This window comes from Mercenaria mercenaria, chromosome 9, assembly GCF_021730395.1.
Source record: "Mercenaria mercenaria strain notata chromosome 9, MADL_Memer_1, whole genome shotgun sequence".
NCBI lineage: Eukaryota > Metazoa > Mollusca > Bivalvia > Venerida > Veneridae > Mercenaria > Mercenaria mercenaria.
Genome location: NC_069369.1, coordinates 71,313,898 through 71,570,704, shown reverse-complemented (window position 1 = coordinate 71,570,704; position 256,807 = coordinate 71,313,898). Strand labels below are relative to the sequence as shown.

At 34.8% G+C, this 256,807-nt stretch overlaps 6 protein-coding genes across 30 annotated transcripts; 3 read left to right on the top strand and 3 right to left on the bottom strand.

Annotated features, from left to right (window-relative positions):
- The first annotated feature begins 13,652 nt into the window (after window positions 1–13,652).
- LOC123547425 (protein mono-ADP-ribosyltransferase PARP15-like) lies at window positions 13,653–20,313 on the top strand. Of its 2 annotated transcripts, none has more exons than XM_045334524.2 (5): window positions 13,653–13,772; window positions 14,461–14,952; window positions 17,139–17,245; window positions 17,530–18,321; window positions 19,272–20,313. In XM_045334524.2, the coding sequence occupies exons 2-5, from the start codon at window positions 14,483–14,485 to the stop codon at window positions 20,006–20,008; spliced, it is 2,106 nt and encodes a 701-aa protein (XP_045190459.2). In that variant the 5' UTR covers window positions 13,653–13,772; window positions 14,461–14,482; the 3' UTR covers window positions 20,009–20,313. The 2 variants fall into 2 exon arrangements, with proteins under 2 accessions (XP_045190459.2, XP_045190458.2); XM_045334523.2 differs by having other exon boundaries at window positions 13,726–13,874.
- Window positions 20,314–37,919: 17,606 nt separating this feature from the next.
- On the bottom strand, window positions 37,920–86,281 carry LOC123547424 (protein neuralized-like). Of its 2 annotated transcripts, none has more exons than XM_045334522.2 (4): window positions 86,109–86,281; window positions 49,915–50,949; window positions 40,588–40,707; window positions 37,920–39,343 (listed from the first exon to the last, which is right to left on the bottom strand). In XM_045334522.2, exons 1-4 carry the CDS (start codon window positions 86,143–86,145, stop codon window positions 38,880–38,882), a joined length of 1,656 nt encoding a protein of 551 aa, XP_045190457.2. In that variant the 5' UTR covers window positions 86,146–86,281; the 3' UTR covers window positions 37,920–38,879. The 2 variants fall into 2 exon arrangements, with proteins under 2 accessions (XP_045190457.2, XP_045190456.2); XM_045334521.2 differs by lacking the exon at window positions 86,109–86,281 and adding an exon at window positions 75,075–75,367.
- A 172-nt stretch (window positions 86,282–86,453) lies between these two features.
- On the top strand, window positions 86,454–133,037 carry LOC123547421 (retinol dehydrogenase 12-like). 21 transcript variants are annotated; one of them, XR_006685651.2, is made up of 9 exons: window positions 86,456–86,476; window positions 101,161–101,321; window positions 103,472–103,711; window positions 105,003–105,092; window positions 106,219–106,407; window positions 114,853–114,965; window positions 115,769–115,875; window positions 128,329–128,347; window positions 132,056–132,175. XR_006685651.2 is itself a non-coding variant. In XM_045334516.2 (8 exons), the coding sequence occupies exons 2-8, from the start codon at window positions 101,168–101,170 to the stop codon at window positions 132,100–132,102; spliced, it is 849 nt and encodes a 282-aa protein (XP_045190451.2). In that variant the 5' UTR covers window positions 86,456–86,476; window positions 101,161–101,167; the 3' UTR covers window positions 132,103–132,247. The 21 variants fall into 21 exon arrangements, 17 of the variants coding, with proteins under 17 accessions (XP_053407646.1, XP_045190451.2, XP_045190450.2 ...); XR_006685646.2 differs by lacking the exon at window positions 115,769–115,875 and adding an exon at window positions 124,951–125,095 and having other exon boundaries at window positions 132,056–132,170; XR_006685649.2 differs by lacking the exon at window positions 128,329–128,347 and having other exon boundaries at window positions 132,056–132,193.
- Window positions 115,369–174,384, bottom strand: LOC123547420 (protein SERAC1-like). 3 transcript variants are annotated; one of them, XM_045334507.2, is made up of 17 exons: window positions 174,226–174,384; window positions 167,176–167,403; window positions 166,733–166,760; window positions 165,710–165,843; window positions 164,425–164,475; window positions 163,867–163,995; window positions 150,295–150,413; window positions 148,244–148,366; window positions 146,601–146,714; window positions 145,701–145,863; window positions 144,866–145,031; window positions 142,077–142,233; window positions 140,377–140,477; window positions 139,417–139,514; window positions 138,950–139,132; window positions 137,151–137,294; window positions 115,369–115,649 (listed from the first exon to the last, which is right to left on the bottom strand). In XM_045334507.2, exons 2-17 carry the CDS (start codon window positions 167,357–167,359, stop codon window positions 115,477–115,479), a joined length of 2,067 nt encoding a protein of 688 aa, XP_045190442.2. In that variant the 5' UTR covers window positions 167,360–167,403; window positions 174,226–174,384; the 3' UTR covers window positions 115,369–115,476. The 3 variants fall into 3 exon arrangements, with proteins under 3 accessions (XP_045190442.2, XP_053407645.1, XP_045190441.2); XM_053551670.1 differs by lacking the exon at window positions 115,369–115,649 and adding an exon at window positions 129,210–129,341; XM_045334506.2 differs by lacking the exon at window positions 115,369–115,649 and adding an exon at window positions 133,185–134,421.
- A 10,174-nt stretch (window positions 174,385–184,558) lies between these two features.
- LOC123548108 (carboxypeptidase inhibitor SmCI-like) lies at window positions 184,559–188,005 on the top strand. The gene is made up of 3 exons (XM_045335342.2): window positions 184,559–185,260; window positions 185,482–185,613; window positions 186,705–188,005. Exons 2-3 carry the CDS (start codon window positions 185,487–185,489, stop codon window positions 187,454–187,456), a joined length of 879 nt encoding a protein of 292 aa, XP_045191277.2. The 5' UTR covers window positions 184,559–185,260; window positions 185,482–185,486; the 3' UTR covers window positions 187,457–188,005.
- Window positions 188,006–237,254: 49,249 nt separating this feature from the next.
- LOC128559577 (ras-related protein Rab-24-like) lies at window positions 237,255–252,902 on the bottom strand. The gene is made up of 7 exons (XM_053551669.1): window positions 252,450–252,902; window positions 252,228–252,296; window positions 245,363–245,509; window positions 241,432–241,531; window positions 239,666–239,716; window positions 239,202–239,270; window positions 237,255–238,291 (listed from the first exon to the last, which is right to left on the bottom strand). Exons 1-7 carry the CDS (start codon window positions 252,555–252,557, stop codon window positions 238,200–238,202), a joined length of 636 nt encoding a protein of 211 aa, XP_053407644.1. The 5' UTR covers window positions 252,558–252,902; the 3' UTR covers window positions 237,255–238,199.
- Window positions 252,903–256,807: the final 3,905 nt, after the last annotated feature.

The window sequence follows — 256,807 nt, the reverse complement described above, 5'->3', positions numbered from 1 at the left end:
TATTATTATTCTTATATGGAAAGTTTTGTGTTTTTAGGACATATCTTAATGAAGATACTGATCTGAAACTTCATTTACGCCATCAGATTGACTTGGACAATCAGTGAAGATACATATTGACTGAATTTATGACAAATTACCTCCCTTTATTTTTTATGTAAATGAATATACCTAGCAGCTTCTAATGAGATTGGTTTGAAATGTTATTTATGTCTTCCATGGTAGGAATGGTCATGTTAGATAATTCTGATTGAACGTTTATCGATATGAATACTTTTCTAATATATTGTTGTAAAGGCTTGTACTCTGTATCTTCTACACGCATATACCAATGCATGATTACCTCCCCTGATTTTATTAAAAATGGATTTATCTCAGTAAGTATTTATAGGACTCATTTGAAATTTCGTTATTGTCATTAGTTGGACTGAGACAATCAGGGTAGATAACTATGAACTGATTTTATGTCAAATTACCTCCTTTTGTTTCAAATTAAAATGGGTGTATCTCAGTAACCAATGAAGAGACTGATTTTAAATGTCATTTATGCCATCAGATGGACTCGGACAATCAGGGTAGATAACCTCTGACTGAATTTATGACAAATTACCTCCCTTAATTTTATGTAAATGAATATTACTCAGCAGCATCTAATGAGATTGGTTTTAAATGTTATTTAAGTCTTCCAGGGTAAGGAATAGTCATGCTAGTACAAAAATGCAGCATTTGAGTCTAGGACCCTCAAACTTGGTATTGAGATTGGCCCTGACTAGTATGTGACCCGAAGGTCAAAAGGGACTGTTACAAGAAAATATTTATCCTGATGATATTTAATGTGCATGCCTATATGATCTATGTCAAAACTTGATCTTATCATTAAGAGCAATGGTACTCATGGCCCTCTTGTTCCATTTGGAAGGAATTCTTAACTTTCCTTACATCCTTTAGGACGCTAGATCCAATCGTATGAAAAGATTGCTATCCACATAGTACTGTCTTGGTCAAAATGATTGCTTTGATAAAATTTTGGCTGTGTATGTAGCCCAACATCACTTTCATTTCATTTCAGTGGACGGACCATCAGGGGAGGTAACTAAAGTCATAGATTGGGACTATGTCATATGTAACCAAGAACAAGATGGCTTTGTTCAGTCCTAGAAAAAAAATCTTGTTTACACACTAGAGGCCACATCATCTCAGTGGTCTGCATAATCTTTGTCAGAATATTTGTTTTGTTGAAATCTAGAGTGTGTTGGGAGTAACAAAGCTAAGTGCACCTCCCCCAACCCCGGAAAAAAATGTACATCAGACACAATTTTTAAGGCTGAAAACAGTTTCAAGTCCATCTCTGTAAAAGACGTCTTCCGCCAAACTTTTTAGTTTGATTACCGGTCTATATATAAAATGATGATGTGTAGATGAAACTTTTGTTTTTGGGGTCAGTAGGTCAAGGTCGCACTGCCTTTGCTGGAAAACGCGTTGACATACAGCCAACAACCCTCACGTAATGATTGCCTTGGGTTAGCGCATGTCCACTGATATGATTTCAGGATTATAACATCAAAGTTCAAGGTCACAGTGACCTGGAGTCTGAAACAGTTTCCGATCAAAAACTGGAGCACGTTGTCTAGCTGCGGCTATCAAACTCCATAAAATGAGTTTCCGTGGTCAGAAGATACCCATATTGAACTTTTTAGCAATAAAAGAACGCTTTGAGCTACGATCTTAAAATTGAACTAGACGATTACCGGTAGTAAGCAGATATAGATTATCCCTATTGTTTTAGGGGTCATAAGTCGCAGTGAAATAAAGACTGAAAACCTTACTATTAAAAACATGCCACTGTTGTTTCTTGCGTAGAAAATGGACGTTGTTTTGACTTGCGACAGATAGACTTCGTATGATGACGTTTGTGGCCAGTAGATGACTCCTGTTGATCAATGATTGATGTCACAATGCATTTAAGACTGAATCAGTATCTAGAACCTAATTGGGCCAACGGCAATGGTAAAAATGCTTTGAAGAAGGAAACTAGTTATTTATGCGTCTTTTACTCTTTACGTATCCATCAAGCCGAAGCAGTCCAAGATCATATACATACAGTTCGTATTCAGCAGACGTCTTTAGTTTGAAAGTCTTTAAGGCTTCCGTCACCCCGCTGACCTGTGGCGTTATTGTCAACGCAGCCAATGATACCAAGGCCGCTAGAGGGCATGGTCACTTATCCATATTATGTATATTGTGGAAACTTTTAAAAACTTCTGGGGAGAAACTCTTGTCCGATTTTCAAATCATTTCACGCAGGTATTTCTTGGGTGGCCCATTACCAAGATTGTTCAAGTTGTTTTGATTCGTAAAAGCATGGCCGCCATGGTTACTTTTTACATAGGAAACTATACAGTACAGAACATAATAATTAAATAATTTGTGTATATCATATGAAATAGATTAACCCTAAGACTGCCAGAGGGCCACTTTTGTGGCCCGGCTAATGCACTAAAATTGCCAGAGGGCCACTTTTGTGGCCCGGAACCTGCTTAGTTTAGAATCGATATGGAACGTTTAATTTAGTATCTTATTGCTAAAAAGAAGGTTTAATGAAATGTAAATACATGTAGTTGTTATTTTGTACACTTACTGACGTCATTTGCGCCGTGACGTCGTCTACGTGATGTTTCGCGCCGTAAATTTTCAATTACGTTGGTAATTTAATTTGTTTGTACAGTTTTATCTGATACTGTATTTCTATAAAAATTGCGTGGAAAGAAAATTTTAGGTACACTGGGCCCTCGTTTGTACTGTCTTGCATGAAATACATAATGGTTAACGTATGTAATTTGTAGGATATATATTGTACGAAACGAATTTATCGTTCGTTCTGAATGGGCTTTGTGCTAGACAGTTTACTTAGCTTCATTATTGAATCTAGACAATGAAGTTTGTATAAATATGGTATATTTTCTACCCTGCAATTGTATAGCACACGTGTGAACGTTTCAGTTTGCTCAGTCTAAAAGCATTTTTTCTTGTATGTTCGTTGTCTCGTTACTTTTCTCCGTCCAGGAAAGACAATTCACTTATTTCTATCTTCGATTACTGTTTAACTCCCCTTTCGGAAATTATCAACAGACGCACAGTCAGTGAAAGAGAAAGATTTTTGCAGGGAGATTGAAATAGTTAAAATATAAGATAAAGTAGAGGATAGTAAAATTTGGTTGATAACACACTTCGTTACAACTAATTGCATGTATGTTGGCATACTACCTGCTTGAAAGATTCAAGCTTGAGCAGAACAATACGACGAGAGTATTTGGAAAAAGGAAAATTTATAATAATTGGAATGTATGTTAGTCCAGTAAAATGGTGTAAAAATACTTCAGAAAATGGGAAAAGCACAAAACTTGGTACATAACCACCTTAGGGCAAAACACTAAAAATGAGCATGAGACCCACTCCAAAAAGTCCAATATGGCCGAAAAATCCAAGATGGCCGCCATGCATGTATATATTTTCAGAAATACCTAATATTATCTATAAAACTTATATCGACACTTAAAGTCATCAGTATAATTAGCTAAAATCACCTCTTTGAATAAATTCAAACATATTATATTAACAAAAATACTGCTCTTCCAACAAAAATGTAAAAAAGTTGTCTCCCTTGGATAAAATTTGCTATTTAGCAGAATAAAAGTCAGAATGCATTTATGTGTGTAAAAATTAAGTATATAGTGGTAAGTGGCATATCAAGAATGCTTAAAAAGGCAACAGTCCTTTGCAGAAATTTACAACAATTGTATATTATTATAAATACATTCGAACTTCGTTAACTGGAACCCGTCAGGACCGACAAAATGTATTCGAGTTATTGGTATTTTATTAATAAGTGATCGAAGAATATATTATAAAGGAATTTGGTTGGGACCTGACGATAGGTTCAAGTGAAGGATGGTGTTCGAATTATAAGAGTCGGAGCGAAGTTTGTCTGTAGTGTGTGTTAGTGAATAAATGACATGTGTTTCACTTTGTCTTTAGTTTTAGCGACTCAGAATTTGCTAGTGTTGCTGTATTCATTTCAATTTATTTACACTAAGAGAACTAATGACACTTAGTAAAACTATATAATTCGTTAACTATGTTAGTGCGATAGACCATGTGAACATCCCTGGCCTGTCAGACTATCATGATTTCTTTGGGAAAAGGTCATTGCCGTTTGATCAGCGTAATCAGAATTTACATTTGCATGTTCCTGTAATATTCTTTTTTGTCAAATTGTAGCACATTGTGCCATAACAATAGTCTATAGTCTTACAGTTTAATGTCATAAGCATATAATATACAGTCACTAATACCCTGATCACTCTCAGACGAAGACCATGAAGATCACACTGCGTCCTGAAAATTTTGACGCGGTGGGGACGGGGGTCAAACTCGTTCTAAAGTTCATACTGCACCCTTACAACATCTTTGCCAGGTTCTCACGGCGTCTAACACGTTCACACTAATTTTCTTACCACGTACATCTTCACGTCCAATCCGTTCGTACTACATTCTTAGTGCGACCAGTCAAATTGTACCTCTCGCTTACCATGCTTTAACCATGCGCTTATCACCTTCTCACTGCTTTCGTCAGCTACTTATAAATACTATGCCACGTGCCTCTTTTCCATTCCTTCTGCAAGTTATATTGTGTCCGCATCTACACTCAACAACAATTAAATACAATATAGGACACCCCACCCCCCACTCCCCGAAGAAATCAGAGCAGTCTTATAGAGAGGCCGTGGTGGAAAAAGCAAAGATAGTGTGAAGGGTATACGAAGGTTCAGAAGTCAACTACAAGCTGCTGCCAGTGCTGCTGAGTCCTTGATTATGTGGTAATTCCTGATGATGTACGATCATACCCATTGCTGGTTGAAAAGGAAGTGATTGAGAAGTGGATCCAGTATTCATACTCAATTCCCAGAATCTGAAACAGACACGGTGAGAACCTGCTGCAAACGTGACATAGACATGTTAAGCACCGAAAGAACGTATTGATAACCTGATGCGGTATTCTACAACGTGGCACGGACGTAGCACACAAGTGTGGTGAGGTCGTAGTTAGAACTCCATTGACGTAGCAAGAACGCAATGACAACCCAGTGACATTGCAATGAGCACGCCATGCAGTCTTTTCCGTCCGCACCACGCTTGTACTATGTCCTGCAAGGTTTTAGTTGCATCATTACTACGTCCTTATTAAGTTCTTCCTGCTTCCTGATTCGTCCACGTCTCGCTACTTTTGTTTTGAACGTGTTCAAAGATCACACTCGTGGAGACCATAATTATCATGTTCTTATCGGCGTATACTGTATTCCTTCTACATTGTACAAGTTCTTACTGCGTCCTGCCACTTTTTAGGACGTAGTGGAAACGTGGATGAGTGTGATGGGGGATTTAAATTAGAAGCAGAATCTATCATTTCTACAAAAACTGCTCTAATATCTATGTCTGGACATTTTACTGAAATTAAAATATATTAGATAAGGACATATTTAAATGTGAGTACTTGAGGATTTATCTAATGAGCACATGTATTCGAAACATAATTGTAATACCAATTTATTAGTTTTAAGACAAAAGGTATTATCTATTTACCATTTGTAAGGCTATGCCACTACCAGTTAAGCAGTCCAATGTAAGAATAACACTGTTTTGTCAAACAAAACTAACAGGTACAGCTCGCGCTTACCGATGAATCAAGCTTTTAAATGCATTTTCTACACCTTCCTACAAACAAACTGTTCATATAATATTTCTGTGGTATAGATGGAGGCTTTCGATACTCTTCTTTACAACAAAACATTTTATATAAGTAGCTGATCAACCATCTGTTCATACAAAGATAAGCGCTATAGTGTGCATTCCTGCATCGTCTGCTACACCTCTTAAACATACTAAAAAGGGTTGCCCGTTAGGTCGGGCACATATGGGGGTCAGGTGTTCTATCACTTTCCTAAGATTCCAAGTCAAGATAAATAAGGCTGACCAGAGGTATCTTTGATAAGTTGGAACCTTTCAGGTAGTTTTTGCCTCAAGTACCTGAGTCTCATACAAATAGCTCTTCAGGTGCATGTGCAACCTAGATAAAGGCTGTCAAGGAAGATGTAATTTGTCAAAACTGCTGAAATGCTCTGCACTGCCTTATGCAAGTAGTCGACAATCTCGTGCTTGAGTATACTGAAACGAGTATCTGACATGTACCTTATTTCAGATTTCAGCTCACTGTGCTGAGTAATATATTTCACAGAATAGTTACTAAGTGTTGTCCGTGAAAGCAATTTTAATATTTTCAGCCTTACTCTTCTCTGTTACACAGTTAGCATTACATAATCAATGATTATGTGATTAATTTATTATGCAGTATTTAGACAAGGAAGTTGTTTCATTTGATCCTACTAGCCCGTCGCTATAATGTATTCTTGCATTTCGAAGTCCCAAACCAAAAGGGGTAGTTGTCGTACTTGGTGGCATAGGAACTACAAATTTATGTAGAAACTAAATCAATTGACCTTCACATTCTCCATATTACCTACCATCTTTAAACAATGTTTCATAAAGAAGTCTTTATGATTTGCACTTTTGAAGTTATTGAAGAATCCGCCATTTGCGAATGATGGACGGACATACAGACGGACAAAATGATGTACAAAAGGAGAAAATAATATAACAAGCATGTTTTCAATTTTTCCTCCTATCTATGTACAACTTCTCAAGAAACAATCTCTCCTAGTTTTGAAGAAATGCAGGATGACACTTTTTGTCATATTTGTGCACTATTTGTTGCCATAGCAACAACATTTGTTGCCATAGGAACAAATTTAAATGACACTGGCATTCTCCACATTGCCATCTATCCATGTACCACGTATCATGAAAAAATCTGCTGTAGTTTTAAAGCTATTGCAGTATCACACTTTTCATGGCTGACGTTTTGACATGCATATGGGGGCAACCCATATGCCCCCTCTGGCTAAACACTGGTGGGGGAATAACAACAATGTTTCAGTATGCTGCTGTGGAGGGAATGCAAGTAAAATAATATAAATTACATATAGTAAAACAAAACATTCTTTAAAATATGAAAAAAAAACACAATGATAATATTAAACTGAGCTTTAAAGGCTAGATTCTAGCCGTTACCATGGAAACAGAAAGAAATTAACATCATTTGAATTGTTATTTTTGCATTTGATGCAAATTTAGGATCTATTTTATCATATACATTTATATTTGGTGCATTTTGGGGATGAATGTAAATATAATGACCTTTCATTAGAATCTTGTAAGGTAAATATTGAGTTTTCCAAAATGGCCGCCGTATCGGCCATCTTGACAGATATCAAATGGGTCCCATGAAAAAAAATGCTTTTTATGCTTTAATAAAAAGCTGTGCCAATTTTGGTGCTTTTCCCATTTTCTGAAGTATTTTGGCATTTTCTGTTACGAATCGATCGGACTATGTGGGAAGACGTTACACACGTGAACTTTTATAACACCATAAGTTAACTTTTCCAAAATGGAGAACATAAGGATGGAAGTGTTTCCACCGGAACAGATGAGAATAACCGAAAACATTTGCCAGATCGTTATGTCTAGCCTGTAGTTTATTTCATGTTCATTTTCGTAATGAATTTGATGAGAAAAATTGTGACAGAGACGAAGAAGTAACACATTGATATTATGTTGAATCATTCTGTTATGGATTGTAACCAGTACCCCGATTATCTGCGCATAGGGTTTGTGACAATATTGGGAAGAAGAGTGGGAGAGGGGTTGGGTGGGGTGGGGGGGGGGGGCAGTACACAGCAAAATAGGTAACAACATAACGAAACATCGGTTAATTACAACTTCTCATTCCCCGAATTCGCTCATCTTTAACACTTGATTAGCGAATTTGGTAACATCGAAAAACTCGTGAAATAAGGAATGACCATTTTAGCAAATAAATAATGAGTTCTAACGTACAGTTTCTGTTTGAATTCCGTCGACCATTACATTAAAATCAAATTAAAATCATGATTATAAGAGTATAAATGAGGGGAAAATAAACTTTGTAATGTAGGCAAACACAATGTTTTAACGACTTTTAAAACCACATAATAACAAATTATTTCCAATACACACACGCACACACATTTACTCGTTGTGTATCAAAAATATTCAAAATTTTGATAAAACTGGTTGTGAGTTTATGCAATGATTAAAAACCGACACTTATTTAGAGCAGATGGTTAAAAAATGCAAATTGTCTAATGAGTTTTTGAACGTTTGTGATAATATACTGTCTATACTAATATGCGGCACATTTCATTCGTACACATGCCCAGGCTTCGGCACACAGGCGCTATTCAAATGTTCATTGGTGGACAGAACTAATAATAAATCAGAACTAAAATGATTCATTTCCGTTGTACATGGGACTAATCAATAAGCCAGCCAGAGTACTTCGTGGTTTGGAAATATGTTTACCCGCACCATAATCCAAAACGTTTTGAAATATCTACATTTTGTAACCGTTTAATAAGACACCTTATTAAAAAGTTTTTATAATGTATATTGTGACAGTTTTATTTCACACCCATTCGATTAGCCCGTGAACTTTTCAAAATATTTCTAACGGGAACATTACGTTAAATAGCATGATGCCAAATGCAATCAAAAGCGTACAGCTACAAAACAAAGAATCAAAATTTACGAAAAATAGTGCGTTTTTGCATTGCATTCAAGGAGAATAACAAAACAAAACAAAAAAGTAAAAATGTTGAGTACATTTCACGCCGACAACTTAGGTAATAACCAGAAACCCATGGTCATAACCAAATATAATAAATACATAGGAGGTGCTGGCCTCAATGATATGCTTTCAACTTTTTATTCTGATCAACGAAAAACATTGAAAATGAGGGAAAGGGTATTTTTATCTGCTTCACAGATTTACTATTAACGCTTAAATTTCATATAAACAGAATACTGACCGTCCATAAAGTAGGCTAAAATTCATCGAAGGAGTTGTCAATTCGCTTTCTTATGAACATCTTTGAACCAGACGACACTTTGTTCCTCGGGGTGAGGAAATGCTTGAAGAGAGGGAAACAGGAAGAAGGCACCGTTTGCTCGAGGTGAAGGGTCGGACGACGGCGCCGAGCATGATTCTCGTGCACAGTTTGCAGAAAAGAAGTTCATCCTTTGTGTGCTCACCGCCAAAGATGCGTCGAGGCTTACTTATTCCTTACCATAGGAACACACTGTCACCGACTGGATATTTACTTGCACGCGAATCAACAACATCATTAATTTATTAACTTACCTAGTCCCAACCTTATTTAGAAAAAATAATAATTAAGGAAGGCAACTTCCATAAATGCTTTATAAGAGCAAGTAAAGTACGCGGAAACACGGTTATATTTTCACAACCAGAATCCCGAGCTCAATCATTATAAGCGTATTTTAGCACAACAGTACAGAATATTACGGTGGTATGTTTAGGACATGCATTTTTAAAAAAATTGAGTCATCTCCAGCGCACGACATCTTATCTCGAGCACACGAGATCTTATCTCGAGCGCACGACATCTTATCTCGAGCGCTCGACATCTTATCTTGTGCGCACGAGGGTATTTTTATCTGCTTCACAGATTTACTATTAACGCTTAAATTTCATATAAACAGAATACTGACCGTCCATAAAGTAGGCTTAAATTCATCGAAGGAGTTGTCAATTCGCTTTCTTATGAACATCTTTGAACCAGACGACACTTTGTTCCTCGGGGTGAAGAAATGCTTGAAGAGAGGGAAACAGGAAGAAGGCACCGTTTGCTCGAGGTGAAGGGTCGGACGACGGCGCCGAGCATGATTCTCGTGCACAGTTTGCAGAAAAGAAGTTCATCCTATGTGTGCTCACCGCCACAGATGCGTCGAGGCTTACTTATTCCTTACCATAGGAACACACTGTCACCGACTGGATATTTACTTGCACGCGAATCAACAACATCATTAATTTATTAACTTACCTAGTCCCAACCTTATTTAGAAAAAATAATAATTAAGGAAGGCAACTTCCATAAATGCTTTATATGAGCAAGTAAAGTACGCGGAAACACGGTTATATTTTCACAACTAGAATCCCGAGCTCAATCATTATAAGCGTATTTTAGCACAACAGTACAGAATATTACGGTGGTATGTTTAGGACATGCATTTTTAAAAAAATTGAGTCATCTCCAGCGCACGACATCTTATCTCGAGCGCACGAGATCTTATCTCGAGCGCTCGACATCTTATCTCGAGCGCTCGACATCTTATCTCGTGCGCACGACATCTTATCTCAAGCGCTCGACATCTTATCTCGTGCGCACGACATCTTATCTCTATAAATTAGGGTCCTTTGCGTGTATGTAGTTCATCAATAAAAACATTCGGACAAGTAGATAATTAGGGTCCCGCTTATTCAGATGTTATTTAAACTTCCAACAAGTACAAGTGGAAGAGCAGTGCGCATAATTGGTCATTTTATCTTCAAAATTAAACATAATTAATGATGCTTACTGCATGTTTGAATAGCAACAAATCGACTAGTATCAATTCACACATTGTCAGAAAAGTTATGAAATTGCATGCATGGGGAAACGGGAAAATTCTGATATATGGGCGAAGCCTACGCACTAAATCTTTATTTTGTCAAGGACTTAAATTTATTCCTTTGCGTCATCAACGAATTTTTGCTGCCTTTTTTGTTATCAGTTTGTGTTTTTAAATTACTAACCCGTGAAATAAAGAAATAATATGAATGTATGCAACCCTTTTTCGTAAAGCTAACACTTTTAGTTTTTTTTTTTTTTTTTTTTTTTTTTCAAACTCAAACTCAGTTGAGACAGAAAAATGTTTTGTGAACATGGGGCCTGGCCTAGAATTTAATCATTATAAACCAACCAAGTGAATGAGATTTGAAGGCATGGCAGAAAAACTATGTACATATATATAAACTGCGCAATAAGAGAGACTATAAGCTACTTGTTGCGAACTGAATTGCTCTGAACAAAAAGAGAGACTATAAGCTACTTGTTGCGAACTGAATTGCTCTGAACAAAAAGAGAGACTATAAGCTACTTGTTGCGAACTGAATTGCTCTGAACAAAAAGAGAGACTATGAGCTACTTGTTGCGAACTGAATTGCTCTGAACAAAAAGAGAGACTATGAGCTACTTGTTGCGAACTGAATTGCTCTGAACAAAAAGAGAGACTATGAGCTACTTGTTGCGAACTGAATTGCTCTGAACAAAAAGAGAGACTATAAGTTACTTGCTGCGAACTGAATTGCTCTGAACAAAAAGAGAGACTATAAGTTACTTGCTGCGAACTGAATTGCTCTGAACAAAAAGAGAGACTATAAGTTACTTGCTGCGAACTGAATTGCTCTGAACAAAAAGAGAGACTATAAGTTACTTGCTGCGAACTGAATTGCTCTGAACAAAAAGAGAGACTATAAGTTACTTGTTGCGAACTGAATTGCTCTGAACAAAAAGAGAGACTATAAGTTACTTGCTGCGAACTGAATTGCTCTGAACAAAAAGAGAGACTATAAGTTACTTGCTGCGAACTGAATTGCTCTGAACAAAAAGAGAGACTATAAGCTACTTGTTGCGAACTGAATTGCTCTGAACAAAAAGAGAGACTATAAGCTACTTGCTGCGAACTGAATTGCTCTGAACAAAAAGAGAGACTATGAGCTACTTGTTGCGAACTGAATTGCTCTGAACAAAAAGAGAGACTATGAGCTACTTGTTGCGAACTGAATTGCTCTGAACAAAAAGAGAGACTATGAGCTACTTGTTGCGAACTGAATTGCTCTGAACAAAAAGAGAGACTATGAGCTACTTGTTGCGAACTGAATTGCTCTGAACAAAAAGAGAGACTATGAGCTACTTGTTGCGAACTGAATTGCTCTGAACAAAAAGAGAGACTATGAGCTACTTGTTGCGAACTGAATTGCTCTGAACAAAAAGAGAGACTATGAGCTACTTGTTGCGAACTGAATTGCTCTGAACAAAAAGAGAGACTATGAGCTACTTGTTGCGAACTGAATTGCTCTGAACAAAAAGAGAGACTATGAGCTACTTGTTGCGAACTGAATTGCTCTGAACAAAAAGAGAGACTATGAGATACTTGTTGCGAACTGAATTGCTCTGAACAAAAAGAGAGACTATGAGATACTTGTTGCGAACTGAATTGCTCTGAACAAAAAGAGAGACTATGAGATACTTGTTGCGAACTGAATTGCTCTGAACAAAAAGAGAGACTATGAGATACTTGTTGCGAACTGAATTGCTCTGAACAAAAAGAGAGACTATAAGTTACTTGCTGCGAACTGAATTGCTCTGAACAAAAAGAGAGACTATAAGTTACTTGTTGCGAACTGAATTGCTCTGAACAAAAAGAGAGACTATAAGTTACTTGTTGCGAACTGAATTGCTCTGAACAAAAAGAGAGACTATAAGTTACTTGCTGCGAACTGAATTGCTCTGAACAAAAAGAGAGACTATAAGTTACTTGCTGCGAATTGAATTGCTCTGAACAAAAAGAGAGACAATAAGATACTTGTTGCGAATTGAATTGCTCTGAGCAAAAATGAAAGAGGCTATATGAGCTGCTTGTTGCGAATTGAATTTCAACGGGCAATAAGTAAGACTATGAGCTACTTGTTGCGAATTAAATTGCTATGAGCAAAAATAAGAGAGACTATATGCTACTTGTTGCGAATTTAATTGCTCTGATTAAGAAATAAGGAGACTATAAGCTACTTGTTGCGAATCTAATTGCCATGAGCAAAGCTACTTGCTGCGAATTGAATTGCTCTGAGCAATAAGAGAGACTGTAAGCTACTTGTTACGAACTGAATTGCTCTGAGCAATAATAATAGAGGCTGTACACTACTTGTTGTGAATTGTATTGCTCTGAGCAAAAGTAAGAGAGGCTATAAGCTACTTGTTGCGAATTTAATTGCTCTGTGCAATAAGAGAGACGATAAGTTACCTGTTGCGAACTGAATTGCTCTGAGCAAAGATGATTGCTGCGCATTGAATTATTCTGATCAATAAGAGAGACTATGAGCTATTTGTTGCGAATTGAATTGCTCTGAGCAATAAGAGAGACTATAAGCTACTTGTTGCGAATTGAATTTCACTGGGCAATAAGTAAGACTATGAGATACTTGTTGGGAACTGAATTGCTATGAGCATAAATAAGAGAGACTATAGTAAAGAACAACTTTGCCACAACTTAAATTCATCTTTGGTGGAATATTTTACCATGAAATAGCTAGATAGCTATCGCAATATTTTACATTTGACTATTGAGATAAACTTTTCTGAAAAGTTTGAAAAATTAAGATAATTTCTGAAAGTATCGAGGTTGCTATCTAACTAATAAATGACAGCTGTGGGCACTTACACAAAAGGTTTCGAGATAATATGTAAATTATCGCTACAATATCATAGTTCCAGGAACCCTTCGACTCTTGATAACTGAGATAATATTTTCAGAAAATTTTGCCACTTAGCAAGATGATTGTATGAAGTATACATATCGTGTTATCTATCTCGTGGCAGAAATATGCCACCATAGTATTTGCCATATGATTCAAATAAGGAAACATGCGATACATTTTGTGGTATTGCATTTATCATAACATGAAAGTCGGATCGGATATAATATTAATTATACGGAACCAGGTAACTTATTGTGCGGCTTTAAATATTTTCATCCTTATTTCATTTAGAAAACAGAGACACACTGGATAATATAGGCGTAGAACTCATAAGATTTGTTTTAAAGTGAGTACATGTTTCATTTGATTATTCAGCTGGGGATTTAAAACTAGTAAAACTTTTTGACACTTGAAAACTGGCAAAATGTCCATTTTCAAATGGAACTTATGCCGTTTTAGTTTGTCCACAGGTCGACTGGATTTATATTCATGGCTGTACAAAGACTGGACCAAGCATGCACTGTTCACACGGTGACTGCGAAAGCGCAGAAATAGTTTTAATATACTACTACTGTCCTACGAATATTGGAATCTCTTTTTTGGGAAAAAATAAAAGTGGTGTCATACTAGGGTTTACTAAACAATAATACAAATTGTGTGCTTTCGAGTCGCAATTATGCCGGTATCTGCCATAGTTTTTTTTTTTTTTTCTTGTTTACACACTTAACATATTGAGTCCAACGGAAAACCAGGACTTTCTGTTTTTAAATGGGACGCCTTTTTTCATCGTCTTGTCTCAAAACGTTAAAATCTATATAAAAATGCTGTTCTTTAATTGGTAACAAAACAATCAGCCTTTACTTGTGCAGTCCCAACGAAAAGGGTCTGAAAATACCCCGTCGACGCTGAAAAAAAGTTCTTTTAAATTCCAGCCGGTGATACAGACTTAGGATTATGGCCGAGAGTCAAATAAAGAGTCCGCCATCAACAAAACCTAAGAGCTATTCTTACGGCGCTACCGCGACCGGAAACGACAGAATAGTTTATCCTTACCCGACAGGAAGCTCTTCTTACCCGTCACGTCGCAGCAGCCCGAGATCATCCACATACAAAACGAACCCCGCAGACGACTTTGATTTTAAGACAACGCTGAGTGGCAGATTTGTTTTGAAAGTCTATAAGGCTTCCGTCACTCAGCTGAACGTTGACGTTATTGTCAATGCAGCTAATGATACCATGGTTCACGGAGGCGGCGTTGCCAAGGCTATTTCAAAAGCTGCAGGTTATGCTCTTGACAGAGAAAGTAAATCATATGTGGACAGATACGGTCCATTGAGAGTTGCTGAGAATATTGTAACAACTGCTGGAGAATTGCCATATAGGGCGGTGATACACGCCGTTGGCCCTATGTGGTCTGATTACAGGTGTGTATATTTTTGTTTTTAAACTTCCGTAAGGCTTTAAAGGTGGTCAATCGCCTTTAAGCAACATACGACATTTTTTACTTTTCGTATATTCTGTTTTATTTTCATTTTTTTATTTAAGGATTACACAGTGTTAGATCCGTATTACAAATGTATAATTAATTGATCTCTATAAAATTTGTAATTACACTCCTTTGATATTTAAATATTTGAAAAGATTATTTCTTTTTATTCAATATTATTGTTCCTTCTCTTGAGAAGGAACACTTTAATTCGGTAAGTCACATTTGACTGAGCTACTGATATCGAAAGCTGTTGTCATTACGAGCTGGCCAATCATACTCAGTGACCTTAGAAATAACCTCTGTTGTTAAACTATTCTTTCCTAATTGAGGCGACTCTCTGACTGAACGTGTTCCGTGGATTACATATTACTAAACCCGAGGATGATTGATTGATTCTTTTATTTCCTCCATTCTTGAAGAACATAACATATGTACATTCAGTCGACCAGATAGACTTATATCAGCAAATTTACATGTAAACAACTAAATAAAATCTATTATCGTTACCTTCAAATGCATGGTTAATATGTGAAAACAAGCCCCATTGCGACCCTCTATTTATGCGCAAACAAATTCACGCATCGAATCGTAATGGATTGACCGGGTCAATGTCTTATTGCCGTATTTACTCAACTGAAAGTGGTATCAGATTTATTTTTTTGTTGGATTGACGTCACGTTAACGTGCAGCGACGTCAATGGTCTTGTTGCGACCAAGAAAGAGCGCTACTATATTTCATCTACTGTTTGATTAAGGACATATTAGAATCGAAATAATTTATAGCAAAACCGTGTTTTAACACTATTTATACACTCAAGCGGTAACACGTCGTACAAATTATTTCACTCGAGCTGGCCCTAGTGAAATTATTACGCCCCACGTATAATCGCCTATCGTGCGTAGATAGTGTGTTTTTTTTCAAGTTTCGCCCAAATCCGATACCAAAAAACAAAAAAAAAAAAAAAAAAAAACAAAAAAAAAAAAAACTAAAAAAAAACAGCTGAAACAACTGTCCAAATAAACATTATCGCATGGCTAGAAATACGCTAATTTCAATACTACAATTAGTCTCATAAAGGGAGGTAATCAGAACTAGTGGATTATATTATAATACTAACTACTATGATAATGATTATTCAAACCTTTGAAAAATCTTGCAGAAATCGATCATCATAATTTGGAATTAGAATCTACTAAGAAATTAATATATTCTATATTCATAACAAAAAAATGTGGCAGCCACATTGTAAACAAAGGCGTTAGAGCCTTATAACATTACCCTGTTAAATTTCTAAAATGGACTGGTCCATCTTTCAATTTGGACAGTACCACTTATTATTCAAAGGGGTTTTCACTGAAAATTACTGACTGAATAGCGAGTAGTACAGACCATGATCAGCCTGCACGGCTGATTTTGATCTGCACTAGTCGCAAAAGCTAAAGCGGGTTCTAACCTCATCATAGCAAAAACACCGAAATATCAATCCAGATGTTAATAATTTTATCCACGTACGATGTGACTAATATCTCAGGGACATTACATCATTATTTTACATAAAATTGTGGTTGCATATAGAGCGATACAAGAAACCCTAAACACTATTAGACATGCTTGAAGTCAATACAAAAGACGGAAAAATAATTCAGTCAAACTTAACGAAGTTTCAAGATGTGGTATAATTTATAATGGGATGATCTAAGGTTAGGAAAATATATATCACTTGAAAAAATATATGAGCCACGCCACGGTAAAAACCAACATAGTGGCTTTGCGACCAGCATGGATCCAGACCAGCCTGCGCATCCGCGCAGTCTGGTCAGGATCCATGCTGTTCGCTTAACAGTTTCTCTAATAACAATAGGCTTTGAAAGCGAACAGCATCGATCCTTACCAGACTGCGCGGATGCGCAGGCTGGTCTGGATCCATGCTGGTCGCAAAGCCACTATCTTGGTTTTCTCATGGCACGGTTCATATATAAATTGACACCTGCATACTTGAGTTCATCAGATATACTAATATTTTTGCAGAAGTTGTATGATACATTCCGGTATAAGTTTGAAAACACTGTTTCCTTTAGTTTTTAGAGTAGCCAGATGCATATGCAGTTGTTTTGTTTCAGAGACAAGGTATTATGCTTGGATGATCTTTATGACTGTATCTACAATATCCTTATAACATGCAAGAAAAAGCGTTTTCAAACTGTCGCCATGACTGCTATAAGTGCAGGTACAACGTTTAATTACTCAGTTTTAATATTGAAACACTGTAACCACCAAATCTTACCGTTGCTTTAGATATGCCATGTATTCAGGCTTTCATCAACTTCACAGCTTAAACACCATCTTGCACTATTTCTGGTCCAGAGTTACGACTCCTGTTCGTTTGGAAACGTTGCACAATCTTTCTAAATACCCGACTGACACATCTATATGATATGATTCAATTATCTTAAAATTCTTTAATCAAGTTGGCTTTGTCAACAGCTGCATACTATTATTAAAATATTTCAGGTATTTTTGGTGTTCCGAAACAGCTGTGTGCAGACATGTATGTATATGCCGCTGCAAACTTCAGCAGCACACTACTGCCATCGGAGTGTCCGAGGGAGCTCCACATCGTCGATGTTGATACGTCAATTCTTCGACTTGTCAACGAATCTGTCCTAAGGTGGGAGAAAGACCCAGAATCCCTGAACGCGAGACGCTCCATGCCAAATTTCCTCAAAGACAACCCCCACCTTTCAAGGTCATATGACAGCGATGAAGACCACGAAGACCACGAAGACAAAAGGTCACACACGAATCAAAGTCAGAACTTTAAAAGAGGAAGAAATAATACGTCATCTGAATTAGTCACTAGTGTGGTAAAGACTAAAGATGAAAGATTATCCTGGGGAGGTGTTGCGAAGCAGTTTATGGTTGACAATCAAATTAAAGTGAAAGTTTACCAAGGAGACATAAGCAAGGTCAGAAACATGGATACCATCGTTTGCGGAATGAGTAACACTTTGGAACCACAGGGATTGATCGCCGATGCATTGAAGAATATGGGTGGAACTGTATACACAAGAAGTTTTAACAAAATGATTGAAAAACATAAAAAGGGCCACGTCAAATACTCGGATGTGTTAAAATGTGATGGCGGGAACCTTGGTGCAAAGTATGTTCTTCATGCCGTGATAAATAGGGTAGTGGATGCAAACAAAAAAGAAACAGATGCATACCAGGATTGTATATCTAGTGTCCTGTCGGAAGTTCAAAGGAATGGATGGAAAACAATAGCAATACCAATGATCGGAACAGGTAAGCTTAGAAACAGTCAATTTATCTGAGTCAGTTCAACGAAACGAAATCTGCTCTGAAACCATTAGGTGGAAGTTGATGAAACCTGACCTGCATTTTCTTGGGATGGTTCCCAAGAATATACTATCACGCAGAGCACTGGTTGTCATGGCAACGGAAATAGAGAAAAAACTTTGAAAATCTTCTTGGAAACCACTTGTCAGATTTCAAAATTATTTTACAGAAATGTTTCCAACATGACCCTCTACAATGTTTTTTGTCCAGTTATTTCGATTTGATTCGTCGAAAAGCATTGCTGCTAGAGTGCATGGCCACCTTTCCCTGTGTACATATAGTGGGAATTTTGAATATCTTCTTGTCAGAAACTGCTTGTCCGATTTCATAATAATTTTAAAGAAAATTAATGTTCCTTTTTTTGACCCTCTACCAAGACTGTTAACTTTTTTCCAGTTCGTTAAAGATGGCCATCAGTGGGGGCGTGGTCACTTTTCCCTATATGTTTTTTAGTGGGAAAGGTTGAGAAACATCTGGTCCGATTTTCAAATCATCCCACTCAAATATTTCTTGGATGGCCAAATACAAAGATTGTTCCGTAAAATAAAACCCATCGCCGTCTGAAGGTGTAGTTATTTACGTTTTGGAAGAAAAGTCTGAAAACCCTTCTTGTCTAAAATTTTAATGCACTGACCTTAGATACTTGGCATTTCAGCCAGACTTGTTATAGAATATTTCGAGGTTTTGTTTTGGTTAATGAAATAAACGCAGGTTAACATTTTAACATATGAAGTCACCAGATACCATTCCAAGGTCAATATTGAGACTTTCAACACTCCTTTTAAATGTCACCCTACCAAGTTCCATTCGTTGACATAATGAAATAAAGCCCTTTAACATTTGTATCAAGAAATCTACTAGTACAGTTGCTTGCAATTCTATCCTATGCACTTCAGGCACTATTCAAACAAATGAGAGAAAGTTGAAGCTGTGTGGAAAGGCTCTTCTAAAAGCTCTTGATGAATTCGTAAATATTCATTGCGACCAACATGAAGTTAAAGAAATCCATCTCGTTAACAACAAGCATGTAGTTGATCGTGCTCTAGTAGAAGTTTTTGACGAAGCAGCTGATCTACAAGTTACTGCTGACAGTAGAAAACCAGAACATAAAAGTGATGTAGATACCAGTGAAACGAATGGGCATGCAATCAGTGAAACGAACGGGCGCGCAACCGGTAGAAGCAATGGGCATGCAATCAGTAGAAGCGATGGGCATGCAACAAGTAGAAGCGATGGGCGTGCAATCAGTAGAAGCGATGGGAATGCAACCAGTAGAAACAATGGGCATGCAGCCAGTAGAAGTAGAAGCGATGGGAATGCAACCAGTAGAAGCTATGGGCGTGCAGATGCAACACAAGGTGCTGGTTATCATAATGGCTATTCTTCTCGTAGCAAGTGGTCATACTCAAATGGCAAGACCACTGCGCGAAACAAACGGGAGAATAATAGGAGTTATTATGAAAGAAGTAGAAATGGACGAAGCCAAGAGAGAGATAAAATGGGTGACAGATACGAAAATGCGTCTGGAAGTGACGATGATGAATCACATGAAGACGAGTTGGATAAGGGACAGGTGCGACGGCGTTCCGATCGCAAAACACAAGATGGAAATTTGACGATAATTGATGATTGAACTTTACAAAACTACTCCAGCTGGAGAGCAGACTCTACATGGTGTTTACATTTAAATGTGTTTGTTCCAAAAGTGAAATATTTTGCATAGAATATAAGCACGGTAATGATATAATTTATCTATCGGGGACCACTGATTTTGGTGAATGGCTTATTTAACTGTAAAAATTGTAAAATGGAAGGAAATTAATTCGCATAAATGTGTGTTTGAAGTCACGGAAATTAGTTTTACATTAACATAACATAATAGAGTTTGCATATTCTGTTGTAAAGAATCTCCTTATAAAAATAAATGTTTTTCTACTTTTTTGTGGTTGGTTCATATGAGTCAAAGTTTAAAGTGAGGTATGGCAGCACTTCCTTCACCATCAAAGCTGGAAAGTCGCCATATGACCTAAAATTGTTGAAATTTATGTAAATTGTTAGCCGTGCGACGTTAAACCCAACAACAAAAAAACTAACGCTTTACATTTTGGTAATGAAGATTTGACAACAAAGGAAAATTCTCTGATATTCAACGAAAAAAGCATACCTACTGGGCATGCAACAAGTAGAAGCGATGGGACCTTTTGTATTATCGCACCTTTGCAAAGTTACCGAATATTTCTTAATGTACAGTAGTATTATATATGTCTTGATGTAATGATAGTTTGCTGTTGTATTGTATCTGTATGTTATTGTCTTGATGTATATTTACCATAATGTCTTGTGTGATGATTACACTAAAATATGATTAAACTAAAACTAAACTAGAAAAAAGCATACAGAAAAGTTCAAATAATACATTAAATATTAACAACAAATCAAATAAAAATGAACAAACTCGGATCAATATCCACCATAGTTCTAATATATGACATACTAATGACCCATGCCATTAGCCATTACATCGCATTTTTCGTCATGATTTTTTTTTGTAAAGACTTGAATAGCTGTCATTTGTAGTTAATTATTGCTCAAGGTAATATATATGTTATTTTTTAGTTCGTTTTTCCCCCGGGATATTTTTATCGACTTCAAAACAATAAGCATGATATACTGGACACAGGCAATCACTCTATGAAGCTTGACGACTGTATGCCAAAGCTTTCTTAAGTTATTGCATTAAAAAAAACTGATTTCAGACTCGAGGTCACTGTAGCCTTGACCTTTTATTATTCACACAAAACGCAATAGGGGTCATCTTCTGATCACAGGCAAGCATCCTATAGAGCGTATTTAGCGTTTTCAGTCTCAGTGTCACTCTGGCCTTGACCTTTGATGACAATGGGAGTCTGTAGATCACGGGTAATCATCCTATGAAGTGTGATAGCCAAGGCATTCTTTAGTTATTGGCCTTAACCATTTTCAGTATTACCGCTTTCAGACCTTGATCTTTGACCTACTGGATCACAAGCAATCATTATTTGAATTTGACCAGTTGTTTTGCTTTTGTTTTGACGCCGTTTTTCAACAGTATTTCAGTTATGTAACGGCGGGCAGTTAAACTAACCGGTGTTTCTGGATTCTGTATCAGTATAAACCTGTTCTCCGCAAGTAATTGCCAACTTCCCCACCTGAATCAGAGGTGGAGGATGACTGATTTCAGACACAATGTCTTTTATCAAATCGTCACGGAGAACATTTGCCCCGCCCGGAGATCGAACTGCGCTCTCCCTATTGAGCTAAGCGAGTGGGCTTTTTTACTATTGTGAGACGAATCATTCTCTAGTTATCTGATCAGAAACCAAGACCAACATTGAGCAAACTAGAAGATGCTTTTGTAGAAAAGCGCATGTCTCCCCCAGTGCATAGTTGTATAGGCAATAAGTCAATAGGGGACAGGAGCGAAAGTCAAATAGGCACTGATGGTTGGCTGCAATATGGATCATCTACTTGGCATTGTCCAATCATCCCACTAAGTTTCAACATTCTGGGCCTAGTGGTTCTCAAGTTATGAATTGGAAACTGTTTTCCATGTTCAGGTACCTGTGACCTTGACCTTTAATCAAGTGACACCGAAATTAGTACGGGTCATCTACTCTGCATGTCCAATCACCCTATTAAGTTTCAACATTCTGGGTCAAGTGGTTCTCAAGTTATTGATTGGAAAGATTGTTCTATATTCAGCCCCCCTGTGACCTTGACATTTGATGGAGTAACCCCAAAACAATCGGGGTCATCTGCTCTGTAAGTCCTATCACCCTATGAAGTTTAAAGGTTCTAGGTCAAATGGTTCTCAAGTTACTGACAGGAAATTTTTATGGATTTCCATTTTCTGTCAGCTGCGACCTAGACCTTTAACAGAGTGATCCCAAAATCAATAGGGGTCATCTACTCTGCATGTCCAATCATCCTATGAAGTTTCAAAATTCTGGGTCAAGTGGTTCTCAAGTTACTGACTGGAAATGATTTTCCATGTTCAGGCTCCTGTGACCTTGACCTTTAACAGAGTGACACCAAAATCAATAGGGGTCATCTACTCTGCATGACAAATCATCCTATGAAGCTTCAACATTCTTGGTCAAGTGGTTCTTAAGTTATGAACTGGAAACTGTTTTCCATGTTCAGGTCCCTGGGACCTCGACCTTTGATCAAGTGACCCCAGAATCAGTACAGGTCATCTACTCTGCATGTCCAATCATCCTATTAAGTTTCAACATTTTGGGTGAAGTGGTTCTCAAGTTATTGATTGGAAAGAGTTTTCAGTGTTCAGGTACCTGTAACTTTGACCTTTGATGGAGTTATTGACCAGATATGAATTTCCATTTTCTGTCTGCTGCGACCTTGAACTTTTAAAAGATTGACCCCAAAATCAATGGGGGTCATCTACTCTGCATGTCCAATCAGCCTATGAAGTTTCAACATTCTCGGTCAAGTGGTTCACAAGTTACTGGCCAGAAATGTGTTTCCATGTTCAGGCTCCTGTGACCTTGACCTTTAACAGAGTGACACTAAATTCAACAGGGGTCATCTACTCTGCATGAACAATTATCCTATGAAGTTTCAACATTCTGGGTCAAGTGGTTCTCAAGTTACTGACCGGAAATGGTTTTCCATGTTCAGGTCCCTGTAACCTTGACCTTCAATAGTGACCCCAAAAGCTGTCACTGGATTGTTAAATGACTCCAATGTGGATGAAGATATTGGACAAGTGTCAAAAGTATTAAGAAATAAGAGAGATAAAGATGAAGTTATCAAAACATTAAATAAGTATAATTCTAAGCAAAAAGGGGACATAATTCATGAAATATTGGTGCAAGAGTGATGCATCTTGTGTCTTTGAATGTTGATGATGATGTGTAAAAGTGCACCAAAACTTTTACCTGAAATTCTAAGTCAAAAGGGGGGATAATTCATGAAATACTGGTGCTAGAGTTATGGTTCTTGTGTTATATGATGTGAATGATGATGCCGAACAACTATTTCAAGTTCGAATCAAATCCTCTCTGTAATAACAGAGATATAGTGAAAATGCATCAAAATTAACTTTTAATTCTAAGTAAAAGGGGGCATTATTTATGAAAAATTGGTGCCAGAGTTACGGACCTTATGTCATATGATGTGGGTGACAAAGTAGAACAACTATTTTAAGTTTGAATCAAATCCATTTAGTAATAACTGAGATAGAGTGAAACTGCACCAAAACTTTAACCTGAAATTCTAAGTCAAAAGGGGGCATAATTCATGGAAATTGGTTTCAGAGTTATGGACTTTGTGTCATATGATGTGGGTGATGATGTAAAACAACTATTTTAAATTTGAATCAAATCCATATAGTAACAAGAGGGCCAAGATGGCCATAGGTCGCTCACCTGAGAAACACACCAGAACAGTGTAAACATGTTTGACCTAGAGATTTCATGGAAACAAATATCCTGGCCAATTTTTATTCAGATTGGACCAAAAATGTGGTCTCTTGAGTTTAAACAAGTATTTTCATTGATATGATCTAGTGACCTAGTTTTTGACCTCAGATGACCCATATTCAAATATGACCTAGATTTCATCAAGGCAATCATTCTGACCAAATTTCATGAAGATCAATTGAACAAGAGCTGTCCGTAAGACAGCCAAGCTCGACTATTTGAAATATTGTCCCAGAAGCAGGAAAATATTACCTAAAAAGGTTAAATACCAAAAGAGTTTTAAGTTCAAAAGGGGGAATAATTTTACCAAAATGCATATCAGTTATGGGACTTGCTGCTCTTAACTAGTTTTATAACCTCGAAGGCACATGTGAAGTTCAATTCAATATCTGCATTAGTTTTGGAGATAGAAACTTGCATGTAAAACTTTAACCAGAATTTTCTAAGTCCAAAAGGGGGCATAATTTGCCCAAAATACATGCCAGAGTTATGGGACTTGATCCAGTGAGGTTAGTAATTGATCTAGAAAAAGAAAAAATAAGTTTCAAATCTATATGCCTTTTAGAAATAGCTGTATGTACTTGCACGCAAAACTTTAACCAGAATTTTCCAAGTCCAAAAGGGGGCATAATTTGGCCAAAATGAAGGTCAGAGTTATGGGACTTGCTGCTATCAACTAGTTTTATAAACCCGAAGACACATGTGAAGTTTCAAATCAATATCTGCATTAGTTTTGGAGATAGTCACTTGCATGTAAAACTTTAACCAGAATTTTCTAAGTCTAAAAGGGGGCATAATTTGCTCAAAATACATGTCAGAGTTATGGGTCTTTACCCAGTGAGGTTGGTAATTGATCTAGAAAAAGAAAAAATAAGTTTCAAATCTATATGCCTTTTAGAAATAGCTGTATGTACTTGCATGCAAAACTTTAACCAGAATTTTCCAAGTCCAAAAGGGGGCATAATTTGGCCAAAATGAAGGTCAGAGTTATGGGACTTGCTGCTATCAACTAGTTTTATAACCCCGAAGACACATGTGAAGTTTCAAATCAATATCTGCATTAGTTTTGGAGATAGTAACTTGCATGTAAAACTTTAACCAAAATTTTCTAAGTCCAAAAGGGGGCATAATTTGCTCAAAATACATGTCAGAGTTATGGGACTTGACCCAGAGAGGTTGGTAATTGACCTAGAAAAAGAAAAAATAAGTTTCAAAGCTATATGCCTTTAATTGATGGCTGTATGTACTTGCATGCAAAAACTTAACCAAGGTGTGACGCCGACGCCAGGGTGAGTAGAATAGCTAGACTATTCTTTGAATAGTCGAGCTAAAAATACAGCTTATATCGCATACACAAGGTTTTTCTTTGATTTGACCTAGTGACCTACTTTATGATCCCAGATGACCCATATTCGAACTCGACCTAGATTTCATCAAGGCAATCATTCTGACCAAATTTTATGAAGATCAACTGATAAATACAGCTTCCATTGCACACACAATGCTTTTCTTTGATTTGACTAGTTTTTGACCCCAGATGACTAGGGTTGGATACCGGTTCCCGGTATCGGTACAATACCGAATAATCACTTCGAAAAGTACCGGTATATACCGTTTCGTAAAAGAACCGGTACCGATTTCGGTATTTCCATAAAAGTAAAAACAAAATTCTTACAAAATCTGCTGCAAAATAAAGCAGAAATTTAAGCAAATAGCGTAATAACGTGATCGACATTGTTTACTGTGATACCGCTCAGAGTAACCTCCCTTGACATGGAGAGCCAACCGTGCGAATAGTTTCGTATGCTAAATATTACCTGAAATACTTCTTTCCCCGTCGTTTTAAACAACGTAAACCAATACTTAATTTCAAAATATATGACACTATTTTTCTTTGTAGTTTTCTTTTAAAACCAATGAAAAAAAAATGATGTAAATAAAAAATTACGAGACTAAGCTGTAACCTACGTAAACAAATAATCGGTTTTCGCGAACCATTAGAAATAATGTTATTGTTGGAATGTTGGTTGTTTCACGTGTTTTGAAGGTTGTTGTTCAATTAAAAATGTGTTGCAAAGTGTTTCACTTCAAAAACATTACTAGTCAACCTAGTAGAAGATTATCATGAGTGAGAATGAGTCTGACTTGTTAGAGGGGTACTTTGAAAGCTAATAAGTGTTCAGTTTATCAGTTCTAGACAGTACTGAGCTTTAAAAGCATTACTACAGTGAGTGTATTCATAAATTTAATTGCATAGTGAGCGAGGTATCTGCTCTAGATTTTTATTTTGGAAAACTAGTCTGTAAGATATGTTTATTTTTTACTCTTTCATAATCTAATACATACAACATTCCATTAACAAACTTAAAATGTTTATTCAACACAGCAAATTTTCATGTATATCTACTTACATAGGTGTATATAATACTAAGCAAATCATTGCTTATGTAATGTACTACAAAGCATGGTATCGGTATCGTTAAAAATACCGTATCGTTTCGTTGGTATCGGTATCGGTATCGGACCGCTTCGTCCTTAACGATATCCAACCCTACAGATGACCCATATTCAAATTCGACCTAGATTCCATCAATGCAATCATTCCGACCAAATTTCATAAAGACCAATTGAAAAATACAGCCTCTAGTGCATACACAAGGTTTTTCTTTGATTTGACCTAGTGACCTATTTTTTGATCTCAGATGACCCATATTCAAACTTGACCTAGATTTCATCAAGGAAGTCATTCTGACCACATTTCATGAAGATCGATTGAAAAATACAGCCTCTATCACATACACAAGGTTTTTCTTTGATTTGACCTAGTGACCTAGTTTTTGACCCCCGATGACCCATACTTGAACTTGGCCTAGATTTCATCAAGGCAATCATTCTTACCAAATTTCATGAAGATCAACTGAAAAATACAGCCACTATCGCATACACAAGCTAAATGTTGACAGGCGACAGACAGACGGACATCAAGCGATCACAATAACTCACCTGAGCAATGCTCAGGTGAGCTAATAACTGAGATAGAGCGAAAGTGCACCCTTGGTCCTTTTGATGTGGGTGATGATGAGGAATAACTATTTTAAGTCTGAAACAAATCCATCAAGTAATTACAGAGATAAAGAGAAAGTGCATCAAAACTTTTAACCAAAGTGCAGACGCATAAGGACGCCCACGCCGGGTAGGGTAGGACAGCTCTCCATGCTTCGTATATTCAAGCTAACAATAACAACAAACTTCTTTCATTTTTGTCAAACTTTATACAATGTGAGTGATATATTATTTTCTCAATTTCTAATCAATTAACAGTAATAGTTTATGATGTGATACATCACTAAAAATAACGAACAATTTATTACACAGTCCTTCTATGGTCATAACACGAGTCTAGTCAGTGGTACAATGACAAAGTAACAATGTACAACACAATTTCAGACTCCTCAACAGCATCTGTTACACTCATTTTATGAGTGAAAATACATGCAATTCAATTGAACTTTAAAGCTATCTGTTTACAGTTTGGGTGAAAATCTTGAAAAATCTTTATAACATAAAATGTACATCTCAGAAATAATGATAAAAATTGGTGTACTAAAATACTTCTAAGACCATTTACTGTTTGTTCCTTCTATTCTGTAACAAGTTTTTAATGAATAACTGCTTTATTTGCAAACTCCAGATATAATCTTCAAAGCAATATAACTTAAGGTTTCACAGGTTGGTAGAGTGATCTTTTCTGAAAATCTTAAAAATATTTTAAAGATCAAAAATGTGTTTTCCCATTGCAAAAACTGGGCAAAATCACAATTTTGAAAAAATATTGAACTCAGAGACACTGAAAGTTTAAACAATCCATTCACAAAAGAAAACTGATTTTTTAAAGATATCTGGTGCCAAAAATGGCTATAATTTACTATGGATTTTTTTCCATGATGAATTCAATTTAATCAAGATATTTTAAAAAGAAATGATTGACATATAGTATGAATGGTTTTAGAGATATCTGGGGGAAAAACTTGTAACAGCAATGATGAACCAAACAGTAGAATAATTTTGTTTGTCATTTTTAAAAATGACTGACAGTCTTTACTGTTTTCCAGTTACAGGGATTCTTTGCAAACATACATATGAGCCACGACATGAGAAAACCAACATAGTGGCTTTGCGACAAGCATGGATCCAGACCAGCCTGCGTGTCCGCACAGTCTGGTCAGGATCCATCATGTTCGCTAACAGTTTCTCTAATTGCAATAGGCTCTGAAAGCGAACAGCATGGATCCTGACCAGGCTGTGCGGATGCGCAGGCTGGTCTGGATCCATGCTGGTCGCAAAGCCATTATGTTGGTTTTCTCATGGTGCAGCTCATATATCTATAGGTCAGTTTCATCATATACAAGTCTTAATATATTCTGTGAGGATTTCACTTTTACCCCAAAAATCTGTTGTTCAGTCACTTATTATCTGTCAAGGAAATGAAATATTTCTTAATAACATTGTATTCATTTACATGGGCTATAAAAGGACTGTGTTTTTTACAAATGTAATAAACAAAAAAATCTTCTGTTATCCTGAAATAACGTTAAATTTTGCAATTTAAAATATATAATTCCATTTACCATTATAAGCAACAAGTCACACTTGGAAAAACACTATTTAACCAACTGCCCTTACAAATGCTTCCAGCAGGAATCTATACAAAAATATCCCTCAAAAATGTTTCAAAAGCAAACAACGTTTTCCATTTGTCTCTCTTTCAATCAGAAATGAATACATTTGTTGTATTGCAATGAAAAAAATTCTTTAAAATATAAGTAATAAAAATTCAAATCGGTCTAAAACATACATCATTTTGTCTATCAATAATGAATTTGTCTACTAAATAAATTTTGTGAACTTTTCTAATTCAATTTTACCATTGATACATATTTGTCATTACTTTTATGGTAAATTTTTTTTTTTATCTCATTTTTATCATCTGAAAGTTCACATATTTCCAAATATTTCCCCTTAGATGTATAATTATGACATGATATTTTCCAGTGTATGATATAATATTATATTGTATGGATTCAAGTGGTCCAATGACATAAATACCCAAGACAGCAAATTACTAGAATGTGGTCATTATATGATATAAAACTGCAGCCCAAATCACACAACCATGATCTTTGTTTTCACTGATTACCTAATAACCTAGACTTCATTTTTTTAAAGCTTACCCCCACCATGACAATGTGGCTATTACATGGAAATAGGAAAGAAAATATTTTCCTGTAAAAAGAAACGAGGACAATTTTCTTTCTAGGAAATCAAACATGTTTCAAATTTCAAAGTCTACAGATATTTTTGGTTGTTGAAATAACTGTGAGTTTTAAAAAAATAGCAACACAAAATGGAAAACACAGATATTTGTATTTAGAGACAAGGCAAAGAACAAAACAAAACAAGAATAAATGCACAAATTAAACCTAACAAAATATGTTTTTAAATGCAAGATAAAAACATTTGAACAACAACATATGATTTTATGTGTTATTAAACTGTCCATCCTTAATGGTTTTTTTTCTAAGTGAGCACTAAAACTATTTCTCAAGGAATGATGGCTGGACACTCACAAACATCCTTCTACCATAACCAAAATTACCCTTTTTTTAAAAAAAAAATAATTATAACTATAAATCCAAGTTGTGAAGAATGAATTATCAATAAGCATAGACTATACCAGCACTTTGCTGGCAGTTTTTATGAAAATAGTAGAGTGGGGACAAGCAGATATGGATGTGCACCATATCTTGTGTATTTCAGGATAAACTAACAGCAACAAGTACAGTCAGAAACAAAAAAAGGTTTTTTTCCTTGCATCTATAAACTCCACATTATCCAAACAAAATAATCATTCAGAGGCCGAAATTTAATGAAACTGCTAACTTACTGTACAAATGCTTAATCAATGAATTGCTTGGACATAATTAAAACAAGAAGAAATTGATACTTGATTTTGGTACTGACATCACAATGTAAGTACAAAATTTGGTGTATCCAGAACCCTTAATTAACTTTGTTGAGTATATTATGGTTCCATCTGAGCAAAGTAGATACAGTAGAAACTAGGTATCTCAAACTCCAAGGGATTGAGTGTTTCACTTCGAGATAACTGAAATTCGAATTAAAACGATATTTTGTGCACATGTTTTCGGGAAGGACTTGAATATTTCTTTGAGACGGCTGGAATTTTGAGATAAGCGAGTTTGAGGTATCGAGTTTCAGCTGTATCTGAGCCGCACCATGAGAAAACCAACATAGTGCGTTTGTGACCAGCATGGATCCAGACCTGCCTGCCAATCCGCGCAGTCTGGTCAGGATCCATGCTGTTCGCTAACAGTTTCTCTAATTGCAATAGGCTTTGAAAGCAAACAGCATGGATCCTGGCCGGACTGCGCTGTTGCGCAGGCTGGTCTAGATCCATGCTGGTCGCAAATGCACTATGTTGGTTTTCTCATGGTGCGGCTCATATGTCTTTGAGATGGCCGGAATTTTGAGACAAGCGTGTCTGAGATATCCAGTTTTAGCTGTATTTAACAGAATCAGGATGGGCAATTTATCGCATTACTGATATAGATAAACTGATATGTATCACACAAATATGAAGGCATCTAAACACTGATCAATATTCATGTATTGGCCAGGAAGAATTAATAGAACATTTTGAAATTTTAGATAAATTACACCAACATACTGACAATAGGCAAGTCAAGTAATGCAAGTGTGATTGATGGTAAGAAAACATGGCCAATCTACCAAAGAGTTATTTTATGGTTTAATTAGGATATAGATGAAAATCTGATCTTGTAAACAAACTTTGGTCAAAAGCAACTTCAGAAAAAATGTCAGATATTAAAATTTAACAAAGCCTTACATAACCAGCTGGTTCCAGACAAAATACAACTTGCATATTTCATCTATTAAACTGATGTATGACATAACAAACAGAGGATAATATTCTGGGCTTAAAACTCAATAACTGCTGTATATCACTATTATTATTATTATTTATAAGCACTAATGCCTATATTAAGGCAAATGTAATTTTTCATATTCCAAATTTTAGATCAGTTTGGTTGTTTTTTTTAGCACAATTTACAATTTTGAAACTGACCAATGGTATGGTATCATTCTGAGACAAACCGCAGTTTTATAACCTTGGGTATAAGTTTTCATCATAATATCACTGCAACCCTGTACTTATATAATATGAGTATCATACATTCAATAATTTTAATATATGTTAAAAACTGTGTATAAATGAAACATGAAATGCAGAGTAACAGGCAGTTAAGAATCAATTTTATCGACTCTCATATCTAGGAGATATTTTTTTTAACAAGAGCACCGCCTTGCGGGTGCTGACGCTCATCTGAGTTTTTTTGTGTAATAGAAATATTGTCCTACCCATGATTTTCTGAGTCTAAAAAGGGCCATCATTCTTGCAAAAAGCAGGATAGAGTTATGTTTCTTGATGTTCAGTGTCCACTTATGATGGTGAAAAACTGTTGCAAGTTTTAAAGCAATAGCTTTGATAGTTTATGAGAAAAGTTGACTTAAACAGAATACTCAACCAAGAAAATGATTTTCTAAGTCCAAAAGGGGCAATAATTATTGCAAAAAGCAGGATGGAGTTATGTTGCTTGCTGTACAGCGTCAGCTTATGATGGTCAACAGATGCTGCAAGTTTCAAAGCAATAGCTTTGATAGTTTAAGAGAAAAAGTTGACCTAAACATAAAACTTAACCAAGAAATCTGATATTTTCTAAGTCCAAAAGGGGCCATAAATCTTGCAAAAAGCAGGAGGGAGTTATGTTTCTTGCTGTACAGGGTCAACTTATGATGGTGAACAAGTGTTGCAAGTTTTAAAGCAATAGCTTTGATAGTTTAGGATAAAAGCTGACCTAAACATAAAACTTAACCAAGAAAACTGATTTTCTAAGTCCAAAAGGGGCAATAAATCTTGCAACAAGAGTGCCAGAATGTCACAATATATGCCCGTCACAGCAAATTTCTTTACTCTAGCACCTGTATTTGCAAATGGAATTTTAATTTTGTGGTTGTTTAGTAATCATTGTAAGTCATTTGTTTTTCTAAGTCCACAAAAAAACTCCTTACCAGGTAGAGATACCTTAAAATACACCTAAAATTTGAAAGTAACATCCATGTTGTACCACAGAAAAGTGGTCTTGTTTTTTCCCTACGGTCAATTATAAAAAAAGTTACAATATAAGTTATTTATAGTAACAACTAAGGGAAGATAATCTTAAAAAAAAAAAAAAAAAATCCAAAAAAAAAAAAATTGTAAGTCCACACAAAAATCTTTACCAGGTAGAGATTGGTCAAAATACACCTCATAATTGGATGTAGCATGCATGCTGTACTACAGAAAATGGTCTCGATTTTTCCCTACGACTAGTAATGAAAAAGTTACAATATAAGCTATTTATAGTAACAACAAAGGGAAGTAATTCTAAAGAAGGGAACTGCGCATGACACTTTGTCTCATGATGGTGTATAATTGTGCCAAGTTACATCAAAATCCCTCCATGCATGAAGAAGAAATGCTTCGGACAAAGTCATTCTTGTATCTGACCTTTGGCCTCTAAGTGTGACCTTGACCTTTGACCTAGGGACCTGGTTCTTGCGCATGACACTCCGCCTCGTAGTGGTGAACATTTGTGCAAAGTTATATCAAAATCCCTCTATGCATGAAGAAGAAATGCTCCGGACAAGGTTTTTATTCTTGTATCCTTTGACCTCTAAGTGTGACCTTGACCTTAGACCTAGGGACCTGGTTCTTGCGCATGACACTCCGTCTCATGATGATGAACAATTGTGCCAACTTTCATCAAAATCCCTCTATGCATGAAGAAGATATGCTCCGGACAAAGTCATTCTTGAATTTGACCTTTGACCTCTAAGTGTGACCTTGACCTTAGACCTAGGGACCTGGTTTTTGCGCATGACACTCCGTATCATGATGGTGAACAATTGTGCCAAGTTTCATCAAAATCCCTTCATGCATGTAGAATATATGCTCCGGACAAAGTCTGTGGACGCCGCCCGCCCGCCTGCCATCCCGCCTGCCCGCCAGGGGCGTTCCCATAATACGTCCCGTTTTTCAAACGGGCGTATAAAAAGCAAGATGGAGTTATGTTTCTTGATGTACAGGGTCTGCTTATGATGCTGAACAAGTATTCCAAGTTTCAAAACAATAGCTTTGATAGTTTAGGAGAAAAGTTGACCTAAACATAAAACTTAACCAAGAAATCTGATATTTTCTAAGTACAAAAGGGGCCATAAATCTTGCAAAAAGCAAGATGGAGTTATGTTTCTTGCTATACAGGGTCAGCTTATGATGCTGAACAAGTATTCCAAGTTTCAAAGCAATAGCTTTGATAGTTTAAGAGAAAAGCTGACCTAAACATAAAACTTAACCAGGCAACGCCGACGCCAACACCGACGCCGACAACCGCTCAAGTGATGACAATAACTCATCATTTTTTTTTTCAAAAAATCAGATGAGCTAAAAACTGATACTCAAAACGAAAGTTGAAACAAGAGCAGTTCATAAACCACTGCAAACAGATCTGAACAACTGTCACAGAAATGTTCTTATATTTGGTTTCTGTCCTCAAATTTCATTAACTTCTGGTACAATAGTATACCCACTTATGGTTAAATTTTCAGGCAAATGAAGAAGGATAAATTTTCATGAAGAAAAAAAACATATTAAACATAAATGTAACAAATATACAGTAATTTAAAAGCACTTTGATATGATTACAATCTGTCTATAAAGAGCTGACCCTGTCTTAACCTGTTACATAAATAAAATACATACTTAAAAACTAGTCACAACTAATTTTTAAAAATGTACAGGAAACTTATTAGAACAAAGATGAAACTTGATAGGTGCACCACAAACGGAAAATATCTGCATATACTGAGTTGAGTGTATTGATTTTGTGTTTTACCATACCCAGTAAACAGGATGTGGACATATCTTCCTGGTATGAAGATTGCTGATATTAAGTATGTGATGTAAAATCATTAATATTCCCAAGGGTCTAATTTTCATGGATTCGTGGCTATCTAAATCCACAAAAGCTTATTTGAATCACATACAAGTCAGCTTCCTGGAAAACCTAGTGTTGGTGTCATATGTGAATGCATGGTAGTAGACCTGTGTCATATGAGAGGACATTGTGTCGACCTGCATTACATGAGAAGGCATGGTGGCAACCTGTGTCATATGAAAAGGCGTGGTGGAGACCTGTGTCATATATGACCACATAGGGCTCAAACTCATGATCTACAGGTTGAGCGGCTGACACCTATAGCACTAGACCTCTACACCCCTCAGGAAATGTAGTAGTGGGAAACAAAACTGTTTTAGACTGGATTCTTAACAGGTACTGACATATATATATATATATATATCAAAAGATGTGTTGTCAAGAAAAGTCACTGTTAACCAAGTTTGGAATGCATGGTAGTACCGGTATGTGCAACTGTCAGACACTTGGTCTGATACTCTGGTACCTTGCAAAATGTTATCAAAACTGCTCTTAACATTTCTGACTTGTCAAGACGGCCTGGCAATTTTTGAAAAGCCTAGTCATCTTTACCTTTCCGTAGCATGTGACTTTCAGTTAAACAAGCCAAGATTTACATCCACTAGTAAATAATGTATAATCAACAAATGTAGATCAATAAAGGAGAAACTTGTGTCAAAGTAGTATTGTATTGCTGCTCCATGACATGACCCATCAAAGGCAGTAAAAGAGTTCTAGTTCTTTAGCATAGGCTTCTAGACATTTCAACTGAGCGACCTTGACCGTCAGGGATGAAACAGTGTGATAATGTACGGTGGCATAGAACCACCATAACTGAACATGTTTTTCACTTATAATAATTGATTTTAATTGAAACTACAATTTTCTGCCATAAAAAAATGAAATGCATTAGTTTGTTTTTAAATTACAAGCTTCAGAATAGTGCCACTGACTCATGAAAAACAAAGAAGTTAACAAGAATTAGTCATACAGGTATAATTTATTTTCAAAAGCAATAAAATTGTTCTTACATTTGAAATACATGTATAGGTTTTACACTAATTATCTCCCTTATCTTAATTCGACAACAAGGCTAGGAAAAATGACTTTTAAAATTACCTCCAGTGAATGTTTAATTATCAAGTGTTTTGTGAGTATAAATAAATTTAAACTAATGATCATTTTGTAAATGTTTCAAACACATCCATAACATGAACAAATTATGATCAGTCACCTTTTTAGTTAACAAACAAACAAAAACTGCAAATAAACAACCAGACCTTTTTGAAATTTGCAGCTCAAACCCAAAATTAAACAAACATATACAAAAATAAATCTTTACACATTAATTTAATTCATGAATGATCAATTTACAGCATTTGATGTCTTTACCTAATGGAACAAAACAAATGTCAATACATGCTCAAAAACAAGAGGGCCATGATGGCCCTATATCGCTCACCTGTTATCATTGCACTTGAGGACAAGAAGGTCCTCAGAAAAAATATCTAAGTCCAAAGGACAGGAACAACAAAATAAGAAATTTAACCAAACAGAAAAACAAAATTCTTACAAGGTACAGATATGTCAAAATACACCTAAAAATTGGAGGTACCATCCATGTTGTACCACAGAAAAGTGGTCTCGGGTTTTCCCTACGGCCAATAATAAAAAAGTTACTAAAAATAAGCTATTTATAGTAACGTAAAAGGGAAGTAATCAAAAAGAAAATTATTGTAAGTGAACAAAAGAAGGATCTGCTAAATAAATCTGTTGACATAAATGAAATTTCAGATCAGTATCTTCATTAGTTACGGAAATATACCCATTTTAATTTGAAATAAAGGGAGGTAATTTGACATAAAATCAGTCCATAGTTATCTACCCTGATTGGCTCAGTCCAACTAATGATAATAATGAAATTTCAAATAAGTCCTATAAGTACTTACTGATATAAATCCATTTTGACTACAATCAGGGGAGGTAATCAGATATAAAATAACTCCGGAAACTACGACTGGATCTGATATGTCATGATTTATTGTTGTTGAAGATATTTTGGAAGTCTGTATCAAATAAAACCATAAATGAAGTCTCTATATGGCTGCAAAAGCCAAAATAGCCAATTTTGGACCTTTAAGGGGCCATAACTCTGGAACCCATGATGGAATCTGGCCAGTTAGGAACCAAGATCTTGTGGTGATACAAGTTGTGTGCAAGTTTGGTTAAAATCAAATCATAAATGAAGTTGCTATTGTGCAGACAAGGTCAAAATAGCTAATTTTGGTCCTTTAAGGGGCCATAACTCTGGAACCCAATAGGGGATCTGGCCTGTTCAACAAAGGAACTGAGATCTTATGGCAACACAAGTTTTGTGCAAGTTTGATTAAATTTAAATCATAAATGAAGCTGCTATTGTGCAGAAAAGGTCAAAATAGCTAATTCTGGCCCTTTCAGGGGCCATAACTCTGGAACCCATAATGAAATCTAGCCAATTCAAGAAAGGAACCAAGATCTTATAGCGATACAAGTTGTGTGCAAGTTTGGTTAAAATAAAATCATAAATAAAGCTGCTATTGCGCAGACAAGGTCAAAATAGCTGATTTTGGCCCTTTCAGGGGCCATAACTCTGGAACCCATAACGGGATCTGGCCAGTTCAAGAAAGGAACCGAGATCTTATGGTGATACAAGTTGTGTGCAAGTTTGGTTAAAATAAAATCATAAATGAAACCACTATCATGCAGACAAGAAATTGTTGACGGACGGACGCACGGACGGACGACGGATGACGGACGAAGGGTGATCACAAAAGCTCACCTTGTCACTATGTGACAGGTGAGCTAATAATATGAAAGAGAAGCAAATATGTGAAATCATTTCACCACTGCAATTTATCGCAACTTTTTTTTGTTTTTGTTGGATTTTACATTGCATTAACCTGTGAAATGTTGACATTACAGAAGACCTGTGAAATGCTGACATTACAGAAGACCTGTGAAATGCTGACATTAAAGGAAGCCTGTGCAATGCTGATCTGAAAATGTCGACATTACAGAAAACCTGTGAAACGTTTACATTTCAGAAAACCTGTGAAATGTGGACATTACAGAAAACCTGTGAAATGTTGGCATTACTAAAAACAGATATTATGTTAACATTTAGAAAGTGCAATTTTACAAACATGATGTATAAAAGGTTCAAGGAATGGAAAAATAAGTAAAATTCAAGGCATGATATTGCTCTATATGAAACTGTAGAGCAATTGTTTTTAGCAGACACTGACATTCATAAATAAAGTTCATTTCAAAATTAAATCCAGCGGAACTATTGTATAATGACTGAATTTGATGTGTTGCTTACCTCCCTTGCAAGATTTCTTGAGACAGCTTCCATATATTCCCGTATTAATGTCCCCCAGGGGCATGTATTTTGTTAGGCGCTATAATTTTTTTTACATTTTGTTTGTAAATATAGACTATAAAGTCAACTTCTAATGAAAGAATAGTAACAATTATAGAACTATCATAACGCGGATATTCTCTTTTGACCTAAGTAAACTAAACCTACTTTTCTGATTAAATAGGGGGGCATTTATTTGGGAATATAGGGTAAACATCATGAACAATATCAATGAAAATGATGTAAATAAAGTAATGTGCTATTAGCAACTATCCAGATCCTGTTTTCAAATTAAGAATTTTCAGATTGAGGTACCGGTACTTGAAATTTCCTTCCACAGGGAAAGACAGACATTTTACTAAATGAGCCGCGCCATGAGACAATCAACATAGTGGGTTTGCGACCAGCATGGATCCAGACCAGCCTGCGCATCCGCGCAGTCTGGTCAGGATCCATGCTGTTCGCTAATGGTTTCTCTAATTGCAGTAGGCTTTAAAAGCGAACAGCATGGATCCTGACCAGACTGCGCGGATGCGCAGGCTGGTCTGGATCCATGCTGGTCGCACACCCACTATGTTGGTTTTCTCATGGCACGGCTCAAATCAGTATTAGATCAGTATAAAAACTAAATATCAGAATTTTTGTTTGACTTGTCCAAATAAAAACAACTGCACAAACACAATTTTAGAGAATGTTAGTGAAAGGAGACCCATGTCCTACAGTGTCAGTACGTACGATTTTCACAAGCCCAAGTCTATTAAAAGACCACTTTTTCAGTTCCTGTTTTTGTTCTGATGGAACATACAGTTGAAACTCAGTATCTCAAAGTCCAAAGGATCAAGCTTTTTACTTCAAGATAACCGAAATTTGACAAAAATTATATTTCAGGTATGTGTTTTTGGTATGAAACTTGAATTTTGAAATAAACGAGTTTGACATGTCCAGTTTCAACTGTTTTATGTTGTATTAAGTTAATTTGTCCTTCTTTATGTGTGTCCCTTACTGCAAGTTGTACTTCATATTCTAGGGTTGTATTCCAATGGTTGTAATTCGTATGTCATGACAAATCAGAAAGTCTTCACTTCTTTACATGTAAATGTCTGACACGTTAAAAGGTGAAAACATTGCAATTTTATCACATTTTAGTTGTACATGTTAAAAAAAATAATAAAAGGAACTCAAGTGTTTGACATTTTTAGTGCATCAAAGCTACTTAGCTAAATGTTTCCAAAACTTTTCAGAACAATGCGTATGTATCTTGAATTATCACCCTCTCTGTATCAAGCACTGAATGTGAGCTGGATGAACATAAAAAAAAAGAAAAAAAAAAAGAAAATGTTTCATCAGTGCACAATAGTCTATCTACATTTTCTGTGTGTTTTTGGTCTTGAATCTAGACAGACATTGCATACATCTTCCATAAACTTGGCTCATTTCACACCCCTGGACATGTTTTTACACTCATTTCCAGGGTTCAGGAAAATCTTGCTGAGCCTCCGTGTATAAGCACTATGACTTGTATATTTTTATCACATCCTTAATCTCCTGTCGACAGATTGGGCATAACGCTGAACGTTCTTGTCTTACTGCCTGTGCACATTCAAAACACATACACATATGTCCGCATGTATACAAGACTGCGTTAACTGGTCTTTCGTAACACACATTACATTCTGACTCATTGTTTTCATTGTCCAGTATTGGGTCGTTTATTGAGCTGGGTGTGGCTGGGGTAGATAGCTGTGTTGGGTAGGATTTTGGAGTGCCAGGGGATGGGGGAATTAATGGCGCAGGCTGGCTGATGCTGCGTGACAATGCCGGTGAATGACTTTGACCGCCAAGGTGCAAGGTCATAGGGATCATCGACTGTCGCTGTGGTGGTGGTGGAGGCAGACTGACTGTCAGAGCTGAAGATGTTGACCTTGACCTTGGGAAAGGTTGCGGTGGTCGTGGAGGTTTGGGAATACAAGTACCTGAATTGAAAAGAAAATCATTTTGTGGTTAAAATGAAAATTTACCCCTAGGAAAATTTACACCTGAAATATACGATAGTTATAGGTAAACTACCTCTGGTGAATTACTCTACAATTAACAGTTACGAAATAATTGTAACTATAACTTCATTACATAAGAAATAAATGCAAGACAATTAAGATCAGTTAATGCAATTAATAAAAGGTGCAGTAATAGACAATCCAATTTTACTACTTTGAGAGGCAAGGTAAACATATTTTTGATCTCTTTAAGATGTGTTTAGGGAAGACATTATACTCAAGAGATGAAGAAAAAGAGTTAATGCTAAAACTTGGAGGAGACAAGAGCACTGTCTGCAAGTGCTAACACAAAACTGTAAGTGTTTGGCATTATGCAAGCAAAGAGTTACTGTTCTTGGCCTTCTTATTCACCTATTGAAGATGGCACAAATAGTGTGTCAGAGCTATTGTATTCAAGGAAATTGGACATTCAGGACTTAAACAAAAACAAAGAAATTATAATTTTTAAAGTACAAAAAGGGCCATAGTTCTTACAAAATGAAAGCCTGAATCACAGTTCTTCACCTACTGACTCATTTAATGATGATTAACAAGTGCTATAATTCTTAATAGTTTTTAGGGAAAATGGACTTAAACAACAATCTTAACCAAAACCATTGCTAAAATACCGGTACCTTAACATTTTTTTTTTAAGAATCAAATCAGCTAGTTGAATATTGACCAAATTTTCTATTAGTCAAATAAAATACAATGTATCTATGGGAAAAAAAAACAGGCTGGAATGTTACAAAACAGTTTGGAGACCAGTCTTGGAATGCAACCTTACCATTGGTTAATTTCAAATGTGTGCTTTGAAACAATCAATCAGATGCTGGCAGTTCTAGACTGGTCACCAAAACCAAGTTTTATAACCTAGGACCAAGAACTGACACTTTAGTAAGAACATAAGAGACTCAGTGAAATCTCACTAAATCTATTAATCTTCAAATGAGATCTCATTTATTATCAGGATTCTGCCTTTTTAACCCTTACCCTGCTAAATTTCTATAATGAACTTGTCAGTCTTTCAATTAAGTGTTAAAAGGGGTGCATACCAAATAGATACCAACTAAATGGCGAAAAGTGCATCCATGACCAGTCTTTATACTGGTCGCAAAGGCAGAATCAATCGTGTCCAGCATGATATGGGTTAAATTTTTTCTTCGTACAAATAAAATTCTTACCAAGCATTTTGACTTTCTGAACATTACCATAGACATCAAAAAAGGCCCACAAAGGTAGTGTTCGGTCCACGTGCATCAGCGTTGATGTTTTGTAGTTGTTTCTCGAATATTGCACCTCCCCTGTAAAAAAGAAAAAGAAAGAATATAATGATTTATGTTTGGTCTGCAGTAATATTATATAGATATATATAATACTGAACCTTCTGAAAACTAACTTTCTTAACTTTGAGTAATCTGTCGCTGGTGTAAAAAGTCTCAACATACTTGGACTCAGGGCTGTTATATTTTCTGATCATTTGGGATACATGCAGTTCATTATTTGTATAAGAGAACTTCACTCGATCTTGTGCTAGGGGGCGTGAATGGTGTTCCACATGTCATTACCTGCCATTAACAGATGCAATTATACCAAGTCTGCTTTTGATTAGCTTGACTGTATTCCATACCGATCCTCTTACAGAAATTTTTATTTTGTTCAGTGCTGGCATAACAAGTTCTTGCTGACACAATGTCTCAGTAACCAGAGTTTTTAGACTATTTCTTAAAGCGTTATAATCTATAAAAAGAACAAATAAGTTCCTTGGGAACAATGAGGAGAATTATGGGAATGTGTTTACACTTTGGCAACAATACCTTGGAAAATAAATTCACCTAAATTGTTACACTTTGGCATGAAATTTGTAGCATTTTTATCAACAACTCTGAATGTACTGGAATCTATTAATTCTTTCCACAGAACATCTAATGTTTATATCAATAAATAATACAGAAAAAGCTATAAAAGACACACAAAAAAAGGATGTATTTGTTATATATATTGGAGGTTCCTACGATCTATGGAACAGAAGAAAATTTGGAATGCAACTGAAAAACTGTATGATAGCAGACTGACAAGAAATTTTAGCCCTACAGATCAACAATGAGCACCAATACTGTGTACATCAATCCCTCCCCCCTTGCCAATAGATCAGTATTTCAACCTCTTCCCAGAAGTGCAGGTCAGACATAGAAAAACCTTATAAACAAAATACAATACCAATGCAAATCTACTGGGACAGGCTTTTCTTTCGTTTTTTTTTTTTTGTTGGGTTTAACATACATTGCACTGACACAATTATAGGTCATCTGGCGACTTTGCAGCTTTGAAGGTGGAAGAAGACCCCAGCTGCCCATCTGTGCATTATTTCATCACCCGTGGGCACCTGGGTAGAACCATCGACCTTCCTTAAAGCCAGCTTCCTCACATGAAAAATTCAAAACCCCCGAGTGAGGCTCGAACCTACATCAGTGAGGGGCAAGTGATTCGAAGTCAGCGACAGTAACAACTCGGCCGCAGAGGCCCCTTACAGGCATTTCTAAACAATTTCTTACGTATAAGATCAGAGAATACAGCTAAGAATTATCCAATCAGATGCTAGGGTTATGATAATGATCCCAAGATTCAGTTTTATAACTTGAAGCTTGTAACAGTCAGTTAAATTTAGTTCATATGAGTACATATAGTTATGATTAAAGCTGCAATTAAAAAAATGATTTTAAGAAGTAATAGTAACAGATGATTTGTTTGTCTGTTTTGGGTTTAACACCATTTTTCAACAGTATTTCAGTCATGTAACGGTGGGCAGTTAACCTAACCAGTGTTCCTGGATTCTGTACCAGTACAAACCTGTTCTCCACAAGTAACTGCCAAATTCCCCACATGAATCAGAGGTGGAGGATGAAAGTAACAGATCAATACCTAAGTCATATTAAACTAATACCTTTGCAACCTCACAAATTTATGTGGACTTAAAGGTAGGGCTAATATTTTAAACAGGGGTACTTTTTTTCCATCTTTTGGATGGTATAAAAAGGTTATAAGAAATAAGACTAAATGTATGAAAAAGCTATCGGAAGACCTAGATTTAATCTTGATTCATTTTACATCATAATAATTGCTTTGGTATGGGTTTTTTTGGCCTAGTACATAAAACAGGGCGTTGCTCCATTTTTTTACCTGCAATTCCTATAGTTAAAACAAATCAGTACGTCAAATACATCACATTGTCTGGAATTCTGCCACTAAAAAAATTCATAACACTTTTCCTACTATAATCCTTCTGTCAAAGAACATAGACTTTCTTCAAATGATTTCTGGCAAGTAACATAAACACTCGAAGATATGTGATTAAACAAGAAATATTTGTAGCATATTTTTGTCTGCCTATAGATCCCAGTAGGTATTGTTGCTATGCCGTCAATCAGGAAGCTCTGTTGTGTCCTGTTTTACAGACTTTCCATCAATTTTCTTACAACTGCACACCTATCAGCTTCCAGAACTAAACGTATCATTTCTTTACATAACAAATTTTTACACATAAAGTGACCTGAGCCAAATTCTGCGAAAAAAAGGTTCAGATGCATTTATAAGTTTGAGGATGTATGTTGCACTGGGCAAGGGTGAATATAAACGGTTTAACTGTTCCAGGTCAATGTAACCTTGACCTTTGACCTACTGACTTCAAAATCAATATGGGTCATCTGCTGGTCTTGATTAACCTCTCTATGAACTTTCATGATCCTTGGCCCAAGCATACTTGAGTTATCATCCGGAAACAGTTTAACTGTTCCTGGCCAATGTGACCTTGAACTTTGACCTAATGACCTCAAAATCAATAAGGGTCATCTGCTGGTCATGACACTGTGACCTTGATCTTTGACCTACTGACCTCAAAATCAAAAGGGGTCATTTGCTGGTGATAATCAACCTCCCTACCAACTTTCATGATCCTAGGCCCAAGCGTTCTTGAGTTATCATCCAGAAACCATTTTACTGTTCCGGGTCACTGTGACCTTGACCTTTGACATACTGACCTCAAAATCAACAGGGGTCATCTGCTGGTGATGACCAACCTCCCTATCAACTTTCATGATCCTAGGCTTAAGCGTTCTTGAGTTATCATCTGGAAACTGATTAGTCTACATACCGACCGACCGACCGACAGACATCTGTATAGGTATGAACTAAATTGAGTCAAGGCAATCTGGTTCGTCAAACGGACATACAGATAGTTCAGTTGCTATATGCCTGGGGGAATAAAAATGGTACTAATCATTTAGGAAAATGTGACAGTTGAGAAGTTTGATATAGAATGTTTATTACTTAATATGAATGAATCAATTATTTATCAAAAAATATTAACATTTTATTCACTGGCAGAAAATTGTAAGAAGGATGGATAGTGTTCATGCATCCCAATTATAAATAATCAAAATGTTTATAGATATCTGCCTTAAACAGTCATGTTTTTCTAAATGATTTATATTTCCTACTTTTGTTTTCATGACAAGAAATCAGAAAAAAGTCATTACATGATAAATTCTGTCCAGATTTACCCCACCCACACTGCATAAGCCATGTTGGAGAGTTTACCTCATTAATCTAGAAACAAATTCATTTGATTGAATGGAAAACGTCCTCAGAGATCACTGAACTAGAAGTTACAGAACAATGGAACCTTTCTATGTGAAAACAATACTATCTTTTGCATTTATTGCACTAATCCATTTTCATGACAGATGAGAGGTTACTCTAGAATGTTTTTGTTTTCTTCCCAGGATAGACCAGATAAGGCAAGCCTAAAATGCAGTCTGTTTCCTCAGCTATTACCGAGAATTTAAATTTACTGTTTCTGTGAATGTGTGTACAGGGTGAGCCGCATGACTTTTTAGTTTCGTACACATGGAGAAAATCGCTTGATTCTGGTAACATTTTTGCTTACAATTTACTTGACTGATTTTAATAAAATAAAAAGCATCGAAGACAAGAAAACAAGATCTTGCCTCGAAACAAAGTGTCTGCCACACATTCTCAAACAGTTCGCCCAAAATATTTTTTTCCATGGACCAAGTGTGTAGGTAACGTTCACACTGGGATTAAATGGGTGAGGTGTTTGAAGAAGGAACTGAGAATGTGTACCAGGCACTTTGAGCAGAGGAAAGCACTAAAAGTCTTGTTTTCTTGTCTTCCATGCTTTTTGTCTAATTAAAATCCATCAAGTAAAAAAAAAATTATAAGCAAAAATGTTACCTGAATTGAACTATTTTTCCCATAAAGTCACATGGGAAATTCATAACTAGAAGTATGACTGTCAGTGAACAGTTTATCTGGACACAACATATTGATTGAGATTTCTATGTGAGAACATCTGCCTTGCCCAAGGAAAGAAGATGAAATGATCCTCCCTAAAAGGTATACAGGCCATAGAGAAACATTTATATTGTATAAAAATCATAACATTTGATCTCTTTGACTGGCAAGACAAAACAAAGGTCATAAAGAAACTGGTTAAAGTCTATCACAATGTATTTTACACTTGGATCTCAGCCAGAACTTAAAGGTCAAAAAGAAGCTGGTTAAAGTCTGTATTCATATTATAGACAATATTTGATCCTTCCAACCAAGTGTAAACATTGTTCTATTTTGTAGCACCAGGTTGACATGTCACATTAAACCAGGTAAATAACATACTTAATAATGGCGACAGCTTGTTCAATATACTGTTATTTTGTTCCAGAGTCAGCTTGGTCTATATTACGAAATAACTGATCACAAATTTACATTATATATTGCCGTATCTTTCCCCGGATTTTGACCAAATTTGTCTCAAAGGTGTTAACAGTAACAAGAGGGTCATCTTAGCCAAAATTCACTCACCTGATTACATTGACAAGAAAAGTTTCATGAACATCCTGTAAAACATCTGAGCCGCGTCATTAGAAAACCAACATAGTGGGTTTGCGACCAGCATGGATCCAGACCAGCCTGCGCATCCGCGCAGTCTGGTCAGGATCCATGCTGTTCGCTTTCCTACTGTAATTAGAGAAATCGTTAGCGAACAGTATGGATCCTGACCAGACTGCGCGGATGCAAAGCCACTATGTTGATTTTCTCATGGCGCGGCTCATTATTCTTATTTTTGGAGTGCTTATGTTTATTTATGATTTGACTCTGTGATCTAGTTTTCAAACCAAGGTGACCCAGTTCCAAAACTGCCACAGACTTTGTAACCACAGACATTGTGACCAGATGTCATTTTTTAACATGTAGAAAATGTGACCTCTAGAGTGTTCACAAGGCATTTCGAGGATAGGATCTAGGGATTCAGCTTTTCACCCTAAGATGATCCAGTTTATAACTTGTCCTAAATTATATAAAGACAAAGTTTCATTTAGATCAGGCAGAAAATATGGCCTCTAAACTAATAACAGAATTTTTCCTTGATCTGGCACAGTGACCTTCTTTTGAGCCCAGATGATCCAAATTCAAAATTTTGTCTAGAATTTATAAAGACAAACATTTTCTCTAGGTTTCATCAAATCAGGTAGAAAAGATGGTCAGTCTCTAGAGTGCTAATAAGATTTTCTATCTTTTACCTGGTGACCTAGTTTATGAGCCCAAAATACCCAGTTTCTATCATGACCTAGATATCATAAAGACTAATACTTTGACCAACTTTCAAACATATCAGATAGAAAGTATGACCTCCAGAGTATAAACAAGGTTTTTCTCCATGAGTTTCACAAGCCCTACAATGTTAAAAATGTTTTCTATGACGTCACCAAGTGATCTAAATTTTAAACCAAAATGACCTAGTTTCAATCCTGACCCAGACATTCTGACAAAGTGTTATGAAGATCAGGCTAAAAGTGTGGTCTCTACAAAGACCTAGTTTTCGATACCAGCTGGCCAAGTATCCCATTTTTGTTGGATTTTATCAACACAAACATTGTGACTAAGTTTCATTAAGACTGGTCAAAAATTTTGACCTTTAGTGTTATAACAGTAAAATTGCTGATGACACAAAACGACAAATGATGTTGAACAATGCCAGATGCAGAGTGATCATAATTTCAGGTGAACTAAAAATTCAAAAGACATTCAAACTGGAATGTCAGTGAGCTATAACATTTACAACTGTTATACTATTAACCCTTACCCTGCTAAATTTCTATAATGAACTTGTCCATCTTTCAATTTGGACAGTACCATTGACAGTTAAAAGGGATGCTGAACAAAAAGATACTGACTGAATAGCAAACAGTGCAGATCATGATCAGACTGCATGGATGTGCAGGCTGATCATGATCTGCACTGGTCGCAAAGGCAAAATCATTTGCCGCCAGCAGGCTAAGGTTTAAATGGTATTCAAATGTATATGTAAATGTATACCAAAATTTCAGGATTTTGCAGACCTAAGGTACCTAAATCACTGTATCAATGAGTAGGCGTAGCTGGGAAAATATCTGTTCTATTCTTGTTAAGTTTTTCAGGCAAAGAAACAGACAGAAAAAATTGTTAGACAGACAGGTGGGTAATGAGGCATTTTATGTTCATTAGGTAAAAATCTGAAATATTTCTGTGTCTGTTTGTAGGAATTCGGTTACTCTTGGGACACCAGCTCATAGATTTTAAATTTTAATGCATCTGATATTGGCTGAAAAGACATTTTACTGTGGCCTGGCAGAATAGTTAGAACAGTATTCTTTATTGCTTCTGACGCAAAGGCCGAGAGGTAGACTGGTATGTGATTGAAACCCAATTAAGGACTTGTTTAGTATCAAATTAGAAGGTGTTGAACTCGTCTATATCATAATTTGTGGATAAGCATGTGACCTTGACACAGAGCATTAACGAACCAGGTCAAATAGATAATGTTGCAATGAAACTCCATACAAGATACGGAGTAACATTCATTTTCAAATGTGATAGGTACTAATACAATTGCAAGAAGAAACTAGAGCTATCAATAAAGATGATTAGTACCCATCAGACACCTCCTTGATAAAGAGGTAGTAAAATATTATAATCATGGCCTCTGACTTCCAAATGTGACACTGATCTTGAACCACTTGACTCGAGCAGAAACAATTGATATATTAATTTCATAACAAGAGCTCCACCAAGCGGGGCAATATACGCCCAAAGGGTTATATCAGAGGAAGGGGGCAAAATTTAAAAAACTTGACTGTTGAAACCCAAAGGACGGGAAGAAATTAAAAAAAAAAAAATCTCCAAGTCCACAAAAAAAATTCTTAACATGTACAGATATGTAAAAATACACCTAAAAATTGGAGGTACCATCCATGTTGTACCACAGAAAAGTGGTCTCGGTTTTTTCCTACGGCCAATAATAAAAAAGTTACAAAATAAGCTATTTAAAAGGGAAGTAATTCAAAAAAAATTATTGTAAGTGAACAAAAAAGGGATCTGCCAAATAAAAACAAGAGAACCGCAATGCAGAGCAATATAAACACGAAACAAAGTCATATGACCTTTGAGCACTAAGTGTGACCTTGACCTTGATGCGCTCTGCATGTCGTCTCGATGTGGTGAACATTTGTGCCAAGTTTCTTTAAAATCCTTCAAGCAGTTCAAGAGTTACAGAGCGGAAATGAAACAAAGCCATATGACCTTTGACCCATACGTGTGACCTTGACCTTCACGCCAGCCACCCGAAACATGCGCTCTGCATGTCGTCTGAATGTGGTGAACATTTGTGCCAAGTTTCTTTAAAATCTTTCAAGCAGTTCAAGAGTTACAGAGCAGACACGAAACAAAGCCATATGACCTTTGACCCCTAAGTGTGACCTTGACCTTGAAGCCAGCCATCCGAAACATGCGCTCTGCACGTCGTCTTGATGTGGTAAACATTTGTGCCAAGTTTGTTCAAAATCCTTCAAGGGGTTCTAGAGTTACAGAGCAGACACGAAATTGCTAACGGACAGACGGACAGATGGACACCGGGGGTATAACATAATACGTCCCTTCGGGCGTATAAAAATCCTTTCAGCAGTTAAGAACATATGGAGCAAACATAAAATGAGGCTATTTGATCTTTATCTCAGTGTGACCATAACCTTCGACCTAGTGACTAGAGTCTAGCACCAGACCAGAAGGAAAACAAAAAACACTACGTATACTGAACAAGTGGTAATTTATCTTCCATCATGCACTATTCCCATTGTCTCAATATTTCACGTTGCACAGACAACTTGGATGAACACCCCTGATGTAGTTCTGGCTTCTGAGGCAAAAATACTAGCTTAAATACAAAAACATAACCAACAGGGAAGCTGATGAGGACCACTGGCTCTACCTATCAACACTAGTGAAGTGTTTCAATCCATCCCCTCTGATGTCTGCCGAGACAAATCCAATAGCTTAAATACAAAAATTTAATTATTTGGGATGCTTAGTGAAGGAGGACCAACGGGTGAGCACAAAAGCTCTCCCTATATTCTCCAAAACAGTCGAGCTAAAAATCCATAGCCTAGTAACAAAACATTATCTTACAGTAATCTAATAATAATGCCTCAAAAGCAATGAAGATATTTTAGATAGCAATGATTACCTTTGGGAAGTTCAATGTTCAGATAGGTTAAGAACCTCTACTTCATTTACAAGAAATATGTGGAGTACTTGAAGAACTTGCGTTAAAAGTTTGCTGTGTATTTAAATTTAGCAATAATAATGTACCATTATCTCATTTGTAACATGAAAGTAAATTTTTGTAATTTAAAAAATACTTACATTACCATTAACCGTTTACTGAGAATTTTTAGTAGTATAATCTGTTCAAATATTCTTTACTGAAGTATGTCAGGAACTTAGGGACTTAATAATTGCCCCCTTAATGCAAAAAGGTACCAAGTGCCTTCTTTATTCATATGCTCATGGTACCTTTTTGCATTAAGGGGACGTTATATTCTAAACTTTTGTATTTGTGATCTTCTTGGATCACAATGTCATGTAGATCACGAAAAACAATGAAATTAAACCTGCATGAATATATCTACGAACATGCATATTTTTAGAATTACAGTAAATAGATGTGGTAAGTAAACGTTTGAAATCTGTAATTTCCTATAATTAGTCTGACTTCTGTCATTATTTTTGAACAGTTTTTTTCTCGATTTCATTTTTTACATTCACTAGCTCAGCAAATTCATCTTATCTCTGATTATCTATGTTTTGAGGAGGAATGGGGCATAATTTTATAAAACTTCAAAAGGCTCAGCAGTTCTGTGCACAAAATAATGGGTCTGAATACAGACTAATAGACAACATAAATAATACATTTCAGATATCTTATGAAAAGAAGAACTTACATAATCACCGGAAGTTTTCCTTAGAATAATTTTTAATTTCTACAAGCATAAAGAACAAGAAAAAGAAATCTATTTGTTGTTAATTTTATAAACTGAACATTAATAATGTTCAAAACTGTCCTTATGTTATATCAACGGTCTTATATACTCGTTACCTACTTTCAGTTTAATACCTACCATCATTAGTTAAATGGAAGCTGAGTTCGTCTTCAATCTCAGGGCTCCGACAAACATCTTTATTTACAACCCAGTACTCTAGCCGATCCAGAAGCAAATCTGCATCGTCTGGGAGATCTTCCATTTTTAGCGTTGTTGGATCACATGAAGTAAAACCAAAAGCTAATCCCCCGATAAATGAGCGATCAACTCCTTGCACCTGTATCACAATTTGTTCGCCGCAACGTAACGGACGAGACGTAAACACATAAGCATTACAATATTCTTCTTTTGTTCGTGTAGCAACAGTCTGGTCAGAGGATATGCGTATATTTCGACCACACAGATTATGAAAAGGAAGGGGCGTAAATTGAACATTCCCGTGAAATCGACTCAAAGGAAGGCTTGACGGAACATCCCGGCTGTTCCGTGTATTGTTTCTGTTATCTGATGATATTGTTAGCGAAGACATGTGTGTAGCCATATTGTTTTGATGCATCGCCACAGTTGAACCCATAGATTGTTGATTTGATACCATGTTATTTAGCGGCTGAGGAAATGGGTTTGAGAACTCTACACATGATGTGTTTCCATAAATATCCATTAAAGCCCAAATTGGACCACTAGTGTTTACTCCACTGAAAAATAATCCTTTCTCCTCACCATTCACTCCATAAAACACATCACCAGATCTTGATACATAGAAAAACAACTCATTTCCAGCAACTGCGTATCTTTCACCTAAAGCTTTTGCCCAATTTCCAGGCTTATTTGTCATATCAGGGCAGGCATATCTCGGTAAATCCTCTCCCCGCTGAGTTCCGGGGTCTGTGCTCGTAAAACCGAACCTTAAAACTCCACTCCAACTCCCGGAAGTGTCAATGAACTTTACATACACACGCTCGCCCAATTTGATTGGACGACTGCTAAAGCAGATGCCTTTACAGAAACTGTCACCACGTTTAGCTCGCCTCCGATCATTTGTTAGCTCTATGTTGTCACCATGGACCGGGTGAAACAATATGGGTAAATCAGCTCCAGCATGATCACCGCCTCCTGAAAAAGAAACAAACAATAAAATATTTTTTGTACAATAATGTAATCAGCCTTCTTTAACCTTTACCCTGTTAAATTTCTAAAATGGACTGGTCTATCATTCAATTTAGGCAGTATCATTTTTTTTTTGAAGGGGAATTCACTGAAAATTTACTGACTGAATAGCGAACAGTGCAGACCAAGATGAGCCACTGTTCTGCACTGGTCGCAAAGGCAGAGACACTTGCCATCAAAAGGCGAAAGTAAATATCCATCTTGTTTGATGAAATTAAAGAGTAAGGTATACAATAGCGGTGACTTTGTACAGATACCTTTATGTAACACTAAAAGCTAATCAAGGGACTTAACTCTTGAACCTAGAAATAGCGCTCCGAAATCCAGACGAAATTTTTATAACTCTTAAAGTTAAAGCAGCCTCCAAATCGTTCGACAACAAAAAAATATTTTTTTTTTAGATATCTTGAAATATATGCTATATTTCTTAAGAAGGCTTTAAAACTTAATTACTGACAAACTTTATGTTACGGAAACACATGAGAATTTGCTGTTTTTACTACTTTTTACGATGAAAATCGAAAAGCGTTTGTCACGCTTTTACTCCAGGTAAACTGTCTCAATTATAAATATCTATATTTTGAAGCCATTATTCACTACTTCAGCTACAGCGCTATTGGTTACGACAACGGAAAAATGTCTTTATTGCCACAGCGGTCCTGGGTTCGATTCCTGGCACGGTCATATTTTTTTCTTGATTTGGGACTTTTAAGATATTTTAGAAACATAAATTCATATTCTAATGTTCATAATATGACCAAACTTCAATTTGAAAGAAAGATTATTTTTTAGCCAAATCTGGAGGCATGCTGCTGTAACATTAAACTTATGAATTAAAAAAATAAACAAAAAATATAATCCTACTGAGAAACTGTCAAACACACTATGGCTAAATTTCACAAAAAGGTGTACTGAAAATTAACACAAACTTATGTGACGTTGTACCTGCACAGGAGTGTATATCCTTCACAATGATTTATAAACTTTATTTACTTAAAACATGACAAGATTTTGTGAGATATGAAAAAGAAAGATTGAGCGCTCAATTACCATGCAATGTTTGATGAATCATTAAATGGTAAAATATATATGTTATCATCTGATATAAAACGAAAAATACAAGTTGTGTACTCATAAAAGGTAATAAACAATACATTATGTCTCAGTAAAAGTGAAATAAAAATATTACTGGCAGAAATAACAACAGTTTTTATTGAATGATACAAGCTATTGTACTTAATCTCAGTAAGTTCAAGCTAAATTTGAGCTGAGCATTTGTTTTAAGTTCCAATTTGGACAGTACCATTAACTGTTAAAAGGGGTGCTTACCAAAAAGGTACTGACTGAATGGCGAACAGTGCAGATCATGATCAGACTGCATGGGTGTGCAGGCTGATCATGATCTACAATGGTTGCAAAGGCAGAATCAGTCGTGTCCAGCATGATAAGGGTTTAACTAACAGTCTTCGCCAATATGGGTTACCGATTGCAACTATAATCGATATGATTTCTTACATACAAACAAACACTTAATTACAAAAACAAGTAAACATTCTTCTAATTGTTTAGAGATTCACAGCTCTATAGTGACAATTCAATGCATTACACAGCCAATTATAATCACTGTTGGTTTTCAATTCTGATTGTCCCAGTAATTCTCTGATTACTCTGCAGGGAAAAGGGAATTTGTCCTTTAAAAGGGCTTGGGGATGAGGGTTAGGGGAGGGGTTGGGGTTTAACATTCCTGGCGGATGGCATAAAACAATAATACGAGATTGTTTCAAACATTACAGAGCCATTACTGAGAACTTTCTGTGGACTGTGAGATAATCTGCATAACAATCAAACGCTACAGTCATTTACATAAGGGTAAAACATACTAAAGGGAAGGTGTGGCCCAATTTATCACAAAATCATAGGGAAAATCATACATGTGTACAGTAATTTTACAAGAAATATTCATATATCTGGGCATTTTGTTTTAATTCATATAATTCAAACTGTTCACTTTCAGTATAAGAAATGTATAAAAAGAATAATTTCAATCCTTCCTGTTTTAATTGCCCTCAGTTAAGGTTGATCAACAATGAGCCCCGCCCCTCTTGAAAAAATTCCCAGAACACATAAACACAGGGTATCCAACAACAGAAGACTGCTAACTTCAAAATGTTGTCAAGAGAATGATACAAGTTATCATATATTTACCAAAAAATACATAATCATTCATGATATATTTACCTTTTCACTTAAAATATAACTTTTAGTACTGTTTAACCAGGAAGTTGCAGATAGTAACACATAATACGGTTGAAAAGAGGTTTAATCAATACTTCTGCTGCTTAGCAATGCTTATCCAGGCATCAATAATACATAGCATTTTCTGTGCTGTGTTGTTTTTCAATACCTGCAAAACTCTGCGACTGACTAAAGAATTATTGTTTTGGTGTTGAATCTGAATAAGAGACCACAACGTCTTACATTTTTTTGGTATCTATGAAATTAATGCAGCCTGAACAAGAAACTATATATATACTTTTGAAAAAAGAGCATGCCCCCAATACAGCTTCTTTTGAATGGAAGTGTTAACTAATATGTAATATCTGGGTAAATGTTTGGTCATATTTTTTAAAACCTTCTTTTGAATGGAAGTGTTAACTAATATGTAATATCTGGGTAAATGTTTGGTCATATTTTTTAAAACCTTCTTTTGAATGGAAGTGTTAACTAATATGTAATATCTGGGTAAATGTTTGGTCATATTTTTTAAAACCTATATGTCATAGTCAAGACAGTGAAAAAACCTCTGAGTCAGTTGTTGACCTCTGAGTGTGATTTTGACCTTTAAGCTTGGGGTCAGGGTGTTGCCCATGATACAAAATCACATTATAGGATACATTTGTGCCAAGTAATATTAAAATTGCTTCAAGAGTTATGGGCAAGACAGGAAAAAAACACTACTGAACTTTGACCTCTGAGTGTGACCTTGACCTTTGGGCTAGGGGTCTGTGTGTTATGCAAGACACATTGTCTTACTATGGGCTTAATTTTTGCCATGTAATATTAAAATCCATTAAAGGATGACAGTGTTATGGACCGTACAAAAAAACAACATTACTGACCTTTGACCTGTAAGTGTGACCTTGACCTTTGAGCTAGTGTTCTGAGTTTGCACAGGACATACTGCCAGTTTATAGGGGACGATTGTGCCAAGTAATATTAAAATCCCTTGATGGATGATTGTTACAGACCGGACAGGAAAAATGTCCTGTTGACCTTGACCTCCAAGTGTGACCTTGACCTTTGAGTTAAGTGTCTGGGTCTTGCGCATGACACATCATCTCATTATGGGGAACATTTGTGCGAAGTAATATTAAAATCCCTTGATAGACGACAAAGTTACAGATGGGACACAACTTTGGGATGAACAGAAGTATGAAGGAACAAATGGACGCTGCAATTACTATAATATTTAGTCTCCATCTTGTGGTATGTCTTTTGAAAAGTGGAATATAAATGGAGACTAAATATTATAATTATTGCAACTTTTGACCAAAAAAAAAAAAAGAAGAACAAAATAAACCATTAATCATTCCTTGTCATTTTCTGAATTAAAATCACAAAAATTTGGTGTTGATGAAAGGTTTGAAGAGCTGAAAACAAACCTTACTGATGAAAATAACATTACCTTGAACATCTCAGTGCATCTTATTTACTAATGTCTTTTATACAGGCTTTATTTTGTACAAGGTGCCAATGTTTTCAATAGTGTATATTTGGCAGACAGTCAGACTTTTGGATATTATATCCTTTCTTCCTCTTTTACAGCCTCAATCTAACTAATGAGAGACATGGAAGGAAAAAAACAAACATTATTATTCATTAAATAAAATGTCTCAGACATTTTACTAATTAGTTCTGGAGTAATTGTAAATTACGGTGTTGGCAATGTGAACAAGGTAATAGTAATTCCAATCAACAAGTCTTGGTTTCCACTTTGTGTTATGCTCATTTTTTATTAGCCCCGGCAGACTGGTTAAAAATATAAAAATATTATGTTTTAAGTCTGCACCTGTTAGGGATTAGTAACATAGCAATTAAGCTGCACCCAGGTCTTTAAAATGTGTAACACAATTTCATTTACATTCGTTAGGTTTAACACCACACTGACACAATTATAGATCATATGGCGACTTTCCAGCTTTAACCCTTAGCCTACTAAATTTCTTAAATGGACTGGTCCATCATTCAATCTGGGCAATACCTTTTATCAATTGAAGGGGTGTTCACTGAAAATTTACTGACTGAATAGCGAACAGTGCAGACCATGGTCAGACTGCACGGATGTGCAGGCTGAACTTGGTCAGCACTGGTCGCAAAGGCAGAATAACTTGCCGCCAGCAGGCTAAAGGTTAATGGTGGAGGAAGACCCCAGCTGCCCCTCCATGCATGATTCCATCATGGGTGAGCACCAGGGTGGAACCAGCAACCTTTCATAAGCCAGCTGGATAGCTTCCTAAGATGAATAATTCAACGCCCTGAGTGAGGCTCGAATCCAAATAAGTGTGCAGCAAGTGATTTTAAGTCAGCAACCTTCACCACTCAGCCATGGAGGCCCTTTCAACAGTATTTTCTACAAGATTATGTCTGTCTGATTGATATGACTTCATTTTTTTATTTGTTTTTTTTTACGTTTAATGTCACACTGATACAGTTTAGGTCATAAGGTGACTTTCAGATTTTCATGGTCAGGCCTCAAGTGTCATTCAGCATTTTACTTCAAGCAGGAACGGGCACCTAGGTAGAACCACTGAACTTCCATATACCTAGCAGTGATCTGGATGTCTCAGACCAAAGTGGTTGAAATCCATCCATGAATGACAAAAGTCGCAGATATGAAATCCAAATGGACATTCAATGAAGGGAGACAATTCAAAAAGTAAGAAGGGTAGATTTACATGGGTGAAAGTATGGAATATTGAAAATCCTGAAAAATTTGCTGGGGGCTTGGGGGCCGCTAGGGCCCCCGGTGGGTCCAGGGCAAAGCCCTGGTAGGGGGGCCAAGCTTCTGAGAATTAGTGATTTTGAACGCTTAGAACAGCCCTATTCTACCCTTATATGTGTGCCAAAAATTTACTTATTATATTGCACAAAATGCATGATTTTCAGTTAACAGTAACTTTTCTAAGTCAAGGACTTGTTTCAACAATATACCCTCAACATATTTTTGTAAGATTCAGACTGAAACTACCTGAAAATTCTAGCAACATTTTTGTTTTTTCATGCCACCATATTTTAATGTTTTGGCACAACATTCACAAAATGCAGACCCTGCAATATCCGGTTTTCGTAGCCAAAGACCCCATCGATCACCATCAGTGTCACATTCAGATAGCCAAGCCCATCTCCATTTGTTACCATGTTTGCTTTCTAAGTCCTAAGTATTGTACGCTGGCGGTAAAAACATTATTTTTCACGCACTAACCCGTGCAGCCCTAAATACGGCGTGTTAATCCCCGAAAGAAATCTTGATCTTCCTCCTGTTCCTCGTGGAAAGATTGATACTTTGGAGATAAAAAGCGTGCAAACCGTAGAAATCAAGACATGCGTGTGAAAGTCCGTACAAACTTTGACGCGGCAACTTTTAGGCGCACGTGAAAGTCATGAAAAACATGAGTGAATAGTTATATAAACGGTCGTCTAAAATGATGTTTTAAAACAAACAGTTGAAGTAAATTTCGGTACGTAACGGGATCGAGTAATCATCACTGAAATATTTTTTATAAAAGTGACTTTTCCGTGGTTGACGCTTGTTTTATAATTGGAACTCTTTACAAGGTGCGTATAATAAAATCCAGACATCACGAAAGTTGCCAAAAATGGCTATCTGATCTAGATTGCCTTGGATTCGAAAATCCCGAAAAATAATTATCAACCCACCCCTGTTCAAAGCGGAAAAAATAACAATTATCGGTAAATATTCTGTTGATAAAATAAGTACTGGCCTTGTTTTCGTCATCAGTTAAAACCCCCTTAAAGAGCTAAAAGAAGTGTGTCGGTATCATGGCATCTGAAGTGGAGATCAAAGTTGCCCGAGATTGTCATGGCATTACGTCATGTTTTCGCGCCATGTGACACATCACTGTCTGATCGTACCGCCTCGGTTCTTTAAAACAGTAAAAAAAGTGTCTTCTTTAATTTTTTTAAAAGCGAATGTGCAATATCCCGTATAAACTGACAGGTAAATGTGTCAAACGATAAGTGACCTATTTGCCCTAAATTTTTTTACATTATTGTTTGAGAAGAATATCTCATATAGTGTCGTGTCAAAAATACATCTACAAATATTCATTTACTTATCAAACTTATTTAAAACCACAGCGACATCATACTGCTTTATTTTAAAACCATATTTCTATTTACGTTCACGAGGTCACGTAACCTATTCTGCCGCATTACACAGAAATCTGTTTGCCAAAAATTGTTTTACTCATGTATTGAAATAGCTGCTGCTTTTTTATTATTTAAGATTTTTTAATTCTGTTTTTTGTACTTTCTTGTCAAAAGTCTGAATTTTATGACCATAGAATGTAGTATTTATTTACTTTTAGAAATAAATAAATATTTAAGATCGCGCTGTTTGAAATTTTACAAATAAATGTATGAAAATTCGATCGTTTTTATAGACTTTTGCCTACATTTCTGTCGATATCTTATTAAAATCGTTATAGAATTCAAACTGTATTACTTCTCAAGCAGTGTTGAAAATTTGAAGCGATTATATTAAAAAATGAATGCACTACGCGCGTTTTTGTGTACGTGTCGATAAACAAAAGTAACGGCGATCTAGCCTAAATTAGATATTATTATTACGACAGGTCGCATGTGTTCGTGGAATGGAAAATTACTGGTATGACGTTTTGATATCTTTACGATTCGCGGGTAAATTCCAGTCAATCCAGGTTATTTTTAGGGATGTAATTTCTGCATTTGGTAAAGTTACGAGGTAAAATCCACGCGTCCGATAGGATGAGCATACAGAGAGGTCCACTCGTCCCTATCCCGACTTTAACCCACCAATGCTCGTATAAGACATAACTCGCAATATCACAGCATTGACAGCTAAAGTGATCAGACATGGAATTTTTGCTCTGCTGAAAATTATTAATAACTCAACAAATATTTGTCGGAATATTTTCAAACTTATACTGGGTTGGACTACACAAAAGGTGCTTTCTGGAAATAAAAAAATTGTGAACTTTCATTGAAAGGATTCTGAGAAAATACAGTTTAAAAGTGATTTTTGTGCCATATTTTAAGACAGAACAAGAAAATATTTTCATTAAATAAACAAAGGTATTAAATGCCAGACAAAGTGGAATGTACTTGTTGATATAAGGTGTTAAAGGACCATTTGTGCAATTATCGCCAATCAGCTTAACAATGGATCTTGAAAGCTCTACAGATGGCAGTCAATTTTCAGGCTTTACAGCTTCAGACATTCAGTTGGATTATGAAGATAAAAACATCAGGTCTATTTATGACATCAACATTACATGTTGTGGAGAATGTATAACAATAACATTCTATAACAAAAGTGACTTTGATTATATTATGGCTAGATTATCAGATATTTACACCTTCTCACAAAATCAACCCAAAACAGGAAGAATAACTACAACACAGCTTGGGAATGAAAAGCTTTGTAATAACTGCATACAACTCCAGCAAAATAGTTGTACAAGGCAATGAGGCATTACTTTGGAGAAACACAGTATTCAGAGCCCTTGCTGACTCAATCACATCAAATGAAAAAGATGACATGATTGTGTCATCTCAAGTTAAACCTTCAACTCCCACACCAAAAAAACATATCTCTAAATCAAAGTCAACAGGATTCATTAGCAGTTTCACCAGTGCTATCTTTGGTCCATCAAACAGTGGAATGTTAAAACTTGGTAAAGAACTTAAAAAAGCTCAAAAGTTTGAAAGAAAATCAGGGGCCAAAGTTAATTATGAGGAGTTTAACAGGCAGCTAGCCATCATTGAAGAAACTGGCACAAAACCCAAACAGAAATTACATAAGATGGGACCAAGAAATCAGCCATTGAACTACCGACCAGTATCTCAGAAAAATAAACAAACAAAATCAAAAATAATCTCACAAAGCAATGTCACCCAAGAACTAGAGGAAACCTTACCAAAACAGATTGGACACTCCGAAGACAACTTATCAAGGCACATTCATCAGGATTTAAACTTATCTGAAATAGATCAATATGTGGGAACTTCCTCTGAAACAAACACTGATTTCCAACCAGATGAAGAATCTTCACTGCAACAGTCCATGTCAATATCAACAAGTCAAATTATAGACATTGTAAAGTGTGACGCAGCTTCACAATGTGATATTCAAGAAAACTTCAAGACAAAACTCACAGAATGTCTGCAAATAAACAGCAAACTTAAGTCTGAAAATGAAAGCCTTAAATTATCAAACAGAGAATCAATCAAGAAGAGTACAGACAAATCTAAAGCTGCTGACAGTGAGTTAAATGCTAAAGTTCTTATACTTGAAGAAGAAATGAAGAAAATTAAGCAAACAAATCAATCGTTAAAGCAAGAAAATAAAGCACTCAGAGATAAGCTATCATCAAAACAAACTCAAGATGAACATTATGAATTGCTTCAAAATGACGTGTCAACAATCAAAGAGCAAATGTTGGGCCTCTCATCTACACTTGATCTGGTAAAGACAAAAGCAGAGACTGCAGCATCAAATTTAGACATACAGTTGTTGCAGACAGAAGTAAGGAACCTTAGAAAGGAGTTGACTGATAATGCAGACAGACAAAATAAATCAGCTCAAAAGCATGTACAGGACAGTGAATCAATTCCCACAGATGTAGAAATAATGACACCCAGCAATGTACCAACCTGCTCACATGACAGCAGTAATCAAACAGAACAAAGCAACGCAAACTCCAAACCATATACAAAAAAAGTACTCGTTTTGGGTGATTCAGTCACAAAAGGACTTGTAAGTGGAAAAATGAGCTCTAATCAAACAAAGGTTAACATTAAATCTCATAGTGGTGCAACTGTCAAAGACATCAGCAAAGCCATCTTACATCAGAACACACAACCACCAGTAACCAAAGAAGCAGATGCCATTATCATTCATGCTGGAATCAACAACATATCCAATGCTGATCAACCTGCCAACATCTGTGACGAATTTCAAGTGCTTACCAACTCACTGAAAGGAATCAATCCCAAAGCAAAGATTATGGTGTCATCTATATTGCCCAAAAAAAGAGATCTTCTGTCAACAAATAACATCAACACAACAAATGATCTATTGAAAAACCTTTGCAAAGAAAAGGGATACAAGTTCATTGACAATGCCAACATTGTAATGGAAGAAGGCAAAGTAATTCAGAGCCTTTACTATGATGAAGTTCATCTAAATAAGCAAGGGTCAATTACATTTGGAAAACAACTAAATTCAGCTATTCGTGAAGTGCTTGGTTTACAAAATAGTGCTACAAACCAGCCAGCTGTAAATTTTCAGAAGGCTTATCACCCACAAAGAATGAACCAGCATCAACATCAGCAATACCCATGGAGATCAATAGGCTACCACAGGAGGAAGACCATTCAGAATGTTTGGCCCAGAAATCCCTGGATAATACCACATTGGTAACAAATAACATGTCAGACAAAAATAAAAATAAGGATGTGTACATATGTAGTGAAAAAAGTGCAGAAAACTTTGAACAAAATAACTTCCTACACAAACAAGGATTTAAATTTTTTCATCTGAACATCCACTACTTATATCCAAAATTTGATGAATTAAAAATTCTACTTCATAATCATACATATTTCGATATCATTGGACTATGTGAAACATTTTTGAACGACAGCTTCTGTGACAGTGAATTTCAAATAAGTGGATACCAGATGTTTCGTAAAGACAGAAAAACAAATGGTGGTGGGATTATTGTCTTTGTGAATCAAAACTTTAAATGTGTACGTAGGTTTGATTTAGAATCTGATAAAACTGAGGCGATCTGGCTTGAAGTACAGAAAAACAAACAAAAGCCATTCGTATTTGGTTACATCTATAGACCTCCATCTTCAAATGTGGAATGGAACTGTGAATTAGAATACACTATTGAGAAAATATTTAATGAAAACAAAGAAATTATTTTGACTGGAGATTTTAACTATAACTATGATCCTATTACTAAAGCTACTAACAACAATTCTTGGGATAATATTACTAACAGTTTCAATTTAAAACAACTTGTTGACATGCCCACTAGAGTAACCTGCACAACTAAAACAATAATAGATCATCTATATACAAATTTTTCTCAAAATATCTCTGAAATTAATGTTCCAGCCATATCAATTAGTGACCATTTTCCAGTGTGTTTCACAAGAAAGGTCTCCAGTACAGTTCCTAAAGGCCCTTTACATCATATGATTCAGTATCGTAACATGAAGCATTTTGATGAATCAGTTTTTCTAGAATCACTAGAACAACAGCCATGGTCAATTTTAGACATATATGAGGACCCAAATGATGCTTTAGATACCTTTAATTCATTGTTCAATGATGTATTAAACAGACATGCTCCATTCAAACAAAAACGTGTAAAACATGTACATTTACCAGACTGGTACAATCCAGAGATTTTGCAAGCTACCAAAGAAAGAGACAAGGCAAAAAGCTCAATGACAGGGCACAATATAAATTTTGGCGAAACAAAGTTAAAAGCCTCATATACAATTCTAAAAAAAGATACTATTCTGAAACTATAAATGACAATAAAAAACATGCCAAAGAATTGTGGAAAAATCTTAAACAATTATCAGGTAAAGTCACCAATCACCAAACCAACTACATTCAGGATGAGGAGGGGACTCAGATCTCAGATCCAATTAAAACAGCAGAAGTATTTAACAATTATTTCATTGACATTTTCAAATCAGCCCTCAAAATTGTTCCTCCTTATCAGAAAGTGATAAAATAAAATTACAGGAGTTTATTGCAATCCATACTAAACTAGATTCTCCATTTTCAATACCAAAAGTCACAAGCACATTCATAGAAAAAGAGCTGCAAAAACTTGATCTGAGTAAATCAACTGGACTTGATGGCATAGGCCCAAAATTTCTTAAAATAAGTGCTCAGATCATATCTAAACCTCTAGAAAAGATATTTAATCTAAGTATATCAAAGGGTATATTTCCAGCAATATTTAAGAGGGCAAAGGTTACACCTATGTATAAAAAAGGGTCTAAATGTGACAAAACAAACTATAGACCAATATCAATCTTACCAATTCTATCAAAAGTGTTAGAAAGACATGTCAGTAACACTTTCAAATCATTTCTGGAAAATAATTCTCTTCTTCACCCAAATCAGTCAGGGTTTCGAACAAGCTACTCGTGCGAAACTGCTCTAACTACTATTATTGACAACTGGATAAAGCAATAAATGAAGAAAATCTTGTTGGAACTATTTTTTTAGATCTTACTAAAGCATTTGATCTTATCAATCACAAGTTACTCATTGAAAAACTGAAATTATATAATGTTGATGAAAATGCAATTACTTGGTTCTGGTCATATCTCACAAATCGCTCACAGCAAGTTCATGTGTCTGGAAAATATTCCAGTGCTCAAGATATACTGTCTGGTGTGCCACAAGGCTCAGTTTTAGGACCTCTTCTTTTCATTGTTTACATAAATGATATGCCTTTACACTTATCAAATTCAACATCAGATATATTTGCAGATGATACCACTTTATCATCTTACGGAAATACTATCATCTCAGTTAGTAACAATCTTCAATCTGATCTTGATTCTGTACAAAACTGGTGTGAACGAAATTCAATGATTACAAATGCTGAAAAAACTAAAGCAATGTTCATTTCACCTTCAAACCACACATATAATACTATCAAAGACTCAAATATTTCTCTCAAAGATAAAACTATACAAACTTCAACCACAGAAAAACTCCTGGGAGTTCATATTGATCATACCCTTAACTGGAAAATGCATGTTCAAATGACACTGAATAAATGCAACTCCTTATTATATTTGCTTATGAGAATTAAACAATTTTTAAATCTCCATACTAGAAAAATGTTCTTCAATGCATACATTCTTCCTCATCTAGATTACTGTTGCACTATTTGGGGAAACTGTAACACTGAGCTTTTGAATGACATGTACAAATTCCAAAAACGTGCAGCTCGTGTTATTTTAGATAAAGACATTGACACACCAACAGACGATTTATTTATTCAACTTAACTGGATGAAATTTCAAGATAGAGTTAATTATAAAAAAGCCATATTAGTATACAAATCTCTTAACAACCTTCTCCCTAGTTACATGAAGCAACTATTTACGTATACTGAAAATAGGTCATTGAGATCATATGATCAAAGACTACTTTTAGTTCCAAAACCTCGACTTGAATTCTATAGAAAATCACTGGCATACTCTGGTGCAAAATTATGGAACTCACTTCCTTATCATATAAGAACATCAACAAACCTGAACACATTCAAAAGCAATTATTTAAAATGGTGGTTCTCTAGTGGGCAACAACATCTATCAACCGCATGAGAACTATGATATTTTTTGGTATCAGAGTACTTATTTAAAACTATAAATAATTAACAAATAATTGTATATTGTTTATTTCATTACTTTTGCTTTCAGTGTAACTTTACATAAAACCATGTTGTTTATTCTATTACCTTCCTTATGTAAATTTCATGTAATCCTCTTATATATGCTATTTTGCATTATAATCCCTTCATGACTTTGTTTACTTTAATTTGTTAATTTGTGTTTACTGTATATATGTACATTTGAGGCTCACAGGGAAGACTGGGTACACCCAACTGTGTTGCCTCGTTAAATAAAGACTTTATTATTATTATTATTATTATACGAGGCGGCTACATGTGCATGCAAGAAATCGAGAAATGCATGCTGCAGACAAAAGTCCGTGCAAATTCTGACGCGCGGGAACTTTTCGGCGCATGTAAAATTTATGAAAAACGTAACAGTTGTTTTCATTGAAGTACAGCGCCTATGCGGGTCAATCAAAATTGTCGTTACATATTGACGATATGCGAGATGCGCTGCAAACGGCAAATATGATAAACAGAGTCGATTGTGTTTGTCGCCGATCGACTGATTTTTCAAGCTTTGTTGATTGATGACACAATACCAACACCCCCCCCCCCCCCCGAATTTCGACCCGGATTTAGACGATTTGGAAAAACGATCCCGGCCGAGATGGAAAATCCGGAACTTCCGGAGTATTCCGGAAAACTTTCACCCATGGATTTAAGATGAAACATCATGTTTAACAAATTGAATATAAACACCTGAAAGATATATCTACCTTTTAATTCAGAAAACATATACAGACTTTAATATGAAACTGGCCCCTGCCACTTTACTGACCGATGGATGGCATATCACATCTCTCGTTTCTTCAAGACTAATTAACTCCCTTGAAGAGACTGTAACAGTTATAAACTGACCATTATTAAATTACTGTCAGTAATATATATGTACATTTGATATGGGAGAAAAATACAAATGCTGGGAACAATGGAATGTGAAAAATTCCATCTTCCAGTAATCCAGCCTCCATTAACATAATGACATAAATGCTATCTGACAATAATAAGAATAGTGGGAACATCAATGTAGTATGGTGACCTTGATAAAGAATAACAAAAACTAGAAGAATGAGATAATGTTAACCTAGTTGTACTGCAACAACTTCAACAGTGGAAGAGTGTGGGTTCATTGCCAGGTTATGTCATACTGAAGACCTGAGAATAAAGCTCTTGCTATATGCTAAGCAATAACAAGAGCACCGCAATGCAGAGCAATATATGCCCGAAGGTATGACCTTTGACACCTAAGTGTGACATTGAACTTGAAGCGAGCCATCTGAAACATGTGCTCTGCACGTGAACTTGATGTGGTGAACATTTGTGCTAAGTTTCTTTAAAATCCTTCAAGCAGTTCAAGAGTTACAGAGCGGACACGAAACAAAGTCATATGACCTTTAACCCCTAAGTGTGATCTTGACCTTGAAGTGAGCCATCCAGAACATGTGCTCTGCACATCGTCTCGGTGTGTGGAATTCTATCATAGTAAAACAGAAATGGCCCTATGACCCCAAAGGACCAGAAAATATTACAACACTGAAAATTTAATCAAAACCAATTGCATTTTCCATGGAAGAGAAAGAGAAAAGTTCACAAAATGGAAATGTTCATGAAACAAGAGCTGTCACTATTAGTGACAAATGCCCCTGCAGCATGCCCAGAATGTTATAGTTGTCTGCGCAAAATATGCCAGAATAGTTTTGGTATGAATCATTTTGTGACCTTGACCTGAAAGACCCAGGTCATAAGCATGACACACCTTCTCAATATGGTTAACATTTGTGTCAAATTATTTTCAAATCCCTTGATAAATGGCAGAGTTATGGACCGGACAAGAAACAGACCATGTTAACCTTTAACTTCTAAGTGCAACCTTGACCTTGGAGTTAGGGGTCTGGGTCTTGCGCATGACATGTCATCTATTTGGGAACATTTATGCCAAGTAATTTTAAAATCCCTACATCGATGGCAGAGTTATGGATCAGACAAGAAACATACCATGTTAACCTTTAACCACTAAGTGTGACCTTGACCTTTGTGCTAGGGGTCTGGATCTTGCGCATGACATGTCGTCTCATTATGGGAAACATTTATGCCAAGTCATTTCAAAATCCCTGATGAATGGCAGAGTTATGAATTAGACACGAAACAGACCCTGTTAACCTTTGACCTTGGAGCTAGGGGTCTGGGTCTTGTGCATGAACACGTCGTATCATGGTAAACATTTATGCCAAGTTACTTCAAAATCTCTTTATGGATGGTAGAGTTACAAGAATATACTTGGACGCACGTCGACAGGGACGCACACACATGGACGGACAGTGTGATTTTAATATGCCCACCTTCGGGAGCGTAAAAATCAGCAAGCATAAATTTTCACCTACACCAGGACTCGTCATTATAGTCAAGAAAAGACAAACAAACTTAGCTTTGGCACTTCAGTTTTCAGTAATTCACTAATATTTCCGCTTGCGAAACCTCTGGAATCGGCAATTTGTGGACTATTAGACCAGTGAATATATATCCTCTAGTTTAACGTTTCTGCTTAATGTGGTGGAATAATTTTCTTTTACCCTCCTTTCCATTCCAAGCTTCCAACTAGGTAAATACCATTATAATATATTGACAAACCCCAATAAGATGGCACTTCATCTAGTTGGTGATAAATCAGTTATTATACTATAAATACAAACAAACTCTGTGTTCCGGAATTATCATGGGAAATAGGTCAACAAGCCTCACTAATGAATGCCTTGCTGGAAAAGACATTAGAATATGATAAAAAGCAGCATAAACCAATATATTTTTTTATCACCATTTCTCAAGATACATACAAACAGTGTCTCTTTGTTTGGATTTTACCAGAACGCAGATCAAACCCACAGGGAAGATGAAAGCCGAGAGAAAACAGTGTAGTGATTAAATCATAACACAGCTTCTATATGATACAGATCATGTACACCTGGTGATGATGGATAGGAAAAACTACCCGATTTTCTTGTCTCATGGAAAACCTGCTTGTTTTGCATAAACAACATTTTGCCAGGTAACAGTGTATTATATAATGAGCATTACTTCATAGCACGAAGAGCACATTTTATTCACTGAGAGAATAAAAGAAAGAGCTCTCTATTCTTTATGCTTGTTACGCTTTATTACAACACCTGTCATATCTTGCAATATTTATAACCTCCCTTTACTTCATAATGGGCCCATACTTGCCACCCAGTTGAAAATATGCCAGCTTTGAGGGCAAAAGTACTAATTGATTAATTTTGTACATTAACAACATTTTAGGCTGCACACATGCAATAAAGAGGATAAGTTTGGTATAAAAGAGCTATAGCTTCAAGCAGAAATGTTATAGTAAATATATAAGAAATATTTCTTTCATAAAATGGCAGTCATCTTTCCTTGACAATGCCAATTAAGAGATGTAACCCAGTTCTTCAAGTTTCAAGTATGAAGCATACAGTTATTTATGGGTGTCTTATGATTGACCATATACCTCATAAATGTGATGAACATACATACTCTTAATTACTACCCCAGAGAGGTTCCAGCCAATCAATTTTTAAACCTATTATACCGGTAATTGCATGGCATGCTGAACTGAAAATTCAAGCAACATCTAAACAAAATACTTACTAATAATTAAGACAATACATAATGACTGCATGCAAATTAATAAAGATGTACTCCATATGATTAGATATTTACAAATTCCACTCAGGAAAAGAATTATTTCTCGTAATGCTGCATCAATAATGGAAGGGACTTTTCACAGTGGATTTTGATTGGTTCTGGAAGACCTGTATGAAACATTGCTCATTGGTGGGCTGACACCATTAAAACATAATGCAAACAAATTAGAAACATCAGTGAAATGTACCAAAGGTTCAACCGGGAAACCATATAAGCCTCCGGTATGCAAGAATGCCTTTCAATATGCAACAGACTGACCATAGATGAACAGACTGTATGGTTTGAGTAAGAAGTAGATGATACTAAACTTAGTAAATCATATTTTTTTTGATAAATTAATCTTCCTTGTAGTAGGTTTATTTATGCGGGGAGGTGAGTTTTCCATATTGACACATTACCATATTGCCAACGATCTCTGATAACCCTAATGAGTACTCCAACAATGACTGGCTAAAATAATTCAACAACCTGATTTTATTGGCAAAGGGGGACTTGGTTGTCAGAAAAAGTCTATCAGCTGTCATTTTCCCAATTAATATATCTATATAGCAACATTTGAATAATGGTAATAGTGAATCTCTGCAAAAAGTATCAGGAGATTTATTGTTGCCCTACTGAAGCCTTGGTTCAAAACATGAATCAAAGACTAAGTGAACCAAAACAATTCCAAGTTTTAAGTTCAGCCGAGATCAAAGGATTAGAATTATTTATAATTGCTGTTTTCAGACTTTTTTCAAATGCTTCAGTCAAAATGTTCAATGAATCTACTCAGTTACCCTGGAACCACAACACTAACAGAGAAAAAAACAAAGACAGAAACAGATGCCAGAAGTCTGACCTCTACAGTCAAGTGCACAATGAGTGTGATTGGTTCTGAGTCAGCTGGACAATAAGTCATCTTTGATAGCACAACTCACTATACTACGTACCACAGTATTTACACAGTAACAGTATCATAACTAATCATTTCCTACATAAATAATAATATAAGTTACCCATTAATTTTGTTTACACTGTACCAAAGGCTCAATTGTGTAGAAAGCTGAAGATTATCTGAATGACTCTCGAGTTTGTGTCCTGGAAAAAATACTACCATCTTTGACTAGAGATAAGATGTGTTCTTGGCTAAGTAGAATTTGAACCCACAACTTTGGGCTGCATGGCCAGAAGCCAATATCATAGTAACTACTGCACCAATGCATTTACATTTTCGAAGTTAAGTTGTTCATCATGTCACCATCATTTTTTCAACAGTTACTGTTTAAGAGATCAAGAAGTACCAAGGTTATGGTCAGTATCTCAGATCCAAGTTTGTTGATAAAGCCCACAGCTGGCCAAAATCCTTTTCAAAGTTACCCAATAAGCTTCAAGGTTTCTTTGCAGATAAAGTAAAATATAGAAGTATAACCCTGTTATTATGTCACATTTGGCAGTTTTACTGTAGACTGGGTGTTATAATTTTTTGTGATGATTTAGCAACAGTTCAACTTTACTAGAACTATTTGAGCCGCGCCATGAGAAAACCAACATAGTACGTTTGCGACCAGCATGGATCCAGACCAGCCTGCGCATCCGCGCAGTCTGGTCAGGATCCATGCTGTTCGCTTTCAAAACCTATTGCAATTAGAGAAACCGTTAGCGAACAGCATGGATCCTGACCAGACTGCGCGGATGTGCAGGCTGGTCTGGATCCATGCTGGTCCCAAATGCACTATGTTGGTTTTCTCATGGCGCAGCTCATTTATTTATTTATTTGGGTTTTACGGCGCACCAACACAGTATAGGTTATATGGCGCCATACTAGAACTAACCTAATAGGGGAGGTTAAAGCCAGTTTGTTGTACCGAGGTATAAAGTAAGATATTGTTAAATTGCCCCTACCCAAAACATTTTATTGCCAATATAAAAGCAAATTATTTTTTGGGTTCACTTGTTTGTTTGTTTTTCAACAGTATTTCAGTTATGTAACAGCGGGCAGTTAACCTAACCAGTGTTCATGGATTCTGTACCAGTACAAATCTGTTCTCCAGCAGTAACTGCCAACTTCCCCACATGGATGAATAATTTCAGACACAATGCCTTCTATTAAATCGTCATAGAGAATATACACGTATTGAACTCACGGCCTAATGATCTGTAGATCTGTGCTCTCCCTACTGAGCTAAGCAGGCTGGCTACAAATCCAACTGAGGACACAGGTTACAGAGCTGTTTATAGCTGAAAACAAGGTTGTTATTATTTATATGCAGGAGGGACAGACTGATTCTAAATCAAAAACATTTGTCAACTGGAAATAAAGAATTCATATATAAAAAAAAGTTCCCTTCCTACCCAGACTTTACCAGCAGAAGTTGAAGGAGGGGAAACAAAGATATTATTTAGTTTGGCCTTGCTCTTCCAGGTAAATTTACTAAGGACAAAATACCATGTGCCTCTGTGCAAAGGTCTTTGTTCTTTAGAGGTTTTACTGTACCATGCAGCAGTATCTCCAGAGAAGTGCACATTATGGCTATTATTACATACTCGTTCTACTCCCAGTAAAGTTACACTGGTACCGGAAACGTCAATATTTTTCTATACACTGACGCCTGAATTTCATATCGGGTGCGTGACGTAATTCAGTGTGTGTTGTTGCACTATTTTTTTCTATTTAGTTCAGTATTGTCAATCCTATTCAGGCTATTGAACATATGTGATATTTACATAATATTTACACGTGTAGATGAGTATGTAATAATAAGGTTATTATCTTTGCATCGGGAAATATGCACTTGTTCTTCAGCGGAAGAATATTGCGCTCCTAAAGTCGCGCAATATTTCCGCTGAAGACCTTGTGCATATTTCTCGATACAAAGCTAATAACCTATAATTATCAATCAAAATAAAAGGTTGCGAAACATACAGAATCAACAGTAGTCATGTAGCAACATCTTCAATTTTTGTATCTCCACACTAATAATTTAATTACAACCTGTTTTTTCGCCTACCTTAATAAGTGGCACAATGTCTGTGGAACAATCTAATAATATTAATGAAGAAGCTGTAATGTAAACACAAAATAGTTCTTATGAGGCACTCCGCTGTTCCAGAGAGTCTGAGAATTGGTGCTGTAAGGCTGCCAGAATAATAAATCAAACCCGTCTTCTTACAAATATTTTGCATACAACTTTTACGTTGTAATTATATGTATACACCGCAAAAAACATAGAAAAAGTCACTACATTTTTTTATAAAGATGTTTTTAGATAAAATGCCATACTGTTAAATCATCAGTTTTCGTGAAAGACCAACTGTCTACGGAATTCATGGATGTGTCAATCCGCAAAAATAAATCCTGACAAAGCTATTCTATTTGTTACACATTTTGTATCTAAAATGTGTTCCCTTTGGCAAAACAACAGAATATAATGCCCACAAAATTAATTTCTTTCTGTTTTTTGTTGGGTTTAACATCGAACCGACACAAGTATAGGTCATTTGGTGTCACTTTCCAGCTTTTGATGGTGGATAAAGACCAGAGGTGCTGTCCGTGCACTATTTCATCACTAGCAGGAAGGCACCTTGGTAGAACCACCAACATTTCGTAAGCCAGCTGGATGGTTTCCTCACAATGAATTCCACACCCTGAGTGAGGCTCGAACCCACACGGGTGAGGGGCAAATGATTGTAAGTCAGCGACCTTAACCACTAGGCCACGGAGGCCCAACAAGATAATTAAATATTTTATTGTATTTCTAGCCTGGGAAGCCGTTGATAATATTTGTACTTTGTCAGAAGAAATAATACATAATATCTATGCATTAAAGATCCGACTTAATTTGCGCTAATTAGTGTTAATTGGCATTCATCGAGTTTCTGATATTATCCACGCCTGGGGAAATCTGAAGGAGTTTCCATGTCATAACTGATTATCGATTTTCTATAATTAGCCTAATTAACATGTGACCATATAATGCGCTTGTTTGAAATGAAAACGAGGCAATGCTGCGGAAACTTTGTCAATTTTCGTAGATCATTAGATCTGCATTTATATAACATCTTGAAGGCTATGACGCAAACTTAAGTTTACTGACATATTTAAAAGTTATTACAACTTGCTGGAAAAGCTATGGTGGGTACAAACTGGTATTTGTCTATGACCCGGAAATGTTCGGAAACCTTCGGAAGTACACGATTCCAATCTGTTTTTTTTTTTCGTTAGAATTCCGTTTCTATTTTTAGCCATGCATTATTGCTTTCAAAAGTTATTGTTCTTTATCAAACACCCGCATATTTCGGGTGTAATATAGGTGGCGCTGCGGTCGGAAAACAGGTTTCCCCAGGCTGTCAATTTGCAGGTAGAAAAAAGTTAGAAATTGTCAGACTGGATTCCCAGGCTACAGTATTTCATTTGATTTGCCATTCTACATAACTGCAAAGAGCTGGCTGCGTCAAAGAACACATTAACAGGAAATTCAAATTTTACTGTATCAGGTAGTGCTTTTTTGCACAGCATGAATTCATCATCACATTTCATAACAAGCAAAGTCAATGAATTGCTATCAACCTAACATGACAAAAAAGAAATTAGTATAATGTAAACACATTAATAACAACACAATAACTGGTGTCTCCCTGTCAACCAATCAAGGGGGCAATGACTGTATCATAAACAGGTATTTAACTAGATTAGGGACATAACTCTGGTTGATAATCATTATAAGCATTTGCTTGGAAACAACTTTGTGTGAATGATAATCATAAGACCAGTTATCATAGTATCTGCCCATAACACTAAAGCATCACCAGACATCATTATATTTGTCCATAACCTTAGAACATCATTCCAGAATCAGTTATCATATGTGCCCATGACCTTAAAAACATCATTCCAGAACCAGTTATCATATGTGCCCATGACCTTAAAAACATCATTCCAGAACCAGTTATCATATGTGCCCATGACCTTAAAAACATCATTCCAGAACCAGTTATCATATGTGCCCATGACCTTAAAAACATCATTCCAGAACCAGTTATCATATGTGCCCATGACCTTAAAAAACATCATTCCAGAACCAGTTAACATAATGTGCCTTTAACCTTAAACCATCATTCCAGAACCAGTTATCATAATGTGCCTTTAACCTTAAAACATCATTCCAGAACCAGTTATCATATGTGTCCATAACTTTAAAACATTATTCCAGAACCAGTTATCATATGTGCCCATAACCTAAAATCACCATTCCAGAACCAGTTATCGAATCTGTCCATTACCTTAAAATATAATTCCAGAGCAAGTTATCTTATGTGTTCATAACCTTAAAACATCATTCCAGAACCACCAGTTATCATATGTATCCATAACCTTAATACACCATTCCAGTACCAGTTATCATCACATCTGTCCACCACTTTAAAAACATCATTCCAGAACCAGTTATCATATGTGCCCATAACCTAAAAGCACCATTCCAGAACCAGTTATCATATGTGCCCATAACCTTAAAGCACCATTCCAGAACCAGTTATCGTATCTGTCCATTACCTTAAAACAATTCCAGAACAAGTTATCATATGTGTCCATAACTTTAAATCATCATTCCATAACCAATTATCATATGTGTCTATAACCTTACTGCACCATTACAGTACCAGTTATCATTATATCTGTCAACTACCTTAAAACATCATTCCAGAACCAGTTATCATATGTGCCCATAACCCTAAAGCTCATTCCAGAACCAGTTATCATATGTGTCCATAACCTTAAAGCTCATTCTAGTACCAGTTATCGTATGTGCCCATAACCTTAAAGCTCATTCCAGAACCAGTTATCATATGTGCCCATAACCTTAAAGCTCATTCCAGAACCAGTTATCATATGTGCCCATAACCTTAAAGCTCATTCCAGAACCAGTTATCATATGTGCCCATAACCTTAAAAATATCATTCCAGAACCAGTTATCATATGTGCCCATAACCTTAAAGCTCATTCCAGAACCAGTTATCATATGTGCCCATAACCTTAAAGCTCATTCCAGAACCAGTTATCATTATATATCTGTCCATAACCTAAAACATCATTCTAGTACCAGTTATCAGTAATATCTGCAATAGTTCTACCTTCAACATTCTAGTTTAGCCTAGCAGTAATGGCAACTTAAGACTGATGTTTATGTTTCAACTTATTTAAAGTCACAATTGGCGATTCATACAGCTTGAGGACTGTCAGTAATTTTAGTGGAAGGATAGTATAAGATACAGAAGATGCTTGTATCCCAAAAACTTTGCATGCTTCGTGTAAGCACCATGGCCCATACTCATGAGTTTTAATAATCCCAATGTAAGCAACTTTTACTTGAAGGAGCAAGGCCAAAAACTCACAATCCATAGTTTCATAGTCACTGAACCTCTGCTTTTATGTTTACTTCTTTTATATAAGCACACTCATTCATTCTCTTTTTTTGCCAGAGACATTATCTTTACCACAGCTGACAAGATTCATTCTGTACAGTTATCACAAAAGCCAAAGAACTTGCTGATAAATGCAATGTCATCAACTTACATGAGATTCCAAGAGTTGTACTTGAGTACACCTGAACTCACAGCATGTACTGGTCATAATCAGACCATGTAATCAGCTCTGTGGTATGGACAGATAACCAAGTTTGATAGAAATCTACCAATTAAACCTTCCAGATCAGTTCTTGTCTATCTAATGACCAACTGGTGAGCTAGTTTACAGACTCTGTATATCATATTTACAAGCAAAAACTGGAAAATTCAAGGTCATGTTGTAGCCAAAAGTTCAAAAGTGTGGGACCTTTTTCATTAGAATCTTCCCCTTCTTGATAACATGGCTAATCTGTTATTTATTCAGATGTTTTAAGAAATGCCAGTCTTAATTGGCCTATGGTGTAGAAATTTGAATGAAAAATAAGGTATGGGCTGCTCAAGTGGTGTTAATGGGTTCAAAAATTACTCTTTTGTAACAATAGCTCATTCTAAAAGCATAATTATCATGCTGGTCGCCCCAACAGTTTTGCATAAAAATGAAGCCCTTCCCTAAAAAGATGCAAGTTTTCTTGACAACAGAGCTATAATAACTTTGAATAATGAGCTAGTTTATAATAAGCCTGAAATCATGCTATCCATTATGAAAAAGCACAAATACTGTATACCCCAATTAAATGTCCCTTCCTTCCTTCCATATCTCAATATATTGACCCATCCCACCAGCTTTTTAGTGGGTCCAAATAAACATCCTTTTTGCAAAAAGCAGTACTCAATTGTGGTTAAATCCGGGGTAGTATATGCCTTTGATAATCATTGCAGATTTGTCAATGAAAATAGTTCATGAGAACGCATGATGCACATAAAATGAAAGATTTAGCATGACTTTAAAGGCCCATACAATTAAACCTTGCATACCTATAGCTGCATTATCTTACTTCAAATTTTAAACCAACTTTTTAGTACTGCAAAAAAGTCTTGTAATCAGTAATTCTTTACATTTTTTCATAGAATATCAACACATAAATTACTGAGTGCACCTATCATAACCAGTGCAGATTGTAAAAATGCAAATTTCTGCTTTTGTCCTTTTAAAAGTAAGATAATGCACATGATATTACTGTACTGCAATGCACACTTACTGTTAGATGACCAATTATTCCAGACTGAGTTCTGCCAAAACCGTCCATGTTGAGCCAGAAGACTCTGCCAGTCCTGACCATTAGCATACCCAAATGCTTGCGGAGGGCACGAATTTCTCCTTTTAGAATAAGTCATTCTGTCAAATATTAAACTTTCCATGCTGTAAATCCCCATTCCAAACAGGAAAGAAAACAAACTTTTTTCCTTATCTTACACACATTTTTTTATATATATATTTTCATACATACACACACAAATTTCCAACTGAGCTACATTTTCTCTGCAAAAACGTGATTTTGGAGTTACCTGGAAACCAATATATGAAGTAGAAGTCTACAAGAAAAGCAAGGCGTATCTTAACTTATCATCATATACACATAGAACCTGCAGAATTACTGTATATACCCACATACACAACATTAGCAGAACTGATAAGCAAGCCAGAAAAGTATATACCCATCAAATCAAACTTTCAGCTATCCTGTTATCTTTTACTCTATATATCTAAAAAGATTTTAACCCTTACCCTGCTAAATTTCTAAAATGAACTTATCCATCTTTCAATTTGGACAGTACAAAGATACTGACTGAATGGCGAACAGTGCAGGTCATGATCAGACTGCACGGATGTGCAGACCGACTGATCATGATCTACACTGGTCGCAAAGGCAGAATTAATTGTGTCCAGCATGAAAAGTTTTTATTTTAGACTCCTGAGAACTTTCAACCACTTCAAAGAATAAAATCTAATGCAACAGTAAGCTCTTTGACACCAACTGGCATTGTAAAAGTCAAGTTAACATTACCTGCCGCAAAAGTTCCGTAAGTACCCATGTATAATGCGCATCTGAGTATAGTGCGCACCTCTTGACTTCAGTCTTAAATCTTCAGACAAAAAAAAAAAAAATCTTTCTTGATCGGTCAAAAAGGAAAACAATACAGACCTATAAGTAGAAACGTCCTGTAATCAAAGTTACATCCAAGTGTAAGCGTCAACTGTCAAGAATTAACCAAGCATTACACGCCATGCTACAAAGTAGCCAGTAAGCTAACTGTGATGGATCTTTAAAGGTCCATAATGCTTAAAAACAGATGAAACAGCTGGCAGCCACATTTTAAACAAAGGCATTATGAGCCTTTAAAGAATTTTCATTCAATTTTATCTGTATTGTGAAAAATCACAAGAGCTGCTTAATTAAATTGTTTAAAAAAAATTGTCTTTTGTTCCTTACAGTCTTCTAAGGATCAAAATTTTAATAGTCAGTTAGTGTGAAGGCCAACTGTACCACCTTGCAGCTTGATCTCAGTCAAGAATAATAATTGATCCTTTCCTTAGTATTATAATAATTATGATTTTTTTTTCTTCAAAATACTATTTAATTTGCATAATATTGCTTTAAAAAACAAACAAACATAATGACAATCTAAAATGTTTAGAAAGAGTAGTCTCCCTTTACAAAAATGGCAGACAATCATAAACAAACATGTTTTGTCTAAACCTGTGTATAATATGCAACACCTGAAACAGGGGGTGGTCATGGGGGCCAACGATGGGCACACACCCGGAAGTAACCTATGACTTATCTCAAATGCATATAAAAGCTGCTGTGTGGACTCATGCTAGTTCTGTTTAAGACAAGAGGGCCGAGTCAAGCCCCTATTTCCTCCACAATCCATCTGGACAGTTTATGTAGGGAGCTCCAACGTGCTTTGACCTTGACCTAATTGAACAAATCTGAGAGAGGATTCCAACTTATAACCAAGTTTGGTGAACATTGACAACGTTTTTGAGAGAAGGGCTGATACCTTTGTTTTGTTCATTTCCGACTTTAACTGCAGCAAAAGTAGCCACTTATTAAGATGGCTTGCCAGTCATAAGTAAAAATATTGCCTTATCTGTGGACTGAAGGTCAATGGTCTTGACTTTTGACCCGCATGTCATTCAGTAAGTGTTTTATTATTTGAAATAAAAAGTAAATCTCAAATAATTATTTTTTCAAGTTTTGACTTTAAATAGCCCCAAAAATATGATGCTGAATTAAGACAAGTCATATAGCACAAACTATGGACCAAGTGGTTATAGAAGGTCATGTAATAACAGGCCTTTTAACCCTTAGCCTGCTAAATTTCTAAAATGGACTGGTCCATCATTCAATTTGGGCAATACCATTTATTATTCAAAGGGGTGTTCACTGAAAATTTACTGACTGAATAGCGAACAGTGCAGACCATGATCAGACTGCACGGATGTGCAGGCTGATCTTGGTCTGCACTGTTCGCAAAGGCAGCATCACATGCCGCCAGCAGGCTAAAGGTTAATATAACATTCGTCAATGTAAAAGAGTTAAGGTTTTGGTTAATCTACTAAAACCCTACCTGGAACAGAAGAAAAGTGCAGTATAGGAGCTCTACAATAAGTGCATTATAACAGCTGTATGTTATCAAAGGTACTCCTCAAATTAAAATGGTTTTCTCCTAACCAAAAATTCTCTTAACAAGATGATTTTTTGGAATATAATCACCTTCTGCAAAATATAGAATACTTTTTTTGTAAATGATAATCTTTTACACAAAGACTTAGATTTACACTCTCAGTAACTCAACCATGATTGTTTTACCACAACAATGAAATTGAAACCATTCAAACCAACACAGAGACTTTCTGACTAAGACTGGCCTGATGACATAGCTAAAGAGTAAAGATAAAACACACTTTGGGTTTAGACTAGACAGGCAAGTGGCTTTGGAACCTATAAAAACATCTTGCCCAACTTTTTCTCTACAAACATGTGCAATATTAAAGATATAATCACTTATATAAGTCTTCTTAACACTGACACATTATCACAACTTCCTAGACTAGATGCAGCCATATTTTGAAAAATACTGTACTGCCACTGACCGAAGACAGAAAATAATTATTGTTGTTTGGAAATCAGCCATGCATGCAATGACTAGTCAAACCGGCACAAACTCATCATCAGGTCTCGGTAAAATCCCTTTATGATGTATAATTTTTGACAGCTCTTACTACTGATAACTCAAACAAATTTTGCTGGTCCCTTCAAGTTCAAGTGAGTGAAGTTTGACTGTAGTAACAATGCAAGCATATGAGGTAACACTGAGGTTGGGTGGTTGAGAGGATGGAACGGGGTGGGGGCAGGTGGAAATGGTCGCATAACGTTCAGTTATGGAAATTGTATCTCGAATGGAACAAACATAACTTTTGATTTTGCAAACGAAAATACATATAACACTCTCTCCAGATATACTGTACCCATCTAAAATTTTGTTTCTAGTTTCAACAGGTATTTAAACAAATATAATCAAACTCAAACAAAATTTATATTCCAATTATATCAACTAAAGTCTGGGAAAATCTCTACCTCGGTTTCCTTCTGGATTGCTTGTATTTTTTGCTATTACAATACCTTATATCAGTAAATCTGAAGATTTGTAGCTAATAATTGAGCTCCTGTAGCTTTATTGCAAATACAGGTGCACCATCAATACAATTCTTGGGAAACTTTAAGTTGGAAATGAAAGTAACATAAAGAAAATACATTGTAATGTTTGAAGCATCTATGCACTGTAGGCTGGAGTAAAGGTAATGTTAACAGAATAGCTTGCTAGTCGGCACAGTTACTGATGCATAGTGTGCATATTCAGAAGATCGGGTATGGTGCCAGGGGCCCTATACTACCTGTAATGTAACCATTACATCTTGATACAGCAATTCATGTGCAAGCTGCAACAGTTTTTGGGGTATATGACCTACAGTTGCACCCATTAAACCAGATGTGCACCCAAAAGGTTGCCCCTGAGGTATACCAGTCTTCAAAGCTTTATACATAAAATGCATTTTGAACAAGAGCTGTCTCCATTATACGATGACATATGCCCCCGATGGCACTTTGAATGAGTAGTTATGGCCGATGTTAGAGTTTAGGACCTTTGACCTACGGAGCTGGGTCTTGCACGCGACATGCGTCTTACTGTGCCACACATTCATGCGTAGTTATTTTAAAATCCATGCATGAATGACAGATATGGACCGGACACGCCCATCAATGCACTATCATGAAAAATGACCTTTAACGTCTAAGTGTGACCTTGACCTTTGAGCTACGGACCTGGGTCTTGCGCGCGACATGTCATCTTACTGTGGTACACATTCATGCCAAGTTATTTGAAAATCCATCCATGGTTGCCAAAGATATGGACCGGACACGCCCATCAATGCACTATCCTTTAAAGTCTAAATGTGACCTTGACCTTTGAGCTACGGACCTGGGTCTTGCATGCGACACGTCGTCTTACTGTGGTACACATTCATGCCAAGTTATTTGAAAATCTATGCATCGATGACAAAGATACGGACCGGACACGCCCATCAATGCACTATCCTTTAATGTCTAAGTGTGACCTTGACCTTTGAGCTACGGACCTGGGTCTTGCACGCGACACATCGTCTTACTGTTGTACACATTCATGCCAAGTTATTTGAAAATCCATCCATCGATGACAAAGATATGGACCGGACACGAAAATTGCGGACAGACTGACAGACCGACAGACGGTTCAAAAACTATATGCCTCCCTTTGGGGGCATAAAAAACATAAAATGCATTTTGTTATCAAAAACAAATTAAGATTTTATAAACTATCTTTCATTGCTGTTCTGGTAGCTTTACAAAGTCTTTTCATACTTGGACTCAGTGTTGTTATATTTTCTGGTCCTAGGGAACATGGGAGCCCATTTAACCATTACAGAGTTAGGCTTAAGCCAATGCTAGAGCTAGCCTGGCTTTGCACATTTCATTACCTCTGATGGACAATTTCAATTAAACCTAGTTTTCTACTATTTTACCTTGGTTACATTGTACATGTATGCTTTCAAAGGATCTTCTTCTTATAATTGTATAACTGAGACTGTATCAATCTACAAGCTGATATTAATAAAATAGCATCCCTGTACTCGTAGGACTCTTGCTGAATACAACATTTTCTTTGGATGGAACTTGACTGCATGTTAATCGAAATGGAAAATAAATGTATAATAACGTTTGTCAAGCTTAACAGGTGAAAGTTCAATACAGCAAAACAGAAACAGAAGGTGAGAGACAGTAACAATTTAATGCATCACAACCATTATAGCTCTAGAACCTGAAAGAAGCTCAATTTTACAAAATAACAAACTCTAATTCTTACATTTATCAATTTGGAAACCTTCTTGTATACTCTTAATGGAAATCATAGCCATGAAGGTATGAGAGGAGAGAAACCAATGCTCTTCTTAGTACCGGTAAGTACTAAAGGCCAAGCAAAGGGGCTACAGGTATCATTTTTCAAGGCTTTGGTACATATTGAATGCTCTCAGGGATCAAACACATAACCTCATGCACTTGATGCAGATGTTCTACCGCCTGGCTATCCCAAGATGCTTCAGTCACTTGTCTTTTTCAGTCCAAATTGGTGACAGTGGCAAATTTTCAAAGGAACCTGTAGTTGGGTTAATTAAATCATTTTTCACAGCCTGTTTTTCTTGAAAACAAATTACTTTTACAGCTTGTTTGTGTGAAATCAAATACCAAAATCTCTGGCTTCTTTCCTTAGTTTTCCACCATTTTGTAAAAGAATTCTGATAGATATTTAACCACAGCAACAAACATGATAAGAACTTCAAATATTAGAAAGATGTACCATGAGATAACCAATATATTTTTTTTTTATTGATTTACACTTAAATTACCTGTTCATAGATGGTTTCTAGTCAAAACAGAAACATTCTTCACAAATAACCATCTAAAGATTAACAACCTTGAATTAATGTCTGCGATCAGTCAAAACATCAAATTACACATTTGTTCTCCTAACAGATTGAGAGGGATCTTACTCAAAACCCACAGACAAGCAGTTTCTTGTTTATTTTCTGTTTTATTTTGGGTTTGTCACATCATCAGAAATGGACTAGGGTCATGAGGTTTCTTTATCTCTACTTGAAGGGTAAAAAATTCTGCCACCTCCAATCCCCTATCCCCCTCACCCCCATTCTCTGACGGGGAAGGGCCAACAAACTGGCACACATGTCCGACGTAAAAGCAGCCTTATACTTTGACAACATCATGCATTTTTGCTAAGAATCATTGTTACAAACTAAGATTTCAATCTGAGAAGCATTTTGAAATGATCAGTTTACAAAATCAATATTCAATGTACATGTACATACTACATGTAATCCATTGGTGTCTCAATATCAAACACATATCAAGTACTTTTAAATCAAATTCTGCATTAATGAAGACATCTGAATTTTCAGTAAGTACATGTAGCTATGATTATTTGAAAAGTGAACACGCACAAGCATGACTAAAATTTTAAATGATATCTGTAATGCCAAAAAGAAATTTACAGTACTGAGTGATTTTTTTCCCCTACAGATTTTAGACAATCAAATTTTGTTTAAATGTTTAAAATGAAATATTTCCCACATGATTATGAACTCACATTAGAAGCCTACTTATAGAAGTTCTTTTATCGAGAAGAATAATTTTATGATAATATGATAATGTATGTGGATGGGGGAAGGGAGGGGAAGGGAAAGGAGAGGGGGAAGTTGGAAGGGGCCGCTGACATCTGAGGTGTATGTTAGTCTTACACAGCACTGGGATTTTGTTTAAATCTGTCTAAATCCTGCAAAGTCTTTTTTCAATAGAGTTTCACAGGCATATTCTGGCAGTCAAAAGCTTACAATCAAGATCAGACCTAAATAGTCCCAGACCTGTTACATATGCATTGTGTTGTCAAAACAAGAACAGTTACTTATAAATATAAACAAACTTATCTATTGCAAACACCTAAATAAGTTAGAAAACTTTTCAAAAGTATAAAGATCTTTTTTTTTATAAATAAACAAGAGCTGTCTCCATAGGATGACATATGCCCCCGATGGCACTTTGAATGAGTAGTTATGGCCGATGTTAGAGTTTAGGACCTTTGACCTACGGAGCTGGGTCTTGCGCGCGACACGTCGTCTTACTGTGGTACACATTCATGCCAAGTTATTTGAAAATCCATCCATCGATGACAAAGATATGGACCGGACACGAAAATTGCGGACAGACTGACAGACCGACAGACTGACAGACGGTTCAAAAACTATATGCCTCCCTTCGGGGGCATAACAAAATGACATGCCCAGATTAGACATACTCATGTGTATCTGTGACGCAATTCATAAAACCCTCTCCTTTTCATCAGTTAGAGATTCGAAGGCAGACTTCTGATAGGTAATTGGTATATATCCGTGGGAACTACTTGCGCCTAACTTGTCACAGGTATGTTTTTATATGTTTAAAAGAGGCTTTAATGCTATACAGTCAACAATTCACTAAAGATGGATGATATTTACAAGTATGGATAATTTGTTTTAAACATCTGATTTGGTTCGAATAGGCGTTATTTCATATCAGGGAGGTGCAGTTTAATTTTTAAAGTTGATACAAGTACACAAATTTACTAGAGTATTGTAAAAGTCCAATAATCAAATTGGGATGCTCCCTGTGCGGTCTTATGTAATACATAATTTTCAATATTAAAATCAGATTTGCAAAATAGTTCGATGAACATTATCAATATGTTCCAACAGGACCATTGAAGGTGAATGTACCCCCCACACGCACTGACACAGTACATTGCAATTTGACACAAGCAACATTGCGTAATTATGTGGACTGTATGTATATAGATTCTATTTATATAATATAGTAACAAAAAACAAAGTCCAATAACTCTGGAGAATATTTCTCTGAAAGAACCTTACATGCACCATGCATAAGCAAGGTTGGTACTGATCACCTGTGTGAAGTTTCATTAAATTGTGTGCACTGGTTTGGGAGATTAGGCGCACACAAGATTGCATAAGCAGACTCTATGTATATAGTACAGTAACAAAAAACAAAGTCCTGTAACTCTGCAATTTTTTTTCTCTCTGAAAACACCTAACATGCACCATGCACAACTACTGTTGTTACTGATCACTTGTGTGAAGTTTCATTAAATTGTGTCAAGGGGATGAGGAGAGTTGGTGCTCACAAGATTGTGTCTACGGACAGATAGACAGATAGACAACCTGAAACCAGTAACTTTGTTGTTCAGGGGGTACAATGAAATGCTTCATTACAAGAAGTTGTGATCCAGTTATCTTAGACCGTGTCTGACGAAATAGGTGTAACATGCTATGATAAATAGTTTCTAGACAGTCCACTGAAACTGAACTGCATTAATGTTTGTCTGCTGTCCTGCTTCATTGGGTCTTTAATGGTGTTTCTGCTGTTGCTCTGCATTCTGCAATTGCATCCAATACATGCGTAAGTGGCTTGTTCATAAAATCTTTAAGAATATGCTTTAGGAACATAGAACACAAAGAAGAACAAGAGCTGTCCGTAAGACAGCATGCTCGACTTTTCTCAGTGCTTGACTCTGAATTAGAGCTTTGCCAGTAAACACTTTATAAAACTTTAACCAAAAAATTCTATGTTTAAAAGGGGCATAACTCTGTCAAAATTCAAATCAGAGTTATGGGGATTGTTTCTCCTGGTGTAGACTTTAGTAGTAAGTAACTATTTTAAGTTTCAGGTCAAAAGCATTGATAGTAACAGAGATATTTGACTTTATCAAAAACTTTAACCAACGGTGTCACCGACACAGACGCTTGAAAAGTCAAGCTAAAACAATAGCAGACAGGGTTTGAATGAGTCTGTTCTTAAGATGTAAAGTCATATTATGCAACACCCCTCATGGCCCCTCGCAATGGCTTGAGCGGATCTCTGTTATGATAATACTGAAGGGACTCCATAATCCCAAAGGACCAGATTTTTATATAATTATCAACACCATCATTCTTGTGTTTTACATATCGTAACTTTAGTTACCATTGCGTGTATTTAATAATAAACAATGAAATGATCATGCCAATATAAATTCGCATTATGTCATTATATACACAAGTCTAATTAAAAATAGAGGCATTCAAAAAACTGGAATTCGAACAAGAGCTGTCTGCTGACAGCACGCTCGACTATTCGAAGAATTGATGGAAGTATGGGGTCAAAATATTACCAGAGATTTTCAGACAAAAGGAGAAAAATAGATAAGACAAACAATGTACCTGTATAAATTTGCGGATTTGGATAAGTCTTGCACTATATGGCAATGTGTGACCATGATGGTAAGCAAGTGTTCAAAGTTTCAAAGCCATATATCAAACAGTTAAGACAAAATATGGAATGGTATGCCAAACTTAACTAATTTCTATGTCAAAAAAGGGCCATAACTGAGCAAAAGTCCTTGTCCTAGTTATGTAGTCTTGTCTACATATGTAGACTACGATGGTAAACAAGTGGTCAAAGTTTCAAAGCCATATGACAAACAGGTTAGGCAAAATATGGACTGGTATGAAAAATTTAACCGATTTCCAAGTGCAAAAAGGGCCATAATTCAGCCAAATTAGTTGACAGAGTTATGTACTCTTGCTACAGATGGAGATCATGATGATAAACAAGTGTTCAAAGTTTCAAAGCCACATGTCAAATAGTTTTGACAAAACGTGGACTTGTACGAAAATTGTAAAAATTTCTAAGTCCAAAAAGGGCCAAAATTTAGCCAAAAATAGTTGACATTGTTATGTACTCTTGCCTACAGATAGAGATTATTATAATAAAAAATGTTCAAAGTTTCAAAGCCATATGTCAAACAGTTTATACAAAATATGAACTGGTACAAAAAACTTATCCAAGATTTGTAAGTTAAAAAGGGCCATAATTCAGCCAAATCCTTGATAGAGCTATGTACTCTTGCATAAAACTGGATAAGGTGATGGTTCACAAGTGTTGAAAGTTTCAAAGCTTTATCTCAAAAGGTTTTGTCAAAAAGTGGATTGGTACGAAAAACTTAACCAAGGTATGATGCCGACGCTGTGGTGAGCAGGATAGCTCTACTTATTCTTCGAATAGGCAAGCTAAAAATCAAAACATCAGCAACAGTGAAAACTAATAGATCTAGTTTTGCAGACATAGAGCATTTCAATACGCTTGCAGATCTATGGTCAATATGATGTCACATTACTAGCAGTATTTTCATTTAAAATCAACTTACAAAATTTTGCTTTGCTGAAATAAGACGACTATATTTATCTATAAATGGAATATTTTGAAACAATCTGAGTACTACATGTAATGTAATTCAAATAATGTTCAAGCATTTTGATATAAATTTACTATTCACAACCCTAATAACTTTACATGATTTATGTTTAGGTAAAAACATATTTTGGATTGTACCATATTACAAACAATATTTAGGATTGTAGCATATTACTGTACACAAGTCCATTTAATTCAAGGTTTATAAAGCTTCCTGAATACAATTAATTAAATAAATTAATATAAAGTTAACTGCTCATACAGATCGCGATTCAACGATCCCAGAGTTTAGGACTCGGAGTGTGGATATCTGAGTAACTGGATACTTGCTACAGCCAGATAATGTGTCTTTTTCAAAATGCTAATTGCTATGTAGTATCCACGCTGATTAAATTGTTGGCATATTTAAAAAGAATAATTGCTGAAAGGCACATTAGCAAAAAGAAAATAACATGATTTCTAGAAAAATTACTTGTTTTAAAAAAGGACATTCTGACTTTTCCAATTGATAAACAAGATCAAATGCTTGCCTCCTTGAACTACACTTTTACCTGCTCCAGGCAATTGAGTGCAGCTGTTATGGTATTAATATGTTGCCTATATTTTCCCATCTGTTCACAAACTGATATTGGTTAGGAAAAGAAATTGCACATAGAAAAGCTCCTGTAAAAATGTGCACATTATTGAGATATGACCTTTGCACGTCAATGCACATGAGCAGCTCTCACTCTTGATAACAGCATAGACCTGTATGTTAAATTGTCCTAAATTTGTTATTGTTTCATCATTTGATCATAATTTCATAAAATTTCAGAAAAAGTCATATACTACCTCGACCTCCATGGTGTCCTGAGCCTTGGTTTCCCATTTCTTTGACTTAACTGAAGCTACAAGGAATTCATTTTCACCGTTGAGCTGAACAGCAAATAGCAGTTTTGTGGTATTTCATGTTAAATTGATTTTCGACAGGTATTTTTATTTTGCAACGTTTCCTGTCAATGTAATAGCTGCTTACATCATTGAACACTTTTAAAAAAAAAGAGATCTAAATGTCTCAATTTATAGTTATATTAAGATTTTATATACATATTGCTTGAAAAGAAAAAGGTTTTGTAGGTACCCTAGATAAGATTTTGATTTTTAAACGTAACCTTTTTTTTTCATAGAGATGTAAGCGATCAAAAAAAAAGGTCAGAAAAGTAGGGTTTTCACTAAAATATATTTTTCTATGTTTATAGTTGCTTTAAATGCTCGGTAGTATCATGCAACCTTTTTTTATTTATACAGCTTCATTTAATTTATCGCAAACTAACATTTTTTGGAAGGAACGACCGGTATATTACACTTACAAACTGACCGCAAATCAGATATGTACAATTTCGGACAAATTTTATTATTCATATGGGGGCGCTGGTATATACCCCCGAAAATATGTGTGTGACAGCTTTATTGAAAGTTTTGTACCTGGACTTACTCTTTCTAGCCCTCAATTGTCATTACAGTTATTATTATACCAGATTTACAATTTTGCAGTACTATAAAATCTTTGTGTTTCTTATAAACCAAATAACAGATCCCAGAAATTTAAAGTCACAAATTAGCTATATATATAGCTAAATATGTCTATATTTAGCTAGAAATAGCTATAAAACCCAGGCACGGATCCAGGTCTGCCCCCCTCCCCTACCAAGTTGGCTAAATAATTTGACGGTCGGTTTGTTTTATATTTGTGACAAGCAATCTTACCGTCAAAACTTCGTAGGACCAAAATAAATGAAGATAAATCACAGTACATCGTCATGTAATGTTACTGATGTTATCGCTTGTGTTATCAGGTACAGTACACACATAGGTTTAAATCACCAGAAAATTCTACGTACCTTTTGTCTTCTGGGGACACTCCATAGCCCTTTAGCTAAAATAAGCCCCCTTGAAATACGTCATAAAAACTGTTCTCCGCCTCCGGTCTAATCTAAACCTAATATACTTGAGAAACATCATATCGTTTAGATATCCAGTATTTATCCAGTTTTGATTTGAATGAAGTTACAGTGTCACTGTTGACTAATTCCTCTGGTAAGTTATTCCATACTGTTACAGTGCGATGTCCAAAGGAGTTTAACCATAATGATTTTTGGGCTTTTGGTTTGTAGAGTTTCAAATTATGACCTCTTGTACCGCTATTTCCAGCAAAACTGAAGAAAGTGTTCATGTTTACATCATCTATCTTGTGTATTATTTTAAATACCTGGATCATATCAAATCTATTTCTACGATAGTCTAAAGAAGGAAGATTTAATTCCTTTAACCTCTCACAATAAGAAAGATGTCTAATTTCAGGAACTAGTGCTGTTGCCCGTCTTTGTAGATTTTCAACCAGCTGTTTACATTTTTTCGTAACTGGATAATACACTAGGTTACCATAATCAATATGGGAGCGAACTAATGCCTTATACAATGTCAAAAACAATGATTTATCCATGTACGTAAAGTTCCTTTTCATAAGACCAAGTATTTTATTCCCTTTATTCACTAAACTGCTTATATGTTGCTCGAAGTTCAGTTTACTAGTAAACAATACTCCCAAATCCTTCTCCGAGTTATCTCTTACAGTCAGTTTATGCTCTACTCCAGTTGCATTAGGCATAGTATAGTCATTTCGGATTTTTTCATTTCCATATGAAACACCTTTACATTTTTGTATATTGAACTTTAACAACCAGTCCTTACTCCAGTCGCATAAAATTGCAATATCGTCTTGCAGGTCTAGCTGATCTTGCCTTGACGTGATGTTACGATATAATTTACAGTCATCTGCAAACATCTTGCATACAGAACCAACTACATCTGGCAGATCATTCATAAAAATAATAAACAAAAGTGGCCCTAATATGGATCCCTGAGGAATACCAGATACTACTGAGTTCTAATTTGATTTATGGCCTAAAGCAAATAAGGGTACATTTTAGTGAAGCAAAAAATAAAGTTAGTAAGAAAGAACAATCTTTGCACAAATATAGATTAACAGTTGACTTTTGTGATAAGGCAGCCTGAAACCATTTATGTTTCAAATTTCAGGCAAATCGGATGATCGGTTGAAAATTAATTAACATTTGAAGTTACAGAATTTCTCAAAAAATAGCTATTTTCGTGTGACATAATCTTTTTTTGTTTTAATATTTTATTTAGAAAATATTCTGTATCAACTGTTTTACACATTTACCATGTTTATACAATGTGCTGACCATAAACCTATGAATGTAAACTACTGAAATATTCAGATTTAGTTTCCAAAAAATTTTTGAACATATTTTGAAAAGTACCCAAATGAAGCCAAACATCTTAATTTATACCTTTCTCATATATTTGTGTTAAAAGAAAATATGTTAACATATTAGAAAGTAAAATGTTCTTTTGGATAGCTAATACAATATACTTTAATACAAACATTTCAGTTTTTGCATATATTTGCATGTCATCGCACATTAAGTATTCTTTTATGCTTTTTAGCTCACCTGTCACAAAGTGACAAGGTGAGCTTTTGTGATCGCGCGGTGTCCGTCGTCCGTCGTCCGTCCGTGCGTCAGTGCGTCCGTGCGTCCGTGCGTCCGTAAACTTTTGCTTGTGACCACTCTAGAGGTCACATTTTTCATGGGATCTTTATGAAAGTTGGTCAGAATGTTCATCTTGATGATATCTAGGTCAAGTTCGAAACTGGGTCACGTGCCTTCAAAAACTAGGTCAGTAGGTCTAAAAATAGAAAAACCTTGTGACCTCTCTAGAGGCCATATATTTCACAAGATCTTCATGAAAATTGGTCAGAACGTTCACCTTGATGATATCTAGGTCAAGTTCGAAACTGGGTCACGTGCCGTCAAAAACTAGGTCAGTAGGTCTAAAAATAGAAAAACCTTGTGACCTCTCTAGAGGCCATATATTTCACAAGATCTTCATGAAAATTGGTCAGAACGTTCACCTTGATGATATCTAGGTCAAGTTCGAAACTGGGTCACGTGCCTTTAAAAACTAGGTCAGTAGGTCTAAAAATAGAAAAACCTTGTGACCTCTCTAGAGGCCATATATTTCACAAGATCTTCATGAAAATTGGTCAGAACGTTCACCTTGATGATATCTAGGTCAAGTTCAAAACTGGGTCACGTGCCTTTAAAAACTAGGTCAGTAGGTCTAAAAATAGAAAAACCTTGTGACCTCTCTAGAGGCCATATATTTCACAAGATCTTCATGAAAATTGGTCAGAATGTTCACCTTGATGATATCTAGGTCATGTTCAAAACTGGGTCACGTGCCTTCAAAAACTAGGTCAGTAGGTCTAAAAATAGAAAAACCTTGTGACCTCTCTAGAGGCCATATATTTCACAAGATCTTCATGAAAATTGGTCAGAACGTTCACCTTGATGATATCTAGATCAAGTTCGAAACTGGGTCACGTGCCATCAAAAACTAGGTCAGTAGGTCAAATAATAGAAAAACCTTGTGACCTCTCTAAAGGCCATATTTTTCATGGGATCTGTATGAAAGTTGGTCTGAATGTTCATCTTGATGATATCTAGATCAAGTTCGAAACTGGGTCACATGCGGTCAAAAAATAGGTCAGTAAGTCTAAAAATAGAAAAACCTTGTGACCTCTCTAGAGGCCATATATTTCATGAGATCTTCATGAAAATTGGTCAGAATGTTCACCTTGATGATATCTAGGTCAAGTTTGAAAGTGGGTCACATGCCTTCAAAAACTAGGTCAGTAGGTCAAATAACAGAAAAACCTTGTGACCTCTCTAGAGGCCATATTTTTCATGGGATCTGTATTAAAGTTGGTCTGAGTGTTCATCTTGATGATATCTAGGTCAAGTTCGAAACTGGGTCACGTGCCGCCAAAAACTAGGTCAGTCGGTCAAATAATAGAAAAACCTTGTGACCTCTCTAAAGGCCATATTTTTCATGGGATCTGTATGAAAGTTGGTCTGAATGTTCATCTTGATGATATCTAGGTCAAGTTTGAAACAGGGTCATGTGCGATCAAAAACTAGGTCAGTAGGTCTAAAAATAGAAAAACCTTGTGACCTCTCTAGAGGCCATACTTTTGAATGGATCTCCATAAAAATTGGTCAGAATGTTCACCTTGATGATATCTAGGTCAAGTTTGAAACTGGGGCACATGCCATAAAAAACTAGGTCAGTAGGTCAAATAATAAAAAAACCTTGTGACCTCTCTAGAGGCCATACTTTTCATGGGATCTGTATGAAAATTGGTCTGAATGTTCATCTTGATGATATCTAGGTCTAATTTGAAACTGGGTCAACTGCGGTCAAAAACTAGGTCAGTAGGTCTAAAATTATTAAAATCTTTTGACCTCTCTAGAGGCCATATTTTTCAATGGATCTTCATGAAAATTGATCTGAATGTTCACCTTGATCATATCTAGGTCAATTTCGAAACTGGGTCACGTGCGGTCAAAAGCTAGGCCAGTAGGTATAAAAATAGAAAAACCTTGTGACCTCTCTAGAGGCCATATTTTTCATGAGATTTTCATGAAAATTAGTGAGAATGTTCACCTTGATGATATCTAGGTAAAGTTCAAAACAGGGTCACGTACCTTCGAAAACTAGATCAATAGGTCAAATAATAGAAAAACCTTGTGACCTCTCTAGAGACCATATTTTTCAATGGATCTTCATGAAAATTGGTCAGAATTTTTATCTTGATAATATCTAGGTAAAGTTCAAAACTGGGTCTCATGAGCTCAAAAACTAGGTCACTATGTCAAATAATAGAAAAAACGACGTCATACTCAAAACTGGGTCATGTGGGAAGAGGTGAGCGATTCAGGACCATCATGGTCCTCTTGTTTTTGTCCCAACCCTAACGGTTTAACAGTCAACTTGTTCCTTTGCTTGCAGAATGTTGTTTTAGTGAGTTTTGCATACCTATATTGTCTCATTATATTCCTTAAGACTTATTGTTTGCACTAATATTTCAGATATTGCTGTATTTCTACTCAACCCACCATTAGGGCATCCTTAATTTTGTCCCAACCCTAACGCTTTTTTGTCCCAACCCTAACATGCTTTTTTTAACTTGTTTACTGTAACAGGATTAATGGTAAAATGTTTTAGAGACATTATTTACAACAACATATTCAAGCTTTTTCATATAAAATTTCACTTCAATGTTCTTGTACAAGTCCTTCTACTTTTTCGCATTATATAAGCTGAAAATTTCAGGAAACGAAAAGTCAAGTACATGGAATGACAAAAATAAGGAAAGTGTTTCTGAAATTAAACTAAATCTAGTTAATCCTAACTGTAACTTGTTAAAACAGTGCATTTCAATTCATTAATTTAACATATAGCTTTTAGTAAGTCACTTTAAGCCTTCTGGTCAGTACCGTTAGGGTTGGGACACTTTTTTGGCTTTAATGACAGTTGCTGAATTAATTATGTGTTTTCAAATGCAGGAAAGGAGTACATGACTGTATCAAAAATTAAAATTGAAATTAACAACAAAGTTAACATAAAAAAAGAAATCATTAAGCAAAGAAAGTAAAAGTAAAAGCAAATCAAAGGCTGTGGCATACGTAAAATTTAAAGACAATGAAATTGAAATGAGCCGAAAATACGAACATTAAACTCTGCTTATTATGAACTCCTTGGGGACCTTTCATAATTATGTGCTCCTTACATCCCGAGTTACTTTAGTTATATCCATATAAAATGATTTACTTATAAATGTATGATATATGTAAACTGAAGAAAAGGAATACAACAAACAAGAATTATCAAGTCAGATATGATAAAAGTGGTGACCATCAATTTCACATTTATTTTCTACTGTTGTAGTTTTATATTTCCCCTCCATATCTATTTTTTATTTATGAGCAAGTAACTGAACACAGTGACAGTCTTAATGGTATTAATTCAAGAATGTTGATTTTATCTAACATATCTTAGCTGGAAGAACCATATTATAAACTCAAAGACCATTTTACCTCTACAATCAATCTGTTTTCTGGTTACAATCATGGTAAGTCAGTTACATCCTTGAAAAGCGAGTTTATCTACATACATCATATAAATGCTCACTTTTATTAAGAATCAAATTTAAATCACACAAATACTGCAGAAAATTACATGTATTTTCGATGTATTTTATTTGCCATAAAGATAATAACGCAGGCTTAGATATTCATTTATGCAAGTCTGGCAGGGAAAAATATGATGCAGATGACAAAAGAAAAATCCAAAAACAACATATCTTTTAAAATACTGATACTAAAGAATATGTAGATCTTTATGAGTACATGTACAGTATTGTCCAGTCTTCCTTTCCGACAGGAATACTAATATATTGTTCACTTTACCTAAAGATTTGTTTCAACCGTTTATATGTACATTAAATAAAAAGAATTTAGGACCAGGCCAAACAAATATGTTAGTTATATCCAAAGCTGTTATAACCAGTATTTACTGTAAAATCTAAGAGTGCTTAGTATTAGAACATTGTTTACATTGTGGAATTGACAATACCTTTGAGATCAGTGAATTATACCAGTCATTGCTACAGTTTACAAGTTTTTAGTTCTCATATTTGTTGAACATACATCACTATGTCCCAACCCTAACGCTACAAAGACAATTATCTTCATAAAAAACTGTTAAAAACAAGTGAATGAAGTATTGCCATGCAATACAAAGTCCCCTACTGGAAGGCACCTAATTTTTTCTACTGCAGTATAACATAATGAACTGATATCTGTCAATGATGTATAAACAATATTGTACTACATATACAATATGTTATAACATTATAACAACACACTTGGATTAAAATGTGCATATATAAAAACCCACAGTTGTTTTCATATTGAATTTTTTTGGCTGATTATAAAAATGTTATCATGTAAGTTATTTATAGTAACAACAAAGGGAAATTAATCTTTAAAAAAAAAAAAAAAAAAAAAAAAAAAAAAAAAAAAAAAAAAAATTAATAATATAAGTCCACAAGAAACTCTTTACCAGGTAGAGATAGGTCAAAATACACCTAAAAATTGGATGTAACATGCATGCTGTACCACAGAAAAGTGGTCTCGATTTTTCTCTACTGCCAGTAATAAAAAAGTTACAATAAAATCTATTTATAGTAAAACAAAGGGATGTAATTCTAAAAACAAGGGTGCCTCATGGTGGTGAACATTTGGTCCAAGCTACATCAAAATCCCTCCATGCATGAAGAAGAAATGTTCCATACAAAGTCATTCTTGAATTTGACCTTTGACTTCTAAATATGACCTTGACCTTAGACCTAGGGACCTGGTTCTTGCGCATGACATGTTGTCTCATCCAGGGGAATATTTGTGCCAACTGATATCTAAATCCTGCTTTGCATGACAAAGTTATAGACCGGACAGGAAAAAAATCCTCTTGACCTTTGATCTCAAAGTGTGACCTTGACCTTTAAGCTAGGGTACTGGGTGTTGCGCATGACATGTTGTCTCATCATCGGAAACATTTGTGCCAAGTAATATTAAAATCCCTTCATGGATGGCAGAGTTATGGACAGGACAGGAAAAAAACTCTGTTGACCTTTGACCCCCAATTGTGACCTTGACCTTTGAGCTAGGGGTCCGGGATTTGCGCATGACACGTCGTCTCATCATGGGGAACACTTGTGCTAAGTAATATTAAAATCCCTTAATGAATGTCAGAGTTATGGACCGGACACGAAACAGACCCTGTTCATGCTATGTTAACATTTGACTGCTAAGTGTGACCTTGACCTTTGAGCTAGGGGTCTGAAAGTTGTGCATGACATATCGTCTTATTATGAGGTACATTTGTGCCAAGTAATATTAAAATCCCTTCATAGATGGGAGAGTTATGGACCGGACAGGAAAAAAACCTTGTTGACCTTTGACCTCCAATTGTGACCTTGACCTTTAAGCTAGGGGTCCAGGTTTTGCGCATGACACGTCGTCTCCTCATGGGGAACATTTGTGCCAAGTAATATTAAAATCTCTTCATGGATGGGAGAGTTATGGACCGGACAGGAAAAAAGCCCTGTTGACCTTTGACCTCCAATTGTGACCTTGACCTTTGAGCTAGGGGTCCGGGATTTGCGCACGACACATCATCTCATCATGGGGAACATTTGTGCCAAGTAATACTAAAATCCCTTCAAGGATGGGAGAGTTGTGGACCGGACAGGAAAAAAGCCCTGTTGACCTTTGACCTCCTATTGTGGCCTTGACCTTTGAGCTAGGGGTCTGGGTTTTGCGCATGACACGTCGTCTCATCATGGGGAACATTTGTGCCAAGTAATATTAAAATCCCTTCATGGATGACAGAGTTATGGACCGGACACGAAATTGCGGACGGACGGAATGACGGAAAGACGGAATGACGGAATGACGGAAAAGAGCATTCCTATAATCCCCAAAACTGGTTTTCAACCAGTAGGGGACTAATAAATTATGGGGGTACTATTAACTATATTAAAGTATGTTTTAAATGTTGCTTTGTTATGTTAGTAACTAGTTATGTTGATATTTTTAGCTCACCTGAGCAATGCTCAGGTGAGTTTTTCTGATCGCTCGATGTCCGGCGTCTGTCGTCCGTCGTCTGTCGTCTGTCGTCTGTCGTCTGTCGTCTGTCAACATTTAGCTTGTGTATGCGATAGAGGCTGTATTTTTCAATTAATCTTCATGAATATTGGTCAGAATGATAACCTTGATGAAATCTAGGCCGAGTTCGAAAATGGGTCATCTCGGGTCAAAAACTAGGTCACTAGGTCAAATCAAAGAAAAACCTTGTGTATGCGATAGAGGCTGTATTTTTCAATTAATCTTCATGAATATTGGTAAGAATGATAACCTTGATGAAATCTAGGCCGAGTTCGAAAATGGGTCATCTCGGATCAAAAACTAGGTCACTAGGTCAAATCAAAGAAAAACCTTGTGTATGCGATAGAGGCTGTATTTTTCAATTGATCTTCATGAATATTGGTCAGAATGATTGCCTTGATGAAATCTAGGCCGAGTTCGAAAATGGGTCATCTCGGGTCAAAAACTAGGTCACTAGGTCAAATCAAAGAAAAACCTTGTGTATGCGATAGAGGCTGTATTTTTCAATTATTCTTCATGAATATTGGTCAGAATGATAATCTTGATGAAATCTAGGCCGAGTTCGAAAATGGGTCATCTTGGGTTAAAAACTAGGTCACTAGGTCAAATCAAAGAAAAATCTTGTGTATGCGATAGAAACTGTATTTTTCAATTGATCTTCATGAATACTGGTCAGAATGATTGCCTTGATGAAATCTAGGCCGAGTTCGAAAATGGGTCATCTTGGGTCAAAAACTAGGTCACTAGGTCAAATCAAGGAAAAACCTTGTGTATGCGATAGAGGCGGTATTTTTCAATTGATCTTCATGAATTTTGGTCAGAATGATAACCTTGTTGAAATCTAGGCCGAGTTCGAAAATGGGTCATCTCGGGTCAAAAACTAGGTCACTAGGTCAAATTAAGGAAAAACCTTGTTTATGCGATAGAGGCTGTATTTTTCAACTGATCTTCATGAAATTTAGCCAGAATAATTACCTTGATAAAATCTAGGCCGAGTTCGAAAATGGGTCATCTGGGGTCAAAAACTAGGTCACTAGGTCAAATTGAAGAAAAACATTGTGTATGCAATAGAGGATGTAGTTTTCAATTGATCTTCATGAAATTTGGTCAGAGTGATTGCCTTGATGAAATCTAGGTCGAGTTTGAATATGGGTTATCTGAGATCAAAAACTAGGTCACTAGGTCAAATTAAAGAAAAATCTTGTGTATGCGATAGAGACTGTTTTTTTCAATTGATTTTTATGAAATTTGGTCAGGATGATTGCCTTAATGAAATCTAGGTCGAATTTGAATATGGGTCATCTGAGGTCAAAAACTAGGTCACTTGGTCAAATCAAAGACAAAAATTGTGTATGTGATAGAGGCTGTATTTTTCAATTGATCTTCATGAATTTTGGTCAGAGTGATTGCCTTGATAAAATCTAGGTCGAGTTTGAACATGGGTCATCTAGGGTCAAAAACTAGGTCATATCTAAGAAAATGCTTGTTTTATCGCAAGAGACCAATTTTTTGGTCCAATCTTAATGAAAATTGGTCAGAATATTTGTTTCCATGAAATCACTAGGTCAAACATGTTTTACACTGTTATGGTGTGTTTCTTAGGTGAGCGACCTAGGGCCATCTTGGCCCTCTTGTTGTTCATTCTTGTGACAATTTTTAAAGCTAATGAAAACGTTTCATTTTAAAACTTCATTGTAGTGTAAGATTCTTGACAAGAAAGATCATACTTAGCAATTTACTTTAAATAAGATTTTTAAGGAACATTTAACAGTATGTTGTGAAACAATATTACTGTACAAGGAATGTTTTAAATAAATCTAACCACTTAAAAGCAGCATTTTTATGTTACTGAAAAATGTCCCAACCCTAACATTTTTTGAAGATTCCTTCATTTTGTGACTTTTTCTTAGAAAGGTAAAGGGGAGAATATATTTTTATTGTTGTATTGATTAATTGTTCCCCCAAGGTTATGTTAGAGACACTAAAATGTGAACAACAGTGTTTTAAGCCTTTTGTTATTAGTAAACTTTAAACATTTGATATTTTCTTGATAAATACATGTAGCAGTAATAAATTAAAATCAGGTCCAGACTGTAATGTTCTTTTATGTTTGTTGACCTATTGTTTCCCTGTATTATATGAATACTTTCAGTTCTGAAGAAATATAATTATTAATAACACTTGTCATTTCATAAATTCACATGCATATAACATGTCCCAACCCTAACAGTCAAATTAAAACTACTGGCTAATATCAGAAACTAATATCTTATGGGTGGTTAATATTAGAATAATGAAACTCGACACATACATAGATGTTGCATTGTTTTATGTGTTAAGCTGTTAGTTTTTATTTTACATGTTCATAATTACTCAAAATAAAATTTCTATTTGTCATTATTGACTTTCTTCTATTCATTTTCTGAATTATTCTGAAAAAAAAATACTGAAAAGCAAATATGGCCCATGTAAAACACAGAAATCCATTTGTTCAAATCATGTGCACCCTAGAATAAGTTTATCTGCTGTCAATCATCATTTACTTTGTGACTTTTTCAATGTAACTTTAGTAATTTTTCTTTAATTTTTGTATTAATTTGACAACATCCTTGTAGTGTTTTTCAAAAACGGTCAATTACTTTTCTAAAACCTAACATTTTTTATAAACTTTGATGGTTATGCTGTCAAATGAAACTAAAAAAAGTTAATTCAAAGACAATACTTTTTTTGACAAAATGTCACACTTTATTTGCTCTAGGCCTTATGTCCATTTAATACTACTCGTTGTCTTCGACCATTTAAAAAACTTTTAAGCCAGTTCAAAATGTTACCAGTTATACCATAAGCTTCCACCTTTTTAAGTAAACAACGATGGGGAACACTGTCAAAAGCCTTTCGAAAGTCTAAGTATATTGTGTCAGCCTGAATATCATTATCTGCAGCCTCCGTCCAATCTTCAAGTACAACTAACAGTTGTAAAATAGTATTACGATTTTTCCTAAAGCCAAACTGACAATCAGGTATCAAATTGTGTTCTGTCAGATGATTTAGTATTACTTCTCTTATAAGCTTTTCAAGAATTTTACAAACAATTGAAGTTAAAGATACGGGTCTATAATTTCCTGGTGAAGATTTATCTCCCTTTTTAAAAATGCAAGTAACATTTGCAACCTTCCAGTCTTCAGGTAACACCCCTGTAGATACAGATTTTTGAAAAATTTTACTTAAAGGTTTATACAACTGTTCTGCACATTGTCTTAAAAACATAGGGTGACAATCATCTGGGCCACAAGCCTTTGATACATTCAAATTTTTCAAATGTTTGAGCACACTTTCAGGTGAAATTACAATATCAGAAATAAAACTATCTCAATCAATTTTCTCCTCAAAATCTGGTAAATCAGCTTGTCCTTCCTCCGTAAAAACTGATGCAAAAAAGTTATTTAGCGTATTTGCTTTCCCAATATTTTCTGTTACAATGTTACCATTTTCATCTAATAAATCTGCAATCCCATCCTTGCTTTTGGTTTCAGACCTTACAAAGCTCCAAAAGGACTTAGGAGAAGTTTTAGAATTTTCAGCAACTCTTTTTTGATATTTCTTTTTAGCAAAACGTATAGCACTTGTCGCAAGATTACGGTGTTTGCAGAATTCCTGATAGTCCCGGTAACTATGGCTAAACGTGAAACGTTTCCATGCATGATACATCTTTTTTACTTTCCTAACACAACATGAGTCCATCCACTTTGGCTTCTTAAATTTTGACTTATTGTCACTAGTTTTTGGTATATAAGTTTCTATACAGTGTCTTATATGATTCAACATGAAATTCCATGCTTCTTGAACATCAAAATCATTAATAGCTTCCCATGAGACTTTTTCCAAGTAATTTCTTATATCATCATAATTTCCTTTGTAAAATTTAGGTCTGGGAACTTTTTCACAATTTTCTTCAACAGGGCTGAGGAATTCAAAAACAATACCCACATGATCAGAGGCACCTAAATTACCAATTATTTTCATTTTATCAATATTTGTCATACTGAATTCGTAATTTAATTTGGAAAATATTTGAGAATTTTTGCATAAATCAATGAGGAATTGAATCCCCTTTTGATACGTGTACATTGTAAGTTTCATCTGAATTTATCTCATATTCGCAACAAAATTAGCAGCGATGACAATTTCATCGGAAATTTCCTCCACTCTTTTGGTCTTTTGAGCGTTTGACGTGAGTGGAGATATTACCCATAAGAAAAATAATTCAATATTTCCTAGGATCACGTCAAATTTTGTTGGACTAGGAGTGATCTACATGCCCTTTTCTCGTTATTCCGAGCCCCTTAACTGGTATTTCAGTTCTTGTCAGTAGCAGATTTAAGTTTCAAAAGAGTTTGATACTCCAACATCTAAACTTAAAAAGATCCCCATGAAGAAAAATTCTAAGGATTGTTGTCAGTGAATAATCCAAGTTTTCATATGATGACCCTCACCCTCTGAAACAGCCAGATGCTTTCTCGTTGAACTGAGACTTGTGATCATTTGTACTAGCTCTCAAAAACTAAGGCTTTTTTTGAAAAAGTTCTTTTTAAAATTAAGAACAGATATATAATTGTGTTTGCAGAAAAAAAGTTTTACAATAAGTGGTTTCTGTTTCCAATAAGTTTATATATCAGCCCAGTGATTTTAGATAAGCAAATTTTGTGCCAAAATTTTCTGTTATGTATATTTCTATTTTAATGCGAGTTAAATACTATTTTCTTTTTATTCTTGTTTAACTGTCATATGATTTGCCACAACATGTATAAAATTTAGAAACAGGAAATAGCTGCAATTGCAAATTTTCCAAAGGCTCAGATCAATAAGGCTCGGAATTACGAGAAAGGGGCATACTCATCAAAGTTGCACCAAACTATTTTGGCAAAGTAATAATATTTTCTCAAAATTCAGACCAAAAAATGCAATAGAGGCCACCATTTCGTACCTTTATTTCAGAATTTGCCAGGGGAGACCCTCTGACCCCACTAAAATGATGGGAGTACCCCAGGGCCGGCAAAATCTCAGAAAATTTCCGTACCTCAAAATGAAGACAAAAAAATGCACCAGACGCAACCATTTCATACCAGTATTTCAAACTTTCCAAGGAGAGACCCCCTGACTCCCTAAAATAATGGAAGTACTCCTCCCATACTTCAAAATTTAGACCAAAAAAATGCACCAGAGGCCACCATTTCATACCTGTATTTGAAAATTTTCCAGGGAGAGACCCCCTCTAAAATGATGGGGAGTACCCCTCCCATACCTCAAAATTTAGACAAAAATGCACCAGAGGTCACCATTTCATACCTATACTTCAATATTTTCCAGGTGGAGACCCCCATAAAATGACGGGAGTACCCCCTCCTGTACCTTAAAATTAAGACAAAAATAATGCACCAGAGGCAACTTTTTCATACCTATATTAGGGTGAGACCCCATGACCACCCTAAAATCATGGGAGTACCCCTCCCGTAGCTCAAAATGTGGACAAAAAAATGCACCAGAGGCAACCATTTCACTCCCTGAACCCCCTCCCTCTATCATGTTCATGACAAAAGACGAACACAAAAAACTGAGATCTATGCAGTCTCAATTTCAATACATTTTTGGAATTTCTGCCACAAATCATTACTTACTTAGTCATAAGTAACGGTAATTCTCACAAGTGACACATTCTTCAATGATTTATTGCAAAACATTTGCTTAATTTATTGAAAATATGACTGCAAAAATCTTGGTTTTGTGTAATTGTCTTTCATCTTGTAAACAATTCAGATGCGATAATGGCCATTTTGCATTTGATTTTGACATTCTTTGCACTATTTTTATTGGTTTTATAGCTGATCGAGATATATATAATAATAGGATGTTGAAGAACAGCATGATAAGCCGGATGGCAACTGTAAAATATTAGTTCATAAAATTATAAGCCATCCCTATAAGCCAAAGGAGTAAGGCTATGCATTTCAGTGAACAGTGGCTTACAAGATATAATTACTTATTGAAAGTCTATCCATCTCTGAGAGAGAATGTAATTGTAAATTTTCATACTTGACTTTCTCTGAAATATTTAAACCTAGCCATCTTGAAAATTTCATAATCAAGAACATATTGTAGCATTAAATTAGGGTCTATTTTTATATGGTAATCATTTTAATAAGGCCTTGTTCTTTGATATAAATTGATGCAGTTCTTTAATTCCATTACAGGGCAAGCATGGAGATGTTTTGGCAGATTGTTGTTGCAGTATTCATAGTGTTACTGTCTGCGTTGGCGATCCTGAAAGTATACCTGGACAGCATCAAAGGAAAATGTACCAGTTCTACTGATCTGTCTGGAAAGGTTGCTATAGTAACAGGGGCCAACACAGGTGAGACAAACTCTGCAACATTTAGATTTAGATATGTGTTCACTTGCCTAATAACTGTTCCCTAAATTTCGAAATAGGGTTTGTTGCAAATGGACAGAAGGCCAGAAGTCTTGGAATTATTGCCTGTTCAAAAACTCCTTTCTTCACATACATTGTACTTAAAATTTAACTTTACAACTCTGGAGAAAGTTTGCCTCGTTGATGAGAGAATATTGATATACAAAGATTGAAGGACAAACATACTTTTAGAGGGTCAAGCGGTCAAGAACCAGTGAAATCTACCACTCCCACGAGTTGTGGATATAGAAATGCCACCCATCCAAGGTTGAGATTTTGTCCAATATTAAAGAAGTTCTACTAGGTTTTTGGACTTATTTCAAACTGAATATGGGATTTCCTCATTATTGTAACTCATTTTGTGTGGTAGTTTATTGACATTTTATTTATTACTCTGATAAAGTTCTGCATTATTCTGCTAGAAACTTACCAAACAGACATATATAACAGGAACATATGAATTCTGTAAGGATCTTGCATGCATGCCTATGTCAGACAGGGTTTTACCGGAAGGACAGCATGGACGTGGAATGAAAAACCGAGCATTAGCGAGTTTTTAATCCATGCTGTCCTGAGGGTTGGGAAAACAGCTGTCATTATATATCACATAATAAATAAAACATTCACATTCTAAATAGACTGGATGGGTATTTCCTGGGATTATGTATGTAGTTTATTACATCATACTAGTGCTAGTTCTATATGGCGTAACTTATGTGCATAAAATACTGTTGAAAAATGGCGTAAAACCAAAAACAAACAAACAAACACTTAAGCGTGTTATTTTTGACAAGGTTTTTCTCTAGTGAACATGATCAGACATATGTAAACTCTGCTCGACAGGTATATAGGCAAGAAATTAGTGGGTACATCACGTACATAAAAGCTAGGTTGATTCTTTAAAAACACCATATATAATGTTAGGCCGTCCAACTGATCTAAACACGATTAGTAACATTAGACTTGTACATGTATATTTTTGATCGCATAGAACCAGAAGTTACATTAACGATTTTGACGCACGTATTTTATGTCAGACCTAAAACACGGTATTAATCGATAGCCCTACCTGTTCTTGATCAATCTATATCGGTGATCCGCTTGGAATACTGTTATTTAGAAAGATATGCGAGAAATACATCGCTATATCGGTCTTTCGCTCCGCGACATTTGTTTATTTCCGGTTGCTCCGGTGTCACGGTACGTTTTATGTAACGTCGTTTTCGATTGGATAGTAGCTAACTCCACGTACGTCACGTACCGTTGTCGTATGCGGAGCTGTGCTAAAACTATAAAAGGCCCGTTTTTCGGCGCCTCAATTGTCAATCTTTCCTCCACCCTGAAGACAGTAACCCCTATGTTGAATGCATAAAAATCGGCTCCACAAATATTAATTTATCCTGACATAAGCATACTGTATAAGAGTCATAGAACAGTAACTTCTGGAGATATGTGGAATTTATGAATACTCTGTAAACTACTGAATATTTTATACTTGGAACTGCTAGAACTTTATATCTGAATAAAAGATGTGTGACTGAACACTGATTTTGCCTCTTTGCTAGAGATATAGGTACAATGTCATCACTCTTTGTCCGAACCCAACTCAACAACTGTTCCCGGTACTAGGCAGGAGTGCCGGCCGAACAATATGATAGAACTAGTAGAGGCACAAATAATGTAATCAAACTATAAAGGTAAGTTTAGTGAAAAGGAGAGAATTAGCCCAGTACCGGTGTTGGACTACAAATGTGTGATAAGATTGTTTTATTAACGCCACTGTTTGAAATTTTTCAAACAGTAGAGGTTTTGTTGTCACCGTTGGATCCACATCCATGTCATAAAGAGTTTGCATGTAAGCATGTTTATCAAAATACTCTAGACCTAATAATTTCAAATTTCACACATTTTGGCTATCATGAGATGACCTCACATGACAAATACATACCTCTAGCATACATTTTATCAAAATGTAAATGTCCCATCTTAACATAGAAATTCAGGTTAGTTTTGCATGTGAGCAGTTTTCTCAGAACATTTACATGTATATATGCAGCAGTTTTGGTAGTTAACAAGTTATCTTGGCTCTTTAGGAATTGGTTACTTCACTGCATTAGACTTTGCCAGGAGAAATGCTAGAGTCATTTTAGCATGCCGTGACCTTGTGAAAGGTCAGGAAGCAGTAGAGAAGATCCGAGGACAAACAGGAAATACAGACAATGTTGTTATAAAACTTGATCTTAGTTTGATGAAGTCAGTGAGAGAGTTTGCGGAACAGATAAACAAGCAAGAAGCCAGACTAGATATACTTGTGAACAATGCAGGCATGGCAGGTACCAGTATATGTCAGAATATACATGTTTGTTCCATTTTCGAAACAAGCTTTCAAAACATTAAAGGGTAAGGAAAGTCTGACAATAAATTTATTCTATATGAAAGTCTGACAATAAGTTTATTCTATATGAAAGCCATTACTCCGATTTTGAAAATTCTTCCACTTCTTTAAATGATTTAAGAAATCCCAGCTGATGAAATTAATGTTTGAACAATGTTGCCTTTCACTTTAATTATCATCTCAATGCAGAAAGTGCTTAACAGTTTTGAAAAAAAGAAGCAATTACCCACATTTTGCTCTTAGGTTATTATGTGTCAGTCATACAACTACAGTAAAGTAGTAACAAGGAAAATACCAAAATGATTGACTTTATTGGGTTTTAAGTAATACAAAGAAAGAAATTACAAGGAAAACAGCTAGGGAAAACATAAATAGCTGAAGCAAGCTCTGGTTCCTCTAGCTAGTGAGGTTTGAGTGAGTAGTATTTCATCGAGACAAAATATGTTAAGTTTATACTAATCTATTTGAACTTTATTGTGATGAAAGCTTGAAACTTCTTTGAATCACTATAGAGTTTGCTGCCTGGAAAAGCCAGTACTGGTTTCATCAGGGCTCGACACTAACACTGGTCCGCTGGTCCGAGGCCAGTGAAAAGCAACAAGGACCAGTGAAATATTTGGAGGACCAGTAACTGTTTCATTTAAAAATTTAGTGGAAACTGCTCTTCGGACAAGTGGCCCAAAATAGTTAGTGTCTAGCCCTGTTCATATGGAAGGTGTGGTCGTGACCCCAGTTGGGCTTGAACCCATGACTACCATGTTGGGCAGCCAACACTAAAACACAGATCTAGACCATAAATGTTTACTCACCTCAACTACATCCATTTGGTATACCTAAACCATCATTAGAGATTTAACATTCTGCTTGTTGTATGTGATATACTGTGGGACTGACAGACTAAAAAAGATACAGTGATATTGTATATTTCTCTCATTGACTTTAAAGGGTTTGGCCAAAGTGACTATTATATAGGGAAATTATATTCATGAAATTCTCACTTTAAAAACGAAATAAATGAGAATTTTATTTTTTTCGGGAAAAAAAACTATAGGGCAAATTAGGTAAATGTGTCAGTTTTTATATATACTCATTGTTGGTCATTCTAGTTTTTCTAAATTTTGCAAAGGGAGATTATAATGAGGTCATTTTTAGAACAGAAAACTTGAAGCAGCAGTAGGGTGTCATAAGTTCATAATTACACAACATTGTTTCTTTTTATTTTCATACAGGTTTGCCTTTAACAAAAACAGACGAAGGATTTGAAGTGATGTATGCAACAAACCATTTTGGACATTTCCTTCTAACAAACCTTCTTCTTGGTAATGTACTTGACCTTTACCCTGCTAAATGTTGTCTAAAATGGACTGGTCTATCATTCAGTTTGGGCATTACCATTTATTATTCGAAGGGGTGTTCACTGAAAATTTACTAATATACTAAATGAATAGCTAACAGTGCAGACCATGATGAGTCTGCACGGATGTTGGATCTCGGTCTGCAGTGGTTGAAAAGGCAGAATCACTTGCTGCCAGCAGGCTAAAAGGTTAACATTTCCTGAATCTAAAAGACATGACAATTTGTCTAGTAAAAACAAACATTTTGTGATACGATTGGTCATGTCAGAAGCTGTGAAATGTAACTTACACATCAGGATAATTACCCTGTGAGTACATAATTGTTTAGTGCTATGTAAGCGGTTAATTTTGCGGCTTTGAAATTTTGTATGTTGTAGTATGATTTTGCAGAATTAAAGTCGGGCATATGTTTGTGCCAAATTCCATATTACTGTAAATTACAATAAAAAAAGCATGATTTTAAAGAAATATCAGGGTGGAAGAGGTTTGTAAATGGTCCTTATTATTGAAGAAAAAAACTGATATTAGATATTCATGATTAATAATTGAACAGAACTTCATCATCTGCAAATACTGTAAGAAAAAAAAACATAATTTGGTAAAGTGCATAGTTAAAGAAATATATAAATAAACATGAGGGATTTAATAGTTATACATTGTAACTACATTTCCAGGGTTTGTAGGTTGCTAGATGCGTATCAAGAAATATGCAGTTCTGCAGCAGAAATATTGCTAGACTTTACAAGCACAGTACCAGTATAACTTTGTTAAAGAACAAAATCATAATAATTGAGCCGTGCCATGAGAAAACCAACATAGTGGGTTTGCGACCAGCATGGATTCAGACCAGCCTGCGCATCCACGCAGTCTGGTCAGGATCCATGGTGTTCACTTTCAAAGCCTAATGGAATTAGAGAAACTAATAGCGAACAGCATGGATCCTGACCAGATTGCGCGGATGGTTGGTTTTCTCATGGCACGGCTCAATTATTAAAATACAGTTTAAATAGAGTTCAAAAATGGGTACATAATTATTTTTGGTATATTCTAAAGAAAATAATTCTTACTTTTTGACTATTTACATTAATAGGTCTATTGAAGAAGTCGCAGCCAAGTAGAATAGTTAACGTATCATCGATGGCCCACAGATGGTCGAAGGGGATTGACTTTGATAATCTAAAGGCGGAGAAAAGCTATTCCATAACAGATACTTACTTCAGCTCCAAACTTGCCAATATTCTTTTTACACGTGAGCTAGCCAGAAAATTAGAAGGAACAGGTATGTAATAATGGATAATTCTCAAACTGGTTGAGGTCTTTCCATTTCTAATATCACAAGGTTTAGTTTTGAAATATTTACTTTTTTTACTAACCAGATATTAAAAGTGTAGTGTCTAGGTTATACTCTATTGTGAATTGATTCTCAAAAATAGCCCTTTAAGATAAAGTTTTTGATTACAGTCAAACCTTTCAGTGAAGACCACCCTTGGGAAATGAAAAATGTGGTCTTTTTTGACAGAATCTGATGGTCTCTGAAAACAGCCAAATTTATTTGTATAATAATTATTATTTGTACTTAGATATAAAGAGAAAGTAGTGACCTTTATATGCAGGTTAAGTAATAGTGGTATTTATTTGGAGGTGGTCTTTAGTGCAGGTTTGACTGTATATCAAGCTTCTGTGCTGGCTCAAATTGTTTTCAAGTCACTTTCAGTGAAAAAGTAACAATCAGAATTTTATATAAGAAAACAGCCTAATTCTATGTGCCACATGAAGAATGTTTTAGCCCCTTCTCATGAAAATGTAGCAAATGGCTCAAATGGTAAATGGCAGACTGACCCATCGTTAGATTGCATTATAAATTGTACATGCAAGTGGAAATAGTTGAAAAAAACTTTGTATAAGAGCAAGTGTGCATTTTGGTTTAGCTGGTGCTAGGGGACGTGAGAGGTGTTGCACATTTCATTACCTGACATGAACAAACTCAATCAAACTGAGTCTGCTATTACTCTTCTTGGTTGCATTCTATGCTTCCAAAGGATCTTTTTACAGATTTAATTATAACAAGAACAAAAGATTGTTAGGATATAATTAAAAAGCACAATCTGTTCTTTGGACGTTATAACTTGGACTAAATAATGTACATTAATTTTAAGTTTAAGATTATAACAACCGGGAACAGAATAAAAAAACACTCACAGCAGTTAAGATACAACATTTATTTATTGCTTGTGTAAAACAATTCTGATATGATTAAATTGTTATTGACTTGTAGTCTATATGTAAACTGTCAATCCAGGGGGTAATTATTGCATTTATTCCCCATGTTGCATGAAAGCTCTGTGTAAAAAGATTTATAAAATGACATCATGTGGAGAAGTTGTGTGTTATTGAGAAAAAAAGTAATCATAAAAAATACTGGAATGGGGTAAATTTGTGTTAAAACAGCCCTCCTGCTTAGCTTAGTAGGGAGAGCTGCTGATAGCAGATCTGCAGAGAGCAGGATTGTGAGTTCTATCCCCAGGCAAGGTGTATCTTCTCCATGACGATTCAGTCGTCCTTAACCTCTGATTCATGTGGGGAAGTTGGCAGTTATTTGCGGAAAACAGGTTTGTACTGGTACAGAAATCAAGAACACTGGTTAGGTTAACTGCCTGCTGTTACATAACTAAAATACTGTTGAAAAATGTTGTTAAGCCCGAAACAAACAAACTTATTTGTTTTACATTTAATTTAAGAAATTTTTCACAGCTTACTATAGCTCAGCTTGATGATTGCTTTGTTGACTTTTGACCAGTACATCAAAGTAATGGCTTGGGGAGGCGACTGGTCTTCGCCCTCTGGGATTCAAACCTGATTCTTACTGTTAGTTGTCAGTCACTCTACCCTAAGTCAGTGTTACCACTGTGTGATAATTCTTATTTATAAAACCTCAAGTAAACACTCTGTATAAAATTTCCAACACTATCAAGATGTAATAATTCTTTAAAATATCACCTGGCCAGGTAATATTTGTTTCCAGAACCCCTCACAGACAAGTTTTCCAATGAATTGATCCTGTGACTGAGAAGATACTTTTTAGCTCACCTGTCACGTAGTGACAAGGGGAGATGTTTTGATCACCCTTTGTCCGTCATCCATCCATCCGTCATCTGTACACATTTTCTTGTGAACAAGAAAGAGACCACATTTTGCAACCGATTTTAATCAAACTTGCACACAACTTGTATTGGCATAATATCTCGGTTCCTTTCCAAAACTGGCCAGATCCCATCATGGGTTCCAGAGTTCCCCACTCAAATCTAAGGAAAAACTTCATGAAATTTGGTTTGGTCACCCACTCAATTCAAAGGGAGAGCTTGTTAACACTCTAGAGGCCATATTTATGACCCTATCTTCATAAAACTTAGTAAGAATGTTTATTTTGATGACTCCTAGGCCAAGTTTGAAACTGGATCATGTGGGGTCAAAAACTAGGTCACCACTCAGATCAAAGGAAAAGCTTCATGAAATTTAGTCAGAATGTTTATCTTGATGATTCCAAGGCAAAGTTTAACAGGTGAGCGATATAGGGTCATCAGTATCCTCTTGTATTTATACAGTAGCAATTAACAGGAAGAATGCTGCATAGTTTAGTATATGTAATACTCATTAATTTGCTTAAATCCCTAAATTCTTCAGGAATATGCAGTTATGTAGTTCATCCTGGAATTGTGAAAACAGAAGTATTTAGGAATTTTTCAGCATGGAAGAAATGTATTAAGGAATGCCTTAAGCTATTCTTGAAGGTGACATTATTTGTGGACAAATTATTTGGAGTTTTGGGAGAAAGACTATCCATCAACCATGATTATTCTATTTATAGCGCATTTTGAATAAGCAAGTGGAAATAGTCATGCTTTTGTCACATTTTCATATCCTGTGTTAAACTATGGGAAAACACCTCTCACTCAAGCATGAATGCTTGGTCAAGGAATCCATGTGGATTCATGTTAGATATAATTCCATATTTGATCAATTTATTTCCATATGAATGTGGAAAATACTGACATACTCTATTCTCTGTTTATTACATCCCTTTTGATAGCACAGGCTATGAATAGAATAATAAATCCTGCCCTCTGGCAATCACTCTGTCAATTTGTATCCCTGTTGCTTCCCTGCTTATATGTGTATCTCAAGTTATTGCATTTGGCTTTATTAACCTAGTTTTGTTAGCTCACCTGTCACAAAGTGACAAGGTGAGCTTTTGTGATCGCGCAGCGTCCGTCGTCCGTGCGTGCGTCCGTGTGTAAACTTTTGCTTGTGACCACATGGGGTCTTTATGAAAATTGGTCAGAATGTTCACCTTGATGATATCTAGGTCAGGTTCGAAACTGGGTCACGTGCAGTCAAAAACTAGGTCAGTAGATCTAAAAATAGAAAAACCTTCTGACCTCTCTAGAGGCCATACATTTCACAAGATCTTCATGAAAATTGGTCAGAATGTTCACCTTGATGATATCTAGGTCAAGTTCGAACCTGGGTCACGTGCCATCAAAACCTAGGTCAGTAGGTCAAATAATAGAAAAACCTTGTGACCACTCTAGAGGTCACATTTTTCATGGGGTCTTTATGAAAATTGGTCAGAATGTTCACCTTGATGATATCTAGGTCAGTTTCGAAACTGGGTCACGTGCAGTCAAAAACTAGGTCAGTAGGTCTAAAAATAGAAAAACCTTGTGACCTCTCTAGAGGCCATATATTTCACAAGATCTTCATGAAAATTGGTCAGAATGTTCACCTTGATGATATCTTGGTCAAGTTGGACACTGGGTTACGTGCCTTCAAAAACTAGGTCAGTAGGTCAAATAATAGAAAAACCTTGTGACCACTTTAGAGGTCACATTTTTCATGGGGTCTTCATGAAAATTTGTCAGAATGTTCACATTGATGATATCTAGGTCAAGTTCGAAATTGGGTCACGTGCCATCAAAAACTAGGCCAGTAGGTCAAATAATAGAAAAACCTTGTGACCTCTCTAAAGGCCATATTTTTCATGGGATCTGTATGAAAGTTGGTCTGAATGTTCATCTTGATGATATCTAGGTCAAGTTTAAAACTGGGTCACATGTGGTCAAAAACTAGGTCAGTAGGTCTAAAAATAGAAAAACCTTGTGACCTCTTTAGAGGCCATACTTTTGAATGGATCTTCATAAAAATTGGTCAGAATGTTCATCATGATGATATCTAGGTCAGGTTTGAAACTGGGTCACGTGCCTTCAAAAAGGAGGTCAGTAGGTCAAATAATGAAAAAACCTTGTGACCTCTCTAGAGGCCATATTTTTCATGGGATGTGTATGAAAGTTGGTCTGACTGTTAATCTTTATGATATATAGGTCAAATTTGAAACTGGGTCAACTGCGTCAAAAACTAGGTCAGTAGGTCTAAAATTAGAAAAATCTTTTGACCTCTCTGGAGTCCATATTTTTCAACAGATCTTCATGAAAATTGGTCTGAATGTTCACCTTGATGGTACCTAGGTCAGTTTCGAAGCTGGGTCACATGGGGTCAAAAACTAGGCCAGTAGGTGTAAAAATAGAAAAACCTTGTGACCTCTCTAGAGGCCAAATTTTTCATGAGATCTTCATGAAAATTAGTGAGAATGTTCACCTTGATGATATCTAGGTCAAGTTCAAAACAGGGTCATGTACCTTTGAAAACTAAGTCAATAAGTCAAATAATAGAAAAACCTTGTGACCTCTCTAGAGGCCATATTTTTCAATGGATCTTCGTGAAAATTGGTCAGAATTTTTATCTTGATGATATCTAGATCAAATTCAAAACTGGGTCACATGAGCTCAAAAACTAGGTCACTACGTCAAATAGTAGAAAAAACGACGTCATACTCAAAACTGGGTCATGTGGGAACAGGTGAGAGATTCAGGACCATCATGGTCCTCTTGTTTAAGGAAAGTCATACACTGTGATTTTAAAAAGATACTTTCTTGTTGTGACTTAATTGGTGTATTAATTACCTTAGACCTCAACTACAAAGTGAGGTTAGGACACACAAGGTAAAACGGGAGCTTTTTTGAACATTTCTTTGCTACTGGTGAAATGGGACACTGAATTGTGTTGTACCGACCCATATCAAGGAGCTCTTTCATTTTTAGCTCATCTGATTTTTTGAAAAAAAATGATGAGTTATTGTCATCACTTGAGCGGTTGTCGGCGTCGGCGTCGGCGTCTGCGTCGGCGTTGCCTGGTTAAGTTTTATGTTTAGGTCAGCTTTTTAGCTCACCTGAGCACAAAGTGCTCAGGGTGAGGTATTGTGATCGCTCACCGTCCGGCGTCCGTCCGTCCGTCCGTCCGTCCGTCGTCCGTCCACACTTTCCTTTAAACAACATCTCCTCCTAAACCAACAGGCCAATTTTGATGAAACTTCACAGGGATGTTCCTTGGATGGTCTTCTTTAAAAATTGTTCAAAGAATTGAATTCCATACAGAATTCTGGTTGCCATGGCAACCAAAAGGAAAAACTTTAAAAATCTTCTTCTCAAAAACCAGAAGCCCTAGAGCTTAGATATTTGGTGTGAAGCATTGCGTAGTGGACCTCTACCAGTTTTATTCAAATCATGACCCTGGGGTCAAAATTGACCCCGCCCCAGGGTCACTTGATTTTACATAGGAAAATCTTAAAAAATCTTCTTCTCATAAACAAGAAGTCCTAGAGCTTAGATATTTGACATGTAGCATTGCATAGTGGACCTCTACTAAAGTTGTTCAAATCATGACCCCGGGGTCAAAATTGACCCCACCCCAGGGTCACTTGATTTTACATATGAAAATCTTCAAAAAATTTCTAAAAATAAACTAGAAGGCCTAGAGCTTAGATATTTGACATGTAGCATTGCCTATTGGACCTCTACAAAATTTGTTTAAATCATGTCCCCCAGGGTCAAATTTGACCCCGCCCCAGGGGTCACTTGATTTTACATAGGAAAATCTTAAAAAATCTTCTTCTCAAAAAGCAAAAGCCCTAGAGCTTAGATATATGGTGTGAAGTATTGCCTAATGGACTTCTACCAAGTTTGTTCAAATCATGACCCCGGGGTCAAAATTGACCCCGCCCCAGGGTTTACTTGATTCTACATAGGAAAATCTTAAAAAATCTTCGTCTCAAAAAGCATAAGCCCTGGAGCTTTGATATTTGACAAGTGGCATTGCCTAGTGGACATCTACTACAGTTATTTCAAATCATGACCCAGGGGTCAAAATTGACCCCGCCCCAGGATCACTTGATTTTACATAGGAAAATCTTCAAAAAAAAAAAATCTAAAAATAAACCAGAAGGCCTAGAGCTTAGATATTTGACGTGTAGCATTGCCTAGTGGACCTCTACTAAATTTGTTCAAATCATGACCCCGGGGTCAAAATTGACCCCGCCCTAGGGTCACTTGATTTTACATATGAAAATTTCTAAAAATAAACCAGAAGGCCTAGAGCTTAGATATTTGACATGACATTGTAGCATGGCCTAGTAGACTTCTACAAAAAAATTTCAAATCATGACCCCTGGGGTTAAATTGGCTCCACCCTATGGGGTTACTTGATTGTACATAGAAAAATCTTTAAAATTTTCTAAAAAAACAACAGAAGGCCTAGAGCTTAGATATTTGACATGTAGCATTGCCTAGTGGACCTCTACAAAAATTGTTCAAATCTTGACTCCCCCTCCCCCAACGCAGGGTCAAATTTACCCAGCCCCAGGGTTACTTGATTGTACATAGGGAAATCTTCATAAATTTGCTAAAAATAAACCAGAAGGCCTAGATCTTGTTCAAGTAAGCAACTCTACTCAGGTGAGCGATATAGGGCCATCATGGCCCTCTTGTCTCCTAAACTATCAAAGCTATTGCTTTGAAACTTGGAATACTTGTTCACCATCATAAGCTGACCCTGTACAGCAAGAAACATAACTCCATCTTGCTTTTTGCAAGATTTATGGCCCCTTTTGTACTTAGAAAATATCAGATTTCTTGGTTAAGTTTTATGTTTAGGTCAACTTTTCTCCTAAACTATCAAAGCTATTGCTTTGAAACTTAAAATACTTGTTCACCATCATAAGCAGACCCTGTACATCAAGAAACATAACTCCATCTTGCTTTTTGCAAGATTTATTGCCCCTTTTGGACTTAGAAAATCAGTTTTCTTGGTTAAGTTTTATGTTTAGGTCAGCTTTTATCCTAAACTATCAAAGCTATTGCTTTAAAACTTGCAACACTTGTTCACCATCATAAGTTGACCCTGTACAGCAAGAAACATAACTCCATCCTGCTTTTTGCAAGATTTATGGCCCCTTTTGGACTTAGAAAATATCAGATTTCTTGGTTAAGTTTTATGTTTAGGTCAACTTTTTCTCTTAAACTATCAAAGCTATTGCTTTGAAACTTGCAACACTTGTTGACCATCATAAGCTGACCCTGTACAGCAAGCAACATAACTCCATCCTGCTTTTTGCAATAATTATTGCCCCTTTTGGACTTAGAAAATCATTTTCTTGGTTGAGTATTATGTTTAAGTCAACTTTTCTCATAAACTATCAAAGCTATTGCTTTAAAACTTGCAACAGTTTTTCACCATCATAAGTGGACACTGAACATCAAGAAACATAACTCTATCCTGCTTTTTGCAAGAATGATGGCCCTTTTTAGACTTAGAAAATCATGGGTAGGACAATATTTCTATTACACAAAAAAAATCAGATGAGCGTCAGCACCCGCAAGGCGGTGCTCTTGTTGAAACATGAATGAGCGTTATTATTTCTTATGACGTGTGAACCAAGAGTCATCAGTTAGTCATCAGCTAGTCATCAATGACACTGTCCCGGCCGCTTTTAAAACTTTTATACCACTGATAATAGATTGTTTTCTTCAGGCCATTGCTCCTTAAACCTTATGCAGCATAGTTATTGTTCCTTTCTTGAGTTTTTATTCAGAACATAAGATCATAAGTGTATATCTTCGTTTAACACTGATTTTTAGGCGACGACCAAAACATTATGTCTGCCACACATTTTACTGATTTCACATCTGATTTGACATTATTGGCGTAATGCTTACATTTCAGGTAAATATTAGGTAGATTAATTTCAGGTAGATTAAGCCTTGAATAATAAGTAATTGGCAAGTGATGTTTTAGTGAATGAAAATCAGGAAAAGGAACAATAGTGGGCTTGATGACATCACACAGCATTGCCACTGCGACTTAAATCAACTAATTGCATTCTTATCTTCATTATATAATAGTTTCATAAATCACAGTCTAAGAAATGAGAGCACTTTTTCAGATATTTATTGAACAGCCCCCCCCCCACCCGTATTTGTATAGTTCAAGTAAAATAAGCAATATTAATTGCTAAATTTAATCCCTAAAATTCTTCAGGAATATGCAGTTATGTTGTTCATCCTGAAATTTGAAAAGTATATTCTATGCAGTTCTCTTAGTTATAAATCTTACCCTTACCATGCAGGACACGATTGGTTCTGCCTTTGCGACCAGTGTAGATCATGATCAGCCTGCACGTCCGTGCAGTCTGATCATGATTTGCACTGTTGGCTATTCAGCCAATATCTTTTTGGTAAGCATCCCTTTTAACAGTTAATGGTACTGTCCAAATTGAAAAATAGACATGTTCATTATAGAAATTTAGCAGGGTAAGAGCTAAAGTAATATAATTCAGGGGTACAGATGACATTGTGTGCTGTTCATCCCGGCCTTGTTCAGACACAACTTTTGAGACATTTACCACTACATTTAAAAGTTCTTGAAGTCATCATTACCTACTTTTGGAAGGTAAGACATTAACTAAGTGCTGGGTTAGCTGTGAACTATTTCTTTGGTATACCATATAATGCCTCTGCTTCAGAACTTGTGCACATTGCTTGATACAAAGTTAACCTATAATCAGAATTATATAACACCCTGGTTAAATGTCTCTTTGATAGCTCATCAGCTACCATACTTCACTTACTGTTGAACACCATATAGCTGTTGAGGCAGCACAAAATCAAATATATAGCTGTAGAGGCAGCACGAAATCAAATATAGCTGTAGAGGCAGCACAAAATCAAATATAGCTGTAGAGGCAGCATGAAATCAAATATAGCTGTAGAGGCAGCACAAAATCAAATATAGCTGTAGAGGCAGCACGAAATCAAATATAGCTGTAGAGGCAGCACAAAATCAAATATTATTGAACACCTTGGTAAAATGTTTTTTAAACGCAAATTCGTAGAAACTACGGACAGTCCGTAGATGTAAACAGGTCTGTAGCATCCATTTCCACTACCGTCCATGAACAGACTCAATCCGAGCCTGCAACATTTTTGTTTTTGTCATGTTGAGCGACCTGTGGAGATTCCACCTTTTCTATCTTACAAGCACAAACATGATTTCTGGGGATATATATGACAACAGCTTGTGCTTTTTTCTTTGTGTCTTTTGCCGTTCTAGCTGTCCCAGGTAAAATCGATATTCCTAAAATGTGAGACATTTTTTCTATGAATTTTCAAAAACCACTAGTCATGCAAACTGATTTGCTTACAACATTACTGTATTTGATTATATTTATATATATAAAAAATAATATAATTCAGGGGTGCAAACGTTTGCTGTACATCCCGGGACTGTTCGGACAGAACTTTTGAGGCATTTACCACTATATTTAAAACCTTTAGAAGTTGTCATTACATCTTTTTGGAAGGTGAGACATTAACCGAGTGTTAGGTTACCTGTTAACCAGTGTGTAGGACCAGATAATGAAGACTGGACTCAAACTGTACTAAACCAGTCTCAATAATTATTTAAAAAATTAAAAAAGCCTTAACCAGTCTCAAAAATTATAAGATAAAAAATCCTAAAAATTTAGATCCTTTAAATGAAATATTTCTATTGTTCAGTATCAAAATTATGTCAAAAACAATCTGTTTTCAGACTGGACTCCCAAACTTGATAATGTCTCCTTCATATAGTGGGGAAGACATATTGATTTAGTGCTGTTTATTTATCTGTCAGTCTGTCACAAAGTTTGTCCATGCTATTTTTCCAACACCACTGGGTGGATTTACACTACCAGTAAACTTCACAAGAATGATCATTACCAAGCCTAATCATGCTGCAAATATGGCCAAATAAGTAGCAGGTGGTCTATGAATGTGCACATCAACTTCTGCACACCAAAATGTTCGTCAGAATATGTAGTTTTCAGAACTGCCTGATGCCAGTTTCTAGTCACTGGGCAAAGTCCTCAAATTCAAGATGGCCGCCAACATGGCCGCTGATACATGAAAATGATACCCAATGCATAAAATTGCAAAATTAAAGCATTTAACTCTTGTAAATTAATTTGAAGTTATTATAAAAATGTGAAAGTTATAAATCTGCAAAATTATATGCATTTATCGATACGAAATACAACTTTTTGACACATTTTATACCAATTTTATATGGACTAAAATGTGATAATACTATTTTCTTGAACATACGGTCAATATACTGTGTTTGTATTCCTCTATTTACAGTTGTTCCTTATCCCGTGTTGAGTAAGTGATAATAAATTGTAATAACATTATTATTTTGTTAAAGGATACATTGAGCCCGCCCGCTTAGCTCAGTAGGTAAGAGCGTTGGTCTACGGATCGCGGGGTCGTGAGTTCGATCCTCGGGCGGGGCGTATGTTCTCCGTGACTATTTGATAAACGACACTGTGTCTGAAATCATTAGTCCTCCACCTCTGATTCATGTGGGGAAGTTGGCAGTTACTTGCGGAGAACAGGTTTGTACTGGTACAGAATCCAGGAACACTGGTTAGGTTAACTGCCCGCCGTTACATGACTGAAATACTGTTGAAAAATGCGTTAAACCCAAAACAAACAAACAAACAAACAAAGGATACATTCAAATTATTGATAATATATATATTTAAATGGAGGGGGGTAATTCAATATATGATATATCTGATAACAGGTAAAATAAAAAAATGAATTGATAATCATCTTCAGTTATGTATACATCCTACTATAGTTTCATTATCAAAACAATGTATGAACTACGAAATATATATTTAAACCAAACGTACCAAGTTTATTTAAAAATGGCCGCCAAGATGGCTGCCGCAATGTTTTTGTTATGACTTATATTTTATACCGGCAGCAAGTCCCCTGTGTACATCAAAATATAAATATAAAACTAAGACTCCTAGTTATTTGAAATATTGTTTACTCTTGAAAAGTAACCCTCCGGTCAGTCGGAGAATCACTGATCCTTCAGTTCAGGGCAGTCTCTTCTCAGGTGATCTCCCTGACAATTAAAGCATCTCCCTGGAGATCTAGGCAAAGTACGATTCTACAGCCAGTGATTTCCCCCACAATTAAAGCAGCTTCCCCATTCCGACTAGGACTACCTGATCTATACCCGGACAGTTTTCCCGATACTTATTTCTTCCGGGACTATACGGAGAAGGAGACAATGATTGATCAACTTTGGCGGTAAGCTCAGACGGTAGCGTTTTCTTGGTATTTAAGTTGGCTTTTGCTAGCGGTCTCCTGGACTTTAATCATACTATTTAGTTACTCTGAGAGGGTATGTTGCGTTGGGGTTGGAGCGACTTTAGAACTAAAAGTCGGACTTGAACTATCTGAGTCTGTACTGGAGGCAAGCCTCTATGAACGTCTGGGAATTGACTCCCTAGTAACCCTAATATTTGGACATTCCTTATGCGGAGACAGATTGCCCTGTAACGCATTATGGCACTGTTGAATTTCCTTAGCTCGTTCTAAGCACGAGCGTATTTTAGTTTGAGATGGATCACATGTTCAGCTGCACTTACGTCCGGCATTCCATAACAAAAACAGGTTACAGCCTGTGATTCTGTCAGTGCCTGGTCAACGAATGGAAATGCCTTAGTGGCCAATTCTAACACCCTATCTGACCAGTCGTCAAGGCTCTCATCGGGGCATTGTGTAGCAGACTGAAGCTGGACTAGATATCTTTTAGTGGGGGTGGGGTTAAAGCCTCAAAAATCCGTTCCAATTCTATAATTAGTTCTGCATAGGAGATGTTAGCCCTACGTGTGATTGGGTTTGAGAAGAACTCCCCTGCCTTCCCAGAAAGGTTCAATTCTATATGAAATTTGCTCTGTTCTTCTCCCACTCATTATAACGTGCGTATGTTTCAAACTTACGACGGAAGTTTCGCCAACTTGAAGTGCCATCATATGGTGGCAGTTTTGGCAGCTTAAAGTCTCTTCTTGGAATTTTGTTTTACTCTTGCAGAAGGTTGTGCGAGAGCAATCCCATTTTGGTTCATAAACTGCACACCCGAGCTATTATAGTCATGCAAACCAGAATTACTGGGGAGCACGTAAGGCGCCTGCTGTTGAGTCCCAAATAGCCGATTGGGGGCCCAGGTTTCATCGTTCAAGATGGAACCATTAGTTGGTAAATTGACTGGAGCCACAGCACTGACTTGATGTTCATAAGGCGTTGTATCTCTTGAATCCGAATATAACAGACCAGAACCTCCCCAAGGGTACATGATCTGAGCCGCAATCGACTCATTTACCCTGGGTAAGATCTGTGTCCTTGTGGCAGGCACTTGGAACGGTGCCCTAGCATGCACATTTGCATAAACTGGGTGCGGATCATGGGAGTAACCACGGCATGTATGCTGTCGAGGCCACTAAAGATATATTGGCGGGCATTTGCGCAAAGGACGCAGTCGTATGGTAAGATGGCAGTGCAGCACCTGTAGTATCTGGGATTGAGGGTAGACCGGACCCAGCTATACTGGTTGGAATGGATTGAACTCCAACGAAACCCATTCCGGGTGCCAGGGGTTGACACAAATGACCACCTCTGGGTTGTGCTACGCGAGAGGGAGCTTATATATTTGTACTAAGTGTGCCACTCATACAGTAGGGTGTTTGTGCAACAACATGGTCACTAGCTCCATGTGGAAAGGTTCGAACCACCGTTTGTTCCTCCGGTGAGATGTGGTACAGGAGCCATAGCCGGTATATATGTACTAATTCTAGGGGCCTGAGCCCGTGTCAACCATAGGGTAGGGTTGTCGAACCAGAGCGTTTTGATCAGGTAGATGGATATTATTCCAAATGTCACTTGTGGGTTTTGGTTCAGAAACTGTTGCGGGTACATTTGTGTCAATAGGAGAGGGTGGTCGCCTGTGCTACCCACATGGTAGGGTGGTCTAGCAATAGCATTCTGGCCCCTGTCAGGTGGACGGGACTGGTCCCAAGGGCCACCTGCTACTCCCTATAATTGGGCGGTTGTGCCAAAGTGGACTGTTTTATGTCGGGACACAGCCTATTCCATATTTCAGCCTGAGATTGTTGTACCGTACCCAGAACTGGTACAGCTGTACCATGATGATGGTCAAGTTCCCCACTCCCACTCATAGGATATAGCGGCATATACTTGGATGATGGTACAATTGTACCCTGTTGCGGGGCACGTTCCCCGGAACCACCCAAAAGATAATTTGGCACAAAAGCTGATGAGAGCGTATTCGTACCAGGCGGAGGTACTTGCCCCCGGTACCACTACTAAGACACGGATGCGGGCGTATTTGTACCATGTGGAGGTACTTGTCCTCCGGTGCCTCTACTAATAATACTTGGCCCGGAAACCGATGTGGGCGCATTTGTACCAACGGAGGTACTTGTCCCCCAGTACATCTTAATGCCATAGTCAGAATTGGTTTATATGTAGCAGGAGTCTGGCACACTTTGCCAGCATAGAGGTTCGATGCTGCTTGACCCGTCAGTTCAGACATACGGGAGGCGGGGGCTTGGCCCCTCATAATATTCGCCTGATGCGATACCAAAGATGAACTCTTTTCATTTGTATTTGGATAAGGGGAATGATCCCTCGTGCCACCCGTAAGGTTCAAAGATGTATACATTGCTGGACCAGACATACGGGAGGCAGGGGCTTGGCCCCTCTGAACATTCGCATGATGCGATACCAATGATGAACTCATTTCATTTGTATTTGGGTAAGGGGTATGATCCCTCGTGCCACCCGTAAGGTTCGAAGATGTATGCATTGCTGGATCAGACATACGGGAGCCGAGGCTTGGCCCCTCTGAATATTCGCGTGATGCGATCCCAAAGATGGACTCATTTCTATAGATATAAGTAAGAATTTTATTTCTACAGAAACAACTTACGTCTTACAAGTAAACTTGTAAAGTTGTGCGTATTTGACGTATACATTGATACCCCATTAAAAAGTGCCTAGATAGCTTCATGCATATGTTCTCAAAGACCTTCTTCAATTTAAGGCTTTTCTACATTTTGTTCTGCTATAATTACCTCATACTACAAAGTATGAGAAAACATATGCTTTCTTAAATAAAAAATAAATAGAATTAAGATGTTGCTATTTCAAAACCATGACTTACATGTAGATTACTAAAATCATATTGTGTCAGTTTGTATCAATCAATATGTGTTCAATGTATGTTGTTTTGTTGTTGTTGTTTTTTTAGAATTTAATAACATTCTAAAGGTTATTTATTGAAATCTTAAAAAGATGTCATTGCAGAGCAGTATTCCATATTTTACTGATACAAGCTTACAACTGAACATAAAATGTCGAAGACATTATTATGTATGTTGTATATTAATCATTTTTACATTCTCTTTTTACAAGAAAATGACTAGCCGACAGTAAATAAGTTTAAATCAGTATTTTATGTATTACTAAAGAAATATACTATTAAATGCTGTTTTAATCTTCGAATTTACATTTCAGCCTGTTTTAATTACTTTTAACGAACATATGTTTACTTCAAGATTGAGCCGTGTCATAATGTGAAAATGATATATTTTCATCATTTACTAATTACCCACACCAATTATGTAACTTAGTCTTAAAAATGTCAGTATATATGTCACATTTTATTCATGTAATAGTTCTTTTTCACGTATTTGTTTCGTCAAGAAAAAAATGCACATTAAAAAACCTGCACCTTTACTTGATATGAATTTTAAAGTATTACACATATTATATGTAAGTGTACATAGATTTACCCCACCCACTAAGCTGTTTACTTAGCCCTTGATTGTTGGATTAAAAGATAATAATTTAATTAAAAGTTGTCATTACAAATATTTATGATATAGTTTATGAAATTCTGAACATAATAAAGCATAAAACTTGTAAAATATAACCAAGCAATTAGAAGTGGTAGAATTATTAAAAGAATGTATGTAAAACAACGATTTTTTCTGATCATTGTGCATGCAAAATCCATCATATTTTGTAAGAATATATTTCAATTTACTTAAAGATGAAATAAACTATGTTTTAATCTATTCTGCAACAGAAACCAGTATAAGACTAGGACGATGCCTTTAAATTTGAAATATATTGTCCAGTCAATATGTATAGTCTAATTTTTAATTTTCGGCAGCCATATTGGCGGCCATCTTGAATTTGAGCACTTTGTCCATCACTTGCATTCTGGCATCAACTGGTTTTGGAAACTTAAGACTCTTGCAAACATTTTGATATATAGTTTGCGATGTGCACATTCGTAGACCACCTACCCCCCATGGAGGTGAACTCGTTTGCAACAGTATAAGTGTTCATGTCAACAGTATTTTTCAGTTTGGTGATTTTTAAAAGAATTATTGTCCTTGATTCGTCAAATTTTAAGATAGTTTCGCCACTTCTCTTACAATATTTGGTGGATTTCCACCAAACTTTACAGAAGTGATCAGTGTCAAGCCTAAGTCTGCATATTACTGGCTTGTTCAGGTTCAGTGATTTTTAGCTCGACTTTTCGAATAAAAATGTAGAGCTATTGCACTCGCCCCGGCGTCGGTGTCGCCGTTGGTTAAAGTTTTTGATAAAGTCAAATGTCTCTGTTACTATCAAAGCTATTGACTTGAAACTTAAAATAGGTATTTACTATCAAAGTCTACACCAGGAGAAACAATCCCCATAACTCTGATTGAATTTTGACAGAATTATGCCCCTTTTTAACTTAGAATTTTTGGTTAAAGTTTTTGATAAAGTCAAATATCTCTGTTACTGTCAAAGCTATTGACTTGAAACTTAAAATACTTATTTACCATCAAAATCTACACCAGGAGAAACAATCCCCACAACTCTGATTGAATTTTGACATAATTATGCCCCTTTTTTACTTAGAATTTTTTGTTAAAATTTTTCATAAAGTGAGATATCTCTGTTACTATCAAAGCTTTTGACTTGAAACTTAAAATACTTATTTATCATCAAAGTCTACACCAGGAAAAACAATCCCCATAACTCTGATTTGAATTTTGACAGAATTATGCTCCTTTTTAACTTAGAGTTTTTGTTAAATTTTTTGATAAAGTCAAATATCTCTGTTACTATTAAAGCTTTTGACTTGAAACTCAAAATAGTTATTTACTATCAAAGTCTACACCAGGAGACACAATTCCCATAACTCTGATTTGATTTTTGATAGAATTATGCCCCTTTTAACTTACAATATATTTTTTTTAATTTTGATAAAGTCAAATATCTCTGTTACTATTAAAGCTTTTGACTTGAAACTCAAAATAATTATAATCTATCAAAGTCTACACCAGGAGACACAGTTCCCATATCTCTGATTTGAATTTTGACAGAATTATGTCCCTTTTTAACTTGGATTTTTTTTTTACTGGCAAAGCTCTAATTCAGAGTCAAGCACTGAGAAAAGTCAACGTGTTGTCTTACGGACAGCTCTTGTTAGTTGAGTTATTGCCCTTGATTTGTGGTATTTTAGCTTGTCAATGCAACTGCTCCTAAATCTCTATGAGGAATTACACAATACTTCAATAGAGTGAATCTTGATTATCTCAAGGTCATGTAGGGTCAAAAACTAGGTCACCAGGTCAAATCAAAGGAAAAGCTACTTGACATTCTGGAGGCCACATTTATGACCATTTCTAAAGGAAACTTAGTCAGAATGTTAATCTTGATGATCTATAGGTCAAGTTCAAATCTGGGTCAGTTGGGCTCAAGAACTAGGTCACTTGGACAAATCAAAGGAAAAGCTTGTTAACACTCTAGAGGCCACATTTATGATGTGTCTTCATGAAACTTAGTCAGAATGTTAATCTTGATGATCTTTAGGTCAGATTCGAATCTGGGTCATGTGGGGTCAAAAACTAGGTTACCAGGTCAGATCAAAGGAAAAGCTAGTTAACACTCTAAAGGTCTTAATTTTGGCCCAATCTTAATGAAACTTGGTCAGAATGTTACCCTCAATAAAGTCTTGGATGAGTTTGATATTGGGTCATCTGAGGTCAAAAACTAGGTCACCAGGTCAAATCAAAGGAAAAGCTTGTTAACACTGTAGAGACCACATTTATGACTGTATCTTCATGAAACTTGGTCAGAATGTTAATCTTGATGACCTCAAGGTCCACTTTGAATCTGGGTCATGTGTGGTCAAAAATTAGGTCATGGGGTCAAATCAAAGGAAAAGCTAGTTAACACTGTAGAGGCCACATTTATGACCATATCTTAATGAAACTTAGTCAGAATGTTAATCTTGATGATTCCTAGGTCAGGTGAGCGATACAGGGACTTCATGGCCCTCTTGTTTGTCAAATTGTATGATATTTTGGAAGCTTTATCTTTGGGCTGATTTTCACCAAACCTGACAGGAATTATCAGTGCCAGGCCTAGTTATGCATATCATTGGCATGCTATGGTTCAGTGATTTTCAATAGAGTTGTGGCCCTTGATTTGTTGTTTATTACATGTGTATAGTGTTTATATCTGAGTTACTTCTCCTACACCACTGGTTGGACTTCCACCTGTCAAGGAGTTATCACTGCTTAATCTGTGTATATGGTTGGAATGTTATATAATTTTCCCTATGTTGTGGCCCTTCATTTGTGGCATTTTATAATTTCTGCATGGTAAGTGATGGGAGACATACATTGTGTAATTGATATTGGTTTACATGACAGTTTTTGTACCAGTCTGCTTTGGAGTATGCAGTGATCTGATAATACTTTTCACTAGTCACCTATTTTCCCTTCCATTTATCAGAGTATAATTCATAATACAGCTAGGTAACTTTACTATCTCATCTAACCCAGCTCCTACTCTTACCTTTTTTTCTGATATCATAAAGGAATCTTGGTGCATTATCCACTAATTTTGCATCTTAAATTTTTTATTCTAATTTATTTCTAACAAAAAAGGCCTTCAAGTGGTTTGTCGTCTATTTTATAATGATTCAGAGTTCAGATAGGCAAGAATTGAACCATGAGAGTGTTAGCCCAAGTGGTTTAATATCTAAGCATCTGAATGACGAACCATGGTAAATTAGACGACAAGTCACAAGAAGGCCTTGATTGTTTTCAGTCTTACATTGTTGTTGAAATATTTTGGTGAAAATAATGCTGGGCTTCATTTATTTGAGTAGTAATGAACCAGACGTCACGCTGTAATTTGATATCACAATGCTCTTTTACCGCTCCGCGCATCAACCATTGTTTATCGTAGAATATACAGAGCTTGAACTTCTTTTTTGTTTAACTAGCAATCAGATCGAGCCATGTTACAACTCTTAATAATATCTGAATTTCGTGTATCTCGATATAGGGAATTATTGGCTTAGTAAGACCCAGAATCTGAGGGTAGAGAATTGAAATTATAGACCAGCTTTAAAACTCAAAACTAAACATTGGTCATTTTCAAACAGTTAGATGATAGAGGTTTAAATTGGCAGGTTCACATTTTGAAGTATATTTCTTATACAGGAAACCTTTGAGCAATATTCAGAATTATTTGATAGGTCTGACATGTTACAGTGTACATCCAGGGACTGTAAATTCAGAAGTGTGGAGACATCTTCCCTTGCTCCCTAGCCTTTTCATGGCTATACCTAGGTATCTACTTTTTAAGGTGAGACTGATATTGTTTTGTAGCATGCATCAAAATTGTATGTTGTATTTATATATTTTATTAGCTTCCTCATTATTATTTAAACTTTTTGGGCATTAGATGTTTGCACTCTGAAATCAGGTTTGATGCTCAGTTCAACACTAGGACTCGAAGTTTTTTTTCATAAGGTGGCTTCCACATTTTTGTTATGAACATATTAAAGTCTACTAAATTCTTTCAGTTTTTGCTACTGTTTTCTCCAATATTTGTCAAAGATTTAATTATTGATAATATACTGGTAGCAAAAAAACTGTTGAATCCATTATTTTTTATTGCCTCCCTTTATGGCTCTTACTGTTCTAAGCTTTTGTGTAGTATTGAAAGTAGTGCTTTTCTAACCATGTATTGTGCTTAACATCAATTTGAACAGCTCCTTTATCTGCTACAACAACCCTTAATTTATGTAACTTCTATGTATACTGCTGGTAGACGTGAGCCACTCCACTCTGGTTCAGTGAAATACTAGATTATTATGATAATTGTTACGTTGTCTTATTTTCTGGATGAAAACCCCATGTTTGCACAAGGCCTGTGAATATTAGATTCTTGTACAATGTCTTTGTTTTAGCATGGATCAACTCACATTTGTACCAAAAGTCATTTAAATAGACCTTTGTCAGTTCTTCTCTCTCAACAACATAGTTAATTTTGTTTTGTTTGGGTAAGTCACAGTGTAGTAAGGTACTGGATATCTGTTATTCTGTAAAGGCTGAAAAGTGAATAAAATATTTTGAGTGAACAAAAAGTGAGTTTTTTTAACATTTACAGTCTTTTTGGATTACTGCAGTGGTGACTGGACTTGTTTTAGGGGCAAGAACTTCATTTTTGCATCAAGGGCAATTGAATATTACCAACTAGATTATTTTACAATGCATTGTCTTATTGTAGGGGTGAGCACCTCATGTTTGCATCCAGGTCCAGTGAATACTAGATTATTGTATGATGCATTCAACCCTGTTCTCAAACCATTGCACTTTATAGCTGCATGCTTTTTAAAGGTAGTGTTGCTAATACCTAATCCTTACTAATCATAGTAAATTTTCAGAGGTGCTTTTTTCACAGAATTCTTGAAAAATGGAACTTGATATTTTTATGAAAAGTAGAAATTTATGTAAAATTCCCTTGTAATCCTGTACAATCCAGAATTTTTTAAAATCAGTATTGAAAAAACAGTTTAAAGTTTTAGGCTGATTTTGAGATGTGGCCATTTTGAAGTATGTGACTTCATTTTCACACTTTTGGATTATAATTCTGCCCTTCGAAAAAAAGGGTTTATTCTTTAGCACATGTCAGTAACTGAAGAATGTTTTGTAAGATGATTTTCTGAGATCAGTAGATGACATCACTGTTTTTTAGCTCACCTGTCACAAAGTGACAAGGTGAGCTTTTGTGATCGCGCGGCGTCCGTCCATCCGTGCGTGCGTGCCTGCGTCACATTTTTTATGGGATCTTTATGAAAGTTGATCAGAATGTTCATCTTGATGATATCTAGGTCAAGTTCGAAACTGGGTCACGTGCCTTCAAAAACTAGGTCAGTAGGTCTAAAAATAGAAAAACCTTGTGACCTCTCTAGAGGCCATATATTTCACAAGATCTTCATGAAAATTGATCAGAATGTTCACCTTGATGATATCTAGGTCAAGTTCGAAACTGGGTCATGTGCCATCAAAAACTAGGTCAGTATGTCTAAAAATAGAAAAACCTTGTGACCTCTCTAGAGGCCATATATTTCAAAAGATCTTCATGAAAATTGGTTAGAACGTTCACCGTGATGATATCTAGGTCAAGTTCGAAACTTGGTCACGTGCCATCAAAAACTAGGTCAGTAGTTCATATAATAGAAAAACCTTGTGACCTCTCTAAAGGCCATATTTTTCATGGGATCTGTATGAAAGTTGGTCTGAATGTTCATCTTGATGATATCTAGGTCAAGTTCGAAACTGGGTCACATGCCGTCAAAAACTAGGTCAGTAGGTCAAATAATAAAAAAACCTTGTGACCTCTCTAAAGGCCATATTTTTCATGGGATCTGAATGAAAGTTGGTCTGAATATTCATCTTGATGATATCTAGGTCAAGTTCAAAAGTGGGTCACGTGCCATCAAAAACTAGGTCAGTAGGTCTAAACATAGAAAAACCTTGTGACCTCTCTAGAGGCCATATATTTCATGGGATCTTCATGAAAATTGGTCAGAATGTTCACCTTGATGATATCTAGGTCAAGTTCGAAACAGAGTCATGTGCGGTCAAGAACTAGGTCAGTAGGTCTAAAAATAGAAAAACCTTGTGACCTCTCTAGAGGCCATACCCTTGAATGGATCTTCATGAAAATTGGTCAGAATGTTCACCTTGATAGTATCTAGGTCAAATTTGAAACTGGGTCAGCTGCAGTCAAAAACTAGGTCAGTAGGTCAAGTAATAAAAAAACTTTGTGACCTCTCTAGAGGCCATACTTTTCATGGGATCTGTATGAAAGTTGGTCTGAATGTTCATCTTGATGACATCTAGGTCAAGTTTGAAACTGGGTCAACTGCGGTCAAAAACTAGGTCAGTAGGTCTAAAATAAGTGAGAATGTTCACCTTGATGATATCTAGGTAAAATTCAAAACAGGGTCACGTACCTTCGAAAACTAGGTCAATAGGTAAAATAATAGAAAAACCTTGTGACCTCTCTAGAGACCATATTTTTCAATGGATCTTCATGAAAATTGGTCAGAATTTTTATCTTGATAATATCTAGGTCAAGTTCAAATCTGGGTCACATGAGCTCAAAAACCAGGTCACTATGTCAAATAATAGAAAAAACGACGTCATACTCAAAACTGGGTCATGTGGGAAGAGGTGAGCGATTCAGGACCATCATGGTCCTCTTGTTTAATGATAGATTTCCTTTGTTTAGGGAGACGTGTAGATCAAAGTTCAAGGTCACAGATATCTCTGAGGCTGAAAAATATTTCTGATATGATCTGTGTCCTGATCAGGTGTTTAGAAATTAGCACTTTTGAATTTCATTTTACTAATGTTGTAAACTTTGTTCTAGATTTACTAAAGAAATTGCTGTTATACAAGTTATTTTTCTTTAAAATTAATTGATCTGTTCAATTAAATATGACTTAAAATGTACAAATACAGTTATTAGTAATTAAGTGAGTTTATTTCTGCATAATAAAAGTTATTTTATTTATTATGGATTAGTTACATTCTGCAGCATCAGGTAATGTTGTGTTATAATCAGTTGCATGGAATCTGCATGTATGCATGTTATAAAATTATTTTTATCTCTTAGTAGCTTAACTATTTGAAGAGTAGTCCGAACTATTCTATTCACCCTGGTGTCAGCGTCGGCGTCACACCTTAGTTTCTTGCATGCAAGTATGTATAGCTATCTTTCAAAGGCATATATAGCTTAGAAACTTACTTTTTCTTTTTCTAGGTCAATTACCAACCTGACTGGGTCAATTCCCATAATTCTGTAATCCAGATATTGGATTGAAACTTTACCTGTCTTCGGGTTATAAAACTAGGTGATAGCATGAAGTCCCATAACTTTGACATGTACTTTGGCCAAATTATGCCTCCTTTTGGGCTTACAAAATCCTGGTTAAAGTTTTGCATGCAAGTTACTATCTCAAAAATTAATGCAAATATTGGTTTGAAACTTCACACATTTCTTCGGGTTAATAAAACTAGGTCATAGCACCAGAGTCCCATAACTCTGACACGTATTTTGCAAAATTATGTCCTCTTTTGAACTTAACAGCTGTTAAAATTTTGCATGCAAGTTACTATCTCCAAAACTAATGCAGAAACTGGGTTGAAGCTCTGTTGATATTTTTAACATTTAGGGTAATATTCCGGCTTCTGGGACAACAATTTGAAATTGAATAATTGAGCATTGGCCGTCTTACAGACAGGTCATGTAAATGTTTTACAACGCTACATTATATGCAATTGCTGTCATTATTACCATCTGTTTTGGTCTGCATGATCATGTATTAAAAATAAATATATTTCAGTCGGTGGGCCTCTGGCCAAGGACTTTTTGTTCCATTTTCCCTTTCCCAGAGTAGGGTTAAATTTAAGATGGGGCCAAATTCTTTCTTGTAAAGAATCCAACATTTGGCTTGTGATAGGTCGTTTGTTCTACCAAAGTGATGATCCTTTTCTGACGTCTTTCTCCATCTCCATCTTTAAAGCTGGAAAGTTGGCTTATGAAAAAAAGAAAACTTTTACAGAGGTTTTAAATTCAAAATAAAACTGAATTTTAAAGGTCTGCTAGAACATGTATAATATGCAAGTTTTATCTAGAAAACAAGAACATCTGATGCTAGGGTAAGTTAATCAATCTGTTAGGTTAATCTTAGGATAGGTCACTTTAAGACTTGTAACAGTTTTTGACAGATAAAACTTTCTTGCAACTAAGTCAAAATCAAAGTTTAAGTATATTGATAGATATGGCCTGATTGTTATTATCACTTACATGCCAGAGCAGATTTCAAGTGACCTTTCTGAAAAGTTACTAATAAACTTCGATAATGTGGCAGTTGACCTCAATACAATCGACACTGTTTATTTTCCAATACAGGTAAATCCAATATTTGCTTTACAATAGATCTATGACTGATTATCTTTGAACACACCTGGACTTATTGGACTCAACTGCCAAATTATCAAAGTTTATTAGTACTGCTTGATATAACTAAAATATTGACAAAAGATATGTATATTTTGTCTGTAACCACTAATCCTTAATAAATGCTCACTGCACTAACAATTGAACCCATTATCTTAATATATTATTACATGACTCATTATATAAAGACAAACTTTGTTCATTCGAACTTGACGAGACAGGCAAAGTAAGTTAAGAGTTATTGGTAGTGGAGCGTTACAATAGTATACATTATATATAAATTTTGCCAAGACCTGACATTAAGTTTGAATGAAGGATGGTGTTCAAGCGAACAAAGTTTGACTGTAAATTGCCTGTCAGAAGTGTGTTATATAATCGGTCATTCAGCACCTTGACTTGACTACCGGTATTAAGCCAACGGTTTAAAAATTAAATTGTGAAAATCAATTTATAATGTCATGTAGTAAAACACTTACTGAATGGCTTGCTGGTCAGTACTTACTACTATTCGCTCAAGGGCAATAGTGTTGACTACTGACCTGTAAGCCATTCAGTAATTGTGTAATATTGCTGTTCAGTAATTATGCTGTAAAGGTCACTTTGAATTTGACAATACTTTTTAGCTCACCTGAGCACGAAGTGCTCAAGGTGAGCTTTTGTGATCGCCCTGTGTCCGTCCGTCGTCCGTCGTCACAATTTTGGCCCAATCTTAATGAAACTTGGTCAAAGTGTTACCCTCAATAAAATCTTGGACGAGTTCGATATTGGGTCAAAAACTAGGTCACCAGATCAAACAAAGGAAAAGCTTGTTAACGCTCTAGAGGTCACAATTTTGGCCCTATCTTAATGAAACTTGGTCAGAATGTTACCCTCAATAAGATCTTGGAAGAGTTCAATATTGGGTAATCTGGGTTCAAAAACTAGGTCACCAGGTCAAATCAAAGGAAAAGCTTGTTAACACTCAAGAGGTCACATTTATGACTGTATCTTCATTAGGGGTGACTATTGAGGCCAATTTTGACTATTGCAATACTATTGATATTGCTTAAAAACTATTGCGATACTATTCTATTGCAGGTTACTATTGCGATACTATTGCAATAGTTATCGGCCATCCTATTTTATACAGTAAAGCTACCAACTGGCATTGTTACACAGTGTAAGAGACGGCACTGTTTATAATTGCTGTTAACACACATTGAGATGTTTGTATAAATGAAATGGACAGAAATGATTCTAACATTAAATATGTCTTGACTTCCTTAGCTTTGGAACAATAAGTAAAACAATAAACCTATGCAAGGTATACTCAAACGAATCGGCCATTTTGTTGCAAGTGTCAACATGTTTAATAACCCAAAGCATCGAAAAAGACGAAAATTAACGGATCGGTTTAAGGTGTACCAGCACTAAATGAAGGGCCCTACCGAACAGTTTGCTGTATAATACAAGTATCCTTCTTTCTCCATGTCCATAGTACATTTTCTCATCTAAGATTAACAGGTTTTTAATATTATTTAATCAAAGTTTCTAAGAAACTAAATTTATTAATTATCTCCAGACTTCTCAGTCCTTTATGGTAGTTAAATTCCGTGAGGGTAATTATTGTAATGGAGACGTAAACATTTTCCGAGGCGCAAATGAAAGCTGGCTCTGTTTCTTGGTTTATAAATTATAAATTATTTCTGTATTTACTAAAATTTCAAAATATCGAAACTATCGATTGTTGAAGGAACTATCGGCGATTGTTATTGGATCGTGACTTTTCTATCGATGCATGCTATCGGGACACTTAGTATCGCAATGCATCGATAGTTCGATGTATCGTTACACCCCTAATCTTCATGAAACTTCAGAAGTCAGAATGTTAATCTTGATGATCTTTAGGTCAAGTTTGAATCTGGGTCATGTGGGGTCAAAAACTAGGTCACCGGGTCAAATCAAAAGAAAAGCTAGTTAACACTTTAGAGACCACATTTATGACCATATCTTCATGAAACATAGTCAGAATGTTAATCTTGATGATCTTTAGGTCAATAGGTCAGGTGAGCGATACAGGGCCTTCATGGCCCTCTTGTTTAGAAATATTGTAAAATCAGCTGTTCATGTCAGATATATGTTTACCATTATTTAAACCATGCCATGAGAAAACCAACATAGTGGTTTTGCGACTAGCGGATGCGCAGGCTGGTCTGGATCCATGCTGGTTGCAAATGCACTATATTGGTTTTCGCATGGCACAGCTCATTTATAGTATGTATTAAATCAGCTTTTAATTTTCTGCTACAGACTGCCGAGGAGGGGGCTCAGACCTCAATATATTGCTCAGTGAGTGAGGACCTGGAAGGAGTATCAGGGAAGTATTATGTTGATTGCCAGGAAGCCGAGGACCAGAGCTCAGATTTGAGTAAAGATATGGGCCTAGCCAAGAAACTGTGGGAAATAAGTGAAAAATACACAGGGCTAGCAGAGCAGGAGAACTGAATAAATGCGAATGCAATTAAAATTGCTGAAAAATTATCAGCCACTATTAGTTAACCTCCCACATCCAGCTTTATGTGTAGCTTTTAGTCTGGTGAATATGATTAGTGCAGTTGGTTTGTTTGTAAAGTTCATGTAAATACAACAGTTTGATTTCTCGGGATCAGAAAATTTCAAAGTGCCTTATCCAGGTAAAGTTGGAAAGATACTCTGAAAGTGGAGCTGTTGTGTTGGGTAACAGAGTGAGGGGTAGGGGGTAGAACTGGTTAAGAATGGACATCAGTAGACAAAAGTTTCAAAATACAGTTGGATCTACAGCCAGAATTTAAAAACCAGGAACACTTTATCATAGCACTGAAGTTTTATTTAATATTTTTTATGCAACAAGAAAAACGAATCAATTAAAAAAATTCTGGTTAAAATATACCCATGGGATTAACAAGCACCAAAATCTTAAATCACATCAACGTGACAGTCAAAAGAAAAAGTGGTATTCTATTTACTGTGATACAGTTTTTACCTTTTAACTGTGATATAAAAGGACCTCTATTTTGGGTCTATTGTAACTTGAATATTATGTTATATACATGTAACAGTTTGACCTTGAAAGCAAAGGTCACAACAACAAGTGACAATACAGCAAGGAGAATATATATTTGCAGTAGTCGGACACAGAATATCTTGCCTTTATCACACAGCAGCATTTAAAATGGATAAACAAATACTTGAAATGGGTTAAACAGTAATTCTTAACAATGCTAGCTAATAAAAATGTGTACACAACAGATAAGAGTGTTTCTTTAGTATTATCCCCTTCAATATATCTTGACTTTGTGTGTTTCAATCACTTACCCCATATCTCAATATGACAAGCTGCTGATGGTATATAAATGTACTAATAAATTGTATCAGATCTTAAGTTCCATTCCAACACATTTTAACAAGATATTGTATGAGTTACCAACGTCCCTGCCTCAAGACATTATTCACAAAATATATTTCATGCCAAATGTAAGATTGACCTTGACATTGGAGCTACAGGTCTTGGTATTGCACTATCACATCTTATTAACATTTCACATACCAGTGTGACCTTTACTTTTGAGCTAGGGTCTATTTCTTGTGCACATCTCTCATTATGAGGAACATTTGTGCCAAGTTGCGGTATTTCAAAATTCCTTCATAGATGGAGAGTTATGGACTGGGTAAGAAGTGTGACGAACTCTGCCCACTTTAATCTCTTCACCTTCCCCCCCCACCCAACCTTCTTTTGTTTGAAAAAGGCAGAGGACAGTAATACTGCAAGAGGTAGGAATTTCACTAAGCTTCTGGACCAAGTTGCTCAAAACTTTATCCACTGGTTAATGTGTCTTAAAACTTTTCCTATTTCCAATACACCAGTTGCACTAAAAATAAAATCTACATCTATAACCAGTATATTTTCATCAGTATATTATGGGCAGATAAAGAACAAAGTCATTAAGCAGACAGCTTAACCAACTGATAAAGTTTCGAAAAACTCGGTCCTGAAGGCTAATAGAAATAAGATAGCATACTAGAACAATAACAACTCTGTACAGGTTTAAATGTGGAACATAATGTATATTTTTCACTTAAAATTTTCGTAGTGTATACACACAAAAATTAAGTATATACATAACTTTACCCCTAAAATTCAGTGTCACCTTGCACCAATGAAACTGTTTTTGAACACAGACTTTGCAGTATTACTAGACTTCAAACTGTTTTACTTCCAACTCTCATACGCTTCAGTTTTCTTCAACTGTTCAGGATGCTGCTACAATTTTTTTCACAAACTCCAAACTAATAAAAGAATGATACCTGGCCACACTTGAACCAATAATGTTCTCAAAATAGTATTTTGTTCAACTGGCGATTTGGAAAGATTTCAGAGTTCACAATTTAGGAAGTTTTCCATAAATTGAGCAATCACTTTATTTTAAGAGTAGCCTAAACTCATGTCTCCCATCATGAATCAAGCTTTAGATCAAGTTTATCTTTAGCCTTGCTCACAGCCTCTCTTACATTATGATGAAAAATACACTTTCTGATAAACGAAATTGTAAGAAGATAAAGGTCCGCCTGGGTGTCCTTAGGTTTACAAATATTGATATGGTTTGTCTCCATAGCATGGAACTCACCGCAACCAGGGTCTGAAAACAGATAAGTGGAAGCAACATATGACTCTGACTCACAGATGAGAAAATCAGACCGTCCTTCACTTATGCATTTTATATCTAAAATATATAACAATTATAAAAACAAGAGCTGTTGGAGGACAGCAACTCTACTATTCAATAGCCTTGTCAATTGAATGAATATAAAAGCTGAAAAAATGGTATAATTTTGTAAAAATGCAAAAGAGAGAGCCCTATGCAGTGCATGTCAGATCACCACAGTGAACAAGTGTGAAGTTTCAATCCATTCCCATTAGTGAGTACTGAGATACCAGCTTACATACAAAAACTTAGCCAAACATTTTGAATTTGAAAAAAGAGCGCAAGTTTGTAAAAATGCTAAGAAGAGTTATGGAACCCGTGCACTGCATGTCAGATCATGACTGAACAAGTGTGAAGTTTCAATCCATCCCAATATGTGGGTTCTGAGATACCAAATAATTCTGTAAAACGGCAAAATAGAATTATTGAACTCCATTCCTACTAGTGGTTACTGAGATACCAGCTTACATACAAAAACTTGACCAAATAGGATGCTGAAATAAAACAAAAAAATGCCAACATTATAGAAATTAATGAAATTTAACCTCGACTTTGAATCTTTTTTTAAGCTTCAGCATAACAAGAGTGCCAGACTGTCACAAAATATGCCCAAATATTCAGTTATGTATCATAAACGTAATAGTGTTGATGTTGTATGCCTTGTTAACGCAAAAAAAGAATAAGAAGGAATCAAGTTATCTGTGAGTTTCCATGTGGGATGAAACTGTCAATCGGATTAAAACTGTTTGAACGTACAAGGCTAATTTCGCAGATTTCTAGTAATTCAAGGGTCTGGGGCGATTTTGGTGGTTATCGAACTTGGCTGAGATACTATGCCCACAAACATTGTCAGCAAGTTTGGTGAAGATCGGATGAAAACTGTTCGACTTAGAGAGCGGACATGCTTTTGGAAACCGACAGCCCGCCTGTGGTGGGTGTTCACATAGTAAGCCCCGCTCTTTCAGATAGGTGTATAAAAATGATTACCTTGCTTGAGAAACAAGAGGGCCAAGATGGCCCTAGGTCGCTCACCTGAGAAACACACCATAACTGTAAACATGTTTGACCTAGTGATTTCATGGAAACAAATATTCTGACCAATTTTCATTAAGATTGGACCAAAAATGTGGTCTCTTGAAGTAGAAACAAGTATTTTCTTCAATCTGACCTAGTGACCTAGTTTTTGAGCCAAGGTAACCTACATTCGAACTTGACCTAGATTTCATCAAGGCAATCATTCTGATCAAATTTCATGAACCTGAATTGAAAATTACAGCCTCTATTGCTTACAAAACGTTTTTATGCCCCCGGCATCTACTGATGCGGGAGGCATATAGTGATTGTCCTGTCCGTTTGTCCGTCCGTCCGAGGTTAACCAAATGGGACCGTTTCGTCTAGCATCAATACCCCTTCCTAGAACGACTTGATACTAATGCACATGTAACCTGTGACCATTCCTCATCTTCAGACATCACCTGACCTCAGTTTGACCTTGAACTTGACCTCATTTTGGACTTGGGTTGCTTTGTATCGACAAGGATGCCACCGGGGGCATCAAGCGTTTATTGAACGCAGCTCCTTGTTCCTTGATTTTTCCTAGCAACCTAGTTTTTGATCTCAGATGACCCATATTCAAACGTGACCTTAATTTCATCAAGGCTATCATTCTGACCAAATTTCATGAAGATCAATTGAAAAATACAGTCTCTATCGCATACACAAGGTTTTTCTTTGATTTGACCTAGTGACCTAGATTTTAACCACAGACGACCCATATTATAATCTGACCTAAATTTCATCAAGGCAATCAATCTGACTAAATTTTATGTATATCCAGTGTAAAATGCAGCCCCTATTGCATACACAAGGTTTTTCTTTAATTTGACCTAGTGACCTAGTTTTTGATCCTAGATGACCCATATTCAAATTCGACCTAGATTTCATCCAGACAAACATTCTGATCAAATTTCATGAAGATCCGCGTAAAATGCAGCCCCTATTGCATACACAGTTTTTCTTTGATTTGACCTAGTAACCTAGTTTTTGATCCCAGATGACCCATATTCCTAAATGATCTAGATTTCATCAAGGCAATCATTCTGACCAAAATTCATGAAGATCAATTGAAAAATACAGCCTCTATCGCATACACAATGTTTTTCTTTGATTTGACCTAGTGACCTAGTTTTTGACCCCAGATTACCCATTTTCAAACTCGGCCTAGATTTCATCAAGGTAATCATTCTGACAAAATTTCATGAAGATCAGTTGAAAAATACAGCCTCTATCGCATACACAAGGTTTTTCTTTGATTTGACTTAGTGACCTAGTTTTTAACCCCAGATGAACCATTTTTGAACTTGTCCTAGATTTCATCAAGGTTATCATTCTGACAAAAAATTAATGAAGATCAGTTGAAAAATACAGCCTCTATCGCATACACAAGGTTTTTCTTTGATTTGACCTAGTGACCTAGTATTTGAACCCAGATGACCCATTTTCGAACTCGGCCTAGATTTCATCAAGGTTATCATTCTGAAAAAATTTCATGAAGATCAGTTGAAAAACACAGCCAATATCGCATACACAAGCTAAATGTTGACAGACAAACGACGGACATCGAGCGATCACAATAACTCACCTGAGCATTGCTAAAAACTTACCAGATGACTCTGGAGGAACTACATGAACTTTCATGTTCATTTTGATACTAGTTTTCTCTGTCTCTCCAAAACTCAGTACTGGTATATCATACTGTTCATGAAGATGAAGAAATCGTTTTTGCAAATCCATCAACTTTTCATTGTCTGAAATACAAAATGTTCTGATGGACTGATCTGTTTGCTACTAATTACGATTTACAGATCAGTAGAGACAGTACATTCTTGCATACTTGATGCAAGCATCGTTGTTTTCATCACTGCTGGCGAAACTCACCATGCATCCTGGAATTTAGAATGAATCTTGGGCTGTAAATGCTGAAATTCATGCTTGAAAGAAAAGTCATACATTTTCATTCTTTTTCTTCTATTATTTGTAGAATGCAGTATGCTACAATCTGTCACATGCTGTAGTAGTGACTGAAAATATACAGCTCGAAGGGAAAGTGTTAAGGCAGCGACTTCGTTCTGCCTTAAAAAGTACCCGCAAAGTCGATATTCCCATTGGCATCTACAAGCCTTAAGTTTCGTTGAAATCCAACCCACAATTTTGAAGTAGTTGAGTGGCCAAACTTTAATATAACAAGAGATGTCTGGAAGACAGCACGCTCGAATTTTCTCAGTGTTTGACTCTGAATTAGAGCTCTGCCAGTAAAAACTTTATAAAATTTTAACTAAAAATTTCCAAGTTAAAAAAAAAAAAAAAAAAAAAAAAAAAAATTATATATTTATCCTGATGAAGGCGTAAGCACTGAAACGTTGATAAATATTCACGTGTTGTTGTTGAATTTTACCATCGTGTAAGTTAAAAAGGGACATAACTGTCAAAAATCAGAGTTATGGAGATTGTTTGTCCTGGTGTATAATTCCATAGTAAATAACTTTCAAGTTTCAAATCAATAGCTTTGATAGTAACAACCGTATATTACTTTATCAAAAACTTTAACAGACGCCTGGGCGAGTGCAACAGCTCTATTTTTTCTTTGAAAAGTCAAGCTAAAAACAAGGGCGATGATAGTCCTAGATCGCTAAGGTATTTTCACAGTTTGCTTAAAAATCTGGTAGGGTAGCACAAGAAAAATATCTGTGAACCTTCTTTGAAACTTGCCAGTGTTTTGGGACAAGAAAACTACATTTATATAGATATAGAACTACAAAATTTGACTATGCCTATACATTTTTGACCAGTTTGAATAACTTGAACCAATAATTTGTCTTGGGAGCAACATTTCAATGAAATTCTTTCAAAATCAGACTAGCAGCTTCTGAACTGAAAATATCAAAAGCTTCTGCTAGAAACCCATTTTTTGACCTTGTGTGTATTTAGGCCATTTTTTAAAGAACCTTTGATGGTCTTATTAGTGGGATTCTACTGTATCGAAAATGTGTATCATCCCTAGAATTGTTTAACTCTGTAGAACATATTTTCAAAAAAATGTTTGCAGTGTCTTACTGAAATCTCCAAGCACATCATTCTATATCACATTTTGCTAGTATTATACACCATGAATTAGGTCATACACCACCACTATAATCTGCGGAAAATTATTTCTTCAAACCACATTTCTTTTCTTTCTGTTTTTTTGTTAAAATATAACTAAGAAATTATTGGTAGGTCTTTTCCCATAAATGGAATTGTATATACGAGTATGTTATCAGCCCCAGTATTTTCGTAAACAATGAATCTAAGAACTGCTGCTGACAGGTACAACTGAGACTTTTCGCCCCAAAACTGACCTATGACTTTCTGAAGACTAAATGTACATTGACAACTGATAGCTATATGTCACCAGAACCCATACCTTCGTTTAGTTCCTGCACTTCTATGGAAGGAAACACCATGTACTTGGCACGGTTGCTGATCTTTGCAAGAGCTGATCCACGATGAGGTACGCTATAAAACACGACACCAATTGTGTTGTCTAAGACTTTGGAGAATCTCTTTTCCATGCTGGCCACATTCAGTATCTCCTTTATTAATAATCCTACAAAAAATTAAGAATTCCAAGCATTATAATTGCTGCTTCTTGTGGAAAAACAAGTTTTCAACAACTTACACACTGAATAGGAACCAGAGCCTGATATACTTTAACATACCAACACTAAGATACTGGGTGGCTTTCTTGGTTCAAACATGGGTGATATCCTTTGGTGTCATTCATTATGCCTAGATCTCATGCAAACTTCGCACCATCCAGGTCCACACTAGATAACTCGAACATAGATCACTAATCAATAAGAGTATGAGTAAATATATGTGAAAACTTACCACCCATAGAGTGCCCGACCCATATAACAGGTCTATTCCCTATGTCCGCTCTCTCTAACTTCTCAAGAAGTTCCATACTCCTACTGGATAATGTCCTCCTGAAAATAATAAAGTATGAGCTTGATAAAGCTAGTTAGATTTTGAGAAGTGCACTGGTCTGTATATTCAGTTGGCCTAATTCCTTACGAAAAACGTGCATGTCTCCCAACACTTCTTCATTTCTACAGAAAGTTTAATGATGTTGGTTTTTTTGTTGGTTTTATGGTGAATGCTATTTATTCAAAATCTTTTAATTAGTTTGAAACATATGGAGCCGACATGAAATTCTGTTGGTGTATGATCTTCTCAAACCACCTTGACAATGACCCTATAACATTTATGTCGAGAAAATTGAAAATCCTGTAAAGCAAACTCTAAATACAATCTATGTGACATTTGATTTTACTGTACAACCTTGAACTTGTACTGAAAAGAATGAAAGTTGCATTCTGCATTTCTATCACATTAGTTTGACAATGTGCAAATTTATTTATAAAATAATTTATAGCAAAAGAGTGTTTAACACTTATTTATGCACGATGGGCGGTTATATGTTGGGTGTAATAATTTCACTAGTGAAATTATTTGTACGACGTTTTACCACCCAAGTGTATAAATAGTGTTAAAATACGGTTTTGGTATAAAGTATTTCGATTCTAATATGCCCTTAATCTAAAACAGTAGATAAGATATAGAAGCAGTCTTTCTTGGTCGCAAACAAAAACATTGTCATTGCACATGAACGCAATGTCATTCTAGTGTAAGAGTGTTTTAACAGAGAAAAGCATATTAGAATTAAAAATCATTCAAACCAAACAAAATAATATGAAGTGGATACAATTTTGAGATCAGAATGACTAGACAAGAATCAGTATGTCTCCCAGCACAAGTCTCCCAAGTTTTAAGTTAATTCTGACCTACTTTTCAGCTTCGAGAGGATGCCTAGTGTCCCATGTCGTCAATTCTGTCTGATATCCAACATTCAATAGCCTCAGATTATGTACATCTTTTGCTAACCAATCCTAATTGTAAATAAACAAATACACATTCTGAGCTGCAACTTGGCAGGTAGTGAACATGAGTTAGGTCAAAAATTCAACAAGAAAGCACATTAATGGACACTGAAACCTATATAACTTGGACAATTTCTAACAAATTACTTTTCCTCATTTTTTGTTTAGATGTGACTGAAAGTGTGCTATTATGTACAAAATGTATGTGACACAATTCAAACAACATACAAGAGCTGTCCATAAGACAGCGCGCTCGACTTTTCTCAGTGCTTGACTCTGAATTAGAGCTTTGCCAGTAAAAAAAATTCCAAGTTAAAAAGGGACATAATTCTGTAAAAATTCAAATCAGAGTTATGTGAATTGTGTCTCCTGGTGCAGACTTTGATAGAAAATAACTATTTCGAGTTTCAAGTCAAAAGCTTTAATAGTAACAGAGATATTTGACTTTATCAAAAATTTAAAAAAAAATTCTAAGTTAAAAAGGGGCATAACTCTGTCAAAATTCAAATCAGATTCATCTGGTGTAGATTTTGATGGTGAATAAGTATTTTAAGTTTCAAGTCAATAGCTTTGACAGTAACAGAGATACTTGACTTTATCAAAATCTTTAACTAAAAATTCTACGTTAAAAAGGGGTATCTGTCAAAATTCTATCAGTGTTAGGGGGATTGTTTCTCCTGGTGTAGACTTTGATAGTAAATATCTATTTTAAGTTTCAAGTCAATAGCTTTGATAGTAACAGAGATATTTGACTTTATCAAAAATTTTAACAAAAAATTCTAAGTTAAAAAGAGGCATAATTCTGTCAAAATTCAATCAGAGTTATGGGGATTGTTTCTTCTGGTGTAGATTTTGATAGTAAATAAGTAGTTTAAGTTTCAAGTCAAAAGCTTTGACAGTAACAAAGATATTTGACTTTATCAAAAACTTTAACCAAAAATTCTAAGTTAAAAAGGGGCATAATTTTGTCATAATTCAAATCAGAGTTATGGGGATTGTTTCTCCTGGTGTAGACTTTGATAGTAAATAACTATTTTAAGTTTTAAATCAATAGCTTTGATAGTAACAGAGATATTTGACTTTATCAAAAACTTTAACCAACGCCGACGCCGACGCGAGTGCAATAGCTCTACTTTTTCTTCGAAAAGTCGAGCTAAAAATGTTTACAATATTACCACTTACAAATATATTAAAGGGTGTTAGGCCACTATTTTTAATCAACTTCCATCACACTTTATAATAATGCTTCTTTAAAGAAACTAACCCATACATTTTAGGCCAAAAATAATTTCTCCCAAAAATCCATAAAAAGTGAGTACTCTGAAAGGGACTAGTGATACAAACTTATTGACATAAGATTTCTGCAAGATATTCTTATAAATAACCAAAAATATTGTGCAAAAGGTAGTAAACCATTGCAACGTTTTTGAAATAATGCAGACAATATACATTCTTCTTGCATTTTTATGAATATCTAACTTTCATTTTCACCCACTTTATCATTTTTCAGTGTCATATATACTTTCTATGCCAACCTAGGTGCAAATGAACAAGGTGAAAATTTCATCTGAACTGTGGGCGAATAGCTTTAAGAAAACACAAAGGTACCTTTGGCCAGAAGAAGGTATGACTACGCCTGAAATCATCTGTGACAACAAAGTCCTTTTCTGTATGTCTGCGATCCTCCTGTCTCCATGTCTTGAAAGGTCCTCCCATCAAACCATGTACAAACACTATATCTGTCTTTACTTTCTCCTTCTTATTACTTGAAATATAAATACATACATCAAAAACAAGGAGCTGCGTTCAATAAACGCTTGATGCCCCCAGTGGCATCCTTGTTGATAGATTTTGCACCTAAGTCCAAAACGAGGTCAAGGTCAAACTGAGGTCAGGTGATGTTTGAAGATGAGGAATGGTCACAGTTTACATCTGTATTAGTATCAATTCATTCTTGTAAGGGGTATTGATGCTAGATGAAACGGTCCCATTTGGTTAACCTTGGAAGGACGGACTAACGGACAAGACAATCACTATATGCCTCCCGCATCAGTAGATGCTGGGGGCATAATAAAAGACTAGGGTAGATTTCCCAGATGGAAAGATAAAACAAGAGATGTCACTAGAAGGTGTTGAATGTTTCTGATGTGGTCTACAGTGAAACACCACTCGCTTGAGCATCGATGACTCAAGCAAACGGGCTCGCTCGAGCAATTCATGTGGTCCCGGCCGATTTCGTTCTATTTTCTATGTGAAATTACCATGGCTGGGTACTCGATCGCTCGAGCATGACTCCTGGTCCCTGTGTATTAATTTACACTTTGTTGCTTCTGGCAAACTCGAGCTGAGGTGTCAAAATTTTTCACACCTTCGGCGGTCAGAATGTACCGGTTAATTGAAAACTTTCACAAGTCATGAGAATTGTGTGGTCTATTCCTATTTTAAAAATGTTTGTTTGTCGTATATTTGATCTGATAATGAGCTTAATTATTGGTGAACGGTTGACGAAACGTTTTACTGATCAATTACTGTTTGGTTTAAATTAAGCAAGTATGTTAATACTTATTACATCTTTTCTGTGGAATAGAGAAGATAATTATTCATGAGATCTTAATATTTTGATATTGTGTATTGTTTTGCATGTCCTGTATGTCCTATACCCTTTCATGCATGAATAAATGAAATGAATGAATGAGAATTTAATTTCTATATGGACTTGTTGATAAATACAGAAAAAAGTCTTAGTTGTTTCTTCACATGTGCCATTTACAAATTACATTACATATTGAAACGCCTATCATAGTTAACGTTTGTAATATGTATTTTGAAAATGTCACGTGTGTATTATTATTTTGCATCACTGTTTCCTGGAATGATCCCGAAACAAACTTCAATTTTCTTCGTATTCGTTTTCTTCGTCAATGTTCGGATCGCTCGAAACCATGGATAACTCGAGCATTTTGCTCATCCCCATGTGACCTCGAGCGAGCGATGTTTCACTGTATATTGTAAAAGATATAGATTGGATGTCAGAAACTCTAACCCATACCAAAAAGCCCTTGCCTGCTACCTTGTATTTACGAAACAAGACTTTTCTGTATGGAATACCTTCTCATGCTTCACATTTGTGTAAAATTTCATTGAAATCCATTGAATTGTTTAGAATTCATAGCTAACACACCTGTAATTCCAGTCCTAACCAAAGTTACTCCAACCATACTGATCTGACTCAGGCTCACCACTTTAATCAAATCACTTGCTATAGATAAATCTACAGTAAAAACTCTGAAAACTTGACCCTCTGAAACTGTAATCCTCTAAAAAATCAGACAATTTTCAAAAGTCCAGGTTTTTCAGTTGTACATTCAGTCAAAAAAGCACTGTGAATACCAGACACTTTGAAATCTGAAAACTGGTCAATTTTTCATGGCCACAAAGAATTATTAAACATAAAATATCCTTTGAATACCAGACAATATGTGTCAAACATTGTGTATTGTCTTTTATAATTAAAACCATTATCTCAAACAGGTGAGGATTTTTTGTTTTCTAATTATCTATCACAAATGATACCTAACCAGGCATGAAAGACACTTATCTGTGTGTTTAAATTGTGTATGTAAGCTGTTAAACTATTAAATGAAAAATATCTTAACCTAAAAGACAGCAGTTAACTGATCATGGCTGGATAGATCTGCTAATGTACAAGTCCTTTTTCATAAGAAGACTTTTTTTCAGCATATGAAAAAGATAAATATTCTTAATTATTTCAGACTGAGGAGCTAATCTATTTGATTTCTATAATAAAGAGAAACATTCCTTTCATCTTAAAGTCTCATCTTAAGTGACATTTTAAAAAAGAAGATTTTTGTGTTAACTATTTATTTAGTTCTTCAGTTTTAATATATAACAGAGAGGTGCAATGCAGCTTTTAAAAACAAAAACTTTTTAAAAGACATTAAACATAATACCGACAGATAAAATAAATTAGAATGTACATGAAAAACTTAATGCCATGTACCTCAAATCTCTAAAATCCTTTGAAAACCAAAATCCTCTGAAAAGCCAACTTTTGACTAGGTCCGGGCAAGGTCCAGTTTTTAGAGATTTTACTGTACATGTTTAAAACATGCAAATCTCCTTTAAGAGGTACAGCTGAACTATGATGTTCTGAATTTCGACGCCTCAGATGCTTATTGAAACAAAGGTATCCGGCAAGTACTTGTAACCACAAACTCTGCAATATCTGCATTTTTATGGAGGTAGATTACATTTGTTTTTACAAGGTGTTGTTTACAGAGTTGGTACAAATACAAGGCATATAATACAATAAAATTATTCCAAACACTTTTTTATTTCCCTGTATAAAATCATTTAAATGTCTATACAATACTTACATTATCTTATGTACGGGATAAGCCAGGTATACACCATCTTCGTAGAATGCCTGAATGCCATTTTCTGACTTCCAATCCCTGTCAAGATTTGCTAGTGCCCGGGCCGTGTGAAAGAACAGGGCTGTATCGGAACTTTCCAACCATCTGTGCAAAACAGCTACCCATCCTGTCAACACAGAAATGTAAACTAAGGATTTTGACCGATTTTGTATTAAATCATAGATATAATAAGAATGTGTGGAACAGATACAGGTAAAATCTTTGGTAATGGAGTTTTGTAGTTTGATAGTGGTAATTATATTGAAACAGCAATGGTTTTTGAAACTTTTAATACACGCCAACATTTTTCAACAAGGGCAGCAGTGATAATACATTTGTAATGTCTCTAAATCATTTTTACACGTTTCATCCACATGACCATTTTTTAAAACATTTTACAGCTCTGATACACTGTCACATAAAAACAAACTACGCTACATCCATTGAAGAGTAGCAATATAAAGCAAAACTTATTGTTTGATATAAAATTCACAATGAAGCTGTTTAAATCAATATATGCAATACAATTATGGTAAGGTACAGACAGCCTGTACACAGCTGCTTTGTCATTATTAATAAATAAGTACTTTGTTGCTTATAGTAGTAACTGGAACTTCAAGTTTTATAAGGTTTTTCCTGGAAATGTATAAAATTAAAATTTGGTGGAAATTCAAAACTGTGCCACAAAATTTTAGAGTTTTACAGGAATCAAAGATTTTTAAATAAATTTTGAACAAGAGTTCTCTATCACGAATTGGTCATCCAAAGATATTTACTGACTGACATACTAACCTACCTCCCTCTATTATAGCTTTATGTAGGTTTATGTTCAATGACATATTGGCCAGGATCCATGCTATAAGTCTACGTATCACAACACTCTTATGAAAGTCCAGGTAAACTCTCTGCATAATCTGTAATCCACCAAGTTCTACAATCTTCATACACTGATCAGCTCTCTATAAAATGACACAAACAAAGTCTGTAAATTATATAGATGGTGATAACAAAACCTTTTATTACTCCTAACCAAGTTGCAACTAGTCTGAACCTTGGTGAGAGGATTATTTAGCAATAAATCATGGTTTAGTAATTTTCCATCTGGGTATGAAATAAAATTATATACACTGCACTTTTCAATAAAAAATGGAACTTATTAAACTGTGACATATATCTTATACATGCAGTACTATTTTGATTTTCTTGTACATTGTTTGAAATATTCCAATGTTGGACTTTTGAACTTAAGAGATTTCTATGGATAATGTCTAGTTAATTGTATGTGTCTCATCTGATGACATGACATATGAAAACAATCATAGACACTTGGAGTAGTGTGACCTCCGGAATGTTTCGCCTTTTGGGTCAAAATATTTCACAGGAATATTATTGCAACAGCTGCATATAGGTTCATCTATGGAAGCCACAAAGTCATTTTTTTTTCTTGTTGGGCTCATATCGAGTCATAATAACATATCTTAGGTTATATGGCAACTTCTTTTTTTCCAGCTTTTTGATGGTGTAGGAAGACCCAAAGTGCCCCTCAAAGTACAGTTTTAGGCACATGGGTAGAACCACTGACCTTCCATAAATCAGCTGGATTGCTTCATGCATTTCAAGACAAATAATTTGAGATACTAAGTTATAACTGTACATTTTTTTATGAGAACCAAAGCCCATGCATAAATGTACTTACGAAAGTGTGGTTAACAAGAGCTTCAAGACAGAATATTTCAATGAGACCATCAGTTTCATCACTAAGTGACTTCACATACTCCAGAGGTGTACCTCCAAAATTCCACTGACCTGTCTGTAAAAATGTTCATTTCTCATTTTGCCTTCATTTGCATAACTTGCAGTAAAGAACAATAACTCTAATATGACTTCCTCTAAATAATATCCAGATTTATTGTCAGGATTTGTGCCCTGAATTGCATTTTTTGGGGCAGACTGGTCATCAAATTTGGATCAAGATAAATGCCATGTGCAAATGAACAGACAAAAAATATTTCTATTTAATAGGGTGTGTAACTTCTGGGTCAGAGGTTATAGGTTTGGAGACCAGTCATAAAATATACCTGGCTGTCACTGTGGTTAAATCTTAAGGACTGAAGATTGTTGAACTAAGCTTCAAAATTTTTCTGTATTCCAGGGTTCAAGCTGGAAAGGACTTGAACAGAATAGTTTCTTTTGAGCTCCCAACTTTCAGACTATTTCTAGAGTAGTATAAACTAAAGTCATACCAAAAATGTACAGTTTTGTACACCCAAACTTAAGAAGACTACAATCCTGTCTTTAAACAAGAGCACCGCCTTGCGGGTGCTGACGCTCATCTGATTTTTTTTGAGTAATAGAAATATTGTCCTACCCATGATTTTCTAAGTCTAAAAAGGGCCATCATTCTTGCAAAAAGCAGGATAGAGTTATGTTTCTTGATGTACAGTGTCCACTTATGATGGTGAAAAACTGTTGCAAGTTTTAAAGCAATAGCTTTGATAGTTTATGAGAAAAGTTGACTTAAACATAATACTCAACCAAGAAAATGATTTTCTAAGTCCAAAAGGGGCAATAATTATTGCAAAAAGCAGGATGGAGTTATGTTGCTTGCTGTACAGGGTCAGCTTATGATGGTGAACAAGTGTTGCAACTTTCAAAGCAATAGCTTTGATAGTTTAAGAGAAAAAGTTGACCTAAACATAAAACTTAACCAAGAAATCTGATATTTTCTAAGTCCAAAAGGGGCCATAAATCTTGCAAAAAGCAGGACGGAGTTATGTTTCTTGCTATACAGGGTCAACTTATGATGGTGAACAAGTGTTGCAAGTTTTAAAGCAATAGCTTTGATAGTTTAGGATAAAAGCTGACCTAAACATAAAACTTAACCAAGAAAACTGATTTTCTAAGTCCAAAAGGGGCAATAAATCTTGCAAAAAGCAAGATGGAGTTATGTTTCTTGATGTACAGGGTCTGCTTATGATGGTGAACAAGTATTCCAAGTTTCAAAGCAATAGCTTTGATAGTTTAGGAGAAAAGTTGACCTAAACATAAAACTTAACCAAGAAATCTGATATTTCCTAAGTACAAAAGGGGCCATAAATCTTGCAAAAAGCAAGATGGAGTTATGTTTCTTGCTATACAGGGTCAGCTTATGATGGTGAACAAGTATTCCAAGTTTCAAAGCAATAGCTTTGATAGTTTAGGAGAAAAGCTGACCTAAACATAAAACTTAACCAGGCAACGCCGACGCCGACGCCGACGCCGACAACCGCTCAAGTGATGACAATAACTCATCATTTTTTTTCAAAAAATCAGATGAGCTAAAAATGAGAATAATCAAACCTCAACAATATTTTTTGGTTTTCCTTCCAGTAGTACTTTGTCTGTGAACTGTTTAATACCGTTATCAACACCTTCTTTCTGAAGAGCTGCCAACAAACTTCGTAATGCACTTTCTACAGTTTCCTTTAAATACATAAACATAAAAGATACACATTATTTATCATTGGGCTTATTAATAACACTCAACATTAAAAGATGTGGGGTCATTGAGGAAAGAGGCATTCCCTGTGTCCCTGTACTTACCATCCTGACCCCACATATTTCTGTGGAGGGTCACTAAAATTCCCAATAAATTGTTTGTTTTATCGACCACTAATTTTTAGTCTAGCTTGACATGAAAATCTTCTGACCTCCCACAAAAAATATATAAGGTCATCATATGACCAAATTTTAATTATTAAATGAAAATGCTAGAATCTTTTGGGAATTAAATCAATAAGTTTTAGTACTGTTTTACACCAAAGGAAGGTAACATTCCATTTTTTTCCCACTTAAAGCAGAATACATGTACCTTTAGATGTTAGTCAACATTTCAAAGATGTTATATCTATGTGATAAAGAATGGTTAAATTCCTTCTACCACATAATTTATATCCAATTTTTACTGTGTAACCAACACAGCTGATAGTTTTTGCAAACAGTTTATAGACTACAGTAGTATTTTCTCATTAATAAGTTGAACTGATTAGAACTTACTGAGTCACTTTATTCCAACATTTTTACAAAAATATATTAATTAATCTGAGGGCATGCACAAAAAGTGGTAACTATGTATTACTAAGAGAAAAAACACACTGAAAGAATGAGAATTATCTACAAATCTGCTATAATTAGATATCACACTGCAAAATTAAATAAATTTGACATTTGAACAACAAATTATATATCATAAACTGTGGGTCAAAAGGACAGTTTTAAAGTTTGAGACATTAACAATTTCTGAAAATGTGTGTAATGAACGAATATACCTACTAAAATGCAACAGATTTTCAACTAATATACACTCGAAACCCGTTATAACGCTTCTCGATATACCGCGGTATTCGTTATAACGCTGTATCGTCTTGGCTCCCAAATTTTAGAGGGTAAAAAAAATCAAAAATCAAAAAAAAAAAAAAAAAAAAAAAAAAAAAAATCCGCGGATGTTATTTAATTTGATCATAACCAGCGTTAAAACTACATGTACGTGTACATTAACACCTTTCCATGACAACTTGCTAGCTGCTAGCTTACTTGTTTGCGTATCGCCTTTGTTAAAGTTTCAATACATGTAGACCTGTGACAATTAGGCAATCAGTACCGTGTCAAAATTAGATTGTTTGCATTAACAAGCGTGGAAGATCGGTCAGTCAACTATCAAACCGTTTAAGTTTGCACCAATTAAGTGGATGACATTAACACTCGAGTGAATAAAAACCGAACAACAGGCCCAGTTTTGTAATAAAATGCAGCCGTTTTTCATAATGATCATTCTCGGTTCGTCGGAATTTGCGAAGATTCGACGCACTGAAAGCCATATTGAGAATGTTCTCCCTTTTTAATATCGTATATTAACGACGGCGATTTAACAATTTTCTATCTTATTTATCGATTTTCTTCATGTATTCAAAATTATTTCTTTTAAGATTGTCCGCGTTTTTTCTCTTTTAGTTACATAAACCCCCAGTGCAATTGCAGTGCGTATGTAATTCTCATGACAGCGCATTCCTCACACAGCGTTATACATGTTTACTTCCGGGATAAACAATTTCAACTTTCTTTTAGAATCACGACAAAATGAGAAGATGACACAGCGTTATAATTCTTTTAATGTAATTTTCAGTAGCATTTAAGGTAAATAAATGTCCCGTTTATACGATTCTTATTTCTTATTAACATAAAACAGCGTCCAAAATACGTCTTATACATTACCGATGGGTGGGGTATTGCATTTACCGCTGATACGATCAACCCGCGTTATAAATTTAACCCCGCTAGATCCGCGGGTCTCGAACCTTGGACCCCGATGACAGCGTTATAACAGGGTCCCAGTGTACTTATATTGTTCCTACCTTTGGAGGTGGCAGCCATGGCATAGGTCTGAATAGTCTATAGTCTGAGTTTGGTATCCTGGCCAAACTCACCATTGTTTGGTTAGAGCATGCCTGTGCAACCATTCTATACTGGAAATCTGTAATACAGTTTCACAGGATAGTCAACCCTCTTTACAAGAAATAATGACTGTCAACTAACAGTGGACATCTACTGATCGCAAATCACCATTCTATGTAGTTGATGCACATAGGTCTGCATTATCAAAAAATATTGCCCTTACACATTTTCAAGAGTACCGCTTAGCTCAATAAGGAAGAGTGCAGATCTACTGATCACAGAGCCATGATTTGATCCCCAAGCAAGGTGTATGTGACAATTTGATAAAAGACATTGTGTCTGAAATCATTCATTCTCCACCTCTGATTCATGTGGAGAAGTTGGCAGATACTTACTGAGAATAAGTAAGTACTGGTACAGAATCCAGGAGTGCAAGTTAGGTTAGGTCAATTGCCCGCTGTTACATAACTGAAATACTGTTGAAAAACATCACTAAACTCAAAACAAGAGGGCCATGATGGCCCTATATCGCTCACCTGAGTTTAGTTGGGCCCACTACATGATGCTACATACCAAAGACATTAAATTTTATCATATACTATTACTGTTTGTAGATGACCAGTTAAACACATTTAACTTAATAATAACAACAATTTTTGTGTATCTCACTTTTAATGTTTTTGTGATGGCTTGTCATTATGTTTCTATAAAATGAAGGTTCTAAACCATTGTTGAATGTTAGTATTTTACTTAATATTAGCATTGTTTTACAAAAGTTGTATTATGTATTTAATTGTATGTTCCAAGACAGCATGACAAGTTTTTATGACAATAATAATATTTCTAAGGTAGTTCTGCACATTCGGATTGACCAACAAATTTTTCATAATGGTGTCTACAGGAAAATCTTAACTTTCATAACATTTTCACGAATAGAAATTTTTCTACAATGTAGATTTTAATGAAACTTCTGTTATAAAAATATGATCTATAATGTGGTGAAATAAAATGTATAGGTCCATGTGCTTATTTTTGAGATATATGACCATGATTAAAGTGAACCGCACATTCATGTTAATTTTAATTTTGAATTATTAAATGTTTCAGATGTTTTAATACCATATTTCAACTTTAGAAAGATAGTAACAGTGCCATTGAAATAAATTTAGTCACAGACTGCTATTAATTCATAAATGATCCAGGCTTTATTCTACATTTTAGTTATGCTATAACTTCCAGTTTATCAAATGTGCAGAACTACCGTAAACAAGTGCAGCAGCCAAGAAATTTTTTAACAGAAGCAGACTGATTAAAATCTGTATTTTTTTCCATACACCTATTCATTCTTATTGCAGCTGGGTTGTCTGTTACTAATATGAACATTTGAGCAATAATATAGTCAGTGTCTTAATATGATAAAAGCAACTAACAACAAAAACATTTTTAAAACTATTAAACATAACTAACAACAAAACATGAAAGGGGACAACAGAAAATTTGATATATACATGATTCTAAATTATTATTAATGAAGTGTACTCAAAAAAGATTTATAAATCATTGCCGTAACCAGAACTGAAAAAAAACACCGAGGCAGAATTTTTTCTGGAATGAGTGTTGCATATATTGGCATAGGTACAAACTACGACTGTACAAGTCATTAATTAATTTGAACATTTTTTCTTCACTATAAAAAGCATAATGGAGTTGTGACATATATTAAGGCATGGTTACAGGGGCCAATCCTGAGAAAAAATTTGGAATTCTACAAGTCAAAATGGTGCATTTTAAGTCATTTCAGATAAAAAAAAATCTGAACAAAACACACATACAACTTGCCTGCAATAAATTGGAGTACAAGTTGAGATCTGGGGTGGTCCTCCTTGAAAATTTTTGACACTATACAATATAAAGCTGTGCATTTTAAGCGATTTAGACAAAAATCTGAGCACATCAGAGTAAAATGTACACACTACTCGCCAGCATAATTGGAGTACATGTCGAGAGTTGGGTGAGAAATTTAGAAATTATACAAGACAAAGCTGTGTATTTTAAGCCATCTTAAAAAAAAATATGAGCAAATAAGGTTAAAAAGTATGCACTATTCGACTGCATAATTAGAATACAGGTAAAAATGGGTTTTCGAGATCCTCCCCAGGAAACTTTCAAATTATAAAAGACAAAATGGTGCATTTTAATTTAACACATCTTTGACCCAAAAAATCCGACAGAATCGGGTTGAAATGTACACATTACCCGCGCAGAAATAGAGATAGGGGTCCGGTGTCCTCACCGTGAAATTATACAAGATAAAATGGTGCATTAAAGCCATCTCCGACAAAAAAATCTGAGCAAATCAGGTTAAAATGTGGGCATACACCTTACTTGTTTGTCTGCGTAATTGGAGTGAAAGTACAGGTGGGGTTCGGGACCCTCTTAGAGAAATTTGGAAATTCAATAAGGCAAAACTATGCATTTCAAAGCCATTTCAGACAAACGAATCTCAGCAACTCAGGTTGACAGGTTTACCATACTAGACTGGTAAATCGGAGAACAGGTATTGGGCTAACTGTTAAGTTATACAAGAAAAAAGTATGTTTTTTTTCAGCCAGTTTAGATGTAAAATTGTTAGCAAAATGTTATGTGATTCACAAACAGAAGTACAAAATTAAGTGCTTATGTGAGGTCATCCCATGATGCCAAAGATGTGTCGAGAATCTGAAAACATTTGATCAACACGACCACATGCTAAGCAAAATTTCTATGATTGTATCTAGTATTTCATATGAAAAGTAGTAACTAAATACACAAAGGTGAGTAATTCCTACCACGTTTTCAAATACAAAAGAATGTAATTACATAACACACATGCATTTTACTATAATAATAACCTTTACTATGCTATATGCAACAACTTAAAAGTTCCTCTGCTATCATTTCAAGTATGTTTAAAAGTTAGATATTACATCAAAGCTGTTTTACACTTAAGACAAATACAACAGCAATAAAAATTCATCTAAAACTTAAAAAAATGGAAAACTTTGTCAAAATGTTTATAATAAGACCAAAGACATATAATTATATTGCAAATAAAATGTAACAAGTGGCCACCCTGAAACAAAGTTAAACCACTATGAATGCCAACCTCTATATGGAGAGGTTGGCATTCATCATACCAGGAGGGTGAAATTGTTAAGTGATTTTAATTCAGTTTTGTGGCTAGTTCCAATGATAATGCAAAAACTGTTATGTATAAAAGTAAACAAGTTTGTGATCTGACCAGTATGTTTCTACAGTTCCAACACTGCCACTACAATTTGCAAATACCAGATCTATTGTTGACCCGTGATCGGTTGTTGGTTCATGCATCATTTGTTGGCAACATAATCTTTCGATCATAAATCGTTTCAGACTGTCATGTTGTGAAACATCTATATTGAAATCTCCCATGATAACTAATGGTTTATCTGAGTCGAGGTGCTCAAAAAGCTGTTTTTCAATAGTTGAAACAGGACTATGAAAAGAAAGACCTGGTGATTTGTACAGAATCACAATTTGCATTTGCATTAGCATATGTTTTACATCTACGACTATCCACTCAAAATTCGTTGTACTATAGCAATGGCATTTAGAAACTGTGATATCATTTTTAACATACAAGGCTAAACCATGAGACGGTCTGATGTTCTGTTTTGTTTGGTTTTGGTCATTTCTTATTAGCTGAAACCCATTTATTGAATAGTCTGAATTTTCATCTCTTCGGACTAATCTTGTTTCAGCAAGTCCAATCACATGTGTCGACATGATATTCTGCTCTACTGCTACATCTTCAAAATGTCTGTGCAATGATCTACAATTGTTATAGACTATTTTAAAATGTTGATCAGAATTGACTGTGTCAAGTGGGACATAACAGAGTTGAAGATTTGCTTTAGAATAAAGTCTTTCCATTTCTACTTCTACACGTTCATCCAAAGACAATGCCTGTTCATTGAAGTTCAAAATATGGAGATTTTTAATAGATCTCACTCTGCTTAAAGCTACATAATGGATATGTGGATTTTTTCTTGGTTTACGCTGTGACAAATCTATAACAACTTGGTCAAGAGTAGTTCCCTGAGCTCTGTGAACAGTTTTACCTGCAGACGGTTGTAATGGAAACTGTATTCTCTGAATTGTGTTTTGTCTCAGTGGAAATGTTCGCTCTATGTCAAATATGGGAGTCCAACTGTCATCAATTAAGTGATGATAAAAACCTCTATTGTGATATTTTTTTCGTCTTTCATTGCCTATTCGTTTGTTGTCAAAGTTTACCCATATAATACTGGGTCTATTTGTATCAGCTTGCTTGTATTCTATATATTTAACTACACAAGAGGCACCATTAGTTAGCCCATCTTCTGTATCAATATTAACAGTCATATATCATGCCAACCACTACTATCAAAGAGTAGTGCAAACCCATCGTACTACAGGCATCTCTTGGTAGTCTTTTCAAAATATCATTTTGTCTATCCTGTGATATGTTTGCTCCTACAACTGAGTCATGACAAGAAATTTCAACTTTTTGAGAATTAATGTTATTGATGATTTTGTCATTAAATGCTTGCATAAAGCAATTTTCTGCAAATATATGGGGTGCATTCTGTGGGTATGTTACCGAGTTTGGATCAACCTGACATTGTTGGATCTGTTCTTTGTCATGGTCTGTCATTTTATTGTGACGTAACCTGTTTAACAGCTCTGCAAATTCATTGTCATTCTTTTGTCGCATGATCTCAGTCAACTCAAACATGGAAAAGTGATCTTGCCAGAAATTAGTTGCTAAAGCAGATGCATCATGTGTAAGGTCTTGAAATATCCAAGATCCTGCCACTGGCTTTAACTGGTACAAGTCACCTACAGCTATGATGCTTTTACCACCAAAAGGTATTCTTGTGCCCGTCAGTTCTTGAAGTCTTTGGTCAATAAACTTTAGCATTGAATTGCTAACCATTGATATCTCATCTATAATGACAACTGAAAGGTTTCTATACTTTGACCTAAATGTGTTGAGCTTGTCACAATTTAAAGTTTGTTCCTTTTGCTTAAATTTTTGATGGAAAGCTGTCGATATTGTTGAACCATTGATGTTGTAAGCTGCTTTACCAGTATACGCACACAACAGTACCCTTTTCTCATCTGCATTTTCACCTTCTCTGAGATTAAAATATCTGTACAAAGTCTGATACAAAGCCTTTATTACTACACTTTTACCAACACCTGCTCCTCCAGTCAAAAAAGCATACAATGGCACATCTTTTGTTTTTACCCAATGTATAACATGGTTGAAGAAGTGTCTTTGTTTTGTATTCAAACATCTCAAAAGTTCTCTGTAGTGTTCATCTGGCATCACATTTTCATTTACATCAATTGTAGCAGATGAAGCACAGCTTCCTAGTTCAATACCAATATCATATTCTCTCTGCTCATTAGCTCTATCAGGATTGAAATAAACAAATGTCTCAGATTCAACTGACTCTTCCTCAGCTGTTTCTGCTTCAACTTGTTGTGTTTCTGGGGCTATTTCATCATACGCATCAAAGTCATTTTCTGCAGCTTCCCGAGCCATTTCTAGCTTCTCAACATGGTGTTCATACAGTTTGCACTTGCTGTCAATTTGATGCTTTTTTGCTTCATAATGCTCCTTATAAGTTTCATAGTTAGCTGTCAAATCTGTCATTTCATTTCTCCATGGCAGAAACAAAAGAAGTTTTTCTCGAAAATGATTATCTTCATCTGATTTGAGATTAAATCGAACATAACGTATAACTTTGTGGTTTTGTCTCTTTCTAATTTTGATACCATTTTTCAGTATCAAGAGAGTTTGGTTATCATTGAATACTTCATGTTCAACCATGTTATCATCATCATTCACATCTTGGTCAGTAGGAGGAGTATCATCATCATTTGGATAGACAACTTCTAACTGTGATACATAATCAGCAAGACACCAGTTTTCGAGACACGTTGGTCTTCTTGAATACCTTCTGATGATATTGTCAGCTACAATATCTGTTGAAGAATCTGGCAGCTTGTCCAATACACTTTTTGTCTTGAGAACCTGTATTCGCTGATTTGGTTGTGACGTGTTAATAAATACTACATCTCTTGTGCTCCTAGTCAAAGGCATTTGAAGTACTAAGTAAGCTGCTTCTTGGGCACTAACCTCAACACTATTTGAAAATACATTTCCAATGTGTCGAACCTGTCTCTTTATATCTAAATTTCCATTTCTGGCCTCCTTTGCAGCAGCATGCAATAATGTACTCATTCCCCTCTGTGATTTACTAATATAAGATACAATGTACATTGCACAAGCATATGGGTCTAATACAAACTGAATATCAATGTTTGCTTTCCAGGCTCTTAAGACTGCCTCGTTGTACAAATTTACACGAATATCTTTAGGTGTCCTTTCTAGAAATACTTTAGATGCTTTTAAAGAACTTCGTATGCACTTAATATAGTCTTCCTCTGTCATTTCCAAAAATTCAGTTAAAAACTGTTCATACGACATATCTAATCCATCTTTTTCAGAATTCATTTTCTCTTGTACCTTTTTGTACATTTTCTTGTACTTGTCAACATCTGACTCAAGTGGCTCTAGAACCATTGTCTGATTTAATGGTGGAAGTGGGTAACCAAATCGACAAATTTTATCCTCCTTTTTGTGACAGGTCCTTGAATGTTTATGAATTTGTAACTGAATCAAATCTTGTAAGTGTATTTCATCTGAACAGCATTTCAAATACTTGTCAACATATGCAGTTATTTCTTCATTGGAACTACTGTTATATTTGGGAGCATCTTCCACCCAAACTATCATATGAATATGTGGAGAACCTCTCTGTTGAAATTCAACTCGATAGAAATAGTCTGTCATACAACCAAGGCAATTGTGAGAACTTTTCAAAACAATTTTTATAAATTGCTGAACCCTATGCTCAAAATATCGAGAACATGTTACAGGGTCTTTTTGAATCAGCTTTATTTTCTGTTCCCACGTCAAATTGTTTATCTGCTCTTCAGAATATTCAATGCCATCATTAAGATTTGATAACATATTCAATAAATCTGACCATCTTGTATCTGCAGATGAAAGTGACATGAACCAAGTTGGCAAACCAAGTTGTCGTATCATTGCAAAGATATCTTTTTTTCTTGTTTCTAAATATGACGGAGAATTTCTAAGCTGTTTGAAAATGTAATATCCTTGATCTTTTTGTACCATGTCATCCATGTAGTCTGAATTTCTAGCCTGAACTGCTGTCAATTTCTTCTTTTCAAAATTACCTCTTCTAACAGCAAGATTAACTTTGTCATTTAGTTGCTTCATTTGAATTTTTTTCAATTTAAAAAATATATTTGGTACACTATTGGCTGCTCGTCTATCACTGCTTCTCAGTTCCCATTTAGCAATATCACTATAGCTTACTGGGATTAATCTTTCTGCATTGTCAGTTCTCCTTTGTCCACAAAATATGGTTGGGAAACATAAAAATTCTGAATCTGTATCTTGATATATACTAAGAGGTCGCTGACCTTCTCCTGGAGCAAAGGTAAATGTATTGTTTCTATTCTCAATATCTGCATCATCAAGAAGAGTGTCTATGTTTCCTACATTTTCTTGTGTGTTTTCTTCTGCATCTGAATCATAAGTTGAATTTTCTAGACTTTCACCTTGAAAAGCAGACATAACATTTTTGTCTTTTTTTGTAAAACTGTCAGGTGTTGTAATATCAGATGAAAAAAATTCTTGCACTGTATCTTCGCAGTCTTTTGTTACATGTGCAGCCCATTCTTCATCTATTAGCACTGTTGAGTTTTTGTAGAAGTCACTATTTCTCTTAAGCCAGTGCAATGCTACTAAAACACGTAATGGCCGCACATTCTCTGAAAACGCACAGGATTTGTATGACAATTTCTTTTTCAATTTAACAGCTACTGTTACATTTTCATCAAATGGTCTTGGAAGTGCATTTACAACAGGTTGAATATCAACAGGAACATTGACAACATTCCCTTTCACAGAATACTGACGACCCCTTGGCAACTCTCTGATCTGCATGAATGGTATACGTAAAGAAATTAATCTTTCTTCCAATGGATGCAAATGAAGCTCATTCGGTTTTTCAGGCCAACTCATACCATTCTTTACAGATAACTTTGGAACTTTTTTTTTTAAAAGACTGGTTTTACAAGTTGTACATATCCATTCTAAACCATCAATAGACAATGTCCCAGTCAAAAGCTGGGAATCAATAACACGTTTAATGCTGCTAATATTGCAAACACTTTGCTTAAACCAGGTCTGCTTACAACAAGTGCAGATAAACTGAGGTCCAACTTTTATGCTTTCATGAAATAGTGAGATGCAACTCTCAATGTCACTTCCTTGCTTCGTTCGTTTAGCAGCAATGTTCTCAGTTTGCCTAAAATCAGGCTTCTTTCGCTTTTCAGCTTTTCTGGTCTTATCATTAAGTAAGTATCTTTCTTTTGTCCTAGCATGTGAACGAGATATTAGTTTTGTTATCCTTTCTTTTTCTAGCACATAAGGTTTCATTCTAGCACTTCTTTTTGAGGCTCTCTGAACAAGGGTTTCCTTACTTCTGAACTCTTCATCAGCTCTTGCTTTTTGTTTTGAAGTTTTCTGTATTGCTTTTTCCTTATTTTTGAACTCTACATCAACTCTAGCTTTTTGCTTTGAAGTTTTCTGCATTGCTTTTTCCTTATTTTTGAACTCTACATCAACTCTAGCTTTTTGTTTTGATTCTCTTTCTTTGTTTGCGTAACCTAAAGCTCTTGCTTTCTGTTTTGAAGTTTTCTGCATTTCTTTTTCTTTACTTCTGAAATCTATGTCGGATCTTGCTTTTTGCTTTGAAGTTTTCTGCATGCCTTTTTCCTTATTTTTGAACTCTACATCAACTCTAGCTTTTTGCTTTGAAGTTTTCTGCATTGCTTTTTCCTTATTTTTGAACTCTACATCAACTCTAGCTTTTTGCTTTGAAGTTTTCTGCATTGCTTTTTCCTTATTTTTGAACTCTACATCAGCTCTAGCTTTTTGCTTTGAAGTTTTCTGCATTGCTTTTTCCTTATTTTTGAACTCTACATCAACTCTAGCTTTTTGCTTTGAAGTTTTCTGCATTGCTTTTTCCTTATTTTTGAACTCATCATCAACTCTAGCTTTTTGTTTTGATTCTCTTTCTTTGTTTGCGTAACCTAAAGCTCTTGCTTTCTGTTTTGAAGTTTTCTGCATTTCTTTTTCTTTTCTTCTGAAATCTATGTCGGATCTTGCTTTTTGTTTTGAAGTTTTTTGCATTTCTTTTTCTTTACTTCTGAAATCTATGTCGGATCTTGCTTTTTGTTTTGAAATTTTCTGCATGTCTTTTTCCTTATCTTTGAACTGTGTTTCAGTTCTAGCTTTTCTTTTTGAAGCTGCCTGGATTTCTCTTTCTTTTTCTTTAAACTCTGGATTAGTTCTTTTAGCTTGTTTAAATTTCTTAAAGTACTCTTTCCTATCTTTCTTTTTATGTCTTACAACAATCCAATCTTCTTGTTCCCCCGAGTTCTGCATAAGACTGCTTTTTTGCTTACTCATTTTATGATCTCTTCTTATCTCTTGATCTTCAAAGTATTTTGCTAATAGATCTGAGGCATTACTACTTTCACCACCTGAGACAGCTAATCGCAACGGCAATATTTCATACTGACAAGACAGATCAATCTTCATGCTACTATACATAGCATACATAAAGGTAACATGATCATCTAGGCAGATAAATGACATCAACATACATTTACCATCAGGACTAGACAACCCATCTTTACCATGTGAATGAGAATCAAAAAGCCAGAACAAGTCATCTTTGACAAAAACTGCTGAACAAATTGCTCCAATCATCACCAAAACATGTTGTACATTTTGAAATGCTGTATGTAAAGACTGGTGTAAAGAAGGTAAAGCAGAACTGCCAAACTGTTCAACAGCAACTCCTGATATAATGTCTGCCTTTTCAACACAAACAAGCCTTGATAGAACGTTTACTTTATCTGGAATTTCGTCTAGACTCAGCAATCTGTGTCTAAATTTTTCAAGACGTTTCAAGGTGTTTAAAACACTTTTATATATCTGATCACCTGTATTAAGCACATCATCTAATAACTCTCTTGATGAAAAATTAGAATACTGTGCATAAATTAAAGCACACAATGCATTGATAGTACACTGACTTCCTCTTGAATCAACAGAAAATCTGACATCACCTTGATGGTAAGAACCAAATATTACTGACCTACTACTTTCATTCATAGATTTAACAGCATGAGCATAATACAGAGTTTCATTTTTATTCACTGATGCAACATTTTCTACTGTCATAATGACAGGATCTAGTAAAATTTGATCCACATTTTCAACTCTATTTAGTGAACAAATTTCAGGCTCAGAACAAGTCTCATTATCAATCAGAATTTCAGGCTCAGTACCAGTCTCATTATCAATCTGAATTTCAGGCTCAGTACAAGTCTCATTATCAATCTGTATTTCAGGCTCATTATCAATCTCAATATCAATCAAAAATTCCAGCTCATTATCAATGCACTCAGATGGTCCTTTATCAAATAAAGGACTAATGGGGCGGGCTCCACCCCCATCTGAGTTAATCAGGCGCCCATTTTCTCCATCATTCTTCCGAATCACTGCCTTCCTTGCCAGTGCTCTTCTCCAGTTCTTCCCTCTAGGCATCTCCTACTAGTGTATCACTACAAAATCCAGTCTTGACTATAAAATCCACACTAAATCCACACTATTGTTATGCCACACACTATTAATCCACAAGTTTTTCACTTGTCACTATCAATAACACAAATATTTATAGTTTATAGTTTGTTGGAATATAATCCTTGATATAATTCATGTAAGCCTAGAAAAGAAAAATATGGTATTTAATGGAATCATAATAAAAATAAACTAGACATAATTGCAAAAACAAATAAACTTTTGACTGATTTACATATGTATTTATATTATTTTAATTTATTTGTTTTGGGTTTAACGCCGTTTTTCAACAGTATTTCAGTTATGTAACAGCGGTCAGTTAACCTAACCAGTGTTCCTGGATTCTATACCAGTACTAACCTGTTCTCCGCAAGTAACTGCCAACTTCCCCACATTATTTTAATTATTTTAAATATCTAATTAATTATCATTATCATTTCTATTCTTTAATGTTCTAAAATATTTATAGATAGTTAAAATAGTATCTGAAAAGGAAATAAAAGTAGACACTGTGATCAGCCAGGCAGTTAAATTCCAGGAAGAGGTTTTCTCATACATGGGTGACAGTGATAGCACTTTAATTGTGATACATTTTTAAAAGATTACTATGTTGTAAAATAAAAGAAGCAAAAACTTATTGCTTCAAATCCTCAGTCATAAAAAGAAAAAGTGGACATCAATAGTTTTAACATGTCACCCATGGCACTTCACCTGGTACACTACGAAATCTCAAGTATGCATAATTTGATATTATTATAGAACTCCTTGTATAACAGGATGCATCTGAAAAAAAAATAGAAGAAATAAAATGCAATGACAAAAAGACATCAAAAAGTTGAAAGATCCATTGAAAACTGTGACCTCTAACACATTTGCAGACTTTTGTGCCTATATTAACTCACTTGGCATCTATCAATTACATGTAGTCAGGGAAATTAAAGTAAAACAGAGTTGCTAATAAATCATATTCTTGGTAGAGGGTCGCACAAGGGCCATTTGTGTGAAATTATTTTAAAATCAGGCCAGCAGTTTCATACAAGAAGATTTTTAAAGTTTCCATTATATACATATAGGGAAAAATGACCACTGACCTTAGCGGCCATGTTTTTTTGACGAATCAGAAAAAAATTGAACAGTTTTGGTAGACGGTCACCCAAGGACCATTTGTGTGAAATAATTTTAAAATCGGGTCAATAGTTTCATACAAGAAGATTTTTAAAGTTTCCACTATATACATATAGGGAAAAAGTGACCACGTCCTCTAGCGGCCATGTTTTTTGACGAATCAAAATAATTTGAACAGTAAAGGTAGAGAGTCACACAAGGACCATTTATGTGAAATTATTTCAAAATCAAGCCAGCTATTTTATACAATAAGATTTTTAAAATTTCCATTATATACATAAAAGTAAAAATGACCACTGACAGCCATGTTTTTTGACAAATCGGAAAAAACTGAACAATCTTGGTAGACGGTCACACAAGGACCATTTGGGTGAAATTATTTTAAAATCCGGTCAACAGTTTCATACAAGAAGATTTTTAAAGTTTCCACTATAGACATATAGGGAAAATAGACCACGCTCTCTGTCCGCCATGTTTTTTGAGGAATCAAAATAATTTGAACAATCTTGGCAGAGGGTCACACAAGGACCATTTGTGTGAAATTATTTCAAAATATTTTTTTGGAAGATTTTCCGATGTACAATCAAGTAACCCCTGGGGCGGGGCCAATTTGACCCCAGGGGTCATGATTTGAACAAATTTTGTAGAAGTCTACTAGGCAATGCTACATGTGAAATATCTAAGATATAGGCCTTCTGGTTTATTTTCAGAAAATTTTTGAAGATTTTCCTATGTAAAATCAAGTGACCCCTGGGGCGGGGTCAATTTTGACCCCGGGGGTCATAATTTGAACAAATTTTGTAGAGGTCCACTAGGCAATGCTACATGTGAAATATCGAAGCTCTAGGCCTTCTGGTTTATTTTTAGAAATTTTTTGAAGATTTTCCTATGTAAAATCAAGTGACCCCTGGGGCGGGGTCAATTTTGACCCCAGGGTCATGACTTGAACAACTTTAGTAGAGGTCCACTAAGCAATGCTACATGTGAAATATCTAAGCTCTAGGGCTTCTGGTTTTTGAGAAGAAGATTTTTTAAGATTTTCCTATGTAAAATCAAGTGACCCCTGGGGCGGGGTCAATTTTGACCCCTGGGGCGGGGTCAATTTTGACCCCGGGGTCATGATTTGAACAAATTTGGTAGAGGTCCACTAGGCAATGCTTCACACCAAATATCTAAGCTCTAGGGCTTCTGGTTTTTGAGAAGAAGATTTTTGAAGTTTTTCCTTTCGGTTGCCATGGCAACCAGAGTTCTGCATGGAATTCAATTCTTTGAACAATTTTTGTAGAGCTTCACCCAAGGAACATTCCTGTGAAGTTTGGATGAAATTGGCTTAGTGGTTTATGAGGAGATGTTGTTTAAAGGAAAGTGTGGACGGACGGACGCCGGACTGACGGACGCCGGACGGTGAGCGATCACAATAGCTCACCCCGAGCACTTTGTGCTCAGGTGAGCTAACAAAGAAACCAAAGAGAAGTTTTCATGTCATATTAAATAACAGTTGATTTAATCAGTTGTCAAATTTGAGTCCTAACTTAAATAAATTGCCTAAACATGGTGTATGATAACAAAATTAAATTTTTTGACCCACCTTCCCAGTCATTGTCAGTTATCAAAGCTCTCAGACCTCTACGACGTATATCAGGGTCTTTTGACTCTGCTAGCTTCAACAGTATGGCTGGATCTCTTGTCTTTGACTGTGCCCATGGAATAATCTTCCCTGCAAACGAAATTTCTTTTTCAATCTTAGGCTTGAAACTAAAGCTTGTTTATTTTTTAAAAAAACCTTAAGCTCCATAAGGCTTTAAATTTTATGCTAAAAACAGATAAAGCAGTTGTCCAAATAGATATGTATAATTAGAAAAGCACTACAACTTTAAATTTTGATATTGCATATATTACGGTAAGTTGTACTGCCAAAACCATAAAGGGAGGTAATTAAAACAATGGATTCAGTAATACTTCTACACTTTGAACTTATTTTCAAACCTTAGAGAAATACGTCAGGATACAAACTATCGTAAAATGGGATTTAAAAAGAAATTAAGGCATTCTATGTTCACAACAAAAAAATGTGGTACTAGCGACATTATAAACAAAAGCATTATGAGCCTTTTAGAAGCTGCTGCACAAAATGTCAATAACTTACTTTTAGCTTTCTCAATGTTGTAATCTACCCTTCTCTTGATGTCCTCTGAAACTGAAATATAAAGGAAAACATTAATTTTACAAAATCCACCAGAACTATCCATACAACAGATTGTTCAACTGTTAGACAAATGAGCCATAACTTTCAGTATATGAGACTATCTTAATACAATTCATTACAAAACTCAGAAGAAAAACAACTTCAAACAAATTTTCTAAGTCGAATAAGGGCCATAACTTGATTTAATTTCAACTAAGAGTTCTCTAACTTGTTATATAAGTATCATAATAAGATGGATACCATGCGTGTAATTTCAGCTGTTACTCACAAACATCTTGACAGTTAATTGCATGAAAAACTTCAACCAAGTTTTCTTGGAAATATGAACTCATTCCAGCCAAAAGTTATCTAACTTGGTTATGAATTTATAATTGCTGATTACAGTGCCTTGAGTAAAGATTCAATTCAATACAAGAGATCACAGATTTCAAAGTTTTTCCCTATATAACTCTATGTAAATTATAAAAATAAACAAAGGGCCATAACTCACTCAAAAATTGTTGAACCAGTCTGATTTTCAGGGGGACACAACTAGGGTAAAATACATCATTCTGTCCACGTTTGGTCAAAATCCCCCCAGTAGTTTCTGAGGAGATGCAATAACAAGAAATTGTTAACGGGCGGACAGATGACGGACCACGGACGCAGAATGATTTGAATAGACCACCATCTGATGATGGTGGGCTAAAAATGTAGTTGTTTCAGAGATACAGATTGACAATAAGTTGCACATAAAACTCAAATAAAAGTTAATAGCTGACTGGGAGGTACATTTGTATTATGTAGTTTCAATCCAATACATATAGCTTCTGCTGATATACAGCTTGACAGCATGCAAAAATTTAATCAAATGAGTAGATGACTTACAATTTTTAGAATAAGTGAGCTAGAAATCAATGTGCTCCCTGCATTACAACTGAATCAAGTTGTTATCACAACGTGGTAAGAAGTGACCACCAAGCATGGTCCTGATGGTTTTGTTTTGTTTATTTCATATTTCTTATAGAAACAGAATAGAGACAGAATTTTTACCGGTAGTTTAGTTGGCCTAACATTTTGTGGTGTTAGTAAAACAGCAAGTGTTCCTGGTTTTAAAATTTTAAAGATGAAATTAATTCGAATTGTGTGTTCATTTGTATTTAAATTCATGGACTGTCATGACCACAAAATCAACAACATGTATAACATGCATTTTTTATTAGCAAATGTTGAAAAACAAACTTACACACATCCTCATATTTGAGTTTGAGTGGTTGTTTTGGGTAGAAAAATTCTCTCTCTCTTTCTATTTCATGCACATTGCCGGTCACCTTTAACCTTTTACCTAATGTCCACACCTGGTACGTCACAAAACAGGCACTGAAAAATTCAATGAAGAAAGTTTCTGATTTGAATCACTGTAATGAAAAATTTATTACTTTACTGTGACTGAGTCACTCTCAAATTCTGTGTGCATTATTCATTTTGTATCAATACTAATTTTTAGGCCTTAATAAATCTTTTTAAACTGTTTTACAGTGAAGGTTAGGGTTAGTACCTTTGACTGTGACCTCAAAGACAAAACATCTGACTTGTGACACACCTTTCCATCATGTTTTACATTTTAAATTTTGTGTAAAGTTTCATTAGAATTTTTAATACCATTTAATAGCTATAGCTGAGACTATTTAGATTTCAGATGAATAAGAACTGAACCACAAGGGCACAAGACTGAGTTGTTAAATATCCAAGCATCTGAAAGATAAGTCATGGTAAATCAAACAATAAACCACAAGAACTTAAGAAGGCAATGTATATTTTCATTCTGACATGATCACTGAAATATTCATTTGTACAAGCAGTAATGAACGAGACATCATACAGCATTTTGATGTCATAACTGACAACATGTTCTGTCACTGGTCCATACATCGAGCATTGTTTATTGCAGATTCTAGTGCTGTTTTTCTTTTTGTTTAACTGACAATTCCAGTCAATATTAGAATGTACAGCAAAATGTAAACAACTGTTATTATATGCCTGAATTAATTAAACTGCTTGATTTAAACTACAGTACTTCCTTTTTGCAATCAAGATGAACCAAAATAAAATGCAGAATAGAAATTTAAGTTTCTGACATTAACAAAGTAGTGTAATAATTATATAGCCTTAAAATAGGACATTTTCGGTATTTCCCATTGACAAAACCTGCTACCAACTACACAGCAGAATTATCCGACTGAATAAACAGTTGATAATAATAACATACCTTCCAACCACAACACCACACAAAATACCTGAAAACATTAAAATATTTCAGTTATTTGCAAAACAGACTTCACTTAGAAAAAGCCTTAAGGATACTAACTACTCAGAATTAATTTTTGTTTTGTTTATATTTGATAAATTCATTACATGTTCTTCAAAAGGTAATTTCCTTAAACCTTTTCTTTTAAATGTTTTACTCTTTTTTACATTCATTTCATGTATATATAAGCCCTAAATGTCATCGAGGTAGAGAGTCAGACTACTGACCCTGTCTGCAGAGTTGCAGGCTCAAATCCAGGTGAGACTGGAATATGACCTTGGTCTCAACAGTTACTTACCAAGGCTGGAGGACTAGTTGAAAATGCAAGAAAATCAAGCATTTTTAACATGATTTGTGAGAAATTTCTCCAAAACAATCAATCAATGTAAAATAAAAGTACATACCAATTTTCTGCTTCCTTGATAATCTCAAATATGCCTTCAGAGAATCTGCTGTTTCTTTTGACCTTAAGTTTACTTTCTGCCAAGCTGTTCTATGGCTTAAGAAGATGGGTCTAGCACATCCAATTTCTGCTCCGAGTTCTGTGATTAATGTTGATTTTCTTCCTCTGTACAGAAGGTGAGTCATTCCAGTTGCTTTGATGTCTCATTCAGGAAACTGGAATTTCTTGTCTGGAAACAGTTTATCTTATTAGAAAATGTAAGTATTGCAAAAGAAATAAATACTGACTGTAATAAAAAATTTGGAGACGTTTTTTGCTACTGTTTGTAGGTCATGCCAAAAGGCTTATTGAGTGCGAGTATGAACTAACAGTGCTCGCACTGCCAATCGACATTATCGCCAGATGGCGATTATTTTATTCAAAAGTCGATTAAAATGCAATTTTTGGCGATAGAAAATGGCGATTAATTAATGAAAATTGAACACAGTCTGCTGTTTATTAAATGGCCAGTTATTATCGGCAATTAGCGTGACACCTCGTGTCAGTTTTGTTGTTCACAGTTTGATCTAGGTTGGAGATAACACTTGATCTTTAATTAGTATCATAATATCTATGATTTTTTATATTAATTCTTTCATCAAAATAATATTAAATTTATATGAAATTAAAATTGTTGAAGAAACAAGAGCTGTCTCCATAGGATGACACATGCCCCCGATGGCACTTTAAATGAATAGATATGGCCGATGTTAGAGTTTAGGACCTTTGACCTACGGAGCTGGGTCTTGCGCGCGACATGTCGTCTTACTGTGTCACACATTCATGCGTAGCTATTTTAAAATCCATGCATGAATGACAAAAATATGGGCCGGACACGCCCATCAATGCACTATCATGAAAAATGACTTTTAACGTCTAAGTGTGACCTTGACCTTTGAGCTACGGGCCTGGGTCTTGCGCACGACACGTCGTCTTACTGTGGTACACATTCATGCCAAGTTATTTGAAAATCCATCCATCGATGACAAAGATATGGACCGGACACGCCCATCAATGCACTATCCTTTAATGTCTAAGTGTGACCTTGACCTTTGAGCTACGGACCTGGGTCTTGGGCACGACACGTTGTCTTACTGTGGTACACATTCATGCCAAGTTATTTGAAAATCCGTCCATCGATGACAAAGATATGGACCGGACACGCCCATCAATGCACTATCCTTTAATGTCTAAGTGTGACCTTGACCTTTGAGCTACGGACCTGGGTCTTGCGCGCGACACGTCGTCTTACTGTGGTACACATTCATGCCAAGTTATTTGAAAATCCATCCATCGATGACAAAGATATGGACCGGACACGAAAAATGCGGACAGACCGACAGACGGTTCAAAAACTATATGCCTCCCTTCGGGGGGCATAAAAAAAACACTTGCTCTTTTACGGTATGTAACGGCAATCTTAGATTTTAGCGTATACAGGAAGCACTGAGAGTAGTTTCCCTTTACCGAAATGGCGAAAATCACAAATGAACTTATTTTGAAGTTGGAAAATCGTCTATACCCGTGAATACTATGCATTCACGATATGATCGGGTTGGTCCCGAGGGTCATAGATCTGCGCATTTCACACAAGTATCAATGGTATGTTCAGTGATATGATGAATGTATAATGACATTTATTGAAAATAAATTCAGATTTGCACTAGAAGAAACTTGCAATGAATTCGAATGGAAAAAAGAAGAAAAAAAACATTATTCCTTTATGTTTAATAACTACATACTGTTTTATGACTTTTGATAACCATGAATAACGATAATTGAAAAATAAAGTGTGTTTAAGTGGTCCATGAACAAAAGAAGAATAAATAGCTATAAAATTGTTTTATATTTTTTATTGAAATGCGAAAGTGCATGCGAATAACACACAAGCCAAGTTTGTCTATAATTTTTTCCCTGCAAAAAAAGTGGCTATTAATTTATAATGTAGAGGCGATAGTTAAGAAAACGGTGGAAAAGTTGTTAGCAGAAATGGCCAGGGAGCGTAACGATGGTGATAGACGGTTACTAGGTCATGACGTTTGCTACCAGTGTGGTAAAACGGGCCATTTCAGACCAACTTGCCCAGAATGTAGATGTTACCGTTGTCAGGCAAAGGACATTTGAAGAGGAATTGTCTGGAAGGTCAAGGTCAGCATCAGAATGCCAGGAGTGTTGTAAGCAGTGATTGTTCTAACCATAATACAGACGGAACCAGAGCGGTTTGCTGTGTGGAAAGGCAAAGAGTTACAAAAGAGGCGGTTGGAGAACCAGAAGTGAATTGTGGCAGTCCTCATAGGACTGTGACAGGAAGGCAGCATATGCTGTCAGAAGCAACACAAACAGATAGGTGTGTGACAGTCAGTGAAAGTAAAAGAAGGCAGTCAGGTGATGAAGATGATGTTGTTGGGGTTCGACTTGTACAAAAGAGCAGTTCTTAACATGCCAAAGCGAACGATGATTTTTGATGATGAAGTTATACCACTAATGGTGGAGAAGTTTCCTGAAAATCCGCTTGTAGCGGGAATTACGGTATGCAGGGACAATGTGCCATCAGAGTTTGCGGTCTGCATTAAATGTCAGGAGAACAGGGCAAGCAGTGGCGCTGCAAAGTTAGCTGGTCAAGGGCAGAAGTGGTCTGAAGGAGTTTGCCGAGAGAAGAAGGCTAGAACATCGAGAAAGGCTGTGGATTTAGAAAAGGGTCAGCAGAGGTATTCAGCCAGGGGCAGAAAAACAAGGCAATTCCAGGTGGACTGTTTGAAAAACAGGTGTGTCAAAAGTCAGCTGAGTGGGATTGCTGGGAGGAAGGACCAGGATAGGAAGCGCCAGGTGCGGGGAAGTAACAGAGATTTAGAGGGAGTAGGATCGGCTCAGGAGGCAGAGCCCCCTCCTCAGCAGTATTAAGCAGGAACACAGAGATCGCGACAAGGGACGTCGTACGCCTATTGTGTGATGATATCGCGGATGTTAGCAAAGAACCTGAAATTTCAAGATCTAAATAGTTCCAGTAAAGTATGACACAAGAATTGTAGTTGCAAGGTAGTATCGGGGTGGTACCTGGAAATCAGAAGCAAAGCATTAAATAAAAGGTGCATTAGAGGCCATGGAGTAGTAAAATCATTGGGTAGCAGTGAAGATAATCAAGGGATGTTGTTGGTAAATGTCGGCTGTGGGGACTGCTTAATGTAATTTTTTGGAAGTATAGGCAGTGAAATGGTTAAGGGATGCACAGGAGTAGCAGTGGCAGCCAGCAGATGCGTAGTTGAGAGGTTGAATTCAACTCTAATGGCAGTGCCAGGAGCAGTTGTTGCATGTCACAAGATCAAAAAGTGGCTAAGTACGAGACTTAGGTGGTAGCTTTCGGCAGTGATTTAGCGTGGTAGATGGTGGTGACAAGGAGAGAATGTCTCGGGAAGTTGTATTGGAGCGCTAGAATAGATGAGGGAAGTCCGCAGGGATGGTTGTCTCTGGAGGTGCAGCAGGGCGTGCACAAGGTGTAGAGACAAAGTCTGTGGTCACTGGTGGGGCAGTCTATGGCGTATCGCTTAAGATCTTGTATATGGGGGAGAGCAGGTGTGACAGGAGGACAAGTGGTTGCAATGCTGGAGTCGTGGAGTCATGCAGAAGTCAGGAAGTTGGAAGTTGTGCATCTGAGTCGACGGATAGTGATGGCTAAAGAAGCAACAGTACATGTAGAGAGGTTTGTTAAAGCGGGAGGCCAGTAAAATTTGTGCAAGGATCACATTCGTAATGTGACTGTCACGAGTTATGTGTCATATTTTTCAGGAAGGCAGGAATTTGTGGTCTACCTCGTAGGTTGGCTAAGAAGACGTTGCAGTCTGCCATGTCGGTAGACTGAGAAGGAGTTGTGATTGGCCTTGTAGGTCGAATCAAGAAGGGAGTTGCCTCGTAGGCAACTTGCAAGCTGTCAGTTGCTTGCGGGTGTTTGCATTTTTAGTACTGGTTAAACTTCCAAATGGCTGGAACTGCCCAGGGACGGAGTGCGTTGAACTGACCGCCATTGATTCTGGACTTCTTTTAATATAATGGCGTACAAATTTCAGCATTTCTCAGATTAATGGGATGGGTATTTTGGAGTTTTCTGGGCAGTGGGGTTCAAAATTCTAATATTTGGATGGCATATTGAGCAATAGGGTAGGCTACACTCCTTTTGGGATAAAGTGGGGGGGAGTGTAGTGGTCGATGACCTTTATAAGAGAGTTATACGGTACCGTACCGGGTAACGGGTTTTAACGTGGGATATTCGGGGAGTTGGTGAGCCCGCCATCTTGTAGAAATATGCGTCTGTGATACGTCCGCTGTTTAGGAGGGGTTTATAGCGGGTCTCGACCGAGTTGAGCAGAAACAAACCCTTAGGAGTCGCTTCAATATTGCCAAAGAGAAGTTTCAAAGATGATGGCAAAGATGGAATGTTGCATTTGACAAATTTTGAGGATATATGGTGTACAGGATGTTATGAAAACTGTGAATAATTCCTCTTTTAACATGCTTACCGAGTATTAAAATTCATTCAAATCTACGAATATTCATTCAAAATTGTGAGTTAAATTCAACGTAATGAATATTAAATTATGGAGCAAGTAAATCTGAGGGATGACAACTATAAAATAGATCATAAAACTTCATAAGTCATCGCGCTGTATGAACTAGTTTGCGGTCGATTATTTGATAAAACACACCGCAAAAATTTTCAGACGCGCATACGTTTAAAAATTCTTTTACTATATATTTAAAGTAACTAACCGTATACATCATTAAATTCAGACTTGAACTATAATGCAAAAACAGAACTGAAACAATTAAAAATATCAAAATGACAGCATTTAAAATATAGTAAAACGTTCGTGAAGCAATTGATATTTTACGAGAATATAAAATAAGCATATTTTAATCGATATGACACATTTAACAGTAGGCGTGGCGTTGTATCTATAATAACTGTGAACGTCAACATCGGAGAATTTATTAAGGCTAGTTTTTAAATCGATATTTTATAAAGTTTTAAAATGTTTTTAAAGTATTGAATTAATACAGAGCTACGCCGCAAGCGGCGCCCACAGCGTGCATTACTGATAGATGTATGAACAAGAAAACAACAAGAGATCTAACGTGTATACTATCAGTTTGAAAATTGTGGTACTTTGGGAATCGGGGTTTTTTCGGATTTTTTCAATGGCACTATGGCACATATAATTTAATCAGTGAAGGACGTCATAGACCATTCAGTTTTACGGTGACAAACGCTCGCTTACTGCTTTTGTATGAATAAAAATGTAAATGCGCATTTCTACATAAAAAATTAGTCAAATACATTCTACAAAAGAAAGAATAAAAGACAATATTTTCATGTTGAACACTTCTTGTCATAACTGCATTACCGACTTTATTAATATACTTCTTTTTGTCATAATGACGTCATAACTCCACATGGTGTATGTGTTAACAGTTCGCGTTTGAAACCAGAGCGTGATTCGACCTACCTGGAAACCAGATTTTTTTTATTCCTTTTTTATCTTTCAATTTTTTTTTGTATTATTAGAGTTTGAAATATTGTATAACTAAAGTCATTGTGAAATTCAACAAGTGTTTACTTTTGATGTCAGGTTCCAATGTAGTGCCTGTGCAGTAGTCAGTAGACATAACTTTTAAAAAAAAAGCTTTAGGATCAAAATATACAGGCATTGAAATGTGAAAAGCAAATAATACTCTTTTCCCCGTTCGCATATATTTCATCCGTTAGCTTTAAAATCACTGACCAGAGTTGATAAAAAAAAAACTAAAATTATTGGCGATCAATCGAGAATTTCGGCAAACACTGTTTTTCTCTAGGTAAAATTCTGATCATTAATTTTTAAAAATTGCTAGTCTTTTGGGTTTAAAACAAGCTTTGTATAGTCATGTAAATGATTGTAATTTTCCCATACCAGGCGTCTATTATAGCAGTGTTTTTGACTGAAAGCTGGACACAATCATACTTCCTTTCAGAAAGAACCAAAATTTGACAATAATGGCAATAAAGGAGTTATTATTGGTGACTGGTTTCCAGTATGATAATAATTTATGTAAATTGTTGATGCAGTACGTTTTAAAACAGAAATTATTCAAATACGTTTCTTTTTCTTTTGGTGCAGATGTTAATCTATATCGAACTTTCTTTTAATTATATACAGAATATCTTTCGAGTATTTCACATGTGAAGAATTAAATTTGATGCAGTCTTAAACATACATTCAGAAATCATGAATTATCATTAATCAATACTTATAATTTTAATAGATCTAATTTAAATAGAACATAAACTTCCTAAACGAATCCATAATTCCAGACAATTCCAACACCACTCCGTTAATTTTTAAGGGGTACTTGTGATTTTTCAAGGGAGCTCTGCCTTAAGGTAGCACCTAATTTCATATTAAAATAAAGCTTAAGAGTATAGATGTAGTTCATGGTCAGTGGCAGTTTTTCTCAGGCGCTTCAGGAGTGTTAGTAAGGTAGTCGCGGCTCTTACCCTGGATGACAAAATTTAATAAATTTAAATACTTTTATAACCTATTTATTATTTCGGAAATTATGACACAGTTTAGGGGAGTATAACATTTAAAAACAATATAATAACAATAAATACTCCAGCCAAGACCCAGACATGTTCAAAAATAACACCCGGGCCTTGAATTAAGGTCCCTTTTTAACTATATCATATGAATCTAATTCTTTGGAATCGATCCAGGCGCCGACCTGTATCTGGCAACGGGTCTCAAAATTCAAATCTCGCTGGGCCTACGATTGATTAGTTAGACTGGAAACAGTCATAACTACGCAGCGCAGCGTAAACAAATAAGAATGAATAAAACAAAACAAATCATAAGTCATCCCGATAAGCCACATGAACAAGGCTATACAGGTTATTATTTAGGAAATTCAAAGCATCCGGAAATTGTCCTGACCGAATACACTACTATATTGAAAATTCTTTGTCCTCGTTTTTCACACTTACAGGGTATACATCATAATTTGCATTGCCTTCGTAATTTATAATGTAAAGCACTGAGAATCATATATTTCAAAATATTCAAAACAGTGCTCTTTAAATCCCCAAAAAATCGTTTGGAATTTGATCATTTTGCAAACTATAGACGCTTGCTTAATTGTTTTTAAAATGAACCTAAAGAATAGTAACTAATTGTAAAAGAATGCTAGGAGTTTGTTCTATTACTGACACGGGTTCATCGGTATTGTGAGAAATTTTCCAGTTTAAGTTAGGTTTGTGCAATATAATTCGATCAAAAATATAACCATGTTATATAGAAATTTTACCCCATCCCCAAAGAAGAATATGAAATAACTAAGGTATCAAGATTTTTTGGCAAAGCATTTGATATTATGTCAGAATTATATATTGAAAATAGGACAAGAGCTCTTAAACAGAAATGACAGTCACTGAACTCATTTTGAAATTGAAGGAGGGTTGGTTTTGGTTTTAGTATCGTCAATCTGACACAATATTATAGGCCATATTGCAACTTTCAAGATTTTCATTGTGGGGGAGGACTCTAGGTGCATTAGTTTTGGCACGGGCAGATACCTGGGTATATGACTTCCTTCGTGTCAACTGGATGGCTTCCTCACATGAAAAAGCGAGGTTTCAAACAGCGGTGAGGGGCAGATGTTCAAAAGTCAGAAGAATTGGACTTATTTGCCAATGTTTTAACATGCTGTCCAAATTGTTCAGGGTTAACTGAACTACTACGCTACAGACATAATTGGCTGTAAAACTAGGCATATTGGTCCTACTTATTTGCAGATGGGTATTCGTAAAACCATATCGTAGTATTGTGTTAAACAACAACAAAAAGATTTTGAAGTTTAATTACTCAGTAACCGCAATAATTATTGTTAACAATGAACAACAGATCTAAAATCTTTTTAGTCGTAACTATTCTATTTGCAAAATACAACTAGCTTTTAATTATGCTGAGTTAGATTTTCCATGTTTTGTTATCAGTTGGCATTAAGTTTGACATTATACTAAGCATTATAACAATACCTAATAACATTGTCTTTGCAACTAAATATTCTCAGTAATAACTGTATTCTTTCACAAAACAACAGTTTTTATATCATGTTCAATTTCTGCATGCAACTGTACTTCTCAGTCATACCAGTTCTCTTTTACAAAACACAACTAATGTTATATTCATGTCTCTTTTTAGCTATTAGTATAGGTGGATTGTACGGCATCCATCGTTCGTCTTCCCGCGTCAATATTGTACTTCTCCTCTGAAACTACTGGTTACATTTATACCAAAACTTGGTCAGTAGAATTTTGGGATAGATCTCTATCAAGTTTGATGAAATGGTTAATCTTGGCCCCTTTAAGGGTCGCCAGAGCAGAAAAAAAGGAAACACATCTAAAGAACTTCTCATGAACCGCTTGATGGATCTTCATCAAACATAATCTGTAGCATCATTATAACATCATTTCCCAAATTTGTTCAAATGGGGAGGACTGGCCCCTTTGAGGGGTTATCAGAGCTAAAATTTGAAATGCCTTTAAATGATCTCTTCTTCAAATTTGATTTGAAGCATCAATACAAGAATCTTCACCAAAATTGTTCTGTTTGGGGCACTTGGTCCCTTTCAGGGGCTGTTAGAGTTCAAAATAGAAATACCTTTAAACGACTTCTCATGAACCACTTGATGGATATTCACCAAACTTGGTCTAGAGATCAGTATAAGTACTTTCTTGTTATGAACCGCTTGACGGATCTTCATCAGAGATGGCCAGTGGCATCATTAGAGGGCTCTCTCCCAATTTTATTCAAACGGAGGCTGTTTGCTCATTCTAGGGCTAAAATTAAAACTACTTTTAATGACTATTTCTAATGAACCACTCAATGGATTGTGATCATTCTCGGTCCGTAGCGTCGTTATAAGATCCCCTCCAATTGCGCTTGGCCCTCTAAGGGGCCACTTTACCTAAAGCTACAAATGCCTTTAAACGACTACTTCTAAACCACTTGATGGATCTTCATCAAACTTTTATTAGGTCCTTTAACAAATTTATTCTATTAGTGTGGCCTCTTTTAGGGCTGCTAGAGTTGAAAATAGAGATATATTTTACTAAATTCCTCTCTAACTCCTGAATGGGTCTTCATAAAACCTTTTCTGGAGCATCCTTATAAGGTCCTTTACCATGTTATGTCTTATATTCAAATAGGGAAACTTTGGCCCTTTTAGGAGCCACTAGAGTTGAAAAAGAAATAACTTTAAATGATTTCTTCCGATGGTTATGTGTTTTGGTGCGTGACAGCAAAATGATAATAAAAAAATAATGACCAGCTTAAAAGATTTTCACCAAACCTAGTTAAAAGCAAAGTCAGATGGTTAAGGTTTTCTTCAGTTGAAGGTTTTAGGCCCATTTAGGCCTCTTGTTAGCTTTTCACATAATTCTGACAATTAAATCAAAACTCAAAGATATTACATCGCAAATAATATGTCCCGTCATACCTTTCATACTAGTCTTATTGCATATATTCAATTTAGTTTCTGCATGTCGTACTCAAATCTGGTGGCATACATTTCAACTTAATACTGAGTATCATAACAAGAATTCATAGCATTAATTTTGCAACTAAGCATTTGCAGTCACATATTCGATACAGTTACATCATGTGATACTTTAATAGTTTTGTGGCATTGATTTTGATTCACACCAACCATTTGTAATAGGTATTGACTACTTAAAATTCTAAGAAACATCTATTCTCTCTCACAAACACAATCGTTATTTATATTCCTAACAGTTTCTTCATGTACGTACTTTCATTTAATGACTTGAATTTCAGCATTGCATTCCCTGTTTGATATTTGTCTTTGTTTTTTAAGTATTTAATTTTATCTGGTGACAAGGGTTGCAAGTTTAACGATAGGATTTTTGCGTCTGGAAGAAGGGATATTGTACTGCCAGTTCTTGTTGTCCTACAAATGCAGCATTCAGCAAAATTTGTATAGCTAAAAAAAGTGACCAACAACAAAATTAGTTGGCGCCTTATTGTAACTTTGTAAAGTAAAATTTGTTCTGTTTTGGTTTTATTGGCACCAATACTGACATGTATATTCCAAACATCTTTAGACACTGGATCGGTACCTGCTGATTGGAAAGAAGCCCCGATTACTCCCATCTACAAGAAAGGCCCCCGGAACATCGCCTCTAACTATAGACCAGTTTCCCTCACTTCTGTTGTGTTCAGTGTTGTCAGCAAACTTTTAGAACACATCACCTTCAGCTCCACCATTAAACATCTAACCTCAGACAACATACTTACTCCAAGCCAGCACGGATTCGCTCAAAACGATCTCGCGAGACTCAGCTCATCTCTACCATCCAGGGTATAGCCAAGAACCTCAAATCCGGAGAAGATCAGGTGGACGTCATACTTTTGGACGTTGCAAAAGCTTTTGACAAGGTCCCGTTTCAACGTCTCTTACTGAAGCTAAATTTCTACGGCATCCGTAATAACACGCTTCAGTGGATATCGTCTTTCCTAAACAACAGAACACAGCAAGTCCTTGTAGAGGGGAGTTCTTCAGAGAAACTTGAAGTTCTTTCAGGAGTACCTCAGGGAACAGTGTTGGGACCCCTCTTATTCCTGGTATACATCAACGGTCTGTTTGTCAGTCGTCTCAAGCCAGCCTGTTTGCTGATGATACGCTTCTATATAAACACATCCGCAACGATGAAGAATCCACCAAGGTCCAAGAAGACCTTACAGCTCTGGAGGCCTGGGAATCAAAGTGGCAGATGAGCTTCGACCAAGATAAATGTACCGTGCTGAGGATTACAACAAACATACGTCACTGTCGGGAGACCAGCTACTATCTCCAAGTTAACGAGGATTACGCCCTCAGCGACAACCTTCAATGGGAGAAGCAGCCAAGGCATCACGTACACTTGGATTTCTCCGCCGCAACCTGAGAGATTGCAGCAAAGCGGCCCGCGACACCACCTACAAATCAAAGGTTGCGACCTACAATGGAATATGCTGCAGCTTCCTGGGTCCCTTACAAAGCTGAAGATGTTAACCGTCTTGACAAATTCCAGCGTCGTACCACCAGGTACGGATGTAACAACTACACTGACAGGACTCCGGGATGCGTCACAGCAATGCTTAATGGACTCAGCTGGGAACCTCTTCAAGAGCGCAGAAGAATCTTATGATTGACCATGCTCTTTATGATCTCCCACAACTTAGTGGACATTCCAGAGGCAGCACAGATTGTCGTAGGCAGCGACAGCAGAACCAGGGGTTCCAGGAGGCTATTTTTCCCATACACGAACGTCACTGTGTATAAGCAGTCCTTCTTTCTGAGGACGATACAGGACTGGAACTGCTTGCCAACCACGGTCACTGACATCACAGACATCGAGGCCTTCATGGCTGCTCTCCATGCCTCGATAGCAGCCCCGCCTAGATCTGTACTGGGTGTAGACAGCTCATGTGTGTACCATAGTTTTAACTGTATATAGTCAACTTTTAACTGTACAGCCTTTAGAGATGTGACTGTCTTGCCCCAACCCAACCGTGGACAAAGTACATTCCAGTTATTGGAGTCCTGTCCTGTACACGGAAGAAGAAGAAGAATCAAGTACTGATATTGTCAACTGTGTGTGTATATATATAGGTGCATATTAAACCTTTGACGTACACAAAAATATGATAAAATGTATGAAATTGATTTTTGTCTGTATTTAACGGAGACATATTTAAAATATCAACGTGTGTAAAAGTTATTTTATTTACAGAATTATTACATAAAGCTTATAAAAAGAACTGTTAAAAAGTGCTCTTGAAAGCTTTCAGAAGAGATCGAGTTTTTGTTAAATGTATGTCAATGGTTGGTTACACTTACACAACGGATTCATCTGTATGGCGCTTATGACAGAATAATAACAAAATATGTAAATATAATCATTAGACAGAATATGTTTTACATGTTTTACTAATGGATCGACGTTGGATCAAAATGTTGGGTCAACGATGTTTTCTCTGTGTCAGTCTTTTCCTGAAAATCAATAATGGGCCAGTGCAGCTATATCTCTGACTAAAATGTAAAGTTTGTTCAATGTTGGCAGAACAGCTGTATGCACTATACTTATTAATCACTGTTGGGCCAAACAATGGCCCTCTGACGGTTTCCGTTGTTGGCCCAAAGATTTCATGTTTACAGGGTTAAATAGCTGGTGGATCACCAAACGATCTCTCTCTTTTTCTGTAACAATATCGATCGTGTTACGGGGTTCGAACTTTGGAACACCCGATTTCGAGAAACATAAACGAGTAACTTTATCCATTTCACGGGTGGTAAACGCGCAATCCAATTCCCGCTGGGAATACGCTTGAAATGGGTTGCGCAACGTCCGGTGCTGGTGTTGAGCGTAAAAAAAGACGAAATTGAGGTATGTGAAGTTATGATTTTGCTTAGTATGAGACAAGAATAAAATTTCTCGAAAAAAGCAAAATGCTATTCGACACAAATATGATAATACATCATATGTGTAAATATCTGGTTTGTAATTTATGATTCGGCACTAATATCACAAAAATCAGGCGACACGAAGCTTGTAAGAAGTATGAAATCAACAAAATGGAAGTTTCTGACTCATATGCTAATCTGAGGACATCTAATGCTTTTTATAAACTCAATGTTATAAAGTAACGAATATCAAATCATTTGCTTCTAATCCTGCTTATGGGGACATAATTGACAAAAAATCATCGAGAATGGGGTTGCGCACCGGGAATGGAGTTGCTCGTATACATCATAATGTAAATAATGTATAAGCGCAACTCCATTCCCGGGGCGCATCCCCATTCCCGATTATTTTTTGCCAATCTTTTTCCCAAAAGCAACATTTCATTCAAGTGTATGTAATATTCATGACTGTTTTACACATGTTTGATCACTAGAAACCTCACATTTCCAGAAATATGGCACAAGAGTTAGAAAATTTGCATTTTTCATGATTCCATGCTTTTTTGACAGTTCTAGCCAGCAGAGTTTTCGTGATAACAGAGCTGATTCTTAAATTAATAAGTTGGTATTTCACATATATGATCTTTATTCATTTTTGTGTCGAATAGCATTTTGCTTTTTTTCGAAAACACGCGTAAATGTGTCATTATTTACAAAAACAAAAACCCACCTACCTCGATTTTGTATATATTGATGCGCAACACCAGCACCGGAAGTCGCGCAACCCATTTTCAGCGTATTCCCAGTGGGAATTGGATTGCGCGTTTATCACCCGTGCATTTGGCCGGTGTAGCACTAGCGCAGATTATCTCTATAGGCCTAAAGTAAAAGATGATTCGAAAGAGATAGTCCTCAATATAATAGTTGCCATACATTTGAACCTGTCTTACTGGTCACCTGTTTTAAACAACTACTTGCCTCGAAAGTAGTAAACAACTACTTGCCTCGAAAGTAGTCAGTCAGCTAACTTCCCCAGTTGTCACTTTGTTCCAATGTTAACTTGCCTTAGTAAGCCACCTGTCTCAAACAGGCAGATTGTATACATCCCTTGACCGGCTTCCTAACGCAGGTTTAACTGTCTATGTACTGTAACAAAAAGAAATGGTACACAATTTGATAAAATATCGTTTCTAGAAACACAGGGTGGCTAAATACGTTCTGTTTGAAAGGCAAAGCATAATTATTACAGAGATTATGTCCCTGTAATATTAAAATAAAGCCACAGCGAAGGCCGTTTTCTAGTTTTGACTTATAAATCCGAAATTGTGGAAAATGCAAATGAAATCTTGAAAAAAAAGTATTATTCTACAATCCAACATAACTCGGACTGAAAAATTAGCGAAGTACATGTACTGGTATACATACTATCGACTGTCTGCTTCACAAAACTTTTGCGGACGTATTCGTACGTAAATCGCACGCAGAAATTAAGAAGTTCGTACGTCTGTTTCACAAAACTGTAGTACGGAATCAGTGCGAATGTTGGTTAAATTATTTCCTACGAGTTTTTTTTTTTAATAAAAAAATGGTGATCAGGCTTATTTCTTTTCTTGTGATAAATAATTTCCTGTGTACACGATGAAATCTGTAACCAAGACCAAAGTAAGTATGAACACCAGACATACTCGACAACTGATGAAGGAAAAATGGAAGAAACTGAAAGTTCGACAACCTTTCATGATGGCTTTTAGAGTAATATTATAGATGTGATCAAAGTTTTTATTTAAGAGTAAAGGACCATTCTCCTTAATTTCAGACAAAAAAATTAACAAGAGAAGTAAAAATAAGCTATATTCAACATTTAAAGAAAAAAACCCAAACAATTTCACAATGTTGAATATTAAGCACGAATGCCGTGCGCAACAGTAAATATATGTATCAAGGAATAAATATTATGTATAAATTAAGTAGTTCCATTATAATACGATATTAACAAGTAACACTGTTTTCTTCAGTGTGTTTCGAAGAAGCATTTGAGAACACGGCATCATGCACATTCTTTGAAATAATGCGCACATTACGTTATTGTAAAAATAGTTAAAATCAAGTGCTAATTTTTCAAATAAGCCCATTAAACTAATTCTTGTTCAGCAGACACAACTCTTTCAAATTACTTAATTTCAAAATTTCCGGAAACTTAGCTTCTCGATCGGGAAGCGCATTATTATGATTATATAGATTTTTAATAAATTATCTGTCTTCAATAGAGTACGTAAGCTGCACAAATAATACAAATAAAAGACTTTTTAACTGCTTGATGATTTCTAAAACAAAATAATATTTCCAGATGCTTTAACACTTACTTCTGACAAATACACAGTTTATATTCGTACACATGCAGTTCTTGTTCTAAATTTCGTGTTGTTTAAGATTGCAATAGTGTACATCATCAAAAGCTTCATATGAATCTCAACAAAAATTTAAAAAAAGAGAATTGTCTTAGTGGAAAAGGGGTTACAAACGTTACTGAAGTTAAATACCTGTGTTTTCCAATTGGGAAGTAAAGGATGTTAGACTAATACTGTCTAAATATAACAACAACAAACAAAAAAGACATACAAACCTTGACAATTTTAGCATGTAACCTTTCGTAAATTGTTATATGCCACCTTATTCACACGGAATGTGTGATACATATTGTAAAAGCTTTCATTATAACTATGTTAAAAGTTCGACAGATGATTTAAATTTTGTCCACTTTTTTTTTCTATAAAATATGTTTGGTTTAACGTCACACGGACACAATTATAGATCGTATGGCGACTTTTCAGCTTTTGATGCATTATTTCATCACAGCCGGTGAAGTATTTCGACCCCCATAGAATAATGACCCCCCGGTCATTATTCTATAGAAAAAGTGACCCCCGGTCATAGTATTATGACCTCCAGATCAAAGTACTATGACTCCCCCACGTGAAGTAAACTGAACCTCACGAAGAATATTGACTCCCATAAAAAACGACCCCCGGTCATTTGGTCAAATTTAGTGATAACTCATGTATCTAAGGCCTAATTGCTGCATTTTATGGCCCCCACTCGTGGGAGGGGGACATATAGATTTGCCCTTGTCCGTCCGTCCGTCCTTCCGTTTGACCATTAACCCCAGATACCATCACTTGACACAGAAATCAGAGCATTTCGCAGCGGGAAAAGGGATTCTATTTCTAGACGCTGTATCTTGGCGTATACATTTTTTTCAGGAAAATAACAATTCGCAATACGTTCACAAAACACACCAGTGTCAATAATCCCTGCAAACTTCGGTATGAAGTAATTTTTCGGAAGAAAACAGCACAAGAAACTGTTAGCATAGAACTTAGTATTAATTGAAGTTGCAATACTTAGCAGTGGCAGTAAAGTACGGTAGCGGCAACAATAGAAAGTAGTAGTAGTAGTAGTAGTTGTAGTGGCAGTGGTAGTGGCAGTTGCAGTAGTAGCAGCAGCAGCAGAGGAATAAGTGACAGCAACAACAGCAGCAGGAGAAGAAGAGGTAGATGTACAAGACGTAGTAGTGGAAGCAGGTATAGTAGTATCAGTAGTAGCAGTTGTAGTAGTAGTAGTAGTAGAAGTAGTAGTAGATGTTTTTTGTTTTGTTTTGGGCCGTTTTTCAACAGTATTTCAGTCATGTAACGGCGGGCAGTTAACCTAACCAGTGTTCCTGGATTCTGTACCAGTACAAACCTGTACTCCGCAAGTAGTGCCAACTTCCCCACATGAACCAGAGGTGGAGGACTAATGATTTCAGACACAATGTCGTTTATCAAATAGTCACGGAGAACATACGCCCCGCCCGAGGATCGAACTCACGACCCCGCGATCCGTAGACCAACGCTCTTACCTACTGAGCTAAGCGGGCGGGCTAGTAGTAGTAGAAGAAGAAGAAGTACATGTAGTAATAGCAATAGAAGTTGCGGCACCAGTAGTAGTTGTACAATCAAAATGTTAACTATTGGCAATAGAGGGTTTTAGAGTTGTAGATCTAGTAAAATTGTACGTTAGGTTTGGTGGGGATCACTTTTTAATAGATATTATCGTCGAAAGTCTTTTTAGGAGCCGGAGTTTTACACGGAAAGAGTAACTTTTTTAAATAGAATAATGTCCGGGAATCGATATTGTATGAGAGTTCGAATGTAGTAATTTCGGCAGTGAGTATTTAACATGGAAGGAGTCACTTTTTCTATAGAATAATAACCGGGGTCGTTATTCTATGAGATTCGAAGAGAGTCATCTTTAGGGAATCAGTATTTTACTTGGAGGGGTCAGTTTTTCTATAGAATAATGACCGGGGGGTCGTTATTCTATAGAGTTTTCAAAGGGAGTCAGTTTTTTATAAGGGGAGTCAATATTTTACAGGAAAGGAGTCACATTTTCTGTAGAATAATGACCGGGGGGTCGTTATTCTATGGGGGTCGAAATACTTCATTACACCGGTACCTGGGTAAAACCACCGACCTTCCGTATCCAGCTGGCTTCCTCACACGACGAATTCTACGACCTAAACGAGATTTTGGCTATAAAGATAAAGGTAAATTTTATTTACCGTCGCTCTGCGAAACAATGAAACATAAGCGCTGTAGAGCTTTTGAGCGACCTTATTTAGGAACAGTTAAAACCAATTATACCCTACCACAGCAATTTGCTGGTATCCACTTAAAGCTGGGTCGACTGGGACAATCGTGATAAAGGACACACTGCAATGGGAGTAGCCAAGAATCGAACCCGGGGCTTTCACCGCCGTAGAAAAGCGTCTTAGCCCTCTCGACAAATGCGTCCACTAAAATAATATAAAAAATTCGGTATTTACCTCGCATCTTTCCAGCGGGCATACCAATATAAATATATGATAGACTGCACATAAGCGGTCGGAAGATTGGCAGACAAATCGATCCGTGCGATATATATTTTGTGATGTCATTGTTATGCATTCCGTCGCTACCTCGCCGATATGTGTTGGGTTGATTTCCTTATAGTAGTGGTCCAATACCGACCAGATATCAACATCATCAACATCAGCTGACTTGAAACCGATTGTCAGAACAATACCTAACCGATATACAAACGATATTAGTTAATTTGTATTGGCTACATGAAGCAAAATGTATGCACTGCACCAAACTAAAAATGAAAAATGTATTATTTTTGTAAACATGTTACACTCCCGAAAATAGATTTGCTTTCTGACTGGTCATCATAAAACCTTGTCCAACCTATAAGTTATGTTTTAATTGTTAAACAGTACCGTGATTGGCAATAGTTTTATGATGACAGCTGGACAGATTTACGATCGAAATAACGTTTTCTTTCTCCCATTGGCTAGGTTGGACACTGACCGGTGAAGGTGACGTAAACGTACACCATGCATGCTTTGCTGACGTATAGGGAAACGACTTACTGAATCGATTTAAGCAAGAGAAACTCAAGTTTTTTTGAGACTATTAAATTGCGAGGACAGCATTAGACATAAATGTGAGAACAACAATTAAATATACTATAAGGTATTTATTCTTTTATATAACTAAGCTTGCCTAGTTAAATTTTGTGTATAAATCCAATATTAACTGTGAGCTAGAACGTAAATATGTTTTTGTACTTAGTCTAGTAACTTTCATTTATTCTTTGCGTAAAATTAGGACGAAAAGATTTGCCTACAAAAAATGGAGGGGTAATAATTATGTATATTCGGATTTTTATTTTTGTGCTTTTTGTACACTTTCAGAAAAAATGAAGACATGGCTTTATATTCTTGCCTTGATTTATTATATACACATTGCATCGTGCAATATAACTTATAATACTGGTACAGAAAAGAAGGGGATAATGTCTGGTAAAAATCAAAGAGAAGCTCCAGGTAGGTCAACCTCCTTCTTTTGTCTTAATACGCTTTTCTGTAATGGTATATATACGATATGTGTAATTACTTTCAATTGTATATATTTTTTTTGCACGGTGTTTCCGTGTTTTATCAGTTGATCAGTTTTGATTGGTGCTCGAACCTGGTAGGACCGTTATAACCATTTTCATCTCGTTCCTTTCAAGTTCAACCATATCTGGGCGTATTATTTGAATATTTGCTAAATATTGCAAAAAGTTTCAGTTTTTGGCCAAAGCCTGGCTGGAGATCATTGAGGTTACATACGCAAACGGTCTAATGTACTCGTCCAGCGTAAACATACAATAACAAAAGTTGGACTGTACAACATTTTCTGAAAATATGTAACATTTTTTAAGTAAATACTAAGCATGTATAGAGAGATATGCTATTCATCAAGATAATTTACTTAATGAACAGTGAGAGAGATTAAAATTTACCCTTTCCAAGAATCCAAGAAAGAAAACGTCGTTTCATCAGTAAACTTCAAAAGATTCCATCCATTTGAACAATTTAGGGAACACTAAAGTACTCTGAAAAATTGAAATATAGTTGCGGCTACCAACAGTTTCGTTTGGTCTTATTCTTTTATCGAATGTTTTTCCGCCGAGTACAGAGGCGTAAAAAAGACTGTGGATTTTTACTTGGATCGAAAAAATGTATTCAGTTGACATTAGTTAACCATAGTCCACATTATTAGTCCAAAGTGAAAATGTCTCACAATTTATGTACTGACATATTGACAGGTTATTCCTCTTTAAAATCACCAACAGCAGTTTTATGCTTGGACAAATAATTAAAACGATGCGTGTATTTTTGATAGAAATAGTTTACAGGAAAGTAAACAGACCAATGTTTTTAGGTTTTGATTTGTTTACAGTTTTACATACAACATAATTACAAACCTTGTTTACATACAGCAGAATTACAAACCGTATTTACATAAAATAGAATTACAAATCCTCTTTTACATACAACATAATTACAAATCCTGTTTACATAAAATAGAATTACAAATCCGTTAAACTGTATAATTGACGGCAGTACACAATCTATTCTTACTTTTTCAGAATGCTCCCTACCGAAAGACAAAGGTGACTGTAGAGCCAACATTAAGAAATTCTATTTCGATGGAGCTATCGGAGCCTGTCGAGAATTCAATTATACTGGCTGCGGGGGAAACCTTAACAACTTCATCACTTTAGACACATGTAATAGCAGATGTATTTGCTCCAATCCTAGAGACAATGGTGTAGGACCTCAGAGAATGACGATGTATTTCTTTAACGCAGAGACAAAGAAATGTCAATCATTTAAATACAGAGGATCTGGAGGAAACGAAAACAAGTTTCTCTCAATTGAACAATGTCACAGTGTATGTGAACGTGTCGCAGTCAGACGTAGCTGTCAGGCACGACCAAACGTCGGAACGGATTGTAATAACAATTCCACTACAAAATTTTATTACGACAAGCATTGCGACTGTTGCAGACAGTTTAGATATCTTGGATGTGGAGGTAACGACAACATATTTTCATCACGGCAAAGGTGCCTGCGGAAATGTCAACTTGGAGAGTCTTCAAAACCGGCAGCGCCAGTGCAGTCGCAGAAACCGGCTCTGTGCTTCTTGCCGAACGTATTTGGAAACTGTAATCGATATCGTACTCGGTATTTCTATGATACTCGACTAAGTAGATGTGTACCATTCACATACTCTGGATGTGGCGGTAATGGAAATAACTTCCTTTCTCTTCTGATGTGTCAGAGGACATGTGAAAATGACTCTAAATTGTCTGGGCTTATCAACACACTTCAACACTGAGAAAATAAATATTTCCTAGCCGTTATGATGTGTCAGAAAATACCTATAATGAATGTATGAGTTTAAAACATTGAAGAAATTGAAAAATATATTCTGTGCCGCCAAGAAAACATGTAATATCGCCTCTATACACATATCTTCCATAGCCTACACATTACATGTAAATACAGTTAAGCACTGATGAAATTAAAATAAGTTGCATTCTCACATGATGTGTAAAAAAACAACACATGAAAACGGCTCTATACGTTTCGCTGTAGGACTTACTCAAGCTGATCAACACTGAAGATGTGAAATTCCGCGCTTGTTAAAACAGTTTAATACTCAGCCCGGACAGGATTTGGAGGAATACAAACATGATTTTCAATGAAATTGAATCACAGTATAGAGGAAGACATGTATTTATATAGATTTACTTTTCTATAAGGATGTGCTATTTCTATTTATTGAATAGGTTTGAAACAACCTACATGACATTTTATTTTTGTGTATGATCTTGATAGATAAATATTTTTTCATCAAATTTGTATTATTTCTTTATGCTTCATCCTTTATATAATAGCCTAGTCCAGATTTCAATAAATGTGAGAGGTACAGGCATTTTGTTAGTATTTGGTCCCATATACTTTTTTAGTATAATTTGGGTATGCTGAATTCAAAAATATATGTTGGCCATCTGACAAATGTTTTTTGTCGCTCAAAATGGCGGAAAACAAAATGGCCGCCAAATTAATATATTTCTAATATAAAAATGTAATAGTATTACAATTATCCAAAAATATGTGGGTTTTTTTTATCAAAGTTATGTGTAACATAGTAACTGATTAAATTAACAACACTTTTTTTTAAGATAAATAACTTTTAATCCAAATGTGTGCTCTGTTAGGAGAAAAAGGCAATTAAAAACCCACTCTAACTTGTATAATTTCGCCAAAAAAATGATTATCAAATAATTCACGTTGGTTATAATTGCAAAACTATTGCTGAATACAGTACACTAATTTTTTCATATTTGGAATCACTTTACAGGACAGAAGCTAAATCCATAAACTGTTTATCATATAATAGTTTCAAAATAATATATATTGAAATATTTGCTTTATTTCATGTTAATTTACTGCCTTGAGTTCATACAGCTGGTAATGCTTTTATCGCGTATACATTATCTGTATCTGTGCATAAGAGCCCAGTCTTTTTACATTCATATCTGAGGGTCCTACATCCAGATGTACACTTGCAAGCAATGAACTCAATACAAGCTTGAGGAATTGGATCACGGGTAATAATAACTGACTTTCGTGTGTCATCTACCACTTTCCATCCCATGCCGGAAGGTGCAGGCAATTCTGAATTGAGAACAGTTGATTTGTTCCATACCAAGGCTTGATAATGAGCTCTTCTAATGTGAAATGAGCAAGCATCACTGGTTGGGGTATGTGTTCAGGACTCGTAGACCTGCCAAACATTTTGAGAACTGTCAATACTACAGCATCTTGGCTATACACTTTGCAGATAAAATATTCATACGTGTAGTTTTTCATTACTTCATCGGACAGTTGTCCATATCCAAGACCTTCTATAAGTTTTGCACTGGCTGTAAACACTTTAAATACAGATCCTTAGAGATTCCACAGAAATTTGATGTTGTGTCACAGCCAGTGAGTGCACGAAAGGCAAGTAGATTTCTACGCAACTCTTATTGAGGATTTATTTAACACTGTGTTGACTTGAATGTATTTTCATTTTTTTCACTGTTCCAGCCATCATCCATACTGTTGCATTTATTTCCTGCAAGTGGCATAGTAAGAGCAAAATACATCAGTATATCTGGCAGAAACAACAACAGTGCCACAATTTGATCGTTTACTGCTGTGAACAGCATGGAGAATGGTTCTTGTGTCAGCTTCCTCGCGTTTAGCCTTTATTTCATCTAAATTAAGTTTAATGACAGTGTTTGCAACAGATTCTTCTTCCTAAAAGCCGATGCCAACAACCAACGTCTTTTCTGTAGGTGATTGCATGATCAGCTTCTGATAAAAATCTACTACGTCAATCTTATTTGCTGGAAGTGCCAAAAAGTTAAACCATATTCAAATAATTCATTGATATTTGCAAACCACCCATTCTGGGGCACTGCACATTTCAAATCCACAAGCTTAAAGTAAAGAGCAACAGTTATAAATGAATGCGACTGTCCCAGTCTTTCTGATATATGCATACACTTCTGAACAATAGTGTTAATTGTCTCGATATCTCATTCTAAGTAAGATTCAGAGGAAAAACATGACCAGTTTCAGGATCCATTGATTCAAGGTTTTGTTTTTCAGCTAAAGATGTGTCTACTAGTATGTCACTGTAGCTCAATCTGTGTCCTGCACTATGAAATAGGTTAACTAAATGTTTTAACCTAGTCATCTAGTGCTATGTACTTGCAAGTCCTGTGTGTTAGGGGTCCATTTTTTTACCATCACTCACTCCATAAACAATATCTTGTGCTACACTTAATAATTTTGTTTGCCTATCAGATTCAGGATCTTTATGGTCAAATTCTTCTTCTAGAAGCTCTTGGCCACCATACGTTGAATTCAGACACTCCGGAACAGAATGTACTGAAACATATTCAGTCACACCCAGTCCAGAATGTCCTTCCAGAGATAACATATCAGCCCTTAATTTTAGTGCTATGTATCCAGTTGTCAAGAAGTCGTCGCTGGAATTATATTTCTGTATTATCAGCCGTTCATCACTATTACCAGTAGTATTATAATGGGCATCTTTAAGCATTCATGCAGTAAATTCATATGGAACAAGAAGTGTATTCCTTTCATCAGAATATATAAATAGTGGAGTTACAAACTAAAACTGGTTTCTCAGCTTACGTTGTAGGGCTTTTTTGAAAGATGATACTCTAGAATTATATGAATGACAAAGAATTGTTGAAAAAGTCTCTTCTATGCGGTATCTGTTGCAACTGTCTAAAAGCTGCAGTATTAGCGATTTCATTGCAGCATACCTGTGTTCATGTAAAAGAAAGATCATGGCAAGACCCGTATTTGAGTTGTCCGACTTGGTTTTGCGAACTCCGTATCTAAAAGAATTAAAGTTTTTTATGATATTTGCCCTCCGTTGACATCAGAGAGTCATAATCGCATTGTGTCGTCATGTTTAGCATCCTTTAAAATACTATCACTGACTAGTTATGTTAAAGAGTTTTTCATGTTTCTTTTTTTTCTTGACAGAACATACACATTTCTTAATTTAGTAGGAGTATATGATAAGTTTGATGAGGATGCAGCTTAATCTGATGTTTGTTCTATATTAAACTTAGCTTTGACTGAAAAGTATGTATTAGTTCTTTGTGGACAAAATTAAAATAACACTTTCAACATTTTTTGTCATTTTCATCAATTGTTTTCAATTCTTCTAACGGCCAGTGCTAATGGCTTCATATTTAGAAAAAAATCTCTAAACAATTCTTGATTCAGCACACTCTTTTAGAGATGTTATGCCTTGAGGCTGTTTAGTCTAAAGTTTTGTCAGATTTTGCCTCCTGACAAATGATGCACTTTTCTGTGCGATCTTGAAATGGTCTCTTGAGATGCAGTCTTGTCCATTCTTACTTTGGAATATTTTTAAACCTATTAAACAAAATAATATTTATTACTTATCATTCACAAGTTATTATAGTATATAAAAAGCTAGCATTAACAGATTCTTATAAATGAACTTATCACAGATACTGAAAATTAAAATAAATACAATTTCACCAAATCTTAAAATATAATGAAGTAAATAAAGCGAAGCATCTCTAAAAAAAGTTTAGAAATAAAATATACATGTAGATTTGGCCTACCTGTAAAAACAACTTCAGTAGTATTAGAAATACCGAAGCGAGCGTTTTTGACCCCCTGACCCCTTGTCCCTATTCTATAAGTGCACTTTAACCTTGCCCTAAACTTAGAATACTACTTAATACCCTAAAAATCTTTTAAATCTTTAGTTAAACCGAATGAAAACCTTTGGTTTAACCAAAAAAAAAGATTTAGTCTTTGGTCCGGACTGACCAATGCTGGACAATTTAAAATCCACAGGTTTCAAACCCAGTAAAAACCAACTAAAAAGTTTTAAATACATATGATATAGATGAGTTTACAGAATAAAATATATTGTTTGAAAGAAAGAAGATTTACTGATAATATAAATCCTCATTATGTTATAACAAAAAACGGGAGAAAAATGATAAAGGCTACTTGTTCATCTTGTGGAAAAATAAAATCAAAGTTTGTTAAAAGTACAGGGGGTAATTTAGATATTCACAAAGCAATGTTACCTTTATTACCTAAGAAAGGTTTAACACTTCCAGGATATAATTATTGTGGGCCAGGAAATCCCCTAGATAATGGACCCCCTGTCAATGAACTGGATGCAGTATGTATGGACCATGATTTTTGCTATGACAGTGGTGTAAAAAAGGGTACATGTGATAAGCAAATGCTTTCCAATTTAAATAAAACTAAATCAAAAAACATTTGGAGAAAAGATTGCAAAACATTTAGTTGTAAAACCAGCTATCAAAACGAAATACACACTTGGGTTGGGACAAAAACAAAAGTCAAAAAACGGGAAAAGGGGGTAGAGTATACCCCCGGAATCACATGGAGCGATGAATTAGCAGAAGAATTACACAAACCAAGTAAAAGAAAATTTATGAAACGAAGAGTGATAGTTAATGATATTGATGATACTTGGTCAGCTGATTTAGTTGACATGCAAGCTTTTTCAAAATATAATAAAGGAGTAAAGTACTTGTTAACCGTTATTGATATATTTAGTAAATATGCTTGGGTTATTCCATTAAAGAATAAAACTGGAGAATCTGTTACAGAAGCATTTGAAAAAATAATTTTAGAAGGACGATTACCAGTAAATTTATGGGTGGATGAAGGAAAAGAATTTTATAATAAAAAGTTTGAATCATTTTTGAATAAAAATAAGATTAATATGTACCATACATTTAATGAAGGAAAGGCTGTAGTAATAGAAAGATTTAATAGAAGTTTAAAAAGAATAATGTGGAAATATTTTACAGCAAATAATACTTATACTTATTTAGATAAGTTGCAGGATATGGTTGATAAATATAACAAAACAAAACATTCTAGTATAAAAATGACACCAACCGAAGCTAGTAAAAACTTGAATAAAGGTAATGTTTACTTTAATTTATATGGTGATTTAAAGATACCAAAGAGTAAAACAAAATTTAAAATTGGTGATCGAGTTCGCTTAAGCAAACTTAAAAGACATTTTGAAAAAGGATATACACCAAACTGGACAGAGGAAATATTTATAATTTATAAAATTAATAATACAAATCCCAGAACATACACTATTAAAGATTTAAATGATGAAATAATTCAAGGTTCATTTTATGAACAAGAACTTTTACCTACTACACAAGAAGTTTTTAGAATAGAAAAAGTTATTAGACGAGACTATAAGAAAAAACAAGCTTTAGTAAAATGGAAAGGTTACAATGAAAAATTTAATAGTTGGGTACCATTTAGTGAATTGAAAGAAATTTAATTTAAAATATATATTATATAAATGGTCCATAAAAATTTAATTTCTAATAATGGAATAGAAACAATAGATCAGTTAATCATTCACTTAACTAAACTAGCTGCTGCTTACAGAAAAAGTTATAAATTTTGTGGGAGAGTAAGTACCGGATTATATATTACAGCAGGTATCTTTGGTTGCTCAGCTGCATTAGCACTTGTTCCAGCTATTCCTATATTTGTAGCAGTTGCTGGCGCTGTTCCATCAGTAATTACCATATTTACTAACAGACTAAAACTTGACGACAAGAAATTTATTTTAAAAGCACATCATCACAAAATAAAACAACTTATAACAAAAGCACGGATTGGAAAAGTAAATAAAGAAGAAGAGAAACAAGTTATTCAGGATATTTTTACAATACTATTAGAAATGCAGGAAGAAAAAAAATATTCAATGCCTTTTGAAACGTATATGAAGGAATTTAAACTTAACGGATATAAAAGTAAAAAAGAAGAAGAGTTGTATTAAAGGTTAATAAAGATTATTAAAGATTTATTAAAGATTTATTAAAGATTTTTTTCTATAAGTATTTTATATAAATGAGAAAAATTATATCAGTTGAAGGTAATATTGCATCAGGAAAAAGTACGTTTTTAGATATTATTAAAGAATATAATCCTAATTTTAATATAATTCCAGAACCAATTCACGAATGGCAAAATGTTATGGATCCACGTGCAACCGAAGGTTCCAGCTTCGCAAATTATAATTCATATAACCTTTTTGAACTTGCTGCTCAAGAACCTTCCAAATATTTATTTCCTTTTCAGCTAACAACTTTAAACAGTCATATAAAAATGTTATCTTCTGCTAAACATTTTGATGGTGTTTCTGTCCTTGAACGTTGTTATTTAACTAACAGTAACGTTTTTACAAAACAACATCACGACAATGGTGTTATAAATGACCCCGAGTGGGCAGTATACAATCTTTTCTTAACTGATTATATTATAAAACCATACGGAAAAAATTCAATTGATGGATTTGTTTATGTTAAAACCGACCCAGAAATATGCTTTAAAAGGCTTCAAAAAAGAAACAGAACGGAAGAAAACAAAGTTGGTTTAGATTATTTAGAAAAACTACACAAATTACACGAAGAATAGTTAAACAGAATGTTTCAAGAAGGTATTAAAATTTTAACAGTTGATAACAATTTAGAAAAAATGACTTTAAAATCTTATTCAAAAGATATAGATAATATAAACAAATTTCTCAAATCAATATAATTTCATTAGGTGTGTTTTTAAAGATTTTTTTCTATAAGTATATTATATATAGATGGTTAATAGAAAGGTAGATAGAATGATTATGTCAAAATTATCTAGCACTTTAGGAGAAATAATGAATCCAGATAAAAATTCATATAAGAAAGTTCTTAAAAGAAGAAATGTTATTAAATCAAAACTTGATCAAATAGTTAGCGATGAATATAAAAATCATGTTATTGATAAATTACAAAATGTTATAGATCCTTATCTTCGTAAAAGAACTTTATTTGAATGGGACTGTGGTTGTCTATTAACTGAAGAAGAAAATATCGAAAGATTATGTGATTGTCCCAGACCAAATAATTATCGAAACAATCCTAAAAAAGTAATTGTAACCGACTGTGATACTAATGAAGAAAAAATATATAAAAGCACTTACAAAGCATCTAAAGAATTTGGTATTAATGCTGGGTTAATAAAAATGTGTTGTGAAGGGACAAACCGAGTAAAATGTGGAATATCAAAAGTTAATGGAAAAAGATATAAATTTAAATATTTTATTTCTTCTTAAAGATAATTTAAAACTTTATTTATTTTATTATTTTTTAATTATTTTTTTAATTATTTTTTAATCCTTTTTTGCTTGAAGATTTTTTTTCTAAATATAATATATAGATGGAAATCGAGAGATCTACAAAACAATATTATAAGAAATTTGAAATTAAAATTACATATAGACAAGATCCAAAGAATCAATTATATTTAACTATAAACAACTCTTATGAAATACTTAAATCTGAACTTAAAACTTTAAAAGGTATAAAAATAAACGTTGTTTTAAAAATAACTTTTGCAAAAATGGATAAAACTGATACAATATATAAATCAGCTTATTTTCAATCAAAGGCTTTAGAAATTATTAACACAAACGAAATAAAAAAACTTTACATCAAGCTTTTGATGAAATAATAAATAGAATTGGTAATTGGATTTCTGAAGGAAGCGGCTGGAGAATAGAGTCAGTTGATGCTCATTATATAAATAGATATAAGTATAGTCTATTGGCTGCTTCAAGTTATTTAGAATTACCAAAACCATTAGAAAATTCAATGAAAGGATTAATAAATATAAAGAATGATGATAACGAATGTTTTAGATGGTGTCATTTAGCTTACAAATTTCCTGTTGAAAAAGACCCCCAAAAAATTTCAAAATATAAAAAACATATAAACGATCTTGATTATACTGGAATTAAATTTCCTGTTACATTAAAACAAATACCTAAAATAGAAGTTTTAAATGAAATATCATTTAATATATTTGGTTATGAAGAAAATAGTATTTATCCATTGTACATATCAAAATATCAATACGAAGAACACTGTGACATGTTGTTAATTACTAATGATAAAATAAATGATAAAATAACTGATGATGACTGTAAGCCCCCAAGAACTGTAGTCCAACATTATGTTTGGATAAAAGACTTTAATAGATTAATGACTAACAAAACCAAAGACCAACATAGAAAATATTTTTGTAAAAGTTGCTTACAACATTTTACTCAAGAAAGAATATTAAATGAACATATTCCAAATTGTTTAGCTATTAATGGTACCCAAGGTGTAAAAATGCCAAAAGAGGGAAGTAAAGTACAATTTAAAAATTATCATAAAGGTTTAGCAGTACCTTTTGTAATTTATGCTGATTTTGAATCAATAACTAAAAAAGTTTTAACTGCTTTACCATCAACTGAATCTTCATTTACTGAACCATATCAAAATCATATAGATTGTGGTTACGGCTATAAAGTTGTTTGTTGTTATGACGATAAATATACTAAACCAACCCAGATTTATAGAGGCCCTAATGCAGTTTATAAGTTTATTGAAAAATTGCTTGAGGAAGAGGAATATTGTAAAGAAATATTTAAAGAGCACTTTAACAAAGAACTAAGAATGTCTAAAAAAGATGAAAGTGAATTTAAAAAACAGAAGTTTTGTCATATTTGTGAAAAAGAATATATAGAAGATTCAATCAAAGTAAGAGATCACTGTCATATAACAGGAAAATTTAGAGGAAGTGCTCACTCAGAATGTAATATTAATTTTAAACTAACACATAAAATTCCTGTTATTTTTCATAATTTAAGAGGTTATGACGGTCATTTTATTATGCAACAAATAGGAAAATTTAAAAAAGAAATTAATGTTATTCCTAACAATATGGAAAGATATATGGCATTTATGATTTCTGACTTGGTCTTTATTGATTCATTCCAATTTATGTCTCAATCATTGGATAACTTAGTAAAAAATATTCCAGAATTTAAATACTTATCTCAAGAATTTGATTACATAGAATTATTAAAGACAAAAGGTGTTTATCCATATGATTACATGGATTCATTTAAAAAATTCAAAGAAACAGAATTACCTTCTAAAGAAGAGTTTTATTCAATTTTAAATGAAACACATATATCTGATAATGAATACGAACATGCTAAAAATGTTTGGAATAAATTTAAAATTAAAACAATGGGAGAATATCATGATCTATATTTAAAAACTGACGTATTACTTTTAGCTGATGTATTCGAAAATTTTAAAAACTATGTTTGGAGTACTACAAATTAGATCCTTGTCATTATTTTAGTAGTCCTGGTTTAGCTTGGGATGCAATGTTAAAAATGACTGGAATTAAGTTAGATTTAATAACTGATATTGATATGTATCTTTTTATTGAAAAGGGACTGAGAGGAGGAATAAGTTATATTTCAAACAGATACAGTAAAGCAAACAATAAATATATGAAAGATTATAATTCAAAAGAAGAAAGCAAATACATTATGTACCTTGACGCCAATAATCTTTACGGTTGGGCTATGTGTCAACCTTTACCCTCTGGAAACTTTAAATTTATATCCGAAAAACAATTCAAGAAATTAATTGCAAAAGGTAAAACTAACTTTATAGTTGAATGTGATCTTGAATATCCGAAAGAATTACATAAAACCCACAATGATTATCCTTTAGCTCCTGAAAAAATTAAAATACCAGATCAATGGCTTTCTGATTATATAAAAATATTAAAACAGAATTTGAAATAGGAAAAAGTAATGTAAAGAAGTTAGTTCCAACTTAATGAAAAAACAAAATTATGTAGTTCATTTTAAAAATCTTGAACTATATACACAATTAGGGTTTAAAAGTAACAAAAATACACAAAATATTAACTTTTAAATGAAAGTCCTTGGTTAAAAAAGTATATTGAATTTTAATACTCAAAAAAGATCTAAAGCAAAAAATTCATTTGAAAAGGACATTTTTAAGTTAATGAACAATTCTGTATTCGGTAAGACGATGGAGAATTTACGCAAGAGGTTAATATTAAATTAACACATGATGAAAATATTTTATTAAAATACATAGCCAAACCTTCATTTGTTAGTTCAACGATGTTTAACTCTAACCTTTTTGGTATTCATAGAATAAAAGAAAGTTTGTTATTAAACAGACCTTGTTATGTTGGAATGTGCATTCTAGATTTATCAAAATATTTAATGTATGATTTTCATTATAATTATATTAAGGAAAAGTACGAGGATAATTGTAAATTACTATTCACTGACACTGATTCATTATGTTATGAAATAAAAACCAAAGATGCATATGAGGATTTTCATAAGGACAAAGATTTATTTGATAATAGTGATTACGATAGTAATTCAAAATTTTATTTTGATAATAATAAAAAAGTAATTGGAAAATTTAAAGATGAAGCTGCCGGCATTCCCATTGTTGAATTTGTCGGATTAAGAAGTAAAATGTATTCATATTTATTAGAAAACGAAGTAAATGTTAAAAAATGTAAAGGAATTAAAAAACTTGTTGTTAAGAAAACAATAGTTCATAAAAAATTATAAAGATACTTTGTTTAAATTCAACCCAAAGTAATCACACCTTTAAAGTTATTCGTTCTGATAAACACAATCTTTCCAGTTATGTTATAAATAAAACATCTTTATCATGTTATGACGATAAAAGATATATTCTTGATAATGGTATTGATACATTAGCTTATTCTTAAATTAATTCTTAAATTAACTCTTAAATTAACTCTTAAATTAAAACTTAAATTAATTCTTAAATTAACTCTTAAATTATAGAACCATAAATTGTTAACTGAATATTCATAACGTTTAAAGAATTAATATAAATAACATCATTTATTTTAAATTCATTTGCATAATTAATAGAAATAGATTCATTTTTTCTATTATTTTTTGCATTGTAACTTTGAAGAATTACATTTTCTTTATTTTTTATTTGTAATTTAGCTTCTCCTTTATCTAATTTAATTGCATCAACAAGAATAATTAAAATGCAATTAAAATTAATTCTTACATTATTACCATTTTGAACTAAACCAGGACTAGCATTTACAGTTTTCCATTGAAATAATCCACCATCGGTATCTTGAGTATAACATGTTAAAAACAATGGAGGTTTTCTTATTAATTGTCTTTCTATTTTATTTACTTTTTCATTTATATTATTGAATATTCCCATTATATTAATTATTCCAGTTAAATAAATGTCCTTATTGGTTAAAATAATTTATAATAGTTTGTTCATTTTGTTTTACATTATTAATTTTTAGTATTTTATACAATAAATCATACAACGGTACTCTGTCTTGTAACATTTTAATGAAAAATAAACAATAATATCCGCAAAGCATACTTGTTTTGTCTTGATATTGAACATTGTTGTATTTTACATTTGGTATATACTTAATTACTTCTTTCGGCGGAGGAAGTCCAAATGGATCGAAATACAAAGCATTTCTCAGAAAACCTCTGGTTTTATCAAAGTACAAAGTATTCAAGTAACAAACCCAATGTGTTCCAGGACCAACAAAGTCATCCAAATTTATAATTCCACACTCGTCCTTTTCTTTTAATTTTGGTAAATTATTTCTACTAAATACACCCCTAAAGTTTTTAATTTTTAATTGTTTTACCCATTGTTCAATTTCAAAGTTAGAAATAGGTTTGTTTATAAATTTTATTTTCTTTTTACTAAATTTTATTTTCTTTTTACTAAATTTTATTTTTTTTTTACTATAGGAATTCGTCTGTAAGGTCTCCGTTGTGAATCAATCTGTAGTCCTTTTCCACTTAACAAAGATGTAATCAAAGGTATTCCTAGACTAGCAGCCAACATACCTAAAAACCCACCGTCTTGTTTTTGTTTTTGTGTTAATTTAATCACTCCAGATCCTACTAGTTGCTTTCTTTGATTAGGTGTAAGATATGGTGATATCATATTTCTCTTATCATTAGCTACTGAAATAATACCATTTCCAAGTATTTTACTAACACCAGTACTGGCTAGCCCAGACAAAGCGCCAATGCCTAGAGGGGCTAATATTTTTGGAGCTATTTTTGCTGCCATTGGAAGAATTGTTTTTCCTAACAAACCAGCCAAAGCTCCTAAAAATCCACCATTTTGACCTTGACTGGACATTTGGCTTTTTGAAATTGTAATTTCTAATCCTTTATTATTTGCAACAGCTTTTTTAATTTGATTAATTTGTGTTTTTGTTAAAAGTAAAGGGAAGTTTCCATGTAATTGTTCATGTTTTAATCTAAAAGTATGTGGAATTTTGTTGTTGTAGGCTCGGGTTAAATTTTTCTTTTGTCCATCTGTAAGGTTAACTTTATATTCAATATAATTTGATGTCATTATATATAATTTATATTTATATTTATTTAATTTATATTTATTTTATTTAAACAATGACAAGTTCATTTAAACAATAACAAGTTCATTTCCAATAGTATTTATTTCAACTGTTTCCTCATATAATACAATTGCGTAAATACGAATATTAGCTGCTGGTGGAATATTTAATTTAGCTGTTAATGTAATATGCTTAGGATCTTCTGTTATTGCTTCCTTTTTATATTCCAAGTTAAAATGAATAAATCCAAACAAACTTTGAAAATTAAATCTATTTAAGAGACTTCCAGTAGTCTTATTATTTTGTTTATAATAATAATTAATTACATCGTCATATATTCTTGATATACTTGTGTATTCTGTTTCTGGATAAAAAAACACCATTACCAACTTCAAGACGACAGGAGCTCAAAGTGCAATTATTATTTGCTGCATTAATTTTAAATGTATCTAATAAATGTGGGTTATGTTGTTGTGAATTACTTTTGTCAGGTCGTTGTAAATAAACAAATACATGTTGTGGTTTTGTTACACCAGCTGTTATTCTAAAGGTTATATTATTTTGTTGTGTATCAGTTGATTGTGTTATCATTTCCCGAAGGTATGACCATCTTGCTTTTTTAAATCTTTCAGTAGCAATTAGATCAAACCCAAATTCATTAAAAATTAAACGTGGAACCCATAGAATTAATTTTGTTACAATTACTCTACCAGGATCAGCAGCATTAGCTCTAAAAATTAATTCATCATCATCTGTCAGCTGCAGTGTTATTTGAATTTGACTTGGAGGTATAATATTAGTTTCTAAACCCTGAAAAAATGAATAATTATTTAATGGAATTTTAGCATTTACCTCTTTATTACCCTTGATTAATTCATTTCTAAATTTAAAACCTGAATTATCAGCAACAGCAGCAGTAGCAGTAGTATCTAAATAAATATATTCGTTTGTTCCAGTTGATTCTGCATAATCATTAGATAGTTCAACTAAATTTTTTACATTTATTACTTTGTATAAATTATTACAATCATAAACAATTTTTCCATTTTGTTTAACCACTAACTGATCAATTAATGAAGCTGCATTATTAATTAGAGCAATTTGGGCTCCATCTCCGTCACCAGCATACTCAGCACCATTAGCAAGCTTATTTACTTTAAAACTTACTTCAAAATAACCATTAAACCAATCAAAATATGAACTTCTATCATTAATTGTAAAGTGATATCCGTTTTTTTTTGTTGCTTAACATTATTTCCCAGGACAGATATTAAAGCTGTATCTAATTGAATAGGAGTTAATTCATATCTTTCGCAATATTGTTTCGTTCTAAACATGTATATATTATATATTATTTTATTTTTTATTTTAGTTTTTATTAAAGTTAAAACTTTAGTTTTTATTAAAGTTAAAACTTTAGTTTTTATTAAAGTTAAAACTTTAGTTTTTATTAAAGTTAAATCTTTATTTTTTATAAATTAATCTGTTAATACGTTTACGCGTCCCAGATCCTGACAATAATCTATTTAATCTTATATTAATATCCTCCTCATTATCATTATTTTTACTGTTATTCTTTTCTTGTAATTCCTTAGCAATTAAATTACCAACTGCCGGAGCAGGTTTCTTTTTAAATTTTTCAACAATTTTATCAGCAGCTAAATTTCCAACTTCTGTGCCAACCTTTTTTGTTCCACTTTCAAGTGCTGCTTTTCCTGCTGTTTCCAAAGCTTTTTTTCCAGCTGTGCTAATTGAAGATGCAACTCCGCTTGAAAACAATTTCGTTAAAGTGTCAAAGATACCTGTTCCATGTATGATTTCTTTTCCTGTGTGAGCATCAACATAAATAAATATTCCTTTATTTTTGTCATAAACTTTTTTGTACATTATATAAAACTAAAATTTATAATTTCATATTTCTTTTAAAATTAGTGTAAAACTTGTTTCAACCTCATTAAAATTAATTATTCTACCAAATACATCTGTAATATATATTCTTATTGAATTTATAATATATTTATTAATTTCAGAATATCCAACTCTTTGTGGTTCTTTTGTAAATGGATAAGCTCTTGTTAAATCTGCAGTACTTAAAGCATAGATAATATCACTGAAATTACCATCAACAAGTGAATTATCAATAAGATCACAATGAATGTAAATTGTATCCACAGAGTTAGTTATATTTGGTGTTGTAGTTCCCCATTCAGTATTTCTCAATGCTTTTTTCTCAAATCCAAGCAATGTATGAAAATTTGACATTCTTAAATCCAACATAAAATTATCTGTAATTGAAATCAAAATCTTAAAACTACTTAAATCAAATTCCAAACTTATTGGAGCAATTCTGATTTATTAAATTCAAAATCATCATTACTTATTAATGTTTCCCTAATATAATTATTAATATCTGTGTAACTGTAAGAACCGTTTGTAAATATGATATCTTTCCATTCTTTACCATTATTGTAACGAATTCTTTTATTGTCATATTCATCACTAATATTATGCCAAGAGTAGGTCATAGTGTTAATACTATCCAAACCAACAACATAAGTTTTATTTTTATCTAAAATTAAAGAACGACTAAATCTGATTGTAAAATCACTCGGTTTATTTTTATTATCTTTAACTGTTTCAGAACTTAATACTATTTTTTGTTCCATTTATATAATTATTAAACATATCTTTTTAATTAAAAACTAAAGTTTTAAAACTTTAATAAAAGTGTAAATTCAAGAAAAATAATTTTTATATAACATTTCATGTTGTTCTGGTAAGAGTGAATTCATTTTTAATAGTTCATCAATTATTCTAATACCTTCATTTTTTAGTTCTTCATTATTATTTCCAGCATCAATTGAACCACAAATTAACTCCAAGTCATTAACCAATTCTTTTGGATTACATGGACAAACGTCATAACCTTGTCCTCTAATTACTTTTTTAAATTTCATAGATCTTTTATTAATAGGTAATCCTGATTTTTCTGTTAATTCTTTAAATATTTTTATTGAATGAATTGAATGTTTTTTATTATTGTTATATCTTTTATTAATCAAATCAATCAAATCATTATCTACTTTAGTGTTAATTACTTCTTTTCCAGTTATTCTATCCTTAGCAATTAATTTGTTTTGACCATAAAGTTTATTTAAGTTAATAATTAAATTACCATATTGTCCATTTGGTGAAACTTTATATGGGTTATGATGTTTTATTCCTTGTCCACTAAATATAGGAGATAAATTAAAAGTATTTATCAACCGTTTTTTGTTTTTTATCAGTTCGTCTTGTTCATGTTTTAATTCTTTTGCTTCTTCTTTCTTATTTGGATCTTTCGATCTTGATTTGCTAGCTATTGGACCATTTAACTTCACGATATTCGTAGTAACATTACCTATTGTATTTTGGACTGTGTCTTCATATATTTTATCAGAATTAGATTCATCTGCAGTAAATAATTTAAACATTTTAGACGGTTTGGAATATCCATATTCTTCTAAAACATCAGTATCCAAATCAACATCTAAATCTACTGTATGTATTTTTTTTTCTTTCGGCCTTGCTCCCAATTTTTCTTCTGATTTTTCAGTTGTATCATGCTCACCTTCTTTTAATGGTTGTAATGGTTGATGTAGTCCCGGAGGTGGTTGTTTTTCCAATATCTCTGACAACATTTTTATATTTTCTATTTCATGTATCTTATCAGCAAAACTTTTTGGAAGTAACGCTAATTGCTCCTTAATTCCAGGTAATGCTTTTAACTGACTTGATAATTGTTCTTTTTGACTTTCTATTTTTTCAGTAATTGGTTTATAAATTTCAGTATACATATCCCGATTTGTAGCTTTTCTTATTTTTTCTCTCATTATTTCTTCTCTAAGATTTCTCATCTTTTGCCCAACTAATTTTTTTCTTATTATCATTTCATTAAGTTTTGATTGCATTTATATAATAATGTAAAATAATGTAAAATAATGTAAGATAATGTAAGATAATGTAAAATAATGTAAAATAATGTAATATTATATAAATGGAAATTCCAAATTATGATACAAAAAGTGATAAATCCAATAACTTTACACAATTTTATCCTTTTATGCCAGATTCATGTTTTAGAATGTTAATATGTGGATCGTCAGGATCTGGAAAAACAAATACATTAATGCATATACTTCGAAAACCTCTTATATATTATGATAAATTATACTTGTATGCTAAAAACTTAGAACAATCTAAATATCAAGATTTAATTAACAACTTAAGTCAAATTGCAAAAAAAATTAAAGTAGATCCAAATGAAATACTTGAATATTCAGCTGATCCCAACCAAATTAAACCTTGTGAGAATCTTGAATCAGAAAAACAAAAAGTAGTTATATTTGATGATTTTGTATGTGAAGATAAAAAAGTTCAAAATGAAATAACAAAATACTTTATTCAAGGACGTCACAAAAACTGTTGTGTTATTTATTTAAGTTAGTCTTACTATAAAACACCAAAAGATATTCGAATTAACTGTTCACATTATATTTTATTTGAAAGTCCAGGTAAACGAGAAAATGATATGATTTGTAATGAACAAAATATAGATCGTGATTCATTTGCTAATGCAACAAATCAAAAATATGATTTCTTATATATTGACAAACCAAGGAAGTTTTTAAGAAAAAACTTTACTGGTAATATATAATGGGAGTTTTTAATGATGTAAAACAAATAAATGAATCTGAAAGTATAAGTAAAGTTAAATTTGATATTGATTTAAGTGATTATGCTACTAAAAAACAATACAAAAAGCTTAGAAAGGACATGGAATCATATCTTCACAGAAATAAGGAACTTGATAACACAATGAACAGAGCATTAGATATGGGAGGTAATAAAATAATCAACCTAGGAAATCCAGATAAATCCACCGATGTAGTTTCAAGACGATTTATGTTTAAAAAAGTTCAAAGTGTAATAGATAACTATAAACTTGAAGATGTCAAAAGTATAAAACAAACACTAGAAGCAGAAGTAAAGAATATTGAAGAATTAACAAAAGATTTTAAAAAGAATTCATTATTGATAGTTGAATTACAAGGTAAAATTGAAGAAGAAATGAAAGCTATGACTGATTCTATTAAAGAACTTGAAGAGAAATCTGATTTGACAGATGACAATATAAAAAAAGTATTTAGAACCAATTTTGAAAAGTTATACACTCAAGTTCAAGAATTAAAAGATAGTATGATTAAACATGAAGAACTAAAAGACAAGATTATTGAAGCTGAAAAAAAAGTTACAAAATAGTATCAGTTAGAAATTAGAACAGAAATAAATAAACTAAATACTGAAACTGAAAAAAAGCATAAAGATTTATTAGAATTAATTTCAAATAAACTTGCAGAATATAAATCTGAATTGGAAAAGGCAGCTTCACAAAGAGGTGATGATCATGACACAGCATTAGAGGATTTTAAAGAAGAAATTAATTCTAAAATAGATACTTTAAAAAACAAATTCGAAATTGGATTAGTATTGTTGACAACCGTCATAATTTAAAGTATGCAGACTTAAGTAATATTACAAAAAAATTACAAGAAGATATGACGCAGCTTAATGCTAAAGTTGAAGAACATAAAAATGAACTGGACTTTGTAGTTGAAAAATCAGTTAAACAAGGAGAGTTAATTACTGCTAATACTGAAGCAATTAACACAGTTAATAATCAGCTAGAAAATTTAAAGAAACAACTTGTAGATCTGATTAATAATGTTGATGCACGTCACAATATAAAGTACGAAGAGTTAAGTAAACTTAAAGGTTTATTACAAGAAGATATTAATGAATTTAATGATAAATTTAATGATAAAATTAAAAAAATAATAAATGATTTTAACTCTGCAGTTAAAATATCAGCTAAACAAGGAGAATCAATTACTGCTAATACCCAAGTAATTACTGCTAATACTAAAGCAATAACCACTAATGTCGGAGAAATTACCACTAATGCTGAAGAAATTACAAAAGTAAAAAATGTTTTCTTAAAACAAGAAACACAATTAGCTAGAACAAAGAATACTGTTGACAATCTATCTGCTTCTGAAGTTGCCACAACAAAACGACTTGATGATTTAGCTGAAATAATTCTTAAACTTAAAAAAAAAGACAAAAAAATAAAAGAAGAATTGGAAAAAGAAATAGAAAGAGCAAAACATGAAGTGTTTCTTTTTGAATATAACAGTTTTTATGAAACAGATCCAAGGTTTAAATACGGTTTTTATGAATTCGTAAAAATGAAAAAGTATTTTAACCGTCTTGGTGCTTGGATACATTCAACATATGAAGGTATGGATGATCTGAACTATTTAAATGGAATGGATTTAAGATTTGGAATTTTCGTAGATTATAAAGATTTTATACACATAAACCAACAATATAGTGTAGCTGTACCAAATGTGGTTTTGAATGGTGTGTTTGCGGTTAAAAAAACCGGAACTTATATAATAGATATTAAATTTTTATTAGCGGGGGCCGGGTTTAAAGCTGAACCGAATAAACCGACTAAAAGCCCAATATCGCAGTTTATATTTAGGTGGTGGAATAATGATGATGATCTAATTCTTGGTATATTTGGCAGTAATATAATAAATATAGTAGTCGAGGACTTTGACATTGGATCGGACAGAATAATATCTATGTATAAGAAAAAAATTAAAGTTCATCTAACACAAGGAACAATGTTTGACATACATCCTTATGACGATTCAACATCTACAGAAATAAATTTTACGCTTTTGACGGATAGTTACATCAGATTATACATATCGGATGAACCTGTATCGGATAAATCTATATCGGATGAATCTATACTGGATGAACATGTATAACCTGTATCGAATGAACATGCATATTGAAAATAAGATCAAATATGTTGTATAAACAACTGAAACCATTCGACGATGCATGGTTGAACAATATATGAAAGTGACATGCGTTTACATTGTAAACGTTACTATAAATAAAAGTATAGACATAAAGAAATTCCACTAATGTTAAAAATAAACTTGAACGGAAGTGACATGCGTTTACATTGTAAACGTTACTATAAATAAACACAAACATTGTGCACGGTATTTCAAATATAAAGATAAGCGTTTACATTGTAAACGTTACTAAAAATAGGCGTTTACATTGTAAACGTTACTAAAAATAGGCGTTTACATTGTAAACGTTACTAAAAATAGACGTTTACATTGTAAACGTTACTAAAAATAGACGTTTACATTGTAAACGTTAATAAAAATAAATGTTACTAAAAATAGGCGTTTACATTGTAAACGTTACTAAAAATAGGCGTTTACATTGTAAACGTTACTAAAAATAGATTTACTTTATTTTACTATAGGTTTTAACAATAATTTGTTAAAATCTTTTTTTTTCTTTTTTTTAATTGTCCGGCATTGACCAGTCCTGACCAAGGGTCAAAAGGTCAAATGAGGTTAAACCAAAGGTTTTCATTCGGTTTAACTAAAGATTTAAAAGATTTTTAGGGTATTAAGTAGTATTCTAAGTTTAGGGCAAGGTTAAAGTGCACTTATAGAATAGGGACAAGGGGTCAGGGGGGGGGGGGGGGGTCAAAAACGCTCGCTTCGGTATTTCTAATACTACTAACTTCGAAAAGTCCTGATTCCATGAAGTATTCGTGACATCTCTAAAACCTTAATGATCATGAGAGTGTGTTCTTGTCAGAGTTAATGTACATTAAATAACAGGTAAAACACTCCAAAGAGTTAAGATAAAGACTTTAAAAACATGATTTGACTCAGATTGTTATTGTGACAGAGACATGGATTGTTTATACTAATTAAGTTCACATTAGCCTTAATCTTAATCCCTGTCACACTTAATTTCATCAATTATTATAAATTCAAAGGGTATTAAAAAGTTGATTTTTAAGTAGAATGATCTTACCAGGATAAAATACGTTCTACACGGTATTCTGTTCATTTTACAAAAAATGTCATGTAATTAAGTTTTAACTTCCCATTGTTTTATTTTTTCTTAAATACTATTTTAAAACTGCAAAACCGTTTCATCAAAATACCCATTTTCCCTTTTTTGACATAAAAATTCCAGCGGAATTTTTCAATCTACACTTAGTCTCATTTTTCTATTCTATAAATGATGTTGGATTTTTTTTTTAAATGGTCCTTCAAACTCCCTTTTTTGAACCCCGTAAAGTTCACATTTTTAACTTGTGATATATTTTATTGATAAATATTTACTCAGTTATACAATAACATGAAATAATTTGTTGAAACATATCTAAAGATAAAGTTTGTATTATAAAGTAATACGATGGAAAAGTTTTTGTTAAAAAACAGTGGTCATTTTTGCCCCCATTTTTAACCCTTTCAGAGGCATTTCCCAGATGGCCAACAAAATATTTTTGATTCAGCATACCAAAAATATTTTTATAAAAGTAGGGTGGACCAAATACTAACAAAATGCTTGTAACTTCTTAAATAAGCTTATATCTGCAAAATCGGACTAGACTATAAAGAAAGTTCTCAAATAGCATCGCTGTTTATAAAAGTAATTGGGCTACGACTTATTAATCATGGTTTTTTTATGTAATATGTGTTATATATGACAGTAGTAACCTCTGTTTACTACAAACTAATGTGACTTGATATTTGATAGATTGTAGGGTTAACGCACACGTGCGCCAACACAGCCCGAGGGGTTCTGTAGATGTTGTTAACGCACATGTGTTATCGCTATTCTCACATAAAACACAACAAAATTGCTAAAAATATAAAAGAAAATACAAAACAATTAAGCAGACTTTTTTCCGACCGAAGTCTGCCGTTTTGCGTTGTTATGGACACATGTTTTATCCAAGAAATAATATATCTCATTTAGTGATTTGTCGTTGAATAAAATCATTGTTTGGAGTTCAGATGCGAAGGAATTAGATCTAGATCTAGGTCTTGTATGAAGAGGTCGCGGCCCAAGTAATAGATCTATACTAATACGCATCTGAACGACAAACAATGATTTTATTCAAGAGCAAATCACTAAATGAGATATATATTATTTCGATTCTAACACAATACCAAGGATTTTAAACTAGATCTACATCCTTGAAGTAATAATCGTGACGTCAGAAAATTGAATTGTATAATAACACACAATTTTCAAACTTCTTTCATCTTTGTTTAATAGGGAAATGAATCGAGGCGTGTTAAAATTATGCATTTTCGGGCCTACAGTAACTGTGCATATTTTATTCATGTCGAACGGACATTTTATTTACAAATACAGTATAGCATTTATTGACGGTAATTTTTAAAAAACGTAGATCTTTGACTCCCCTTTTTTTAGTTATAATCTGTATGCACAATGACAAGTTTAGCTTTAAACGGCACCACGGAATTCCGTCTTTACCCAATTGTACAGACTTACGCTTTTCTAAACGTAAGAATTATTGTATAATTGAAATCGATACACACTCTCTTCATACCCTTAAAATGAAATCTCGATGCCTTGATCTGTTCATTTTTTTTATTCGAAATGGGAAATGCACTTCAACCCAAGTTCCAAGTTCTTAACATCTCACGAAACAAACATACAATACAATTTAACATGATTATATATTGCATAGTCAGATCCCTGAAACCGTAACAAATGCTAAATACCTTGGTGCAAACGATCTCTCCTTTAACACTCATATTAACAGAACACTTGGTTTCATAAAACGTAACATCCAAACTAAAAAACAAGAAGGTTAAAGAAATAGCATATAAAACTCTTGTCAGGCCACATGTAAATACCATCCCCCATCTGGTCACCCTACACTAAACTTTATATCAATAAGATAGAAATGTACAAAGAAGAAAATCAGATGGATATACAACAACTATTCCACATATGACAGTGTCTCAGGTATGCAAAATTCTCTCAGTTGAAGATCTTTGAAGAACAGACGAACTGATGCAAAATTAATAATGTTTCACAAAATTGTCAATTCACTAGAAGCTATTCCTGTTCCAGCATATGTTGAGAGACCAAGACACACATCCCCTGGCCTATAGACAAATGCATACAATTTCCAATTACTACAAATTTCCCCTTTTTCCAAGTACTCTGGTCTTATGGAACAGCATCCCATCTGAAATTGTTCTCCAGCCTACGCTTGAATCTTTCAAGCAGGCAGTATGCCAACATACATACACTTAGTTGTAGCAAAGTATGTTTTTAACCTGATTTTACTACTCTTGTCTGTATATCTAACACTTTTAACTGTTATCACTTTGACATCTCACTGTCAATACTTTTGTAAAAATCTTTCTCTTGCACTGATTGCGCATCTGCTAATAATATCAAAAAGGGGAGTTAAGCAGTATATGAAGATAGATAGATAATTCTATCTAATAATAATAATAATAATAATAAAATAATAAAAAATATAATTAATAATAATGATGAAGATGAAAATAATAATAATAATAATGATACGAATTAATAATAATAATAATACTTATTATTACTAATACAAATTACTGTAACTATTACTTCTAATAATAATAATAATAATAATAATAAAAACAATAATAATAGTAATAATAATAGTAATAATAATGATGATGATGATGATGATGATGATGATGTTGACAATAATAATAACATAATAATGATATAATCGGTGACACAGAGAACGGTTAAACATGAATATGTAGAAATTAAAGGTATTACTGGTCACAGACAATTAAACGGGGAAATCTTAATTAAAAATGGTGTAGTACGGGTATAAACAGTTGCAACGCGGTAATAATCGGCTTAACAGGATTAAATATTAACGCCATTAAAATATTTAATTACTTAGTTTGAAATAACTACACCTGTGTCATGTACAATGTACTCTTGTTAATTTAACCAGTACTTGAACCCGACTGAATATGTGAAACTAAAGAAAGTACAAAATGGAGTAATATTTGAAATTATGTGTTCAAAATATTTCGCGAAAGTGTCAGTCAGTTATATTTTAGTTGACAGTTTGTATTTTCAAACTTCCTAAAAAATGGCGGGCATGTTTAAAATGGATACCGTTGATGCGTTGGACAGTCATGGAATATCACACGTCAAGGCAAATAAGGATTCAATAGGGTTTCCTTCCATCTCTAAACATGAACAAACTAAAAAGCGCGTTTTAATTCAAAGGAATAAAACATTCGCAGGGCGTGTTCCGCCTACCGGACATGAGTATGACTTCCGTCGTACTCCGGACCCGGGACGTGCGTCGCCGAAGAAGTATATGAACGGACAGATAAGACCGTGTGTACCGGCAGATACTCCGGTAGATATTGAGAGGCTTCAACTTAACGCATCTCCGGCGATGTCACGGAAAAGGGTCAAGGTTTGTAAAACAGCATATTATGGGAGAAGGGGATAGTAAAATTCTTCTATTCATTTTAAGTAGACATTGCACATTATATACATTGCAAATTATTTACGTTACTAAGTTTCGTATGCTTTAGAAATGAACATTTTGTTAGAGAAGGGCCGCTGTTGAAAACTTAGGATCAGGTCCATTAAATTTGTTAAAATTCTGTTTCCGTTTTTTTTCTGTTCTGAGTGCGTATTTGATGTACTTATTATGTTATATGTTTTTAAGCAGTATCTTTAAAAACTCTGTAAAAAAAGCGTTGACCAGTCAGTACTACATGTATATACAACAGACATTCTGGATCAAGCATGTTTTTGTAAAAACATCTGTGAAAGAAATTCTATGAAAGATTAACCTTTAAAGACAATATTGTCAACGCTGACAGATTGAAATAAATTTAGCTGAAAGTAAAGCTGAATTTAAAAACACAATAATAGATCATTTAAAAAATGAAAATGGCAAAAACTAGAACAATAATTATTATTCCAAGAACATATAATTAATTTATCGGACACTTTGATAATTTGGCCGAGGTCTGCAAAATTTCAGGAAATCCGTCTTGTAAACTTGAACATTTATTTTTAGCAGGAGAAGCTTGACATTGCTCGTTGCCCAACTCCGATGCCGATGGACTCAGAATATAACCGACACACTGAACCTTCTGCCCCTCAGCCCACAGCTCGTTCCGCATGGGGTAAGAAGATTTTACGTGCAAAAAATATACATAACAAAACTTATAAAACAATATTTTTTTTCTCACTTTACCATTAATTTTAAGATGATTAAAATTTTTACATGCATAGAACAATATGTTTTGCTTAACATATATAAATTTCATAAATCCGAATTACGTATTTTTTTCAACGTTACGATTTATATGCATAAAGATTCGTTTAATAAAACGAGCAAATGCTATTACGAAGCTAAATTTAAAGATAATGAATTCACGAGAATATGGTTACTTAGTCACTATAACTAACCTGAGTAAACTTACTTACTTACAAGCTTACTTACTATATTACGTAAGCTTTGGTGGTCTCTAACAACTTACTTAATTATTTACTTACTTTGATTACTTACTTACTGAATGACACTTACGTACTTGCTTACTGTATCATTATTGACCTGTACATTTTTATCTTTTATTAAGAACTTTTTTGCGTCTTTGCCGTGTGCATGTGCTGTAGCTTCGGGATCGATCATTTGATCACTAGAATGCACATTAAATTCTAACAAAACAGAAAATGTTTCTGTATGGATGAAGTTGATTTGTTGACATTTTTTTTGACAGATCAAACAAACGCCTGTACAGCTGACGTAGGAGATTTAGCCGAAGTTTATGATGACTATGACCTGAAAACACCAAGATATCCGGTATTCAAAATAAAGGATCGCGTTGGTCGGAGATTCAGACCCGCAGCTCAGCAGGATAACTATGACGTCATCATGTCAGATCTTGAACACGAAAACTTAAATCCATCACCTACGCCAAGCATTCCTTTAAACTTAACAGAAAATGTGCTAAATTACTATAATTATCATAAACCGATTAATAAAGACAGGCGTATCGCAAGGTGGTTGGTGGATTGTCAAGAAAAATCACAAAACCAACTGCCTGCCCACTTGCCGGATATTAATGGTGCAAATGCGCGTAGAAATGGGGCTGTATCCTTTGAAGATGTATGACGTCATTCTACTTGACTTTACGGATATATCATAAATCATAAACATTGTATTATATACATTCATTGTATATTCACATCACCAGATTCGGACTGAAATATTGAAAAAAGATCGGATTATACACACAGATTCAGCTTAAGCTATAATGTCAATAGAATAAAGCTACGTTTAGAAAAGACCCACCGGAACTCAGTGCAAGGTCTACTAAACTCTGTTCTGACCAGCTGGAGAAACTGGAGAAACTTTCATTTCATTTCAGTTTGATATTGTGGACGGACCGTCAGGGGATGTAACTAGAGTCACGGATTGGGACTAGAGAAACTGTATTTGTGCCCTTTGTTACAAGCTGGTGGTCCTGATTTAATTGACAGCTTAAATTAATACATTATATGGTATGACGAAAAACCTTTGTTTGATTTCGATCAATGAACGTTTTCCTTTTAAAGCGAGGGAGTAAATAATATTATGGTACTGTATAACACATAATAAAATGAAATTTTCAAGTAATAATTCTTTGCTTTGAATTGTTTGAAAATTTTCCTAAAGAAAATAGAGGGTATTTACAGATATCAAAAGAGCATGCCTCAAGGTGTAGGTCATTGTGTTACATCCAATCCTTAAGGTAATTCTGCATGTTTGTTGCGCGCTTGATTTTCTGCACCACTGACTGACTTGAAAAAAAATGGACCTCATGCAAGTTTTCGTCATAGAAGTGTACGGGGAAATCACAATTTTGATGACATTTTCATGTGTACCAAATTCTTACTATGTCTATTTTATTGATTTTCATACTTGCAAATTATTTTCTATCACAGAGCAAATCATATCACACAGAAAGCGGCATGAATCGTGAGTAAATTTAGATACATAAAAATACCGGATATTTTTCATATTTTCACATGCAGTCCATCATATGCCATTACTTGTCGTGAAATTTATCATACTAATACAGTATATGGCTATACCCGGTACAGTCAGGTTATCCTTTGTAATGTTTGTTTGCGTTTAGCGCCGTTATTCAACAGTATTTCCGTCATGTAACGGCGGGTATTAAATTTTAACTAACCAGCGTTCCTGGATTCTGTACCAGTACTAACTTGTTTTCCGCAAGTAACTGCCAATTTCTCCACATAATTCAGAGAGGAAGGACGAAATGACTCCCGACACAGTGTCTATTATCAAATGGTCACGGAGAACATACGCCTCGGCAAGGAAGGGTATATCTTAATCAGTTTAAAAGTTATATTGCCACTTCCCCTGAAATAGAACGATTCTGATAAGTTACGCTGCTCATTGTCACATTCCAAATAACGGACTTCAAGTAAATCATTTCAATGTGTGGTATCTCATCGGGCATTAAACAACGTGTCATATACCAAATTCATAATTCAATTATCAATAAAAATTATCGTTTCTTTTGTATGTACGATAGATTTGCGTTAATACGGCAAGGTGTTAGCTCTGGGTATGGTGTGTGGCGTGGGTGTTGGATAGAAAAATATCTATCACGTCTGGGGAAACAGCGTACGTATGTTTCTTCATCGTGTATACGCTGTTGCCTGCTTCAGAGAAACGCGATCTTGAAAAAAAAACGTGATCTTGAAAAAAAGTGCTTTTGAAAAAAAAATTGCTTCCATTTCATGAAATTTATTTGCATGATTAGTGGGTAAAATTCACTTTCACTGTACATAGAGAGGCATACAATTGATATGAAATCATGAAAAAAATCTGTGAAATGGTTTCCTTACGCACATAATACTGTATAAAAAGCAATAAAGCTTTAAAGTATACGGTAACTATACGAATTTGGGATGGCTTAACTGGCAACGTTAGTGGTGAAGTAATAGTACATATATTATTAGGACTAATCTGTTGTAGGCGGATTTTTACTTGAATCAAAATGATAGAAAAAAATGAATGGAATTATAAGATGCAATTTAAAATCAGTTTAGATTTTCAAATGAATGCATTTATAAACTCATAATACTCTGTTACGTATTTTTTTTTTGTATCAAGTGCGTTTATAGTGAAGAGAAAATTATACATATTTAGTTGAATGTATAGAGTACAGTATAAAATGTAGCAAAGATTTTTATTGGATATATTTTCTTAAACATGTAGGATAAGTACTGAGATGACCAATGAAAAATGTTTTTTAAATGGTACTATTTGGCGGAAAATCGGATGACAAATATACAAAACACATAATATTATCGCTAAAATGGTCGATTATAGATGCATTGCTCTAGTAGAACTAATGCCTAATGTATAAACTCAATAGCATGGTTGCTGATTTAGGACATTTCATTATGTCGAGTTGGCACACATGCAGCTTTTGTAGAATATTTCGTAGTATCTTCCTGGCATGCGTGCTAGCTCGCCGTAACAAAATTTTGAAAGTTTTATGTGTCATTTTGGCGTGCGCGCAGCTATATAGCACTGGCATGTTATTGCATCGTCCTGGCGAACTTAATTTCGTCTTGGCGCGCTCACAAACACGCCAAAACGAAACGTTTGTAAATGGCACACAGGCCAACGCAAAAGAAACATTTCCTTTCGTTTTAGCGCGCACGATAACACCAACACGCCAAAATGAAATGTTTTTTTGATGGCGCACACGCTAATGCGAAATTAAATGTTTTTTTTCTCTCGGTTTCTATGTTTCGTTATGTCGTGGTGATAGTATCGTTTTGTCGCACTGACACGCATGCCAAAACGACATACAAAACTTAAAATATTTTGTTATGGCGCATTAATTACTAGTAGCTCCCGCGCCAGGACGACTGCATAAACCATGCGACATAATGAAATGTTCTCAATTAGCCACCATACAGTAGCATTCAAATGTAATAATCAATTTAGCACTATATAAAGAAAGTAGATAATGAATATCTATGTGGTTTGTTACGTGCTTTGTTAGCTCAGTTGAAAAATAAACATGATAAAAAGCATTCACACCAGTATCATTTCAGGGAATGAGGAAGGGTCAAATCGGAACAGCACTTTTCAGGGACCGTAACGTGAATACAAACTCTCTCTCTCTCTCTCTCTCTCTCTCTCTCTCTCTCTCTCTCTCTCTCTCTCTCCCTCCCTCTCTCTCTCTCTCTCCCCCCCCACCCCTCTCTCTCTCTCTCTGTGCGCGCGTGTGTATATGTTTGTGTTTAGCGTTTTATATAAACGACGGCGTCTAATTGTAAATTTTTGCGTCACTAAAATATCACGCAATAGACTCGTGACATGATACCCCGCGCAGTCGGATATACTGACATAGGGTTTACTAGCCCTAGAACTATCCTCTTACTGCTTAGCACCAAGCGAGGAAACTTCATTTATTTCGGCTTTGGTACGACGCAGCCACGGAACGAACAAAATCAGCTTTTACCAATATCGCTTGATTGCATTATGTTAACCAGCACTCCAAGAAGAACAAGAAGAATTAATAAAAAAACATATAACCGTTAACAATTTCAAACAAATAAATCACGATGCACGCTGTGTGCGGCTAAAGATCAAAGCATTGTTTCGTTATTATCGCTGTCATATAACCACCTAATATAGCGCTATAGTTAATTAAGAGCCAATCCTCGCGGACATTACCTATAAGCAGATAACGTCAAATATTATTCTATCATATGTTTGAAATTAATCTAATTTTACAAAAGCATTTCATCCCTATCAGAAATAAATAATGATTTCTGTATTCACTAATAAACTAATTTGTAGATGAATAAACTAGAAGAACGAATATACTTACAAATTCTAATGGTCATCTCAGAGCAATTAACTTACAGTCTGTTTATAGCATCATAATTACTACCCTTAATAAGATTTAGTGTTAGTTTCACGTGCTTTACTTCAGTTTGTATGCGTTTTCTTATCATTATCAACTCTTACGATCTTATGGCGCGACTAGGGATATATTTTATAATTGGGCATTTTTGTTCCTCATAGGCTTTATAATTCAAACAATATAATTGATATAACTAGGTTTATTTTCTAGAATTGTTTACAAACTAATGGATATTTTTTCTTAAAAAATTGCTACCAATGATAGAAGAGATATTTAGACTGAAATGTGATCACAGAAAGACATTTGGGAAAACTAGAGATACTCCCAATAAAAACATTTGCAAGATTAAATTGCACATTTACAGTTATTTGAGATAGCTCGATACAACGTGACGAACATCAGTAAAAGAATTGTAACTTAATGCATTCACAATTAACTTTATTTGAACGTAGCATTTATCTGAAGTTTCATTAATTCCTTGGGAACGGCAGTCTCAAAGCTAATTTAGGCAATCATCTATTTAAATGTACGAGAGGTGTTCGACTTATGTTTGAACTCTTTGAAATTTAATCGAGGCATGTACAAGAATCTCGAAATTTATGGTTCACCTTATCAATTTAAGAAGGGTTATAAGAGCAGTTTAATTAAGATTGTTCTGGTTTTCCCTTTTATTGTTTGGGTCTAGCTCCGGGATTGCATTTTTACCTCGTAAGCTGTAAAATTGTATTTGGCCAGGGTACTTTTTCTGAATAAAAAAGATGGGTGTATTTTATATGTATTTATGATCAATTGCTTTTTTGTTGTTGTGTTTAAAGATCTGAAGATTTCCGCGAATAAGTAATTACTGTGTGAAATAAATTAATGTTTGAATCGATTTTGCAGCTCCTTAGAGTGGAGGGGTCTATAATATTGTGAAGTATGGGAAAGCAGAAAAAGGGAAAGTTGCATTATTCAATGATTAAGCTCAGTTTTTTCATAAACTGTTTTGGGACCTTTCCCTTTGCCTGCGCTAAATAAAAAGGTGTCTCGTTACCCTTTTTTTGCGCTTTTCCAAAGAGACATTGTACATTAAATGACTTTCACTTTGAGTGTGTCGGTTAAAATAGTTGGTTTTTTTTTTGTTTATAGAATTAGGCGTTTCCCAGAACGGGAAGTTGTTTTATTAAGTGTATCGGAAGGTGTTGAAAAAAAAGATTCTTCGTATGAAAAGTCTGTTTGCAAAAAGTGACATTTATGGAGATTCTTAACACCTCCCAGCAAAAACACCCACGTTGTTACAACGTTTTTTATGCGTTTTTTCCCCTGACTTGTAAAACTTTGTTTTTTGGTTGATAATAAAGGGGTGCGTTGAGTTTTTTAACAACTTTGGAAGAGTCTTTTTTGACTTTAAAAAAAAGAGTTTTTCCCAAACGTGGAAAGACGTTTTTTTGGTTGATAAAAAAAGGTGTGTTGCGTCTTTTTCCCCAGTTGGAAAAACGTTTTTTCACAACTTTGGGAAAAAAACTTTTTTTTTGGTATAAAAAAAGGTGATTGAGTTTTTTTTGCCACTTGGAAAGAGTTTTTTTCAAAAAGTTTAAAAGACATTTTTTTTTCTTTGATGTGAAGGATTTTTGAGTCTTTTGCGTGTTGGAAGCTTTTTTAAAATTTTTGGAAATGTTTTTTTACTTTAAATGCATTTTTTTTTTTTTTTTGTCAAAAAACAAAAAAAAACCCCAAACGTCTATGGTTTTAAAAAAGGATGAAAATAGAAAGCCAAAAGAGTATTTTAAAATGCTGGGTTTTAGAAAGAAAATTTTCTAAATAGTTTAACGAAATTTTTTTTATTAAAAAGTACATAAAATTCCCAAAAAAAATTTTTTTGTTGTGCTGAATCTGTAAAAAAGGCGTTCAGGGAAGACGCATTGATTTCAATAGTTTTTAAAAAAATTTTTATAATTGAATACAAGGTAAACCGTAAAAAGGGAAACCCATTTTGTTGAATGAAAAAAAGTGTCATAGTAAAAAAAAGGGATGAAGCGTATGTTTAAATTTCAAAATTGATAAAGTAAAGAAATTTTATCTTAAATTCTAGCAAAAATTGGTTTTGTCACTTTCGGGGGTGTTTTAAAGGAGGAAAAAGTGTGTTTTTCTGTTTCAATATGTTGTAACCCCATTTTTTTATGGGGTTTGTGGAAAAGGAAACGATTGGGCCCCCAAAAGGGTTAATTCAAAAGGAAATGACGTCACGTGAAAAAACAAACTTTACGCGATTTAGGGGGTTATGCTTAGGGACAATTTTTCTTTCTTGGTTTTTACGCTTTTTCCAGAAAGCGTTAGGCTGTTTTTGTGTTATCCCCAATCCCTCGGGAATCTTGGTATTGTTGGGGGTAAACCAACCCCCTCGGGTTTGGAGAGTTGTAAACGAAAACAGGTATCCTACAAAATTTCTTTATGTTTGAAAAAAATGATTGAAAAATCCAAAAATGAGTGAATGAAAAATTTCCTTTAAATAATTCAAAAAATTTGGGTTATCCAACTTCGGTTTGGAAACTTTTTGTGCTAAAGAAAACAAGTGGATAGCTTCTTAGTATGTACAGTTACCTTTCAATTTCTACCCCAGTTGGGTGAAATTTTTCCATTTCTTTTCAAAAGTTTAGCGGAATGTGTATTTGAAAAGAAATGGATTTAAAAGGGTTTGAGAAAAAAAAATTTAGATTGGAAAAAATGCCGGGAATGTAAATTTTTGAAATTTTTAAAATTTAGTATAACTTTTACAAGTTTATTGTTTTTTAAATGGAATATCTTGTTAAATATTAAAAAAGTTTGACTAAACCCAATTTTCCCTTTCCAAAAAGAATTTTACCCAAAATGTTGCGAGTTTTGTCTTTGGTCAGATTAAATGATAGTAAAAAAGTAAGTGTTTCAAAGTTTCAAAGATATGACAAAGTTTTTACAACAACTTGACCCAAACCCTTTTAAGTACAAAAAAGGCCATAATTACCAAAAAAAAATTGAAAGTTTGAACCTTACTTAAAGATGGGATCATAAATATAAACAGATTAAAGTTTTAAAGCCCCCAAACAAAGTTTTTACAAAAAATGGATGGTATAAATTGCCATTTTCCAAAAAGGTATAATTTAGCCAAAAAATTTTTAAAAAGTTTTGTACTCTTATAAGTAAGATAGGGTTTAAAAATAATCAAGGGTAAAAGTTTCAAAATCATAGCAAAAGTTACACAAAATATGAATGTAGGAAATAAAAGGTACCCTAATCCGCAAAGTTGTGGAGTTATGTGATTGCCAAAATTGTTTTGGGGGGTAAAGTGTGAAAGTTTCAAAAATTTATACCCAAAGGGTTTTTCCAAAAAGAAACTGGTCCAAAAAATTAAAAGGTGTGCGAAAACTGATGCCCTATGAGTAGGATAGCTATTCTTATTTGTTCAAAAAGTCCTAAAAGGTCCAATGGCGGATCTTTTTGCGTTTCCCAAAATTTTTAATAAAAAATCTTTCCAAAAAATTTATTAGAAACAATTGAAAAAAAACAATTTTTTTCTATATAAAATTTTAGCCGGTCATTTAATATTGTTTATGTGACAATTATTTTTTTTCAAAAATCCTACAAAAAGGTAAATCTGCCACCTTGCTTGAGAAACATAACCCTTTAAACCCTGCCTTGTGAAAAAGTAAAACTAATCATTCACAAAAAAAATAAGAGTAAATAAAGTAAAAATTTAAGTGTAAGGACTGGGAAAACAATGAACAAACAACTGCAATTTTTTTTAGAAACAATTTATTGTGTAAAAATTTTTTTTTTGAGATCTATTTTAAATTTTTCCTTGTAGATTTTAAATTTCAAAAAAAAAATTCCCAAAAACATGTGATCCCGAAAATGAATTGGATACAAATTTTTCGTTTTTTTTTCCCAAAAATCAAATTAAATTGCCTGTTTTTAACTTTTCATGTAATATTTTCAGTGATTTAAAATTTCTGAAGATTCTTTTTGTGAAAGTTTTATTTAAAACATTTTTAAAATGTTTGTGTTTTAGGGAATTACCGTAGTAAGTCTGATTTTGCTATTTACTATTAGATTTTTTTTGAAGGATTTTTTGACGTGCTATCAGTAAGGCAATTCTCCATCCCGCTCCCCCTTCTGGTCCCATGTTATGAGGGGAAAAAATACATTTTAACACCTGTAAATTAAAAGTTTTGTTAAAAAATAGAAGAGATCACAATTTGAAAAAAAAGTTAAATTTGGGAAGGAAAAATTAGTGGTAGTATTATCAAAAAAAATTTCATTTTTGTATCTGATTTGGGTATTTTATTTTATGCAATAAAAATTTTTAAAAAGCCCCTTGTCAAGATGTTCAAATACAATACTGATATTTAAGTGAATATAAAACAAATTTGAGGCTTTACTTTTTATTAGTTATAAAGTAATGGGTAAAGGGTTCTTTCTCCTTTCATCAAAAAATAATTTATTAAAAAAAACAGTCGTTTTTAAAAATAGTCGTAATGAGGAAACGTTACAAAGTCCCGCCCCGTATATGGTACCCAAAAGTGATGTACGTGCGTTGGTTTTTTGATAGTTTGTAAGTACCCCGAAAAATGATTGGAGTTTCTCCTTGCAAGTTTTTCTCAAAAAAAAAACAAAATAAATCAAATTAACCTGCTGATGTTTTTTTTAGATTGTAACTGAAGGGGACGGTTTTGTATCATTTTTAATGCATGACATACTAATTTCTTTACTTTATCAAAAAAATTTATAGGGTAATACAGTGGGTGGGATAGCCCCGATGTCGTAAATTCATTTCGGACATACGAGTTTTCAAAATTTCGGGAGCCCTGAATACATTGGATGGGTTCATTAAAATGCTAGAATTTCTATTCTTACAAACACCTTTCTCCCCATAATTTATGATCAAATATATTTCTTAAATTTTTACCCTTCAAATCGAAAACAATGTTGTCCTTTCTTCTCCCAGTTTGCTTTTCCTTGATGTTAACATGGTCATTAGTTTCATTGTCATCAACCTGTTTAACAGAATGAATCTGGTGATAAAAAGTTAATAAAAAAGGTACAATTTGAATCTATATCACTAAAAATTTAAAATCAATAAGACAAGTATGCAAGGAGCAAAAATGTTGAGCCTGCAGCTGTCAAGTGGCCCCTTGGACCTAAGGACTGTTCTTGGCATGACACTCGTCTCATAATGGTGAAACATTCTGCCAAGTTACATCAAATCCCACCATGATGAAGAAAAAATGCTCCAGACAAACTTCAGTATGACCTTTGACCTCTTAACTGTGGACTTGACCTTTGAGACAGGAACATGGGGGTTTACGCATGATACACCTCACTTAGGTAAACATTCATGCCAAAAATATAAACAAGTTTGGTTATGATGAAATTATGGTCCGGAAAATCAACAGACCACGCACTACACCGAAAGTGGGACTATATCAGTCCCCACAATGGGTCAACAAAACTTGACACAAAACAAATAAACTCTTAAAATCATTATTTTCATTCTTTTAAAAGTATTTTCTAAATTTAAAACATGCAAAAAAAATGCTTTGAAACGCTTTTCAATGATTTTCGTTAATTTCACGCATATTTTTTCAAGGGGAAGTAAAAAAAACAGGTAATTCTGTAGGGAAATTTTTTTCCAATTTTACTTACTATCAAACCCCAGATATCCTTTTTACACTAAAATTTGGCCACGGCCCATATAAGTTTGTAAATAAGCAAAAGATAAAGATTCTATTCACAATCCCTCAAGATTTTCTTCCAACAGCAGACAACAGGGAAAACCCTGCAACAGCAAAAAATTTCAATTTAGACTATTTGTAATAACACTTTTTAAGCACACCATCAGTAGTACACCCGGGCAGCATAAAAAAAATTTTGAAATTTACGTCTTGCTTTTTTAGATGTACATTTTAGATGTAAAAACCCTTAAATCAGTTTCAAAACTATTTACCGTTAACCTTTACCCTATACAAAAAGTGTTTTCCCTTTGACCAGTGCAGCCCAAAGTTTCAGCCTGCACATCTGTGCAGGCAATCATGGTCTGCACTTTTTGCTATTCAGTCATAAATTTTTCAGTGAACCCCCCTTCGAAAAATGAGGTATGCCAAACTAAACGATGGACAGTTCAATTTTAGAAAATTTAGAGGGTAAAGGTTAATAAAAAATTTTCCCCTGACTAAATTCATATATCCCCAAGTTTTTGTAAAACAGATTCTAGTTTTCTGCACGAGGCATATAGGGTTACAAGTCAAAAAATTTTCGCCCGTTCAGATTGTTTTATTTTTGTGAGGGGGCAATCTAAAGTCAAAACTTTGAAGGCCCAAAAATAAGGGAATATAAATCACAGTACACAGTCTATAAAGTTATTGGGTTTCTTTTTCGCTATTTGCAGAGAACACGGTAAATTTTTAATGTGACAATACATACAAAATTTTAAAAACACCAAAAAATTAGTTTTTTTTGATATTATTTGTATTTTGGCAAAAATCATTGGAAATTGAATCCCCGTTCAAAACATTAAGTTTAAATTTTAAATTATGACTAATGTTTGAAAATTCGGCATTTTAAAACCCATAGCATGTAAAGGTTTTGGGAGCGAGAAAATTTCATCGGAAATTGCTTCAAATTTGGTCTTTCGAGTGTTTGACGCAAGTGGGGAAAAATGCCCATATGAAAAAATTATCCAAAATTTTCCTGATCACATAAAAAAAAATTGGCTAATGTTACTTTGAAAAGACATCAGGGGTCACAAGATGTGAAGCGTATAAAAATTATATTATATGGGGAAAGTCCAAATAAACGTAAGATTTTCGGGGCAGTGTGAAAAATTGATGTCACGTCTCAACATGTCTAAACTTATTTGCACGATTTCTTTTAGGGAAATCTTAAACGTGCGTCACGCAATGGGTTTTACTACAAACCCAAAAATTTTAAAATTTTTGATTTTATGTTGTCAAATGGTGACAGCGACAAACTGAAGTAAGCAAGTTCCTGCTATATTTCTGTTGCCTTTTGATAATGGGAACCCCCCGTTCCACTGGCACTTTTGTTAAATTTTCCCTTTTTCAGGTGGAGGGGGGTAATGCATTGCCCTTATTAGCAAAGGGGGGGTGGGCAGGGACCTTTTTCATATACAGACTTTGGTGGGTTGATAGAATTTTGATCAGAATTGATAAAAAAAAATATTGATAGAATCTGTGTTTTAAGAATATTTATGCAGTTAGAAAAACATCGCAAAAAACATGGACGTCTAGCCGATCACTGTCTTATCAGTTCTAAAAATAGAAACTACAACGGATTTGTTTACAAACACCATCTCGTCTAGTCCTATATCATGACCCGCATAAAATTAGTTTGACTACCACACCCCTAGCCGCTTCCAAAAAGTAATGCTGTTTGGTGACAGATATCAACATACAAATGGCATGTATCTGTTAGACACTAAGCATGTGAATTTATAAACTAAAAACCCTTTGTCAAAACCTTTATAATTTATGGAAAGTTCGAACTATTTTTAGCACTGTAAACAGTAAAAGACTGCAAAATGTTGACAGTCTGATCTTCATCGCACAGGGTTTTTTCTTGCTGTTTTGGGAACATAGCCTATACCCCCAAAATTGGGAATTTTGACGCGTAAATGTTCCAAATTGGGAAATATTTAGTCCCATAGGATATAGTAAGGATATGTTTAAGCACTTTCTCCTACACTTGTTTCACATTGTACAACCTCTCTAACATACTGCCATTACAAAATTGTCCATAATTTGGTCAATGATTGTGCAATTTTGATGAAATTTTTTTTCAGAATGTAGATTGGGAATTTTTGCACTCATTTTGGGAAAAATACATACTTTTTGGCATTGGGAATATAGCCGAATAACGGCTATAAAAACAGCCGAAAAAAAAAAACCCTGTCGCATGCAAGATATTTTAAGTAAGTCCATTTCTAGACTAAAATGCATAATTATTAATTTGTCCTCATGCAGCACAACATATAAATTACCGCGAAAATATATGACAATATAAGTTAAAGCTATAACTTCAACAGTTTTAAAAACGTCATGACAAAAATTAACTGCTGTAAATACTAACAACATACCTACAGGTGGAGAAGCCATGATCTGACATATAATCTGCACAGGGCGCTTTTTAAATACTTTCACAAGTTTTCAAAACTCCGATCAACAACATGAACGAGAGCAAAAAGGCACGTGAGTTAGACCTGTTTTGATTGGTCAATTTCGAACACATGTCGGAAATCATGAGACAGAACTCTTTCGAGTTAATGTTACTAACCTCACGAATGACGCTAAACGACAAAAATGCAATAAAGTATTCACGCAATGAAATTATTTTTGCAGCTTGAAATATTTTAAAGTTACAGTAGATCTAATGACGTTGTTCCAACGTTTTTACAACGTCGGAATAGCGATGTTGGATTTTGGTCGCTGTAAAGCCGTTGGAACAACGTCGGGATAGCGACGTCGGATTTTGGCCGCTGTAAAGCCGTTGGAACAACGTCGGGATAGCGACGTCGGACTTTGGTCGGTGTAAAGTCGTTGGAACAACGTCGGATTCTGGTCACCGACGTCGCGACCCCAAAACAACTATAAAAAGACGTCTTTGTGACGTCGTGTGTTTGCTGGGATTATTCACTTCTAATATCAAGCTATCAAATTATATATTTTTACAGGATTGTTCTGATGATATACTGAAAGTAGTAATGTTATGTTTCACTCAAAGACGTTTGTCTCTACGTGTACGACCTTGTTCACCTCTATTTTGGTATGTTTGGTTTTAAAAAGGAATTGAGGAAAGTGCTTCCATGTGCAAGAAATTGGGGAGCTACGGGTATTAAGCAATGACTGCAGCACATATGTAATATGCGATAACATTTTTCGTTTTGAATAAAAAAATCAAGGAAACAGACAAATAGTATGCTTCATAAGGTTAAGGGGACAATGCCCTAAAGAAAATAATATTTTGTCAGTGGTATGGAAAATTTAAAAGTGTATCTAGAGATGGTACCTAAAAATTTCAAATTTGACTTTCAGTGTTTTTTTTCAATGTGAAATGATAGTTTAGTGCACCACTTTACTAGATACTAAATATTTTTCTTCATCTCCTTATAGAAACAGAAATATATAATATTTTAAAAAAGACCACCTATTAATATCTGAAGCAAAATGGACAACTCCTGCATTAACTGTTTTCCATTGATTTCGGGATTTCCCCAGTTATAGTCGATATCAAAAGTCTCCACAGGTAAATACTAAATAAGTTTAATAGAATACAGTGTAAGTTTAATCTGCTTTCAGCACTTTGAAAGAGGTTATACTAAAATATCTTTTGTCTTTTAGTAAATTCAAAATGAAAGACTAGCCAAGAGCCGGAAACTCCTAAAAATGTTGAGTGAGAGAAAATTGTGTGCTTATTATAATAAGCTTACCAAAACCGTACCAAAATTAACAAGAAAGAAGTTATTAAAGATTTTATAATATAAACAAACCAATACTTATTTTACCATAAATATTTTTCCACTCATGATTGCACTCAAGCAGGTAATAGAGATTTTTTCAGCTTACTTTCACGTGAACTGCGGACAGCGGACTGCGTACTTACATTAGGGGTTTTCTCAAAATATTTAAAGGTTCGCAAGAAAGAAAACATACTTATGGTATATATGTTTCTTTTACCTATATGTGTAGTAACTTTTGCCTTCATTGTAGAAATTAGTATATTGTGATATAATTATCTGCTATTATGCAATACATACGTTTGAAAATATATGGATAGTGAACAGGCTGCATTTAACACACGTAATCGCATTTTTCAGATGTCATTTAAATACTCTGTTGCATTTTACTTGCCTTTAGCATGTTCTTCAAATATCCGTAAGACTAGCCAAGAGCCGGACTCATTTTCTTTAACATTTTGTTTTGATATTGAGACATCTGGCGTTACCTTTCTTCCGCGCGACTTGAACTACACGACATATGAAGTTTCGAACTCACGGTACTACTGCCTTAATATGTTCATGCATTAGAAAAGTAAAACTTGAAACATGGATTTGAAGATAACGGCGATTCTTATAAAAACAGTTTGGTTTTAATTTGTGTTCGTCTATACTATTCCTAGACTTGTTTTTCCTAGCAACAAGATATAGAAAAAAAGCAGTACAAAATATTACTGTGAAAAAAATAATTAAATATTCTGAATGGAATGAACGTCCGTTCAAGTTTTGTTGCATAGTATAAATACAGTATTCTCGTAGGCTTCTGTACGGAAAAAGTCATTCTCTTTCATTAATTTTGATAATTGTAGAATGTTCCATAAGATAGAAGTTTTAATGAAATATCTTGAATGATTTCGTTCTCATACATGTATCTTTCATCCCCGTCGAAACGAGATCTGATACATTACCATAATTTAGCGACAACATCCTGAATTAGTTATGTATCAGCATGTTTGAAAATAATCAAAAAAGAATAGCATATCTGAAACATTACCATAATTTAGCGACAACATCCTGACTTAGTTATGTATCAGCATGTTTGAAAATAATAAAAAAAGAATAGCCACTTCGTATTAACATAATCTGATATCAGATTTTGAGAAGTGATCAAGACAGGCTCGTTCTTGATGACTGAGGTCACGCCAAGATTGAATTCCTGGACTTCTGTTTTCAAAACATTTTGAGTCAGCTGCGTTTGATAATGAAACATTTTCATTGATATCAAAATTGCATGTTAAAATTTAAGTTTTAAATTCATGACTATTTTCAAGTAACTATTCAGTAAGGATTGTCATGTCTCAACTGGAATTTAATCTTAAAGTACCGTTAAAACTTGCTGTAAAAATTTCAATCTAAAACCCGGCTGAGACCGAAAATTGTTTTGTGAACAAAGGGCCTTGAACGCGTCTAAGATCAAAGTTTCGATTATATTCCAAAAATGTTTTATGGCCAGTACATGCATGGAATTGTCAACGAAATTAAATTTTGACTTAGTCAACTCCACTGACACCATTTGAGCAATTCTGTGTGGTTATTTGATATAACCTGCTTAGTAGTCGAGACTAGCCTTTTATCATTATTGACAAAGCCTTTTTAGTCGAGTACGAGTATGGTATGTGTAGATACTCTGCTTCAGGGAACTTGAACAAAGATTTAAACTCATGAAAACTCAAGATCTATATTGGTTTAAAAATTCATAATGTAGCCATCATGTATATGAGGGGTGTTCAAATATGAATGCAACTAGGCCAATATCTCGCTTTTAACCACGATTTGCACGAAATAGGTACATGTATCGTATAGAGGGTTGTGTAAGCTCTCCATTGATACAATACATGTTTAAATCCGTTCAGTCTAGCTTTGACAATAGCTCGATTAACACTATCTACGCGTGTTCACTAAAGCTAAAATGGTTGGGAAAAGGTCTCTTTTCACCGACCAAATACAGTCCTATATCAAGAACCGCTGTATTCTTGGTATACAGGCGAAAGACATATTTAATGAAATATGTCGTGTTTATGGGAACAATGAACCTTCTTTTTCATCTGTCACACGGTGGTGTAAGAAATTTAAAGGTGGTGTAGATTCAGTAAAAGATGCGCCTCATGCACGCTGTCCGAAAACTGCAACTTCGCAAAAAAAAGTTGAAAAAGTAAAGGATTTAATTGCTACCGATGCAAGATTTACAACTAGGCATATAGCTAAATGCGTTGGTATCTCAGTAGGAGCTGCTCATACAATTCTCAGACGTGATTTAAAAATGAGAAGGATAAGTGCCAGATGGATACCCCATCTCCTTACAAAAGAGCAAACACTTTCTCGGGTAAGAATCGCCAAACAATTGTTGAAACAGTTTCTAAATACAAAAATCGATCTTTCGCAAATATCATCACTTGCGATGAGACGTGGGTTCACTTTTATGAGCTCAAGCGAAAGATATAGAACAAAATATGGGAAACCAAAGGAAGCCAAAGACCTTGCATAGCAAAACACACCATGAGCGTCAAAAAGGTAACGTATGTAATTTTCTTTACAAATCAAGGTCCTGCTATCAAATTGCCGTACGAAAGGGTAAATCTGTAAATGCCAAGTTTTACAAAGGCAAGGTCCTTCATAAATTAAAGAAATATTTCGCAAACCGTCGACCAGCAACTGGTCTCCGTGGTGTCAGGTTGTTGCATGACAATGCTTTGTCACACAAAGCGGCCATTGTACGCGAATATCTGAAACAGGAAAAGGTTGTCGAGCTTCCTCACCCTCCTTATTCGCCAGATCTTGCCCCTTGTGACTTTTTCCTATTTCCGAGGCTCAAAAAACACCTTGCTGGAAGAAAATATCAAACGCGCAAAAATCTCGGTTCGGCTATTTTCCAGTGTCTGAACAGTATACCTCGAAAAGATTATGAAAACGCCTTTAAAAATTGGATTAAAGGACTGAAACTTTGTATATCACATGGTGGTGAGTATTTTGAAGGATTGAGATAATTATTTTGGCATTGTTTGTTAAGCACTTCTGAAAATTGGCCTAGTTGCATTCATATTTGAACACCCCTCGTATCACGACCGGATGGCCGGGAAAACTGAATGAATTCACTACCGTATAAAACTGAATTTGTAGGGTCTGAAATGGTTAATAATATGTAATAGCACGTGCGACATTCTTTTACTGCGGTGCATTAAAATGTCACGCATCGTATCGTGCATATTCAAAAATGTGCGTCGTACAGTAGCAATTCAGCGTCGCGAGTGCAATAATACGAAACTCCATGTTTCCATATTCACTATAAACATTCTTTGATACCAAATATTCAATTATTATAATAAGTAATAACTTGTAGCATAGGGGTCGCCAGAGCTAAAATAGGTGAACCTCTTGCGGCGCAGGGGAAGAGTGTCTGTTTCCTTACCAGGATCCTGGATCAAATCCTGGATTATAGGGTATGTTGATCGTTGAATCAACAGCCATTTTCACTGCCAGCGAATACTGGCTAGAACTTCACGAAATTGACATCAAGCATGTAAATAAGTTGCAGTACTTCTAATAAAAAATAACAAACTTGCGATACAGATCCACTAGCTTCTTGATCATAAATACGATAGTAGAAAGATTTGAATAGATACATTAAACATATAAAAGGTAAAAGGGTAAAAGAAATTAAAATGCTCCCACGCTGTTAAGAATGCTTGTAACACAAAATATATCGATAGTTCATATACAATAAGACGGATATTCATAAATCTTATAACTGTCTTTTTTTCAGATATTTTAAATGGAAACCGTATTAAGGCATTAGAACCGGATGCTAAATATGCCACGGTTCAGTTATGCATAACTTCCTCATATAGTAAGTCCACTGTCCGTGGTCCGCAGTACGTGTCAAAGTAAGCTGAAAATCTCTATTTATTGATTGTCTAGATATACTTCTAATGTGAGGCCCACATAGAAATTTCTTTTTTAATGTTATGAAAACTGTTATGAAATTTATGTATGTTGTAAAACTGTGTAAATCATTTGAAATACTTTTAAAACAATGAAATAAAACTGGAAATCATGAACATAAAACGGTTATTGAAATTTTGACTTCTAATATCATATTTAAGAATATAACTAACAAGTCTCTTATCCGACATTTTTAACAAAATGTTATGAGAACTTAATATATTCTAGTCCAAATAGTAGAATGTACTTCTTTCTATTTGACACTTAAAGATTTTGTCGGAAATTTAAATGATTTAATACAACTAAATCTTCTTTCGGGCGTTTTATATAAAATTAATTGTCTCTCTGACAGACAAATTTGGAAATCTTCCATACGAAGTTTTGACTACAGTAGTTTTAATATCACTAGTCATTGAAAATTATATTGTTTATTTTTTTTTCAAACAACTGCAGCACGCACTGTAACTTCTTGCGAGTAATAAAAATCAAACGAAACTCCGGGTCATGATTGCTGCAAGAGATATTTTCAGTCAAATAAAAATACTGCAACCAAAAATTGTAACGGTGGTATGATAGAAGTTCCAAGACAAATTCTTTATTGCAAATTTTTCATGACGAAAATGCTACCAAAATATCAAGTTAAGACATGCCAAGATTATTTCAAAATATTGCAACTAAGTTACGAAAAAACAAGAATAACATTAAAAAATGCAAAACAAAATGAAAAACAAAAAGAAGAACAACGACAAAAACAAAAAGAAAACATGAGAACTATTTTACTACGCCATTTTGAGACTAACAGTTCTTTGTTGAAACAGTATTATAAGTTTTTTTTTATTTGAAATTCATTTAAATCATTTAAATGCCTTGATAATAAAGAAATATTTGTCATTTTATTTCTGATTAAATAGGATGTTTTCACAAACCTTTAGCTTATTGTACAAAGCGAAAATGATAAAATTAATATTTAGGTCCAAACAATGTTAATTATTAACAAATTTTCCCTCTGATGTACATTGGTAATATAACAGTCTTTGAAATGGTATACAAAAATATGCACTCGTTCCTCAGCGGAATAATATTGCACTCCTAAAGTCGCGCAATATTTCCTCTGCAGAAATCGTGCATATTTCTCGATACAAAGTTAATACATTTAACCTATAGTTACCTCTCATGAACAGATTCAAGTAAACCAAGTCTGCTATGGATATTTTGTTTCGTTGCATTCCTTGCTTCCAAAGGATCTCTCTACAGATTAAATTAACTACCGCAAAAGCAGTCTCAAAGTGCTGAGAGTCTCCCCTTTCTTGGACTCTTGTTCTTGTATTTTCTGGTCCGTTGGAACATGGAGTCAGTTCAATATTTACATATATTTAATAGAGTCTAAGCCGGGGCTAAGGGGGCGTGAGAGGTGTTGCACGTTTTATTACCTCTCATGAACAGACTCAATAGTCTGCTATCAATATTTTGTTTAGTTCCAAAGGATCTTCGTATAGATGGTATTACATAAGGGCCCCAGACACGACTAAATCACTGATATTGTGGTAAGCGAATCGTTTGAAATATAGCTGCAAAAGCAGATCTAGTCCAGGGAATATTTCTGTTTACTTTAATAGCTGTTGCTAGATGTTTTATACATAGATTAATATGTATGACAACTATACTTTAAACGTGACTTGGTCATATTTTGTTTGCAAATGAAAAAATTCTAAACGTTTTCGTTACAATGTTTCATGAAAATGTCTTTTGGTATAAACTTGTTGAGACATTGAAACCTCAGATATATCTTCTGCCTCCCCTATAAGATTAAAAGAGTGATTCCGACACATAGGTGCGTCTGCCAAAAGTTTGTAAAAACCTTTAAGTTATCTAATCAAAAGTTGAGCAAAATATATCATAGACAATGCCTATATACGCGGCAGGTAAGCTCTGGTCAACTTTGCCATCTTCGATAAGAATGGCTGGATGGGAGTGAAAATGTAAGAAATACAATATTTAAATTGAGCTCCGTCGAGTTTGAGAAATATTGCAGCAAGGCTGGTGTGTAATCATTTTGCCTCAAAATAGCATTTAAATGTCACCGTCTCTTGCTGGTACAATACTATTACAACCGGGAAATCGTAACAGAGAAAAAGTTAATCGGTTCAAGTTCGTGTGCCATTTTCTTGTCTTCTTGTTGAAGATTTGGTTTATTAACAACAAAATCAAACTTAGTTGCGCTTAAGGTAGATTTTTCACTCTTGAAATTTGTGAAGAAAGTTTATTTGACATTTCAATAATCAAGCACTCGTATTTCCGCAAGTAGAGTTTGAATTAGATCCTTCAGGATCACCGCCTTTTGTCATCAACCACAACTGAAGCAACCATTTCGATGTTGGTGTAACTTTAAATGCAACAAAAGGAGCAGAACATGAAAGTGTATAATTGTCTAAACTCATCCTACCCACGTGAATAAGTACAGTGGCTTTATTTTGTTGATTATTTGTAATTGCTAGTAATTTGCTGAACAGAAACAATTTATTTTAGCTCAATAGCAAAATTGAAAATGACAGCTTATAAATTAACCTTTGAGTTTTTCCTAGAAAAATATAATATGGTGTCCTACGGATCAAAAGTAAAATTGCAGATTATATCCATAATAGCGCAGTGATGAATGGTTACAAAACTCTATTTTTCACGACTTGCCCAGCGCTAGACATTAATTAAAGTACAATAATGTGATTTTCGTAACGCAGTTTAACACTTTCTAATTACCGCTATCTGCAGAAGTATCTCCAAAGGAACTATTATCTTGAATTTTTTCTTAGAAAGAGCTTGAGAAAGAATTAAAGATTGATTGTTACTGCTTCACTTACTCAGCCTTAACTGAAAGGGTTTGGAATGATTTGACAACTTGATTGAATAACTGTGTCTTCATCTCCGTGTTACAATTACTGAGAGATTAACCAGAAATGCCTTTTCTATTATTGGAGCAGAATATCTCCAATCACGCTAAATATCTTTAACATTCTAAATGAGATATCTGAAATTGATGCAAGGATATGTAATACTTAACCAAAAAATTGAAATGCATTGAATATAAATTGAAATGTCAAGACATTTCAATTAATACGCAAAGCGTGTTAACAGTTTTCAGTTTTCGCTGCTCGCTTGCTTTAATTACATACATAAATGAATCCGTGAGCTTTCCTTTCGTTTGGGATGAGGTGCACTTGTCATGTTTTGGAAATAGTTTCTTTTAACAAACTTCAGTAGTTTCTAGCAGTAAACCATTGTGACATGTTTTCTTAGAAAGCGCTTGGTCTATTGCACTTTGGCGTTGTCAAGATAAAGACCATTTTGTTTCAAATATACTGTACTGGTCCTCGACGGTTATGGTCTTAACACATACTTTATACCAAATATGTCTGTATGTTGATATATGTGTGAAGCTGAAAAAAGGTTATCTTTAGTAACTAAAGTGTTTTAATATTCACCACTCAAAAATCTGATTACTGATGAAGCCTCAGTCTTATTATAATAGCCCACCTAACCTTAGCACGTTTAAGATTTATATTTTTATATTTGGGTTTTACGGCGCACCAACACAGTATAGGTTATATTGCGCCAAACAGGACTACAAATTTTGGTTTCACATTTCATTTACATCGGAATAAAAACATGAAGTATGGAATCAAAATTTGCATACCTGCTGGATTCACAGAGTTACAGCAAAACCGAGTGTTAAGACCCTATTAGTCGCCTCTTACGATCATGCAAGGGTAAGGCAATGGTTCCAATTCTTTTCATACACAGTCGTCCATAATTCCTTAGTAAATATAAAAATAATATTTCTTATAATGGAATAATTATTGTTCTGTAATCTCTTGTAAAGTGTTTTAATGTTCACCACTCAAAAATCTAATTATTGAAGAAGCCTCAGTCTTATTGTAGGGCCCACCTAACCTTAGCATTTAGGTAATACATGTATTATACTTATGGTTATTTTAATTCCTTTCGTGTCTTCTGCGCATGGAGAAAAGCCATTCAAAATAAATGACAGATTTGTTCATTGCATACAATGCAGCGAATCCTTACATCCGCGCAGTCTGGTCAGGATCCATGCTGTTCGCTTTCAAAGCCCACTGCAATTACAGAAACCGTTAGCGAACAGCATGGATCCTGACCAGACTGTGCTGATACGCAGGCTGGACTGGATCCATGCTGGTCGCAAAGCCATTATGTTGGTCTAATGGCGCGGTTCAAATATCATACAAACAGAAGGAATCTATGTTCAGACTCAATCTAAAGAAGCCTACTATTGTCGCTTTTCGCTTTCTATGCTTATGAAGGTGCAGATATTTTAAAAAGTAACCGTATGATTCTAATTAGATATAAACAGAAAAGAGCATAGATTTTTGTTAAAGAGTTTTGTATAACACATCGTAATCACATAAATTATACGAAGACTATTCAGTGAAGACCAGGTTTAGTTGTGTTTCTTTCAAGGCTTGTACGTGGATGCAACAACATACTTCTAGCCAATCCAATCCAGCACAAACTACAGGTTGTGATATTAGTCACAAACGGGATTCAAATGCGTGTCGCTGGCACCGTGTTTATATCTGTTAGCAGCTGCACCACTGGTAACATCCAAAAACATAGTCATGATTTTTAATTAGAAATAAAAAAAATTGATTTTTGCAACTACACACTAATACTAGAATCTCGACAGGTACACTGATTTCAGAGAATCGAAGTTCTTTATATCTGATTACAACAATCTTTACAGACCAAGTCAAACATTATTTGCAAGAGAGTTTCCACTTAAGATATAAATTCAAAAGATGTTGGCACCATTTTCAAAATTGAAAACAAAATTTAAACAAATTATAATATGAAAATGATTTGTAATGTGGTGTTGATACTATTACAAAACCTAAAAATCCAACATTGTTATTAAGCATTAGTTCACATCTTTACATCGGAAATACACGTCATTGTCACAGTCTGTCTTGTCCATAAACATGCTATAACAGTATATTTATGGCTTGTTTTAATTTTATTTAACCGTTTTATTACTGCCAAATTAGCCCCATGTGGTTCTGGGACGATCTATGTATAAAAAGAACTGGAACAACTGCCTTACCCTTGCATGATCGTAAGAGGCGACTCATAGGGTCTTAACAGTTGGTTTTGCTGTAACTCGGTGGTTCCAGCAGGTATGCAAATTTTGATTCCATACCTCATGTTTTTATTTCGATGTAATTGAGATGTGAAACCAAAATTTGTAGTCCTGTTTGGCGCCATATAACCTATACTGTGTTGGTGCGTCGTAAAACCCAAATAAATAAATAAATACTGCCAAATTAAATATAGAATTTAAAAGTCTTGGTCCTGCACAACGTACATCTCGTAATGTTTACCGCTGTTTCCGCACAATTTTCCTCGGTTAAGACGTGATTTTCAAGACACTTGCTGTTAATTTTAGTCATACCCTTTGAATTCGTTCGAATATTATAGCATACATTAATTCTTCACTTTCATTTTTCCTTACCTCTGGTTAGTGTGTGTCTGTGTTTATCTCATTTCTGCTCCTGCACACCTGAATTCGGCTTATATTTTTACATGCTGGACCATGTTATCAAAGCAAACCGGTCCTAACTAAAAGCTTTTTGTGGTTATTGCAAATACGGTATGCATACTCTTATACATTAGTGGCATGGTCTCACGTACCTAATTAAAGCGCGTTTCATTAAAATGTCTTTTAACAGTAATCTCAAAAACAAGATGGCGTCGTTTTTAAAAAAGATGAAAAAAGTGCTTTTTATCTATTTATTAGTTCTCTTTCAACGTCACTTCTGTAGATCTGATTTATGAAATGCAATTTTATGTACCAAAATTAACAGATGATAAACTTAATGAAGAATAGGTGACTCTATAGTTATAGTGCAGTTTAATGGAAAATAATTACTGCTATTAGTGCAGTTGCATGGTGTAAAAATCACGCTGTTTGTTGTAAAACCATCAAACTTGGTAGAAAGTAAGGATATGTTGTCTTATATTCAAAAATGAAAGGAAACTCGAAAAACATCAAAACGGCCGAAATTATTCAAATACATGAAATATATGAAGCAAATGGAGGATCATACACCCTCAGGGAATATCTTTCCAGCAATTTTTTTATATCTATTATTTTTTATGCAGAAGATTATTGCACACACTTTTTTTAATGAATTTTCAACCATTTATTTATTTTTTTTTTAATTTAATATATCATTACATAAATCGAGTTACTTCTCTGTCTGAAAAGTCAAGCTAACTCGATATTCTTATTTATCCTACTTATATGCAAATTAGGCAAAAACCACGGGGTGTGATAAATTTTGCTTTTTCAAGTCAGTGACTTGATATAGCTTGCCGGACTACTTTTTTCATCTTTTTTAAAACGACGCCATCTTGTTTTTGAGATTACTGTTAAAAGACAGTTTAATGCCACGCGCTTTAATTAGGTACGTGAGACCATGCCACTAATGTATAAGAGTATGCATACCGTATTTGCGATTACCACAAAAAGTAACGGAAACGGAACACTTTTGTTCAGGATTTTAGCTTTCTCAACTTACATGAAGGAATATATTGAATAAAAGCATCGAGGAATCGGTTTGCCTGTTTTGTTCTGTCAAGCGGCAGTGTGGCGTGTGTTTAAGTCACGTCTAACGTATGCTTGGTGAGAATGGGTATCAGACTTGCAACTGAACTTCGGATAAAACTTCACTTGGCAGCAAATTAAAATTATTCATTCATGTTCAGCAGAACAGAGAGGTCGGGTACAAAACAAAACAATATAAATTAGCCTTTGTTTTTCCACGTTTATTTTATAATATTTGGGATTTTAAAAACTATTTGTGTAATTTGGAGGGCGTACTAATTTTTAAATTTCTATGCAAGGCAGACTCAGATCTAGTTGGTGGTAAATTTTGAATTTTAATTAAAAATGTTTTTAGATCAGAAGGAAGGATAAATGGAACATTAGGTTACAGTCTTATAAATTTAAATTTATTAGGCTTTTCTATGAAAAAATTAAAATCTCGTCTAGAGCCTCGACTTTTATATTTTCTTCGACTCACTTAATAAATTTAAACTTATTAGACAGTAACCTAATATTCTCTATAAATCAAAGTTATTATTTACAGATACATATCAACAAGCTCTGAGAATCATCAAACAGAGACCAAATCAGATGTTTGTTTACATTTTATAAACACTTTCATGGTATAAGGATATATTTAATAAGTGGTATTTGCATTTGACAAATGCCCCAAAAAATATTTCTCCTTTTCCGACCCCCTTCCTTATTCTCTTAACAACGTGATAAAAACCAAAATTCTAATACTTTTAATATCATCTTACAACAGTTACATAACAACTAAAACTATCGTGAATATTTTAAGTTTTTTTTATGCCCTCATAACTGATAACAGTATCAGTTACACCTCAAATTTCAATTTTGTATTCAGTTAATCATGAAACAGTCTTATGTGTCAAAGTAATTGCTTTACACTGAACGGTGCGCGATAAAGTTACTTTTGCAGCCGGGAAAAAGATCCGTTGCAGAGAATGCGGTAGAAAATGTTATTCTAATGAAAATGGAAAGTTGAATAGTCATTCGAGGCTCGTCCATATGGTTTTAGATTATTTTACAAGCTGGCAACCATACATTACATACAAAGTAAAACCAGTATTTGTTCATATGTTTGTTCTTAGAACTGCAAGAATAAATGGCTAAACCGAGAACATTATCATCTTATGCAACAACCTGACTCCCCTTCTCTTCGAACTCGGGGGTCGTTCTTCCAGCTCGACTGGTGTATCTTGATGGAATCATTGACGTCTGAAAAACACAACAGATAAGCTATAGATTGCAGTTCAATACTCGACTAACATTGAACTATAAATGCGGAGAGTAGACTGGGCTACTAGTTGGGATTTTAGTTGTCAAATTTTGATTCGCGAACAACAAAACAGCTGTAATCTTTGGTTTGAGCCTCAAATTCCGAACTGCACATCAGTCTGCCACTGCCCAGCTTCACAATGTCTGTAAACTGCCATCCAAACTACAAACTGCGAACTGAACTACACAATTTTATGTATAATAGATAGTTTGAGATATATTACGTTTTCTCTAGAATAAGGCAGATATATTGATTTTATGCTCTTTGTCTGACAGTTAGTAAGTCAAGTTGTCTATCTGTCTGTCTGTCTGACTTTTAGTCAGGTAGTTGGTCAGTCAACCAGCCAGTCGGAAACGTTTTTCCGGACTACTATTCTGAAACTACTGGTCGGATTGAATTGAACTTTGTAAATAGGCTCAGTGCCAACGCTAGTTTCAAATACATTATCGGCTATCTTTGGTTTATTGATTTTTTTTTTGCAGAGGTATGGCTCTTTAGACGTCATTTTTGACAATATTTGTGCGGACTACTTTTCCTTTACTACTTACTTGAAGAAACTTTAAAGCAAGCCTAGCCTAGTTGGACAAAATTAGTGGGTTCTTTGTTTGACTGACATTTGATGGAGTTATGCGCCTTTGGAAATATATATTTACACTTAAGTATCTTCATTTTATCATCGATTCTATTTATATTTGCACAGAATGTGCATTTCTATAAAATCTTATTAAGATTCAAAGTAGCCCAGACAGTAGAGGTACGTCCAGAGAGACTTAGATTTAATGAGCAACTGTGCTCAAGGCTGACTTCTTTAAATTTGTTTTTAAGCTTTTACTGATTCTAGGAATTTACTTAGCCTACTGCACACGTCATTGCTCTCCCACACAGAGTAATCCTTTGCAATCTTTTTGAATAGTGGTTCTGAAATATAAAGATGAATACAATTTATTTCAAAGTTTGGTTTTTATCATCTGTCTTTTCTTTCAAAATATTTTAGCTACACCATGGAGATGTTAGTTTTTCATTGCCAGGATTTCAACATCATGAATATGCATTCTATTGCCTATAACATATTGTCTGTACGTTTTTCGATTAAATTTTATATAGATATTCTCTGCTGCTTATGTGTGTTTCATTGTTTTCAAAAATTCAAGAAAGTTTCTGAGTATCTGTAAGCTTATGTAAAATTTTGTGTAAAAGTTGTCATTAGATCTTTAGACACATTCGTATAATTAAGGTTATAAATCATTGTCATATCGGTAATACCATATATTGTAGAAAGGCAGAAAAAATCGAAATATAATTTTCATAATTACCAATATTTTCCCCAGTTTTACTTGAAGTCTCAAAATAGTCGGTTTGTAAATCTGAAAAGAATTAAACCATATAATATTTACCACCTGGAAACTAGCAGTGTATGAGAGTTTAATGTGTATGTATAGTAGTGTGTATTACTATCAACAGGCCGTGTCAAATCTAGTTCATGGCGAGCGCTCATAAAATTTATTTGGGTATTTTTTTAAGGTATGACTATAAGCAGACTGTGTTTATATTAACTTTAAAATTAGTCCATATTAAGCTCTCAATACATTTACAATGGTGTCCGTAAAAATATAATTATCACCAGAATGTGTTTATTACTACATTTACAGTGAAGTCGTCGGCCGTATGACTATCAACAGACTGTGTTTATGTCAATTCTAGTTCTACAGTAACATTGGTGTCCACAAACGTATGTCTAACAACAGATTGGGTTTACGTTGATTTTAGTTATATCGAGTTATCACTATTTACAGTGATGTCGTCCAACGTATGACTATCAACAAAACTGTGTTTATTTTCGAGCCCGCTTGCGGAAGCGAAGACATAGTTGTTGTCCAAATGGCTGTTCGCTGTATGTGCGTGCGTGTGTGCGTCAGTCCGGATTTGTTTGTCCGGACCATAACTTTGACATGCGTGGATCAGTCTCGTTTATATTTGGCACGAATGTTAACCTCAGTGAGATGGAGTGTCATGCGCAAACCGCAGGTTCCTATCTCAAAATGTCAAGGTCACACTTTGAGGTCAAAGGCTAAATTCAATAATGACTTTGTCCGGAGCATTTCTTCTTCATGGATAGTGGGATTTTGATGTTACTTGGCACAAATGTTCACAACCGTGTGACTAAATGTCACGCACAAGAACTAGAACCCTAGTTCTAAGGTCAAGGTCACACTTAGAGGTCAAAGGTCAAATACAAGAATGACTTTGTCCGGAGCATTTCTTTTTCATGCATGGAGGGATTTTGATGTAACTTGGCACAGTTGTTCAACATCATGAGACGAAGTGTCATGTGCAAGAACCTAGAATTACTTCCCTTTGTTGTTTCTACTGGATGAAGACCACTTTTCTGTAGTACAATATGCATGTTACACCAAATTTTGAGGTGTATTTTGACCTATCTCTACTGGTATCTCTACTGGTAAGGAATTTTGTGTGGACTTAGATTTATTTAAGAATTAACTTCCTTTTGTTGTTACTATGAATAACTTAAATAGTAACTTTTTGCAATAATTTTTCATTTGGCATAAATGTTTGCCTCAGCTAGACAGGGTGTCATGTGCAACTCCTAGTCCTTTTGACAGCAGGCGGGCTCGACATTTTGCCCGTGGGCATCTAGTATTTATTATACTTCATACTGAGCTAACGCGAATATAGCACTGATGATGTGTTAAGCCAAAATTAAACATTGAATATTTTAAACAAACAGTCTTAGGGAATATCTGTAATTAATATGATAAGTAAAAACAACTGAGGATATATGTTTTATATAAATATTGAATAGCGACTCGATGATAACTCAACCTTAAAAGCGAAACTGTTAAGGTATTTTCTGAACATTCTCTATAAATTCAATTTTGGTATAAACTTATCTGTATTTATTACTGAGCAAAGTACGTTATAGGTCGTTGGTCAGTCTGAACAATTGGAAAGGATCAACGTTTCGTGAGTAAGCATACGGTGGCAATACAGCCACATGACTGACTGGGGTGAATTCTGGGCTTTCCCTAGTAACAAAATGTTCTCAATGAGAAAAAGTTACCATGTGCAAGTTCTTGAGCTCTTTTCTTGTCTACCTGTCGAAGATCCGGTTTATCCACAACCAAGTCTAATTTAGTTCCACAGAAGTAAACTTTACAGTCCTGTAAATCGACCAAAAATGTTCATATCTGGTATCTACGAAGCAAATAGTAGGTTACGTCGCAGGTAGAATAAGCTCAAATGAGCAACCGGGAGCTTTAGAAACCAGTTACTAAGGAGGCAGTAAACAGTTAGTGTCGAATAGGCCAGGGTCAAATTTACAAATAAATGTCAAATTTACGGATTGAAGTGCATATCTGAACTTTGAAATAATAATAATTGCTAGAATTAAAGTTTCAGTCGCTAGAATTGAGGTTCACTTATTTAAAAAAAAATTAGTTGAGTAGCTTTGATCTTGAAATTATGACGTAATGACTTGCAGATGCGAATACATGCCTCCGCTGAGCTAGCTTAAAGTGGAGTTGCCATTTTAGAAGGGGTCTCAGGAAAACTGGAACAGTGAAAAAACGCCATGGATGGCACATATCTTTGAGCTTATTTTCAGATTTTACAGTGTTACAGGAGTATGAAACCGTGTAGCAGTTTAGGCTATCATTTGCAGGAAATTTTCTGCAGCGATTTGAAAATTGGAAAATTTAGCTTTTTTTCGTCATCAGTTTCCGCGACCGGGAGAGCACAAAATTCAGGTCTTGTAAACAGAAAACTAGATATTAGAGATATACTGCAGATGGTTTGTAACGATAGACATACAGTCATGTTAATGTTACAATATCTTTATTTCAGGTGTGTGGTTACAGACCTCTTATGTGAGGTTTTGAAAGTTGGGTAGGCGACTCTAGGCCGAGAAGCTCTGAAAACTGTTTAATGCCTCCTAATGTTCTACAGCAGAATTGGGATGCCGCTCCTAATACAGAACTCTAACCGTACAAGCAAAATATTGCAGGTTTATAACCATCACAGAACGCATCTAATATGAGGTTACTTTTCGCTTTGCATTACATTGTCGGTCAACCTATTTGCTAGATATTTAACGGACTCTATTGATTTATTATAGCTAAATACAAAAAAAAAAAAAAAAAAAAAAAAAAAAAAAAAAAAAAAAAAAAATGGCAGTATATTTGTTAATTCTTTGTTTTTTTATTCTGGAGAACCGACACTGAAAATTCATGAATCAAGCTTTAACTAATTACTGGTAAAGGAAAGAGTTCATTTAGGCCAAGAGATAAAAGGCTCCGTAAAATGATCAGTTCCATAAGTTCAAGTACAATATAATTGGATTTTTCTGTTTCTCTGTTAAACACTGTCTGTTTATCTGCCGGAGTATCTCAAAATGGAACAATAGTCTTGGTGATGTTTCATTAGAGAACTGGAGAAAGACTAGAAGATTGATGGTTGCCGCTTCACTAACTCACCCTTAATTGAATGGGTTTAGAACCACGTGATTTGACAACTTGATTGAATTAATATGACTTCATCACCGTGTCTCGGTTATTGGAAGATTAACTAGAAATGCCCTTGCATTCTTGGAGATAACAGGAAACCTGCTTTTACAATGTTTTAGGTCCTGAATGAAGTGTCCGAAGACGATGAGATATTAAATACTTTACGATCTGATCGAAACAAACTTGAATGTCAAGAAATTTTAATACATATTTTACAATGGCACTGAAAGAACACAATACGTTCCGCATACGGATGACTATGAACAGGACTATCATTTCATTTTTATTGAAATTAGATCAGACTTTAGACCAAAATGAGTGTATATCTTTTATATTCAGCACGTTTACAAAATTGTTATTCATATATCTTATAAAACTTATTTAATTTGATATTTTCCTGAAAATTAATTAGAAAAGGGGTATCAATTTCTTTTGGAGATAAAAGTCGCATTAAATGAAAAAACAAGAAATTATATAAAAAAACCTTGTTTGTACCTAATTTAGAGAATATTAAATATATGATTCACTCTTCTGAAAATAAGATGAAATAACCATAGTTAAACCTTACCTTATCTTTTGCAAATGAAAACCAAAACAACAACAAAAAAAAAAACAAGAGGGCCATGATGGCCCTATATCGCACACCTGTTATCATTGCACTTGAGGACAAGAAGGTCCTCAGTAAAATATCAAAGTCCAAAGGACAGGAACAACAAAGGGAAGAAATTTAACCAAAAAGAAAATAAAATTCTTACAAGGTATAGATATGTCAAAATACACCTAAAAATTGGAGGTACCATCCATGTTGTACCACAGAAAAGTGGTCTCGGTTTTTCCCTACGGCCAATAATAAAAAAGTTACTAAAAATAAGCTATTTATAGTAACGTAAAAGGGAAGTAATTAAAAAATAAATATTGTAAGTGAACAAAAGAAGGATCTGCCAAATAAATCTGTTGACATAAATGAAATTTCAGATCAGCATCTTCATTAAACATAAAACCAGTCCATAGTTATCTACCCTGATTGTCTCTGTCCAACTAATAAAAATAATGAAATTTCAAATAAGTCCTATAAGTACTTACTGATATAAATCCATTTTGATTACAATCAGGGGAGGTAATCAGATATAAAATAACTCTGGAACCTACGATTGGATCTGATTTGTCATGGAATCCAAGATTTATTGTTGTTGAAGATATTTTGGAAGTTTGTATCAAATAAAACCATAAAGGAAGTCTCTATATGGCTGCAAAAGCCAAAATAGCCAATTTTGGATCTTTAAGGGGCCATAACTCTGGAATCCATAATGAAATCTGCCCGATGAAGAAAAGAAGCAAGACATCGTGGTGATACAAGTTGTGTGCAAGTTTGGTTAAAATCAAATCATAAATGAAGCTGCTATTGTGCAGACAAGGTCAAAATAGCTAATTCTGGCCCTTTAAGGGGCCATAACTCTGGAACCCATAATGAAATCTGGCCAGTTCAAGAAAGGAACCAAGATCTCGTGGTGATACAAGTTGTGTGCCAGTTTGGTAAAAATTAAATCATAAATAAAGCTGCTATTGTGCAGACAAGGTCAAAATAGCTAATTTTGGCCCTTTCAGGGGCCATAACTCTGGAACCCATAATGGGATCTGGCCAGTTCAAGAAAGGAACCGTGACCTTTTGGTGATACAAGTTGTGTGCAAGTTTGGTTAAAATAAATTTATAAATAAAACCACTATCGTGCAGACAAGGAATTGTTGACGCACGGACGCACGGACACACGCACGGACGGACTGACGATGGACGACAGACGAAGGGTGATCACAAAAGCTCACCTTGTCACTATGTGACAGGTGAGCTAAAAATAACAAAAAAAAAAAAAAAAAAAAAAAAAAAAAAAAAAAAAAAAAACAAACAAACAAACAAACAAAACTCAAACAAGTCTGAAGAAATTAATCTTTCCAATTTGAAAATTATCAATCCTTGCTTATAGAAATGTTTTGTAGGTGGGGTCGAAAAATATGCTTTATTGTTAATTATGTCTCCTACATGCAGGTACTTAAGGGGTCCAAAAACAGACTAATGGCATTTCTGAGATGGTTTTCGGTGCAGTTAAAGGGTTTTAGACATAGCGGATGTCTGCTACTTTCTAAACAGTTGGAGATGTAAAATGTTTTACTTTTCACTACGTTGGCCTATTTTTAGATTTTTTTTACATTTTCGCTTACCTCCTTAGTTTCTTTAAAGATACTTTCATGCAAAAAACTATTTGTTATGTTATTGAAATCAGGTATGCAATATGAATAACAACAGTAAGGATCAATTAGTTTTCTGAGACTTCCTGTAAACATATTTAAATTTAATTAGTAAGATACGCAAAATATGTCCAACGAACAGGTGAGGACGTGAACACTAACATTACGGAAGGTGCGTGTTTCGTCCTATTTTGTGAATAAATATAAATTTCAAACGTTTCCGCATTGCTAAAGCTTTTGGCAACTGACCTGTTCTTCAGCCAGAAGTTCAGACACCCAGTGTCTTGCATTTTCGTACGTGGACCGATCTGTCAGATCAAAGCAGACGATAGCCGCACGTGCATTTCGGTAGTACATTCGGGAAATTGAAGCATAGCGCTCGCTCCCCGCCGTATCCTATAAAGATATAATTTCTAAAAGTTTTTCAACAGCATAATAAGGTACTTTTAGCTATACATAAAAGTTTGTAAACTGAATGCTTTTTTAACAATATAAGAATGTCACAAAAATGCAGCAGATAAGACCGGAGTTGTTTATAGATTTATTGGATTAAATAGAAGTGGATCTAGGCCTTTAAAGATAAAATTTGACGCAGTCACGAAGTCAACGAAAAATACCCCCAAACGAACACTAATAATTTCATAGTATCAACGACATTTGTTGCCATAGAGACACACGTTATTACATGTAATGAGTCACGAATATTGTAATATATGAAATGTGGTGTTCAAAATAAATGAAATTTAACTTCTGAATAAAAATGTACTAAAATTATGAACTGTTTCAGAATGTCAATTTGTATGACCTGCGTCAATTTCAGTTGCCAAGCAACGCTTTTATATGAAAAAAGGCAAAACTAATTTAGTTATTGCAAGGAAATAATTATGCAAATAGATAAAGATATGTGAAGATATGAAAATAAACAATTTCATGTGTGCCTCTTCGTATCCAATACAACTGGTCTTGGTACAACTTTGCTCAAAACAGATGGTGTATTGCTTGAGTCGTAATATAGCCAAAAAAGAGAAGATTTTTGTGAACTTCAAGGAGGAAAATCGAGCGTGAGATTGAACGAAGCTGAATCGGTTTCATCCATAATATTATGATCAAAACACCATTGGCTCCGTTACAGCGTCCATGCTCATTCTAATTAAGCAGCTTCGTTAGTTACCTAGCAACAAAAAGCTTTTCATGTATTTAAAAACTGAATAATAAAATCTATATTACTACAAAATAGAACTAAACCCGTTAAGTATTTGTCATTCAACAACAAAAAGCAAAAAGAAAGAAAACACCTTAGTAATACACATGAGCCGTGCCATGTGAAAACCAACATAGTGCGTTTGCGGCCAGCATGGATCCAGACCAACCTGCGCGCAGTCTGGTCAGGATCAATGCTGTTCGCTTTTAAAGCCTATTGCAATTAGAGAAACTTTTAGCGAACAGCATGAATCCTGACCAGTCTGCGCGGATGCATGGCCGTGCAGACTGGTCAGGATTCATGCTGTTCGCTAAGAGTTTCTCTAATTGCAATAGGCTTTAAAAGCGAACAGCATTGATCCTCCTGACCAGACTGCGAGCAGGTTGGTCTGAATCCATGCTGGTCGCAAATGCACTATGTTGGTTTTCTCATGGCGCGGCTCATATTTACATAATCTCACTTTTAACCATCGACCTTCGTATTATGTTAATAGTAAACTACTTATACGGTAGTGGTATGCACTTAAAACTTTTATGAAAAAGGGATGTAATAAGCTATTCTACTGAAATAAGCGTTGTGAGACATCGCTGTCTGAAGGGGTCTATTCTAAATATAATTAAGTCTGCAAGTTATAGGAAATTGCTTGACTGCATTAACATATCTGTAATACATAAATACTCTTCCTCTACATTTCCCCAGAAAACACACAGACACAAAACATTCTAGAATTAAATAGATTAATGATTAAACATTGACTTTCTTAAAGAGAAATGTGAGTCATTTTTCCTTTTTATTTTTTACTTTAGTCCATTAACCTGCTGGCAGCAAGTAATTCTTCGTTTGTGACCAGTGCCAGTAGTTTACCATGTCTCTCCAGTCGCTCCTGCTCCTTCTTTATCTATATAAATCCGCCATTTTGGATTGGGAGGAGTCAATTTTTGAAATCACTAGGGCGTGAACGGTATGTTTACGTATCTATACAGTAGCAGACGATTAAATAGGGAGCTGCACCCTGAGGTGAGTCATCAAGAAACAATAGGGAGAAGCTTAAATGTGATCCATCACGTTCAGGGATAATAGTATAAACAATAGAAAGGGTTCTATTCCAAGGATCTATGCTCAGTTTCGCTTTATATTATTACGATCTATTCAATTATGAAACGATATTTTATTTCTTTTGTTTTTTAAAACAAAGGACCACTCCTTAATATTATATTCAACGGTGTTTTATATAAACTCAATTTAACTTATTTATTTCAATTATTTTTAAACATTCAAAATGAAACCATATCTCTTTTCACAGAATAGTAGAGGATCTATTATCATACACATTTCTATAGAACCATTATAAAGGTTCACCGAGTTAGTGTAAAATGATACCATCCCTTTGTGCTTACACCAATACAGCTTCTAAAGACTTTATTTTTTCAATTATGATAAAAATTTATGAATTAGATTTTCTATCTGTTTATTGTCTTTTATTAATATTAAGGTGTATTCTTTAACCAAACTTACATTTATTTTCAATAATGACAGTCATTTATATTTATTTAAAATTCGTGATTTAATTCAACTAGAAAATGCTTTTGTAAAAAAGCGCATGTCTTCCCCAATGCAAAGTCCTATAGGCAAGAAGTCAATAGGGGTCAGGAGCGAAAGTCAAAGAGACACTGATGGTTGGCTGCAATAGGGATCATCTACTTGGCATGTCCAGTCATCCCGCTAAATTTCAACACTCGTGGCCTAGTGGTTCTCAAGTCACTGTTCAGGCTCCTGTGACCTTCACCTTTGATCAAGTGACCTCAAAATAAATAGGGGTCATCTACTCTGCATGTCCAATCATCCTATTAAGTTTCAACATTGTAGGTCAAGTGGTTCTCAAGTTATTTCCAAAAAATGATTTTACATGAACAGGCCACTGTGACCTTGACCTTTAATAGACTGACCCCAAAATCAATAGGGGCCATCTACTCTGCATGTTCAATCATCCTATGAAGTTTCAACATTCTGGGTCAAGTGGTTCTCAAGTTATTGATCGGAACTGGTTATCAATGTTCAGGCCCCTGTGACCTTGACCTTTAACGGAGTGACCCCAAAAACAATAAGGGTCATTTACTCTGCATGAACAACCATCCTATGAAGTTTCAACATTCTGGGTCGAGAGGTTCTCAAGTTAATGATTGGAAATGGTTTTCCATGTTCAGGCCCCTGTGGCCTTGACCTTTAACAGAGTGACCCTAAAATCGTTAGGGTTCATCTACTCTGCATGACCAACCATCCTACGAAGTTTCATCATTCTGGGTCAAGTGGTTCTCAAGTTACTGACCGGAAATGGTTTTCAATGTTCGGGCCCCTGTGACCTTGACCTTTCACAGAGTGACCCCAAAATCGTTAGGGGTCATCTACTCTTTATGACCAATCATCCTATTAAGTTTCAACATTCTGGGTCAAGTGGTTCTCAAGTTACTGACCGGAAATGGTTTTCAATGTTCAGGCCCCTGTGACCTTGACCTTTAATGGAGTGACCCCAAAATCGATAGGAGTCATCTACTTTGCATGTACAATCATCCTATGAAGTTTCAGCATTCTGGATCAAGTGGTTCTTTAGTTATTGTTCAGAAATGGTTTTTAATGTTCAGGCCCCTGTGACCTTGACCTTTGACGGAGTGATCCCATAATCAATAAGGATCATCTATACTTGATGACCAATCATCCTCGTAAGTTTCAACATTCTGGGTCAAGTGGTTCTCTAGTTATTGATCGGAAATGGTTTTCAATGTTCAGGCCCCTGTGACCTTGACCTTTGATGGAGTGACCCCAAAAACAATAGCGGTCGTCTACTCCAGCAGCCCTACAACCCTATGAAGTTTGAAGGTTCTAGGTCAAATGGTTCTCCAGTTATTGCTCGGAAATGAAGTGTGACGTACGGACGAACGGACGGACGGACAGGGCAAAAACAATATGTCTCCTGGGGGAGACATAAATATACCTGTTGGACCAGAAATCATCATGGTAAAGGGGTGTTGGAGAACCACCATGTTCTTAGGATCCTCTTGTAATGTTTCCTGAGATGGGAGCTGCTGCTGCTGCTGCTGCTGACTGATAGTACTGAGTCATAACTGATCGTGTTCAATCACGCAGACTCCTTTTATTGTCTTTTGTTAATATTAAGGTGAGTTGATATAAAACAGAGTCTGCGTGTTTGAACACGATCAGTTATGACTCAGTACTATCAGTCAGCAGCAGCAGCAGCAGCTCCCACCTCAGGAAACATTACAAGAGGATCCTAAGAACATGGTGGTTCTCCAACACCCCTTTACCATGATGATTTCTGGTCCAACAGGTATATTTGAATTAAATCACGAATTTTAAATAAATATAAATGACTGTCATTATTGAAAATAAATGTAAGTTTGGTTAAAGAATACACCTTAATTTTAATAAAAGACAATAAACAGATAGAAAATCTAATTCATAAATTTTTATCATAATTGAAAAAATAAAGCCTTTAGAAACTGTATTGGTGTAAGCACAAAGGGATGGTATCATTTTACACTAACTCGGTGAACCTTTGTAATGGTTCTATAGAAATGTGTATAATAATAGATCCTCTACTATTCTGTGAAAAGAGATATGGTTTCATTTTGAATGTTTAAAAATAATTGAAATAAATAAGTTAAATTGAGTTTATATAAAACATCGTTGAATATAATATTAAGGAGTGGTCCTTTGATTTAAAAACAAAAGAAATAAAATATCGTTTCATAATTGAATAGATCGTAATAATATAAAGCGAAACTGAGCTTAGATCCTTGGAATAGAACTCTTTCTATTGTTTATACTATTATCCCTGAACGTGATGGATCACATTTAAGCTTCTCCCTTTTGTTTCTTGATGACTCACCTCAGGGTGCAGCTTCCTATTTAATCGTCTGCTACTGTATAGATACGTAAACATACCGTTCACGCCCTAGTGATTTCAAAAATTGACTCCTCCCAATCCAAAATGGCGGATTTATATAGATAAAGACTGGCAGGAGCGACTGGAGAGACAGGGTAAACTACTAGTGCCGACCAAGATCAGCCTGCAAGATCATGGTCTGCACTGTTCGCTATTCAGTCAGTAAATTTTCAGTGAACACCTCTTCGAATAATAAATGGTATTGTCCAAATTGAATGTTGGACCAGTTCATTTTAGAAATTTAGCAGGGTAAAGGTTAAGATACAGAATGGCATTTTATTTAGATTACAAAAACCGTAAAATGGTGAAGTATTAAGGTATTTTACTCATAATTTAACAACTATAAATTGTCGCAGACTCCTATGGTGTTTCATTGATAGTTACTCCCAAATGCGTAGATAGCTTTCTTAAACATTTATTTATTTATTTGTTTATTTGGGTTTTACGGCGCACCAACACAGTATAGGTTATATTGCGCCAAACAGGACTACAAATTTTGGTTTCACATCTCATTTACATCGAAATAAAAACATGAGGTATGGAATCAAAATTTGCATACCTGCTGGAATCACAGAGTTACAGCAAAACCAAGTGTTAAGACCCTATTAGTCGCCTCTTACGATCATGCAAGGGTAAGGCAATGGTTCCAATTCTTTTCATACACAGATCATCCCAGAACCACATGGGGCGCTTTCTTAAACATAATCAGCCGTTTGTTCGTATACATTGTATCTTAACCCTTAACCTACTAAATTTCTATAATGAACTTGCCCAGCTTTCAATTTGGACAGTACGATTAACTATTAAAAGGGGTGCTTACCAAAAAAGATACTGACTTTATGGCGATCATGATCTGCACTGGTCGCAAAGGCAGAATCAGTCGTGTCAAGCATGATATGGGTTGAATATATTTTATCAGGTAAAACATAAAGATATGCTCAGAAAATAATTTCAAGTGGTATTAATTTCCTTCTTGTAAAACAAAAATGAAAAATGAAATAAAAAAAGAATGGTAAAAGCTACTCACCTCAAACATTTCACTCGCATATTATAAGATAATAATGTCTCTGAAATTTACCTCTAGTGCGTTCCCCAATTATTTAAGAGCAAACCAAAAATATGAGACTAATCGCTAAGTAGTTTAATTTTGAGACGGATACATTTTTTGACATTTGTAAATAACTCAAATGGGCTACTTCCGGGATGAAGTGTACTACTTTCGATTTGAAATATCTAATTCAGTGAAGAAGTGGACACAAAGTTATAAACTATAATATCTTTTTGCCTACAATGTAGTAACGCACCCAAAAGAGGTTTCAGTTCTACGCTGATGGATCCCACTAATATAAAGATTAACGCATCAAGTAACATTCGAAGGGTAAAAGCATAAGCCAATTACACTTTTGCTAAACTCCCCTTTTATCAACGTTACAGTATGTGTGCAGATTCTGCAACCATGGAAGTACATCTGAAACATTTTTGCAAGACTTCCTTTATCAGTAAAGTTAAAGTACGTGCGACTCACCGAGGATAGATCCAGGAATTTGGTTAAGCGCTAGTAAGTGTGCCTCAAATGTTACGATCTGATGTATATTTTAACATGAGTATTAAATATAATAAAAATTGTGTATTTTGAAATAAAGCATTTTGCGTTTTAAATTTTGAAAATCGCAGTTACAAATGTTACTAAAATATTGCTTGGCAAGCAAAATTACTCATCAGTTTAAAAAAAATGTTTGTTCGCAGTTTTTGAAAAGGTATAGGGGTGGCTGGTGCGTCTGGTGTGAACCGCCTGGATCTGCCTTTGTACATAGAACAACTGAAACATTTTGCATGTCTTCCTTTGTAAAGAACTTTAATAAGTAACGGTACAATGTGTGATATCCAGCAACAAACTTCAACTAACCTTCCATTATACTAGTAAGTAAAATGAGAATATTTGTAATACGTACCCAACAACCAAGTACAACAGAAACGTTTTGTAAGACTTCCTTTTTAGCAGCAAAAGAGCCGGCTATTGTCTGAAATTAGATAGAAGTTGTTGTTTCTAGTAAATCAGCTCTCCTAATAGCATTACAGTTATTATGAAATTTAATATCATTTTAAGGATTACCTTTGCAAATTAAGATAAAATAAAATGTAAAATGTATCATTCTATTATAATAAGAACGTACCGCTTGTGTGTTGTTGCTGAATTGCCCATGTAGATATCTCTCCAACAAGCAAGTCTTTCCGACGCTTGGACTTCCAAGAAGAACTACCTTACAGTCAATTGTAGCCATTCCCAAACGTCTACACTGTCAAATGTTTCAAATAACTGTATCTCCGAATTCGATATAAATATATTCGAATCGATGTTATACACTACTGACCTAAAATGATTATCACTTTAAAATAAAATTAACACAACATTATACTGGTTGTAACTGAGCCAATTTATCTAAGATCGGCTGACAAAGGGATGGCTATTTTAGAACACATTTCCTTGAAAAGTAGTACAATATGGCTCCATGTATTTGCTTACTCGGCGAAAACAAAAGCAATAGAAATGTATCAATTTACCGTTACGCTTCCTGAACAAATATTCATGTGACAAACCACTTATCATGTTCAATTGTGATATATCCATATTTAAAACTGATTAAATCTAATTTCGCGCAAGTAGTTTACTTAGTAATTTAACTTCCGTAATGTTTTATCGCAATAATTGGATATCAAATGAAAACATTTTCCGGTGTAATGTAAAATTTCATGTCTTAAAGGCGGTTAATCATATGAGCCGTGCCATGAGAAAACCAACATAGTGGGTTTGCGACCAGCATGGATCCAGACCAGCCTGCGCATCCGCGCAGTCTGGTCAGGCTCCATGCTGTTCGCTTTTAAAGCCTATTGGAATTGGAGAAACTGTTAGCGAACAGGATGGATCCTGACCAGACTGCGCGGATGCGCAGGCTGGTCTGGATCCATGCTGGTCGCACACCCACTATGTTGGTTTTCCCATGGCATGGCTCATATTTTGAATATTTCATAACTTTATTTGAAGCTTTTATAGCACTTGCCTTATCTGATCAGAAAAGAAACAGGAATTGTAACAAGCAAAACAGGAATTGTAACAAGCAAACACATTTTGTAAAATATATTGCTTAAACTTTTTAAGCACAAACTAAAGTTTAAGCTAGGTCCAGCCGTACAGTAAAAAGAAACACTGAAGTTGATTTTATATGAAAAGTATATTCAACCATTTCATAACCATGGAGTGATTTTAAAAATCGGGCCCCTGTTTAAAGCAAAGAAGTATAAAATTATTTTTTATAGCTCTTTGGTTTAAAGAGATATGACGTTTTTTTGCCGGTTTTGAAGATTCTTTCACTTACTTATAGCGAGATAGTGTCATATATACTTCCTATGCCAAACTTGGTGGAAATGAACATGTTGAAAAAAAATAACCAACATGTGGACGAGTACTTATATGTAGCTTTAAATAATGGGAAGAAGAGAGAATTTAGTTCGGTCAAAGTCAAAGACATGCTGATTATGTTTCATCAGTAAATGTGTAATATAGGTTTGGGTCTCAAGATGAAGTGTCAAATTCATAGCATTTTAAGCTCTAGTGGCTTGACTTTCGTCGGTAGTAAATTGGAGATATTGAAACCATTTGCTTCACCGATTATTCTCAAATAGGAAAGCTTTCAAAAGAATCATAACGCATTCCACTGAGTGATCTATTTAGCGATCTATTATATATGCGTTCCATTAAGCGATCCATTATGCGATCCATTAAGCGATCCATTATACGATCTATTATGCGTTCCATTATACGATCTATTATGCGTTCCATTGAGCGATCTATTGTGCGCTCCATTAGCGTGTTGTTAAATGACACATGTATGCTAACTTGCGATCCATTAGCTCATTTGCATGTGAATTTGGAACACGGTTTTGATGGTGTTTATTGGGTTAACAACTCGCTTGCGGATCATGGTTTTAGTGGTGTTTATTGACAGTGTTTATTGGGCATTTTTTTTTGTTTGGGAATGTTTAATGTATTAAGGGGAATATACTCTTTAAGTTTTGGAATGTGGCATTCCTTGACCACCGTATCTTTTCTTATGCACTACTTTGTAAACAAACTAAATAATGTGTTTTAGCTTACATATGCGAAATGAAAAGCAAGACAGTGAACTTATTTCACATTCTTTCTTTAAATTAGAATCTGTAGGAGATTGATAAATGTTTGGACAAGGTGAAGCACTGTTATTTTCGCACAAAAAAGTATTAATTGTTGACTTTGAATGTACACAATAAGTCTTATGTAATTCAACAATAACTTTCTTGTTTCAGTTTTTCTCATTTTTATTTTAGTGAGCAATCCTTTGTGTACTTATAACAGTTGAAACAGTATCCATTTCATGTACCAAAATCTTGTACTTTTTTTGCAGGTAAATTTTATTATACCCCACCCACTTTTTTCTAATTTCAAAGTATGCGTCCCCTTAAGTTGTTACAGTGCTTAACGTATTATCAAGGTCTAGCAATGACGTGGCATATCAACACTTCCGGCCGTTGTATCAGTCTTGCCTATTTTCATTGTGTGATCCTGGAGCTTTTATATTAATTTTTGTTTGATAGTCCACGATGACCAAACTCAAACTGCTGAACATAGACAGAAAAGACGAATGACGGTACTCAAAGATATCAACATATTTCTCCAGTGGATATGCTTTCTACGGAACAAATCGGTAAGGATCGTTATCCAGAATATCGACATATTTCTCTGGGAGGATTGGGGTGGGGTACATCAGAAAAAGCGGTTTTTGACCAAATGTCAGGGCCCGATTTTTTGCTTCCGTTTAATTCGTTACACCATTAAACTATAAATGGACTGATTAGTTTTCCACTTAAAAATTAACAAATTGTTAATGAAAAACTCTAATTGTAGGCTTAAAATGTTCAGTTTTGTTGACAAACGTGGAACGAGGCATTTTGAATAGCAAAGATTAAAGATTCTCCTGCCTTGTAAGCATATATTGACACGTTTTACTTAAGAATGAATTACGTTCATCAATACTATTTACGCATGAGTGGTTTCACTGCATGTTTGTCTCTAGCACTCATTAGCGCTTATTAAGATCGTTTGTTTGATAACCTACTCGCCCATGTTTAGTCTGATAACAAGGGAGTATAGCAGGATTTTACGCATAAGTAATTTCACTTCTGGTTTTTCTTCAGCACTCGTTTTCGCTCTTTTTGTTTGATACCCTACTTACCTATGTTTAGTCTGGTAATGAGGGCGGCTGACAGGCTTTTACACATAGATGAGTTTACTTCCGGATTTACTCGCTCCTCAAAAAATTTTGTTTCATACCTTGAGTGGCTATGATGAGGGAGTATGACAGGATGTTGCGCATGAGTGATTATTCTTCCCGTTTGTCTCTATCACTTCTTAGGGCGCGTTAAAACTTTCTGCTTTTGTGCCCTACCTGCTTGTCATGTGGATGTATAACAGTGTTTTACACATGAGTGATTTCACAACCGGTTTGGTTCTAGTACATGTTAGTACATGTTAACATTTTGCGTGATACCCTACTTGATACCCAGCTTGCCTGTGTTTAATCTGGATGCTACGCATAAATGAATTGACTTTAACTTGCAAGCACTCGTTAAGACGTGTTATGACCTTATGTTTGATTTCCTACATGTCAATGTTAAATGATTGGGTATGGCAGGATATTACATATTAGTGATTTGTTTCGGCATTTTTTTTAACTCCAACATTTTTAAAAGAGGAGATAAACCCATCAAAGGTATGCATTGCCTGTAACTAACGAGAACTTTTCAATGGTAATGGTCACCAAAACTTTTGCATGGCTTCAAGCCGCTTACTAAATTTCATAATAAACACCAAAGACTCTTTTAAAAATAAATACCCAAAATATCAAATTTGGCCCTGATGAGCCTCAGTTAAATGATCTACTCTCTGACTGGCTCCCGACTGCGAAGTGAAACAGCTAAAAACAGCGGAAAAAATCAATTTTGGTATGAAAGGAGGGGTAATTTTAACAACTATATTTAGCCTCGTTTAGTGTAGCTTTTCTCCAGATTGTTCAAAATAGTTAAGTGACCTATCAAGTATAAAAAACCTTTAAATATGAATAGAAAAAACGACTGTTTTCACAAATAGTCGACTTTTGAATTAAAGGGAAAACAAAACTTTTCATCTGTGTGTTAGACTTATTTTGTTAATCGTTTGGTGAACTACGTCTGATGAAATAGTCCACGGTGATTGCGAACTTCCTGATTAGGATTAGGACTGTGACGCAAACGTGATGTTGTTCAAAAATAAAGTCGCGGATGCGTATTTACATATAATCCACTTTTCTTTAGAGTTAGTCATTGGATGTCTAAGAGGGAATGTCAATATAAAATTGAATCTTCAAGTCTTCAGTTGCATCTTTTATGTTCACTTTATTTTGCTTGAACAGCATTTATTTAAAGTGATGTTGAATCTTTTTTTTTTTTCATTCATTAATGT

Excerpts from the sequence above, each read along its gene's own strand:
- LOC123547425 (XM_045334524.2), top strand. The coding sequence starts at position 14,483 with ATGGCCGAGAGTCAAATAAAGAGTCCGCCATCAACAAAACCTAAGAGC. Across the intron at positions 17,246-17,529 it reads CATGACTGCTATAAGTGCAG|GTATTTTTGGTGTTCCGAAA; the intron begins GTACAACGTTTA and ends AAAATATTTCAG. Across the intron at positions 18,322-19,271 it reads AATACCAATGATCGGAACAG|GCACTATTCAAACAAATGAG; the intron begins GTAAGCTTAGAA and ends TATGCACTTCAG.
- LOC123547424 (XM_045334521.2), bottom strand. The coding sequence starts at position 75,249 with ATGGGGATTTACAGCATGGAAAGTTTAATATTTGACAGAATGACTTAT. Across the intron at positions 50,950-75,074 it reads GAATAATTGGTCATCTAACA|GAGGCGGTGATCATGCTGGA; the intron begins GTAAGTGTGCAT and ends TTTCTTTTTCAG. Across the intron at positions 39,344-40,587 it reads TCAGAAAGTCAAAATGCTTG|GTACTTGTATTCCCAAACCT; the intron begins GTAAGAATTTTA and ends TTTTCAATTCAG.
- LOC123547421 (XM_053551671.1), top strand. The coding sequence starts at position 101,168 with ATGGAGATGTTTTGGCAGATTGTTGTTGCAGTATTCATAGTGTTACTG. Across the intron at positions 101,322-103,471 it reads AGTAACAGGGGCCAACACAG|GAATTGGTTACTTCACTGCA; the intron begins GTGAGACAAACT and ends TTGGCTCTTTAG. Across the intron at positions 106,408-114,852 it reads CAGAAAATTAGAAGGAACAG|GGGTACAGATGACATTGTGT; the intron begins GTATGTAATAAT and ends AATATAATTCAG.
- LOC123547420 (XM_045334506.2), bottom strand. The coding sequence starts at position 167,359 with ATGACTCACCTTCTGTACAGAGGAAGAAAATCAACATTAATCACAGAA. Across the intron at positions 148,367-150,294 it reads CATGGCTGCCACCTCCAAAG|GAAACTGTAGAAAGTGCATT; the intron begins GTAGGAACAATA and ends ATGTATTTAAAG. Across the intron at positions 137,295-138,949 it reads AGTGCAGGAACTAAACGAAG|ACAATGAAAAGTTGATGGAT; the intron begins GTATGGGTTCTG and ends TTTGTATTTCAG.
- LOC123548108 (XM_045335342.2), top strand. The coding sequence starts at position 185,487 with ATGAAGACATGGCTTTATATTCTTGCCTTGATTTATTATATACACATT. Across the intron at positions 185,614-186,704 it reads AAATCAAAGAGAAGCTCCAG|AATGCTCCCTACCGAAAGAC; the intron begins GTAGGTCAACCT and ends TTACTTTTTCAG.
- LOC128559577 (XM_053551669.1), bottom strand. The coding sequence starts at position 252,557 with ATGGCTACAATTGACTGTAAGGTAGTTCTTCTTGGAAGTCCAAGCGTC. Across the intron at positions 252,297-252,449 it reads TCAGCAACAACACACAAGCG|ACAATAGCCGGCTCTTTTGC; the intron begins GTACGTTCTTAT and ends ATCTAATTTCAG. Across the intron at positions 239,271-239,665 it reads TAAAACTGGGGAAAATATTG|AACCACTATTCAAAAAGATT; the intron begins GTAATTATGAAA and ends TTTATATTTCAG.